This window comes from Trifolium pratense, linkage group LG4 (assembly GCF_020283565.1).
Source record: "Trifolium pratense cultivar HEN17-A07 linkage group LG4, ARS_RC_1.1, whole genome shotgun sequence".
Taxonomy (NCBI): domain Eukaryota; kingdom Viridiplantae; phylum Streptophyta; class Magnoliopsida; order Fabales; family Fabaceae; genus Trifolium; species Trifolium pratense.
This window is the reverse complement of record NC_060062.1, coordinates 45,096,139-45,379,221: the sequence shown is the minus strand read 5'-3', so window position 1 is coordinate 45,379,221 and position 283,083 is coordinate 45,096,139. Positions and strand designations below refer to the sequence as shown.

Here is a 283,083-nt window from a genome sequence, read left to right as displayed (position 1 = left end):
CGGGTCTCAAAGTAATTGTGAAAATCGATCATGAATGATTGCATAAGGAAAGTTGTAGTGTAGGTGTCTAAAAATTTATCTCTTAATAAGTGACAACTAAGATACAAATTAATTTTTTTCCTTCAATTTCTAGGTCTCTCCCTTCTAATGCCAAGACTGCCTTTCAGTCCAGGCTTGGTTAAGGTAGTGCAACCAACCTAATAACAAGAATTACGATCCCACACAAAATTACGAATAATATAGCTCCAACATTATTACAAACAGAACGAGGAACCAAAAATTTTGCATACTATAAATATGCATAGCAATTATCACACTTCGAGCAAGAGTCACACGACCAACCCTACTAAGCAAGTTGTTGTTCTAACTAGCAAGAGGACCATTTATCCAAAATGTAATTGAAATAAATAATTCCACCATACCAATGCATAGGGAAACCAAGGTATTACCAAGAATCTAATCTCATTAATGTAATGGTTGAAATACCCACAGTACTTTTTGTTATTATAATATACATTTGCTTGTCAAAAAAAAGGTATTACCAAGAATGTACGTATGATGGAACTCAACAATGGATTTAAATTTTAAAATTTTGGATCTATGAACATTAAAAGAAGGTAAAAATCTGGATTTTTGGATGTTAACCTTCAAACCTGAAGCCTTTCGATAAATAGGAGACAATCATCTGCAAAAAGAAGATAGAGAAGGGAGGACCATTTATCGATATCTTCATGTGTAACCACTGTCTTGTGTCAACCTTGTCTTGAATAAGAAGGGCTAACTTTTCCATACAAAGGATGTGTTGAGGCAAAATCCTAATTTGATGTTTTAAAGATAACAAACATCTTAATTATATTTTAAGTGAATTCTGATTTTTTGTGATCTAACAAAGTGCTCTTGAGTGATTAATATATCACTCTACTTAAAATTGTTGAAAACTGCAAGTTTATGAGAATGATCAGAGAACATTCTTCAGTCTGCACTTTTTCTCACGTGCAAGAATATATCTCAACAATAAGCACTTAATTGATATCATCTGAACAAGAGACAAATAAGCACTTTTGCAAATGACTTTATTGAAAAGAATCTCTACAGGATATAAGTCATTTAAGGCAATGATTAAAAGATAGCAAAATCAAGCTTCCTATTTGGTCATGTTTAAGGAATAAACATGAACATGTCTTGACAATTTATTTCTCAAGCTCACATGCTCTGATCAGAGATTATTTGAAGACATATTATGGACAAATGAGATCTAGACAACAAATCTGAAAATGGCACTTCTCAAAAGGACTCATCAATATATTCTACTATATTCTTCTTACAAAGAGAAAGCTAATTGTACTTTTACAAGTACACATGAATAGTAAAAGGATAAGAAGACCAGCTGTTATATTATGATCTTCATGGATACCTTTAGGCCCACACAACAAAACAAGCAAGCACACCTCCTATTTGATCTAGGCCAAGTATTAGTAAATTTCTAGAGAACGATCTGAGAACGTTCCAGTATCAAGCAAACTTTCTGCACATATTTAAACGATTCGATCCAGCTGTTGTTATTGATCCTGCAAGGCTTCTACAGTGCTTGTTCGTGAAGAACAAGTTCATACAGCTCTGAGATGCTCAAACTCACGCTCCTCATGACGTCATCATTCTGAGAACATTCTCATGAAACATCTTTTCTCTCATCAAATATTAGTTGATTAATATTTGATCTGAATTTTAAAAAGACTAACGGCTAGTCTTTGGCTCCACTTCAACTTACTTGGAGACCACAAAACTCAGAACATAGAACATCTATAAATAGCACACTTGGGTGTTTTGAAGATTCAAAAGTTTCTACTACAACTATCAATATCTACACTTGTCTTTTTCGAACAAGTCATCAAACTCTTCCACTCTCACTCACAGCTCTCTAAATCACACACTTGGATCAGTATACTATTGAGTGAACTGAGTGCATCTGTTATAAGCTTCTCGACTTGATTGAGTTTTATTTGTAAGCTTGTGATCCGCACAACTCTCTGTAAAAGAAATATTGGTTCAAGTCAATACGTAACTATTGATTGAGTGACACCTCTGTATAGTCAGAAGGAGACTGAGGTAGTTATTAAGCTTGTAGGGTTTAAGGTTACTTGATCTTGGTTTAGATCAAGGAGGTTTGTAATTTGAGATTACTAGTATCTCAAGATTATAGTGGATACTCACGGAGCGTGATAACTGGACGTAACCCATACTATTCAGGGTGAACTAGTATAATTGATGTGTGTTGATTCTCTCTTTCCTTATCTTTTATTTTGAGCAAACACTAAACACACAATTCACTTTGAATTCTTTTTACTGTTAACCAGATCCTTTTGAGATCATTCTAACATTTTCTGTTGAGTTGTAATTTTTATAAGAAAAAATTTAGTAGGTTCACAATTCAATCTCTCCTTTCTTGTGAAAAACTTTGCTACTTCAGGATGAAGAGATATGGTGACAAGGGATCCCCTTTCCTCAAACCCCTTTTTAGGAGCAAAATCATCTAACTTTTCACCATTCCACTTCAAAGCAAGAGAAGAAGAGAGGTAAGGCAACAAGAGGTGAGGCAACACATAATAACCGGGAAACCAAATTCTTCACAAGTTAGTTTAAGAAATTGCCAGTCCACCCGATCATAAGCTTTCTCAAAGTCAATCTTAAAAAGCAAGCAACTTTTTTTTTCCCTTTTTTCTTATGCATATATTAATGCACAATCTTTTGCGCAATAATAACATTATCTGCAGTACCTCTTTTCGGAATAAAATTTCTTTAAAGGGGGCCAACAAATTTATTTAAGAAAGGTTAAATGCAACTAACCAAAACCTTAGAGATGATTTTAAGAAGCACGTTGCATAGACTGATGGGGCAAAAATACTTAAGAATGCAGGGGACATCAACCTTTAGGATGGGGAGAATCAAAGTCTCTATTAACTTAGGATCAATCATGCCAGTACTAAAAGCCTCACAAGAAAGATGGCACACATCTTTACCAACAATATCACAATATGTCTTGAAGAGGATAGGTTAAAACCCTTCGGGGTCTGGCGACTTGGAAGACTTCATGAAAAAAATAACTGCTCTAACCTCCTCAAACAAGACGCCTAAAGAAGAATATCATATAGTTCTTGGCCAATTGGAAGAATTTGAACCAAATTGAGACCATGTTGATTGCAAGAGTCATTAGATTGGAAGAGTTACATGAAGAATTTGGAAGCTTTTCTCCTCGAGTTTTCTGCATTAGTACACCAAACTCCCTCAATATTAAGCTCAGAGATCTTATTCCTTCTTCTTTCGATAATCGACTGGGTATGGAAGAACTTTGTATTACGGTTGTCATACTTAATCCAGTTCTCTCTAGAATTTTGATACCACAACATTTCTTCTTAAGCAAGAATGATATTATAGTCTTATTGAAGTTGGCACTCAAAAAGAATTAAATTTGACATCTAGTAGATATCTAGTTGTTGATAAACACCTTTCAACCTAGCTTCAAATGTGTGCTTTTGTTCCTAAAAACATTGCCAAAATTTTCTTTATTAAAAATAATAAAATGATCTTGAACCTTCTTTAATTTGTGTAAAGTAGAACTAGGAGAGAATTGAAAATCCAAGAGTTAACCACAACTCGTTCAGGATGAGAGATAAAATGAATGATTTAATTTTTCTAATATGTTTAATAAAAAAAACAAATTGAAATGGGTAATTACCCATAGAATTTTCTGTGGAATTTTCCAAGGATTAAGAAAATGGCATGGTAACATACCTTTCCGTATCTAAATCCGCAGCAAATGCAAAAAAAATTCAAGGAATATTCTTCTGAACAATCCTTTATACTCTAAATCAGGAGAAAAATCCTCAAATATTCTAGTAATGTGGAGAGATATTTTCCAATTTTTGTTCCATAAAATTTCTAATAATCATTAGGCCATTATTATATATTAACATAATGATGAACTTGGGACGTCCCCAAACGTTGTTATGACATCAAACTCAATAATTGAGTTATAATGTTTGATTATTCATTCCATTTTTTATATGTGATAATACAATAGCATTTTTTACATGTGATATAATACATTAGATACGACAAACATGATTATTTGCTATTATTTTTATTTTACTGAAAAAGAGATGCAAATGTGAATCTATAAAATTAATAGAAAATGAATGATTAATATAAAAAATTACAACTAATTAATGATCTTTATCACGTGTGGACTGTGGTGTACTATTGCACACAATATAAAAGTAAAGATAGTTCACTATTAAGATTTTAAGGATTCTCTTGAAAAAAAAAATTATGAATCTGTTTGAAATATAAGTACGGAGCAAAATCATACAGACTAGAGGTTAGAATAGGCGATGTCAAGCTAGATTTGGTCAAACTTGAGCTTGGCCAGTCAAAAATTGAAGGTATGAACCTGGCATGTGATCTATCATAGGCTTAATTTTTAGGCTTGAGACTGACTTTTTGAAAGTTTGATGTGGCATGTTAGCTTGTTTAAAAGTCTATTTCACATGAAAATATTTAAATAAATAATTATATTTATTTTTAAATATACTTATGAAGTAATAAACTAATGTTTCTTTTTTATATTTAATATGATATTTTAGAGAACTTGACAATATATGTCATCATATTTCAATTTTAGTTTATAATAATACATTTATATATGTTAAAAATTAATATAGATTAATAAACTTAAACTACTGACAAAAGTTAATAGATTTATAATTTAATCAAAGTACAAATTTTAATATATAAATAATATCCGTAGTAAAAATATTATTCATATTAACTTAAATAGGCTGACCTAGTAAGCCTTAAAGACTTTTTAATGGCCTGCGTCCTGGCCTTGTTAGCTAAATAGGCTTATAAAAATGTTTTGGCATGTTCTATTTAAAGAAGTAGGATGTGCTGGCCTGAGCCTATGTAGACTAGGTCATAGACCCCTATAGGCCGGCCTAGTCTATTCTCACCCCTATACAGAACAAAACAACACAAGATAAAAATTATTGTAATGAATTTTTTGTCTTGTAAGATGTTTTTTGGACAAAAAGTTATTTTAGTATTTTAGACAACTTGTCAAGAGGATGAAAAGTTGTCCCATGGTGCAGTGGGGGACAAAAATTTCAGTTTTTGTTCAGTTTCTTAGCCTCTAGTTTGTCCGGTACTAGGAACAATTTTAAAATTAAACACAGTACAATTGAAGTTGTCATATCTAATCTCTTAGTTTTTAGCCGATCAAACACACATTTAGAGTTTAGCTTTGCAACTTTAATGTACTGAGTTCAAATTTCTACTGGATCAATTGTAAAATAGTGATTAGTGTTACTTTCATTAATAAAATTTCTCTATTCTCCAATTTGTTTTTAAAAAAATTCTTATTAAATAATGACTTATGGTGCATTTGATCAGCTAAAACACTAGAGACTGGACTAAACAAGTTATTTGTACCTTGATATATTTAGAAGGTTGTTATGGAACTGGCAAAAACAGGTAGCAAATTATTGGACAAAAACAAGAATTTTTGTCACTCACTGAAATCATATGAGTACAATTTTTTGTCCACCGTACAAATTCTTAGAATTTTAAAATATCTTTTTTTTATTTTTATTTTTTATTTTTCCACGTACAAAATATGATCTCTATCTCTCCAATACAATTTTGTCTTATCTTATACTATTTTATCTTGTTATGTACTATTCTATATAATACGTACACCTTTAATTTATTATATATGGACTCAACGTTTTTAATTCATAAAATTTTAGCGGCAAAATTCACATGAAATGACAAAAATTAGAAAATTGCAAGTTAAAATACATGCCTCTACATATTAAAAGTTTTTGCAACTTTTTAACAGTATCTACTTCATTTTTTTAAACAACCAAAATTAATACAACTATCTCCTTCATGCTAGCTCTTCTATTCATGAATTTGTCATTTTGAAAGTTTTCAATGTCCATATCAAGCATCTTAATGCTCCTATCATCAAAGAAGTGATTTGGTGTCCTCCTATGCATAATTGGGTTAAGTGTAATTGGGAATCCAAGCCTCAGTTTGTGGTGATTTGCTTAGGGGTGTTGATTACAAATTCTTGGGAGCATTTTCCTTTTACCTTGGCATCTCTAATTTTTTTTCCACCACCAGTATTCAATCCACTTGACTGTTTAATTTGGTTCGAGTATCAGTTTTGACATCAAGTAATTTCAGTCCACTTTCGATTGCAATTGCAGGGAATCGAACCTCCTCCCTACTAAGTCCAGTATCAATCACCACCGAACTAACTAACGATTGGTGAGTATTTCTAATGCTTTGAATGTTGTATTGATGCTATGTATGCTATTGAATTTGCTTTTAGTAAATGCTGGTGCAATTAATTTATGGTTAGAAAGTGATTCTATGTTAATTTACTTGGCTTTCAAGTCTTCAAATATAGTGACATGGCAAATAAGGTTAGAAAGTGATTCTATACTTATTTTAAGTCGGATGTCAAGATTAGGGTTTGAATGACCTATCATTTTGTCTAGTATAAAAAAAAAAATTTCAAAATAACTCATAGAGTAATTTTTATTTTTCATATGATATTAATTATATTTCTTAAATTTCAAAATGCATATGATTTATAATTTAAAACCAATGTAGTAATAATCCTCTATATAGAGATCCAACTTCTTAACTTGAATTACAAGAATAAGATTATTGTTTTCGTCCAATATTCAAACGTGGGAGGTTGACAATAATAGTAATCTACTATATCTTTAGTCAAAAAAAGAAAACATTGTGCACATGAGAAGCAATCAAAATGTCATCACAAAAATTCAACTCCTAATCTCTCTATTTATTATCAAAATCCATTAAATTAAGGTGTGAAGATGAACATATTCCTACCAAATCCCTCAATAATATCACACAGAATCAACCTCAATCTTCTGAAAAACTGTGCGCTGGAGCATTATCACAAAAGCATCGCATTCATCTGGGGATCTATGTTGTGCCATTTGTCTATACTATTACTGATAGCTCAACAGCTACCACTCGTGCACATGTTCATGTTATTATAATGACATAAACTTCAACGTTGCCATGCGTAGCTTCCTCACAAGTTCCTTTATACTCAAGTTGTATCCTTCACCCACCTATAAAACAATACAACAATATTTAATTAGCGGCGTAGCTTGTTGCCTATTTATCTTCCATTATCTTACTAGATATATATATTTACGGTGATACCAAACATATTATAATTAGTTTTACGATTATATTGTATTTCTAGTTAAGGTAGGTAGAAATTGTCCTTTACCTGAGCAATTATAGTAATGTTAAGAATAGAATTTCCAAAGGGTAAGACACTGCTATTGACAACAAATAATTCAAAGCTTTGAATTTCAGCCATGATTTTAACCAAAAATCCCTTGTGCTTCTTGCAGTGAATCCGAATCAGCATCTCTTTCCCTGACACTCTTGCTTCCACTTGTAAGACTGATTCATTGGCATCAACATCAGCACCTTCAATACTCTCATCACATGATGAATTATCATCACCGATGCATAGATCTTGTTTGTTTATTACAACCACCGACTCTGCTTCTGTTTTCTTGTTCTGTTCTTCCAAAACTTCCAAACGCTGTTTAAGCTCTTTCATGTATTTGATAGAGTCAGTTAATACAGAAGCTTTGTCCATCTACCAGATTTTTACACAAAATTGATTAGTAAGTAATGTGACACATAATAATAATAATAATAATAATGATAATAATAATGCATTCGAGAGTCCTTAACTTTGATATTTGTAACAATTAGGTTTTTAAGTTTTTAAGTAAAAAATAGGTCATTTAAAATTCTAACTTGTTGCACCATTACACTTTCAATTATCCTATGTTTACAAAAACGGTGACGTGACCGTTAATTCTGATGTTAATCATGATGAATTTGAGATTCAATCTAATATTAACCATGCGGCCCAGACAGTTGAGGCCCAACTTGAAGGAAAAATAACCAGAATAAGATAATGGTGCAACAAGTTAGAAACTTAAAGAACCGATTTGTTAGTTAAAAAATTTAAAGACCTATTTATTATCTAAAAAACTGCGGAAGTTAAAAACTTCTGGATGCACTTGTCATAATAATTAACAGGGTAATTAAAGATTAATTATTGTACCTTCTTTAGATTAGGAACAAGAGCTGCAAGAGCAATGAAACTTTGGCTGAGTTTCTCTCTTCTTTTTCTCTCAGCTATAATATGATCATGACCATGATTTCTAGACCTTTTGTTTTGTGATGTTTTTGTTTCCAAGTTTTCATTTTTTGATGACCCTTTTGGAATTTGAGATGAGCCATGTCTGTTTCCCAATTGGGGTGGTGACAATGACTCTGTTTCGTTCTGTTTTGAGTTCAAGGTAGGGTCAAAACCATAAATTTGGGGGGTGTTGATAGTAGGAGGTGAGTTTGGGGGGTTCTCAAAAGAAAGAATCAGAGACTGAAATGATGAGTTAGATGATGATGGAGATAGTTTTGGTGACAAAGTTTCAGTGATTTTGTCACTGTCATTAGTTGTTTTCATGTGCTTGATTGGTCTCTCAATTTCAAAATAAAAGTTAAAAAACTCAAAATTTGTTTCATCTGTGGACTCTGAAGTCAAAGGTGGTTGTTGGTTTTGTTGTTCTTGAAAAACAGTAGCTATGTCATGTGAAAGAAACTCTTCCTCACCAGCATCTAGGAAATTAAGGTTGCATTCCTCAGAAAATAAATTGTATTCATCCATTTCCTGAAAATAAATAAATAAATAAATTTGTGAATTTATATATAATCAAAATATTAAAGAATTTATATATAATCAACTATACTAGTATTTGTCTTTAACTAGTCCCACACCCGTGCGATGCACGGGTGTTATGCGGTATTTTATATTATAATGTTGAAAAATCATTCGTATAAATTGAAACAATAAGTATTATGAAAATTATAATAATAACATCAATAAAAACAAAATAATAATAATAATAATAAAGTGATGTTCCTTAAAAAAAATATAATAAAGTGATGTAAATATAAGATAGATATTAAAGATGTGTTTATACATTTCGAAAAGATTACAATGGATCCTATTGCATCTACCAAAATAAGTTGGTAATCCATAAATTGTCATGTCACTATGAAAACGGTTTATGGTCATACTCATACACTATGGTTAGATTAGTGGTTGCACAACTATCTAGGAATTATATATATCGATGCTTATACATTTAAAAAACTTATTTATACATCAGATTTGAAGTTACTTTGGTATCTTCTTCATTAACATTGATTAGCAATATCTTTAACTCATTCTTCAAAATAACTATGAAAATGACAACATATAATTGACCATGGAAAACAATCGATGTTGAAACATAAGTTTTTATTTATATTATAAATCTCATTGGAGGATTCTGAGTTGGATAAACTACTTTATTATCTCTTACAAAAAAACTACTATATTATCGAATTTGACATTTATATTAATTTGAAACTTATTGGAGCAAAAATAAACCAACTTAACTCATACTCAAATATCGAATATGATAAAAATCATACAGGACATAACAACCATTAGTAAACTTTATTTTATCTATTTTTTTTACTAACATTAGAAAGTAGTCCTGACAATCGACCAACTCCTTATATTTACAAAGATTGGACAAAAGATTATTAGCAAAAACATTAACCTTTTTGAAAAAAAAAACAATAAAATACAAAAAAAAATAAAATGAACAAAAAAATGTAAATGAATAATAACCCAAAATAATAATAATAATAATAATAATAATAATAATTACAATTAGTACCCCACATTAAATGAATGTAAGTGGATGATATGGCTAAATGAAAAGTTTTCATTGGTTTGTGGATTAGGGTTTAGATAGACAATTCCACAACTATCTAGGATTTATATATATAGATTGAGTGTATATTAAAAAGTCATAAGTTTATAAATGTAGAATATGAAAAGTATAGAGATGAAATAATAAAATAATAATAAATAATAATAATAATAATAATAATAATATAAGTAGAAATGATGTGGCATTGTAGAGTGGTTTATTTGAATTTAAATGGATGATGTGGCTAAATGAAACAATTTGATTGGTCTAAGTGGATTAGGGTTAGGAGAACTATTTAGGAATTATATATATAGATTTTCTTACCAAATCAGATAACCATTTGCTGGTTTCTGATGAGTTCATTGGTGTGTTGTTGATTTCTTCCATTCTGAAATCTGAGAAATACAATTTATAGTAACACTTTGGAGTACTAAACTGTTGCTCTTTGGAATTGGAACAAGGAATTAAGAGGGACACTTCTATGTTTCAGAATGGATGAATTGAAGTTCCCCCATTGTTGGGTCTTTTATAGGACTCCAGTAGTCTAGTTCTCTAGTGTTTTACTATTGAATTTGATTACTAATAATCTTCAAATACCTTTTTTTTTTCTTTCTACACACGTGATAACAGATTAATCAAAATAAAAAATACGGGAATAGATAGTTAATTCTATTTACGGTCAAATATTGTAGTTGATTCAATTACATAATTAATCGCAATTTTATAATTTTAAATGTGATTTAAATCAATCACAAATTTATATGGGAATCAATATTTTTTTTCATATCCTCTTCAAACCTTAATTGCATCATTTTTTTCTTTCTTATTAATCTATAGAAATAGTTTACGATTCATTTTTATCCGAAATCACCTTTATATTTAATGTTTCTTTCGTATTTTTTGTTATTTCATTGTCTTAATTCGACATTGTTTGTTTTGATTTTTCATCTTATGCGGCGTGTATTTTATTTTTCCGTTTTAGTGCGGTGTTCATTTATTTTAAGATGAAGGATTGATTGTTTCAAAAAAAAGATTTGTTTTGATATAATACGAATCCAATAAATGATTTTTCTGTGATTAATGCTACAAATTCAAAGGCATTGAAATTAGAGTCATGCTAACCGGTGCCCTCGGGGCACTGGTTAAGGAAACCAAAAACAGAAAGTTTTGAAATGAAAAGAACACTTTTTAAACTTTCGAGGAGTTGACTGCACAAACTCCAATGTCAAATTACTATTTTTGCATCCTTAACCAGTGCCCCGGGGGCACTGTTTAGCATTTTCCTTGAAATTATGAGCACTTTAACAAAATCATATTTGTTATTGGGAAATTGAGTTCAGATATGCTCCATTTATATATCCTCCATTACCTTTCCAGTACCTTTATAGATGTTTGCCATGTGGCAAAAAAGAATCTAATGGTCCAGATTATTTGTTTAATAATAATAATAAAAATAAAATAAAAGAAACAACTTTCTCTCTTCTTCCCTGCTACAGCTCTACTCTTTCTGTCACTGCAACTCCGCCGTACCGGTACTGTAACCTTCATCACACCAATCAGCACCACCACTCACTCACTCACTCACTCACTCATAACCTTCATAACGCAAAAAAAAAAACAAATACAAGCAACAAAACAGCAAACAACAAAACGAAAGCCTTCTCCAACATACACAAAAGCCCCTTAACTAATTCTTTAACCGATAGTACACTTATAGCCACATATCAATGAGCAACAACAATATACACTTAGAAGACAAGCGCAAAACTGTGAGGGAACAAAGTTACAAAAAATTATAATTTCTTCAAACATAGAAACTCAAAATTGATTACAATCTAGCCACCCATCCCTAAAATTACATCCTAAAATTGATTACAACAAACAATCTTCAATTTCAATCAAGTGAGCAAGTGTGTTGGTACTGATAATGAGATGGGACGGCGACGGTGACGGCGTTGGGACGGAGAGAGATTTGACGGCGGCAGTTGTGAGGAAGAAGATGAACGGTGGAAAAGGAAGTTTACACAGTTTATGTGTTTTTATTATTTTTTTATTTTCTTTTTCTTTTCATTACATTTTAAATTTGGACCATTGATTAGATTTTATCCACGTGTCACAATCTGGGAAAGGTACTGGAAAGGTAATGGAGGATATATAAATGGAGCATATCTGAACTCTGGGAAATTAGAAGGGAATTGCCCCAAAAAAATTAGAGTTATTAGGAAATTAAATTTAGGGAATTTGCCTAAGGAACACGGAATTTAATATATGATTATTTTTTTGTATTTGTATAATTAATCTTTCTTATATTAGTTTATATTAAGTTTCTTTATTTTTGTTTTTTGTTGTTATTAAGTTTTTTTATTTGAATACGTTTATCGACATTGTTACCTAGAACTCATTAATTATTTTGTTTACGAGATTTATTTTAATTTATAATTTTATCGTATGATAGACGACTCTCAAAGCTGCTTCAAGTAAAGCGGTTCAATATGAGAGAGCGTGTTCTGACAATTAACATGTCTTCATACCGTTTGCTTTTGAAATTTTTGGTTTCCTAACATCAGATGCTATGAATATTTTGAAATTAAAGAGTTCAAAGAGTCATACATAATAATGTGATATCTCATAATTAAGGAGGGTGTATTGGATTGAGATTTCATGGGATTTTAAAAGACTTTTTTATGACAAAAAAATCTTGAGGTATTCAATCAAGACTTTTACAAAAGTTAAATAAATCTTGTGGTATTCAATTAAGACAAACATGATTTTTTTTTCAGGGCAATAAAATCCGTTGGTATTCAATTGAGATTTGGTACTACTTTTAAAATGTCTACTGGTATTCAAAAGTCTACCGATTTTGATGGATTCTTCTATGGAATGGATTTTGAGAGACTTTTTAGTTGAAAATACACTTGATAGACTTTTTCAACAATCTCACCAAAAGCCTTGAGACTTTTTTGAAATCTCCAAGACTTTTTATTTTCATCATCACTGTATCAAATTTTTTTTTCTTTATTTTTTCATAGTTCATCATCACTGCACTCCTTCTTCTTTTCTTTGTTCACTTGTTCAAGAATCTCACCAAAAGACTTGAGACTTTTTCAAACTCTCCAAGATTTTTTATTTTCATCATCATTATATCAGTTCTTCTTCTTCTTCTTCTTCTTCTTCTTCTTCTTCTATCAAATATGTTTTTTTGCAAAAAAATATTTTAACAAATTCTACATCTTTTTTACAAACTTTTGATTCAATACAACTTTTTACGGCAATTTTTTTTTCGTTACCTTCATCTGCTTCTTTTCCCATCAATGGTGATAATGGTTTTTATTTGTGATTAGAAACATATACGTGAAAAAAATTTAAGGCTTTTTTTTTGTTTAAAAATTTGGATTCCCAAAAAAATATAATTTCTTTTATTAAAATTTATTGATTCTTTTAAAATTTGCCTAATATACAAAAGTTTCTTAATATATAAAGTATTATGAAATCTTGATTGTAAAAAGTTTTTTGAAAAAAATCTCTCAAAATCCATTCAAATCACGTGTTAAAAATCTTGATTGTAAAAAAGTCTCTGTAAAAAAGTCTTTAAAATCTCACAAAATCAATATAGTCCAACAAAATCTCATAAAATCATCAAGACTTTTTTTGCCAAAATTGTCTCATGAAATCCCAATCCAATACACCCCTATCGACATTGTTACCTAGAACTCATTAATTATTTTGTTTACGAGATTTATTTTAATTTATAATTTTATCGTATGATAGACGACTCTCAAAGCTGCTTCAAGTAAAGCGGTTCAATATGAGAGAGCGTGTTCTGACAATTAACATGTCTTCATACCGTTTGCTTTTGAAATTTTTGGTTTCCTAACATCAGATGCTATGAATATTTTGAAATTAAAGAGTTCAAAGAGTCATACATAATAATGTGATATCTCATAATTAAGTGTCTAGATGTAATATTTAAAAGGATTACTTTTGTCATTCAAAAAGAGTTAACGGCGCAGCTTGTTGTACGCTCGATGCTATGAATAATTAAAAAGAGTATAAATTAAAAGAAAAGAACATGTGGTCAATCAGGTATAATTAAAATGTTATATCATTTTTTAATGAATAAATAAGCACTACATCATTAGAAAATTGCAAATTGATATTAAATATACCCTGTTAGATCTATTATGTCATGCAAAATAAGTGTAATTTTTACCAAAAAGCTAGAAATGTAGAATAAATCATGTGATTATAATGCATCGATCTCAATAATTGAGTTAGTGAACAAGATCCCGTTAATAATGTTTGATTGTTTATTAGATTTTTTACATGTGATACAATATTATTATATATAAGAATAAGACACGATTAACAAAAATAACAAACACGACAAAAAATATTAATAATAATAATCGAATTTTTATTTATGAAAAGAGAGATGACAATGATGTGAATCAATAAAATAAACAGAAAATGAGTAGTTAAGAAGAAAAGACAATTAATGATAATCTTTTCTTAATTTATTGATAAACAATTAATATCTTCTATTTTGAAAAGGCAATACAGTGAAAGAAGCTCAACCAACGGTCCACAGATGACGAATAAAAGTTTAAATTTTCGTGTGCAATATTGTTCCTTAATTGACTCATTAAAAAATAGAGTTAAGAAAAACTAATTAATTGACTCATTAATAAAATTTGAAAAAATTCACAAAGTAGTACATTAATTGCTCGAAAAATCCATATATTATCTATGGAGTTATATTTGTAAAAAGATAACAAAAAATTAAGAATATTAACTAATAGGAGAGAGAACAGTTTTTAAGAAAAAACTAATTAATTGACTCATTAATAAGATTTGAAAAAACTCACAAAGTAGGGTATTAATTGCTCCTTATTTGTGTAATATTGCACAAGTTGGAAAAATCCATATATTATCTAGAGTTATGTTTGTAAAAAAAAAAATATATTAACCAAGGAAACTACAACAAATCTAATAAATTGATCGTACCTGGATCAGAAGTTAGATGGCCCGCAAGCACGTCAGTAAGTTGAGCAATCCACAAAGGGGGTTGTACTAGCAGTAGATCTGACGTTCAAGTTAGTCGAGGTACAAGTTAGAAAGTGAGAAAGTATAGGAGGGTTTATGTACTGCCCCAGCGCTGGGCCAAACGTCTCCATTATGGGCCGAGTTTATCTGCTCATAATGGATGACTGTCTGGATTTCTACGTGGAAGTAAGGATGAGCCGTTCGTTCTCATCATCCTGGGCCAAACCATTCGTTGATCAAGGATAATGGATATGTTTGGATGATGACGTGTCCTCGAGGGAGGAGCATGTGGTTCACGCGCGCCTTATGATCTAAACGGATCCGATCGTGCTCTTTTGGGAGGGAGGAGCATGTGGTTCACGCGCGCCTTATGATCTAAACGGATCAGATCATGCTCTTTTGGGTTGTCCTTGACGTCCTAATGGATTGGGCCGTGCTCGACGCTGGGCCTACCTTAGACTCGGTCCAGAACATAAATGATATAAAAAAAAATAAAAATTATATTATGTCCCATGAGTCCTAGCTCAACTGACAAAAATGCTGAAATTGTTAGGCCGGACGTCATGACCCGGGTTTGAATCCGGGATCTTTCAATTACATGTGAGTTTAATTTCAGTTGATTACTACTTCATCTAAGGAAAAAAAAAATAATAACTTATATTATTACTTTTCAAACCAAAATCATGGTTTGTACTTTGTATAAAGGGATTAAATCTCTAGTTTGAAATCTGCAAGTGTGCAATAGTGTGCCTGCGTGAATTGCTATTGTGTAATTGTTGTTATGCGTGAAACCAAAGGTGGCGCAACAGTAACTCCCGAGAGAAAGAGAAACAGTGAGGGCGCAGCAAGAGAGAAGAAGAATTAGTAGTGAAGAAAGTGCCTTAGGCAGACTAAAACTACATTTAAGTCTAATTATCTTGAAACAAACTTAGCTATATTAAAAAGAAAGAAATGTTATGCTATATTGCAACACTTCATACACATTGTTATCTTCTAAACACTTTATCATTGAAAGAAATTCATGTGAGTTCACACTCTACTTGGTGTTTGTGGGAACTATTTGTGCATTAATTGTTCATGTTAAGATGACATAAACTCCAATGCTGCAATGCTTAGGTTCTTCACAAGTCCCTTTATGCTCAAGTTGTACCCTTCACCAATCTGTACAATAGTAATATTAGTATTAATTATAATCAAATACAGAAAATAATGAAAAATATATTATCAGTCTTTTATTAACCTTTACCTCAGCAATGATGGTAATGTCAAGGATAGAATCTCCAAAGCCTAAAACAATGTTATTGACAACAAATAGTTGATAACTTTGAATCTCAGTGATGATTTTAACAAGAAGTCCATCATGCTTGTTGGATATGCCTTGAAATCTCGGTAACAAGAAGTCAGAAAATCATGGTTTTGGGAGATTCTGCCTGCTCACGCCCAGGCGTGGGAGCTGGCGCCCAGGCGTGCAGAACTGGGATCAATTCTGCCTTCTCACGCCCAGGCGTGGGAGCTCACGCCCAGGCGCAGCGCGTTTTGACAGCATGTGTTGTTTTGCTGTTTTTTTTGGGAAAAATCTTTTCTTGGAGGATATTCTGACTTGGATTTGTTTTATTTTAAAACAGATTTGTTACTAATTTTTGGCATATATTTTTCTATAAATAGGGATCACTTTATTCATAGAAAAATTGAGTAGAGATGTAGAGACAAGGATTAGGGTTTGCCACCACACAAGGGCTAGGGTTTTAGAGAGGAAAAAGGAGTTTTCTCTTGGTACAACTCTAGGGTGGGCAAACTATCTTTGTGGTACACCTTGGGAAACACTTATCAAATTGAGTCTCTTGGCCACGGGAAGAGATTCGGGTTTTTTGGGTAGAATTAGGATTAATTCTTGTAACTCAATTGAAACTCTTTGTAAAGTTACTTGTTTGATATAGTGGAACGGAGGGGCTGCTCTCTCCCCCAGACTAGGTCATTATTGGACCGAACTGGGTAAACAAATTATCGTGTTCTTTCTTCTCCTTTATCTTGTTTATCGGTTATTATTATTATTGCTTATTCCACTTAATTATTGGTTGCCGTTCTATTGCTCCACACATCAAGTTATTTTATTGGTGTGATTTTATTGACGAATTCACAACAATTGGCGCCCACCGTGGGGCAATCGGAACAATTTGAAGTGAGCACCATGGTTTCTAAGTGGGATATCGAGGGACTTTCCGAAAGCAATTTGAAATTGTGGAAAGTGAAGATGGAAGCAATTTTAATGTTCGGGAAGATGGGTAAAACATGGAGTGTTGTTACTCGGTGCCTCGAAGATAACGAGTTAATGGAGATGGCGAAGAAGGTCAGCCTGGAGAGGCGGTGGTAATAATACTCGACATCGGCCTGGAGAGGCGGTGGTAATAATACTTGGGTTACTTCTGAAACAACAACTTTATTATTATGTAGAGGTGCTAGTGGAAGTTGAGAACATGTGGAGTATTTGGGTCATGGACTTTTGATGCTCCTATCACATGTGTTCAAAGAATGAATACTTTGAGACTCTAGAGTTAGTTGAAGGTGGAGTTGTTCATCTTGAAAACGGAAAGCTTGAAGGTTTTAAGGTATGTTCAGTTTGTCTTACGAAGTTTAACAATCGTGAGTTTCTTTACACGATGTGAGGTATATTTCTGAACTTAGATGCAAAGATAGTTGGTCATGCATCTATAACTAGTGGTGACTCTCATAATGTGGTTGAGTTGTGGGACTTCGGGTGGACCTGTTAGTGACATGTGTTTAGTTGGACTAGTGAACAAGGTTTACTAGGTGTTGAACTGAACTGGAATTGTTGGAGACTAACAATAGCTTGAAGTATGTTTCAGAGGAGTTGAATAGGTCTTGCGTGTTACAAGGTGGAGATCATGGTGGGTATACTTTGGTGGAAACTCAGTTTGAGGTGGAGTCTTCCAATAGTGGTAGACAGTCAACATTAGCTCTTGGCTATCTAATCGTAGATATGGAGGAGAGTGGTATTGTTGAACCAAAGGGGATGACCATGGAGACCTTGTGGATTATGTTTCAATTGTGGCTGAAGAAGTGCAAGACCTTGAGAGGATCTTCAGTGAGGCAATTGAAAGCAACGGTGATCAGACTTGGTAACTTGTGAGACTGCTGGAGGTAGTTGGATACAAGGAGAGTTTGATGTTGCAGCTTGTGGAACCACCTAAAATTCCAAGGTTGGTTTGGAGCCAAGCAAAACTTCGAGAGTACGGAAGGCATTCCGGGGTCGAAGAGTGGTGAAGGCTTGTAGGGCTATCGCAAAATCCCATGGATAGTCGGAGGCAAGCGATTCTTCAGGAGGACGGAAAAGGCACAATCCGGGGGCTGAAGAGGGATGGTGGAGCTTGTTGAGCTATCTAAAATTCCGATGATAGTTGGTAGCAAGCGTTTCTTCAGGGAGGTACGGAGTTGACCACTTCGGAGTCTGAAGAGGGGACGGTGAATCTTGTGGAGCTACCTAAAATCCTATGGTAGTGGGATGCAAGATCTTCATGAGAGCGGAAGGCATTCCGAGGATGAAGAGGGAGGTACAATCCGGTGATCTTGAATAGAAGATTCAAGATGGAGAGAGCAGCACGGTGGTTGATGGGATCACCATCGATTTAAAGGCAAGGTGGAGAATTGTTGGATATGCCTTGAAATCTCGGTAACAAGAAGTCAGAAAATCATGGTTTTGGGAGATTCTGCCTGCTCACGCCCAGGCGTGGGAGCTGGCGCCCAGGCGTGCAGAACTGGGATCAATTCTGCCTTCTCACGCCCAGGCGTGGGAGCTCACGCCCAGGCGCAGCGCGTTTTGACAGCATGTGTTGTTTTGCTGTTTTTTTTGGGAAAAATCTTTTCTTGGAGGATATTCTGACTTGGATTTGTTTTATTTTAAAACAGATTTGTTACTAATTTTTTGGCATATATTTTTCTATAAATAGGGATCACTTTATTCATAGAAAAATTGAGTAGAGATGTAGAGACAAGGATTAGGGTTTGCCACCACACAAGGGCTAGGGTTTTAGAGAGGAAAAAGAGTTTTCTCTTGGTACAACTCTAGGGTGGGCAAACTATCTTTGTGGTACTCCTTGGGAAACACTTATCAAATTGAGTCTCTTGGCCACGGGAAGAGATTCGGGTTTTTTGGGTAGAATTAGGATTAATTCTTGTAACTCAATTGGAACTCTTTGTAAAGTTACTTGTTTGATATAGTGGAACGGAGGGGCTGCTCTCTCCCCCAGACTAGGTCATTATTGGACCGAACTGGGTAAACAAATTATCGTGTTCTTTCTTCTCCTTTATCTTGTTTATCGGTTATTATTATTATTGCTTATTCCACTTAATTATTGGTTGCCGTTCTATTGCTCCACACATCAAGTTCTTTTATTGGTGTGATTTTATTGACGAATTCACAACAATGCTTTTGGCAGTGGATCCGAATCAACATATCTTTCCCTTTCACTTTTGCTTCCACCTTGAAGAGTGATTGACCAGTGGCAATACCATCAGCCGCACTTTCAGTTTCAGTGTTCTCATGAGATGATGAGTAATGCTCGTTGCTGCAGACGTCAGGTTTAGTCGTAACCACCATGGACTGATCTGCATTTGTTTTCTCCCCCGGCTCTTCTAAAACTGCCAAACGCTCTTTAAGCTCTTTGAGGTATTTGATTGTATCCGCTAATATCGAAGCCTTGTCCATCTAATTAACAGATTTTACACAATTCTAGTGTTAGAACAGCAACTGCAACTCAAAAGAATAAAGATACGAAAACAGTATGAGAGAAACACATAGTGTTTGGTAACGAAATTTGGTCAAGCATAATAGCTACAATTTGTTTCTAATTAATTAAATCCAGATTAGTTACAACATTAATTATTCATCAACCATACCGCTAGGGCACTCTATTTGCAACGCAACAAAAATTTGAGTAAGCCCCCCTATTTAGCACTTGAACAAATTCATTGTTGATTTCATATATAAATTATAATATATATTTACATATATTTAACAAAAGGTTAAGTATCTTACATTTAAAATTCATTAAATGTTAAATATATATATAAAAAAAAAAATTAACATGTTTGAGTTGTGGCAATGTTGATTGCAAATGATTTTGCATGTCAAATTAATTTTAATTTGAAGATAAAATTTGTAAATTTTGACTCAAAATATAATTTTTACGCTCAAATTTAATGCTTAACTTATTTTTATATGATCGAGTATATCCAAAAATAATCAACCAATTCATATTCATCCCACTATAAAATTAAAATTAATTTTAAAAAAAAAATTCTTTCATAATTAATAGATACATATTAATTGAAATCTTTACTTCTCCTTTCATTCTTAATTATAAGTACATGTAAGAAAAAATAAATTAATCAAATAAATATATATATATATCCTTAAATATAAATTGTCTTTCAAATTAAAAGATGCATTTGGTTTTTTCAAATATAATCCTAATTAATCCGGGGAAGAAATCAACAACAAACTGTTAAGAGAGAAATTGGAACTTTCGAAGAAATCTGAACATAAGCGGCCCTTCAAGAGGCCACACACTAAAACAAAACAAACAAAAAAAAGTTTGTCTTCCATGATAAAAGGGTCATCAAAAGGGAGTTCGAGGTTGGCGATCTCATTATGACGAAATCAAAAACATTCTACCTAGGGCAAGCTAGCTCCAAATTGAGAGGGACCGTATGGAATCCAATCATCTAAAACTGAAAACGTAGTGTACCACCTCGAAACTCTCTCAGGGAAACAATCCCCCGAACATGGAACGCTGAAAAGTTCAAGTAATATTATCATTATTAAGTTATATACATTCATTAATTATCATCATATTGTTGAAGTAGCAAAGTTTTTCACAAGAAATGGGGGATTGAATTGTGAACCTATTAAAATTTACCTTTTAAAATATAACTCAACAGAAAGCGTTAGAATGATCTCAGAACGATCTGGTTAGCAGTAAAACAAATTCAAAGTGAATTGTGTGCTTAGTGTTTGCAGAAACTAAAAGATAAGGAAAGAGAGAATCAACACACAACAATTATACTGGTTCACCCCCTAATAGTATGGGTTACGTCCAGTCCCTCACGCTCCGTGAGTATCCACTATAATCTTGAGATACTAGTAATCTCAAATTACAAACCTCCTTGATCTAAACCAAGATCAATAACCTTAAGCCCTACAAGCTTAATATCTACCTCAGTCCTACAAACTAAGGTGTCACTCAATCAATAGTTACGTATTGACTTGAGCCAATCTTTTACAATGAATTGTTCGGATCACAAGCTTTCAAATGAAGAGAAAATCAAGTTGAGAAGCTATAATAGAAGAATACACTCAGTTCACTCAATGATATACTGATCCAAGTATGTGATGTTTAGAGAGCTGGAGTGAGAGTGGAAGAGTTTAATGACTTGGTCGAAAAAGACAAGTGTAGATGTTGATATTTGTAGTTGAAACTCTTGAATCTTCAAAGCACCCAAGTGTGCTATTTATAGATGTTTGTTGGAACAAAATTGATTTAAAAATGTTTGCCCCTAAATCTATTAAGGTTTTGATGATAACAAAGTATTAATATACAATTGGAAGGACTAAAAATTTATTTTAAGTGTGCAGAACTTAGCTTCAGACAAACTCTGAAGAAAGCTCATAAGACAAGTCCTCAGAAGTTCGCAAGAACTCAGAAGATAAGAATCTTCAGAAGTTACTTACATCAGAGGATGAAGACATCAGAACTTACTAAAGTCTGAAGTAAATCAAGCTCTGAGGTATATCTTGGATTGTGTGAAGATTTGAATTTGAAGGTCAACTCTCTTACCAATGAAGAAAATGACCTCTCAATCTTGATCAGAACAACTACTTACATTTTGTCTGTCCACAATGGAGAACGTGGGGTATCAGACTTCTTAGCTGAATAAGGAAAGTCTTCTCTGCACATGGTCAAAGTTACTGAAACTCTTACTCTGTTTTGGAAACGACCAAACTGCATCAAGACAAGTTGCTTGAAGACAAAATGTTATCTTCATCAACGGTCATCTTTGCAACGACTCTTCCTCAGTCCTATATATACTAGAAGAATCAAGTTGCAAGATATCAACAATTACTACACGCGCTCGAACGATTGATATTTGCGAATACAAGCTCTGAACCTCTGAACTAGTGTTTTTAACTCTTAGTCCAAATACTTTGTACTCACTGTATTTGTTTATTAAGGTTCTCTTAAGAGCAGTTGTATTCATTCAACAACTTTATTATCTCTGTTTTTGAGAAGTCTTAAGCTTGTGTGCTTAAGTGAGAAGTCTTAAGCTTGTGTGCTTGAGCATAGTTGTGAAGTCTCTTGCTTGTGTGCTTGAGCAGTTGTAATCTTGTGTGATTATAGTGAAATCCCTTGGAAGTGCAAGGGGACTGGACTACTCTCGTTTTGTGAGAGGAACCAGTATAAATTGCTTGTGTGATTTCTCTCTCTCTTATCTTGTTATATTGTGTTATTTATCCGCTGCTATTGTAGTTGAGTTAAGAACTTTGAAAAAGTTTTAACTTGGCTAAAACACAATTCAACCCCCCCCCCCCCCCCCCCTTCTTGTGTTTTCACACCTTCAATGTTGTTTGTCCTTTGTTTCGTGGTCTCCAAGCAGGTTGGAGTGTTGCCAAAGACTAGCCGTTAGTCCTTTAAAAGATCAGATCAAATATTGTTCAAATAATATTTGATGAGAGAGAAGATGCTTCTTGAGAACATTCTTAGAATGATGATGTCATGAGGAGCGTGAGGTTGAGCATCTTTGAGCTGTATGAACTTGTTCTCCAAGAACAAGCACTGTTGAAGCCTTGGAAGATCATTTACAACAGCTGGATACAGCTGGAGAGAATCTTTCGATCAAGAGCAGAAAGTCTGCTTGATTCTGGAACGTTCTTAGATCGATCTCCCAGAGTTTTTTCTGATTCTTGGCCTAGATCAAATAGAGAGATGTGCATTGCTTGTTTTGATTTCGTGGGCCTCAAGATATTCATGATGATCATATGATGATAGCTGGTCTTCTTATCCTTTTACTATTCATGTGTACTTGTAGTAGTACAAGTAGCTTTTTATTGTAGATCAAGATCATAGTGAAATATATTTTATGAAGTCCTTTGAGAAGTACCATTTCAAACTTGTTGTCTCCTTTCCATTGGTCCATAAATGTCTTCAAATAATCTCTGAATACAGCATGTGAGCTTGAGAAATAAATTGTCAAAGACATGTTCATGTTTATTCCTTAAACATGACCAAATAGGAAGCTTTCTTTTGCTATCATTTAATCCTTGCTTTAAATGACTTATATCCTGTAGAGATTTTCTTCAATAAAGTCCTTTGCAAAAGTGCTTATTTGTCTCTTGTTCAGATGATATCAATTAAGTGCTTATTGTTGATGTATAGCTTTGTACGTGAGAAAAAGTGCAGACTGGAGAATGTTCTCTGATCATTCTCATAAACTTGCAGTTTTCAATCAATTTAAGTGTAGTGATATATAATGAATGAGCTTTTGTTCCTGTCTATATTAATCACTCAAGAGCACTTGTTAGATCACAAAAAGATCAGAATTCACTTAAAATATAATTAAGATGTTTGTTATCTTTAAAACATCAAATTAGGATTTTGCCTCAACAATTGTCACCTATATAATTTAGCACATATTGTGTCAAACTCATGTCGCGACGAAAAGGCATGCCTTTACAACAAATGAATGCTTAGGTACGAGTATGAATCTACACCCAATATAACACTCTATCGAGCTCCATCGTCGCAGTACAAAAACGGTAGAACGTCCAGCTCGTGATGGGACGTTCACACCGCAGGGCAAGTATACTTAATTGTTATCCTTGCATCGTTCCCTGTTTAGAGTCCAAATCTAAACAGTCGATGAGTTTTTCAAGCAAAACATCAGATGGTTAACGATACCTATCAACAAAACATAGTTTGGCAAAAACTAACGCGGAGTGTAATTACACTTAGTAAATAGAACGTCAAAACACGCATATCCTTGCGAACATACAAATTTAGCGTAGAGCGCGCAAGATATTCAATTCGACAATACAAGAAGAATAATCATTTGTCGAGTATAGGAATACTAGGTAAACATACACACAATCTCAAGTCTAGTCAAAGTAAATATATACTTGGCAAAAATAGACAAAAAAACGAGCATTAATACAAAAAGCAATCATCAAATATACGAGAACAATTTGTAATTTAATCATAAATTAATTAGAGCAACCATTAAAGGTTGTGTATTGTCTTCGAGACCATAATGACATCAAGTACAAAAAGACAATCAATTACAAAAAGGCGAACACAACGCCACAAGCATTACAAAGGAAAAGTAAAAATTACAAGCGATATAGCCCAACATCAAACATCTTCTGCTTCATCTTGCCCGACAGGAAGAGTCAAGCGATCACCATCAACGACCATGAACACACTCATACCCTCAGTCTTCAACTCGATTTTAGGGTTCAAACACTTCACCTGGGAAAAGGCATTGTCAAAACTCTCTTGGGCTGAGTTGAGCATCTCACCCTCCAAGTTGTGGATCTTGGAGATCAACGTTGCTCGGTCCAGCCCTGCCAACTCGTCAGACCTATCAACTGTTGATACTTCCCCATCCAAGGTCCGGCTCCCATAAGACTTAAGAAAATCCTCCAATTTAGTCTTCTCTTCAACCCAAGTCTCCTGACTCCTCCGCAACTCTTTAATCTCTTCCTCCTTCTTGGTATTGTCGAGGATAATACTGGCATGCACCTTGAACTTTTCTTTATAGTTGAGAAAGTCATTCTTCAACTTTGTAAGCTTCCTTTTGAGCTTAACAACGCGCTCATGAAGTTCACATTTCTCCTTCAAATACCGACACTCCCTACCATTCAGAATGTTGACCACCTCGAGAATTCGGAGGACAGCCACTGTGTCCGCTGCTATATCATTTTTTAGGCTTACAGGTCCCATTTCATTGACAATGGAGACACTAGCAGGAGATATCTGGACTGCGATATTCCTATCAAGCAAGCCATTGTTCCCTATACAGGCGGGTAGAATAAACTTGTCGACCTCCTTATCCCCAAATTCTAGGTCCACCCGGGTCCTTTTGACTCTCTCTGGATCCTCGACCACTGATGAGGCCCTATTTTTTGGCCTCCTCGTCTCTTTAGACTGATCAACAACAATGACATCATCTTCAGCCACTGCACTCGAAGAAGACCCACCCACACCACTTGCCTTAACATGCTTTTGCTTCTTTTGAGAAATCTTAAGAAGCCTCTCCTGTAAGCTCCCCATATTACCTGCAAAAAGGAAGACAGGTTTTAAACCAACAATACAATGGAAAACAAAAACACTAAAATGCTAAATATCAAACATATAGAGATGCTCCATAGCCTCGCGCTACATCTTGTACAATAACAACTTCTTGGTATCGATATAACGGGCTTGTTTCAAAGGCATCTTGTTCTTAATCGGGCCCAAGCCAAATTCGGCATCTAGCTCAACCCACTTAAGCGTCAAACTCGGCCCAAGAGCATGTTGGCCCAAAGCGACGCCTCTCCGTCCAACGGCCACAAAAGCTAATCCTTCTGTAATGGTCAACATCGGAATGATTGGCATTTACTGTCAATCATGGCTTTTCAGTCGTTATTCCGACAACCATTTATGGCCAAGGCACCGGAATCATCCTCACATTAATGGTCATGGATTCACGCTATGAACTATATATATCCTTCTCGTGTAGAAGGCTCAGGTATTATCCATTTCTTACTCTAAAACCTTCATTTCTCGCAAATAAGCGTCAAAGTGTCAGCAAGTACTACCCCTTCACATCATTGTGAGAGGAAAACCACCAGCAACGTCTATTCTAATCATGTAAGATCAATACTTTTCACCCTTCAAAGCCCTCACCTCCTCTTCAAACTCAAGAACAAAGTTTAACAATGATGTTTAGTTGCAATAATCAAGGTGGGTAGAGGTTGTCATTTACCTGAGCAATTATTGTAATATCGAGGATAGAATTTTCAAAGGGTAAGTCACTGCTATTGACAACAAAAAAATGAAAGCTTTAAATTTCAACCATGATTTTAAAAAGAATTCCTCATGCTTCTGGCAGTTCTGAATCAGCATCTCTTTACCTGAAACTCTTGCTTCCACCTGTAAGAGAGATTCATTGGCATCAAAAGCACCTCCAATACTCTCATCATATGATGAATTATCATTATTGATGCATAGGTCTTGTTTGTTCATAACAACCACCGAGTCTGCATTTGTTGTCTTGTTTTGTTCTTCCAAACGCTGTTTAAGCTCTTTCACGTATTTGATAGAGTCAGTTAATATAGATTGTTTGTCCATCTAACAGATTGTTACACACAAAATTTATTAGAAGATGTGAAACAATTCATGACAAAAATATGATTTGATGAGAGATAAAAGGGTCATTGAAGTTGACTTATTGTACCTTTTTTAGGTTTGGAACAAGTGCTGCAAGAGCAATGAAACTCTGGCTGAGTTTCTCTCTTCGTTTTCTCTCAGCCATGATATGATCATTACCATGATATCTAGACCTTTTGTTTTGTGAGGTTTTTGCTTCCAAGTTTTCATTTTTTGATGACCCTTTTGGAATTTGAGTTGAGACATGTTTGTTTCCATAAATATGGGGGGTGTTGGTAGTAGGAGGTGAGTTTAGGGGATTGTCAAAAGACAGAATCAGAGACTGAAAAGATGAGTTAATTGGTGTGTTGTTGATTTCTTCCATATCTTTGGTTACTTGTACAGATTGGTCAACTTGCAGTGAGATGTTCATCGGATAGCAGCTCTCTTAATCAAATTAAAAAATATGACTAACTCAAATGAATAGATATTCAACTCACGGGGAAAATATTGTAGTTAATTCAATTAGATGATCAATTATAATTTTATAATTTTAAATGTGATTTAAATTAATCATAAATTGTCTCTATCAATTACTTCAGTTGGTAGCAACATCACATTTTATATATTTTATATGAAGAGTTAGAGTTTGAACCTAAATACTCCATTTATTTACCTTTAAAATGTAAAATTCTAGTCCCCACGAGCATAACTCAGTTGGTAGGGACATTGCAAGTAATATACGGACCCACTATTTCATCTTAAATAAGTAAAATTCTAACCACTAGACTACTTAGTAAAATAAAAGGTGAAATTCTAGACACTGACCTACCTGACCAAAAAAAATCACAAATTTATACAGTAATCGATATTTTTTTACCTCCTTTTCAAACCTAACTGTCACCAATTTTTTCTTTCTTGATCTATTAGAAAAATGGTTCATGGTCATTTTTTTTTAATCCAAAACCATCCTTCTAATTCATATTTTCTTTCTCTTTTAGTTAAATATGAGTGATTTCCACATATATGTAATGTTTCTTTCGTATTATTTTGTGATTTCATCATCTTATTACGGTGTTGTTTATTTTGATTTTTTCGTTTTGTACGGTGTATTTTATTTTTTTCGTCTTGGTGCGGTGTTATTTTTTTGAAGATGAAGGATTAATATATATCTCAATGTATTTATTAATTTGAATCAATAAATATCATTATTTTTGTCCGTGAGCTTAGCTCAGTTGACAGAGACATTAAATTATATATGCAGGAGGATCGAGATTCGAATCTCGACCATCCCACTTATCCACTTTAAGGATAAAATTTTCAACTAATAGGCTACTTGACAAAAAAATATATCATTTTTTTAGTGGAAAAAAAAAACTCAAGTGTTCACGTAAATGATTCATTTTTAAGTAAAACTTTTTTTTTAAGGAAAGTAAAACTTGTTAATGATTTGAATACAATTATTTAGATCACAAGATTTATTTTAATTTATATTAAAAGAAAATTGTGGTCAATCAGGTATAATTAAAAGGTTATATCATTAGTAACCAAAAAAAATGTTATATCATATTTTAATAATTAAATAATACTACTACGTACCAGTAAATCATTAGAAAATTGCAAATCGATATTAAATATAGTTTGTCAGATCTATTATGTGATTCAATTTAGTACTCTTCCGTTCCTTTTTAAGTGCCGGTTTAGAATCGTGGGTATTATTTATAGGCTTAAATATGTAAAAGGTCCCTGCACTTACGGGTCATTTGAGTTTTAGTCCCTGCATTTTAAAATCTTTGATTGTGCCACTGCACTTTCATTTTACTTTAAAAATAGTCCCTGAACCCATTTTTTGTTGAAGTGACACATTTTTTTATGATGTGTCAATTTAATTTTACTTTTAAAAAATCCTCAAATATTCTAGTAATGTGGAGAGATATTTTCCAATTTTTGTTCCATAAAATTTCTAATAATCATTAGGCCATTATTATATATTAACATAATGATGAACTTGGGACGTCCCCAAACGTTGTTATGACATCAAACTCAATAATTGAGTTATAATGTTTGATTATTCATTCCATTTTTTATATGTGATAATACAATAGCATTTTTTACATGTGATATAATACATTAGATACGACAAACATGATTATTTTCTATTATTTTTATTTTATTGAAAAAGAGATGCAAATGTGAATCTATAAAGTTAATAGAAAATGAATGATTAATATAAAAAATTACAACTAATTAATGATCTTTATCACGTGTGGACTGTGGTGTAATATTGCGCACAATATAAAAGTAAAGATAGTTCACTATTAAGATTTTAAGGATTCTCTTGAAAAACAAAAAATTATGAATTTGTTTGATATGCAAATATAAGTACGGAGCAAAATCATACAGACTAGAGGTTAGAATAGGCGATGCCAAGCTAGATTTGATCAAACTTGAGCCTGACCAGTCAAAAATCGAAGGTCTAAACTTGGCATGTGGCCTATTATAGGCTTAATTTTTAGGTCTGAGACTGACCTTTTGAAAGTTTGATGTGACCTGTTAGCTTGTTTAAAAGTCTATTTCACATGAAAATATTTAAATAAATAATTATATTTATTTTTAAATATACTTATGAAGTAATAAACTAATGTTTCTGAAATTCTGGTATCACTAGAATGATGTTGCCTAAGATGTCCCAACAACTACTTTGTGAACAGTGTTGTTTTCTATTGTTGGCACATCTTATATAACATATAAAAACTGACAGAAAATAAATAAATGACGCAAGTAATTGTTAACCCAGTTCAGCCAACTGCCTACTCTGGGGGATACCAATCCAGGAAGGAAATCCACTAATAGCTCTAGTTACTAAGACCTCCAGCAAACCCTAGGATTTACGCCTTAAACTAAGACCTCCAGCAAACCCTTGGTTTACGCCTTATAACCTCGACACTACTCATGCAACTTCTGCCTAGGAACTCCTAGACATGAGATCCCATCTCACTTCCACTCACACAACACAACCTGTGTTGATTATACAATGTTAAGAATGATGTGGCGACAACTTGTCAAGACAATACTTCACTTTTGCTTAAAAGCTTCAAGTGAATCACACACGGTAAACTCCGTACTTCAAAGCTTAGGAGTAACCTTAAAATAATAAACTTACTTCTTAACTCGTGTTATAGAATCCACAAGCAAGAATTACAATCAAACAATAAAAGACTCAACAAAGACTCAATATGTGAACTAATATTTTTCAATGAGATACTTAGTCTTGAGCTTGGTCTTCGTATATATAGTGATTAGGCACGCTCCTCTTTCTTCACAAATGCTCAGACGCTCCTTGAGAATCATAAAGGATGATCTGATACTTTTTCAATCTTCATTAAGGATATATCAAGACTTTCCAAAAGTGTTTAAAGGACTTTATATGATAGGATAAGTCATCCAGCTATTTCATTAAGTTTGTCTTATCCTTAAAACTCCTGATCAGATCAAATCTCCATTGAGCGTGCTCTTTAAGTGGATTTCCATAAATAGCAGATGCTCTCATAAATGCGCGAGATTTCCTTGAATAAATATGATGTTGTAACATGTTTTCCAACATCTTGTTAGTATATTTGTTTTAGCAAAATTAAGCCAATTCAAATATCCAACAGTTTCTTTTTTATATTTAATATGATATTTTAGAGAACTTGACAATATATGTCATCATATTTCGATTCTAGTTTATAATAATACATTTATATATGTTAAAAGTTAATGTAGATTAATAAACTTAAACTACTGACAAAAGTTAATAGATTTATAATTTAATCAAAGTACAAATTTTAATATATAAATAATATCCGTAGTAAAAATATTATTCATATTAACTTAAATAGGCCAGCCTAGTAGGCCTTAAAGACTTTTTAATGGCCTGCGTCCTGACCTTGTTAGCTAAATAGGCTTATAAAAATGTTTTGGCATGCTCTACTTAAAGAAATAGGATGTGCTGGCCTGAGCCTATGTAGACTAGGTCATAGGCCCCTATAGGCCGGCCTAGTCTATTCTCACCCCTATACAGAACAAAACAACACAAGATAAAAATTATTGTAATGAATTTTTTTGTCTTGTAAGATGTTTTTTAGACAAAAGGTTATTTTAGTATTTTAGACAACTTGTCAAGAGGATGAAAAGTTGTCCCATGGTGCAGTGGGGGACAAAAATTTCAGTTTTTGTTCAGTTTCTTAGCCTCTAGTTTGTCCAGTACCAGGAACAATTTTAAAATCAAACACAGTACAATCGAAGTTGTCATATCTAATCTCTTAGTTTTTAGCCGATCAAACACACATTTAGAGTTTAGCTTTGCAACTTTAATGTACTGAGTTCAAATTTCTACTGGATCAATTGTAAAATAGTGATTAGTGTTACTTTCATTAATAAAATTTCTCTATTCTCCAATTTGTTTTTAAAAAAATTCTTATTAAATAATGACTTATGGTGCATTTGATCAGCTAAAACACTAGAGACTGGACTAAACAAGTTATTTGTACCTTGATATATTTAGAAGGTTGTTATGGAACTGGCAAAAACAGGTAGCAAATGATTGGGCAAAAACAAGAATTTTTGTCACTCACTGAAACCATATGAGTACAATTTTTTGTCCACCGTACAAATTCTTAGAATTTTAAAATATCTTTTTTTATTTTTTATTTTTCCACGTACAAAATATGATCTCTATCTCTCCAATACAATTTTGTCTTATCTTATACTATTTTGTCTTGTTATGTACTATTCTATATAATACGTACTGTTTTACGTATCAAACGTACCTTTAATTTATTATATATGGACTCAACGTTTTTAATTCATAAAATTTTAGCGGCAAAACTCACATGAAATGACAAAAATTAGAAAATTGCAAGTTAAAATACATGCCTCTACATATTAAAAGTTTTTGCAACTTTTTAACAGTATCTACTTCATTTTTTTAAACAACCAAAATTAATACAACTATCTCCTTCATGCTAGCTCTTCTATTCATGAATTTGTCATTTTGAAAGTTTTCAATGTCCATATCAAGCATCTTAATGCTCCTATCATCAAAGAAGTGATTTGGTGTCCTCCTATGCATAAGTGGGTTAAGTGTAATTGGGAATCCAAGCCTCAGTTTGTGGTGATTTGCTTAGGGGTGTTGATTACAAATTCTTGGGAGCATTTTCCTTTTACCTTGGCATCTCTAATTTTTTTTCCACCACCAATATCCAGTCCACTTGACTGTATAATTTGGTTCGAGTATCAGTTTTGACATCAAGTAATTTCAGTCCACTTTCGATTGCAATTGCAGGGAATCGAACCTCCTCCCTACTAAGTCCAGTATCAATCACCACCGAACTAACTAACGATTGGTGAGTATTTCTAATGCTTTGAATGTTGTACTGATGAGTAGTTAAGAAGAAAAGACAATTAATTATGAAAAGGGAGATGACAATGATGTGAATCAATAAAATAAACAGAAAATGAGTAGTTAAGAAGAAAAGACAATTAATGATAATCTTTTCTTAATTTATTGATAAACAATTAATATCTTCTATTTTGAAAAGGCAATACAGTGAAAGAAGCTCAACCAACGGTCCACAGATGACGAATAAAAGTTTAAATTTTCGTGTGCAATATTGTTCCTTAATTGACTCATTAAAAAATAGAGTTAAGAAAAACTAATTAATTGACTCATTAATAAAATTTGAAAAAATTCACAAAGTAGTACATTAATTGCTCCTTATCCTGTGCAATATTGCTCAGGTTAGAAAAATCCATATATTAAGACTCATTAATGGAGAGGATCTGAACTCATTATCTATGGAGTTATATTTGTAAAAAAAAAAAATTAAGAATATTTTTTTTATAACAAAAAATTAAGAACATTAACTAATAGGAGAGAGAACAGTTTTTAAGAAAAACTAATTAATTGACTCATTAATAAGATTTGAAAAAACTCACAAAGTAGGGTATTAATTGCTCTTATTTGTGTAATATTGCCCAAGTTGGAAAAATCCATATATTATCTAGAGTTATGTTTGTAAAAAAATAAAATATATTAACCAAGCAAACTACAACAAATCTAATAAATTGATCGTACCTGGATCAGAAGTTAGATGGCCCGCAAGCACGTCAGTAAGTTGAGCAATCCACAAAGGGGGTTGTACTTGCAGTAGATCTGACGTTCAAGTTAGTCGAGGTACAAGTTAGAAAGTGAGAAAGTATAGGAGGGTTTATGTACTGCCCCAGCGCTGGGCCAAACGTCTCCATCATGGGCCGAGTTTATCTTCTCATAATGGATGACTGTCAGGATTTCTACGTGGAAGTAAGGATGAGTCGTTCGTTCTCATCATCCTGGGCCAAACCATTCGTTGATCAAGGATAATGGATATGTTTGGATGATGACGTGTCCTCGAGGGAGGAGCATGTGGTTCACGCGCGCCTTATGATCTAAACGGATGAGGTCATGCTCTTTTGGGAGGGAGGAGCATGTGGTTCACGCGTGTCTTATGATCTCAACGGATCAAATCATGCTCTTTTGGGCTGTCCTTGACGTCCTTATGGATTGGGCCGTGCTCGACGCTGGGCCTGCCTTAGACTCGGTCCAGAACATAAATGATATAATATTATTTTGACGGAATCATAAATGATATAAATAAAAAAAATAAAAAATAAAAAAACTTATGTTATGTCACATGAGTCCTAGCTCAACTGGCAAAAATGCTGAAATTGTTAAACAGGACGTCATGACCCGGGTTTGAATCTGGGATCTTTCAATTACATGTGATGTGAATTTAATTTCAGTTGATTATTACTTCATCTAAGACAAAAAAAAAATAAAAACTTATATTATTACTTTTCAAACCAAAATCATGGTTTGTACTTTGTATAAAGGGATTAAATCTCTAGTTTGAAATCTGCAAGTGTGCAATAGTGTGCCTGCGGGAATTGCTATTGTGTAATTGTTGTTGTGCGTGAAACCAAAGGTGGCGCAACAGTAACTCCCGAGAGAAAGAGAAACAGTGAGGGCGCAGCAAGAGAGAAGAAGAATTAGTAGTGAAGAAAGTGCGTTAGGCAGACTAAAACTACATTTAAGTCTAATTATCTTGAAACAAACTTAGCTATATTAAAAAGAAAGAAATGTTATGCTATATTGCAACACTTCATACACATTGTTATCTTCTAAACACTTTATCATTGAAAGAAATTCATGTGAGTTCACACTCTACTTGGTGTTTGTGGGAACTATTTGTGCATTAATTGTTCATGTTAAGATGACATAAACTCCAATGCTGCAATGCTTAGGTTCTTCACAAGTCCCTTTATGCTCAAGTTGTACCCTTCACCAATCTGTACAATAGTAATATTAGTATTAATTATAATCAAATACAGAAAATAATGAAAAATATATTATCAGTCTTTTATTAACCTTTACCTCAGCAATGATGGTAATGTCAAGGATAGAATCTCCAAAGCCTAAAACAATGTTATTGACAACAAATAGTTGATAACTTTGAATCTCAGTGATGATTTTAACAAGAAGTCCATCATGCTTTTGGCAGTGGATCCGAATCAACATATCTTTCCCTTTCACTTTTGCTTCCACCTTGAAGAGTGATTGACCAGTGGCAATACCATCAGCCGCACTTTCAGTTTCAGTGTTCTCATGAGATGATGAGTAATGCTCGTTGCTGCAGACGTCAGGTTTAGTCGTAACCACCATGGACTGATCTGCATTTGTTTTCTTCCCCGGCTCTTCTAAAACTGCCAAACGCTCTTTAAGCTCTTTGAGGTATTTGATTGTATCCGCTAATATCGAAGCCTTGTCCATCTAATTAACAGATTTTACACAATTCTAGTGTTAGAACAGCAACTGCAACTCAAAAGAATAAAGATACCAAAACACTATGAGAGAAACACATAGTGTTTGGTAACGAAATTTGGTCAAGCATAATAGCTACAATTTGTTTCTAATTAATTAAATCCAGATTAGTTACAACATTAATTATTCATCAACCATACCGCTAGGGCACTCTATTTGCAACGCAACAAAAATTTGAGTAAGCCCCCTATTTAGCACTTGAACAAATTCATTGTTGATTTCATATATAAATTATAATATATATTTACATATATTTAACAAAAGGTTAAGTATCTTACATTTAAAATTCATTAAATGTTAAATATATATATAAAAAAAAAAAATTAACATGTTTGAGTTGTGGCAATGTTGATTGCAAATGATTTTGCATGTCAAATTAATTTTAATTTGAAGATAAAATTTGTAAATTTTGACTCAAAATATAATTTTTACGCTCAAATTTAATGCTTAACTTATTTTTATATGATCGAGTATATCCAAAAATAATCAACCAATTCATATTCATCCCACTATAAAATTAAAATTAATTTTAAAAAAAAAATTCTTTCATAATTAATAGATACATATTAATTGAAATCTTTACTTCTCCTTTCATTCTTAATTATAAGTACATGTAAGAAAAAATAAATTAATCAAATAAATATATATATATATATCCTTAAATATAAATTGTCTTTCAAATTAAAAGATGCATTTGGTTTTTTCAAATATAATCCTAATTAATCCGGGGAAGAAATCAACAACAAACTGTTAAGAGAGAAATTGGACCTTTCGAAGAAATCTGAACATAAGCGGCCCTTCAAGAGGCCACACACTAAAACAAAACAAACAAAAAAAAGTTTGTCTTCCATGATAAAAGGGTCATCAAAAGGGAGTTCGAGGTTGGCGATCTCATTATGACGAAATCAAAAACATTCTACCTAGGGCAAGCTAGCTCCAAATTGAGAGGGACCGTATGGAATCCAATCATCTAAAACTGAAAACGTAGTGTACCACCTCGAAACTCTCTCAGGGAAACAATCCCCCGAACATGGAACGCTGAAAAGTTCAAGTAATATTATCATTATTAAGTTATATACATTCATTAATTATCATCATATTGTTGAAGTAGCAAAGTTTTTCACAAGAAATGGGGGATTGAATTGTGAACCTATTAAAATTTTTCTTTTAAAATATAACTCAACAGAAAGCGTTAGAATGATCTCAGAACGATCTGGTTAGCAGTAAAACAAATTCAAAGTGAATTGTGTGCTTAGTGTTTGCAGAAACTAAAAGATAAGGAAAGAGAGAATCAACACACAACAATTATACTGGTTCACCCCCTAATAGTATGGGTTACGTCCAGTCCCTCACGCTCCGTGAGTATCCACTATAATCTTGAGATACTAGTAATCTCAAATTACAAACCTCCTTGATCTAAACCAAGATCAATAACCTTAAGCCCTACAAGCTTAATATCTACCTCAGTCCTACAAACTAAGGTGTCACTCAATCAATAGTTACGTATTGACTTGAGCCAATCTTTTACAATGAATTGTTCGGATCACAAGCTTTCAAATGAAGAGAAAATCAAGTTGAGAAGCTAATAGAAGAATACACTCAGTTCACTCAATGATATACTGATCCAAGTATGTGATGTTTAGAGAGCTGGAGTGAGAGTGGAAGAGTTTAATGACTTGGTCGAAAAAGACAAGTGTAGATGTTGATATTTGTAGTTGAAACTCTTGAATCTTCAAAGCACCCAAGTGTGCTATTTATAGATGTTTGTTGGAACAAAATTGATTTAAAAATGTTTGCCCCTAAATCTATTAAGGTTTTGATGATAACAAAGTATTAATATACAATTGGAAGGACTAAAAATTTATTTTAAGTGTGCAGAACTTAGCTTCTGACAAACTCTGAAGAAAGCTCAGAAGTCCTCAGAAGTTCGCAAGAACTCAGAAGATAAGAATCTTCAGAAGTTACTTACATCAGAGGATGAAGACATCAGAACTTACTAAAGTCTGAAGTAAATCAAGCTCTGAGGTATATCTTGGATTGTGTGAAGATTTGAATTTGAAGGTCAACTCTCTTACCAATGAAGAAAATGACCTCTCAATCTTGATCAGAACAGCTACTTACATTTTGTCTGTCCACAATGGAGAACGTGGGGTATCAGACTTCTTAGCTGAATAAGGAAAGTCTTCTCTGCACATGGTCAAAGTTACTGAAACTCTTACTCTGTTTTGGAAACGACCAAACTGCATCAAGACAAGTTGCTTGAAGACAAAATGTTATCTTCATCAACGGTCATCTTTGCAACGACTCTTCCTCAGTCCTATATATACTAGAAGAATCAAGTTGCAAGATATCAACAATTACTACACGCGCTCGAACGATTGATATTTGCGAATACAAGCTCTGAACCTCTGAACTAGTATTTTTAACTCTTAGTCCAAATACTTTGTACTCACTGTATTTGTTTATTAAGGTTCTCTTAAGAGCAGTTGTATTCATTCAACAACTTTATTATCTCTGTTTTTGAGAAGTCTTAAGCTTGTGTGCTTAAGTGAGAAGTCTTAAGCTTGTGTGCTTCAGCATAGTTGTGAAGTCTCTTGCTTGTGTGTTTGAGCAGTTGTAATCTTGTGTGATTATAGTGAAATCCCTTGGAAGTGCAAGGGGACTGGACTACTCTCGTTTTGTGAGAGGAACCAGTATAAATTGCTTGTGTGATTTCTCTCTCTCTTATCTTGTTATATTGTGTTATTTATCCGCTGCTATTGTAGTTGAGTTAAGAACTTTGAAAAAGTTTTAACTTGGCTAAAACACAATTCAACCCCCCCCCCCCCCCCCCCCTTCTTGTGTTTTCACACCTTCAATGTTGTTTGTCCTTTGTTTCGTGGTCTCCAAGCAGGTTGGAGTGTTGCCAAAGACTAGCCGTTAGTCCTTTAAAAGATCAGATCAAATATTGTTCAAATAATATTTGATGAGAGAGAAGATGCTTCTTGAGAACATTCTTAGAATGATGATGTCATGAGGAGCGTGAGGTTGAGCATCTTTGAGCTGTATGAACTTGTTCTCCAAGAACAAGCACTGTTGAAGCCTTGGAAGATCATTTACAACAGCTGGATACAGCTGGAGAGAATCTTTCGATCAAGAGCAGAAAGTCTGCTTGATTCTGGAACGTTCTTAGATCGTTCTCCCAGAGTTTTTTCTGATTCTTGGCCTAGATCAAATAGAGAGATGTGCATTGCTTGTTTTGATTTCGTGGGCCTCAAGATATTCATGATGATCATATGATGATAGCTGGTCTTCTTATCCTTTTACTATTCATGTGTACTTGTAGTAGTACAAGTAGCTTTTTATTGTAGATCAAGATCATAGTGAAATATATTTTATGAAGTCCTTTGAGAAGTACCATTTCAAACTTGTTGTCTCCTTTTCATTGGTCCATAAATGTCTTCAAATAATCTCTGAATACAGCATGTGAGCTTGAGAAATAAATTGTCAAAGACATGTTCATGTTTATTCCTTAAACATGACCAAATAGGAAGCTTTCTTTTGCTATCATTTAATCCTTGCTTTAAATGACTTATATCCTGTAGAGATTTTCTTCAATAAAGTCCTTTGCAAAAGTGCTTATTTGTCTCTTGTTCAGATGATATCAATTAAGTGCTTATTGTTGATGTATAGCTTTGTACGTGAGAAAAAGTGCAGACTGGAGAATGTTCTCTGATCATTCTCATAAACTTGCAGTTTTCAATCAATTTAAGTGTAGTGATATATAATGAATGAGCTTTTGTTCCTGTCTATATTAATCACTCAAGAGCACTTGTTAGATCACAAAAAGATCAGAATTCACTTAAAATATAATTAAGATGTTTGTTATCTTTAAAACATCAAATTAGGATTTTGCCTCAACAATTGTCACCTATATAATTTAGCACATATTGTGTCAAACTCATGTCGCGACGAAAAGGCATGCCTTTACAACAAATGAATGCTTAGGTACGAGTATGAATCTACACCCAATATAACACTCTATCGAGCTCCATCGTCGCAGTACAAAAACGGTAGAACGTCCAGCTCGTGATGGGACGTTCACACCGCAGGGCAAGTATACTTAATTGTTATCCTTGCATCGTTCCCTGTTTAGAGTCCAAATCTAAACAGTCGATGATTTTTTCAAGCAAAACATCAGATGGTTAACGATACCTATCAACAAAACATAGTTTGGCAAAAACTAACGCGGAGTGTAATTACACTTAGTAAATAGAACGTCAAAACACGCATATCCTTGCGAACATACAAATTTAGCGTAGAGCGCGCAAGATATTCAATTCGACAATACAAGAAGAATAATCATTTGTCGAGTATAGGAATACTAGGTAAACATACACACAATCTCAAGTCTAGTCAAAGTAAATATATACTTGGCAAAAATAGACATAAAAAACGAGCATTAATACAAAAAGCAATCATCAAATATACGAGAACAATTTGTAATTTAATCATAAATTAATTAGAGCAACCATTAAAGGTTGCGTATTGTCTTCGAGACCATAATGACATCAAGTACAAAAAGACAATCAATTACAAAAAGGCGAACACAACGCCACAAGCATTACAAAGGAAAAGTAAAAATTACAAGCGATATAGCCCAACATCAAACATCTTCTGCTTCATCTTGCCCGACAGGAAGAGTCAAGCGATCACCATCAACGACCATGAACACACTCATACCCTCAGTCTTCAACTCGATTTTAGGGTTCAAACACTTCACCTGGGAAAAGGCATTGTCAAAACTCTCTTGGGCTGAGTTGAGCATCTCACCCTCCAAGTTGTGGATCTTGGAGATCAACGTTGCTCGGTCCAGCCCTGCCAACTCGTCAGACCTATCAACTGTTGATACTTCCCCATCCAAGGTCCGGCTCCCATAAGACTTAAGAAAATCCTCCAATTTAGTCTTCTCTTCAACCCAAGTCTCCTGACTCCTCCGCAACTCTTTAATCTCTTCCTCCTTCTTGGTATTGTCGAGGATAATACTGGCATGCACCTTGAACTTTTCTTTATAGTTGAGAAAGTCATTCTTCAACTTTGTATGCTTCCTTTTGAGCTTAACAACGCGCTCATGAAGTTCACATTTCTCCTTCAAATACCGACACTCCCTACCATTCAGAATGTTGACCACCTCGAGAATTCGGAGGACAGCCACTGTGTCCGCTGCTATATCATTTTTTAGGCTTACAGGTCCCATTTCATTGACAATGGAGACACTAGCAGGAGATATCTGGACTGCGATATTCCTATCAAGCAAGCCATTGTTCCCTATACAGGCGGGTAGAATAAACTTGTCGACCTCCTTATCCCCAAATTCTAGGTCCACCCGGGTCCTTTTGACTCTCTCTGGATCCTCGACCACTGATGAGGCCCTATTTTTTGGCCTCCTCGTCTCTTTAGACTGATCAACAACAATGACATCATCTTCAGCCACTGCACTCGAAGAAGACCCACCCACACCACTTGCCTTAACATGCTTTTGCTTCTTTTGAGAAATCTTAAGAAGCCTCTCCTGTAAGCTCCCCATATTACCTGCAAAAAGGAAGACAGGTTTTAAACCAACAATACAATGGAAAACAAAAACACTAAAATGCTAAATATCAAACATATAGAGATGCTCCATAGCCTCGCGCTACATCTTGTACAATAACAACTTCTTGGTATCGATATAACGGGCTTGTTTCAAAGGCATCTTGTTCTTAATCGGGCCCAAGCCAAATTCGGCATCTAGCTCAACCCACTTAAGCGTCAAACTCGGCCCAAGAGCATGTTGGCCCAAAGCGACGCCTCTCCGTCCAACGGCCACAAAAGCTAATCCTTCTGTAATGGTCAACATCGGAATGATTGGCATTTACTGTCAATCATGGCTTTTCAGTCGTTATTCCGACAACCATTTATGGCCAAGGCACCGGAATCATCCTCACATTAATGGTCATGGATTCACGCTATGAACTATATATATCCTTCTCGTGTAGAAGGCTCAGGTATTATCCATTTCTTACTCTAAAACCTTCATTTCTCGCAAATAAGCGTCAAAGTGTCAGCAAGTACTACCCCTTCACATCATTGTGAGAGGAAAACCACCAGCAACGTCTATTCTAATCATGTAAGATCAATACTTTTCACCCTTCAAAGCCCTCACCTCCTCTTCAAACTCAAGAACAAAGTTTAACAATGATGTTTAGTTGCAATAATCAAGGTGGGTAGAGGTTGTCATTTACCTGAGCAATTATTGTAATATCGAGGATAGAATTTTCAAAGGGTAAGTCACTGCTATTGACAACAAAAAATTGAAAGCTTTAAATTTCAACTATGATTTTAAAAAGAATTCCTCATGCTTCTGGCAGTGAATCTGAATCAGCATCTCTTTACCTGAAACTCTTGCTTCCACCTGTAAGAGAGATTCATTGGCATCAAAAGCACCTCCAATACTCTCATCATATGATGAATTATCATTATTGATGCATAGGTCTTGTTTGTTCATAACAACCACCGAGTCTGCATTTGTTGTCTTGTTTTGTTCTTCCAAACGCTGTTTAAGCTCTTTCACGTATTTGATAGAGTCAGTTAATATAGATTGTTTGTCCATCTAACAGATTGTTACACACAAAATTTATTAGAAGATGTGAAACAATTCATGACAAAAATATGATTTGATGAGAGATAAAAGGGTCATTGAAGTTGACTTATTGTACCTTTTTTAGGTTTGGAACAAGTGCTGCAAGAGCAATGAAACTCTGGCTGAGTTTCTCTCTTCGTTTTCTCTCAGCCATGATATGATCATTACCATGATATCTAGACCTTTTGTTTTGTGAGGTTTTTGCTTCCAAGTTTTCATTTTTTGATGACCCTTTTGGAATTTGAGTTGAGACATGTTTGTTTCCATAAATATGGGGGGTGTTGGTAGTAGGAGGTGAGTTTAGGGGATTGTCAAAAGACAGAATCAGAGACTGAAAAGATGAGTTAATTGGTGTGTTGTTGATTTCTTCCATATCTTTGGTTACTTGTACAGATTGGTCAACTTGCAGTGAGATGTTCATCGGATAGCAGCTCTCTTAATCAAATTAAAAAATATGACTAACTCAAATGAATAGATATTCAACTCACGGGGAAAATATTGTAGTTAATTCAATTAGATGATCAATTATAATTTTATAATTTTAAATGTGATTTAAATTAATCATAAATTGTCTCTATCAATTACTTCAGTTGGTAGCAACATCACATTTTATATATTTTATATGAAGAGTTAGAGTTTGAACCCAAATACTCCATTTATTTACCTTTAAAATGTAAAATTCTAGTCCCCACGAGCATAACTCAGTTGGTAGGGACATTGCAAGTAATATACGGACCCACTATTTCATCTTAAATAAGTAAAATTCTAACCACTAGACTACTTAGTAAAATAAAAGGTGAAATTCTAGACACTGACCTACCTGACCAAAAAAAATCACAAATTTATACAGTAATCGATATTTTTTTACCTCCTTTTCAAACCTAACTGTCACCAATTTTTTCTTTCTTGATCTATTAGAAAAATGGTTCATGGTCATTTTTTTTTAATCCAAAACCATCCTTCTAATTCATATTTTCTTTCTCTTTTAGTTAAATATGAGTGATTTCCACATATATGTAATGTTTCTTTCGTATTATTTTGTGATTTCATCATCTTATTACGGTGTTGTTTATTTTGATTTTTTCGTTTTGTACGGTGTATTTTATTTTTTTCGTCTTGGTGCGGTGTTATTTTTTTGAAGATGAAGGATTAATATATATCTCAATGTATTTATTAATTTGAATCAATAAATATCATTATTTTTGTCCGTGAGCTTAGCTCAGTTGACAGAGACATTAAATTATATATGCAGGAGGATCGAGATTCGAATCTCGACCATCCCACTTATCCACTTTAAGGATAAAATTTTCAACTAATAGGCTACTTGACAAAAAAATATATCATTTTTTTAGTGGAAAAAAAAAACTCAAGTGTTCTCGTAAATGATTCATTTTTAAGTAAAACTTTTTTTTTAAGGAAAGTAAAACTTGTTAATGATTTGAATACAATTATTTAGATCACAAGATTTATTTTAATTTATATTAAAAGAAAATTGTGGTCAATCAGGTATAATTAAAAGGTTATATCATTAGTAACCAAAAAAAATGTTATATCATATTTTAATAATTAAATAATACTACTACGTACCAGTAAATCATTAGAAAATTGCAAATCGATATTAAATATAGTTTGTCAGATCTATTATGTGATTCAATTTAGTACTCTTCCGTTCCTTTTTAAGTGCCGGTTTAGAATCGTGGGTATTATTTATAGGCTTAAATATGTAAAAGGTCCCTGCACTTACGGGTCATTTGAGTTTTAGTCCCTGCATTTTAAAATCTTTGATTGTGCCACTGCACTTTCATTTTACTTTAAAAATAGTCCCTGAACCCATTTTTTGTTGAAGTGACACATTTTTTTATGATGTGTCAATTTAATTTTACTTTTAAAAAATTACTTATTTAAGAGTATTTTGATCGATTCACTGCAAAATTAAATGAGTCATCAACTCTAAAGTTCAGTCAACAGTGACAGATCAGCAAAAATGCGTCATTTCAACAAAACAAAAATGTCTAGGGACCATTTTTAAAGTAAAATTAAAGTGCAGTGGCAAAATGAAATATTTTTAAAATGCAGGGACTAAAACTCAAATGACTCGTAAGTGCAGGGACCTTTTGCATATTTAACCCTTATTTATATAATCTACTTTTATCGTAATTTTTTATTAATATATAAAAATATATATTAGTATATAAGATGTTCAATTTGTCTTGACGAGTATTTTTAAAATATAAAATTTACATAATTTTTTATAATAAATAATTAAATATATTAGTAATCAAAGTTGTACAATGACATATGTGCAGTGATCTAAACGACACTTAAATAGGAAGAGTGACTAACAAAATTGTCACACAAAAAGTGGTCATATTTTAAACTAATTTCTAAATTTTTATTGATATCGTTGTTGGGTCATAGGGGACAGTCAGATGATCATTCATATTCAACTCATAACAAATATATAAGTGAGCTGGACACCACATTTTAACCCAAAACTTTAAGTCATTAGGTTTATATAGGTCATCTCACTTATAAAGTGTTTAACCTCCACTTTTCTAATTAATGAAATGTGAGACTTAACTCACCTCACATTTGCTACAATAATCTTTCCTCAAGTGTGAGTCATCAATTTATTATGTCCTCCCTCAAGCGGAAGCTTTTTTAGCCACTTATACTTGTACTGTTGTCGCTATGCTCAACGGGACTCATCATCTGACCACCTTTTACAAGAAGACTTTTGATACAAGGAGTTGGTCGAACCACCGGCTCTAGTACCATTGTTGAGTCACGAGGGGGCAGCCGAAGATCATCCACATTGGGCTCAAAGCAACTACACAAGTGAGTTGGAAATCACATCTTAATCCAAAACATTAAGACATTAAGTTTATGAGTCATCTCATTTATAAAGTGTTTAACCTCCATTTTTTAAGCAATATGCGACTTATCTCACTTCACACTTGTCACAACGATTGTAATATTCTTAGAAATTGCGAGTTGAATTTAACTCAACCATACAAAACCGCTGTAAGGTGAGAATTGTCTCTTAGTTATAAACTCATGTCCAGGTCAACTCACATTCGATGTGAGACTTTTTAACACACCCTCACACTCAGCACTATTGAGCTTAGTGCGTGGATATGAATGGTGGGTGGCCTAATAGTGGATGAGCCAACAGATCTTTTGAGTGGCTCTGATATCATCTTAAAAATTGAGAGTTTTGTTTAACTCAATTCTATAAAATTGATTTGTAACGTGAAGATTGTCTTTTACTTATAAATTCATATTAATGTCAACTAACATTCGATGTGAGACTTTTTAGCGTCGAGAATATTATTGTAAATGAAATGTTATTATAAACATTTTTTTTACCATAAAAAAACAAAATTTATGACACTGTTAGACGACGGAGGTTGTGCATAATAATATATATACTAGGTGTTCAACCCGTGCGTTGCACGGGTTTGAATAGAATGTTTTAAAAAAAGTTGCGTTTTATAATAAATTGTATTGAAAATGATAATTTTTTTAGATGTGTTGAATTATTCTTCGATTATAAAAGTAATTTTTAAATATTTTTAATTTTTTTTCTCCATTCAAGTGAATCTATAATATAGATAGATAGATAGATAGATAGATAGATAGATAGATAGATAGATAGATAGATAGATAGATAGATAGATAGATAGATAGATAGATAGATAGATAGATAGATAGATAGATAAAAATTGTTTTGAACACAGACAATGTGTCATTCAGGTGTATATAGAAATTAATAGAAGTGCATTCGATTAGTGTATTATATTAAAAATTTGTTTTATTAATCTTATTTTTTTTGGGTTTGATTTATATATCTTCAAATTAGTGTAATTTTTATTTTAATGTATTTTTTGTTTTTATGAAAATATAGTGGATCATTTTAATACATTCTCTATATCTATCATTCTTTGTATCTCTCTATCTTTATCTTAATTATACTTCAATCTCATTATTATTTTATATGAAAAAATGGTTGATACTTGTCTTGACCTTTAATTTATAAGAATAAGATGACATGTTAATTAATCGTAAATTATTTTGAAGTATTAATTTTTTTATACTTTAAAGAGACTTTTTATATTAGACTAAATATTCAAAGAACTTTCGAAACAACTTTGCATGCATGTGTAGTGTAAATAGTATTTTATAGGGTTATTAAATATATTTTTAATCCTCTAAATATATTTCAAATTAAAGTCAAAACACTATTAAAATGAAAGATGTAATCTTCATATCTAAGTCGCAATATTACCAAAACATTTCATTGTCATTCTGCTTGAATAAATTTATCATATCGCTGATCAAACAAAACGATGAGATTATGAGTTTGCTAAGCATGCGAAAAGATACTGCACTAAAAATGAATATCTTATTCATTTTAATTTTGATCGGTTTGATATTATTTTGGCAGCTTACGGTTCACATCATGAATTCACATCGACTTATCATAAAGAAAAAAACTTTGTCATAAAGGCATACTATAGTATAGTCTACTAATATATTTTTAAGGATCGACATTGACTTATATCCACTATCCTCTCTATGTTTCTCGCATTTTCTCTCTCAATTCTCTATAACTTTATCTTAATTATATTTCAATCTCTTTATTATTATTATATAAAAAATATAGACACTTGTCTTTGACCTTTATAAACTCAATTAGTATTTTTAGGTAAATATATAGTGTTTTTATTTGACAATACAAAAAATAGACATTTAAAGAGCTTTGAAATCAATTTTGTCAAATTTTATATTTGAGCTAGACTTCAAAAGAACATTTTTAATAAAAGAATATATTTTTTAAAAGAGAAAATAAATCATATATGTTCTAATATTCTTCAGATAAATAAGGGATTTTATTTTAAACCTCTAGCATTTATAATCCTCAATTCATAATATCTTTTTCTTTTTTCCTTATGAATTTGATAAAATAAAAATAAAAAACACAAAATGAATAAATATGGCTAATGATGTCAACTTAATATAAAGAATATGTAAGGGCAGAGTTATCATTTCAATTATACTAATAAGTAATCACCACTAACTCTTCTTTTCCCTCAATTAATTGGTAACAATCATTTGTTATTCTTAAACATTGTCTCTTTCATTTCTACTTCATTTTTTCCTATCATTATATTATAATAGATTTCGTTTACCGAAATGAAAATTCTCTTTCTAAAATTGCATTTGCATGTCCGTAAAGGTTAGCTATTATATAAAAATGTAGTTGTATTCACATTAAAAATTAAAATTTTATTTTATAATTTGCCCAATTTTTATATAATAGAGTAACTTTAATTAGTTCCTATCATGCCATAATAACCAATGAAGAGCCAAGACATAAGACAGACATGAAAGAGAGGGAAAAACTACAACACATAATTGAAAATGCATCACCGAAGAGTTGTTTAGAGAAAATGATAAAGACCCAAAATCCAAAATTTGTACCACAAACATGTAGTAGCCTTGTATTTTTTTTTTTTTTTTTTGATAAGCAATGTAGTAGCCTTGTATGAAATCATATAGTTATATACACAACAGTTAAGGATAGAAAAAAAGTACTTCAAATGTTGGTATAATAAAGTTATTTTTAAATTTAATAGGAAAATTAATTAAAATTGTAACTGTCCAACTATTGTAAATTAAAATTTTACATGAATACAATGAGTGAGTAAATAACCATAATTAAGAAATAAGAGTTAAGGAATATAGAAAAAATAGTATTGCAAAGGTTGGTGTGAGAAAGTTATTTTTTAAAAATCCATCTCTACATAAGGCTAAATATTTTATAATTTGCCCAATTTTTATATAATAGAGTAACTTTAATTAGTTCCTATCATGCCATAATAACCAATGAAGAGCCAAGACATAAGACAGACATGAAAGAGAGGGAAAAACTACAACACATAATTGAAAATGCATCACCGAAGAGTTGTTTAGAGAAAATGATAAAGACCCAAAATCCAAAATTTGTACCACAAACATGTAGTAGCCTTGTATTTTTTTTTTTTTTTTGATAAGCAATGTAGTAGCCTTGTATGAAATCATATAGTTATATACACAACAGTTAAGGATAGAAAAAAAGTACTTCAAATGTTGGTATAATAAAGTTATTTTTAAATTTAATAGGAAAATTAATTAAAATTGTAACTGTCCAACTATTGTAAATTAAAATTTTACATGAATACAATGAGTGAGTAAATAACCATAATTAAGAAATAAGAGTTAAGGAATATAGAAAAAATAGTATTGCAAAGGTTGGTGTGAGAAAGTTATTTTTTAAAAATCCATCTCTACATAAGGCTAAATATTTTTAAGATAGATTTCAACCTCATTAGTTAGACAAAAAGTGGCTTCTCTGCACGGATTAGTTTGACAAAAAGTATGTTAGTACCACATATACTAAAGCTCTCAATGACAATATTTATTGTTGACATAGATGTTTGGTCTATACCATCAAAAACAATAGAATGAGATCTTGTCATAACCGTATAAACTTCACATCATATTTAAGATGAATTTCTCAAAAAGCATCTGTTAAAAAGTCAGTACCACAAATATACTTTATAAAAATTGATTTTAAATTCGGTACCACACTTACTAAAGCTCCCAATGGCTATATTTCATGTTAACAATAGATATATAGTTTATACCTTCGTAAGAAACAATAGAATAAGATCATTACAAATGTATAAAAATATTATGTTACAAATTGAAATTCTAAGTAAATTATATCTCTTCAACATCTCAAGAACTAAAAACATAAATTACAAAAAGGAAAAAGAGAAATAGTATATTATCTCTTCTGTCACCTTTCAAAGATGTTCACTAACGAAAAATGAGATACAGAGGCGTAATCTGGTGATCTGCAAACACAAAAAAAGAGTCAAATCATTTTATTTTAAAATGTTATGCATCAAAACTAAAAGCAAAATTGCAAAAATAAAAAGAAATGGGTTTCAATGGAAGACATGAAGGTGTTCTCTAATTATATGATCTTTCAAACCTTATCAGTTACATATATGAGGCAATTAGAGGAGCTAAACAATTACATAACTTTGACTCTAAAATGTATGTATATATCTTTAAATGTTTTGTGTGACATCTTTGATTGGCAACCTTGTTTCGTCCTACAGCTCATCAGCTTATGGCAACCTTGTTTCATCCTACTTCTTCATTGATTAGATTTAGCACCACACATGAAGTGAAAATTTGTGAAAAATCATTTCGTTCAATGCAAAGAAGGAAAAAAGAGTATATACAATAACTTTAGTAGAAATGAAGAACAAAATAAATAACTTTAGAAATACCTTTTCATTGATTAACACCACAACTGAAGTAAAACATTTTTTCTTTCAGCCTGAAAATGAAAAGAAAAAAAAAAGTGAGAGAGAAATCAATATACAACAATTTTAGTCCAAATGAACGTAGTAGTTTCAATAGCACCATGGAAAGGTGGATGGTGGTGGCTATATATAGTGACAATGAATCTGAAAAATTGTGCATTAAATATTTTCATTTTGTAAGTTATATTTGGAGGAATGTTAAGAGATAAATCTAATTAGTGTAATTAAAGAGTTGGAGAGTGTTTTAAGTTTTTAAGTTCTAACAATCTTTTATTTTTATTTTTTTTAGAATTGAAGCAGTATTTTTTTTATGGGAAGGGATGCATAATAGACTAATGCATTAAAATATATTAGGATTGATTAGTGTAAGATAAAAATTCATTAAAATATTTAATTAGTGTAAAATTAATGCAATAAATTAAGAAAATGGGAAGAAGAATTTTAAAGGTCAAGAATGAAAAACGTGAAGAATTTTTCTATTTCAAAGAGTTATATAGTCTATATATTATATTATATATTTAATGAATAATGAGAAAGTTAATTGAGGGTTACATTAGAAAGTACATATAAGCATGCAATGTAATGATATATGACACATAAGTATCAACTATTGCTTAGAAAAAAGAAAAAAAATGGGAAGCTTTGTTAGGCTGCCACATCAGCAAAAAAAAGTTTGCTTTACAATTATATATTGAGTTAATTGAGGGTTACATTAGAAAGTACATATAAGCATGCAATGTAATGATATATGACACATAAGCATCAACTATTGCTTAGAAAAAAGAAAAAAAATGGGAAGCTTTGTTAGGCTGCCACATCAGCAAAAAAAAGTTTGCTTTACAATTATATATTGATATATATATATATATATATAAGTAAAAAAAAACATAATATATAGCAGGCCCATATACCAAAAAGTGGAAATGTGGAATGAGCTAGTCAAAAAAAAAAAAGTCATGTGATTTTAAGGAATCGATCTTTGTTAATTGAGAGTTAAGGGAACAAGATCCGTAAATAATGTTTCATCAACAACAAGAATAATAAACACGACAAAAAAAATAATTTGCTATGAATGCAACTTGTTGTGGCCATAAATGTCAATTTGCAGGTTACAACATAACTGATGTGTATAAATAATGACTAATATTATAAGGAATACGAATTTTACAAAATTAATAATCATCGGATTGAAAGTTTATATCATATAGATAATCTGTAATTTTTTTTAAAAGAAATTTAAAATTATTTTATATGTTATTGAAACCCATCAAAATCGTATTTAATTAAAAAAAACCACAAACCGTTAATTTTGATGGGTCTTATTAACATATCAAATGATTTTTAATTTTTTTAATTTTTTTATGAATGATCTATATGAAATTTTTAATTCAACGGTAAATTTTATTTTATAAAATTCATATTAATTATAATATTATTCACTACTTATACACCACTTAGGAGGCTCGGGCATTTTCAACAAAGCCCAATTGGCATCCTTTAATAGAGATATCTCTGACAAAAATGGGGAGAAATTCCCATTGGGGTAAGTATAACACGGAGACGAATGGGCAGACCTCTTTAATGCTAGGTGTGAATTAATTTTCAAAACAATAAAAATATGAAAATGATATCGTTTTGATGAATGAATAGAGACATATATATTGTCTGCCTGCAAAAACACTTCAAGCGTTTCGTTTTCTCTTTCTTCCCCCTCAGTTTTTTCTCACCATCGAACACCTCACTGACACATGTCTCCTCTCAATCTTACTCTCACCGACCTTCCTTTGTTTCTCCTCTCATCATGACGGTGTCACCTCTTCCAGTTCTAGCCATAAATTAGTAACTGCATCTCTGTTTTCCGTTTGTCGTCGACGCCAACGATAATTTCACAACTATTTTTAGTTATGAGGTAATTTTAGTTCATTGTCAACAAATGAATGAAAGACTATTTTTCTTGTAAATTAATTGTCACAACTATTTTTAGTAAATTTAATATAATTTAGTTCTTAGACGAAAAATATTAACCCCATTAATAATTTATATTTGAATTCGTCCTTGTTGGGACGTGGACAAGAATCATAACCCCTGTATTATAATGTTTTAATACATGGGGACCACGTTTTATTTATTTTTTTAACAAAACTAGCTAAGTCTAAATCTTTTTAAATGCAAAACATTTTTTTCCCATAATTGGAATTTTATTAAAATGTCTAAACTCCAAATAACTACAAGCCCAAAGAAAAATAATCTGTGGTCAAAGGACACCAATGAGAGGTTCCAAACACCAGTGGCGGAGCTAGGATTATAGCGGAGCTTGGGCACAATTTTAACCACAATATTTTTTTGGATAGCATGAGTTAAAACAAAAAAAAAACTAGAAAAAACCAACAAAACATGAGTCAAATAAGAGGGATAAAATATAACATACCAATAGTATACTACATAAAATTAGGAGGTAAATGCCCTTTCCGAGACTTCTTTGCGGTGAAGGATCGGATAATATCAATATCATCAAGTGACTTGAATATCTCCCTCTGTAGAGCAAGGAATCGTTCCACAACTTCCCCTTTGTCGTTCACAAACCTAAAAAACAAATCCAACAAGGTTAAATAATTACAGAGGCATGGAGAATAATAAGTAATAAAAATTGGAAAATACAACTACTAACCTAAACATCACCGCCATTTGCTCTTTGACGGATATATCACGTGACTCATCAATAAGCACGGAGAATTGTCTATCACCAAGCTCTCCCATAATCACCTTCATAACTTCAGCTGCACAAGACGTTGCAAAGTCCTTTTGAATGTCACCGCAAATCATTTTGCAATCATTTGAACCACGGTCATAAGCATCTCTCACTTTTTCATCATTAGATTTTACCCAATCTACCATCTCTCTAAAATTGCCCTTGTTTAGAGAAGTAACGGATTCATCATGGCCACGGAAAGCCATGCCTTGTGCTATGAGATATCTTGAACAATCTAAGGAACAAGTCAAACGAATCTTATACAATTCTTCAGATTCTCTAGTTGCTCTAAGAAACTTAGCCCCTATACTTTGTCTTTGATTATTATAATCATCATAGTCCTTCATACACGAGTTGTGCATACTACCATGACCACCAACATGACCTTGCAAGCCTTTAGATGCATGCTTCCAATCTTTATATCCGGATTTGGTGAAGACTTCAAAACCAAATTGCTCACTCCTCCCGGGTTTCTTAAAGAGAAAGCAATGGAAACAATAAGCTGCATCCTTGAACTCACTATATTCTATCCATGTATACTTTTCATACCATGATTTACAAAATGCCCTTGTTCTTGGTTCTCTAGCAAATTGAGTGCGAGGAAATTTTTCCAAAATTGGTTGTGTTGGACCCTTCAATATATATGCCCTCCTCACTTGGTCTTGAATATCCGGAGAATACTCATGAATTTGTTTCCTAAGACCCGGATCACGCACAATCTCATTTGAATTAAACTCATTGACCACATTAGGTGGTGGTTCTTCTACTTCGGCTTCCGATTGCACAACATTCACATTCTCAATACTTGCTCTAGGAACCAAAAACCTCATCATCTCTGAAATAAAAGTTGCAGAAATCTTAAACTTTGAAGTGAACAATCAAAATATAATAACAGAGTTACAGAACCAGAAACTGAATTTAAAAATTAATACTCTTCACAGTTTACAAAATGTGTTTATACTCTTTACAAAATGTGTTTTATGTTTTTAAGTGATTATACATCAAAACTTAATAAACAGTTTGAAGAAATCAGTTTATGATTTATCTTCAAAACAGAGCAAACAACAGAACACATCAAAACCTAATTTATTTTCAAAATCAGTTTGAAGAAATCAAAGACAATTGAGATTGAAGAAATCAAAGTAACAACAGAGCAAAACCCAACCCAACAACACAAAAATTCTAGATTGAGATTTAAGAATAATACCTAAAGTGAGAGATTGAGCGGTTGAGAGAAAGAGAGAGATTGGGCGGTCGGCGACCGAGAGAGAGATTGAGTGGCTGACTTTTGAGAGAGATTAGGCGAGGGGGATGGAGATTGATCGGCAACTGAGACTGAGAGAGATCGACGGCGGTGAGGGCGATGGCGAGCGTTCTGACTTTGAGAGAGAGAAGCAGCTTGTTCGTTTTTTTTATTTTTTTTACTTTCTATTTATCAGTTTTATGTTATTTAAAAAAAAAAAATAGGTGGGACAGAGCCTGGGCACGTGCCCAGGCATGCTGTATGCTAAAACCGCCACTGCCAAACACCATACCTCAATTAACAAAACAAGATGTTTATCACTCGAGCAAAGCATCCAGGGACAAAGCAAAGCTAAAATCAAAGCTAAACACAAATATCACTGGAGCATATATATATATATGAGGAGGGTTATATTGACTCCAAGAGTAATTTTAAAGAGTTACTTCATTATTCTCACCCTTGATTTTGTTTAGATCTAATAAACTAAATTTAATTCTCAATAATAATCATAGACCTCATCTTCCCTAATTATTCTTCACAACATTATGATTCACTCTTTGTCAAAATTAATACTTTCCTTTTCTTTTATTCTATCAATTAAGGAACAACATAGGTCCCTAGATCAAAATCGTCAGGAAGAAGAAGAGAAAAGTTCTTGACATATTCTTCTTTAGGGTTAGGTTTAACATATATAAGATTACAATTAATCTTAAGGAATGGCACTTGACATTCTTGATAATGTTTACATGTCCCTATATAAAATCATCAACAAATTCAATCTGTTAAAAAAATCAACAAATTCAACTTGTTATTTATAGAGAGATGTAATGTCACTTGACACATTCTTTTTGCTTTCATGGTTAAGAAATCATTCTTGGACAATGCACATGAGATTCGAAAAAATATCTGGATATTGCTTCTTTTTTTCTTATTTTAACAATTATTAAATGTGGTATAAAAAATATGATTAAGGAAAGAATGAATATTGAGTATAATAAAAGGAAACTTTAAAACTGTCAACAACAAAAAAATCATAAATGTGATGAGAAATAATTGGGGAAGATGAAGTTCATCATTATTAATGAGAATTAATTTTAGTTCATTAGATTTAAACAAAATCAAGGATGGGGATGTGGAGTAACTCTTTAAAGTTACTCTTGGAGTCAATATAACCCTCATCTATATATATATATATATATATATATATATATATATATATATATATATATATATATATATATATATGCATCCAAGGACAAAAACACAACACAATACCGAGATGCTTTTCTAATGATAACAATAAGGGGCGGATTCTAGGGTGGGAGACCATGATAGGTCTCTCATCAATGAGCCATGCGTTTTGTGGACCGGATTGAATGTGTACGTGATATTATGATGTACTGTCAGTATTATATTATTTTCTATTTTTGAAAAAAAGTTCCCGATTTTTTTGGAAAAAAGTTTTTCGATATTTTTTGGGGAAAAAAATTTCAATTTTTTTTTTCGGAAAAAAGTTCCCAATTTTCGGAGGAAAATTTTTGATTTTAGATAAAAATAATTCCAGAGGTTTTGTCTGAACAAAAAAGTTTCCGTTCTTTTTTCGGGAAAAAAGTTTCGGATATTTTCCGGAAAAAAAAAGTTTCCGATATTTTTCTGGAAAAGTTCTAATATTTTATTCGGAAATTTTTTTTAAATATTTTCTGTTTTTTCACTCTTTTTTGTATCAGCAATACTTTTTCAGAAGAACATTTCGAAACTATTTTACCCAAAAAATCGGGAACTTTTTTCTGGAAAACATCGGAACTTTTTCCAGAAAAAATCAAAATTTTTTTTTCGAAAAAAATCCGAAACTTTTTTCCCCAAAAAAGAACGGAAATTTTTTTTCCCTGAAAAACCATAATCAAAAGAAAAATTTAATAAAAAGAAAAACCATAATATACCAGAATCAAAAGAAATTTTTTTGCCTAGAAACCATAATCAAAAGAAAAATTTTACTCTATTTACCAAACTCTTGACCGTCGAGGAAACTCTTGTAGAAATTTCAACACCACACTATACTCTCACGCTACCAAAGAAATGAGTGTTATGCAAGCCACCAATGCTTACATAGCTAACAAAACTGTTAATTAATATATAATATATATTATCCAGGGGCGTCTCCGAGTTTTAGGAGGCTCTGTGCAAAATATAAAAGTGACCCCTTAATAAAAAAAAATTAAAAAAATTATCGATTTAAATTGTATATAATATAAAAAAAACATTCTTGTAAACATATAAATTATCAATATTAAATCTTACATTAAATTAAATGGAACAAGAAATACAAAATAATTATCTTTGAATATAACGTCAAAAAGGAACATCATAATCTAAGATTAAATTTTATGCAAAAATTAAAATGGACTAGAACTATATTTACGAGTATAGATAACTATAATATATTGATACTCATGATATTTATGAACATTAACAATATATAACTATTATTTTAGGGCCTAAAAATTAATCTATTATTATACATCTGATATTTTATAGGTATAAATAATATATAAGTAATATTATAGGACCTCAAAATTTTGAGTTGAGACCCTCAAAATTTTGAGGCCCTATGCCGTCGCACACCTCGCACATGCATGCGAGCCTCCTCTGATATTATCTATGGAGTTATATTTGTAAAAAAAAAATATTAATTAACAAAACTATAACAAATCTAATAGATGATATAATTTTTTTTACGCAATAATAAACGATATAAATAAATTAAAAAAAAAACTTATAATATTACTTTTCAGACCAAGATCATGGGTTGTGCAGTGTTATTGAAAATGATTGTTTTTAAGTGTTTGTTTAGTTTGGCGTTTGAAAACACCAAACGCGAGTTTATCATGCCAAAATCAATTTCAAATCAAATCCACATGTTTGGGTTATTGGGTTTTTTTTTTAACTTGATTTTAACCCCAGTCCAAACTCACGTTTGGCTGAACCAGGTTTATGTAGCTTTTGCCTCAAATAGAATTGATTCTATGTGGTCAGGATTTTTTTTCATCATTTTCTTCAATACAATTTACTAAAATGCCCGCACCTAATTTTTTACTAGAAAGTTGCAGCGTTCTTATATTGTTAGAAATAATATAACAATCTGCTGCGATTATTTGTGTTTTTTATTCGATCCTTTTTTTTGTTGGCTATTGACCATTTAATTACTTTGACCCGGCTGCTACTTTTTTTTTTTTTTGGATACAAAAGGGGCCAAAGCCCAAAAGAAAAGAAACTACAGAGAGATGACTCTAGGGGTAGTTATCCCCATAACATCAGCTAACAACAATGAGCTCAGACTCACAGGACATTGCTCATACACACGCATCCCCGGCTCATGATCACACCCCAAATTAGCAAGAGCATCAGCACAAGCATTTGATTCACGATAAGAGTGACAAATCTTAACTTCCCAATCCATACCAAGTAACCGTCTAATTTCTTGAATAATTCTCCATCCAACAACACTTCCATCCTTGTCGCTTTGGAGAGTGTGTACCACAACATTAGAGTCGATATGCAGCGCAATCTTTTTGAAACCTCTATCATATGCAAACGTGAGACCATCAAAGACCCCCCCACAGCTCTGCAATGTATGCATTACACCGACCCAAATGATGTGAGAAACCCCCGAGCCATTGACCACCCGAGTTTCTTAGCAGTTCCCCGCATCCAGCAGTGCTACCGCACCTACTAGCACCATCGGTATTGAGCATTATCCAATCTCCTTCCGGACCATTCCACCCAATTTGTACTACCTCCTTAGTTGTTATATGCAATGCTATCTGCGAAACATTGGCTCGCTTATAGTGATGAACCGAGTTCATGATCACCTGCCACGGTTGACTCGGCCTCACTCGCTCATCTCCATGAGCCTCTCTATTACGCCAAAGCCAAAGAAAATGACACCCGACTGCCCACACACAACTCCAAATACCTGCCTTCACTCTCCCAAGATCTTGCTGCAGGTTCATAGTTATCCAATCATGCAAATTAGCAGCATAAAAAGTATCTCCTGCTAAGCCATTCATCAAATTACACCAAATTACTTTGGCTAAAGGGCAGTCTCGAAGAACATGCATGGTATCTTCAACTATATCCACACAGTGCTTACACCAAGGTGTACAAACATTCATCTTACTCTTGCGATAATTTGTAAGTAAACGACCCGGCTGCTACTTTTGTTTTATTAAATTTTTTTATAATTACTTTTATTTTATTTTTAAAAACTAGAAATGTTTATCTTGAGTTAAACTTGTTTTTCTTCGGATCTTTGAATTAAGATTTTTTTTAAGGATCATGAATTAACCTGAATATAATTTTCCATTGATAAAATAAAGAAAATAATGTAAGAAAGAAAATTAATTCAATTTAAAATCTAGTTTGAAATAAATTAAAATTCATATCCATTTTAGTAATTACACATTCAAAAGCAATTTTAGTTCAAATTATCCAAACAACATCAAATGTTGAGAATCTCTTTTATGTTAATATATCGAAACACAAATCAATTCTGCTCAACTCACTTTTAACCAAAATCAATTTTGTCAAACTCAATTCTGCAAAAATAAATTATGTCAAACTCAATTCTGTCAAAAATTGTTTATTTAGAAAATGGAAAACCAAAATTGCGGGTCGGGATTGATAGAATTAAGAGACTAAAACAGCATTTAATGCATTTAAGTCTAATTATCTTGAAACAAACTAAGGTAAGCAACTTAGCTACATTAAAAAGAAATGTTATGCTACCGATTGTTAGTTGGTTCAGTGGTGATTGTCGTCGAACTTGGTAGGGAAGACCACAATTCGATCCCCCGCAACTGTAATCGAGAGAGGGCTAGAACCACTTGATACCCGAACCAGATTAGGCGGTCTAGTAGGCCGGATATGGTGGTGAAAACAAAAAAATAAAATAAAATGTTATGCTATATTGCAACACTTCACACACATTAATTGTTATCTTCTAAAACACATTATCATTGAAAGAAATTCATGTGAATTCACACTCTACATGGTGTTTGTGGGAACTGTATGTGCATTGTTCATGTTATGATGACATAAACTCCAATGCTGCAATGCTTAGGTGCTTCACAAGTCCCTTTATGCTCAAGTTGTACCCTTCACCTATCTGTACAATAGTAATAGTATTTATTATAAACACAAAAATAATAATGAAAAAAATATTATCAGTCTTTTATTAACCTTTACCTCAGCAATGATGGTAATGTCAAGGATAGAATCTCCAAAGGCTAAAACACTGTTATTGACAACAGATAGTTGATAACTTTGAATCTCAGTGATGATTTTAACAAGAAGTCCATCATACTTTTGGCAGTGGATCCGAATCAACATATCTTTCCCTTTCACTTTTGCTTCCACCTTGAAGAGTGATTGACCAGTGGCAATACCATCAGCAGCACTTTCAGTTTCAGTGTTCTCATGCGATGATGAGTAATGCTGGTCGCTGCAGACGTCAGGTTTGGTCGTAACCACCATGGACTGATCTTCATTTGTTTTCTTCCCCGGCTCTTCTAAAACTGCCAAACGCTCTTTAAGCTCTTTGAGGTATTTGATTGTATCCGCTAATATCGAAGCCTTGTCCATCTAATTAACAGATTTTACACAATTCTAGTGTTAGAACAGCAACTACAACTCAAAAGAATAAAGATACCAAAACACTATGAGAGAAACACATAGTGTTTGGTAACGAAATTTGGTCAAGCATAATAGCTACAATTTGTTTCTAATTAATTAAATATTACGGTCCAGATTAGTTACAACATTATTCATCAACCATACCGCGAGGGCACTCTAGTTGCAACGCAACAAAAATTTGAGTAAGCCCGCCCACTTATTAGTAATTATAAGTCATACTCAAGGAATAGTAATTAGTGAGCTATATATCATATTGAAAATGTGTTCGACATTGGCACAACACTGACAAAATGAGATTAGATTCAATTACTTTATGGAGATAATGCACGTACTTACCTTCTTTAGGCCTGGAACGAGAGCTGCAAGAGCAATGAAACTCTTGCTGAGATTCTCTCTTCGTTTTCTCTCGGCCATGATATGATCCAAACCATGAGCTCGAGGCCTCTTAGGTTGTGATGTTTTAGTTTCCAAGTTTTGATTTTCCGAAGACGCTTTTGAGATTTGAGTTGAAAACTGTATGTTCCCCAATTCGGGCAATGACAATGAAGTCACCATCTCGTTCTGTGTTTGATCAAAACTATAAAACTCTGTTGGGTTTGGATTGTCAAAAGACAAAATCTGAGGAGACTGAATAGAGGGTGTTGATGCAGAGAATTGTGGTGAAAAGTTTTCGGCATTTTTACTTTGATCAATTGTTTTCAACTCTTTAGCTAGTTTCTCAAAATCAAAGTCATCAAAAGACTCGAAACTTGTTTCATCGGTGAAAATTTTGCTCATTGTTGTGGAAATGAATTCTGTAGTTAAACATTGTTGCAGGGTTTGTCTTTGTTCCTCAAAGGCACTAGCTATGTCATGTGAGAGTAACTGTTCTTGATTAGCATCAAGCAAGTTCAAGTTACAATCCTCATCAAATAATATGTATTCATCCACCATTTCCTGCAAGTTAATTAAAGAATTTATAGTAAACTAATTTGTGCATAGTGAAAGACAGGAATGGTGGTCCATAAATATAATTCAAATGGTAAAAAATATCAGAAACAACTGATATGTTGAAGTGTGGGTTTAAAATATAGAAATTTTTTAAATTTAAGATATGGTGCAACCAAGATATTTTAATAAAAAATTAAATTTAAAATTAAATGTATAAATGCAAAATATATAAACATAACTAAAATAGATAATTTTACCCAAAAAAAACTAAAATATATGATAAAATAAATATTTACATTACTAAAATTATCAAATCAAGTTTTTTTTTTTTAAACAAAATTATCAAATCAAGTTAATGACATATTTTAAGTACTATACAAAATTATCATTAGGACTATCATCCCAAAAAAAACATTAATACTATTATTCTAAAAAGACAACATAGTCTAATATATATCCACTTAACAGTTAACACTATTGTTCAGTTTCCTCTCCTCCATTCCCTTCATCATAAAACAACGCATCATGAACATGTTTGGTATTATTTAATCACTGGATACTTCTCTGATACATATTGGGAGTATCACAAACATATTTGTCTGGTATTCTTTTTATTAAAAAATGTAAAATTAATTACCGAATACTTTTCTAATACGTATCGAGAAATATCAGAGACATATAAATGTCGGATACAATATCTAACACGATATTTAAACAATTTAAGAGTATCAGAGTTTCCTAATTTCTTAGCATTTAATGTGAGTGAATTTCATTGCTTGGTTCACTGGAAAATAGAAAGTAAAAGGACTGGGAGGATGGATTTGCTTTGAATTTCTTACCAAATCAGATAACCAGTTGCTATCAGCTGCTACGTTCATTGGTGTATTGTTGATTTCCTCCATCTTCACAAGTGTAGTGTAGCTCCTTGAAACAAGGAAGAGTGAGAGTTCACTCTTTGAGCTTTATTATCGCTATTGCTATTTGGTGCACAAATGGAGCTCCCATGTTTGCTCTTTATTATAGGGGTGGGTGGTTGTAGACTTGCATGTAGTTTCTCTTCTATAGTTTTTCAAAAAAAGCATGTGTGGAAAGTCTTGGTTTCAGATTTTGTCTTACACTACTTCTTCTCGATAATTTGAAGATATTTACTCAATAACTAATAAAAAATGTCACATACATGTGAAGTTGTTAAGAGTTAGTTGTGAATACCACATGTAAATCTACTTATGTGACTTGTTCTTATTGATTATTGGATAAATACCCTCAAATTATCAAGGAGTAACGTACTTAAATTATATTGAGAGATTCGAGTTTAGTAGAAAGGGGTTAAATTCTTTTTCTTTTTCTTTTTTTTTTGACAGTAGAAAGGGGTTAAATTCTTAAAATTATATATGCATGTTGATATATGAAATGTGTATAAAAGTTAAGACCATTCACAATGGTAGTGTTGAGTTTGAAGTCAACATGCTAAGAGGGGTGCAATGATTGTTGAAAGAGGTGTTGAAGTTGATGTGAAAGAGAGAAGTGTTGAGAAAACTCAACACAATTGAATCTGACGCCAGGGAATGTAGAATATACTCCCTCCGGTCATATATATATATAAGAAAAAATTTATTTTTAAGTTCATTGTGAAATAGATGTATATAGACTATAATATAGTCTAAATACATTCATATTACAATGAACTTAGAAAGTCGAAATTTAAGTCTAATTTGGAAGGGTATAATTTTGGTGAAATTTATTGCCACATGATCACGTGGATAATTTTGAAGGGTATAATATAAAGGATTTAGTCGTTGAAACGTTTTTGGTCAAAATTTGGTACCTTAACAGCACGTGCAAGCATATATATAGCCTAGCCGATTAGCCTGTGTGTTATATTCTCGAGGCCCATACAAGACAAGAAGAAATAGCTCTCTCTAATACTCCGGCCATAAATACAAGCAAAACTATAATTTTAAGATTTATTAGATAATCAATGTATTTAGTTTATAGGGTCATGTTAACATGTGCCCTAAGGGCACATGATAAGATACCTAAATATAGAAATTTAGCATTTAATGATACAAAATATTAAATGTTAAAAGAGTTGATTACACAATTTTCAAGAGTATATTTCCACATTTATCTCATTAAAATGTGCCTCAAGGGCACAAGTTAACATTTTCCTAGTTTATATTATAAATTAGATATATCAATTATGCAATGAATTTAAAAAATACAATTTTACTTATAATTATAGTCGAAGAGACTACGTATAGATGCATGGTGCAGAAGTTAATAGGAGTTGAAATGGTAATATCTACCATATTTGTTAGCCTCGTTTAATTCTCAAATCTCGATTTTATTTAAAGCTCCATATAATTTACAAAAAGTAGGGTTGTGTTTGAATGGATGAAATATAATGGAATGGAGCGGAGCCGAATAGAGTAGAGTGAAATTGAATGGAGCATAATGAAATAAATCTTTCATTCCATTGTTTGTATATTTTACAAAGGAAAGGAATAAAATTGAGATAAGTGGTGGTATGAGATGAAATTCATTTCATCATATTCCATCTCATTCTATCATTATTTTTCAAATTCAAAACAATGAAACATTATTCTATTCCATTTATTTTCATTTCATTCCATCAATCCAAACATAAAGCGTCACAAATATAAAATAATTAAATAATACTATGTATTTTTGAATATTTTTTTTTGACAAATTTTTGAAATAATTTTGATATATATTTTTATGTGAGTGTGACCGAATACTTTTGACCATTTAAGTATTTTTTTTCTATAATCCCCAAAAGCATTGCACCACATTTACTTTCTCTATTTTGTTGGATTTGGCCCTCTAGTATATAATTATAGGAAAAAGGTAAAATGTGCCCTAAAGGCACATGTTAGTGATTCAAAAAAGAAAACATTTAGCATAATTCATTTACCTAATTCACTTTTTAAACTAGATCACAAATTTATTACACAAAATTTAAGAAAATATTTCTACTTTTGGATTTTTAACATGTCCCCTTAGAGCACATGTTAGCAAGACTCATAATTATATTGTTCCCGAACGTGACAGCTAGAGTAGGGTTGTCCATTTCGATTAACCTGTTCGTATAAATCCGTACGTTAAATGAATTGGATTGACATGTAAGTAGAATTTTTTTTTCTTCACCCCTATAGCCCTACAAACAATTCAATATTCCAATTTTACTCTTATTTTTTCGGGAGCAGATTGTCTCCGGTCACATTTTTCTCCCATTAAATCTAAACCACCCATTTTATTTTTTGCATGTGTTCAATCATAACAAAAAAAGTAATGAAGGGTGGATTTTGAAACTGGATACTCTCCCGTGGTATTTACACCGGAGACAATCCCCTCCCTATTTTTTCACCCTTTCCCACCACACATGAGTTCAACTCCACAATGTTGTTGCTACGATTTTGGACATTTAGTCAAAGTTTTGATCTATCACTACAAGTTAAATTACTTGGAACTTAAATCATAGACTGGAATTTTAATATGGTTTCTGGTAAGGAACAAAACCAAACTAATTTGGAAATATTTTTGGTATAGGTCAGAACAAGCTCTATCTACGAATTGAATTTTTTTTACGTTTATTGACAGTTTTTTCTGTCACTACAAGTCAAATTTCTTGTACTTAAGTGAATGGTGAAGAATTTTAGAAAAGGTTTTTCGGTATGAAAACTAAACCGAATTATTTTTAAAAAGAATTTCGGTATAGGTCAGAAAAAGCCTTGTCTACGGATTTGTTTACTTTTGGTGACAATTTGTTTTGTCACTAAAAGTCAAATTCCTTGTAAACTCAAAGTGAAAGAATCAGATTACTTTGAAAAATATTTCTGTTTTGTAATTTTTCCGAAACACATTTTCCAAATTTTCCAGTACGAAAATCTTTTTTGAAGTATTCCAGTTTAAAATTTTGTATTCCAGATTGTACCAAAAAAAACCGGTAAAACTGTAAAAATTAAATAAATAAATAGTCGGTGTGAAGGTATAATTGGGGGTAAGAGGACAATTTTTCTTTTACCAGATGATAAGAAATTGTGTCATGTTCGTTTTAGTTTGGCCCGTGTTAGTCCACAAGTTAAAACGGGTTGATTTGTAAACCATAACAAAATAATTATTATAAAAAATTTATGAAAAATAAACACTCTTTTTTGTAAGAAGAAACTAAAAAAATTAGTATTATAAAAATTTGTCTTTTTTAAAAGCAAAAAGAGCTATAATTGTTAATAATTTTATTTTATAAGTTAGAAGTTGTAAGTAACAAATAATTTCTTCTTAAGAAAGTCGCAGGACGCGCGAGTAATTTATAAGACTTCCAAAGTAATTCTCTTAAATTGGTACTATTTTTTTAAGAAAGTGTCAATTTCTTCTTTTTTTTTTTTTTTTTTGAAAACTCGATATCCGACTAAAGGACCCGACTAATTCGAGAGGACAATTCCACCGTCCACTTGTGAGGACTCCATTTAAAACCAGAGTTTTTGCTCTGTATGACTAGCCCGCCAAAATTGACACTAGAAAAAATTGAATATGAGACCTTAAAAAAAGTACACTCCAAAATCTCAAACCAACGTCACTTAACTAATTGCCAAGAGAAAATAATTACTCTAGTCTGAGTTGGACTCTTCCAAATGTTGTTGAAAATCTTTGCTTCAAAAAGGGGTAAATTAAACTCCTCCAACATATCTTTTACAAGTGCCCCATAGGGAAACTTTATCGAGAAGCACCCATCCGGATCATGCTTCCAAAAGTCTCCTCCTCCACCTAGAGACCAAATTCCATCTTGCTCCATCAAAAACGTTAACATCCTTAACTCAAGCATCTTTTTGAAGCGATAACAAGAACAGCCTTGTTTAAACATGACATCCAAGGAGTTATTCTCTAACCATTGGTCTTTCGAAAACAGTGTATTTTCACCATTAATTACCAAATTTTGAAAATCACACAATCTTAAAGCACACAAATATCGTTCCACCAACATGATACTCCCTCCGTTCTAAAATAATTGTCACATTTTACAACTACACACTTGCCTATGTACAATTTTGATCATTAATATATTTAGTTGTGTATTACTAAAAATTATGAAAAATTGATATTTTGATAGTACTCATCGAGATAAATCTAACAAGATCTCATATGCTAATATTTATTTTTATATATTAGTAAAAAAATATAATCAAAGTAGCTTGCATTCAAATTGTGACAATTATTTTGAGACGGATGGAGTATATTCTTTCAATAATCAGTTTCTTCCTTTTGTTATTAACTAGGTTTTCAATTCAAATTTTGTAGTACATGTGCCTCGAGTTTATATAGACTCTCTCCATGTAAGATTCTAGACATACAACAAGAGATATATGACTTGATAAAAAAAAAAAAAAAAGAGAGAGATATGATATATTTTTCCTTTACCCCATGATTATTGTGTTCAAAGTTCAAACTTTATTTTATTATATATTTGGAAGATGTTTGGATTTCATCCGTTGATAAATCCCCACCCCCCCCCCCCACCCCCACCCCCCCACAGAAAGCCACCCTCTTTCTCAAGGGGTATAAAAGAGATGGTAAATTGGGCTCTAAGGCCCATTTCCTTAATAATCAACAATAAAAAATATAAGAATTTTTCTCTTTCCACCCCATGTTTCTTCCAACCCCCTGAAATTCCAATTTTGTCCTCATAAATAGTTTTTGGAAAATGTTTTCCAAAATTTATACTATTTTGAAATCTATTTTCCAAAATAGACTAAAATGTAGTTTTCAAATATATTTTTTTTCATTCACATTCCGGTGTTTCAGATTCCACTTTCTAAAAAGTTAACTATTTCTGAAAACGTTTTCTAAAAATTCAAATATTTCGGAACGCATAACCCGAAATTGCTTTGGAAAATGTTCTCCAAAGTGATTTTGAAAAACGTTTTCCGAAAAATATAAGGGCAAAATGGGAATTTCAAGGACGCTGAAAGAAACATCACGATTTAAAGAGAAAATAGTCTAATGATTTGTAATGGTGAGATCTACACAAGTTGAATTCAAACATGAATAGATCTAAATCCACAAATATACACCATTTAAAATGTGCCTTTCTTGCAAGAAAGGTAATAAAACTCGAGAGTCACATGACATGGCAGATAAACAAGTCACATTTGAAATAAAAATTAGGATCATGTTTTTTTTTTCTTACAGGAAAATTAAAATCATGTTAACTAGCGGTTCTGACAAAAAAAATATATTTATATTGAAAATATACTATTTTTATATATTTAAAAAAATTGACTAATGTGAAATTAAAAATATTTTAAGGATTAAAATACTAATCAAGCTAATATTTTATTATATTTAGATTTCTAGACTAGTTCTCTAAAAGATTTGTTTTTAGAAATATTGGCTATTATGATGCATGTAAAATCTAAAATTTATGTTGGCACATAATTTGATTAGTCACATAAATAAATAAATAAATTCAATTTTTCTTTTTAAATTTTGTGTGTATTTTCTAATGTTTCATTTGTACGCAGCTTTTCATTCTAACAACGTAAACCAATTTTTTGTGTTCTTTTTGTCATCACTTCTCTTCAATAGTATGAACTATGAAGTTTCAATTTTTACTTCAACGTTACAACCAATATTTAAAGTTATAATTTTTACTTTAATCAATTTTATTTTATCTTTTATTTCTCTTGAACAATTACAAATTTGTAGGTTATTTTTGTGTTTTTCAGTATGTTTTACTAAAATAAATAAAGCAATCTCTTTAAAAAAAATATATATATTAGTTGTCATGAAACTTGTCAACTTCATTCTTACCATCTCTTATCCTACAAATTTGTCATCTTCGTCAGGGAATTGAAATGTCTTTTTTGATCATACTCTTAGAGAAGGTAATGAATGTGTCAATTGACTGCAAAGACTAGTGTTTCGGAATAGTTGTCCTCCTCAACTCAGTCTTGTATTATTGGCTGATATTGTGGACGTTGCTGGTCCGCGAGCTTAGTTTATTTTATTGTTTCTATGTTGTTTTTCTCTTTTTTTCATCTTATAAAAAAAATATATATATATTTTAGTTCCCACCAAAGAAAATACTGATGACAGGTAACTAGCTAGGTCCGGGTGAGGTGTGAGCAAGCTGTTAAGCAACATGACATTTAGGTGACTCACGGCAACACTTAGCAACCGTGAAATCCGGAAGTTCCGATCCTCCTGCAATATCAGATAGTATACTCATAGCTAGGTCTGCATGTAATACCGAGGTTAAGCAACTATAGAACAGCAGAACAGTGGAAGAGAGAAAGAGCTGGTTATGTTATGGGTTTAATTAATGCTTACACGAGGGGTAAGATTGTATTCTAGTGGATATCTTCCTATTCATTCAGCTACGGGATCCTTGCACGTCCAATCATCGATCAGGTCAAAGGTAGTGGTTACTTGCTTGCTCTCTGTCGTCTCTTTAGTACTACTATAAATATCTAAATATGTATTTAAGTTACTACTCTTCCTCTCTCACAAGATAAATGACTTAGTTGACCACTTTTATTTTTGTTAATGTACAATTTTAATCATTAATATTTTAAATTATTTATTATTAAAAATTATATATTTTGAAAATACTTATCGAGACAAATCAAACATCTCATATGCTAATATTTGCATATACATATTAGTAAAGAAATACAGTCAAATGAGATCATATGAGTAATAGACAAAATCAAAAATATATCATTTATTTTGGGACGGCGGGAATATATTACTGTAATTCCCTCTTTTACAATATTAGTGTGTCTAATCTGCGAAATTTTGACATTTTTTAAGATACTTATATATATTTAACATGATATATAGACACATTTTGAAATAAAAATATAATAATGTTGGCATTAAAATGTCAAAATTTTGTTCATTAAGGACTAAAAATAAAAGAAATGTTTTATAGAGATAAAAACAAGTGATTTTATTTTACAGAGTCGAAAACCAAATCAAGATATCACTATTTAAGACATACTGTAATGTTATCTATTGGCTATTGATATTAAAAACAAATTAACCAAGACATTGGACTCATGTGGTTAATTAACTCTCACTTGGATGAATCCTTCGTAAAAATCCGAGTTCGATTATATTTGAAACATTTTGAAAAATCAACCAAAAATTCGACAACGACATCTAAAATTATTAAATTTTTTTCGGTTTTGAATAATATTTTTTTATCGGTTTGTGGTTTTATTAAAAATAAAAGTGAGTATCACATAAAAATTTAATTTAAATGATATTTTATGTTTATTATGGTTAAATTTGAGTTTTATTTATACAACACTTCTTGAAGGGTTGGTCAGCACTCGTGGGTTTGTCCTTTACTTAACAAGTGATGTGTAATGGATGTGTGCAGATGGAAGTATGTGTAAGCAATTATGACGGTCGCACCTGCACCCACTGACCTGAGATGAGAATCCTATATATCTTTGGATAAATAGGCAGTCTAAGAGTGAGAGCCCCTGAGAACAGTGACAGAACAGAACCCACACTGGGGGGTGGACATAAAAATAAAAAAACTAAACGAAATTTGTGAACTGAACCAAACTAAACCATTTGAAACTGAATCAGCGTGTGTTTGGTTCTGCGGCGGAGAGAATTGATTTTGGCAGAATTGATTCTGTAAAATTGATTCTGGCCAAAATTGATTTTAAGCTGAAGTGGTTTATGTTTGGATATATTCATGAAAAATTGAGTTGAACAAAAAATTTGAGTGTAAAAATCAATTCTAGAATCAGAAGCTACGATTTCTAGCTTCAAGTAGAATCAATTCTGGAGGCAGAATCAATTCTACTTTTGAGAAACCAAACAAGTCAGAATCAATTCTACACGTCCAGAATCAATTCTGGATGCTCCAGAATTGAAACCAAACATACACTCAAATTTTTAAAAATAAAAACCAAACTGTTTGTGAGAACACAGTTCGGTTAATCGGTTTGTTTTGTAAAAATTGTGTGAACCGTTAACTGAACCAAAACCAATAAACCAAAATCCAATTAAAAACGGTTCAGTTCAGTTTTTTACACAAAACTGGTTAACTAGTTAATTGGATCAGTTCAGTTTGGTTCTTGTCAAACAATTATGGTTTGGTTCGGTTCTAACAAACTGAAAAAATAGTTTGGTTCAATTCACATGCAGTTTTGGTTTTAAACCAAACTTTGCCCACCCCTACCCACACACCCCTCCCTCACAATTCACAAACCTCTTTGTGTTACCATCTTTGACGGGCCAGACTGAGACAAAAATTCCGCTGAGACAAAAATATTACAAATGAAACATTTATAATTGGGAGTTTTTATGGTACGTTCGAATAATTTGCATGTGCCGCTACATTACCTCAATAAATTGATAAATTAAGGATTATCTTTATGAATTAAAAAACTATTAGCCAATTATTGTATTTTAAAAATAATAATATCACAAGAAAAAACACAATTTAATTGTTTATAAGCATTACACTAATTTTTCTATTTTTTTAGGAAAAAAAATCAATATTGACTATTATGATGAATAAAAATTTAAAAACATCAAATTTTATATTTTTGACAGTTTTGATGAATTATATTTAGTTACTATAATTACTTTAATGATAAGAAAAATAATTTCATTTAAAAAATATTCATTTACTTATTAATTTCATTACCTAATGTATCGGCAGATTAAAAATTATCAAATGTTTCATAAAATTTGTTTTTATAATAAGACAAAATGAATTAATTAAAGCAAACTAACTACTCAAAATTTTTTAATAAGTAAATTAACATATCATCACCTCGTCAGTGCTCCACTAATTAAAGCATTTCTTTTTAGTGACTATTTCAATGTAAAAGGATCTTAAGAAGTTGTTATAAAAAAAAAAAGGATCTTAAGAAGAAAGTGTTGTACTATTTATTATATACGTTAAAAAGTTTAATCTCTGCCCATTTCTTTATAAAAATTAAAAAAAAAAAAATTTTGGTACATTATAAAAAAAATGTTTAATTAAGGAATAGGAAAATATTAGTATAGCAAATATTGATTTTTTTTTTATCCTTTTTAAATTTGATATTGTTTGCATTCGAAAAATATTCCTTCGAGTCTAACGAAATTTAAATAAGTGGTAAATTGTCTTTAAAAGATATTTAAATAGATCTTCAGATTTTCATGAACTATAAGAAAATTAACTTTTAGTAACGGACAAAATTTATCACTAGAAATTAATCATATGTAGTTAAATGTTGCTTTTACTTTGAGTGACGGTCAAAATTGAAATTTTCATGAAATAGTAATTTAATTATATACTATCTGTCAAAAAAAAATTAATTATATACTATTTTTAGGAGTTTTATAAAAATTATTTCTAATTAAATTGACTAAAGTCATTAGTAACCTGAAATCATTCGATTGAGAGTATGAATTTCAAAAAATTCACCATTGGATATTGAAAGTTTATATCATATAGATGATCTGTAAAAAAAATTAAAAAAATTGAAAATAATTTGATCTGTTATAGATTTTTATTAAATATCGTTAATCTTGATAGGTCTCAATAACATATCAAATGATTTTTAATTTTTCTAAATTTTATTATGGATTATCTATATGATATAAACTTTCAATTCAACGGTGAATTTTATAAAATTCGTATTCGTTATAATAATATTAATCACTTGTCCACGGTGAACCACTTGTGAAAGTGGCCCACCGTAGTATTAGCCTAGATATGAAATATAAAATTTGCATTTCATATCTATACTATATCTCTAATTTGGGGGTGGTTACAACCACTTCAGCTATTCTGATTCCGCCTCTACTTTTTTTTTTGTATAGCAGAGGATTAACGCCCAAAAGAAAATAGACTGCAAAGCAAAACGAACATTCCTACGTATGCAAGTTTCAGATATGTCGTTAAAAAGAATTCTTTGAAGCTTTCTTAGGGAAACTCGATAAAATGAACATTAAAAGAATTTAGAGAGTAACTAAAATTAGCATGTCAATCGACGCTTCTATTTCCTTCGTGCCAAGTGTGTGACAGTTGAACTTCCCAATTCAAATCCAAGATTTGTCTAATATGACACACCAAAGTGGGTATGTTTCCTATAAATTAAGTTGCTTTTCTTTGTCATCATATCAATCAAGACTTTAGAGCCACTTTAAACATGAAAATGCATGATCCCCTATGCGAGCAAGATCTAATCTCAAGTACATGCACCACATTTCCGCATGAAGAGCATCACAATTTCCTAGCTTCCGCGAGTAACCCTTTAGCCAAGTGTCATATGAATCATCAACAAACCACCACAACCAGCAAGTCCCAACCTATCATTCTGAAATCCATCACAATTGAACTTCACACACCATTTCCTAGGTTTTCTCCATCCAATATAGATAGTTTCATGTTGATTGTCACTCCACATATTATGGAGACAATTATCATTCTTTTTAGCCATCTTGAGAATAAGATAAGTAAAGTTCTGCCTTATTTTATTCTACACAAATTAATATTATGTGTGATGGAAATCATATTGGATTTTGTAACAATAAGAAGAGAATATGTGGCTTATTGATGCCCAAAAAATCTTTTTCTTCTTATTATTGTCATATTATTATGTGACTTCCTACGCCGTTGTTTATTTAATATTTATTTAATAAGTTATTTTAGTATTGGCTTATAACCTCGGAAACATTTGAGAGCATTGCTTTAGATGAATTAGTACCTCCCACTTGTCTACATCCCCACCACCAAAAAGCACAGATAAAAATCACCTTAAACCTTAAGCCCTCTGAACAAGCTAGAATAATGAAAGACAATTATTTATATATTTTATTAAAGAAAGAAATAAACAAAGAGAAAACATATATAAAAGGTGATACATGTATAAACAAAGAGAAAAAAAAAAGAGAAAACATATATAAAAGGTGATACTTAAATTTATAAGCCACTAAATTTGGTCTAGTGGTGAAGGGTTTGGGTAGCATATTATAGGTCATGGGTTCAATTCTCACTCATTGTAAACAAAACAAAAAAAAAGAGAAAACATATATTTTCGATTGCATAGTATATGTTTACTTTTATTGACTAATTTATCCATAAAACCTTTACTGAAATGTTATCTGGACACAAATTTAAGGAGTTGAAGAAGCAGACCTACCTGCTCATAATTAAATATTGTGATTTATATATTACTTTGAATCGCATTTTTCTTGTTTTCAAATCACGGTGCACAACACATGCCATTGTTATAACCCAAACCATTTATATTTTATAGTTTAAAAGGTTATGTTAAACAGTGTCCCTGTGACACTTGTTAAGCATACCAAAAAAGGAAATAAAAAATAAAATTTATATTAAAAAAATAACTTTTTATACTTTTGAGGCATTAGATGTACGCATTTCGAGATATAATTTCTGTTTAATATGCTTAACCAGCGCCCCGGGAGCGCTGTTTAGCATTTTCCTTAAATTAAATTGCAGTTTCTTATCCAATAGTCCCTTCGGCCTGATTTATAAACAAAGTCAACAAAAAAATTTGACCTTGAATAAGTAACCAAATTCAACTCTATTTAATGTTACTATTCCGAAAATACCCCTCATTAATTATTCTTCTTTTTTAAAATGATTGTATAATTTCAATGTAAATTTAATCATTGTAAATGGTATTTTAGTAAATATAACAATTTTCTTAATAAGTGTGAAACAACATATTTTGACTTATAAATAAGGCCGGAGGGAGGAATATATATCTCAGTTTTTTAGTTGTAGGAAAATTTGTTAAGTTCAAGTGTGAATAGTTATTGACTTATTTTCACGTTGACTAGGATTAATAACTTAATATTAGACGTGTGATTAATATTTTCAATGCATTAATGTCTTTTGGCGCCGCATATGTGTTGTTCATATCTCATATTTTGCAACAAATGGTATCAGAATTATTGATCAATTGGAGTAGATGTTCGAGTGAAATTTGGTGTACTGAATTCATGTATCAAAAATCTTCTTGACAATGTAGCTTATTTTATAGTTGTAAGACGATTAAGTGTATATTATTATCAGATGCGGGAGATTAACACTTGAGAGGTAGATCATTGAATTAAAGCTAAATATGAGTGGTAAATCCTACATCAACCATAAATGAAGTAATTGTTATATATATAAGAAAATAACTCATACTTTTATTTTCTCAAAGTAGATGTTCGAGTGGAATTTGGTATATTGGATTCATGTATCAAAAGTCTTCCGGATCAATTTGTGATTTTTTATATATTAGGATTCTCAAAAATTAATTGTGGAGACTTTAATATAAGAGGAATAGAAGTTAATTGTCTCAAATCGAGAGTGTCTAATATAGAAGAAGTTTATTAATTAACCTTAAAAAAAGGTTACTAACTCTAAAATTTTGAAGATACAACATTCAAAAGTAGTTGTTACACTTTTACATAATAAAAACACTTTTTTTTTTGTGTTTCCTCAATTGATAGAAACATCTCATTATATATGTAAAAATCAGAGTTTGAACTCTAGATATAACTCCGAACATTTCACTTAATCACCTTAAAGGTAAAATTCTAGCTATTTAGTAAGTTTAAAAAACATCCTTTTTATGATTGTTATTAAAGTTCAATTTATGTTTGCATGATGATAAATTTTATAATTAACGTACCTAGATTATGTATATTGAGTAATTAATTTGATGGTTGAAATGCAAAATGAAGGAATTAATTAAGGATCCATCCATGAATGGTGGGAGAGGAAGAAGACAAAAGTGGGATCCACCCGCCGCATCCCCATCTCCCACTTGACCATTAATTACTCCCTCCCTCGTTTAATTGTTGCAATTAAAATAACCATATTTTTATATGCAAAACCAAACAGAGTGATGCAATTTTTTTTATGCAATTATTAAAATAATCATATTAGTCTATTGGTACCAGCTCCTCACGTTTCAAGTTAATTTCCAGCTATATAATATTATTGTATTATAAAAATTTCTTGTATTTAAGTCCGTTTGAATTAGTTTATTTTTGAGCTTATGCAAAACAGTTTATGCAAATAAATAAGTTTTTATGCATTATTATAAGTTTGTCAAGATAATTTATAATAAAATAACTTATAAAAATACAACTTTTGTTAGTGAAAACTTATAAATTAACATAAAACCGTATTTATTTGCATAAGTTGTTTTTGCATAAGCTAATCCAAACAGACCCTTGGACTCTGTTTGGGAAGATAAATAAACTAGCTTATAGCTTATAAGTTAAAAACTCTGTTTAGTAACAGTTTAAAAAGGAGCTTATAACTTATTTTACTAGTTTATAGTTTATTTTCCAAACACTATTTCAAGTAACTTATGAGTTTCTAGCTTATAGCTTATCATTTTTCTTCTAATTTTACCACATCATCTTACTTTTAAAAAAATTAAATATTAATTAAACATGCTTACCTTCGCGTACACGACATGCTTACCTTTCATTCTTTTACCCTTCGTCTCCCTCGGCTTGAAGGAATAGAAAGAACACCACTATCTCGATCTTGAATGTTTTTTTTTAATGGCAAAGATATGTATATATAATTAATTATATGTAAATAATAAGGAAAAAAAACAGTCATTACAAAACATAAAACCTAAGCAAAGCAAAAAATATATATTTGTAAGTACTCGCAATGCACAAAAACAACTGCACAACACCCAAACACCAATAATTGGCTACCAGCATCGATAGAAAGTGGTCAAACACCACACCTGACTACCAAAACCTGCACCACAAACATCTGATCACAGAGAAAATAAGACAAGTAAGAAGAAAGGAAAGATCATGCCACCCATCAACCAAAGTAAACGAAACCCAACACCAACCCCCACCAATCTCTATCGGCTCTATGACAGGTTGCACCTCCCTCTCATAGAAGGAGCTGGAATTATCAAGGTTTTTAGCCAGATAACACCAACCCCCACCAATCTTTATCTCAACCTTGAACTATCAGAGTGTTGTAAATATATAAGACATCTTTCATGGTAGAAAATCTACAACGAGTACCGGACATCTAAGAATGATTCGAGTCGTATGAAGGAAAACTCCTGAACAATTTCACCAAGTCATACGAACAAGGTTCAAGGTCCAACTTAACAATTTCGGCATATTCTTATCAATTAAACTAGAACTTATGGACTAACATGTACAATTAAATTAGCTTTAACCTTATGGACTAACATCACTCAGAAGCTTTGAATTAGTATCAGGTCTTAAAATTAATTTTGTGAAGAGTAAGCTTTACGGTTTGAATGTTGACTCTAGAATAATGGAAGCAGGTTCAGCGTTTCTGTCTTGCCGATCAGAAGTCATACCTTTTAAATTTTTGGGAATACCGGTTGGAGCCAATCCTAGAAGACGTGAGACTTGGAAACCAGTGGTGGATGCTATGTCTAAAAGATTAAGTACATGGAGCAGTCGTCATTTATCTTATGGTGGTCGGATTACTCTCATTAATTCGGTACTGACTAGTCTCCCTCTTTATTTCTTTTCTTTTTTTAAGGCTCCCAGTTGTGTTTTAAAACAGTTAGTGAAAATTCAAAGAAATTTTTTGTGGGGAGGAGGAGTAGAGGAAAAGAAACTATGTTGGGTTAAATGGGACCAAATATATTTACCTAAGGAGAAAGGAGGATTAGGGGTAAAGAATTTGGAATTATTTAACCAGGCGTTGTTAAGTAAATGGAAATGGAGATTTTTATCCGAAGGTGAAGCTGTGTGGGCTGAACTCTTACGTTTCAGATATGGTCATATACCAACTCAGCTTTTGGGAAGGAATTCAGTGTTGAAGGGTGCAAAATCTTCGATTTGGTGGAAGGATGTCATTGGGTTGGGGAGAGGGTTGGAGGTTGACTGGTTTCAGCAAAATGTTAGATGTTGTGTCGGTAATGGGCTTAATATTGGATTTTGGAAGTTTAAATGGTTTGGGAATCATATTTTAAGTGATGTGTTTCCTACTCTTTTTGATAAAGAGGTCACACAAGATGTTATGATAGCAGATAGGCTGATTAGTAATGGCGAGTCTCGTTCCTGGCAATGGACTGAGCATTTATCAGAGGATGAAGAACAATTGTTGGCTGATCTTAAGGAGTTGCTGGTTGGTTTTTTTCTACAACCGAATACTTGTGATACATGGCGATGGATCCCTGGAAAAACAGGGTTGTTTTCTGTAAAGTCTTGTTACAATTGGTTACTCGAACACCGTCAGGTAGAGGCTTTGGATTCTAATGTGTTGGCAGCTATTAATAAGCTATGGAAGAATGAGGTTCCATCTAAGGTAATCATTTTTGGTTGGAGGTTGTTATTAGAAAGATTACCATCGCGGTTAGCGCTTCATCGTAGAGGTATTTTGATTAATACGCATGATTTGTCTTGTGTTTTTTGTTTTCTTAACAACGAGGATTGCGCCCATCTTTTCTTCCATTGTCCCTTCAGTTACAGAATTTGGCAGGCGGTTTATAGGTGGTTAGGTAAGACTATTCCATCAGACAATGAAGGTTGGAAGCATTTTGATTTGTTTGGCGATATTGTACAATCGAAGAAGTGTGGGGGTGTTAAACATTTGTTTTGGTTGGCTACTACGTGGAATATTTGGAGGCTTCGAAACAATGTGATTTTCAACGGCGCTATTCCGAATGCTTCTTCTCTTATGGATGATATTAAATTTAGTTCTTGGGTGTGGTTTAGTAGTAGGATTGGTCGAAGTTCTAGTTTTTCTTTTTCGGATTGGAGCCATGATCCCTTGGGTTGTATTCAAAGCTTTTAATATCTTGTTTTGTGTTGTAAGGGATTGAGTACCCCTTGTACTCCCTTATAATATATATTTGCTTATCAAAAAAAAAAAAAATAGCCTTAACTTAATCAACTTACATAAACCATAGTTAGCATATAATCAATCAGCCCACAAGAACAACACGACATGTCCAAAGTTTCAAACTTTGACCCCACCACCAGCATTACATAATTTACATCGTCCATATTCCATCGTCTAACCCCACCCACACATTCACAATCTTTACATCCATATATGTTTTACACGCGCGCTTGCAAAACCTAACATACACATATAAATAAAATATTAATGTCAATTCATTTCTTATATTTCATTCACCAAGATGAATCTAGTGAGATAACAAATTAATCATTTTTTTTTAAATAGTATCATTTGTTAAATATTAAATCCAATTGTACTAAAAAAATAATATTGAATCCATTTTTTTATCATTGTAACTGATTGACAATGTTATTGTAATATAAATAAATTCATTTTAAACAAGAGGAGAAAGAGAGATGATTATCTCCTTTTCATATATAGTTGATCTTTTTCTTTATAAAAAGCCTGAAATCCCTCTATTTCAAAAGGTTGTGTAATTAATTATATAGGAAGTGGATAAAATATATTTTAATGATAGGTTCATTCTTCACATAACCATTTTTACCCTTTAGTGATCTATAATAAAAATTTAGACTACAATATATGGCTAGAACACACACATATATATATATATATATATATATATATATATATATATATATATATATATATATATATATATATATATATATATATATATATATATATATTTATATAAGATAATCATTTTATTTTATTATTATATTCATTCACTCCGACAACAAAACAAACTATTAAACTTTTTGAGTTTTTTCCGTTTTTTACTTCTTGTACATTTTATAATTGAATAGTTGAGTTTATTTTGCTTTTGTTATCTTGCTTTAATATTTGTTAATATATATATATATATATATATATATATATATATATATATATATATATATATATATATATATATATATATATATATATATATATATATATATATATATATATATGCTATATACTTCTCTATGGACATTTCTTCTTCCTTATAATTAAAAATATTTTTGAAACTTTTCTGTTTTGATGTTTGCTAAATCCAAACAGCCTATTAGCTTTACCAGGTATTTGGAAATATTTGTGTTCTTTTAATTAAGGGGAGTTGACGGTGGTTCTTCAAGTGCACAGAATTGTTACAAAGTAATAAAGTGATAAGTTTATCGTTCTCCACATGGATTGTGTCAAGGTTACTAGTTTCGCTTAGGAATATCGTAGTTGCCTTCGCTTTGTTTGTTTTGAAAGGTATCTTTGCGGGTAATTTAGTAAAATGCGGGAAATAAATTACTGAATTTAAATGACTGAAAGGTAAAGGGTGTGTGTGTGACCACACAGAGTGGTTAAGTGTGGTCGGATCCATCCCTTACTCCTGTTTGGTTGTTCAATTATTTCCCTCTATTAGGATTTAGACTGTTGAAAATAGGTTTGAAGCAATATTTGTTCATATTTCTATTACAAGCGGTACAGAGCCTAGTTAAAAGTTACTCTTACTCTATTTAAGCATCATCGCTCCAAAGTTCCACTTTTTTGTTAAAACGTTGGTATCATTACCTTAGTGACTTCGTGTGCCATAAGCTGTCACGTGTGCCTAAAACTAGTAACTTACCCAGAAGCAACTCTGTAAGGTAGAAATTATTGTGCGTTCTAATCCTATACTAAGACCTCAGATACTGAATTTAATGGTCTCATGTTTGGCCTTAGCATACCGTCTTTCGTTCGGGATTACTAGCTTCGTTTCCTATGCGATATCCACTAGGTCCTTAGATTTTATTCTAATGTGATCAATATTAAAATAAATATAAACCCAGACGATAAAAGAGTTTGCAATAAGAAAGCAATTGAATTTATACCCAAATTGTACAAAATACAAAACCAAACATTCGTAAGAGAGTTCCTCGACTCCACCTAACCTAGGAAAAATAAATTACAAAAACAGAAAGAAAAGAACATTATAGGCTTTGGAGTTCCTTGGCCTCCTTGCCTTCTCCTTAGGGTTCTCCTATTCTATAGTGAATATTGAACATGTCTCAATATTTCTGAATGAATAATAGTGGAGGAAGAAGACTCTATTTATAGTTTTTCAGCTGGGTTTGAGCATTTTCTGCGCATCCATCGTGGCCACGATGGCGTGTATTTTTGCCTCATCGCGGCCACGATGGATCCTATCGTGGTGCAATGGAAGATTTCTTCAGGATTTTCTGCGTGTTTTTCAAGTCATCATCGTGTCACGATGACAAGCCATCGTGCCACGATGGAAAAGATTTTCTGCAGATTTTCTTCAATTAAACCGCATTCTCATCGCGCCACGCCGAGACTCATTGTGGGTACGATGATTGCGCTTCCTTATTACATTTTTTCCCTTTTTGCTGCTTTTTCCACTTTTCTTGCTTCTAGGTCTTGTAACTTCACTTTTCCCGATATTTGCTTGCTTTTGGGCTTCAATTACTATTAAAAAAACTACTCTAATTTACTACTAAAAACATCATATAATTGACTGTCATCAGGGGTGTATTGGATTGAGATTTCAAAAGACTATTTTGGAGAAAAAAATCTTGAAGATTTTGAAAGACTCTGTGAGATCATATTGATTTTGTGAGATTTTGAAAGACTTTTTTGAAAGACTTTTTATAATCAATATCCTTAACACAAGAATCTGTGAGATTTTATAACATAGACTTTTGAGATTTCAAAGTACTTTATGGATTTTTAAGATTTAAATGGTTCAATAAATTCGATACAAATTTCTTCTAAATATATAATGAATCAATCAATAATTCCTTAAAAAATCAAGGGATCAATATAAACAAATAAAATCAAAGAATCAATGTAAAAAAAAAAAGTGATCAAGGGAAAATGAAAAAACACACCTTCATTAATGAATCCAAATATACACTATATGAACAAAACAAAGAATTCCAATGGTGAATGAAAAAAAAAATCAATATAACCATGAATCAAATGTCAAGAAAATAGAATACAACGAATAATAAAAAAGTAGAATTCAAGAACTAATTAATGATTGAGAAATCTCAATTTTAAGAAGGGCAAAAGGGCAAAATAAGGAATGATTAGGATCTCAATTGAGAAAAGTTTTTTTCCGGTTTGTGATGTTTCTTCCACTATGTGTTTTGGTCGTAAATTGCAAGTGTCATGGTGTTGCCTACAATGAGATTGTGCATACAGGTTGAAATACAAAAATTGTGCATACAGACGATCGAAAATATATATAATAGTGAAAGAAGCCATGGATTATAACGATGTTGTTGAGAAAAAAAAAAAGATATTGACGCGTGCAATCATGTGTGTGTTTTGGAAAAAAAAAAAAAAAAAAGTCTCATGAAATCTCATGAGTTTTGGTGAGATTGTTGAATGAAGATTTTCTTTGTATTTTCAACTAAAAAGTCTCACAAAATCCTTTTCATGAAAGATTCCGTTGAAATCCATAGATTTTTGAATACCAAGAGACATTTTATAAGTCCACTAAAATCTCAATTGAATACCAACGGATTTGGTTGGCTTGAAAAAAAAATCTTAATGTCTTAATTGAATACCACAAATTTTATTTAGATTTCATAAAAGTCTTGATTGAATATTACATGATTTTTTTAATCATAAAAAAGTCTTTTAAAATCATCAAAATCCCAATTGAATACACCCTAAATTCACTTTCAAAGGACACATACATATTAAAATTATTTTGGAAACCCATTAAATAGATTAAATAAAATGACTGCAATCTATAAAGAGATCTCCCAACAGTGATCATGTTATATAAGTTTGAAGACCGAAAAGTTTAGGAAATCATTACTCGACAAAAAAATTATGTAAATTAAAAATGAAAGTTGGGATATATTTGGAGTAACCAAAAATATAACTAATTAAATATTTCCAAGATGGACACCGAGAAGTGGGAGAATTAGATTTGAGGGCTTTGAGTACAATTCACATGTCTTTGGTTAAGAATGTTCTTTGGGTATCTCTCTAATCGGTTATTATTGAAGTAGTAGTTTCATTGCTTACTCATGGATAAAAATATGAAAGTATTTGATTATTTAAGTACTCTTAATATTATTGTTTCTTAATTAGGAACTATTGGAGTTAAGATTGAGGATGAAGATAAAGTGTTGAGACTCATATGGTCACTTTCATCTTCCTATGATCATATTAAATTTGTCTTGATACATGTGAAGGATACTTTGAGCTTTGAGGATGTTGCCAGCAAAATTATTTTCGAAGAAAGAAGATTGAAAAGTGATGATAACACTTCATTAAACTCAGTGTTGGTAGCAAGAGGGTAGGCCTATTTGAAGAAATGTGCTAAGCCTGGGCATTTTAGGTATAAGTCAAATGCTAGCAATGTCTCCCTCAGTAGATGATGATATTTTCTGCGTACATCATGGTATTTCCATGTTGCTATAGAAAAGAATGAGTTATTACTAGCGAGTTAGTACACATGTATTGATTGACATTGATGTAAGGTGTGCTGTGAAATTAAGTCGGTGATTGAAGAGTTTCCTACCAATGTGGATGTTGCACCATAGTTTTCAATCTGTTTTTCGACATGTGAAATTTCTTGGAGTGATTTAACTTCAAGTGAAGTATACTCTTTATGATGGAGTATAATAGTTCTTTTGAACTATGATTGTTAGTGGCGACAATGGAAGCATATGTATTATTTTCAATCAAGGTGAAATTTGCTGGTTTTGATTGGAAATATACATGTTGAAAAAACCCCACAGTACTTAGATTTGTGAATGTTGGGTCATCACGAGGGGCAGCTAGGGGGATCATCCACATTGGGCTCAAGAACAACTTCACAAGTGAGTTGGACACCACACTCTTACCCAAAACCTTAAGGTGTTAGGTTTATGGGGACCTAGAGAATACTTGCATGGACCATAAATATTTGGTCACGGTTTGGAACTCACATAATTGAGAAAAAGGTACAAAGAAAAAATAATTAAATAATATGTATGTTTAGTTATGCTTGTGTGACCAAATGAGACCAAAACCATACAAGTATTAACTCTCAACCAATTTTTTTTCATACGCATGAACTACAAATCAACTCCTAATCACATGTTTAAGACAATTAAGACTCATACCACTTAGATTTTCCGTCCCAAAATATAAGCAAAATGTGGTGTTGGACACCACACTCTAACCTCCACTTTTCTAAGCAATGTGGGACTTAATCACTCACACTTGTCACAACAGTGAAGATTGTTTGAAAATCTGTTTCTGCAAGATTATACTATTTGTTTTCAAACTGGATATGTTTCAAAACAAAAGTTTATATTTTCTGCAAGATTCTATATGTTTTTAGACATGATATGTTTTATTTAAATATATTTGATTCGAATTTTAAAACTTTTTTTGACGGTGAAGGTAGTCTATCTGTTATACTTTGATTGAGTTTATATCTGACTATTTTCTTTCTCCTATATTTTGTGTTAGAGTGTTGCGAGGGGGTAGATTAAATATTTGATTTGGAGAGTGTGAGTTTATTGGGGTTATGGGGAGGTTGAGGGTAGTCTATCTGTTGTAACAATTTTTACATAGTGTTATTAATATGATTCAGGATCCGTTGACACCAACTAGTTTGAAACCAAATGTTATACCTCTCAATAACGTTTTAACCGATATAAATATTATAAAACCCGCCGTTGGATTGAAATTTTACATCATATAGATCATTTGTGTAAAATTTCGGACAAATCCAAAATTATTTGATATGCTATTGAGACACATAAAAATTAACGATATTTGATATGCTATTAAAAACAAAAACCGTTAATTTTGATGTATCTCAATAATATATCAAATGAATTTGGATTTATTTGAAATTTTACAGAAATGATCTATATGATGTAAAATTTCAATCCAACGATGAATTTTATAATATTTATATCGGTTAAAACATTATTGGGAGGTGTAACATTTGGTGTCAAACTAGTTGGTGTCAACGGATCCTGAATCATATGAATAACACTATTTTCTGTTTATGGTAAAATTTTATTTTCTTCGATGTCATTATTCTTTTAATTCAGGGAACCTAGAGAATACTTGCATGGACCATAAATATTTGGTCACGATTTGGAACTCACATAATTGAGAAAAAGGTACAAAGAAAAAATAATTAAATAATATGTATGTTTAGTTATGCTTGTGTGACCAAATGAGACCAAAACCATACAAGTATTAACTCTCAACCAATTTTTTTTCATACGCATGAACTACAAATCAACTCCTAATCACATGTTTAAGACAATTAAGACTCATACCACTTAGATTTTCCGTCCCAAAATATAAGCAAAATGTGGTCAACTAAAGTGAATGTATTTGGTTCAAATTTTTAACCACATACATCAAGTTTCTTTAACTCATTTTTGCTTATATTTTGGGACGGAGGGAGTATTCATTATTGATGTTTCAACTATCTTTACTAGTATTGAATTAACATAATGAGTCAATTTTAACATGAACAAGTCCTTCAAGTTGTGCATGGTACACATGTAGCGATTTATATTATAATGAATACGAATTTTATAAAATCCACCGTTGGATTGATAGTTTATATCATATAGATCATCTATAAAAATTTTGAAATTTTTTGAAAATCATTTGATATGTTATTGAGACCATCAAAATTAACGGTATTCAATAAAAACCCATAAATCGTTAATTTTGACAAGTCTCAATAACATAACAAATAATTTTCAAAAAATTTCAAATTTTTTATAGATGATCTATATGATATAAACTTTCAATCTAACGGTGGATTTTATAAAATTCATATTTATTATAATATAAATCTCTACTTATGCACCATGCACAACTTGGGTTTTTCATTTTTGAAATCCATATCCACCCACTTGCCCGACCCAACCCACTTTTTTGGGTTGGATTGGGTGGGTTTGACCGGATCGACCGGATTTGCCAAACCCATGTACACCCTTAATGTGTTATATATAAGGACGCGTTGTGGTCACGGTTGGAGAATGGAAGTGAGGAAGACATTTGATTGAGAAAGCGTATTAAAGATTTCTCCAACTAATCCATCATATTATACTATTTTTATAAAACTTTAGGTTGTCCAAACAAATGACTTGTTTTTGAGTCTTTTGTTTTGTCTCCTTTAACCTCATCTCTCTCTCTCTCCCATTCCTCTTCAATTTCATCACCTTAATAGCTTCTTCTTCCCTTTTCTTTCTCTTCACTCCATAGCAGCTCCTCTGTCTCTTTTCAATCCATCCTTAAATGATTTTCTATTATTCCACCATCTAAGATAGATAGATAGATCATCTTCTCTTTCTCCCTATTCACCTCTTTTTTATTATTACTATCTTTTTATTTTTCTATATATTATTATCACACACTCACTCACACACATCAATAAACAAAACCCTCTTGAACAAACAGTGATCTAAGTTAGACCCAAAAAAATATGATATATTTATGAACAATATTTAACTATATATTACTATTTCTCTATAGTAATAAAAATCATTTTCCTTGTTTTCTGTTTTTATTTTATTTTTTTTCTCTTATTATATAAATTTAACCTTTTTAATTTATATATCTATATATTTTCTCTCTCTATTACTTTGATGGCTGGTTTGGATTTAGGAAATGCATCAAGCTTTATGCAAAACCTTCACAGACAAAACTTACACCTTCAGCAACAACAACAACAGCAACACCATCAACACCAAAACCAACACGATTCTGACGAACAGCAAGAGTCAAATCGTGTTGGTGGAGGTGGTGCAGCTCCGTTTTCATCAAACGATGAAGATGACCGAAGTCAAGGCTTGGAGCTAGGTTCAGCAGCCGGTCCAGGTGACGTGGTGGGACGCCGTCCACGCGGCAGACCACCCGGATCGAAAAACAAGGCAAAGCCGCCGGTGATCATTACCCGTGAGAGCGCCAACACTTTGAGAGCTCATATTCTTGAAGTTGCTAGTGGCTCCGATGTGTTTGAATGTGTAACAACCTACGCTCGACGTCGTCAGCGTGGGATCTGTGTTTTAAGTGGAAGTGGAACCGTCACTAATGTAAGTCTCCGGCAACCGGCGGCGGCTGGTGGTGTTGTGACACTAAATGGAAGATTTGAGATATTGTCTTTATCTGGATCTTTTCTTCCTCCACCTGCTCCTCCCGGCGCGACTAGCTTAACGATTTATCTCGCCGGAGGACAAGGACAGGTGGTCGGAGGAAGTGTGGTTGGTGAACTTATCGCAGCGGGACCGGTGATTGTTATCGCTGCTTCTTTTACTAATGTAGCTTATGAGAGATTGCCTTTGGAGGAAGAGGAGCAAGTTCAGATTCAAGCAGGAGGTGGTGGTGGTTCTCAAGGCTCTGGTGGTGGCGGCGGCGGAAATAACAATCCATTTCCTGATCCTTCATCTGGTTTGCCATTTTTCAATCTGCCATTGAATATGCAAAATGTTCATCAGCTGCCTGTTGATGGTTGGGCGGGAAATAATTCAGCTGCACGTCAGCCTTTTTGAGGATTTTAGAATTAATCAATGGAAATGAATTAATGAGTCTGTTGTTTTTGTTGATGATGATGATGATGGTGGTGGTGGTGATGAAGTTGGAACTTGAAAGTGATTATTTATGAGGTCAGTGTTAATTTTATGGATGATGATGATGATGATTTAGAAGTGCTTCTTTGTGTCATGTTTATGTACTTGTTTTTAGTACTTAATTATAATTTAGTACTGTCTCATTGGTTTTTAAATTGGATATCTTTGGGATTAATTTTACTTTGTTCATTGTTAGTACTACTACTTATTATTATATGAAAACATGAATGACTATATTATATAATTAATATTAGTGTTTTCACTTATACTATTTTCTTAGATAAATGTTTGTGGATTTTGCTTACTAGTTTCAAGGAATTGGTTTGTCGTTAGACATGAAACAATAACTTGCGAGTCTATATGTTACCACCTTTATTTCAGTGCATTTTCATATGTTTTAAATTTGCTTTGTCTATTTGTTTTGAATTTGAATACAGCGATGATGACTGTAAGATTCATCACATTTTTACAACTATATAGAGTGATGAAAAAACAAAAAATGTAACGTGTGAAGGATTGAATAATATGATCAAGATGATGAATGATAATGAAAAGTGATTAAAAAATTCTTGCTATAAGTTTATGCCACCTTGTTAACATAATTTTCCTTGCTGGATTACAACTTGATAATATATAATATAAATGTTCATGTGTATAAAAAACGTTTTCATAAAAAATTAACTTAGGTATTCAGCTCCATAGATATGTAAAAGGTGTTCCTTTGCCGCTTTTATTTATGAGATTAGAATATATGTAGAGCAAATGGATTTACATAATTATATTTCTTGTTGGATCTTCTATATCTAGTGATCATTTATATATCATATGTGATCAAAAGTTTTCTTTGAATAATACTTTATGTTGAACTTCAAACATATGTGAACTTCAACTACTAAATGCACTCATGGTTACCTCTTAACCGTCCGATTAATATCAGACGGTTCACATCTTAAGACATATTTTAATTTTTATTTAATATAAAATTTGAGGTTGAAATATGAATCATTTGATCTTAATAGTACAATTTTAAGAGTGTCAACTGCATGACTGCATCAATTTGTTGTTTGTATACATATATTACTACCTTGAATGAAAGCAAATTGAAATGAAAAACCTAAATGCTTTTCTTTTTTCTTCTTCAATTTTTTTGGATGTAAATCTTAATTACTCCTTAATTTGTTAATGTTTTTTTACTAGTACATGGCAAGCTGTCATGAATTGATTTATGTCATTCATTCATTGATATAGTTTTCTGGCTGTGTAAAAAGTCAAAATTGGCTTCTCCAATGTTGGTCAACATCAGTAGATATACAATCATGGCCTTATTGTAAGATGAAAAGCCATAGATTCTCTGATGAGAACTGGAAGTCCAGTTTTGAGTACCGCTGGCTATTAAGTAGTACCTGCAGCTATTACTCTTTTGGAAAAATGTATGATCTGATTTCATGATTAAAGGAGGAGTCACTTACTTATTAATGCCATCTAATAAGTACTTTTTGTAAGAGAAATGTTAATGGTTAATTTGTAGGAAGAGGTAAATTTGTTTGCACCACAATTTTCTTCACAATTGTTATCATTAAGCTGCACCTTTTGGGATCCTTCAACATGGAATTTACCTTAATCTAATTTACCTTTGTTGGAAAAATACCATAATCTAAAACCACAATAACTAATGTTCTTTAATTTTTATTTTTTTCACTATTCATATATACATTTGTGACCGTTTAGGCGCAGCCACAAATGTTTTTGATTGGACGAATTAGTTTAGAAGACAGTGTAGGAGAATGGGTCTCCCCAAATTTCTTAATTGTTTCCTAGCACTTGAATATATAAAGAGAGGGCTAATCTTAAGAGTCTGTTTGGTATGATGGAAAGAAAGTAAGAGGAAAAAAAATTATGAAAATCGATGAATGAATTTGGATTGTAAAGTAGTCCAAATTTTTTTATTTGTTTGTGTAATTTTCTTTCCTCTCACTTTCTTTCCATAGAACTAAACGAACTATAAAAGACGATTCATTCTTTTTTAACCTAATATCGGGCGGTTTGATGATCACCAAAATAACCCAAGCAGGAATATTTGATGATGCCCATTGTGGTTGCGGTTATATGTGAACGTTTATCTTGCACATAAATTAATCCGGCACAAACTTGATTTTTGTGACCTTTTTTAGGCTTTAATTTGTGGCCACCAAAAAACACTTGTCTTTCTTGTAGTTAATTTCCAAGACAATTTTTTGAGGGAGTAATGAAATCTCCTAGGTGAAATGTGACGAAGATTAAGGGGATTGATTCTGACTTGATCTTAGAGGGGTATCCAAAAAAGGTTGATTAATATTAAGTATGTGTTTGGTTTTGCAGTAAATATAATTTATTTTGACATAATTGAGTTTGACAGAATTGAGGTTGATAGAATTGATTCATGTTTGAATATATTCATATAAAAGTGTGTTGAACAAAGAATTTGAGTGTAAAAATCAATTCTAGAATCAGAAGGTACGATTTCTAGCTTCAAGTAGAATCAATTCTGGAGGCAGAATCAATTCTATTTTTGAGAAACTAAACAAGCCAGAATCAATTTTACACGTCTAAAATCAATTCTGGCTGCCACATAATTGAAACCAAACATACACTAATTTCATTTCAGTAGGATAGTTGGGTTTCATAGTTTGGGAGCAGATATGAGAGTAGACTTTCTTGTGATTGTTGGGTTTCATTTTTTGTTTTATTAGTAGTGTATGAATCTTTTTATTTGTATACGTGCACGTTAGGGTTTAGTTCAATTCGTGCAACTTCCTTATTCTTCAAATTTTCTCCTTTGTTTTTAAAAATGTATTAGTATTCATTTGTTGGTAAAAAAAAATAGGGCTGGCAAATTTGATTTGCATCTTGAATTTGGATCCTCTCACACTAACTTCTTCAACATTTCTCTTCATTAGAAAACCACAATATATGATTTAATGATGTTGATCTATACCCTTCAAACCAAAATGCTAGAGTATAAGTTGTCTCCGAGATTATGTGAAAAGAAGTAACTTGACGAATTTGGATCTTCTACATGGCTCCAGCTCGATCTCAAATTTGAATCCTTTCCCACAATATTGCTCCACATTTCTCTACAACACTCATTTCTCACCATCATCCTCCTTAATTATTATCGTCTCTTAATCATGTACTCATTTTTTCTTCTTCCTCGTCTTCTCTCTACTAGTCTACTATGACAATCATCCTCATTCTTTTTATAAGAGGATGGATTCATGGAAGTATCCAAGAAGCGCCTCATTTTTTTTATAAGAGGCGCTAGATGAAATTACATGAGAGTATATCTTAATTTATAATTTCATTTTATTTATCTTCCCGTCCTTACTTTAATTTATTGTTGCCGAGGTAGTATGTAAATTGCATCCACAAATGGAAACACCTTCACTATATTTGTCTAAGTCTAACTATATATAGTAAAATATACAAACCTTATCAATGGTTAAAATCGGTTATATTAATATGCTACTAGTAATTTTTTTAAGGTTTTATATGTTGATTTAATAAATTAATCTAAGTCGTTTTTTACTGTAACTTAATCATGCATTGGTCTTCCTAGCTAGACATGACCTTATTTTCAAGTTGCTTGTGGGGTTTATGAGACAAATGACATGATTATAATATTTATGTTCATGTGAAGCAAATGATAAATTATAGTAAGTGCATAGGTTCGATTATAGGTAGCTTAGGTTTCCGGCGCGGCCAGGATTTAAATATTGCTAAGATGTAATGTCACTGACTTTTATTCTTTAAAATATTCTCCACTTAATATGCCAATTAAATTAAAGTGCCTTCAACTTTTAATGAAAAAATGCTAGCCTTGCCCTTGCCCTTGCCCATATGCACTAGCCTTGAATCAAACATGTTGTAATGGTGTTTTATTATACTCCAATTTACATTTAGTGTTATTTAATTTTCTAGGTGTAGATGGGAAAGGAGAGACAAAGAAAAAGTTATTAATCCTTTTGTTTTTTTATGCACTAACCTTTTGCATACGGAGCATTCACCTGGATTTAAAGCCGCTCGATTAATCCCTTGTGTGTATTAATTGAAAAAGAGAAGGAAAATGCTAGACAGACTCTCAGGGCACTGGTTAAGGATGCAAAAATAGTAATTTCGTATTGGAGTTTGTACAATCAACTCTTCAAAAGTTTAAAAAGTGTTCTTTTCTTTTCAAAACTTTTTTTTTTTGGTTTCCTTACTCAGTGTCCTGTGGGCACCGGTTAGCATGACTCAAAAAAATTCTAAGTCCACATAAAATAAAAATAAGATTGAAGTAAATTTATAATTAAAGAGCGACGTTATTTATTTATTTTTTTCAAATTGTTAAACTCATATATACACCTTAAATATACACTTTAAATCTTAAATATACACTTTAAATATGAAGAAATAAAAAATCCAAACTTTTAATCCATAATCCTACAAATCAGCGTCCATTACCAACTGAATTGCAATTATAGAATAATGACATACTATCTTACAGACCATTTTTTGAATGAGTTGAATTTAAAATCACTAGGTTTGGTCTAGTGGTGAAGGATTTTGGTAGTATGTTATAAGTCTTGAATTCGATCCCCAGTTCATTGTAAACAAAAAAAAAAAATTAATATGATATCAAAATCTTAGAAGCCTAACCCACTTGGGTTGGCCTAGCGATGTTGGTTTGTGACCTTGGAATGTGCTCTTCTCAAGGTCTCAAGTTTGATTATCTCTAGTGTTAATTTCGGTGGGCTAGTCCATACAGAATAAAAAATACTTTGACTTTAAACAGAACCCCCATAAATGGACGGTGGTGGAATTGATCCTCTCAAATTAATTGGTCTTGGACCGGATACCGAGTTTTAAAATAAATCTCAGAGATGCCTAATTGAAAGAACAACAAAACTTATTTGCAAGATATAAAAACTTAAATCTAATAGTGTGTGTAGTGTGTACATGTGTGAGTGTGGTGATTTGCATGATGATGAATTTGATGCCAATCCCTTCTTTAGTTCTTGGAATTGTGAAATGAGCATGTGATGATGTCTGCTTGGTTAATGTATCACTAATCAGCCTTTGGCATCTTCAACATTTTTAACCTTTAGTTAGTTTTATGCATTGGTTATTGGAAGAAAATGAGATCCTTGTGCTTGTACAAGCTTTAATAATATACCTAGAGAAGGACGAAACAAATAACAAACTGAATTCCACGCTTCAAATGAGTATTAGATTTGTTAAAAAAAATAAAGGAGGTTATATTAAACCAACCCATTAATTTATTTAGTTTCCTAATCATCTCTCTCGCCAACTAATAATCCGGCAAAGAGTTGAAAGATATATATATATATATATATATATATATATATATATATATATATATATAGGGTTTTGCTAACGTACACCCGCTTATTTTTAAGAAGGTGCGTGTTAGCAAGTTATAACTAAAAAGTAGTTAAATACACCCTGAGGTGCATGTTGCTAATGCACACCTTCTAAAAAATAAGTGGGTGTACGTTAGCAACTCCTATATGCATTTGCTATAATACACCTACTTAATTTTTAGAAGGTGTGTGTTAGCAAATGATAACTAAAAAGTAGTTAAATACACCTTAAGGTGTACGTTGCTAATGCACACCTTCATAAAAAATGGTGGGTGTGCATTAGCAAATCCCATATATATATATAAACTAAAGAGTCGTATATAATTGAATACTCTAATATATATTCCCTTTTCTATATGCAGTAGAAAGAGACAAAAGTGGGAGGACAAATAGAATTGAGAGAAAGAGAGGAAGTAACACAGAGAAAAAAGCTTGAGAAGGGCTTACAAGAGTTATGGTGGTGAGAGTTTTTTTTTCCTTAAAAAAAAAATCTTGATACCTTTAAGGTCTGTTTGGTTTGAGAGAGAAGTGGGGAAGAGAGAAAAACACGGAAACCGATGAATGAATTTGGACAAACTTTAATCTAAATTCATCCATTGATTTATGTGTTTTTTTTCTTCCTTATTTCTCTCTCTCAAACCAAACTCACCCAGTTAAATATATACCCGTGTTTCATAGGTAAAAATTATTCAAATGTCTCTACTAGTTGAGATGTTTTTCTACCAACTGAGATAATCTCAATGAATATTTAATGTGCGACATTAAATGAGCTAAAATCTTTTTCATACATTCTAAAATATTAAATTATTGGTTTTTGCCCTCATATGTATCAACAAAAAAATTAAATTATAAACTTTAGTAATCGTTGGGAGAAATTTTTTTTTTCTACCCCAACAATTTTCACTCTACCCCAACAATTAAAATTGAAATGACAAATATGCCCTCATATATAATGTAAAACTGTAAAAAAAAAAACATTCTCTACCTTATTCAAAAAAAGTGTACCGGTGTGAGAGGGAGGCGCAAGAGAGAGTAAATGAAATAACATACCGGCACACTTGTTTTGAAGTGTGCTGGTTTGAAAACGTTACCGAGAAACTTTTTTTGAAGTTTGCCGGTATGAATAACTACCTACCGGTATATTTTTAAAAACTGTACCGGTATGTTGAAATTTTGGAAAATTATAACTACCTACCGGTACACTTTTGAAAACTAGACCGGTAGGTTAAAGAATTTTACATAAGCATATCAAAGCAAAGAAAAACAGGCATAGCAGCGCATATGAGATTTGACAAAATCTAATCATGGACACTGTTCCAATGTTTCATTCCTTAAATTCATCACACTCTGACAAAACACAACACTCACACACAAACATGGTGGATGAAACCAGAAGCAATTGAATTAAGATTTTGTCTCTTCATATTCCAATCACATGATTCATTGCTCAACCATCTATCTAAACCCCCATTTTTTTTGTTCTTCAATTGCTTGATAAAATGTTTAAAAAAAAAAATGCTTTATAAGATAACCTTCAGTGACGGTGAATTCAGTTTCAATTGGTACTTACCCAGATATTCATTTTCCTTTTCATTTTCATAATTTGATTAAAGTTCAGTTCTTTTTGATCAATTAATTCGATTTCTTACCAACCCATTTGTTACATCAATCAAAAAAGTCAACTTGAACAGGAAAAAACATTGCTTTATTTTCTGTGTTTTCACCTAATTTCACTTATTCTTAGTGTGATGCTAAAAGGGGTTCAACTTTTTTGTATTGAGATGGTAATTTGGGTTTAAAACAGTTCAAAATGATAGAATTTTTTGCATCTTTTTGTGTATTTATGATTATGAATTCCTTTGGCTAAGAGTTTGTTTGATATGATGCAATTTTGAGGGTATAGAAAAATTTAGTGATAAGGTAGAAATTATGAGTCAGTTGAACAAAGATAAAAATGACAGTATGAATGATGGTAATGGCAAGTAGTAATGAATCTAGTGCAAGTGGAGTTGATGGAGAAGGGACAAATTATCTTGTTCATGAAGTTGCACAAATCACAAAACTTAGGTCAAAGTCCACACGAGAATTTGAGTCTTCTTGTTTCTGTTAGGATGAAATTACCTGCATCAACTTTGAAAATTTTGGTATGTTAAAGAATTTTACATACCGGTAAAGTTTTCAAAAGTATACCGGTATGTAGTTATAATTTTCCAAAATTTTAACATATCGATACACTCTCATTAAAGTGTACCGGTAAAATTTTAAAAAAATATTTCTACACCGGCACACTTGTGAAAAGTGTACCGGTAACATTAACATACCATCACAATAAATAACTTACCGGTACAGTTTTGAAGGGATGCACAACTTTGGAAACAGTTTACCGGCAAAGTTATAAAACGACAAAGTAAACAAATAATAAAATATACTAAAATAAGATAAGGGTAGAATGAGAATATTTTAAAATATGTTGGGGTAAAGAGATAAATGTAGGGTAGAAAAAAAAAATTTCTCGTTGGGATGGCAAAACGGGTCAAACTCATCGGGTTGACCCATTTAGCCCACCATTTTTATGAGGTGAGTTGACATTTTCAATCCGCAAAAGTAGTAGGCCCCACCTAGTCTAACCTGTATAAAATTTGGACGACGACTAGATGGGACGGGTTGACTCGTTCGGTCTAACCAAATTTTATTTAAAAAAAAAAATCTCGGTTTATTATAAATGAATCTTCTATTTGTTTTTTTCATATTAGATAAAAAAACTAAATTAATCTAGGCCTCGTTTGGATTAGCTTATTTTTAGTTTATGCAAACAGCTTATACAATTTTTATACATTATTATAAGTTTCTCAAGGTAGTTTATGATAAAATAGCTTATAAAAATATAATTTACAGTAGTATGAACTTATAAAATAGCATAAAATCTAATTTATATTGCATAAGCTATTTGCATAAACTAAAAAATAAACTAATCCAAACGGGCCCTAATCTAGTTTATATTTAACTTTTTTGCCTCCTCATTCTCAACAAGTATAGAAATAGAAATCCTCTCTTGCGAGGAAATGTAGAAGCTATGTTTTTTTTTTTGTAAGTATGTAGAAGCTATGTTATGTACTCGTATTTTGGATGCATAGTTTTGTCAGCCATGGTAACTTGTGTATTGCTTACCTTTGTTGGTGTGGATTTAAACATTAAATCAAAGTTTTGTTTGTGTTGTTGTTGGATTACTAGACGTTAGTATTTTTGTGAATATAAATGGACTCTAAGTTTTGTTTGTTTTGGATTTAAACTGAGTACTTTCTTAAGGTTTGATTATGATTTTTTTGGTTTTATAAGTCATTAATATTTGAAGTTTTAAATGATAATTTTATTTTTTTTGTCACCTTGTTGGTTTTTATTTTGATTTCCTAGAATGATTTTTAATTTTATTGTTTTATGAAATTTTTATGATATTTTTTGCGAGTTTATCAATATTTTTTACCATTTGAATCAATTCATTATTGGTCAGAAAGAGAAAGCTTAGTTGATGTAGATAAAGACATCTCAGCTAGGTTGACACCCCTTTAACTAACCAACAAACAAGCTAACTCCAAAATATATTAAAAGAGAAAAATAGTAACAAGAAAACTTGGGGGACTACACCAATACCCAAATGGGACCGTAACAAAATACAAATGTTTCATTAAAAATCTTACCCGTAAAATCCAAAAAAAAATTTTAGGTGAAAGAAAAAAGAGTGCATTGTTTCGAAAAAAAACTAACAAAATCTATATTATGGAAATTCAAATATATTTCTAGCAAAAAGCATGATAATAATAATAATAATAATAATAATAATAATAATAATATGTGTAGTATCCCATCAACGAGCCTCTTGTAGATGGAGACCCAAATTGGCAATACCACCAGCACTCTTATCATCTTTTTTGTTTGTAAATGTCAGATATGGTGAAAATTAAAGCATTTTTTCAGTGATTTCAATACAATTTAACCAACAATTTATGAGTTACCAAGGAACCATAAAATGATTAAGGAAAACATGTTTAACCATTAAAGAATATGTTTCCATCCAAAGAAGATTTCAATCTCTTGAATTAGCAATTTCAATAAGATTTTTTTCCCAAAATATACCCCTCTCCCTCTCTTATTTCCCGTAATATCCCCCTCTCAAATTTTTTTCCCGTAATGCACCTCTGACACAAGACAAACTTGATAGCACCGTTTGAAATGGCTACATGTACATGTGATAGCGCCATTTAGAATGGCTACATTGACTGGAATCTGCTTTTTACTGTGTCTCCTGTACCAGATGTCTCCTTGTCACATGCAGCCATTTGAAATGGCGCCATTGACCAAGCATGTAGCCATTCAGAATGGCGCCATCTCCTTGTTGTTTTTTCCTGTCTCCTGCGCGTGGCTTGCATGCATGGGAGGAGGAGATTTGAAATTTTTTGTGTTTGAAATTTTTTTAATTTTTTCTACTATCTCATTCTATAAATACCACATCTCACACATTCATTTTTCACTCAACTAACTTCATCTTATTCATTTTATTATCTTATTCACTCTCTTAATTTGTTAAATTCAACGTGGGCTGCTGGTGAAGGTTCCTCGTTGTCTCAAAGATACCATGAACTCGAGAACCTTCTTAACACGGACGATACAAATGCGGAAGAGGAATTATATGGACGAGGACATCCGAGGAATGCAGGTCCTCCACCTTGTGGCACCGGAGGCCATCGTAGACATGGAGGAGATTAGGAATTTTAGTGTTTTCTTTGTAATTAATTATTTATTTATATAATCGTCTTGTAATAAATTTTTTTCCATCAAATAAAAAAAAAAAACAATTTCTTTATTCATCGAATATTTGTTCATCAAATAAATAAAATCATTGCAAAAAAATTCCTAATCTACTCTTCCCATGCATTATTCTATTTGCTACCCGTAACGATATAATAATAAATCTAAATGTATATTTAAGAGATTAGGAACTGATGGTACAGAGGTATTTCAACTAATTTATTATCATAATCATATTTCTGCTAATTCAACTAAAGTTTGCAGTAATTTTATGGAAGGTCATCCCTTAGCAGTAATAATGTTGGAATGGAAAATATCATTTAATGTTTCCTAATCTCTTAAAAAAATTTCATGCATTCAAAAATTTTCTCCCTCCCATGCATTCAAAAAATTTCAAATCTCCTCCTCCCATGCATGCAAGCCACGCGCAGGAGACATGAAAAAACAACAAGGAGATGGCGCCATTCTGAATGGCTACATGCTTGGTCAATGGCGCCATTTCAAATGGCTGCATGTGACAAGGAGACATCTGGTACAGGAGACACAGTAAAAAGCAGATTCCAGTCAATGTAGCCATTCTAAATGGCGCTATCACATGTACATGTAGCCATTTCAAATGGTGCTATCAAGTTTGTCTTGTGTCAGAGGTGCATTACGGGAAAAAAATTTGAGAGGGGGGTATTACGGGAAATAAGAGAGGAAGAGGGGTATATTTTGGGAAAAAAATCATCATTTCCAGTATCTCCGCATGAAAAGCATAAGTAACACAAAAATTCTTAGCAAAACAACCAAAAATAGTAGCAGAGTTATATCTAAAAATCCCCCCCACCTAAACTTGGTCAACCAAGATTTGTCCCATTTGTATTGCATTCGATCCAAAATTTGAAATTCTTGAATAGAAGTAGAGACACTAACACAAATACGATTCACAATAGTTTAAAAACTAATCCTTTTATCATGAAACATATAGCTTGATTACGACAATACCAAATGGTATCAAACTATCAATATTGTTGATGCCCCCTTTAAGCACATCACCACATTATTTAGACCAACCAAGGATATATGTATATTACTATTTAAATTTACAATTCATCTCATCCGTAACTCCTCCCAGGTTAAGGTTTGATCTTTAAAAAAAATTGTATTGTTTTTATCCCTTGAAAATCTAAGAATGACAAGACTTAAAACTTTTTTTTCAAGCATAAAAGGAATTGTATTTATCTATCATAATTTCGATGACAATAAAAAATATTTTCAACTTTTCATATTTTAAAGGGATGAAAGCCAAATATTACTTTAACTATGAAAGAAGCTAGACATAGAGGACTAGATCGAGTTCAATTTGAAAGTAATTCGAATGTGTTGGTTGACGCTATTCACATGAAACGTAGAGGCAATTCTGAATTTCTTTCAATTGTTCACGATATTGTTATCCTTATGTCGTCTTTTCTAAACTTTGAGGTTAAGTTTGTTAGGAGGCAAGCGAATTCGGTTGCTCATACTGTTGTTAGGGTGGCCAATTCTTGGGCTAGCTTCCATAGATTTGAGATTATTCCTTTATGTATTGAACATTTAGACAACAAAGACAACATTTTCATATTTAGAAGGGCTGAAACCTATAAAAACAAGAGAGTTACTTCTCGCACCCTCCGAGAGTCACGGTCACCCTCTGAAAACCTCATTTTATCCCTCTCGCTATTTAGGATGCGAGTGTGTAAAATTGCAAAACTGGAACACCGTAGTTCGCTTTCTAGGATGTGAACCGGTTATCACTTTGTAAAAATCAAATTTTTTATCCCTTCATCTTATAAGGCAATAATACTATGAATTAAATTGTATTAATATCGAGAGATTACATGTTCGTATTAACTTTTTGTATTAATTTGAGTAATTGATACAAGGTGTATTATATTTATATAGGAGAAATTCTTAGGTGAGTACTCACCTAAGCATTAATGTTTAGACACAACCAACAAACCGACAAATCACCGATTAGTGTGATTGTATTTGTAAGGAAATAAGCAAAACTTCCTAATATGTTACAATACAATGAATAGCAAATATTTTGACATAAATGACCAGTATTTTAATTAAGGTAACAAGGTATAATTGTTGATGTGCTGTCGTGTAACTGTTGTATGCACAGCTGTAGCCTTGTGGATGCTTAATTGCTATTAATGTAAATTGATTTCGCACTCTAAATAGTGAATTGTGCTTCGGTTCGCATCCTACGTAGCGAATTGGGTTTCAGTTCGTATTCTAAGTAGCGAGTTACAATATTTTTACACAAACACAACGTCTGAGCCCTCCAGAATAAAAAAAAATATGAAAAAAGGAGTTCGCATTCTATAAAGTGAATTGATTAAAAATATTGTCACTCGCTACTTAGAGTGCAAAAAAGTGCTCGCATTTTAGAAAGCGAGAGGGTTAATTTGGTCATTTCAAGGGGTGACTCAGACATTCCAGTGGGTGCGAAAAGTTGGATTCTAAGAACAAAATGGAAGTGGCATACTTAGAAGTGAACAAAATGAAAATGTTGTTTTTCTCATTTAGAATATGATAATAGCCCAACACAGCCCAATTGCTTCCAGTCAACATCAAAAGCCTATATGTATGTCACTTCCATTTTGGAGTGAAAATTTCCTAGAAATCTGTTTTGCTGCCTGTAGAAAAACTCTCTTCTCCCCTCCCCCATCTCCAGCTCACGTTTCTTTTATCCCCTTGAAATTTCAGTTTTGTTCATACTTTTTATTAATGGGAAAAAATGGAATTTCAGAGGATAAAAACAAACGTGAGAGAGAAGGGGGGAGAGAGATTCTTTCAATTGAGATTTGCTTACCAATCCCAACGGGTTTAACAAAATCATGATATGCAAGTGTGTTTTGACCCAAGCTACATTTTAGAGCTCCAATAAAATTACAGTGCCACCTTGTTTCTTCAAACTCACCGTAATAATTCCTAAAATGCAATTAGTGTTGAGACCAGAGGAGAGGCTCTGACCTCTGAGGTGATACCATGAAACTATGTTTTGGGCTATACTTGGTCCATAAGCTCCATTGCTACAGACATATTTCAACATCCCATGTCATGCATAACACACCATGCTTTTAATTTTAGGCAAATTCTAGTAACAAATATCACGAGCATTAGATAAGAAACTAAATTTTGATTCAACATGACACTTGTTTGCAAACCCCTTAATTTTAATTATGAAAGCTGTTTGAAAAACTGGTTAAGATGTCAAAACAATTAATTAATCTTTTATTGAATGAAGAGTAAGAATGTGCAAGTTACTATGAAAGGAACACATCCCTAATGAATGCAGGAGGCACTAAATTCATAGTAAATTCAAGAATTAAATAAAAAAATAAAAGCATGATGCATGAGTAAAAGCACAGATCTGATTTTGATATGCTGCTGCTGCTGCTGCTGCTGAGTACCAGATAACAAACTCTAAAATGACAGAATTCGGGTAATGCCAGAGCAATATCCTCGGCTAGCATCATTAGAATCACTACAATTATACTAGTATATAAATAAAAGATACATGAAAAAGAAATCCTAAATGGCTGAACGATGGAGTGATTAACTTAAACCTTAATAATATATAGACTGTTCTAAAGTCAGTCCTCAATAATGCATGTTAATAATTTAGACTTGACCTGTAGACACTACTCTTCGAATAATCATCCAACAAATACCCTTCTTCTGCACTGTTAATCCAATGTCGATATCTTCACTGATGAGATTGGCCAGCCCATAGTGGATGGTGGTACATCTGCTGCATATTATTATGAACAGGCTGATTAGCATTATTGTAGATTCCAGGACCCCTACTAAAGTTACTATTGTGATCATTTTCCTCCGAGGATTCGGTTGAAGGCCCTTGAGAGGTGGGACTAGTTGGAGTCGTAGGAGCTCCAAAGTTCAGCATTTGCGAATTTGGTGCTGAAGAAGGCCCAGATTTCACCATACTCGAGCTTGACTTTTTCTGATCCATTATAAAGCTACCAACAATGACCTATTTAATAACCGGAAAATGTCAAAAAAGTAGAGTATTGATGATAGTCAATTATATGATGTTTTTAGTAGTAATTTAAAATAGTTTTTAGTAGTTTTAGTAGCAATTGAAGACCAAAAGCAAGCAAACACCTAGAGAAATGAAGTTAATTGGCCAAGAAGCAAGAAAAGTGGACAAAACATCAAAAAGGGCAAAAACGGAAGAAAATGCGCACACCATCGTACCCACGATGAGATACATCGCAGCACGATGAAGGCGGTTAAAGAAAACGAGAAAATCTAAATCAAATCTTCATCGTACCACGATATGATCCATCGTGGCCACGATGAGACGATTCTGAACGTCATCATGGCTATGATGGATACAATGGAGCGCAGAAAAAGCCCAAATTCAATTGAAAAACTATAAATAGAGCTCTCTTCCTTCACAATTATTCATTCAGAGTACCCACGATGAGATACATCGCAGCACGATGAAGGCGGTTAAAGAAAACGAGAAAATCTAAATCAAATCTTCATCGTACCACGATATGATCCATCGTGGCCACGATGAGACGATTCTGAACGTCATCATGGCTATGATGGATACAATGGAGCGCAGAAAAAGCCCAAATCCAACTGAAAAACTATAAATAGAGCTCTCTTCCTTCACAATTATTCATTCAGAAATATTGAGAGCTACTCCAATATTCAAGTAGAGTTAGGAGAACTCTAAGGAGGAGGCAAGAAGGGCCAAGGAACTCCGAGGCAATAAGGTTCCTTTTTTATATTGTCTTTATAATTTATTTTTCCTAGGTTAAGTCGAGTAGATGAACTCCCTTGTGAATGCTTGAAACATGTAATTTAGTTCGAAAAAGATTATATTCAATTGTTATTTAGTTATTCTCTACAATTGTCTTGCTTTAATTCTTTGTTCTTAATCTTGATCACGTTATAGCACAAACCCGTAAGAATTAGCTGATCCCGTGACAACAGACTAATAGGCTCGAACCTAAAGCCAATTCAACCGACCAACATGAGACTATTAAATTCAGTACCTGAGGAAGGGGGTAGGATTAAGATTTACACTTAGTTAAATTCTGCATGTTTAGGGTTAATCAAACAAGGTAGGAGAACACGTAAGGACTTGTTAAACGTTGAACTCAAGGGTAAAGATACTATAAAAACAAGAGAACTTGTTAAACATTGAACTCAAGGGTAAAAATACTATAAAAACAAGGGGGAAACCTACCAGCAGTTGACTAAACTTTATTCAAATTGCAATAGAGATGAGGAATGGTAACACTGAACTTATTTTAAGAGAAATTAATCGTCAGATGAATAACAAATAGTAAGGCAGGTATAACGCCAGTTACCAAGCAAGGGAGGGATTCGAAACACTTAACCACCCTGTGCATCTACTCGCACATCCTTTTATTTTAATTGTTATTTATTTCTCTGTCATTTATTTTCTAGCTCTTAACTTTTATTAGTCAAACCCTTTCAAAACAAACAAAGCGAATGCAAAGCAACTTTACTTTCTAAATTCCTAAGCGAAACTAGTAATTTTGGCACAATCCCCGTGGAGACGATAACTTACTACTTTATAACTTGATAACGATTCTGTGCACTTGCAGAAACGACCCATCAAGTATCAAAATTCAATCCATCATGTCCTACGTGCATAAAAATCTAAGACTCCTCAACAGTAACATACAATCACTTTTGGACCGTGTAATATAGAAGAACTTATGTACACTATGTTCTTTCAGAAAATGAATAAATTTCATGGCATCTCAATTGTTAGCAAATGATACGAAATTTTAGGAATAAAGATCCTCTCCATTTTTGTCATTACTAAAGTTTTGGAAATATAAATGCAATGATGTGACATTTAGTTGGTCCAATTATTTAATATATATTCTAAAATTCTTCAAAAATATAGTAATGGAGAGGATCCTGACTCAAATTTTAAACCACTTGAGAGCAATACCTGTACAGCCGACGCTGCAGTTAGCATTCCAGCAACTGCACCACCCAAAACTCGTCCATCAGCCCCAGCAAGGGAAACGTATAAACTGCTTGTTCTGTTCTGTTCACCATTATTTTCAGATAGCTGCATATCACCTGATAATGATATGATCTCATATTGGCCCTGCAATGCAAAATAACATCCGGGGAAGAGAATGAATCTAAAGACATTGATATTTAATTACAAACTCAAGCACAAGTTGTTTAAACATAAAGAAAAATAAAAAATGTTGAGCTTAGTTCCTTTTTAAAATGAAACCAAAAAATCCCACCAATATTAATTGGCAACTTTTTATAAATATTTATTAAACAGTAATTTGTTGTATTTGGAAAGGGTGCAGAAAGAAAGTGTAGGTTACACAATTGGTTTATGTTCAATGAAGGACAGCACTTACAATGCCTGGGGATAAAGGAAATATCGACATACAGGGAAGAGAATGAATCTAAAGACATTGATATTTAATTCCAAACTCAAGCACAAGTTGTTTAAACATAAAGAAAAATAAAAAATGTTGAGCTTAGTTCCTTTTTAAAATCAAACCAAAAAATCCCACCAATATTAATTGGCACCTTTTTACAAATATTTATTAAACAACAGTAACTGGCTGTATTTGGAAAGGGTGCAGAAAGAAGGTGTAGGTTACATATGGCGGGGATAAAGGAAATATCAACATACAGCAACATATGGCGGATTTTCATGCAAGTTGCAACTTATTAGAGAACACAACTCAGATAAAGTTAAGAAACTAAACCAACTCTCCCGAAAGCTAATCCTTGAACCGCTATTCTTAAAATAAAAAAAAAATAATAAAAAATAAATGAAAAAGCTTAAATTTCGGCAAAGATAGAGTAAACATCTGCGTTGCCGACACTTCCGGCTCAAAGGGCTCTTGGATTAGGGACCATATCAGATATAGAATCATTTATGAGCCTTCACCTAGCAATTTAATCTTTCACAATATTTGGTCTTTCGTATCTATGATTCCATAGTTGATTTCTGTGTCAAATAAACACCAAGACAATTTGAGTTTTTTCATTATTTTAGCCTCTAAACTTGCATGTCATCAACCTATGGTTACTATTCTTTGTCAAACTTTCGCAACCAGTAACAGATAACGAATTTGGATCCTCTCCTGCTGTTTGTATCCAGCCTTCTCTCCTTTTCCTAATCCAACGGTTGTTGATTCACAAAGGAAAAAAAGAATAGTGCAGAAGAGAGAGAGATAGATAGATAGAGAGAGAGAGAGAGAGAGAGAGAGAAAATAAATGGATGGATGAGATGAGGGCAAGATAAAGAACATGAGACGCTTCATTCTGTCTCCACTTATGAAAGGTCAAGCAGATACAATAGGCATTGCGATGCGAAGAATTTTGCTTGGAGAAATAGAGGGAACACGTGTCACACGTGCAAAATCTGAGAAAATACCACATGAATATTCTACCATAGTAGGTATTCAAGAATCAATACATGAAATTTGAAAGAAATTGTATTATGAGGAAAAGGGCTGAAGAGGATCCAGATCCAACAGATAACAGATATCACAATGTTTCCATGTAGAAGGCTAATTTGGTTTCCTATCAATCCAAGGGTGTTCTACCCAATACAAACATAAGATGTCACCATTGTTCAAGTAAGAAACTTTAAAAACTAAATAATGAAAAGAACAGAGTATAAAGTTTGGTCCAATCAATCACTTTTATTTTTTGAGGTCACCAAGCGATCACTCCAAGCAATCAAGGCCATACTAGCTGCCCCAAAGAAACCATGTCAAATTCCTATAGCCTATTATATTAACATCCTAAAATTTCACAGGGAAAGAGGTCCTCTGTTGTGGGATCAAAATTTAAATATTACCAGAAAATGGAAATGTAGAGGCCAAGCCATGCACTGAAAAACACAAACTTCAAATGCAACAAACGTAATCTTGTGTAACAATTCCCTCTAGGAAGTATTATTATTGGGCTGTGGATAAAGGTTGATTAAAAAGAAAAGGAAAAAGAAAGAGGCAACCACTTTTTTTATACTGATCAATGGGAAATCACTAAAACAAGCAGCACAGCAAAGAAACTAGGCTCTGAGGAATTGGATCCCCATAAGTTCGCTAGACAAATACTAGATAAGGGAGAGGGACAAGTACAGAACATTCTTAATTCCTGATCAAGCGAAGCACCAAACTTGGCCAGTCAATACCTTCATGCAAAGTTTGGACAAGAACTAGAAGCAACCATTTTATACTATAACATTGCACTCATCTAATAAAGCAAACATCAATACAAAATATTTCAAATCAATTTAAGGTTTTGATGGACAATAATATGAATAGAGTTCCATATTTTTACTGACAAACTGGACCCGTAAGAATATGCATGTCAAGCAATCATGTACTACTAGATCATTTGCAATATAGCATAGCATGAACAAAGCTTGACAAAATAGATAAAAGTAATATACAGATATTGACAACATTCTAAATGAATAGAAAAAGTACCTCATATCTTGCAACACCGCCAGATAATGTTGGCTGTCGAAGGGTTACACAGCTGATTGCACCAACTGCAGAAAGAATAACAACCGTCCGAGGCCCTATCTGTAAAAAGGACATAACTTTTTCGGTAATGTCCTGCAAACAAGAGAAGATTTTTATCAGCAAATAACCCCATTTTTTCTGTCTGCTTTATTCCATAAACCAAAAAAAGAACCAACTAATAAGTTGCTTGACCAAAAAAAATAAAACTGCAGGTGAATTCTATAAGTTACTTATTTCCTTTCTCAGTACACTATACTAGTATGCAATAATGTCAAATTGTCAATTAATAATCTAAAAAACACCGTACTCAAAACAGAAACTATAAGAAATAAATACACCTCTTAAATTCTCAAATAGATTTTAAAAGATACCTTAAATAAACTCATACTTCACAGCAAGAAATATAAGGAATTTGATGAAGACGAAGATGGATAGCTTATTAAGCGCATAGGCTAGCGCACAAAAGCATTGAACAAGCAATTGATAGCAATTTTACATGATAAAGGCAAGCTTTTAGTATAGAACATCAAAAGGAACAACATGAATTATAAAATTTGTATTACTTGTAAAATGAAGATCCGAATTTGAAGACTATCTGTATGCACTATAACTAGTTGGACAATACTGATTTGACACTCCACACGTCCGACACTAAGACACGCCTAATCCGAGCAGTGTTTGTGGTTCATAGACCAAGAGGCAAGAGCAAAAACTCAATCCCACAGTTCAAATCCTTCCGTTTCCGATTATTAACAATGACTCAAGAAAAAACTAATCGTGCAATTTGTAAAGTCCAACAACAACTAAAAAACCTTAAAAACTAAAACTTTATACCCTTCACTAAAAAATCAAAGGGAATATCACTCCATAATTTATTTTTGTTGTGTTAACCCTCTAGCTAGTTCTCGGGGGAAGGGGGCCCTGGTAACCAAAGTTCGACTGCGGGGTAAGTAAAGTCTGGCCAAGAATTGTTGCCACCAAGAATCGAACTCGGTTATCACCCCATAATTTTAAACAAGAGCGATCCCACCAACTTATGTTTAGGATTAACAATGGGATTAAAAATAGCCATCAAACAACTAACTCTAGATTTGTCATGCAATGCAAGTGTCACAGCACATGTAGAAGATGAATCAATCAAGTGAGCCAAACCCAGCTTGCAAATCTTATTCTTATTGTTATTTATTTATATATTAATTTTAGCAATATATATAGCCACTTCATCAAATGTTGGGCTCCACCAAGTAATCAAAAGTGTCATCTCAAAAACTCAGGTCACCAACAAAAATGTAGCAACAATACATGAAGAATTATTACCTCACCAGACTCCACCACAATTACGTGTGGAGTGAATCCAGTCCCACCAGCACCTTGACAAAACAAAACAAAAAAAGTCACAATCAGAATCAGCTACATTCAAATAGCGCTTAAAATTAGAATAATCCAGAACACAAAACAAACAAGTATTATACCAAGCGCATCTAACTGTTTCTTCCCAGAACCAGGAGGTCTTCCTCTATGTTTCTTAGGAGGAGCATCAGCGTTACCGGAATCACCAGCGGAGGCGGAAGTAGCAGCGGCGGGAGAAGAAACACGAGTAGGAGCCAAACCAAGAGCAATGTTACCATCAGGGGAGTATTTCCTAGGACGGCCACGTTTTTTCTTAGCAAGAGTAGACGGAGAGGAAGGAGGAGCGTCGTGAGTGACGGAGAATGGCTCCGATTGTTGAGAAGAGGAGAAAGGAAATCGAGCGGTGGCGGGTGCCATGAGGTTGGTGGCGGAGGAATTAGGGCTGATCATGGAGGTGTTTGTTGGAGCGTAAGATGTGGGTCCCACCATGATGGTTGATTGTTGTGGTGGTGGTTGTTGTTGTGGTGAGCGGGAATCCATTTTTGGTGAATGCGGGTTGGCCGTCGATTGGATCAGAAAGAAGGGTTGAGATTGATTGATTGATGAGATGGTACTTGTTGTGAATTGTTGAGTTTGTGTGTTAAGAGAGAAAGAGAAAGAGAAACCAGAAAAGAAAAGAAGAGAATGAAGAGAGAAAGAGAATGCCTGCCTAACTTAACTTTTTTACTTGAGTTGAGATGAGAAAAGAAACAACAATAACTACAACTATGGGTTGGGGAACTAAACTATAACTACAAGTAAGTACAATTATGCCAACTGGGCTTCATTTACTTAGGGTTGTTTTTTTTAACTTTTGTTTTTTTTTTAAAAAAAAAACATTTTAAAACAAACTTTTCTCAACTACTACTGCTTTTAATTTATGGATTTGTTAACGGGTGTTCTTAGATATTGATTAAAAATGGAATAAATAAATTTTAGCTAAAGATTATACATTTTAATGAGAATTTATTATTTTTTTAATGAAATTTTTAGTTAAAGATTATACATTTTAATGAGAATTTATTATTTTTTTTATCATCAATATCCTGCACTTCAACTTATTCATCAATCAATATCTTGGTATTTATATCAACTTGTTCATTCTTCCTCTCATAATTAAGTTAAAAAATATCTTGGCACTTTTTTGGTCGAAAAAAGAGAAGGAGGACCGTAGGGACGAATCCAGAAATTGATGAGATAGAGGGTCAAAAATGTAATATTAAATGTTAAATAAGTAAAGTCTGAATTCAGTAGCAAGATGATTAAGTAAAATCTGACAAAAAAAATTTTCTTCAAAAAATTGATAGTATAATTATAAGGATTATGCTAACCAGTGCCCTCGGGACACTAGTTAAGGATACCAAAAGGAGTGATTTTTGCATTAAAAAGAACATTTTTTTATACTTATAAAAAGTAGATTACACAATTTCCAATATATTCATACCTTATTTAGCTCCTTAACCAGTGCCCCAGGGGCACTAATTAGCATTTTCCTAATTTTAAAAGTAGTGTATTCCATTTTTATTTCATTAATCATTGCTACTCACCTTAAATATGACTAAGAAAGAATGAAGTATAATCCTTTTATTCAATATAACTACACATATATTATTAGTATTGTAAAGCAATGAACATAAGTACAATAAATTTCTCGTTATCTGTGAGACATGAAGATGTATGATGATCGTTGAACGAGACATCAAAATTTAAGAGGTACAATATATATCTCGTTATCTATCAAACATGAAAATATATGGTGAGTAATAGGTGAAAATATAACTGAAACATTACAAGTATATAATCGATCAAGCAAATACTACTCCGTCCCAAAATATAAGCAAAAGGAGGTCAACAAAAGTGAATGTATCTGGACTAAATTTTAAACCAAGTACATCAACTTTCATTGACCAAATTTTGCTTGTATTTTGGGACGGAGAGAGTAATTTAGAAGAATAATTAAAGAAACATTGAGTGTATAATTTTATAACCGTAAATATCCAAATCCCGAGACAATGTTTAATATATGCATAATAATTGCATATTTAATCCTTATGTTTATTTTAAATTTCAAATTGATCTTCTGGAGTGTGTTTGTTTCATGAATTTCAAATATATTCCAAGGAATGTCACACCGGGAATCTTTCGTGCATATGTTTAATTTGTTTCAAGTTTTTATAAATTATGCATAGAATTTTTTATTTTTAGGAATATAATTAACACATGAGTTTCCCATTTTTTTTATTCCCATGTTAAAGAGTGGGAATCATATATTTCAATGAAAATAAGAGGTCCCTATTATTTTTAACTCATTTCTTTTTAATTTAATATTTTAAAATTTTAAATAATTTATTTTAAAAATATTCCAAGAAACTTTATTTATTTACCAAACACATTGATATGAATAATATTCCTGGTAACAATGTTCAGGTATCAATGTTCCGAGGAATAATATTCCAAGGATTATTATTTGAATCCTGAAACACACCCATGTCTAAAAAAAATTCAATTTAGTTTCATAAGAATGTCAACATAAGTTCGTCATTTCAATTAAAATTTTAATTTAATTTTGTTTAAAAAATCCACGTGACACCTCTTAACTTGAAGAGGCATGAAAATTTGCTAGCCACGTCGATGATTTAAACATAAATTTGACTAAAAAGTTTTAAAAAGTAAGAGACCAAATTAAAACATAAAAGACTAAATATGTGATTACACCTTTAATATAATAAAGCAAGGTATTACACAAAATCTATAACAGTACACAAACCATCCTCAAGTACATAGAAGAATCCAGATTAGATAAATTCCAACCTGCAGGGGAAAAAATGAAAAGAACTATCTACATTAAAACACAAACATATATATGCTATATCTGATTATTCCGTGGAAGGTTTCCTCCTCCTAGTGGATAAGTTGGAGCAGTGGTTCCAGGCTTAGGAATTGACCCAAGAGGTTGATTTCCTACCATTTTGTGGCTGATGAACCCCAACTGGGGGTTCATTGTGACCATAATAATGTGATTGTTTGGCACTTAGCTTCTCTGCTGCATGCTCTGCTTTAGCTTCATGTAGCTCCATTTTTGCTTTAGCTTCCTTAGCTTTTGCACGCTCATGTGCTATCACTTTCTCCTCCTTTGTTCTTGCCCTTGCTTTCTCTGCCTATATTTTCATCATCATAAATAAATTATCACATACCAATTTTTTAAAATATATATAGCAAAAAGTTCAGGCACACAATTAAAAATTTGAGTTCGAACTCAAAACTCTGCAGATATTCGACTAACAATTTTGATATTTATGTGGATCTTTCTAATACTATAGGATAGAAAATATGAATGCATTTGATAAAAAAGGAGACCTTTTCCTCTATTTTGGCTTTATAGATGTCAGCTTGTTCCTTAGCAGCACTAGCCTTGTTTTTCAGTTTTTCCATTGTAGATTGCATCACTTGTAATATAAGTTGGAAGTGTTTAACCAACAGGTACATAAGATCGATGAACTATTTATATGCATTATAATCTAGAGCATGGTAGATTGGATCAAAACAAAAGATAAGGCAATAAATCCCAAATGTTTTTCCACGTGTAATGCAATGTTGGCACCACTTGTTCATCATGCAGGGTTGTTCCATCCACTGCCTGCCACGTTCATAGACAAGAAATAAAAGAACTAGAGATATATGTATATGGTCAGGTCATTAATTTTTTTTTGACACATGGATATAATTAATTGAAAAATGTTATTTTAACATAAATTTTTAGTAAAGATACGACAAATGTATGTATTTATTTCAATTTTTGATTTTTTTTCATATTTTTTGTACCTCAAGACAGTGTATAAAGAGAGATAGAATATATATGTTTCGTATGTTTGTTCATAAAAATGTATTCATATAATACAACTATAATTAATTTTACCTACAAAATATCTATATCAAGTGCACCAAAGATTTGTTCTTACAAATTTATAATTGATATACATATTGCAGTAAAAACAATTATAACTTTCTTTGTCTTTATACATCTTACATGATCAATATGAGAGAAAAAGCTAAAGAAGATCCAAATTCCAATTTTTATTCCACATGATTATATGTTACAAGAATAATAATACAATATCTCTATCAACTTAACTAAATTTATGATATACCTACTTTTTTTGTGTGGTGTACAGACAATGTTTACTTACATACATTATTATGATTATTTCTGTTAAATAAATAATTAATTTAAATCTATTTTTTGTTTAAGGGAATTTACATCACTTTTAAAATTATAAAATTATTTTATGGTTAATCATATAACCCTCATTTTGATCAGAAATTAAATTAATTATTGAATCATCAGAAAATTGGTGTCAGCTAGAGTGCTTGGAGGAGTTTTGAAGATCGTACACGTGTTAACCAGCAATTGGAAAAGAATCTAACGGTTGGTTGAGAGCGCGCGTGTTAACTCACTCTTGTTATCCCGTAAGCGTTTCAGCAAAGCACTTTGAAGAAGAAACAACAACAACAAGAACAAATTAATGGCGCTTCCTCTTCTTCGAATTCCCGGTACTTGTTGTTCAATTCCATTTACTACTACAACCAAGCCACAATTGTTTCCTTCCAAAACCCTCCGCAAGACCACGGTGGCAGCGACGACGGAGCTTCAAACGCCGCTGGAAGTGCCAGACGCAAAAGATTACCAGTATCCAAGTGGTAATGTTCCAACTCATAAAGTCAAAGTCCACGATAGAGTACGAGGAATTGTTCACGAGTTCCTCGTACCTGAGGTATGAATATTATCAATTAATTAATTTGATTACTATTGATTTTTTGTCTATTATTTTATTTAAAACGTTAATACTAGTTTTTTTTTTGGTTTAATGTTAATGTAAAAGTAGTATTTATGAAATGCAGGATCAGTATATATTACACACTGCTGAGTCGCAGAATATTAATCTTCCATTCGCATGCAGGCATGGTACTTACTCTTATCTTACTATTTGTTATTCAATTTCCATAGTTTCATTGATTAGAGAGATTTTGGATTTTAGATCATTAAATTTGATGGGGTGGTTTCATTATCATGTTTATTTGAAACATAGGCAAGTCGTCTATAAGGCCTAGAATCTAGATTATCTGACAATGCTGATATTGTTAGGCTGATTAACGCGTCACCTGGTAGTTGTGTGTGTGTGAGTTTAGGTGGTGTTTGACACTTTGTCTACAGGCCAAAAAAATAACTTCAACAAGTTATCGAACATTTTTGGTAAATAGACGAAATGGCAAACTATTAGAAACTCATACACACAAAGTAGAGGGATCGGGGTTCCGGTCACGGCGTCCAACCTAGCAATTTTGGCATTTCTGTCAGTTGAGCTTAGTTTTATCATACCCTTGGGAGAGATTATGTTAAATTTTTTCCATTTAGATGATCCAATATCTCTTCACATATATTATCCTTTATTGTTTTTTGAAGTTTTTATAAGCATAATCATAGGTATCTTACGATACATGTGAGTCGTATCTTGATTCGATACAAAACTAAATACAATCAAAATGAAACTCTAGTGGGTATCTATTATGAACATATATCTCATTTTGAGTCCTGATACATTATGATGAATTCCGTTTAATTCAAATGTAGTGTAGCTAGACAATCTCTTTCATCAGCTTTGTATAGCAAAACAAATTTCTTTTGTCATTTGATTTATGACTTGAGTTTTGAATTATTTTGATGTTAGTAGATAATATATTAGCTAATAATTTTTTTGTGTCACTTGTTTTTACTTAAAAATGTCATATTTGTATTGGTAATGTATGTATCTTATGATTCATGATTTGAAAAGTTGGTGTTCAAAGATTCACCATTTGATTCTCGATTTGATAGCCATAATTGGAAGAATTTTATGAACCTATCATATTTGATTCTGTTTTTCCATCTGTTATTATTAACTTTCCTTATCTACCAATGACCGATTCTATTTTTCCCATGTATAATTGAAGTACAGATGAAGTTGTGATTAATGTATATTAGTGTAAAATTCATTTTCCCTCCTATTAGGAACCTAGACAATCACAATTTGCCTTTACAGATCATGTAATGCATCTTTTATACTTGTTTTGCTGCTGCTCCTGTTTCTGTCTAGATTGATGTTTGTTTGGTTTGTGATGCTATTGCTAGTTTTCTGATAATATTTGTTTGGCAGGTTGTTGTACTAGTTGTGCTGTTCGTATAAAGAATGGAAAGATTAGACAACCAGAGGCACTTGGGATATCTGCCGAATTGAGAGAGCAGGCACGTACAACTATGCTTATGAATATATTTTTTATGAAATTGGTCTTTTGACTTGTTACGTAGTAATGCATGATGATCTGGTTGAACCCTTTGTATTTGATGTTTTTCCCATCAATCATATTCAACGATGCTAAAGAGAGTATCAAAAGTTTTGCCCATTTTTGTTCTACTTTCTTAAGAGTAAAAGAAACCAATATACTCTATGCATGAACTCCCACCCTTAAATCGACTTCTCTTTTTCTGTTCTTTCTCAGTCCCCACCCCCCCACTGAATCTAGCGCTGAAATCTCATGTGACATGAGAGAATCGTTTCCCATGCTTGTTACTATAAAGGAAAGGAGGGTAGTGGTACGAAACTATTACTTCGTTTCTGTTTCTGCATTATCATTATTATTGCAAATTTCAATGTCTCGTGTTTCTCAGTTGGACATGTTTATGAGATTTTTATTTCATTTCAGGGTTATGCACTTCTTTGTGTGGGTTTCCCAACCTCTGACGTCGAAGTAGAAACTCAAGATGAAGATGAGGTAACAAGCAATATTGCAATCATATCTTGCACTTTATGATAACTTTTTGAATAGATGTCAAATCAAATCAGCTCGAAGGAGATGCTTTTTACTTTTGTTCTTGTTATTATTATTTTACACGATCTTTAGGATATATACTGAAATCAATTGGTCATGTCATGTAATTGATGAAACAATCTTAAAAGAACAAAGCTTTCATAGTGCCTATTTAGTTTTCCATTCACAAGACTTAATCCGAAAGATCTTGTTTTAGGGAAACTAAGTTCTTAGCTCTTAGAACAATAAGTGTTGTTAGTAATCGTAGAGTATTAATGAGCTTTAGCTTGTACTCACTAGCACTTGACTTGATTATTCTTATAAAAATATCTTGGAAAAAAAAAATAGAAGACAAATCAGGAGGAATTTCCTGCATCACAGGTAGTATCATGCCACAATTAACACCCATCTTGGCCAGGTAATCTGCAGCAACATTTGTTGGATTGCCGCTATCATGTTGCCATACCTATGGTGCCATTATTTCTGCATGCGTGATACATGACATACCGAGGCTCCCAGAAAAACCCTGAAGATGGCCTGTTTCATCCCTAACTAGCCTACCAAATCCAGCCAGACCAGAATCCATGAAAACACTCCCACCCACAACCACTCCATTTGAGCGGCCTAAGATTTGAAGTTGCTTTCTCGCAGTTACACTGGAATAAACTGTGAAGAATACTCTCAACCCGAGTCTCACAAACTGTTAGGATCGGTACAAATACAAGTACTGCAGGAGATACAGTAATCCATAATGAGAATGTGGGACCCAAAGTCTGGCAGGTGTATTCTAGAAGGGGCAGAAATGTCATTAAGGATTAGCTGGCTATCTGTGACGTGTTGAGAGAGAGAAGAGCTTCTAACCGTTTTCCATAGTATAAGGAGTAGGATGATGGGTTGAGAAAGGCACTTTGGAATATACTAATTGTGTAATGATTACGCAGCTATGATGCTAGCCTAAAGGAGCCCTGCTCTGGTCAGATACCTAGGGATTGCTATTTTTCCCCTGTTTCTGTAAACACTCCATTTATAATTGAATAAAAGCTCTATTTCCTTTGTGCACTGTTTTATCTGTTAATTCCATTATTACAGAGATTGGTTCCTAACACAAACGAGTCAAATATCTGAAACTGTCATGCCCGTCCTTTTAACACAGCTCTGGTAGGAATATCCGTCTGTAAAACTGGCCAAATAACTAATTGGATATTAACCGGGGGCGTTTAAACGCCATATCCACCTCTAGAAAGTATCCTGAGTTTGAGGCAAACTAGGATCCAAGAGCCACACATGTACACATCCTTGGTTGAGTACGTGCCAGATAAAGAGTGCTTCCAACTTCTAAGTAGACACATTCGGGACTCCTTCCAGAAGGAACGACTCGACAACATTCATATTATCCTGGACACAGACCGGAATATTAGTATATAACATGAAAATTCCACTTATCCATGGCAGTCCAAATATCTTTGATTTAGAAGTGCAGATCATGGATATGGACATAATCCACTTGATTGCAGAGAGGGGAGTTCAGAACAAAGCAGAATACCAGAAGCTACATCGGCCATCTCCAATCTTGAATCAAAAACCATCTTTGAGAGTCTCTGTAGCTTGACAAATAGAATTCCAAATCTGGGACCCTTTCTTGCTTGTAGCCATAAAGAGATTACACTCTCTAAATCCTTCAACAAACTCACCCAAATTTTATCAGAAGGGTTAAGGAACTCCCACACCATCTTGCCTAAGAGGGCAGTATTTTGGTGCCTTGCCACTCTCACACCAAGGCCTCCATTCTTCTTATGCTTCGTCATTTGTTTCCAACTCACCATGTGTAAACCATTCCCATCTGACCCCTTCCTAATAAAACATGCAGCCACCCTATCAATATAATCACAAATAGACTGGGGGAACCACTGAATGTGCATTCCAAAGGTAGGAAAAGCAGAAATGACAGAATTCACAAGTACATTCCTTCCCAATTTATTCAGTAATCTCCCTTTTCCATGATGTAAGTTTGGATTGAACACTGTCCAAAACATCCCAGAATTCACGCTGAGTAATCCGGCCATGAAACATACGAAAACCCAAATATATCTCCAATTAGAAGTAAACTTGATGTCACTGATTGCCAAGATCTTTGGCTTTTCACTCTCAGGGACACCTTTGGAAGCAAAAATAGCAGACCTATGTAAACTGACTTTCATGACACAGCAGAACCGTTCCAGAAAGTTCCCAATCAAGTTAGCTTGAAAAACCTTAGCCTTGGCAAAAAGTAAAACATCATCTTCAAAGAAGAAGTGGGAGACCGTAGGGCCATTCTGAGATAATTAAACAGGCAACCATTTATTGCTATTCACTATTTCACTTCCTTCAGAATCATATTTCCCAATCTGTCCATATAAAGAACAAACAAATAAGGGGAGAGCGGATCACCCTGACGATTGACGAAGACCTCTCACAAGAGAAATGGCTATTAGCCTTGCTCCCATTCCAAAGAAGAGAAATTGAAGAGGAGGAGATACCATTCATGACCAAGTTCCCACATCTTCTCTTCTTGGTGTACATTGGATGGACTACCTACTGAAGCACAATCGCATTATTTCGATTCTTGAGTGCTCCTACCCGTAATGAAACTACTATGTCAGGGGCTTAAAATATGGGCCAAAATCGCCCTGTTCCTAACAACAAGAAGTTCGGAGACAAGCTTGTAAATAATATTACAAAGACTTTTAGGTATGAAATCGTTGAAGGAGGAAGGGTGGTCTCCCTTTTGGATGAGAACAATAAGAGTACTATAACAAAGTGATCCGTATTGAAGCTGATGGAATCATCCCTAACATCCTGCAGCTGTCTGACCACATTATCCTTAGTCTTATTCCAAGCATTATGCACCACATTACCCTCAGCATTGGAGACCTAAGGTCTACCCCGGAGGAGAGGATTATGATCAGATTGTTTTCTCACCAAGTGCTCCACAGTAGCCTCCTGAAAAACCATCTGCCAAGAAACATCGCAAACACATCTATCCAATCTTTTATAACATAAAAACACACCATATCAATCTAATATCTTACCATTTTCCACTAATCATACCAATGATGACATGATGTTGGCCATGACTCACATCACATCATTCTGACTTGATTTCTCCACGTTTATCTGTTTTCCTAAATTTTCCTCTTGTTTGAAACTTCCAAATGCTATTATTGAACTCTCCTTGTTGTGTATAATTTCTTGAAAGATCATTACTAATTTTGGTGAAATGATCGGAGCTATTGTGATTCATTCAAATTTAGGAATTATTGTAAAGGAAAGTTTGTTGGAATCTAAACCTTTCGTTATTTAGCTTATGCTCTGTGACTACTAGATTTGTGTCCTTAAACAAACCATGGATAAAGTTGCCCAACATCTGATCATAATATAACATTCATTACTCCTTATTGCAATGGATATCAGTGAAATCTATCACCTGATTCTTCAGCAGCTTGCTTGGAAATTTTCTCTGAGCATCTTTCCAGTCAAATCTTTTGGTTGATAATCATCTAACCGGGAAAGTGTTCATTTTTAGGAAGCGTGAAGCTTAGTAAGAAACTAAGAATAACTTGAGGGGAAAAGTTAAAATATTTGCATAATATTTCATAATATATTTGTTGTGTCATTGAATATTTTACATATAATATCTTAAACTATCTTGTGCTTTTGAGGCTAAATGAAATTACCATTAACTTTTGTTATCATATAATGTCACTTTAGTTGTGAATATAACTTACCCTTTATCCACACACAGGTATATTGGCTTCAATTTGGACGTTATTTTGCAAGAGGGCCAGTGGTAGGTTCTGTTATAGTATATGACTATATTTTTTGTGGGAACGAGGTTGTTCATGTTGTCCTTTTGATAATGTAACCTTTTTAACACGAAAACTATATACAGGAAAGAGATGACTATGCGTTGGAGTTGGCCATGGGTGATGAGTAAGCAGGATACAAAATCTGACAACCAGCTGAGCAAAGAAAGAAAGTTTTGTTTCCTTCTTTCTTAATCTCTATAGCACCGATACTTCAGGTTAAAGGCATGTCTGAGTATTCAAACATGTGTTGGTGTTCGATACTCGTACGTCATTTGATTATATTCAATCATTTTCGTTTTCTCAAATTATGATTAGTCTCTACATGTTAGTCTTAGTGTCGTGTTCATTATCTGTGTCGGTGCTTGAAAACTCTTATTTTCCCCTGTCTATATATGTGTATTATCTGCTGTCATTTTGTTATCATATGCATTATTATAATTTGCATAATATAGAAGATTTAGCGTGATTTTGGATTTACAATGTGTTCGATGGGAAAGGAATCTGTTATTCATTTGGACAGGATGCACCTTTACATTGAATTAATGCTGAACCAAACATATGCTTATGGATAAGGCATTTTAATTCACGTGACTTTGGTAGGATGAAAGGGTTGGCTGACTTTAATTAAAATGAAAGAAAGAAAGAAAGAAAGAAAGAAAGAAAGAAAGAAAGAAGGAAAGAAATAAACTCATCTTCATCTAGACAGTTATCCTCTCAACAGCCAACAATAAATCAGACACAAATTAATGATCAATTAATTAAGCGTTCCCCTTTTTTTTTTATAAGCGTTCCCCTTTTACCTTTGATTAATGTGTAATTATTTTGGATATATATAGTAACTAACATAAATAAGACTCTATCTAATTATTATATGTGTAACCAAAATAATAATAATAATAATATCTAATATGCACAAATAAAATAGTCACTGTACATAAATGTGTGTTTCACTATTGGATTAATAATAAGTTGCATCACATATTTACTTAGTGTATGACACAAAACTTATCTCACTTGTGTATCATAGAACTAGCCTAGAAATAAATGTTAACTAACTACAAAAGGTATTAACAGATGATATATATTCCATTGGATTCTCTTAAAAAATATTTCATCCATTTATAAATTATTGTCATTTCAGGAAGAAAAAATATCTAAATTAACTGTCATTTTTATTTATTTATTTTTAACATTTTATTTGCACATTAATATTGGATATAAAACTCCCAACTTAATAATATACTACACACAGTGGTGGATTTATAAATTGGGTAGGCAAGAAAAGTCTAATATTTTATAGAAAAAAAAATACTATAATGCTTTCAAAATATATAAATATAATCTCATTGTAGAAAATCGATAGTATCCTCCTCTAAAAACAAGTTTGGCCCCTCTAGTATCTCCTTGCTTCAAAATACAAAGAAAGATTGGAATAACAATATTTTCTTAGATTTGAGCTCTATGATATGAGTATCAAATATTTACTTAGTGCCAGCTGAAGAAGCAAATAATTGCATAAAGATGATGAAATAATGCAGGATCAAAAGAATATACCACATACCACTGTGGTCCTAAGTTGGATTAATAAAGAGTCACTCCACAACAAAGATGGTGAAGTGAAATGTACAACACAGCACTAGACCCCCACTGCCCCACTCCCACGAGTCTTGTTTGTGAAAGGGCTCTTAAATATGAAAAATTGACAGATTGATACTTATTGGATTATGCAAACCAAGTTTTTTTTTAACTCAACCAGAGTAATGAAGATTGAATGTGTTTTAGTCAATTGTGATATTGATTCTTTGCTGTTGTTAATTGTATGATGCCTACCCAATTGAGCAGAACATGCTTCTCACCAAGTTGGTAATTCTGCATTCTGCTTGGTTCAAAACTTTTTTGTTGCAAAAATGAATTATGTTATAAGTTGCATTTACATATTGAGCAATGCATATAATTTATAGGTTTGACTTTATTTATATATTATATTTTTTGTCCGAAGCGACAATAACCACCTAAAATCACACAGACACACACAACTGTGAGGTCCCAATTCGAACTCGGGTGAAGGTGTTCAACCTAGTAATATTGACATTGTCAGTTGAGCTAGGTTTTACAGATGACTAAACTTTATGATTAGTTTTTTTATCTTTACTTTTTCTTAATCTTAAATAGTCTTTTATGTTAGAAACATTATTGACTTAATTGTACATTGCGATTGGGTGATTTTGGGTGCCCACTATTTTTTTTTAGTGATTGAATCTTTATGTTTTCCTCCTTTATGATTTGGTAATACCCTTCCAAATTTGCGATGAGATGATGCTATTTATTGACATGACACTCAACTCTCATAATTTGACTTTTCTTTAAAATTTTAAAAGTTGAAAATATTAAAACTCTAATTAGATAGTATTTCATTCACCCTCACATGTAAGAGTTAATTTTTAGTTTTTAGATTTTGAAAAAAGTACAATTTTCGGCTACTCAATGTTGTTAAATGTGGCTTTTTTTTGGTTAAAAAATGGTCCTTACATTTTAACTTTGTTTTAAAATGGTCCTCTAATTTATTTTGATTGGTCCAACAAGACTGCCACATAAACAAACCACCCTTTACAATAAATACCGCCACATTTTTTTTTCTTTCTCAAAACACTTTTTATGATGGAAATTTTTCTGGTGTTCATAGTTTCATTAAAATCTTGTTTGAGACCTCTCAAAAGCTAAAAACATAAGACACTTGATGTTTTATGGTCACTGGTCAGTAGTGACAGCCACATGTTGTGATGATGTTACTCCCTCCGTCCTTTAATATAAGCCTCAATTGAGATTTTTCACACGTATTAAGAAAAGTTGGTAGTGTAATAAATGTGTATTTTTTGGGTATTACAATTACTAAATTGTCCTTAGTGAAAAAGTGTATTTGTAGTTGATTTTTCGGATTTCAATGTAAAGTAGAGTTATGTTTGGAAAAATAGTAATAAATGTGTCTAGGGAATTGAAAAGGAACTTATATTTAGGAACAAATTTTATCTTTGAAAGAGTGCTTATAATTAGGGACAGAGGGAGTATTTGCTTGTGTTAGTAGCACAGCATAAATTATGGAAAGGACTAAGAATTAAAGGGACAGTTACAATCAAAAATATCTTGTTAACTTGAAATGACACTAGCCTAGTACTCACAAAACAGTGATTTTCATTTGAACATGACATTTATAAAATGATTGAGTCAAAAATATTCTGTGGAGATCTCAAATGGTAAGTCTGACATAAACAAGGCTGTTGGAGAACAAGGGGCAACATCAATGGACCATGAAGAGTTGTCCAGATCACTATGAATTGATATTTGCAACCACCTATAGTGGTTATTAATGTTGAAAACAGAAATTGAGCAGTGTTGAATTTGAAAAGGACATTAGCTTTGTTGCACTGCCAAAAATAGTGTTAATGCTTTGTGATTCATTAAAAGATGTTATTGCTGTTGGCTCACTGAACCTGTCTGCATTCTGCAATTGCAACATGTTATGTACTGTCTAGCAGAGTGTGTGTGTTCTCAACAAAATTTAACCGAATGACACCGACACTTAAGATCAAATGTGTCCGGTATCTGTCATATGTCAATATCCAACACTGATAAGATACTGAGACATGTGTTTACATTCAATCAGTTTCATTTTCTTAAGTTATTAGTATAAGTGTCTGTGTCAATGTCAGCGTTGTACGTCCTTGTTTGAGTCGTGCTTAATAGATGTTTAACCACCACGACTTTATGTTTTTCTATGAAACTTCTAACCAGAAAATCAATGATAAGAAAAAGTTATGACCTAATAGTCAAACCAACAAAGGATGAGCTAAGAGCACAGTCATATTCTGCAATGTATATCCAATTCCTGATTAACATGGTTTTAGTCATGCATGTCAAAATCAACAAAGGGAAACCATGGAATAAAATAATGGCTTCCCTTACTAAAAAAAATAAAATCCTCACCTCAATTTCATTCTGAAATATCTATTGAGATTTTGTACTTGGACCCAGATGTTATCTTGTTGAATCAATCCATTTGACTTCTTTACCCTTTTGCCATACTTAGACCTTTTCTATTTCCAAAAGGCAAAAGTATGTGAAAGAAATAAATGGTGGTTGGTGCTCCACACATACACACACACTGGTAATTTTCTCAACCACTTATTATAATAACAATATACAGCTTAACAAAAGTAGAGAATAGATTTTACCTTATCCAAAGATGTGAATTTTTGATAGCACTCAGAATCAAGAATCTTATAACAAATAGTTATTAATTCATACACCAATATACTAACAAAAATATTTAATACAATCACCATCACGCAAGGGAAAAATAACTCTATACATGTGAAGAAAGTTTTCACTGATTTGCACTCTTTATTATTCCTTAAGGTGGATATGTAAATAGCAAAAACCAAGGTTTGTAGAGTCTGTAATGACCTTGCTATTATAGTATATGATATGATTAATTAGGTGCTGAACTTCTGCTGCTCAGTTGTGCTTGCTGAGGCCTGCATCATCATTCATTAACATTAGTGTAAATCATTTCTTGCCGTGATTTAATGATAAACGTCGTTGTTGTTCAATAACCGAACACGACAAATTATAAACCATAACTAACATAGACTCTTTTAACGAGTTTCTCCCCGTGCAACGACGGGTTCACAATACTAGTATTGTGAATATAAATCCATATAAGGAACAAGAAATATAGTATACTGACCCCAACTGAGGTAACAAAATTGCAAACTGCACACTTCACGGATCTTGCTCCATATTGGTACATAAGTAGCATCCTGCAGTTACCACAATTGACATGTGCAACCTGATTTGCTGTCACACAAATTTCATTCTTAAAATCACAAAGTAGGGACTCAAAATCTCAACAATTTAACTCACAAAAGAAACATGTTTTTGAAGCTGCCATCATACTCATTTTACACATATACAAAATGAGATTATTAACAAACAATTCAATTCAATACCTTCCAAAGCTAGATTGACTGTGTGACAACAAGAGCATTGAACGCTTGTCGCTCCGCGGATGTACATGAGTAAAGTATGGCATCCTCCACAAACTAACTGAGCCATTTCTGTGCCTGTGAATACATCAATGCTTGAAATTTAGCTGATGCATGTTCAGTTAACAAAAAATTGTGCTAAAGATAACAAATTGAACATTCATACAAAGCATGAATTATGCAAAGGGTAGGTATAGACTTAGTGTATGTTTGGTATCACCATGTCAGAATCATGGTGTTCCACTGTGATTTTGCAGAAGTTACATAGTGCAGCTTTTGAAAAGTCATGGTAGGTCACCGTGATTCTCACATACTCACCTTGATACCAAACATAGACTTAATAAAGCAAAGAAACTTGCATCATACCAGGAGGAGGCACTGCTGTGACAGCATTGCAAACAGCACAGCATACAGAAGTAGCTCCAACTGGATACATTAAAAGGTTTCTACAACCAGAACACACAAGTTGACTCTGTCCACCTAACAACCAAACAACATTTTAACACAAAAACTTAGTTATCAAATAAATGACCACATGTTAATGTTTTGTACATTCAACATATCTTAGTGCATGTTTGGAAACACCGTGAATTTGACGAAATCAGGGTGGCACCATAGCTTTTATAAAAAAATCCCACTGAATCATCTTGATTTCGTCAAACTCACCATAATCCAAACAAGTGCAAATCAGGAATTTCACTAAGCAAATCTTAATATTCAATCAAATATATCTTCCAAATGATGGATAAGAAATTAGAATTCAAAGAGAACATGCATCAATGAGGAAATCAAACAGATACAAAAAAAGGAGTAAGATACCATTTGTTGGAGGTGGTGTATATGGAGCTGGTGGTGGAGTTGGGTAGGGGGCAAGTGGAACTGGCATTATAAAAGAACAAACTCAAAAGTATTATCTTTCTCTGCCAAATTCTACAAACAGAAGAAAGCACTTTCACCCATTTTTTCAACTCCTGTAAAATGAAGAAATATGGTAAAAGATTAATTCAAGAGGGAGAAAAAAGTGAAGCAAAAAATTGTGATTACTGATTAGTAGAATGAGAAAGAAACCTTTGAAGCTAAAGGGTGGCAGAAAATGAAATCAAAAACCAGATAAAGTAAGAGTTAAAGGAAAAGCTTCCTCCTTGAAATGAAAAACCATGCATGAAGTTGGATGAATAGAGCCCAGAAGTGATGAAAAATTTAAGATACTGTCACCAAAGTTATTATTTATTTAATTATGTGTGATAAAGGGAAGAATTGTATATTATAGTATATAGTATATAATTATAATATATGATATACTTGTCTAATAGCAAGTAACAACTTTGTTAGAAGTTGCAAGCTACAATGAAGAGAGAGTGAGAGGATGGACAATGGAAAGAAATGGGCTAAAAAGATGCTATTTATGCCAAGGGAAAGAAGCGCAACTATTTTTTACTTTATTTTTTAAGTTGAAAAGTAGCTATTGTGTGCTACCCAACAAAGGATTTTTATTTTGTATCAACCTTCGAATTTGGAGAAGAGATCTTGATAATTCAAAGTTTGATTGTGAGATAAGTAAAATTTGACTAAAAATTATTCTCATAAAAAATTAAACTTAAATTCTTTTGAATAAAATTTAAATCTCTCATTTGTTATCCTCTATATCTTTCACCTTCATCTTTCTCTCTCTTGAGCAAGTGACAACTTTGTTAGAAGTCGTAAGCTACAATGAAGAGAGAGATAGAGAGAAAGGAGAGAGAGAGAGGGGTAGAGGAGAGTGAAGAAGATAATTCAATTTCCTCCACCAAGTGGGTCTCATATTCATGAAAAATTGATCCTAAAAAAAAAGGAAAATGTTATTCCAACACAATTTTCAAACAAAAATACAACAAATATACACTTTTTGTTTTTTTTAATATTATTTACATGTATCGATTTTCATATATGTGAATGGTAAAAAAGTGTGTCAATTTTGTGTCCCCAAATTTTGTGTTTAGATAACACTCCTTAAAAAAAAAACTGGTTAAACTCTCGCAAAAGTGCAAGGGCTTGGATTGAACTTTTTGCATGATGTGAGTTCAACTTTTGTAAGCACTATAAATTTTAAGACCTACTTTAACCTTAATAAATATCTAAAACCTAATTCACCTAAATTGAGACAACTGGAGTAATAAAAATAATTATGTTAACTACTTAAAAAATAAAGATGCAATTTCAAGGGTTAAAATGGAATATCAATGATAAAAGAAATTGGCAAGAAAATTAGAACAATTATTGGTTTCTTAGTAAAGGTTTTATCAAGTCATTCATTATGCACAAGTCGCCATTATTATTATAATAAATGCGAATTTTGTAAAATTCATAGTTAGATTAAAACTTTATATTATATAGATTATCCATTTGAAATTTTATATTATATAGATGATCCATAAATTTTTTAAATTTTTTTAAAAATCATTTGATATGTTATTGAGACCTATCAAGATTAACGATATTCAATAACAATCCATAAACCGTTATTGATGGGTCTCAATAACATATCAAATTATTTTCAATTTTTTTTAAAAAAATTTATGATGAATAATCTATACCATATAAACTTTCAATTTATTGGTGAATTTTATAAAATTCGCATCCATTATTATAATAACTAGTCACCATGCTCGTGCATTGCACGGGTCAATAATTATAAATCAATAATATTATATCTATTTTGACTAATAAACAAAGTAATTCATACACGTAGAAATCAAAAATATTTATTGTCTAATTTATTTCTACCAACTTACATAAATATGAAAGTACAAACAATCCTATAAATTACGGAAAAATTCTTTATAAACAACATTTAAAGTCATATTTGTAAGGTTGCCGTCATCAACAACGATTAAAATCTTCAAACATTTCTCGATGTGACTCTTGACACAACAACATATAACTGACCATGCGAAAATACTGATTGCGGAAGATACACCCCAACATTTTTCAGTGACTGACCCCGACTCTTGTTAATAGTCATGGCAAATGAAACAGCGATAGGAAACTGCCGACGTTGAAATTTGAAAGGGATTCTGACGTCAGATGGTGTTAAGGATAATTTGGTAATAAAATTTTTGTCGCCTATGTTGCTTCTTGATATTATCTTTCCTTCTATAATAAATTGTGCCATCTTTGTAACAATCAACTGAGTTTCATTGCATAACCCATGAGCTGGATCCATATTTCTCAATAACATAACAGGAACTCGAACTTTCAATTTTAATTTGTGATTTGGAAGGCTCGAACATGTAATTGTAGTTAAAAATTCGAGAGTGTGTATATCATCCGGTCTGTCGAAACCAGAGTTATCATTTTCTGGAGAATCGTAGCTCAAATATACTTTATCTTCACCGTCTATCAATGACAACATGTACTCATTAATCAAGCCAACAATTGAATTTTTTGGAGTCAATATGGCTCTATCCTGAAAAAAAATGTACGATCTTTCATATTATCAATTATAGATGGATATATGGCAGTAACAATCGAGGCAATAGGATCATCTAAGCTTGATTTCAGGATATCATCTGGAATACGCAGGTTAATGTCAACATTAACTATGTCTCCAATACTTCCACCACCAATTCCCAAAACCCAATATGAGACCCTCCAATATTTTCGGAAGCATCACTGCACCCTATAAAAACAACACACAATAAAAATTTTAGCAAAGAAGAATTTTGAGTTTCACCTGAAATTTTGGTTAAATTCATATAAGCAAAACCTAATTCAAAGAATTTTTACATTAATAGTTTTTTTTTTTTCCTTTTCATTCTAATTGTGACTATATATATATATATATATATATATATATATATATATATATATATATATATATATATATATATATATATATATATATGGGTTAAAGTGATAAGGATACAATGTGTTTCAAATTATTTTAATCATTAATGTCTAATTATTATTTGAAACATAATAGCCATGCTATAAATGGAAATTGAAAATTTGGTTTTGCATTGCTAAAATTTGGTTTTGCCTAGCAAACTTGACACAGGAGTAATTACATGTAGAACACGAGATTTTTTATTTTTTATTTTTAAATTAGGTTAAGCAACCTCCTATTTTTTTCAAGATTTGTATTTTTTTTCCTAGTGGCTGATAAAAAAATAAATCTACATGGGTTTGTTGATGTGATATTTCCATATAGCATTTTAAAGATTTGTGTTTTTTCAAGATTTGTGTTTGTTTCTTAGCTAAAAATTCTCATTATATTTTTTTATTCTCATATACGTATACTAAATACATGATTCCAATATAAAAAATAAATAAAATCAAGTTAATTAAAATTAATTTCATGATACTTAATTGACATATGAAATCTTTCCTATTTGGGTATGAACAAATTAATTCCGCAAGATTTATTTCCAATTGTAAACTTTCGATAAGATTAATACCTGGAGGACGTAATTTTAATCACAATTGGTTTACATACAGGAAGGGGTTACAGCACATCATCGTTTAGCGAATGAGATTTGTTGTATTCGAAAGCTGCTAGCTAATGATTGGGAGGTGATTCTTACTCATACTTTTCGTGAGGGAAATGCGTGTGCTGATGTGTTGGCTAAATTAGGTGCTAACTCTGGCTCGCCATTGGTGAATGTTCCTACTCCTCCTAGAGATCTGGTTAAGCCACTCTGGGAAGATGCTTGGGGTGTAGAGTTTATTAGGGAGTGATCCCTTGTTGGCTTTTTCTTTATTTTTTTTTCTTTCTCTTATGTAACCAAAAAAAAATACCATAGTGGTTGAAAGACTTTATTGACACATTTCTCTTTTTTTTAATAAATTAGATAGTAAAAAAACTCCCTCCAAAATTACAATGCAAATTAAGGTTAACCTAATTACATATTACAACCATTATATATATAAGAAGGATATTAGTAACTTGTGCATAAAAGACCCGAGAAAGTCTTTATAGACTTGGCCTCTAGTAAATGTGGAAAATTGGGTGCAAAAGAAACTAATGAATGGTAACATATCAAGATCAAATCTGACAAGAAAATTGGGTTCTACACTTCTCTCTTTCTTATAAATCATTTTATATGTTATTGAGACTCATCAAAATTAACGCTATTTAATAAAAACGCATAAACCATTAACTTTGATGGTCTCGAGATAACATATCATTCAATTTTTTAAAAAAAAATTATGGATGATCTATATGATATAAATTTTTAATCTAACGATAAATTTTGTAAAATTCATATTTATTATAATATTATTTATTACTTATGTATCACTCACCACTTAAAAAATTTGTGCGTGTTTGACACAGCCTATAACTCAATTCTTGTTTTTGTCTCCAAGAAAAATTATGAATATATTTAGATTTCTTTTATAAAAGAAAAAATGTTAATTAATGTTTATGGGACATTATTTAAGGAACTTTATAAAATATATATAGTAAAATAGTCTTAGAATTATGTAATCTATATTTTAAAAATATAAAAATTATTATTTTACTTTTTTTATAAGGTGAAGAGTATCTAGACATTATGGGACAAAACAGGCTTTGCCTCCATCATTTGTCTATATCTCTTTATTAAATTAAGAAAAGGAAAAAATATATACAAAAATTGGGGACATAGACCTAATTAGTTTTTTTTAATTGCAGAGCCGTTTTTGGTGAATCTAGCTCATGGAAAGTTTCCAACAAAATCGATTCTTCCAATACACGGTTTGTACACGCAGATGTTGTAAACAATCAAAGTACCCATGAACGATACCCATTAACATTAGCCATCGACGGATTGTACCTTTCCGTCCTCCTGAAGAATCGTTTGCCTCTAACCAACCTTAAAATTTTAGCTAGGTAGTTCCACAAGCTGCAAAACCGGAATCTTCCACAAGCTGCAAATTTTACCCAATTAGTTTTTTAATTTAAAATTTACTTTATTGAATTTTTTTTCTAACTAGTATTCCAGAAGTAGTGACTAATTAGTATGAATGATTCTCTAAAAAAAAAGTATACAAAATTTTTAGTATATGACAAAGATAAAGTAAGTCATCTTAATTCAATTATCAAGTTTCAAATTCAAAAATAAAAGTTGTGATTCGTTTATATTTAAAATGTGACATTTCCAAGAATGAGGTCGTCTTTGATATCCTTATATTTTCTTTCAGTGAATATATATATATTGTATTAATCCTCTGGTTTTTAGGGAAAGGGGTTTGGTATTTCAGAGTTCGGCAATAAGATAAGTAAAACTTTGCCAAAATTATTTCCTTCAGAAATCGAATTCGGATTCTACCGAACAACTCGTTCTAGAGAGAACTTAATAACCTTTTTTATTGGTAAGAAACTTATTAACCATTTGAGATGAATGTCTTAGTTAAATTGATATATTTTTTTATTTAGTCAAAAAAATTAGTAGAAAAAAGTTTTTTTAAAAAATCATTCTTTGATTAATATATATTTTTTTGGTTACATAATATTGATACGAAGTTTTCACAACTTTTATCGGGAATGAAAATCACTAATATATTCCATTAGAAAACAAATTAATTAAACGGATCAATATTATGGACCCAAAGTCACCAACCCTTGTATATAACCCCATCCTCCTCCCCCACATCCCCACCTATTTGGTACAATAAAACCAATGTAATGCATGCACGTGAGTTAGCCACACTCCCTGTTCTCTAACCCTCTATGGCTCTATCTCTAGACTACGGGTGTATAAAAATATTATAAAAATACTATAAAATATATTATAGTTTGATTTTTTTTTTACGAAGTAAATAATATGTTTGATGCAAAATATAACATATACTCCATGTATTAAAAATTTATTATCTTAAAATGACAATTATCGATTATATTTGAAACAAATGAAAAGTATAAAAAAAAAATTAAACTAATAAGTAATATTAAAAAATTAAAAGGACATCCAAACACACTAAAAAATATTCAATTTATTGTGGTTTCTAATTTATCTTGCATGAGTTTGCAGTTTTTATTTGGATCGGTGATTTGAACACCCCTACTCTAAACTCCTTCATTCCGTCTTAAAAGACCGATATGAATTTTCGCATAAAAACTATCTCAAAATTATTTATATTTTAAATTTTCAATATTTTGTTTTAGTGTTAACCCTCTAATTTTTAGGGATAAGACTCTAGTAATCTAGAATTTGACTACATGGTAAGTAAAATTTAACTAAGAATTATTCATATAAAAAATCGAACTCGAATTCTTCCGATTCATCCTAAGAAGAGCTCATTAACTATATTAATATTATTTGGATCATCTCAATTTGACATATTTTATTTTGTATTTAATAATAATGAATACATTATTATTTTTTTATAAATACAACTCAGTCAATAATAGCAAGTGACATGTTAACTTTCTCATTTCCTTATTTCTTAATAAATGTGAAATTATGAGATTTATTTATTTAGTAAATTCTATGGTACATATGTTAATTTCTAATATACCGGTACATTAGATAATTAAATTAATAAATAAATGATTATTTTTTAAAGAGTACATTAGATGGTATACAATTAGCCACGTTGTTATAGACATTGACAAAACATGCATGACATTTTTTTGGCAAACTTAACTTCAAGTGTCACATTACCCTTCAACGAACATAAAAGTAAAAAAGGTTCTCTACATTAATCATTTACTTTTGTGATGATTAGTTCAGCTTTTCCTTTTTATTTTTTACCCATGATGTGTCTGTCAGCCCTATTTCCCTTAGTAAGTTAGATCCCAGCAAATTTTTGGAATGTACTGTACCTTATCTAATATATGCTCAATAAATAAAATAGAAAGTTTAATGAAACGTCTCATTTTCAAATACATTATTAATAGATTATCATACGAAATAATACATATTTTTCAAATACTTATTTTATTTAATTTTTCTTTGATCCAAATCGATTAATTTTTAGACTATAATATTTGAAATAATGTATTTGAAAGATATACATTATTAATGTAGATCCTTTTTACTTGAAAAATATGCATTATTTCATGTGGTAATCGATTACTAATAAACAATAATCGATTACCAAAAGGCAACAATTTCATTTTTGAATTTTCAAATATGGTAATGTGTTACCATAAAGTGGTAATGGGTTACTACATAGAATTATCCAAAAAAATCTTAGTTTTAATGCATAGAAAAAATTATAAATTATAGTTCTTCAAATCTTTTTAAGAGGCATGTATATGAAAGAATTAAGATTAAGTGGAAGAAGTTTTTGAGCATTCTAAAAGGTATCATAGATTGAATTGTAAAGGATATCTTAGATCAATTCTATTACAAATTATAAATTATAGTTCTTCATCCTTTTTCTTCTTTGATAAGTTTTTTTTTTGTTTTTTGTTTTCACCCTCTGGTTCCTAGGGGGAGGGGGCCTTAGTAGTTCAGAGTTCGGGGCAAGTTCTGACATCAAGTGGTTCTAGTCTCCTCCCAAATGCAGCTGCGGGGGATCAAACCGTGGTCCTCCCTACCAAGTTCAGCGCCAATCACCACTGAACCAACTAAATTTGGTTTTCTTTGATAAGTTTTTGTCTTCATCAAAATTCAACTAATATAGATGATAGAAATCTTCTTCACAATTAAGTCTCACATTGAATAGAAAAGTAGATGTCGAGTATTTATAAGATGACCAAATAAATTTAATGTCTTAAGGTTTTAGGTTATAATGTGGTGTCAAAATCATTTACCTTATTACTCAAAACCCAATGTAGTGATCCATGAACAAATCTTCCTGACAAATTAATGTGGTTGGCTACGCAACTTATGTAGCGTCCAAATTCACTTGTGTAATTGCTGTTGGTAATCCCCAAACTTCCATGTTACCAAAAATTATAGTGATTGCTCTCTTTGATTCCATTCATTAATTGTCACAATGTTGTTCAAATCTTTGTAAGATTAGACGGGTGATTATATTTGAACAATCTTTAAATTTTCAGTATTCATTCAATACAATTTTTCTCTTAATTTTTCTCTTTTAGTCGATATCAATTACAAACATATCACAGAACTTTTATGACTCTGAATTTTATAATCAAATGTAGAAAGTAATGCATTGGCATTGTGATGTGAGCAATGAAGTTCAAGCTATAGTATACTTCTCTTTACAACTAAAATAGTATAGTCACTGTTCTTATCTTTCAAGAATATTTGTGTATAATATAAGGATTAGAAATGTTATAAAATAATGTCCAACTCGGTATTTTTTTTTTTGACAATAACAAAACTCGGTATTTGTATACTATTTAGATTTAGATTAGATACAATATTTATTGTTTTATATTACTTTTTTTTACTCTCTTATAAATTATGCATTTCTATAAGATTTTAAATATGATATCAATTTTTTAATTGTCAAACTACATACTCTAAATATCTTTTACGGTCATATCCGACTCGAAAAATTAACAAAAAAGTGGACAAGGCACGTATAAATACAATCTTTATAGCTACTATATATAATGAAAAGCGACAAGTCATGAGTATATATATAATAAAAATGGACTAAACAAAAGAAAATCAAATTTTCTAAGATTCAGAATATAGAAAATTATATTTAAATAAAAAAGTGTAATATATGCATTGAAATGAATTGTCAAGATAGGGAGAGAATGAAAAGTTATAATAAAGGTATGGGTGTAGTGCCTTTAATTTTGTGAACTATAGGCAAAATTACAAAAAAAAAAAAAAAGGTCCAAAGATAAGTGTGCAAGAAGTAAATAGGGACCACAAAGCTGTACTATTAGTTTTGTTCGATTTTTTCCGCATTCTGACTCTGATCCCAACTTGGATATTCCTCCCACTATTATTCTAGATGTGTCCTTCAATCATTCATCTCTATACTTTGCATATAGGCACTCCCTTTTCTTGCTCATTCATTCAACAAATTTCAATTCAATTGTTGAGATAATGTCTTTAATCTTGAGATTTAGACGACTCAAGGAAGGTGAAATTAAATTTGAAATGTTGTTCACATGTTTATTGCTAGTGATTTTCAAAATAATCGAATTATATGATATATTGGATGACCTGGTTTGAATCTACGATACAAAAACATAAGAAAAAATGACAGTATAGGGTGTTGGATGCCAAGTGTCGGCTCTTAGCGAAAGCTAGCTTGGGAGCTAAGCACCTTGTGTTGCGCGTGCCAACAATGTTGGGTGCTATGTGACTGTTTCGGCGTTAAGCGCCCACTAGGCAACATTTTTCTTGTGAATATGTAATTTTCTCATGGTTTTGGATTTTAATGGTGTTTTTTTCTTTCATGGGTTTGATTAGAGACAAGTTGTTACATTACATGTCTAAGACATCATAGTAAGTGAATGAAATTTTATCACATATTGTTGCGGCTCTTGATGAAGAGTTTTTTATTTTTTTTCCAAATAAAATGTTGTCTCTTGTTCAATAATCTATAAATAGTGCAACATATATACACAAAAAAGAAAGAAATAAAATACTCCATCCATCCCAAATATAAGTAAAAATGAGTCAAAAAAATTTGATGTATTTGGTTAAAGGTTTGGACCAAATACATTCACTTTTGTTTACTAACTTTTGCTTATATTTTAGGATGGAGGGAGTATGAAAAACATCTCCGAGATAAGCTTCGCGACATGGTGGTCTTCGTAATAGAAGAGACATTTGGCGATAAGCCTATGCTTGTTTGGAGAGATCATCATAAATGATTAAAGTGTGACGTTCACGGTACATAAAATATTCAACCAGAGCTGCTCCTGTATAAGGCGCGAACTATTGTAATGTAGCCGGAAAATTTGGACATCGTCATTCTCAAGCATTTTTAATTACTAAATCATCATTCACTTCTTTATATTGCATGACAATAAAAATAAGAATTTTTAACACAATTTTTCTATAGTTAAATTATTGAAAATAATAACACAAAAATTGATAGTGGAATTCAGCCAATTTTACCTACATCTCCCAAGTTTTGCAACACACCTATTGAAAAGGAGAAATTTACACAATTTATACAAACACTCTCAATCTCTCACTACCCACCATTCAATTACACCGCAAAAATTTCACTAATTAGAAATCTCTCTTGGTCTCTTGAAACTCTCTTCAAGTTGTAATTTTTCTTTCAATGTTGGAATAATTTTCCCTTCATCCATCGCTTTCTATTTGTTAGAGAAAATGGAAGTGTAAAACGTACAAAGATATGTTCAACTTTATTTCTTACTGTTTCTTGGGAGGTGGATTTTCTTCTTGGCTAAGAAAATAGTATTTTCTTCTTGATTACTTTTATTTTTGGCTCACACACTTTAATCGTGTTCGTATCTTATCTCCCATTCACTCATATTTAATCATTAACGACATTTACATAAAGAAAATGTTGGGAAGTCTGGGGAAGTTAGAAAAAAACATCAAGTCAAATGCTCCGGGACGATAAGAGAGAGACGCCACATCTCCATCCAAAACTTTAAGACATTAGGTTTATGGGCCTCTCATTTATAAAATGTGTAACCTCAACTCTTTCAATCAATGTGAGATTTAACTCACACTTGATAGATCTCAACACACATCTCTCCTCAAGTGAGTCTCTCCGAGTCCACAATCCATCATCACTCACTTATTGCTCCCCCAACCGGGTTGTGATACCATTGTTGGGTTGTTCAAGGGGAGTCTCACTAAATTAGATCAACACATTGGACATTAAACAACTTTACAAGTGACTTTGACACCACGTTTTCACCCGAAATCTCAAGGCATTAAGATTTTGAGTGGAGATGTCGTGTCTTCCTCTCTTGTGGTTTTGGAGCATTTGACTCGATGCTTCTCCCGACTACCCAACAAGTGGTATTAAAGTCATGGTTCGGCTTGGTGGGGGAGCGGGAGTGAATCCTGGTATTGGATCAACTATAGGATGTGAGAACTTACACTTGGAGGGAGATTGTTAGGTTTCTAGTGTGATTGGTTAAATCTCGCATCAATTATGAAGGAAAAAATGTTGGATTTATAAGAGAGGTGTCCCATTAACCTAATGTCTTATGGTTTTGGGTGAAAGTATGGTGTTAAAATCACTTGTACGGTTGTTCAATATCCAATGTGTCGATCCAACCCAGTGAGACTCCCTTTATCGGGCCAACAATGGCATCGAGCCATGGTTCGGCTTGGTGGAGGAGCGTGAGTGGATCCTGATATTGGATCAACTATAGGATATGAAAACTCACACTTAGGGAAGATTGTTGGATTTTAAATGTAAATGGTTATATCTCACATCGACTTTGAACGAGGAGAATATTGAATTTATAAAATATGTGACTCATTAACATAATACCTTTAAGTTTTGGGTGGAGATGTGCCATCTCCCTCTCTTATTGTCCTGAAGCATTTGACTCGATATTTGTCCCGAGTTTCTCCGAACTTCCCAACAGAAAATAAAATTACAAATCGTACATTGTTCTGAAGCAAATATTTTGAGCATCTTATTGAAACTTCACATCATAATACTGTACCAACTTATATTTATATTATTTGCCACAAAAACTAATTTCACGTTTATTTTGTGATAACCCATTTGTGATATGTATACTATCACTGTACTTATATTGTATGTAGTAAGAAGAACTTTCAAAATGAAGGTGTCCTTGTCAGCATGTCACCATGCCAAGCCAAAGTTGATAAAATGCAGTTCATTAAATGTTCAGTTTAGGAGGTCGAAATAAACCTCATCATGTAGTTTATCCTTAACAGTAGATTGATTAAATGGACAAAGTGTTTATTTGGAAGATTAGCCCCTGCTGCCTGATCCATATATCTAGTAATCTTATCCTTAAATCAAATCAGTGCATTATGTGTTACTCCTTAAACAACAAGTAGAGGACAATAAATAATAAATTTGTAGGAGCAAATGTATTGTCAGAACCATATAGATAATGCATCCCAATACCAAATGAATAGTACCATATATACTACCAATATAAATTTGGAGTTTATCGATAAGCAAAGAGACAAACTATTATTAATTGATGTAGGGAAGCTAAGCATGCGGCAGGGAAATTGGACTTAATAAAATTAATTGAAAAAATTCATTCATTCAAAATGTAAACCACTTTACCTTTCAGACTTAGTATTTTTTGGTCCAGGAAATTGAAAACCGATGATAATGACCACTAATTGTGAATGTGATGTCAAAGTTTAAGGAATTCAACTTGAAAGTGAAGCCACTTACAAACTTCAGCCATAGCATTTAGATATTGATATAGAACTAGAATTTAAGGGGTTTGTAGAGGTAGGAGGTACATGTCGAGGTTAAAGGGAGATTTTTCATCGATAGTTTCTTTTGGCACCCTATGAATTTCTCAAACACCATATGTTACTTAAGTAGTGGATGACGTTTTTTTTCTTTCAAATTTCTCATTTTTACACGTCCTCTACAAATAGGGCGCTAAAAGAAACTATCATTAATATCTGGTTCATGTTATTCTACTTGGCCCAAAATTCAGATGAGCCCATAATCCAGTAAAGTTTAGGACCTTTAGTGGGATATGTTTGTGATGAGGGTCCTCTACAGTTTAATTTAATAAAGAAAAAAATAAAAAAATAAAGAACTGCTGAAGATTTTAACCATAAAATTTTACAGAGTACATATCTCTTAATATCTTTCTGAGTTAAAATATATTAAAAGCCAATCTGATATAAAAAATTAAATCTTTTGATCATAATTGTAAGAGGTGCAGTTTCTGTTTTCAAACTGCAGATGATCAAATTTCCATTTGCAAGAGGTGCAGTTTCTATAATACTTCTGCGAAATGAGCGAGACATATGATGAGCTGATGGCCTAGAGAAGGTTCGTAGATATTATTTTAAAACATGTTATATACATGAGAAGAGGTAAATGATCTACATTCATTCAACGTCAACATCTACATCTTAATCTGTGATCACCCATTCATGTCATAGAAAAATAGTTTAAACTGATCTCAACAAGAGCAGTTAACACCTAAAGTTTTAACAGCCATCACATGTCATCAATTTTTACACTTGGCAACACAATATTGATCATGCTGCCGGGGAACCTATGAGGTTTAGATAACATGAAGAGTCATCATTCTTCATCATTCTCGTTGTCTGGGTACACCACAGAAAAATAGTGGCCAACTGTTTTGGATGTGAGACCAGGGAACCTATGAGGTTTTCCTGGCCGAGGGTCAATCTTAACAAATGGCCATCTCATGATTTCGGCAGCTTCACACTCTTCCCATCCATCTCCAATTACACAAAAGCGAACGTTGGGATGGTTGAAACGCTCCTTGATCCATCGGAAACATTGAACTTTCCCCACATCCCAAGAGCTATACACTGAAATGAGATAATACATCCTTTTTAATGGCAAGTAACATCGACTCATTTTCAAGACTGAACTATTCACTTCTTTATAATATGATTATTACTAGTTTTGAATGGTTGAAAAGATAATGGTTTTTTATATAATAAATCTATTCTGTCACATTGAATTTATAGTAATCAGAATAAAAAGAAAATACTCACCATTTTCATGTGTTATTAAGCTGTCCAGATGAAAGAGCAAGCATTTTACAAGAGATGGTATCAACGATCCGGATGTCACTAAGACATTTACATGTTGATGCTTTGAATTAGTTGAGTCAGTGCTTGTGTTAGCATAAGCAATGGAAGAAACTGCATCTTTATTTTCACCAGAACACTCCTTCAAAAAGGTCCGTGCTAAAATAAATAAAACAAGAAAGTTATAACTAAAACAGGTCATGCAACAAAAGATAATATAAATGAATTGTCAAAACATACCTGATGAAAGCCATTTGTCAGTATATTCATCAGTTTTATCATACAAATCATCCCATACTTTTATTGTCTCGTGATCTAAAATATTATGTAAACCCTGAAACAAGGAGAGAGAATATTAATTTTACCCTCAGATTAAGCTACTGATGAAGAAACTTGCAGATAAAGTAAACATGTCCGGTTACACCATAACTCTTTATAAGTTTCTCTAGATTAGATTATCACTTCATGAAATCTATCAAGCTTCAGTCATCAGAAAACAAATTGCCATTTGTCACCTAACTAAGGCTTGTTGAAGCCTTACAGCTTTCTTTTGTCAATTTTTACTTACAACTATTATTGATCTTTTAACGCCAGAATTTAAGTATTTAATTTAGCAGTGGCCAATATAGTTTTATATCCTTTACTATATTTTCAATATGGATACTCAATCAATTCTTTAGAGATCAAGCACCCATTTCCATAAGCTTGATATACCTTCATGAATTGTCAACAGTTTCCTGTTTTTAAAGAAGATAAAATGAAGGGAGGTGCAGCAGTATTTGAAATCTTCTATTGAAATATTAATAATATCTCACGATCTCAGCAAAATATACTAAAGTCATTAGATATGTGTTGCAGAAGTTTTACCTGCAAGTATTTTTGGGATATAATTCGATGCCTGTATGCAATTTTTCTTTTGTTGGCATCGTCATGTGGGGAGCCCAATTCATCTTGGTTGAAGTCATAATCAGATAGGTCCCTCCCATCATCATATTTGGACAGAACATCAAGAAATGGCTTATTGTAATTTTCAATCTGCAGCACAGAAACCCCACCCCAAACTAACTCTCCACAACTAAAAACAAACCATCGAAAATATTTGAACAAAAAAAAATCAAATTTTACTTGTTCGTAGAAGAAATGATCATCGCACAATTTCAGAATGAGATTCTCCCACATCTTCCCGAGCTCAACACCTTTCTGCACATCCTTCAGACCGTTGAAAGCCTCCGCATATGACGATTTCAGCAAGGAGTTAAGCAGTATAAGGGTCTCATCCATGTCCCACACATAGACATCCAGCCTAGGATGGATGTTGTCATTGGAAGAAACTTGTGTTTCCTCCTTAGTTATCTCAGATGCAGCAGCCATTCCAGCATGCATTTACTCAAGGAACTAACCTAACAGTGCCCTGCAGAAAAAAAAAATCACGATTCATTGCATATTATTACTTTAATTCACACATTTACCACCCCATATTGACATCATTGTCAAATGTTGTCAAACACATATTGCACAAAACAGAATTTTGTTCAATTTTTTTCTATGCGAGAGTGCTATAGCACTACTATAGTCTTTACTGCACAATATTTTGTACTAAAACAGCAGTTTGTTCAATTTTTTCTATGCGAGAGTGCTATAGCGCTACTATAGTCTTTATTGGACAACATTTTGTACTAAGCCTATGTTTGGTATCGCGGGGTATGTTAGAATCATGGTGATCCACTGTGATTTTCCAAAAGCTACACTTTGTAGCTTCTGCAAAATCACAGTGGATCACCGTGATTCTGACATACTCACCGTGATACCAAACATACACAAAATAGCTTAGCGCAGTTATTGCATCGCTATAGCTACCATTCCACAACGCCGTCATTATCCATACACAACTATACAAATTACTACTACAATAGAATACAATACAATAATTACTTCAAAGAATTCCCACTTAGAAAACTAAAACAAGAGATAATTAGGATTTAGAACAAATGAAAACTGGAATAGCATTACTCACACACATTCAATTGCTGAACAAACTTAAGCGAACCTCGGCTGAATTTAATGAATCACTAGGAAATGATCAAAATTTAAACACGATGAATAACGAAGCATTGAATGGTGTAAAAATTAAGCTTATGATGAATTCAGAAACTTTAATCAACAGAATTAGCGTGCTATATATATTGATTATAATAATCAAAACATTATGAGATTCGAATCAGCGTGTAAAGTACAAAAATGAATAGTAAAAACAGGTTTAGGAAAGAAAAAGTTGAAAATGTATAGTAACAGTTGAAGATATAGAAAATTAGTAATTAGTTACCGTTGCAGAGAAGAACGATGAAACTGCGTTGTGAATGTGATTGTGAAGAAGAAGAAAAAGAAGAAGAAGAAGAAGAAGAAGAAGAAGAGTATCACTCTATTTCTCAATCTCAGTTACAATTACTTTTTATTTTTCCTTATTTTCTTATTTACTTTTAGTGGGCCGAATCAGTAGCCAATCTATTTATGGTCCATTATTAGAGATTACTTTTCGCGACCCCTCAATCTCAAACGCACCCCTAAGATTACAAATTTACTGCTCGCTACTTAGAATACGAGTGTGTAAATATAAAAAATTGGGAAAAAAATAGTTTGTTTTCTATGATGCAAACTACGAACTAAGTTTACTTTCTATGATGCAAACTACGAACTAAGTTCGCTTTCTAGCATACAAACTTTATAAAAATTAAATTTGTTTGTACTCTCCACTCTTCTCCCATCTCCTATGAAATAATTTTGATTGAAACACGGTTTGCAAGTTAAAGTGTGAACCCTTCATTCACCCCTGAGAAAATATTTTTAATGGAACAGTGTATAAAAAATAATAATAAAAAAAAAAGATTTCAATTTATAGAATTATACGGTGTGTGTGTGTGTGATCGATACTGTCATAACCGCTCCAATGGCCAATTAAAATATGGTATTGGACGGTGACCAAATTTTTATATGGTTCAATATATAGTTAAGTGCAAACTGAGTGAATTGTGTAGTGAACTGTGTTTTAGTTTGTACTCTAATTAGCGAGTGACAATGTTTTTAATTCAAACCCAACGTCTGCGCCCCCTAAATGAAAAAAAAATTATGAAAAAAATAGTTCGCTTTCTAAAATACTAACTACAAACTGGATTCACTTTCTAGGATGCAAACTACGAATTTGCGATGTTCTTACATAAGAAACATAAAATATAATTTGTTAATTATAAATTTGTAATGTTTACTATTTTTTTTAATGATGTTTACTATGCTTGCAGTAGAATGAATGATAAAATATGTTCAACAAGAAAATTGTTGATGAACATAGCCGCCCTATATAGGCCCAAGACTTTTTCTTTGCTGACAAGATAATTCCATAGTTTAAGCCCCAACGTTTTACAACAACACCTTCTTCCCTTCTTCCTTTTTCTAGTCTATATTTAATCAACCATGAACTGAAACTATGGGTAGAATGATTTTATTATCATTAACCGTTAATAAAAATAAAATTTGAGTTATTTCAGTCAATCTATCTATGATAAAAATATGAAACAAAGATATGCAGACCATCGATGCTGACGTTTTTGGTTTGATCTAAATGAGATTGGATTAAGGATTAACAGATTTGCTTGTCATTTGTCAACATCTATGACTAGCTTCTGATTAAGACAAGGTTTTTCCCTATTAAATAAATGTTTATCCTTTAATTTCATAAGTTGTCATTAGCAATAGTAACGTACTGCTACTAGTCCACTATACACAACAAAGTTGACAAACTATAGTATCATCATTTAAGTGTCTTCCTTAAATAATGTATTAAGATTTAAGATTGTTTGTTAAGTAATTAAAAGTTGGTTCAGTGGTGATTGACGTTGAACCGCAGTTCGATCCCCGCAACTGCGGTCGGGAGGGGGCTGAAATCGCTTGATGCTAGAACTGATCCCGGATTTAACCGGTGGTGAAAGCAAAAAAAAATAAAAATACAAGTGTTGAAAATAAACAACTTTTAAATATTCAAGAAATCTTTCTTATTTTTAATAATTATAATTTGCAACTAGGTTAACCCTAATTGCAGCTTTATTATAAAAAATATTTGAAATTTGTCTAACATGAGAATCGAACCCGAATCTTTTACTTACAATACCACGTTTCAACCACTAATACATGTAACTTAATTGTGATTAAAGTTATCAATCGTTAGTTGGTTCAGTGGTGATTGACGCTGAACTTGGTAGGGAGGACCACAGTTCGATCCCCCACAACTGCAATCGGGAGGGGGCTGAAACCACTTGATACTATAGAACTGACCCTCGAACCAGATTAAACTGGAGATTAAACTGATGGTGAAAACAAAAAAAAAAATTGTGATTAAAGTTATGTGTCCAAATTATTGACGCAAAAACAACCTCCGGCTAGAACAATTATACCCGAAACCAGCAAATCACAAACCAGCTGTGGAAGTAGAATGGAAAGCATCATTTACCTTAAAAAAACAGCGGTGGAAGTAAATCAATATACAATTATTGTTCCGTGCAAACGCACGGGCATGGTGACTAGTTGAATATACAACTTCTAATTCAATATTTATATCTTTAACAAGTGAGCACTCGTTACTATGTATCATTGGCACTTTTGATCCTGGTGTCGCACCCCAACACATGTAATTATGATTAACTCTTTCGCTTTCTCAAATCAATACTATTGTACTAATGTATTAGTGACATGTTTATGTTAGTGTTAGTGTTTCATAGTCCGTAAGCATTTGTCTGCGTTTAGTAATTTTATTTGAAAATAAGTGGGTGAGTAGCTCGACTGGTTTGAAGTAAGAGTTAAATGCGTTAAAGTGTAAAAGAACTCGAGAACAAGTTTCGATGATTGAAAAAAATATTTACATTAATAACTAATTACTGAATTTCACCGTTTAAAAAAATAAAAATTATTTGGAAATGACAACAGCAACAGAAAGTCAAAGTAATAAACAAACAATCATATTATATACACATGATTAACAGCAAATCAAATGTTACAAACAAGCACTCATTTACAAGGCAAATCCAAAACTTGTATAGGAAAAACAGTCTACAAGGAACAACAAGGTGTTCCAAACAATATGGAATGGATGAAGTATATAATTTGAGCATGAGGAAACATGAATTAACAACATGGTTTTGCTAAAACCTCATTCCTGCTGAGGACCACATATGGAACAAAACCAAAAACAAAATCCCTTCTTTTTCTTCTTCTTTAATGACAAGAGTTTTGCATCCCTATTGGAGACATAATCAGCCATATACTGCACAACTTCCTGATAACAAACAATGAACAAAATAACTTGAATAAATAAAGCCATTGAAAGAATAGAAACGAAACAAAAGTTATACGAGCTTAATTTTTATATCGTCAACAAATCATATATGTGATTTTAGAAGTACTTATGATTAAAGTCAAATATTTTTAATGATCTGAAGATTATGATTGATGGACAGTATAAAAAATATTTACACCGACATTATTCACAAATTTAATCCAATTTATACTACGTCAAAATGTTTATATTTACCTGAGCACCCAACTTGACAACTTCTTTTGGCGGCACCTCAAGAGGAGTCACATCTGCCCGAAAAACTCGCAACTTAGACAAAAACCTAAAAGACTCAGGCAAAGTTTTTATCTGATCATCACTTATATCTAACTCCTCAAGCATTTCAAGGTTTCCGATTGATGTTGGCAATGCTCTTAAGTCAGCAAAATTCTTTCCCAAGTTTAGTTTCTTCAAACTAACCGCGAAACACAGATTCTCAGGTACGAATTCAAGTTCGTTAAAACTAACATCAAGTTCCTCCAAATTACTTAAATTACCAATTGTTGTAGGCAACTTCTTGATTCTATTATAGTGCAAAGTGAGAATCTCTAAACATTCAAGTTTCCCAATTGCCTCAGGAAGTGCCTTAAGTTCATTGAAATCTAGCTTCAAAACACTAAGTGAAGTGCAATTCCCAATTGTGAAAGGTAGTTCCTCAAGCCTATTTGTCTCAACATTTAATCTCTTTAAACTGATTAAATTCCCAATTTTATCAGGTAATTGTATGAAATCATTTGTACTCAAGTCAAGTTCAACGAGATTCGTCAAGTCTCCGAAACTAGCAGGAAGTGATTTTAATTTATTGGCATGTAAGTCAAGATCAATAAGGTTTATCAATTCACCAAATGAGTTTGGAAGATTTATGAGTTGGTTTGAATGAAGATCAAGCTTTGTTAAAGCCTTAAGACCTACAATTGTTGTTGGAAGAGCCATGATTCTATTTTCAGATAGGTCTATTTGAGTAACATCAGATAATTTCCCTATTGATAGTGGCAACCATTCCATTTGATCCACCAATTTTCCTCTAAGCTCAAGGGTTGTGTCTTTATTATTAGCACAATTTTCAATTACAGTAGCCACTTTTATAAGACTCAATTTCTCAATGCTTCCATCTCCTACAAAATTAAAGTCAAATCAAAGAAATTATCATTTGTTTTTCTCTTGTTTGGATAAACAACTTAATTTAAGCTAAGCGCTTATGGAAACACTTATCATATACTAAGTGCTTATGTATAGACTAATTCTATAACAAAAAATAATAAAGTCAAACTGTTTTCATATAAGCTATACGTTGTTTTTATAAGCTATCTTGGAGAGCTTAACGGAATAAGTTGAAAACAACTTATAGACATGTCATATAAGTTGTTCACATAAGCTCTCCCAAGCAGTCTTAGAAATGCTTATGTCAGCAGGAGATAAGTTCAAATAAGTCAATCCAAACATATACTAGGGCCTGTTTGGTTTGTCTTATTTTTAAGTTTATGAAAAATAACTTATGCAAATAAATAAGTTTTTATATTAGTTCATAAATTCTCTCTAACGAAAATTGTATATTCGTAAGCTGTTTTTTCATAAACTAGTTTGACAAACTTATAAATAATACATAAAAACTTATTTATTTGCATGAGTTCAAAAATAAGTCAGAGTCATTGCATGTGATAGTATTAATAAGTTTGGTTGGTAAAGAGTTATAAACAGGAGATACACAATTGAAATTCATGATATTAATAATTAATAATCCAAGTAAAATTATTGAAACTAACCTGTAAACAAAAACGGCTTGTGCACTAAGGAACCTTTTTCATCTTCAAAATCATCACTCTTTTGCAATTCTTCCTCTTCCTCAACATCTTCTAATAAAGTAGGAAGTTTCTTTTTCTTTGTATTTGGATCCTCATCAGGAGAAATCAATTCAGAAGCTCTTTGAATAAGATCACCAAAAGTTTGAAACATCTTATCAAGTTGAAGAAGGTGAATAGCTTCTTTTCTTTGTTGATGACTTTGAAACAAGACCATGGTATTCTTGAGTTGTTGAAGAACATAGAAAAGATCATCAGGAACATCATGTGGTGGTTTTTGTGTTGATATTTCTTGGAGTTTTGTTTCTTCCAAGTTGTTAAGAGTGTCAAGGGTTGTTGTAGCAGCTTCTATTTCTTCTATGGAAGGTCTAGGTGGAAGTGATGAATAGATTTGAGTGATTTCTTGTATTGTGTTTAGAGTGGCTTGTGAAGGTGGTTTTGGATAAGGTGTGGTGGCCATAGTTGTTGCTATGGTGGAAGAAGGAGGAGAAGTTTGAAGTGGCTATATACAAATAGTTGCAGAAAAATGAAAGTCAAAGTGGAAATGATGAAGGACAGAAAATGTTGTGAATGTGTTGTGAAAAACAGAGAAATGGTTGCTATATGCACCTAATTAATTAATATTTTGGTTTGGTCCTTGTATGTGTGCTTTGTCAAAGACAATGGAGACAACTAAGAAGCCCTTGATAATTGGTTTAATTACAATTTAATCTTCTTATTTATATTTATTTTATTTTATTAAATTAGATTTTTATTTTAAGAAAATTCAATTTTGGTCTTTTTATTAGATTTTATATTTAATTTTTTTTTATATAAAGGCTAGTGTAGTGCAAAGGCATGAGTCATAGAAACTTGACATCCCAACTATGTTGGCACCCCAAGCACCACCAATCATTTGCAGCACCACACATAAAAATTTATTGAAACAAAGCAATTGAACATTGGGGGGACTAGGCCAAAACCCAAGAAAAACAATCAATTTAATCTATAAGAAGGCAAAGCTGTCCTATTGCGAAAAAAGTCATCACCAATAAAAGTAGGAACATTATCCCACCAGTGATCTTCCCGAGACGTTAAACTAAAATTTGCAAGCTTATCAGCACAACAATTTCCTTCCCTAAAAATATGTGAAATTCTAAAGTTCATAAGGGAGCAGAAATAGATACAATTATACCAATGATTTCTAAGCTTCCAAGGAATTATATGGTGATTATTGAAGGCATCCACCACTAGTTTAGAGTCGCATTCTAGCCAAAAATTATGCCAATGATTTTGATGAGCAATTTCAATAGCATGCATAACTGCAATTACTTCAGCAAAGAGAGAAGATTGAATACCCAGATACAAGCTAAAGCAACCTTTGATTCCTCCACTTGAGTCACGAAAAATACCACCAGCTGAGGCATGCCCCGGAGAACCTCTCGCTGCACCATCAATGTTTGCTTTCATCCAACCAATCGAAGGAAAAGACCAAATAACCTCTTGTGTCTTTGGAGCAGGACTGGCATGACTCACAATATTAAACTCTTTTAAAGCTTGAAATTCAATAATACAGTTGGAAATAATACCCTTAAACATGTTTCCAGCCATTTGAACTGAAACAGAAATAGAAGAGCAAGATTGATGGAAAGGAACAAGGACGTTATGAAAACGGACCTGATTACGAGCAAACCATATAGCATTTAGAGAGGAAAAAAAATGGAGGCTAAAGCAATGTCTCTAATTTGAGTACTGGAAGAAGCATAAACAGTTTGAAGCAGACAAATAAAAGTGGTCAGATTGATATGTCTATGAAGCTTAGAGGACAACCAAGACCAAAGTCTAGCAGCAAAAGAACAATGAAGAAACAAATGAGGCGAAGTTTCGACTGCCAGACCACATAAAAAATGATAATTTAGTTTAAGTGATAAAAGTTTTGGTTCCTTAAACAGGTGGTCGAGATTTAAACTTTGTATCTATACCATGATATTTAAATGAAAAAGAATTTCAAGAAATTAGTAAGAAAAAAAGCTGACAATTAATAATATTTATTTTTTAAAAATAAATTAACATCTTTTTATATTAAACCTTCGATTCTTAGAGAAGTCACATGTCCGTTTGAATTAGCTTATTTTTAAGCTTATGCAAACAACTTATACATTTTTTATGTATTATTATAAGTTTGTCAAGGTAATTTATGATAAAATAGCTTATAAAAATATAATTCTCACTAGTGTGAACTTATAAAATAACATAAAATCTAATTTATATTGCATAAGTTGTTTGTATAAGCTAAAAAATAAGAATTCAAACAGGTCCATAGTAATCCAAAGTTCGACTGCAAGGTAAATAAAATCAAATGAATATTTTTCTTTGTTTGTAAAAAAAACTTTCTTGTTAAATCAAATGAATTAAATTTCTGTTTGTAAAAAAAAAAAATACTATCAATTTTTTTTCTCTTGGCGATAAAGACTCCACCAAAGTTGAAAATATTTTTAATGTAATGTTATTTTTTTAAAATCATTTTTAATATAAAGTTATGAATTTTGGTCAAAATAAAAAATATAAAGTTATGACTAAAATTAATTGTTTTTTTTTAGAAAATTAATAAAATTCCCTTTTATGCCTAAAGATATTTTTTTTTTTAAAAAGAAAGAACTATATCAAAATATTAAAAAAATAAATAAAAAGAAAAAGAAAAAAAAATCCTTCGAAATTATAGGAAAAATGTTAGAGACGCCTAGACTCACCGAATGAGCTTGTTCTTCTTCTTCTTCTCATTCTCAGTACTCAAAATTTTCATCGCTTTGCGTTGATTAAGCTTTATTCTCTCAACTTTCGATTTCGATCATTTTTTTCGATTTTCGAATATCTTCTTCAAAATCATCATCATCGAAATTCAATGGGTTGTACGGTGAGAGAAAAACACATCAGAGCTAATCGCCGACCACGATCGACGGCGGCGAAACCTGATTCCGATTCTTCCGATAACAAAGATGCAATTTCCAAATCCATTGCTGAGTCTGGTCTCAAACCCTTCAAATACGATATTTCTTCTTCTAACGGTCTTATTCCTCTTCCTAATCCAAACCCTAATTCGGACGAATCTGGTTGGGGTTATTGTACTGAGGAACAATTGGAAGAGATTCTTTTGAAAAATTTGGAATTTGTTTATAATGAAGCTGTTTCAAAGATTGTTGCTTTAGGTTATGAGGAAGATGCTGCTTTGAAAGCTATTTTGAGGAATGGTCATTGTTATGGTGGAATGGATGTTTTGACGAATATTTTGCATAACTCTTTAGCGTATTTGAATAGTAATGGTAGTGTTGTTTCTATTGGTGCTGGTTTTGGTGGTGGTGGTGGTGGTGATGGTAATAATGGGAATTCTGATGAGGCTGAGCTTGTTTTCTCTGATTTGAGGCAGTTAGAGGAATACTCTTTGGCTGGTATGGTTTGTTTGTTGCAACAGGTTAGACCTAATTTGAGTAAAGGTGATGCAATGTGGTGTTTGCTTATGAGTGATCTTCATGTGGGGAAAGCTAGTACTATGGAGATTCCTGTGCCCGGGAGTGGGGGTGCTACTCGTACGCCTGCTATGGTTGAGTCTGGTCAGTCAGGTCGCAGTTCCGTTGGTGTTAGGGCTCCTCCCTTGTGTAGGTTTCATGGAGGGTGGGGATTTGGAAATGGGGATTATCCTGTGAATGGGATATTTTCGTGTGGTCCGGATTTGCAAAGAGAGATTGAATTCCCGAAAAGGTTTGATCTTTCGCCTACAATGAAGGTCTTGTTGAAGAGAAATGTTACAATGTTTGCTGCTGGTTTTAGGGCAAACACCAAACAGCTGCAGACACAAGGGAAGGTGAAGGCTAACCTTCCTGGTGGCCGCAGTCCTGTGTCTGGTTTGGATTCCCCGGTTGTTTCTTCAGGGGCTGAAGCCACGGTTGATCAGTGTGGACATTCTCGGTTTCCTGATAACCAAGATGCTGTGAACTCGGTGCTGAGTAAATTTCGTGACTTGAATCTTGATGAGAATTTGGAGTTTGTGGCTGAGGATCAGAAAGATGAGGTGATAGTAAGTATATTTCATCAGATAAAGGATTTGGAGAAACAGGCCAAGGAGCGAAAAGAATGGGCTCATCAGAAAGCAATGCAAGCGGCAAAGAAGCTAAGCAGTGATTTGACTGAGCTGAAAACGTTGCGGATGGATAGAGAGGAAACTCAGAAATTAAAGAAAGGGAAACAAGCACTTGAGGACACAACCATGAAGAGACTCTCAGAAATGGAGAATGCTTTGAGAAAGGCTAGCGGTCAAGTGGACCGTGCAAATGGAGCTGTGAGAAGATTAGAGACTGAGAATGCGGAAATCAGAGCAGAGATGGAGGCTTCCAAATTAAGTGCATCAGAGTCAGTGACAGCTTGCTTAGAAGTTGCGAAAAGGGAGAAAAAATGGTTAAAGAAACTTCTAGCTTGGGAAAAACAGAAAGCTAAGCTGCAAAAAGAGATTTCCAATGAGAAAGAGAAGATATTGGAGGCACAAGAAGTGTTGGCTCAGAATACACAACGTCAAAAAGAAGCTGAGGTTCTCTCTTCATCCCTTGTTATTTTATTTATACATTATAAATCGACAATGTCACACACAAACCACCAAAGTCGAAAAGAAAATATGGTTTTGCCTCTGTTTGCATAGGGTGAGTTTATTGACTGGAATTGCAATTTTTCATGTCAGAATAAAAGTAACATGTTTCAATCATAATGCGTGTCATTTATCTTGCACATTGAACTCCATGTGGTTGAACTTTACCTGTAGTTTAGGGCTTGGAACAAGTTGGATGCTTGTGTCCTGGACCAAGCCAATGCCTAAACACAGATTAGTTCCCCACAGTCTTACCCAAAGGAAGTTACATTACATGTTTCAAAATCAGACATCAACATGTCCTAGACTAGCGTGACACAGTTTACTAATGTTGCATTGAAATTGATTGTTTCCTCATAAAGGATTATGAGTAATTTAATGCACATCTTTTAATATCTTATATAGTTCAGTGTAGTAGTTTATGATTATTGGTTGAAAAAGATTATGCTTATGTATTATTTTTCTTCTTTTTCCTGCATGAGGAATGCTATGGACAACCTCTCTCTCACACACTCTCTCAATCATTGGTCCATGTCATTATTTTTTTAAATAGCTTTACAGGCTAACTAGCTAAGCAAGTAGATTGACCATTTGTTTGTTTTATTTTATTTGAACTTTAAAAAGAAAAAAAGGCATACATGTCATTCGCAATAACTCTTGTCTCTTGTGATTCCACTTCTGAGAATTAGAAAAAACTAGTTTTACTCAAGCATAACTACCTGATCTCAATGATGGCTTCTTTACCTATTTGGAGAGGATACTACTACATTAAAAATTGGTTCTTTGTATCTTAAAAAAACGATTTCTGTTTTTTTTTTAAAAGAAAAATGGGTTCTTTGTTTTCTGAAAAAAAAATTGGTTCTTTGCTTTCCTCTATTCCTCCCTCCTCCCATCTCTCTCTGTCCATCATTGTCTGATCTGCTATAAAACAACCCCACACTCCAACCAGAAGAAATGTTTAGGAATATGACTTCTTTGTCTGAGTGTTCTCCAACCTCAACACTGTAACGACTTTTCAACTATTCATATTCTCTCATTGCCTTATCTGCAGTGCAAATGATGTCACCACTTCTTTGTTTCCCACGAGTTTGCCATGGTTGATGACAAATGCATCCTTGCTTCAAGCCTGTTGACAGCAATTTGAAGACCAATATTGTTTTTATTTTATAAATATTAAACCAACACTGCAGGTTGCCCATCACACATTTTGTTAGTAATAGAGACATGGACCAATGGTTGAGCAAGTGTCATAAATAGTGTCAGAGCGGTTTTATTTAGCATTCCTTTGTCATAAAGATTTGTTAGTTTTTCAATTGGTTGTCTTTAGTTTTTGTTTTCCTGCTATATATTGCATGTTGTATTTTTCCAATCTCCTTTTGAGTACCTCATATACTCTTTGGAGCTTTCAATATATATATTTTTCTGTTTCTAAAAAAAAAAATGTACTATCAGCTTGGTGACAAAAAATGAGCCATTATTTCATCCAGCACATAATTGAAGTTTGTGTCAAGACATGGGTACATGGCACAATACATCAAATTCTATGGAACATTTAAAATTCTAGGTATTAAATGCTTGATGTTTCTTAATAAAGTTTCATAATGAAGGTATTAAATGCATATTATTTAGACGCGATATAAGTTGGTCTAGCTGAGTGGTTAAACCGGGGAACATTATATTTTAGGTCATATGTTCGATTTTCTTTGAGCATAAATTTGGTATTTTTAAAAAATTTCCATTCAAGCTCTAGACCGGTCCAGTTCATACGGGTTACACAGGTTCACTGGTCAGACCGATGAACCAGCCGGTCACAACGTGTTTCAACAGTTTGCTTGCATATACAGTCTGCTTGCTTGCCTGAGCCGGACACAGTACCGGTTCCCGATCTGATCGGTCCGGTCCAGGTTTTAGAACATCAATTAATACTCAAAATGAGGACCTCTTCCATGCAATTAAAATCTTATGGCCTATTCTTTTCCGTGTCTAACTGGTAGAGGTTATAATTCTTCTCTTATTTTATGTTATAATAATTTATTTAAATAGAGGCAATCTAGCGTTAAATCTGCTATGAAAACTGTGATGCTATCCTATTTTCTCTATTAGGGAAATAGAGGCCGCTATTCCAGCTTCGGCCATCAATGTAGCAATAGCTGAAAAAAGAGAATTTAGGGACTTTATGGATAATAAAACTGAATAGTCTGCATGTGTGCTACACATGACCTATTTTAAAAAAAGAAAAACTCGAGTTATTCAGTAGTGCTACAATGCTACTATCTTCACTGTAATACTTAAACCTTTCTATACTTAAGCTGTACTCTGCCTCCCTTTATTCTAAACTTGTAATATTTCCGTACTAAATCAATTTTTAGATTATGTGGTCCCAATTATCAGGTATGTCACGCTGTCTATTCATATGGGTATTTATTTTAGTAGCCATGTGAAAAAAAGCGTTTGCTTGCTTAAATTCTTGATGATCCTGACTTATATTCTAGAGGTGTTTTCTTATCAATAAAGGTGTACTGACATTAGACAAATGCTAATCAATGCCCTAATGGCACTGATTAAGAAATCAAAATAAAGAAGTTTTTCATAGAATAACAAAACCAATGCCCCTGAGAACTGGTTAGCAAGACTATTTATATTACTACACCTGAAGTTACTTTCTGTACAGTGTATATAATTCCTTTGATTTTGTTAGCAATGATTTGTCAGTTCAACCAATATGAGTCCTTGCTGAAAACTGCAGTTTCTGTGAAAAAAAACCCTTCAATCATGTGTTATTTCTAAACCATTTATTTCACACAATAACTAATTACAGGTTAAATGGAAGGAGGAGTTGAAGGCTCAAGAAGATGCCTTGGCACTAGTTGAGGAGGAGCGCCGTGCCAAGGAAGCAGCTGAATCAAACAATAAGAGGGGGTTTGAGGCTTTGCGTCTGAAGATAGACATAGATTTCCAGCGCCACAAGGATGACCTAAGTAGACTTGAGCATGATCTTTCGCGCCTTAAAGCGTCTGTTCAATCTGCTGTGCTGCACCATCAATCAAATACTACACCTATAAGTGACTTTGAGGGTACAAAGCCCCAAAGAGAGACAATCGCTAAGCTGCTTCTGGAATTGGATAACCTGGAGGATTTATCAGAAAATGAAGTTAGTAACAACAGAGAATGCATTATATGCATGAAAGATGAAGTCTCCATTGTTTTCTTGCCATGTGCTCACCAAGTCATGTGTGCTAAATGCAGTGATGAGTATGGGAAAAAGGGCAAGGTTGCTTGTCCTCGCTGCCGAGTTCAAATACAACAGAGAATCCGTGTATTTGGGGCTTGTTCTTAGCTTATTTTAAAGATATTTCAATATGACTTGAGTAGGGTAGATATACCCTACGAGTTTTGCATAAATTTGCACTTAAGGATTGGGACAATTTGTCTCTCTGTTCTCCACATCTTATTGGAGTTCTTGTTCATAGGCAAGAATTGTTACTATTAATACTTACATCAAAAATAAAAACCAGGACCTTGCATTAGCTTGTCTCGTGGAATGTATGACAACTTGGTTGCTTGCAGTTGCTTTATTTGAAAATAGGAAATGGGCAACAGTGTCATTTTATTTTGAAAGGTGACCTGTGCCGTTTCCATGGCAATTTTGATCCATTTTACTTTTAATCAAAGTATATGGCCTTTTATAAGTTTGTGAATATCTTGTTTGCGGGAAGATTTTGTGGATTTATATTAGGTTCTGATTGATGAAAATTAACCTAGGGATAAAATAAAATAAAAAGCAGGTGAAAACTTTTTTTCTTTTCTCAACATATCTGATAAGGAAAATGCAGCAAGTTCTGGTAAGTGATTTTTACTTTAAATCTATTGTTCAAATTACTTTTATATGAATCTATTTAAACATAGATCACTTTATCTTTAACTCGATTTAGTTAGAATCAATTTTTCTCGCTGCAAAACTCGTACACTTAAATTGCTTTGCGAAAAAGTGATGGCTACCCCTTTTTCCCAAGTGAAAAAGGGATTCCTGCCAATTATGTAAGAGAATATAGGGCATAGAGGCTGGTTTCCCGTGAACAAAGGGCACTGTAATGCGATAATCAAACTTTTGAGGGTATTGTTTGTTTGCTTGCACACTGTCCACTGCCTTTCAGAATGTCACTCTGTTCAGTAATAACATATCAGATCATCATAATGTAAAACTTTTTTCTTCTGGCATTAATATTTATATAAATTTTCAAAATGAATACACATATTATACAGCCAGCTTTATGTTTTCTTTTTAGTGAGTGTGTATTTCGATTTAACTTATTTTAACATAATTACGCGTGTCACCGTGACTTAAGCAACAGCTACACTATAGTTTTATTAAAATCTGTCTTTGTGATTTTGTCAAACTCAATGTGATTTTAAACATGCACGAAGACTTGGTCTATGTTTGGTCTATGCTTGAATTGATAGTGAGATTGATGATTACATAGTCTCTATATGCGTTGAATTGTGATAGAAGAACTATGAACACAACTTAGAATTATTTTTTTTTTTTGAAGAAGAAGATAACTCAGAAATAATTGTTCCTAAGATAAGGAAAAAAATAAAACTCAAGAGTACAAGTTGTAGTGAAGCCTAATAAAGAATAATGAATCTGATACAAATATAAAATGATGAAAAAGCAGTAGCTTAAAATGATGAAAAAGCAGTAGCCAAAACCAGAAAAATGAAAATAACAAGTAGGTGAAATCTTATTAATACTTGAGAAAGCTACTCTCATAGACTCATTAAAGAATTGAAAACTTTATAATGCAATGCATGTGAACATAAAATGACATCTCTAGTTTCTTTCTCCCTAATCAACAACCATATAAAGTTCATGTCTCTTGTAGAAGGTTAAAAAGTTCTTAGCATCATAATCTAGAATCCTCATTGTCTCACAAAAATATCTCCAATTTTTTTATTAAAAATATTTCCTATGTAAAATAGCAAACACCATTTGAGAAGCTTCTTAACTTTCTTTGCTGCTTCCACTATTATCAGTCAGTCTAATAAGAAGTAGCCCTTAATTAAGAAATGGTTCCTAAAGTTCATGATGGCCTTGAAATGGCTTTGTCTAGGAGTGAGAGTTGGAAGAAACGTATGCATGTTCTAGGTGAGAGACTTAAAAGGATTCCTTGTTTGGTTTGGAAGACTACTTGGAAAGTGGGATGTGATGATCCAAGAAGGGTGATCCATGCATTCAAAGTAGGTTTATCTCTTACTCTTGTATCATTGCTTTATCTTTTGGAGCCACTCTTTAAAGGGATTGGCCAGAATGCTATTTGGGCTGTCATGACCGTCGTTGTGGTTTTCGAGTTCACCGCAGGTATATATCGTTCCAATACAAAATCAAATGGTCTTTGTTTTGTACTTTGTCATCCTTGATATTGCAAAAATATACAAATAAATATATTTGGTGCAGCCGCAGTAGATGTTGGGGCTGCAATAGTTGATGGAGACCGCAATTTATAATCATGATAGAAATTATCAGTAGATATGGATGCCTTAAATTTGTAAATTATTTTGATGGCAGGGGCAACTTTATGCAAAGGACTAAATAGAGGCTTGGGGACACTATTAGCAGGATTGTTGGCATTTCTTCTTGATTATGTTGCGAATGCATCTGGTCAGATCCTGCAGGCTGTTTTCATCGCAGCTGCGGTTTTTATAATAGGTTAAAAAACACATAATCATATGTTTATACGGTGTCAGACAACATATTGTCAAAATATCATTTCTCGTATATTTTAAAAAGTACTTAATCTCATGTTTGTGGTGTCGTGTGAATTTGATGTGTCTGGCAGGATCTGCAGCTACTTATATGAGATTCATTCCATATATAAAGAAGAATTATGATTATGGTGTGGTTATTTTTCTCTTAACCTTCAACTTGTTAACTGTTTCGAGTTACCGGGTTGATCATGTCTTGAAGATGGCACATGACCGCTTCTACACCATAGCTATCGGCTGCGCCGTTTGTCTCTTGATGAGTCTTTTGGTATTTCCAAATTGGTCAGGGGAAGATCTCCATCATTCCACAGCTTTCAAACTCGAAGGCCTAGCTAAATCTATAGAAGGTATGCAGATTCACAACGCATAGTCATATACATAGTACCGAAGATTTTACTCGGTATATTAACATTTTATTGTATGATGTGAAATCTTGTAGCTTGTGTCAATGAATATTTTTATGGAGAAATTGAAGTCTCTGATGATATAAAGTCGTCTGAAGATCCAATATATAAAGGTTATAAGGCAGTTTTGGATTCAAAATCCACAGATGAAACATTGGTAAGCTATGCATCCATCTGATTTTGGTTCATTATAAAACATAGTGAAGCTAAGATTAAAAATCTGATTTTCATGAGAAACTCTTGTATACTAAGCTAAACAATACTATATGATTCATAGTACAAATTCCCTCAGGGACAATCGTAATGTAGTCACTAGTCTCACACTAATTAATAATAATACTAAATGATTCATATATCTTTTTTGTTTCGAATTGTGCAGGCATTACATGCAAGTTGGGAGCCAAGGCATTCTCGGTACTGTCACAAATTTCCATCGCAACAGTATGTAAAAGTTGGAATTGTTCTTCGTCAATTCGGGTATACAGTGGTAGCCCTACATGGTTGTTTGAGAACAGAAATTCAGGTAACATAACATTTGAGTTCTTAACATAAAATTTGACCATATTTTTGAATCTACACTTGTTCGCAACTTAGCATCTCCTTCATTTGACAAAGGACAGTGATATCTTTATATTCATTAGTTTTTGAAATTCATTGATACCAAAATCCAATTTTTTTTTCTTTCAACAAGTCCAAAATCCAAATTTTAAAATGTTATAAAAAAAAAAAATATATGTTATTAGGATATCTATCATCAAGCGACTCTGAGATGAGTTTAAACTTCACTCTCTAAATATCTCATCGCATAAAATGGGAGCAACCTTCACTTAGGAAACACCAAAGCAAACAAGGACGCCACACACGATACTGACACATTGGCACTGATAGTAATTTGAAAAAATGGAACGATTGAATGTAACTACATGTGCCAGTGTCATGTCATGTTGGTATCTCCGTTCTCCCTAATTGATCAAATTTTGTTCTAGTTTCTTTTTCTAGTTTTTTATTTGATATTTTTATTTTCAGACACCGCAATCTGTCCGAGTCCTGTTCAAGGACCCTTGCATAAGACTAGCAGCAGAGGTATCAAAAGTACTAATAGAACTTGCCAACAGCATAAGAAGTCGACGCCATTGCTCACCAGAAATACTCTCCGATCATCTTCATGAAGCATTACAAGACCTCAACACTGCCATAAAATCGCAGCCACGACTCTTCTTAGGCTCCAATGACATCCAAGCTAACAACATGCTCGCTACCATAGTCGCACCTCATGGAAAAAGCTCACTGTCAAGCGTTAAAACCGATTCTTCGGCTTTGTTAGATTGGAAAACCAAAAGGCTATCTTCTGAACAGACAAAAGAAGCAGAACAAGGACCAGAAGTACGTAAGGTATTGAGAAGCCAGACGAGTAGAATTGCGATTACTAGTCTTGAGTTTTCCGAAGCATTGCCTTTTGCTGCTTTTGCTTCTTTGCTTGTGGAGACGGTGGCGAAACTGGACTTAATAATTGATGAAGTTGAAGAACTTGGGAGGTTGGCTTGTTTCAAAGAGTATAAACCTGGTGATGAGTTTTGTGTTAGTTCTGAGACACCAAGAGTTGATGTGTTGGAGAATCACTTACCTTCTCATGGAGGAGAATGATTCTGTATGTGTAGGACTAGCAAGGAAATACATTATTTTCATGATATATAATATGGATTATTTTCTATTTTGTAAATGATTGCGATGATGTATGTTAGATTATGATGAAATACATTAGCTTGTCGCGTGGAATGTATGAAAACTTGGTTGCTTGCAGTTTCTTTGCTTGCACGTTCTGGTAAGTGAATCACTTTATGTTTAACTCAATTCTAATCATTTGTTTTCGCTGCAAAACTAAACACACTATGATGGCTACCCCTTTTTTTCAAGCGGAAAAGAAAGTCCTGCCAATTATCTAACAGAATATAGGGCATAGAGGCCGGTTTCTCGTGAACCAAAGGACACCTTAATGCGATAATCAAACTTTTGAGGGTATTGCTTGCTACACTGTCCACTGTCCACTGCCCTCTCAGAATGTCATTCTGTGATAACATATCAGATCATCTCAATGTCAAACTCTTTTTTTCTTTTGGCAATAATATAAATTCATTTAACACTTAATAAAATATATTTCGTGAGCTTAACTCTGTTGGCAGAGACATTACATTTTATATATATATGCAAGGGGTGGGGTTCTGTTAATTGTAATGACATGTGAAGCTTCCAGATCAAGTTTTAATTTTCATAATTATTAGGAAATAAAGAGTCTAATAGCTGTTCAACTACATAGGCATCTGTTATGTTTTGAATAGCAGTTTTTATGTTCTTTGGTCTTCTTATTGCTCTTTAAATATGTATGATGAGCAATTCAAAAAAATATAACCTTCCACAAAAATAAAACTCTGTGTTCTCTCTTGTTCTATACATCTACATTCCTTTTAATAACCAACAAATTGGCAATCAGAGCAGATTTCTTACGGGACCTGTTTGTCATGGATGCTGAAGCAAGTTTTTCACAGGCTGCGCTTCCTATATTTGATGGAGAAAACTATGAGTTTTGGGCGGTAAGAATGGAGACCTATTTAGAAGCTTTAGATCTCTGGGAAGTTGTAGAGGAGGATTTTGAAATTCTTCCACTACCAGACAATCCTACAATGGCCCAGTTGAAAAATCACAGACAGAAAAAAATCAGAAAGGCAAAGGCAAAATCTTGTTTATTTGCTGGAGTTTCAAAAACAATTTTCACAAGAATCATGAGTCTTAAAACTGCAAGAGAAATCTGGAACTATCTGAAGGAGGAGTATGCAGGAGATGATCGGATACGGAACATGCAGGTTCTGAATTTGATTCGAGAATTCGAATTGCAAAGGATGAAGGAATCTGAGACAATCAAAGAGTACTCAGACAAACTACTTGCCATTGCTAACAAGGTGAGATTATTAGGCACTGAATTTGCAGACTCAAGAATTGTACAAAAAATTCTTGTGACAGTGCCGGAAAAATATGAATCCACAATAACAACTTTGGAGAACACAAAGGATCTATCCAACATAACTTTGGCAGAAGTTTTGCATGCTTTGAAGGCACAAGAGCAGAGAAGGCTTATGAGGCAAGAGGGATCTATGGAGAATGCATTTCAAGCCAAGTTGCAGATCAACAATAATGGGAAAAGTTTCAGCAACAAACCTGAAGTTCTTACTCACAATAAAAACAACAATCAAAATAGCAACATATATCCACCATGTCCTCACTGCAAAAAAACTAATCATCTACCAAAAAAATGTTGGTGGAGGCCAGATGCAAGGTGTCACAGGTGCGGTCAGTTAGGGCACATGGAAAGGATATGCAAATCGCAACAACAGCAAGAAGAAGTCAAGGTTGCTGAGGATCTATCACAGGAGGAGCAATTGTTTGCAGTATCATGTTATGCTACACATAGTTCTACAGAAAGTTGGCTTATTGATAGTGGTTGTACAAACCACATGACCTATGATCGTGAACTTTTTAGAGAGCTTGATGAAGCTGTTTTCTCTAAAGTCAAGATTGGAAATGGAGCATATATTGAAGTAAAAGGCAGAGGAACAGTGGCAATTGAAGGTCACACAGGTTTGAAACTAATTTCTGATGTTTTGTATGTCCCTGAAATCAATCAGAACCTTTTGAGTGTTCCTCAGTTACTAGAAAAAGGTTATAAGGTGTTGTTTGAAGACAAAAATTGCATGATTAAAGATTCAGAAGGTAGAGAGGTGTTCAATGTTCAAATGAAAGGCAAAAGCTTTGCCTTAGATTTTATGAACAAGCAGCAAGCTGCAGTGCACAAAGAGGTCAACAGTACAACACTTTGGCACAAGAGGTTGGGGCATTTCCATCACAATGCTCTAATGTATTTGAAAAAGAACAACCTTGCAAAGAATTCCATTGAATTAGAAGAAGAACTTTCAGCATGTGATGTCTGCCAATATGGAAAGCAAACAAGACTCCCTTTTCCAAAAGAATTGGCTTGGAGGGCTACAGAAAGGCTGCAATTAATACACACAGATGTCGGAGGACCCATGAGAACACCATCACTGAATGGGAGTAAGTATTATATTGTATTCATTGATGATAACACAAGAATGTGTTGGATTTATTTTATGAAGTTTAAATCTGAAGTTGCTCACATCTTTTGGAAGTTCAAAGCTTGGATAGAAACCCAAAGCAAGTGCAAACTGCAGGTTATCAGATCTGACAATGGAACTGAATATACCTGTGAACAATTTAACAAGTTTTGTGAAGATGCAGGCATAGAACACCAGTTGACAGCACCGTATTCACCTCAACAAAATGGCACTGCAGAAAGGAAGAATAGGACAATTATGGAGATGGCTAGGTGCTTGCTTCATGAAAAAGAACTGCCAAAGAAATTCTGGGCGGAAGCTGCAAATACTGCAGTTTTTTTGCTGAACAGGCTGCCAACAAAAGCTTTGCAAAAAAAGACACCATTTGAAGCATGGTATGGTTACAAACCTGAGTTGCTTAATTTGAAGATATTTGGTTGTTTGTGTTTCTCTTACATTCCTAAGGTTAAGAGAGACAAACTAGACAAGAAAGCAGAACCTGGAATCTTTGTAGGCTATAGCTTAATCTCAAAGGCCTACAGGATCTATATACCGCACAATGACAAAGTAATTGTCAGCAGGGATGTGAAATTCTTGGAGTTGGATAGCTGGAATTGGAAAAACGACAAGAATATTGAATTTCAGGAGGAGAATGAGGCCATAGATGATGAACCTGTCAGAGGAACAAGATCACTTTCTGATATCTATCAAAGGTGTAATGTTGCAATCATGGAACCTGCTGGATATGCAGAAGCAGCAAATGATAAAAAATGGATAGATGCAATGGAGGAGGAGCTCAAGATGATTGAAAAAAACCAGACTTGGAAATTGGTGGACAGACCTGATCATAAGAAAGCTATTGGAGTTAAGTGGGTTTATAGGACCAAACTTAATCCTGATGGTTCTGTAAACAAATATAAGGCAAGGCTTGTTGTTAAGGGATATGCTCAAATCTTTGGAGTAGATTTTTCTGAAACTTTCGCTCCAGTGGCAAGGTTAGATACCATAAGATTATTGTTCGCACTTGCAGCACAAAATGGTTGGGTTATACATCAAATGGACGTCAAGTCAGCTTTTTTGAATGGATACTTGGAGGAAGAAATCTTTGTTGAACAACCAGAGGGATTTATTGTTCAAGGACAAGAGGAGAAGGTGTATAAATTGAATAAGGCTCTGTACGGGCTAAAACAAGCACCAAGATCATGGTATAGCAGAATTGATGCACACTTGGTGAACTTAGGCTTTGAAAAAAGTCCAAGTGAATTTACTCTTTATGTTAAAAAGGTTGATAATGGAATACTTGTGGTGTCCCTTTATGTTGATGATTTGTTTGTCACAGGAAGTCATAGGGAGTTGATTGACAAGTTCAAAGAAAGAATGAAAGATGCTTTCGAGATGACAGACCTCGGAAATATGTCATTCTTTCTAGGTATGCAGGTGCAACAAAGGCAAAATGAAATATTTGTCTGTCAGCAACAATATGCAAAAGAAGTCCTCAAAAAGTTCAATATGGAAGATTGCAAACCAGTTGCAACTCCAATGAATCAAAAGGAGAAGTTTTCCAAAGAAGACGGAGCTGAAAGGGTTGACGAAAATTTGTACAGAAGTTTAATAGGATGCTTGATGTATTTAACAGCAACCAGGCCAGATATTATGTATGCTGTGAGCTTACTATCAAGATACATGCACTGTGCAAGTGAAATTCATTTTCAAGCAGCCAAAAGAATTCTTAGATATGTTAAAGGCACGGTTGATTATGGAATAAGATTCAATCAAGTTCAAAATTTCAGGCTTCTTGGTTACTCTGATAGTGATTGGGCAGGTTGTGTTGATGATATGAGAAGTACCTCAGGTTATTGCTTCACACTGGGTTCTGGTGTGTTTTCATGGTGTTCTAAAAAGCAAGAAGTTATAGCTCAATCAACAGCAGAGGCAGAGTATATAGCTGCTGTTGCTGCTGTGAACCAAACATTGTGGATTAGAAAACTCATGACAGACTTGTACATGGAACATATAGAAAGTACCCAGATATTTGTGGACAATCAAGCTGCAATTTCAATTGCTAATGATCCGGTGTTCCATGGCAGAACAAAACACTTCAAGATCAAATTTTTCTTTCTAAGAGAAGTTCAGAAAGATGGAGATGTTCAGCTTGTTTATTGTAGAACTGAACATCAAAATGCTGACATCCTAACAAAGGCCCTACCAACAGGCAGATTTGAGTTTTTGAGGAAAAGACTTGGGATATGCAGCTTCAATGTCAAGGAGGAGTGTTAATTGTAATGACATGTGAAGCTTCCAGATCAAGTTTTAATTTTCATAATTATTAGGAAATAAAGAGTCAAATAGCTGTTCAACTACATAGGCATCTGTTATGTTTTGAATAGCAGTTTTTATGTTCTTTGGTCTTCTTATTGCTCTTTAAATATGTATGATGAGCAATTCAAAAAAATATAACCTCCCACAAAAATAAAACTCTGTGTTCTCTCTTGTTCTATACATCTACATTCCTTTTAATAACCAACAGGTTCGAACCCCGGTTACAGATAGCTTTATGTTGTCTTTTAGTGAGTGTACATTTAGATTGAATTGAGTTTAACACAATCATGTCGTGTCACTGCAACTTCGACAACAATTACACTATAGAGTTTTATCAAAATTTGCCAGCGTGATTTTTATAAACTCAGTGTGATTTTAAACATGCATGAAGACTTGGTGAATGTTTGAAATGATAGTGAGATCGATGATTACATATAGTTTCTATCAATGTAGTCAGGTTCGAGATCCGGTGCGTAGGGTCATACGACTTTACGAGCTACAGCAGGCCAAAAGAGCTTCAGCTTTGTTCTGGTTTGTTTTTGCACATTTGATGGTCAGGGTCGAGTTTCTGAAGCAGGGTTGTAATCAAAATGCATAATTCATCTTCGAAAATTGTTCTTATGGCCCCCCACATTGCTTCTAGTCCCCCAAAAATCCACAAATACCCTTGATTTAGGTCCCAATTTGGTTTGTATCCTAAGATCTGAAATTGCATTTGGCTTCGGAAGCTACAATCCAAATTTCAGCAATTTCAGATTCTACGATCCGAAATGGTGCTAGAAGGAGTACTGCTATTTGGTGGTGGATATACACAACATGGAGGGTTTGTTTTCTAGAGCTAGTGAATAGTGATTCATAAGGAGCCAAAGACAATAGAGAGCTAATATTGTAGGGCTATGGGTTTGACTTGATGAATACTCTCTCCGGTCCTTAATATATAACAGAAATTTTATATTTTAGATTCATTTAGAATGTAACGTATTTAATTCATATTATTGACTAGATACATTAGATTTTTTTTTGGTTTACGATGAGCTGGGATCGAATCCCAAACCCCTCACCACTAGACCAAACCTAATGGTGGCTTAGATACATTAGATTTTCGATAAATCTAAAAAGTAAAGTTTAGTTTATCTTATATTAAGGACCATTGGATTATAAATTTATAATGCAAATGTAACTATAGCATGATGAATACTGTCATAATCTCAATGAAAGAGTTGAACACTTAATAATGCAATGCATGTGAAAATAAAATGATATCGCTAGTTTCTTTCTCCCTATTCAACAACCATATAAAGTTCATGTCTCTTGTAGAATGTTTGATGAATAACCGTAACTCACAAATTATAGGAAGAGAAAACTATTTTTTATTGAATGAAAATCTGCTTTTTTAATACAAAGTTGTAACTGAAATAAATAACAAATACTGAGTAAAAAAAACTCCTAAACTTCAGCCACTATTTTTATTAGCTAGCTGTAAAATAAAACAAACACTCCTAAGCACTTAGTCAACAAGTGCAGCTAGCAGTAAAATATCAAACACCATTTAAGAAGCTTCATAATTTATTATTTCTTTGTTGTTTCCACTATTATCAGTCTAATAAGACTTAACCCTTTATTAAAAAATGGTTCCTAAAGTTCATGATGGTCTTGAAATGGCTTTATCTAGGAATGAGAATTGGAAGAAACGTATGCATGTTCTAAGTGAGAGACTTAAAAGGATTCCTTGTTTGGTTTGGAAGACTACATGGAAAGTGGGATGTGATGATCCAAGAAGAGTGATCCATGCATTCAAAGTAGGTTTATCTCTTACTCTTGTATCATTGCTTTATCTTTTGGAGCCACTCTTTAAAGGGATTGGCCAGAATGCTATTTGCGCTGTCATGACCGTCGTCGTGGTTTTTGAGTTCACTGCAGGTATGTATCACTTCCTATCCAAAATCAAATGGTATTGTTTTGTACTTTGCCATCCTTAATATTTGAAATCTTTGATGTTGCCGTTGCACAGGGGCGGTTATAAGACCCGGCAAGCCTGAGCAGTTGCCCGGGCTTGGCCAAAATGTTTGGTATTTTTAGCAGTTAGTTCAGGGCAAAATTGAGATTTTTAGGGGTTAGTTTAGGGGTTAATTCATATATTATGTCACATGTGAAATTTTGCCCAGGCTCTATAACAATCCTGGCGGCATCATTGCCGTCGCAATAGTTGATGGAGACCGCAATTTATAATCATGATAGAAGTTATCAGTAGATGTGGATGACTTTAATTTGTAAATTATTTTGCTGGCAGGGGCAACTTTATGCAAAGGACTAAATAGAGGATTGGGGACACTATTAGCAGGATTGTTGGCATTTCTTCTTGATTATGTTGCAAATGCTGCTGGTCAGATCCTTCAAGCTGTTTTCATTGCAGTTGCAGTTTTTATAATAGGTATACATACAAGTAATGTTCTTTGAATATCAGTTCTTGTACTTTAAGAAGTACATAATCTCATATTTGTGGTGTCCTGTGAATTTGTTGTGTTTGGCAGGATCTGCAGCCACTTATATGAGGTTCATTCCTTCTATAAAGAAGAATTATGATTATGGTGTTGTTATTTTTCTCGTAACCTTCAACTTGTTAACTTTTTCGAGTTACCGCATTGATCATGTCTTGAAGATGGCACATGACCGCATATACACCATAGCCATCGGCTGTGCCGTGTGTCTCTTGATGAGTCATTTGGTATTTCCAAATTGGTCAGGGGAAGATCTCCATAATGCCACAGCTTTCAAACTTGAAGGCCTAGCCAAATCTATAGAAGGTATGCAAATTCGCAGCACATAGTCACATACATATAGTATCAAAGATTTTACTTTGTATTTAACATTTTATTGTATGGTGTGAAATCTTGTAGCTTGTGTCAATGAATATTTTTATGGAGAAATTGAAGCCTCTCGTGATATAAAGTCGTCTGAAGATCCAATATACAAAGGTTATAAGGCTGTTTTGGATTCAAAATCTACCGATGAAACATTGGTAAGCGATGCATCCATCTGATCATATATCAATTGCTAATTAGCATAGTGCACCTAACTTTGTACACCAAGTGTGTGAAAAAATCTCTTATTCTTCAAATGATTGTGTTTTAAATTGTGCAGGCATTACATGGAAGTTGGGAGCCAAGGCATTCTAGGTACTGTCACAAATTTCCATCGAAACAGTATTTAAAAGTTGGAATTGTTCTTCGTCAATTCGGGTATACAATGGTAGCCCTAAGTGGTTGTTTGAGAACAGAAATTCAGGTAACATAACATTTGAGATCTTAACATATGACCATCTTTTTGAATTTACACTTGTTCACAACTTAGCATCTCCTCATTTCACAAAGGACAAAGATACCTTTATATTCTTTGTTGGAGATACCACTTTAACTACCGGTTAAAATAGTGGTTATATTATGTAACTACATGTGTCAGCGTCATGTTGTTATCTCCATTCTCCCTAATTGACCAACTCTTGTTCTAGTTTGTTTTTCTTTTTCTAGTTGTTTATTTGATGTTTTTATTTTCAGGCACCGCAATCTGTTCGAGTTCTGTTCAAGGACCCTTGCATAAGACTAGCAGCAGAGGTTTCAAAGGTACTAATAGAACTTGCCAACAGCATAAGAAGTCGACGCCATTGCTCACCAGAAATACTCTCTGATCATCTTCATGAAGCACTGAAAGACCTCAACACTGCCATAAAATCTCAACCAAGACTCTTCTTAGGCTCCAATGACATCCAAGCCAACAACATACTCGCCTCCATAGCTGCCTCTCAGGGAAAAAGCTCACTGTCAAGCGTTAAAATCGATTCTTCAGCTTTGTTAGATTGGAAAACCAAAAGGGTATCTTCTGAACAGACAAAGGAAGCAGAACAAGGAGCAGAACGTAAGGTGTTGAAAAAAAGCCAGACGAGTAGAATTGCGATTACTAGTCTTGAGTTTTCTGAAGCATTGCCTTTTGCTGCTTTTGCTTCTTTGCTTGTGGAGACGGTGGCGAAACTGGACTTGATAATTGATGAAGTTGAAGAACTTGGGAGGTTGGCTTGTTTCAAAGAGTATAAACCTGGTGACGAGTTTTGTGTTAGTTGCGAGACACCAAGAGTTAGTGTGTTGGAGAATCACTTACCTTCTCATGGAGAAGACTGATTCTGTGTGTGTAGGACTAGCAAGGAAATACATTATTTTCATGATATATAATATTGATTATTTTTTATTTTGTAAATGATTGTGGATAATGTATATGTTAGATTATGGTTTATCATCATACTATGTACTATAGTATTTTAAGATGAGGTTCATTATCTTTGTAGTTTAAATCAATATATTTCCGTGCGCAAAAACATAACCCTCTTGAGATAACTGAGATTCATTTAAAGTTTTGTCATCTTTTAATAATATTTTTTCATATGTACTGACCAGAGATCGAACATCTGACAATATAGTTAAGAGACTAAAGCATCTATATCACTCGTACGTGTCAAATTATGTTGGTGTATAAGTGTGACTTAAAAGTTCCAAATTAGATGAAAAAGTGGGTCCTCTTACTTATGGAAAGGAAAATATGCAAGATATTTTATGAGGAAATTGGATAAGATGGTGAATTGTATTTTAGTGGTGGAAATGCATTAGATGGATGAATAATAGTATTTGTTTAGTTTTGGTCAGCTGGGGATGGCATCTTGTATCTCAAATTCTCTATCATTCCAAAGATGGAAGACAAGCCCATATTGCTTATTTGGTTGGAACATAGGAAGAAAGAGAGTTGATGATAAACCTCAGATTAATTACCATGATATTGATCTCACTTTCTCAACTTCTTTGGTTAACAAAACATTTTTGAAAGGTAATGTTTCTCTTTTCAAGTTTTTAACCTCAGATTAAATACCATGATATTGTTATTATTTCATGTTATCATCTTAGACTTAACATGTCTATCCATGGGCGGAGCCAAGGCCCAACAAGCCTGGGCAGTTGCCCGGGCTCTGGCCAAATTTTTGGTATTTTTAGGGTTAATTTAGGGCAAAACTTAGATTTTTAGGGGTTAGTTTAAAGCAAAACTGAGATTTTTTGTTGGACTATTTATATATTATGTCACATGTGAAATTTTGCTCAGGCTCTATAATTTTTCTGTCTCCGCCACTTGCATCTAAGATTTTGACATAATTTTGGTCAGGTAAGGAACTAAAATGCTGCTACAGAGCAACAATTGATGGATTTAGTGCAACAAATTTTCACCAATGTTGTGACTTTAAAGGACCATGTGTAATAATAGGCTACACAAACAACTCTTTCAAGTTTGGTGCATTTAACCCTGAAGGATATAGAAGCACAGATGATTACTATGAAACATTTGATGCTTTTCTATTTTATTGGATAGAAAATAAAACTGATCCTATTATTTTGCCTAAGGTTGGTGGAAGTGGTGCAGCTTTGTTTGATTATGCTCGCGGCGGGCCGCAATTTGGAGCTGATGGGCTTCTTATTGGGCCCCCATTAGCTCCAGTTATGGGTGGTTTTGCTGGGCCTGATACTAATTCTGGTGTTGGTGATTTAAGACAAGCTAAGTCTAGATTGGGATTGTCTTATGCTAAAAGGGAAGATGGTAAGGAGTCTATTTTTGGTGATGAGTCTAGGGCAACTATTGAAGAAGTTGAAGTGTTTTGTAGCCCCAAAATTGCAAGCTTATACTAGAACTTCTTAGAGGGTAAGGAATACTATACTACTTATGAATTTGAATGATCTCTCTTTTTACGCAATCACGTAGTCAAATTAGTCATCAATCTGGACCTTTGGATTAAGATCAAATGATTCACGTTTTGATTTTGTATTTTTTCAGAGTTGAAACATGAGCAATCAAATCTTAATCTGATAGTCCACATCGTAAGGTAGCATCAAATGTGCGGTGTTTTACGTATGTCTGTAAAGAGACTATGTCTCCTCCACTACATCAATAACCACTTGGGCATTTCCACTCGTCTTTCAATAGATAGGCCAAGAAATATTATGTGATGTGTACATTTGTACTATAAGTAGTTTTATCCTTCGAGTAAGGCATGCATGTGTGTGTGATCGATGATGGTTGAGAACAATCCTTAACATTTCGTATTTGGATTTGTTGCAGCCACGAATTTACGCAGTCAGGACATCAGTGTTCATTGGATCAAGACCATATTGTTGTATATATCGCAATATATAGTACTCATTATATATCATGCAATAAAAGGTAGTACTACTACTCATTATTTATAACTCTAAGACATACATTAAAAGGTGTTGTCCAAGATATCTCTAACAAGTAACAATGCCATACCAAGTAAAATTCCACAGTTAACTAGTAGCCACAAAGATTTTTCATCAAATCTCTCAACTTGTTTGCCTTCAAATTAGGCCTTGGTCCTAATTTGGAATGGTAAAAAGAGTTACAATGATATTCCTTTTGTTTTCAGATTTTAGAAAGGCTCTGAATATGAGACATAATTAATCTGATCATAAACCTCATAAGGAACATCCCAATTTCCATAATAGTCCATGAAATTTCCCTGACTTGAGTAAGATGACATGCATCCAATTTGACTTGTATTATCAGAAAATTCAATTTCACCATTCAAATTGGAGTAGGATAAACTAGGTGAAATTGTTATTTGTTCCAATGATTGCCTTGGTGAATCACACCTTGGAAAATATTCAGACACTGCATCATGTATATGAGTATACTCCTGCAGTAAATGTAGCAAAAATTTTAGTAACATTTCGAAATTATATAGCTATTCAATCTCAACTTTCATAATTGGTTCCAATAATAATAATTAACAAAATAAAATAAATAAAAAATACCTTTGAAGAATCAAGAATCATATCAGGAGAGATCCAGAAGTTTGAAGGATTGGTTTCTATGGATACATTGCTAAACTCAGCAATTGGAGCCATATTTTGTGATCCACTGTCATTATTCAGGTAACTTGCTTGAGAAGTAACATCATTGGAACTTGTTTCAGCCCTCTTGCTCTTCTCATTCTTTTTAATAACTCGGCACAAAGCAAAACCACCCTAAAGAAACCACACACACATGCGAGTGCGCACACACATCAAATTAAGGTCAGAACAAATGTAACTCTGAAACCTCATTACATAAAACTTAACGATTGTATTATTTGTACCTTAAAGTCTTGGCTAAGGTCATCGGCTAGGCGATACTCATGCATGATCCAATTAGTTCTATCCCCTAAAGGGGCCCTTCCAAGATAGAAAACAAGTGTTTTGCAGTAACCTGTGATGGTGGGTGAACTACCCTGGCACACAATCTCTCTCTCTTTTCCGGTGGCTTTCCAGTACCCAGCTTTAGTAGCTCTATTTGTTCTTGATCCATTTGGATACTTTCGATCTCGCGGACAATAGAAAAACCATTCTAAATCTCGTTTTGGTAGAAATGATTTCTCTGCATTTCACACCTGAATTAGTCTTCTCACATTTCCTTATTAGATACAATGCAATAAAAAATAAAGTCATTGCTTTTTCCAAAGCTTGACTAGAATCCCATTGAAGGAAATGGATTAGGTGCAGTTGACTTTTCTGTGCAGTCGTTTTATAGTTGTTCGATCACGATCGGATGGTTTAAACAAATGCAGCCGACAAATATAGTTTTTAAATCATGACCGTTCAATCCTGATCGGATGGCTATAAATGGTACGACTGCATGGAACCCGGGTCCCCCATTGAACCGGCTTTTACAACATATTGTAAAAGCTATGCTGTACAGAATGATTAAAAGCTAAAGAAAAAGTGAAGATAGAAAATCGAACTCTCAAGCTCTTTATCACTTTACACCTTAACTTTTCGACCCCAATGACCGAACCATCTTTATATCCCCTATATTACGGCTTTGGCTAACATGCACAAGTGCATCATATGGTGGATGGTGCACAAGTGAGCGATTTCATTATAACGGATACGAATTTTTATTAAATAATGTTAATCTTTATAAGTCTCAATAACATATCAAATGATTTTTAAATTTTTAATTTTTTTTATGGATGATCTATATAATATAAACTTTCAATTGAACGGTAGATTTTATAAAATTCGTATTCGTTATAAATTTTTTAATACTTAGTCATCAAACTTGGTACATCAGAGTTTATAACACTCACACGCACTGCAATCTTTATATATGTTATGATGCAAATGATCAAAATGCAAAATCGAAGATTACCGGGTAACTCCCATGGATCAAATTTGTAAAAATCAATCATTGGGATAACATCAAGCTCAATTTCAAGTCCTTCCACTTTTCTTTTCAGATAGTATCCAATCAGTTCTTCGTCGGTTGGACGGAAACGAAAACCTGGTGGCAGTGATGCCTCTGCCATATTATGTTGCAAAGATTCTTCCTAGAAGAAAGACTCACTGAAAATTGTGAAATAAGTAACCAAAGCTATAGGCAAGAGAACAAAACAAAATGAGAATTATTGCTAAGTTGCAAGACTATATCTATTAAAGAAATGGAAGATCCAAAAGTAGAAGCTTTTGTCTACAATAGATTTTTGTTCAAAAGTTAAGTGACACTTCCACAAAGTGCATCCATTGAATGCAAGGATCATGGTCTTGAATAAATTATATGTGTCTTATGCAGATATTACACCCCCCAAAACTACCAACTTTTGAACTCAAGTTTGTTTAAAAGAACAAATGAGAACAACTCAAAATTTGATCACAAGATTCCAAAAAGAGGGTAGCTAATCAAAGTTCATAATTTCAATGTTTTAAAATCAAACCAGACATTGAACCGACGAGATCACTGGATCATGGTTCAACCGATTTAAACCAAATTCAATCTAATATAAAAACTACAATCGAACCATCAAAATAACATAATTATAGTAAATGTCGGTTCAGGGTTTAATTGGTTAATTGGTTAAGCTGTCTAGTACAGTTTTTAAAATATGTAAAATTTAGAATAAAACAAACCACTAAAAAGGTTTAGAACAATAGTGTGATGAAGACAAGAAGAGAGACTATAGAGTAAAAGCATAAGTGATTGATAGTGTGCTATTTATAGCATTTGGAACTTGGAAGTGAACCATAAGTATAAACATAACCAACAGTCCAAAATTGAGCACACCGAAAGTTTGAAAATTACATGTCTTTGAGTGCATCCAAATTTGCAAAGAAAAATGGTCCACCACTTCAACAAGTTCACACCTACGAAATATAAATTAACCAATAAAAAAACAAAGTAGAGGAGTGTGCCTCTAATTTCATAAAAGTGCATTTTATAACGTCCCTAAATATAAAACATTTTAAAAACATGTCTCTTATTAATTAATCAATTTGTTTCGAAATATAATTAAAAATTTAACATATAGAGACATTTATAGACAAGGAAAATTTAATAATAAAAACATGTATTTTAAACAAATTTATTATTTAAACAATTTTCTAGCTAGAGTGGCTGCACCATTGTAGTGGCTATAGAGGATTCAAGTCCTCAAGGCTCAAGCCATGTTGGAAGTGCAAAATTATTATGAACTAGAGTCTTAAAGGAACAAACTTTTTTTTTACGATGAGCTATAGGGATCGAACCCAAGACCTATAGCGTACTACTCAAATCTCTCACCACTAGACCAAATCTAGTGCCTTAGAGTCTTAAAGGAACCCTTTATTTAGTCGAGTTTCTTTCTCATTTTTTGGACTTATTATATTTTCTATCTCTCTCCACCCAACTTAGATAGACATGATTAATTTGATGATGGTGATATACGAATACTTACATAATTGGTATGCCCCAAATGATAAAATAAAGAGAAAGTAACCACATTATCTTTTCGGGGTCTTTTCTTTCATAATAACTTTACACTAACAGTGTATATAAATTAAATAACTTTACACTGATGGAAATATATGCATGTGTAAAATAATTTTACACTGACAATATATAAATTAAATTCTAATTTGAGTGATTGATTAACAATATAAAATTATTTTACGCTATCACTACACATTCATTTTTCTCTTATATATAAAGGGATATGTTTTGCTTTTCATGGAGCTACCTCTACCGTCGAGTTTCTTCCATTCCACATCATCTTGAATTGGACAAAAACACTTTCTCTATTTTCAATTGAAGTGAAAATTATTGTGTCCATCAAGCGGGACCAAACCATTCCAAAAGGTAATCCTTGAAAATTACTTAATCAGTTCTTGATCATTTAGAAGCGTGTTTCTCCCTTTACAGTTAGGCATGGCAATAGAATTTGTATTACACTCCTTTTGTGTAGAAATTAGAAAAGGTGTATATACAATTAAAGAATTCTCATATCGGTTGCGAGATGGTCTGAACAAGTGTTTAAAAGTAAGATAATAAGGATGAGTTAGGCTCATACTTAATTCTAAGATTGTATCAGAGTCTCTCCACGATCCGCTGGACCGCCTGCTATCAATTAATGATCAGGCCATCACTATTTATATCCGCGCCCCAAGCCCAATATCGTTGGGTGCGAGTGGGAAGTAAAAGTGAGTTGGTAGCTGCATGAATTCTGATTTGTAGTGGTTCAAGTTCAAATCAGGGATTCCACATTAAAATACGTGAGTCTAGCCTCTAAACTACTTAACCAAACAATAAAAAGATAAATGCATTCCATTTTATTACACCTTTAAAAATAAAACATATCACACAAAATTTACATGATAATTTAAGCTAGTGAGACTTCTTATTTTGTAAATACTTAACCTATTTGAACTTTAATTAATAAGAAAGTGTGTTGAAAAGCACATGTTAAACAGTGTTTTTCCAAGCACTCAACCCTATTAATTAATAGCGATCAAAAGCACATTTCTAAGTTATTATAATACTCGTTTGTAGGCCTGGTCCCCAAATGAAATGTACAACTAGTAGTGCCACAAAATATCATTTTATTCTGCCTTAAGCTCTTGATTATTCTTGGACACAAGCATATTAATTGCTCTTCTTTTTGTAAGGGTTTGGAAAAGCTCAAAGATATGTCGTTGGCCCCAATCCACCAGCTCAGGAAAAAGCACCTTACAAGGAAATAACACTTTGACCCATGAAGGGTTTGTCACATACATATCTCCCCTGCATGCACTTTTCACTATGTCCTTGGCACATTCAAATGCTGACCCTAATGGAAGTCTTCCCATAGTAGCCTGCATTGTAAATTTAGAATTAGTGTACACATGGTTCAAAATTTAAGAAAAATATTTCTCAACAAAAGTTAACATGGTTCAAAATTTGTATCAGATCGACACATCAATTTTTGTTGACTAAACTTTTTTGTATGTATAGAACCCGAGATATTTTATTACAATTATGCATGAAACGGATTGACCAACCTCATCTTCAATGACCCTCGATGCCAGGTTTGTATTGATAAAACCGGGTGTGGCTATTGTTATGCCAATAGACCAACCAAGTTCAATTCTTAGAGTCTCAAAGAAGCTTATTATTGCTGCCTTACTTGCCTGATATACCATTCAACAAATGAACAAATCACAATTTAAGACTATCATCAAGGTGTGTGTTAGTTTAGCAATATACTATCCATATATTAATTCATCCGCTTTTAAATATAAGCAAAAAAATTATTTTCAGAATATTTTAATTTTACATTATAGATACTGAGTCTTGGAATTGGGAACCATCCACAAGCTGAAGCAACCACTATGATCCTGCCTTTACTGTTTTTGAGATGTGGGATTGCATATAAAGTGCCATAAGCTGCTCCCCAGAAATTTGTTTCCTGTCAGGCCCAAAAGAGATTAATTTATATGCACCAATAATGTAAATTTTTTTTTACACATAGATCAAATTATACTACGATGTCACTTTTATAAGTTAGTTTCTAAAATATCTCAACAAAAATCTACATTGTATGATCCGATAAGATCCATGTGTAAAAAACTTATACCATCTATATGTATACAAATTAAATCGTGTTCTGGTATAAAGCATAACATATATTGCTTACAGAGCAAGCATAAAATTATTTTCCTAATTGATTGAGATTGTACAATTTTTTCGCACTGGTACTACATACTAATTAAATATTTTAAAAAATCGCCAAACTAATTTTTTCAAACACTTTGAGACAGAATTAATAGCTTACCATAATTTTTTTTTTGAACGGCAGAATATATTATAATATAACAACCGGTCCCTATACAAGATGAACAGAGATCGGGAAAAACGGAATTCCAAAACTACTATAGCTTACCATAATTGAAGTGTATTTAGTAAAATTAGGAAAATCCTCTACCAATGTTGGAACCCCAATAACTCCAGCATTGTTTACCAGATGATCCACTGCATGAAACACACAATAATTCCCTCTTTTTTCTGTAGATACTTATAGTAGAAAGAGCACAATAAATACTATTAAATTAATTAAAATTTTCACCAACAGTCACATACATTGTCCAAAGTGGTTCATTGTTTCATCAACAAACCATTTACTGTCTTCAAGCTTGGTGACATCTGCACCAATGATAATAACATCAGGAGAACCAAGAGATCTTGCCATATCAGCCACTGCTCCAAGATTCTCCTTTCTAATGTCAACAAGGGACAACCTTGCTCCTCGTTTTGCATACTCATAAGCTAGTTGCTTTTTAAAAAAAAATAAAAAAATAGTTTTATTAGCCAACCAATAGCAATATTAAAAATGCCTAATATTAGTCCCGTGAGCTTAGCTCAGTTGACAGGAATATTGCATTATATATGCAGGGGGCCGAGGGTCAAACCCTGATCATTCCACTATCCGCCTTAAGGGGGGAATTTCTAGCAACTAGGCTACATGACAAAAAAAAAAAGCCTAACATCAATATAATGCAATTAATTAGAATATGGTTGAATACATAAAAAGAACATATAACCATTTTAAAACCATAGACTTTTATATCATTGAGTATAGTATATTTATTATCTCCAATTTTAAACGTGAGAAAAAGTTGAATACATAAAAGTTGATATATCAAGTCTAATTTGGATCAGATACTACAATTTAATTAGTACAATTTATATTTTTCTTATATTTAAGATAGGAGGGAGTAATATATAATCATCTAACTTATGAATATCAAATAATTCACTAAATAGAGTACTCCGTACTAAGTTGAAGTAAAAAAAAGAGGACTAAGTTAAACCTCTCCAATTCCTGTAGCTGCTCCAGTGATTAGTACTACTTTCATTGTCATGTTTTCTGTGTACACTAACTTTTTTACATAAATAAGCAATTTGAAGAAAAGAAAAGGTAGCATGATGATGATGATGATGGAGAGAATAATCATTGACAATGGGGTATGTTGCAAACTACACTCATTGTTTTGGGAGTTCTAAATTCTTAGACTAGATCAAATAATACAAGTTGCCTCTTCAAATGCTTTATACTACTAGTACGTAGTATATCCAGGTTTCCTTAAATAGTATACTTATATGCATTTGTTAAATGATTATTTGTGGAATAGTCAAACTAATAAGAGTGACCATAACATGTGTATTTAAGACATATGTTAAGAATTCTACAAATAATAATTATTTTTTTAAATAATCAATTTTTTAAAATAATAAAATGCGCAATTTTTAATACAATTTTTATTTTTTTATCTTTGATGCATTAACATGTGTTTTTTAAGGGTACTTGTTAATTTTTCCCGATAAATTATCACCGCTAATTTTTTTATAAGAGACGAATCACTTTAAATTTATTGAATAACTGATTTATTAAATCATTATACAAATGTTTGTGGTCACGAATCTGTACATAAACTCCGTGTTAAATTGTATATATCGATGATAATTGATGGGTTGGTTGGTTGTTTGTTGGTTGGAGTATTAATGAATTTTAGTTTTGCTTTTGTTAAAAAAAAAAAATTGGGACTCGTATGTGCAATGCTATACTACTCCGTCCCATAATATAAGCAAAAAAAAAAATTCACACTTATTAAGAAAAGTAAAATATGATAATTTCAAGGTTGACTTTTTGTGTGTTTGTTGAAATAAGTTTCATGGGAAGATGTAAAAACAGTTTTTATTGGTTATTGATTATAGGGAAAAGAAGAGAGAGAGTAAATTAAGTAAAAGTTTATCTTGAATAAAAGTTAGTTTTTTTTTCTTATAATTTGGGACATGAAAAAGTGATTTTTTTTGCTTATAATATGGGACGGAGAGAGTATTGTACAAAGACTTGTCAATAACAAAACAAGACTGCGAAGACAGTCGGCCCTAGTTTTTTTTTTATCATATTATTTGTAGGTATTTTGCTATTGTATGCTATTAACTTGAATAATGTAAGTTTGTTCGCAAATTTATTTTTTTCGTTTTTAGTAATATTGAATTTGTATATCTATTCTATCAATTATTGGAATGAATGAATATAATCTTATTTTTAATAAATAAATAAAAATTGATGGGTTGGTTGGTTTGGTTGGAGTATTAATCATAAGCGATAGTACCGTTGAATATCGATTGCATGTGGCAAACGTGAAAACATTCTACAGTATTTAGGTAGGATAAATGGATAATTAAGAGGATTGTGGATGGGGAGTGTTTGGTTACATTTCATTGTTGCGCAAGGGATAGATATAGACATAATATTGTTTACTGCAATATATTTATAATAAAAATTAGCTATTATCTACTCTTTAAAAATGAACTAAAATAATATTATTGTTAATTGTTTCAGAAACATATTTTTTATAAAGGTTACGGGACGGTCATTGAATCATTGATCATTCATTTTGTTATATAGTTGACTCTTCACAAACTTCATAGCTGAAAAAACACGATTACGCTTGTAGTTGTTACCGGCAAGACTAAAGTCAACTTCAAAAACATGCATTTTGATTGTTGGAAGATTTAGGGAAGAATTTGAAGAAAGAAAATGCAATTTGATGGCTATAGGGGAGAGAGGAAGAAACACTAGTGCAGAAAGGGGATTCCACTACTGGCCAAACGGACTTTCCACTACTGGCCGTGGCCGTAGTGAATGCTGGCGTCGTTGTAAGTCCAGACTTTCCACGTCGGGTCTTTTAATACCCGTCGTGGTATATATATTTCTTCTTTAATTATTATTTAAAATTATAGACTTTCCACGTCGGTTTTTTCAATTACCCGTAGTGGTATGTATGGGATTCCACGTCGGTTATAATGAATACCAGTAGTGGTATGTATGGTTTCAAATTTTTTTAATATAAATCATGGGGATTCCACTACGGGTATTTACACATATCCGTAGTGGTATGTATGGTTTTCCAGTTTTTTTTTTTAAAGAATTGGGGATTCCACTACGGGTATTTACGAATATCCGTAGTGGTATGTATGGTTTCCAGTTTTTTTCTATCATTCTTCCTAACTTGCCTTCTATCACAATTGTTCATGACATAAGTCTGTTATCTCCTTGTTAGCAATTAAAAGGAACATGACATAACCATGTTAAATTTGCCTAAGTTATATTGTACATTATGGCATAACGGACTTTGTAGATGCAATATATCAGTTATAGATCCATGTCCTTGAGAAATATGAACCGAAAACAACTGTAATGGATCATGGATTTTGAAATAATTTGAACACTATTTGAGGCTTCTTTAAAAACCAAATATATATTATTGCAGACTTATCAAGGAACTCGCCACTATGTCTTGTTTTCCACCCTTTCATTGGTATCGGTAAACAAAACCATTTACAAATATGATTTAAAACAGTGAACTTATGATTTCAACACAAAACAAATACTCTATGTAAGCTCAATCAAAGAAATAATGATAGTAAGCATCATGAGCCAGATATTCGACTACAAAAGACTATCAATCACACTCCAACGAATAATGTAGTATTACCCGGTTATTTTCGTCAGTGGCATGGAAGGTACTGTTGGAAGTATTTCACGGCCGCCAAGTAACAGCAGTATAGATTGAACCTGACAATGACACCTAGGATTATTTTCTATAATCAAACCACATGTAGGGAATAGTCCATAATTTAACGATCAATTATAATACGATAAAATTTTCCACTTTAAATGCATTGAAAATTGAGAAAAGACAAGTCTATAAATGTGCTTATGAAGTAGGAAGAAAAGTTAGTCAACATTACTGGTTTGATCCAATTCATGAACAACAATGAGAAAGTACAAAAACCAGAAAAGAAAAACCAAACATGCATAAAAGAGATATTCATCAAAACACTTTTTTAGTAAAAACAAAAGCATATTTGCAATGTTGAACAAAATATTTCTTCGGATTAGGGGCTTTCTCCCAAACCATGTGACTACTTATCTGAAAACAAAAAAGCAGCAAAACCAGTACTCAAATCTGATACGTCCAAATCAAAATCAGATACAGAAAAAGAGAGGCATTCATCTTTATTTTATTCATAAGATGGCACAAACATAAGGCATGCAGGAAAAATGTTAAAATTAAATTACCTTGCTTTAGGTGTCTGCATTATTTCTCTTCATCAAATTCCTCTCTGGATTTCATCTCTGCTGCTGACACCGGTTGACTGCATCCTGAGAGAACCATCCCATCAGGTTCTTTCTCTTTATCAAATTCCTCTCTGGATTTAAGATGTCATACAAAAGAAAACAACTCAGGTACAAAGAGAAAACAAACATAAGGGAAACAAAACACGGGAATAAGAATGAATTGAAAGCACTTATATAACTTAAAAGCTAATCCAAACATACACTTTCATTGCACTAAAATCAATTCAACACCTATAGAATCAATTTTAAATCATCCAAAAGTGTAACCAAACATACACTTATATAACTTAAAAGCTAATATAAACAACACCATAAATTCAAACTGCTATTCACATAAATTCAATCTTTTGGACAGCTTTAGAAAGTACTTGGGAAACAATTGGCTAAATACATGACTATAAGCATGAATCATAATCAAGAGTTCAAGACATTGTTGCAGTATCGATAAATCGTATCAGATTATGATTCTTGAATCATTCCATACAATTGGTACAGGATTCAGGATTGATTAAGTCAAGAGTATTAATGCTACCCAAACATGAAGCATTTCATCATATGCTCATTATAATGCTTCACATAAACCATACTTATAATGCTTCATATGAACCATATAAACCAATCAACAAATCAATGCTTCATACAATTACCTAATTACCAATTTATAGGCTTCACAATGAAATTTTTAGATTTCAGAATAAAAATTATGAAGCTTAAAGAAACCATTTTTCAAGTTACCAGTTAGGAATAGAACCATAGAGGATTATTGAACCTGTGAGCAAATTGTTACTAAAATCTCCAGATTGAAGCATAGGACAATAATTGGCTTGTCTCACCATTTCCCTAACTCTTTGACCAATAAAGACTTGATATAAAATTATATGCATCGATAGATTGAACAACTAAAATGATTATGAGACAAATCTATTGTTAATTGCAAGCTTGATAGATTTCCCATGTCACTAGGAATTGAACCATTAAAGTGAGTGACAAACCAATACTACATCCATCATTCAAAACAAGTAAATAAGCTTTAATTTAGAATGCAAACCTTTGTGTAAAGTTAGAGATTTGATCTATGTCAAACAACACGATTCTTTCCTCCAAAATATAATTCTTCATATTAGCTCCGTCTCAACTTTTGCGGTCGTGGGAAAGTTTTAAATACCTAATTCATACTCAATCAAAACATACAACAAACCAATAAATAAATTTCAAAACCCAATTCTTCATACTCAATCAAAACATATAACAAATGAATAAATAAATTTCATATACCTAATTACGAATTTATTAATCTACCATATGATGACAAAATTGGAATAATATATAACAAATTCAACATTAACGAAGTGAGAAACTGGACCTAAAGGTGATTTTGAAGGTTAATTGAAGAATTTGAGTTGAATTTGAAGCTTACCTTGAACAAACGAGGTTGAATCTGAATCTTAGATTGAAAGAACGAGTTGTGAAGAAGATTGAATCTGAATGAAGAAGGAACCAAGAATCTGGAACTCGTGAGTTTGAATCTGAGTGTGATTGAACGAACAGTTGTGAAGAAGTTTGAATCTGGAACGAGATGCGTGAAAACGAGTTTGAATCTGGAACGAGCTGGGTGAAAACGAGTTTGAATCCGGATTTAGGGATTTCAAAGAGTTTTATGCCATGATTTTGGATTTCGAAGTCACACGATTTGGGATTTGTGGGACGAAGACGAAGAAGACGAAGTCACTGCGTTTCGAAGTCACTGCGTTTGGGAATGAAACGAGAAGCATGCGTATGAATGAATTGAATGAAAAGAACACAGCATAATTCTAAGTTAAGAGATTTAACTACCGTGGAAAACCACATCAGTAGTGAAATCCAATTAAAACAAATTTCAACGTAACTACAACATTGCCACCGTGTCTACTTTTCACTACTGATTTAAGAAAAACAGTAGTGAAATCCCTTGTCTATGAACTTTTCACTACTGGTATTCAAATATCAGTAGTGGAATCCTTTGGTCAAATGTGTTTCACTACTGGTATTCACATACCAGTAGTGGAATCCCTTATCCAAAAGTCATTTTTAGCTATTATCTACTCTTTAAAAATGAACTAAAATAATATTATTGTTAATTGTTTCATAAACATATTTTTTATAAAGGTTACGGGACGGTCATTGAATCATTGATCATTCATTTTGTTATATAGTTGACTCTTCACAAACTTCATAGCTGAAAAAACACGATTACGCTTGTAGTTGTTACCGGCAAGACTAAAGTCAACTTCAAAAACATGCATTTTGATTGTTGGAAGATTTAGGGAAGAATTTGAAGAAAGAAAATGCAATTTGATGGCTATAGGGGAGAGAGGAAGAAACGTGATTGAGAATGAGAGGAGAAAAAAAATATAGTTTTTTTTTGTCTTTAATTAGTTTTTAGCATATACTCGTTTTGTGACAAAATATAAGTAAAATTTATTTTTTTTGGATTTATTGCACGATTATTGTATTTGATCTATATTATAGACCGGATAGATTAACTATGCAATAAACCTAAAAGGTGAATTTTGCTTTTTTTTGTCACTAAAGAAGTATGTAAAACAATAATTTGAAAATTTTAGTGTGACTAACCACACTATATCAAAACATGTATCTGCCCATGTATTGTGCACACTCAGAGTATAACGTGTGTATTGTGAATTCATCGTAAAATCACACCAATAAAAGAACTTGATGTGTGGAGTAATAGAACGACAACCAAAAAATTAGCAAATAAGCAATAATAATCACAAACGATAAACAAGATAAAGGAGAAGAAAGAACACGATAATTTGTTTACCCCAGTTCGGTCATTGTTGGTGTGATTTTAAGATGAATTTACAACAATTGGCGCCCACCGTCGGGCAATTGGAACAATTTGAAGTGAGCACCGTGGGTTCTAAGTGGGATATCAAGGGACTTTTCGAAAGTGAAGATGGAAGCAATTTTAATGTTCGAGATGATGGATAAAACATGGAGTGTTGTTATCTGGTGTCTCAGAGATAAAGAGTGAAAGGAACAATAAGGATTTGCCAACAACAAAGGCTAGGGTTTTAGAAAGAGAACAAAAGTGTTTTCTTTTGGTATAATTCTAGGGCAAAGGGTTATTGTTTGTTCTTCACCTTGGGTAGACTAGGTCAAATTGATTCTCTTGGCCACAGGAAGAGATTCGGGTTTTTGGTAGAATTAGGATTAATTCTTGTAACCCAATTAAGAATTTCTTGTAAGTGACTCTTTGATTATAGTGGAACGGACGGCCTGCTCTCTCCCTCAGACTAGGTTATTTGACCGAACTAGGTAAACAAAGTTTTGTGTCTCTTTGCTTTTATTTGTTTACTTGCTTTTGGATTATTTATCATCATATCTATCTACTTCATATATTGGTTGCTTGATTCAATTTCTCCATACATCAAGTTTTGTATTGGTGTGATTTTATTAACGAATTCACAACAGTGTGTCTCCGTTCACAAGTTGTTCTCCAAGGCTATGTTTGGATTGATGGAATAAGGTGGAATGGAATGGAATGAAGTGGTATATAATGAAGTTCCATTGTTTGGATATTTAAAATTTTAATGGAATGGAGTGGAACACAATGGAATACATTCCATTCTATTCCATCCCTTTTCTTCATTTTTCTTTCCCTCCAATTTGGGGTGTGTACCGGGCCATGGACCAGGGTGTGATTTGTTAAGGCCCAATACAAAAAAGCCCAATCAATTATAGTCCATAAGGTTCACACCAAAATATCTTATGTTTCTCACCATGATGATGACACGTAAAGATTACCACCACCTCCATGATCTACCATAGCTTGAAGAAGAAGGAAAAGAAGCTTGGAGAAGAAGGAGAAGAAACCGCCCACTACCCATGAATTCCTCCACAAGCAAGGCGGTTATCAAGCAACAAGAGAGAGATGTTTTGCCTATAAATAGGATCTTCTTCAAGAGAATAGGAGACTTTCTCTCATTCTGAGAAACCACCGTACTTTCATTCTTGTAAAAAGACAATTCTTTCATTCTTGTAAAGTTAATCAATTTTTTCTCTGATCATACTTGTATCCATTATCAATCTTGAATAATACACACCCCCTATGTTCTTCACCAGAACATTTTGGCGCCCACCGTGGGGCCCGGTAAAACAATTCCCAGGCCTCAAGTCTCATCTTGTTCATCGACTCAACAACAACTTCGTATCAGAGGTTATTTCAGAAAACACAACTACACTCGATGCGGTGCGGAGGGCTCATCGGTTATTAAGTGTCCCAATGTCCCAATATCGAATTACAATAATGTTTCAATGGTAAACCATTGAACGATTTCCTTGTTATCATCAAAACCGTTGAACGACGAGTCGCCGCGCTTTCCGGCAATCAGCGAGTTTGATTCAAATGAGTACGACATATACAAAATCCTGTCTCCCGTGAGTTTTCTTTGGCGAAGGTTTCTGATGCGGCGACGACATGAAGAGGAACGGAGGTTCGGATTTTCTCACGACAACTTTGGAAACCAAAATACACGACAGAGAAGAAAAAACCAAAGAAAACGGTGTTAGCGACGCAGAGAGAAACAGTCTTGACCATTGCGACCCTATGGAGCGGTTATGGAGTAGTCAGTTGACACTGTTTCTCTCTGACGCGACCCTATGGAGCGGTTATGAAGTAGTCAACTGACGCAGAGAGAAACAGTCAGTTGACAAGAGGTGATGCGAACCAATTCCGCCCAGGTGCTTTCAATCCTTTATTTTTGTTTGCAATGTCTTAAAACTATACTATTCTGACAAATGTTTGGATTTATTTGGCTTCAATTTACTATCACCGATTAAGAGTTCTGTCTTCATCTTTGAGTAGTTTGAAGTAATAAAAAGAGTTGATTCCACGTGAAATTAATAAGCAGAAAGAAATTAATATCACCGATTTATTTGGTTTGAATGCTCCATAAGATCCTTTAATTCATATTTGATTTACTAGCCCAATTGTTTCTATGCGGAATAATTTGGCTTAATGTTCTACCTTGCATCACGGCGAGGCGGTTAGTGCCAATTTGTTAATAGCTTTACTTTGCTTATGGTATTAAATTAATCGTTGTAGTGTATGATTGCGGTTATATGTATTCAATTTCCCATCAATATTATCAATCCTGTTGCATGAGTAACATAGTATTACTGAATTCTGATGCTTATTGCCATGATGTTCTTATTTTTGCCAAGTTGTTCTCATTGTGGTTACTGAATATTAATCATTCTCATGAAAGTAACAATATGATTAAAAAGTTTAGTTATTAATGTCATAGTTGTTAAAAAATTGCTTTATATATTATATAGAATCTTATATTAGTTCTATGGAGGCCAATGAAAAGACAGTGTTAGAGATACCTGTTGTGCTGATGTTATAGCTTCCATCTTAATAAAGGCTAGTTCTATGCCTGTTATAGTGATACTGATTTGGATGTTTTAAAACAAAAATAAATAGAGGAGAGTTAATATATTTGGCTTGCTATAATGTTTGTTTCTAGTTCAACTTAGTTCATTCATCCATTGCCTCTGTTTTAATTTGATTCTTCATGACTAATTTTGCTTAATCAATGGCATGGATCTACATTCGCTGTCATGCCCAATTGTCGTTGGTGTTCCACCTTCGCCCATCATTATTTCAAACATGGATGCCATCACTGTCAAAATCATGAGTCCAAGCATATTCATCACCTGCTGTCCAACAGCGCCGGGGATCGTGGCTGCTGCAGCCTTGTCCGGCACCGCCGTCAAACTTTGTTGCGGTAGTGGTCGAGTCAGACATTGAAGCACTGACAGAGAAGGTCACAATACAATAAGATGTGAAAGCCAATCCCGCCGTCAATTTGAGTGTACTCAGTAACGACAGAGCTTTGATTAAAGCCCCGGCACACACAGTTTGGAAGGTCTTGTGTCTATTAGTCAGCAGGCAATATTCCGAATTGGTTTACGAGGGAAGTGAAGCGGAGGAAGAGGTTAAGGAAGCTAAAATTACGAAATGCTTGCTTGACAACTCAGAATAGTGAAGCAGAAGTAGGATGCTCATCAAAATGCTTATTAGGTCCTCTTGCTAAGAGAGGTGGTCATAAAACTCAAGCAACTAAACATTGGTACCACTCGGCGAGATAAAAACCGCCGATTAACATTCCAATTGAAGCATGTTCCGCGATGACCACCGTGATGGAACTCAGTCTCGCCGCGCCAAAACATAATTGTTTTTCTTGCTAGGCGACTACCGATCCAGGTGACATCGTTCCAAATCTCTTGGGGAAAATTTCACATGTCTGGATTATGTTTATGTCTCCACTAATCATGATAGATTATTTTAAGCACCTCGCCCTTCAGGCCTCGGGGCTGTGGATTGGGTAAGACCCAAAAACACTTGAAAGTTTTATTTATTATATTTTGAGGAATGTAACTAACAAAGTTATCAAGTTGATCATAGCGCAGGACTACAAGTGGATGTGATAAAGAGTGATCAAATATACAACCAAGAATAAATGAAGCCAGCCGGCTCTAGACCAATAAAGGCTAACCGGTGATGGAATAAAGGTCAACCTGATTAAGTTACGGGCTCTGAACCAAATAAAAAAAAAATGGTTATCTCGAAGTTGAGCACTGAATCTTAATAAAGATCAACTCAGATGTGAGCGCTGAACCATAAAAAAGAAAAATGGTTATCTCGAAGTTGAGCTCTGAATCTTAATAAAGATCAACTCATATGTGAGCGCTGAACCATAAAAAAGAAAAATGGTTATGAACCATAAAAAAGAAAAATGGTTATCTCGAAGTTGAGCTCTGAATCTTAATAAAAGATCAACTCAGATGTGAGCGCTGAACCATAAAAAAAAAAAAAAAAAGAGAAATGGTTATCTCGAAGTTAAGCTCTGAATCTTGATAAAGATCAACTCAGATGTGAGCTCTGAACCATAAATTGTTAAAGGCGAGGAAGACAAAGCCAAATCTTTTGCAACGCCAGCAGAAAAATCCTACATGCAGCAAAATAAGGCGACTCATCGTAACACCATATCATTGGCAAATCGCCAAAAGGCAACAGGTATAAAGTTATTCATAAATGATACATAATTATATTTAAAGAGCTAAAGACATTGCAGGTGCAAAGTTAAAAATTTCAAAGGCGAGATTATTTTCAACACCAAACACAAAGTACAGTGGAAGGGCGACTCCGAGCAGCGCCAATTCTTTCTAAATCGCCAAAGAAACAACAGTTACAAAATAAGGTGTGTAAGCCTGACAGTACGAAAATCAACTACAACAAAGAAGTGGCAAGACGGATTACGCCAGACTACTTACAATCTCCAAATATAGAATGCCAAAAGAAAATAAGAAACTTATGTTGAGTAGAAGAAGCAGAAGTATAGACTAACAAAGTTACTAGCCACAAAGTTTCAATTCGTTTCCAAGAAGGAAAGGCGATCCGCGAAAGACGAAGAGGCGAGATTGGTGACAACGCTGGCTCAAAAATGCAAATACCATGGAAAAGAAGGAAGGGCGACTTGCCAACTTGCTCAAAGTCGCCAAGAAACAATGACAACAATATTCAAAGCCACAAATGGCGTTCATCAAGATATTCAAAAGTCATAGAAGGGCGAACAAATTATCTAAGAAATATCAACAAACAAAAGGAAGGACAAGGCGACAAACAAACAAAGAATATGAGTCAGCAACAAATAGGCGACATAGAACAACATCGAGGCATAATAATTGCCAAGTGATTTCAATCAAAAGCACTTCGCCTTCCTGAAGCCTCGTGCTTGGGGGGCTGTGTACCGGGCCATGGACCAGGGTGTGATTTGTTAAGGTCCAATACAAAAAAGCCCAATCAATTATAGTCCATAAGGTTCACACCAAAATATCTTATGTTTCTCACCATGATGATGACACGTAAAGATTACCACCACCTCCATGATCTACCATAGCTTGGAGAAGAAGGAAAATAAGCTTGGAGAAGAAGGAGAAGAAACCGCGCCACTACCCATGAATTCCTCCACAAGCAAGGCGGTTATCAAGCAACAAGAGAGAGATGTTTTGCCTATAAATAGGATCTTCTTCAAGAGAATAGGGGACTCTCTCTCATTCTGAGAAACCACCATACTTTTATTCTTGTAAAGAGACAATTCTTTCATTCTTGTAAAGTTAATCAATTTTTTCTCTGATCATACTTGTATCCATTAACAATCTTGAATAATACACACCCCCTATGTTCTTCACCAGAACAGGGTGTATAGGATGGAATGCAACCTATTAAATTTTTAATGACCAAAATATCCTTTTTGTATTACAGCATTTCATTGCATCGTTCAAAATAAACTTAGTAGTGTTTCACCATATATGCCAGAACCATGATGACAATACCAACTAATATCGTGACTTAACCACTACCTATCATGCACTTAAGGATGCTAGTTCTTTGTAAAAAAAATAACTTTTGTGATGGAGTGATGGAAGTAGGTATCATACAATTTCCCTTACGATAACAACAATGTATATTATAGCTTCCAGCATGAGTGCTCTTTCCTACTTCATCAATCACAATATTGAGAATAAAGAACAGATAATATGCAGAAGGTCTTTTTATTTATTTTTTTTTATTTTTTTTATGAAAGTGAATTTGAGTTATTGCTTATAGTTTATTGTTTTAAAATAAGGGTAAAATTGGAATAAAAATGTTATAATTTATTTCATTCCGTTTACTTCCCAAACGATGGAGTGGTAATTTTGTTTCATTCCATCATTGAATATCCAAACAATGGAACGTAATTTGTGTTCTATTCTGTTCCGCTCCACTCCATTCCATTATGTTCCATTCCGCTCTATACCGTTATGTATCATCAATCCAAACGGAGTCCAAGACTTCAGCCTTACCTACTCCCATAGAGCAATTGCAACTTGCAAGCCCCGTCCATCTATTTTTTTTTTCCCCAGGATAAAGAAAGAAATTAAAACTCAAATTAAGATCAATGCGTGAAAGAGCAAACGATTCTTTTTTATTTTTTTGGTACAAAGAGCAAAATATTCTACTAAAAGAATAAATCAAAAGTTAAGATACAAAATATCTCTAAAAACATTAAAAGAGGCATAGTCTAAATGTTCACTAATAAGTTGTTAGTTTAAAGTAAACGCAAGACTTCTCATTCATTTAATATACTTAACTCTAGAATTCTAGCGTTAGACAAACCTACTTCCTTGAACCCTCAGGATGATAAGCAATTTGGCTCGCCTTTTGAAATTTTGGTGGCGCATAATGAATCTATAATTTAGGCCCTTGTAAATTAGCAATATTGAAATTTTAAAGTGAGAAAATAGTTTGCTTGAGTTGAAGATAATACTTTTTCGTACGTTAAAAAATAATCTAATAATTGATAAAAAAAAAAACTAAATAAAATAATCATCTAATAAAATCCATCAGACTTTATACAAAAAATATTGAATTGTTACTAAAATTGTGCTTGCAAGATGTCAACAAAAATTATTACAAAATATTTTTTTTTTAAAACTTGGTATTCGGCCTTAGGACCGACTAATGCAATGGAACCAATTCCACCACCCACTTAGGGGCCTATTTAAAGACAGAGTTTTTTGCTCTGTATGGACTTAGCCCACCGAAATTGGCACAAGGGGGAATCGAACCTGAGACCTTGAGAGGAGCATACTCCAAAAACTCAGGCCAACACCACTAGATATTACAAAATAAATTAATTGCAAATCTTCAAATAAAAAATCAATAGTTGCGATTGTTTTTATTATAGGTATATTTTAGTAGATTTTAATAGTTTAAAGACTAAATAGATAGATAATAGAATAGTTTAGAGACGTCATGTAGACTATTGAATAGTTTGGGGCCAAAAACAATCAAAACTAGAAAAAAAAAAATTACCCCAACAATCTTCATTCTACCGCAACATATTTTTTAAAATACCCAATATACCCTTATAAAAAAATAATATATTTTAATTTTTTTTGTCGTATTATACTGTTCCGGTAGAATTTTCATCCTCCCAAAAAATTGTTCCGGTAAGTATTTATCTTTACCGGTAAGTTAACTTTACCAAAAAAAGTGTTCCGGTATGCAATATTGTCTTTCGTTTATCGTTATACATACCGATACATTTTTTTAAAGTGTTCCGGTAGTTAAAGTGTTCCGGTATGTAATAAGTGTACCGATATGTTATTATAATTTTTTTAATTTTAATTTGTTCTTTTATTTTTAAACAGATATGGCTTATCTCGGCGATACAAGTCAAATATTGGTAGATAATACAGATGTTTTTACAACTGATCAAAAATTTGCTACTCCATATGATGTTGTCACATGGGCTCGAGATGTTGGAGATGCCAATAAAGTCGGTATAATCATTACTCGGTCGGATAAAAAGAACGGAATAAGAGGAAGAAATGACAAGTTGATTTTGGGTTGTGACAAAGGTGGAAAGTATGACTCTTCAGAAAGTTCCACGACAACTGCATCGAAAAAGTGTAACTGTCCATTTAAAATTAGAGTTGCACCTTCAACAGATGGTTCAAGATGGAAAGTTCAGGTTATTCATGGAGTTCACAACCACGAGCTACCTGACCAATATCATGGTCATCCTCGCAAGGCACGTTTAACCGCTGATGAAAACAAACGTGTTCAAGATTTGACAAAGTGTAAAGTAGCACCAAGGCACATTGTTTTAGATTTGAAAGATCAAAATCCAGAGTCTGTTGTTGATTGTCTTTATTTCGAACTCATGTGGACTATTGAATAGTTTAGGGCCAAAAAGACCGATTGCATCTTGAACCATGTTTTTTAGACCCAACCCATCCAAAATTGTTGACCCATTAGCCCGACCCATTCCGATGCAAACAAGAAAAAACAATCATAATTATTGACTACATCAAAATAATATTAAAAAAATAAATAAACAGGAAGAAATATGAAATGAGCTGCATTGGTCATTAGTTCACATGAGTCAAGCCGAACTTGATAATGTGTAGTCCAATAATAATTTGGCCCATTTATTTTGTGTGACCCGGCACCAGATCCGGCACCGGGCCAGACCATTTGACACCTATCGCACCCGTTGAATAAAAAAAATTTGCATTCTAGGATGCTGACTTGGCATTCTAAGTGCAGTTGTTGTTATTTTGTTGGGGTGGCGTTAGACGGAGGGAGGAATCAGCAATCAGCAATCAGCAATGGCAGATATTGTGGAGGAAGATGAATCGGAGAAGGTCGAGATCATCCTCAAAACCATCGGTCCAGCTCCAACCTCTCGTCTTCGAGTTCCATCTTTCATCAAGGTTTCTACTTTTTCCCAATTCAACACATTTCATTTCCCAATTTTTAGTTAGGGTTTCTAGTTCATACTTTTATTGAAATCGTATATATTGAAAGCGTCACCCAATTTTGACTTTGGTTGTAGTTCATACTGCTCATAGGCTTTATTTAATTCATAAATTATACTTTTTCTTTCATTCAAAACTCACTGTGTTATTGGGATTTGGGAAGAGAATTGAAATGAGGTTTCTTTTGGCAACAATTCTTATGGATTTCGGAGGAGAATTGAAATGAAGTTATGAACAATTGATAACTCTCAATCTAAGAGCGATTTAAGATACAAATTAGGAGATGATCCGGAATGAATAATTTTGACGGCAGTTGCAGAATCCGTTTCAAACTTTCAATAGTAACGCTCTTTAGGTCAAGCTCTTGACTTGAACCCACAAATTTTCTGTGTTGGTAACTAGGTTATAGGCTTTGTTTAAAGTCCTCATACATTTGAACCCAAGATCTCTAGCTTCTTTAGGAAGGAAAATCTTGTTCCAAGCCACGAGATGGAATTTCCTACAATCAATAGTAGATCCCCAAATGAAATATCTGCAAAAAATGTATGCTTCTTCGCGCACAGAGGCAGGAACGGAAGCAGTTTGCATGACATAGGCAAGAATATTAGAGAGGGAAGACTGAGCAAGGGTAATTTTTTCTGCAAAAAATGTATGCTTCTTCGTGCGCAGAGGCAGGAACGGAAGCAGTTTGCATGACATACGAAGGAATATTAGAGAGGGAAGACTGAGTCAAGGGTAATTCTTTCCTCATTTTGCCTAGCAGATAATTATAGGCGTGTTTGGAAGTACAGTGATGAAGAAGTGGAGCGCCAAGCCCAAGATATTGCCCAAGGTCCTGAGTTTGATCGATCCCCAGGGTGTTACTTAGAGCATCTTTAACATCATCTCTCATGTTTCTAGAGAAGAAAACTTTGGATTTCAATAAGTTAATTTTCTGATCTCATTTTTGACAAATCATCCAAAACAACTTTAATAAGAGCAGCTTGCTCATCTGTTGCCTCAGAAACAAGAATCAAATCATCTGCAAAACATATATGATAAATAGATGGCCCTGCACCATGGCCAAATTTTAGAGGTTTCCAACTTCCATAAGCAACAAGGTCTTGAATTTTGTGTCCCAATCTTTTCAAGGATAAGACAAAAAGATAAGGAGAAATTGGGTCTCCTTGGTTTGAACCTCAAGAAGATTGGAAAGACTTAGTAGTTGAACCATTCCAATTAATACTAAAAGAAGCAGAAGAGATACAAATATCAGTTAATTGGATTAAATTATTAGGTAGGCCAAGTTGAAACAGAGTGTCTAAAAGGAAACTCCACTCCAACCAATCATTAGTTTTTTCAAGATCAAACTTAAGAATCATATAACCCTTTTTACAATGCAAATTATTGAGAGAATGAATAGTTTCTTGCATGACAAGAATATTATCACAGGTTAACCTTCCAAGAACAAGGCTGCTTTGGCTAAGAGCAATAATATAAGGAAGAACAGATTCCAGTCTCTGAGTAATCACTTCAGTAACAACTTTATAACTAACATTATATAAAGCAATGTGCCTAAATTGAGCGATATTGCTGGGAACATCACATTTAGGAACACAATATTGTAAAGTGTGATCAACTTCCCCAATAGGCTCAAGCTGCAGAAAACATTGCTCGACAAATTTATGTATTGAAACTCTGACCAAATTCTGTTGACATTTAAACAAAAGTGGATGAAATCCATCCGGACCAGGAGGCTTATAATTATGCATACTGAATAACACAGATTTGTCTAAAGCAACATCATTTTTCAAAAAAGTCGTATCCTCCTCTTTAATGGCTGGAGAGTTATGCTGAGTAACTAACCTTGTATTAGTAGGCAAAGAAGAGAAATAAAACTCCTGATAAAAATTCAAGACGCTTAAGACCAGTTTTTTCAAAAACCCAATCATTATTAGAATTAATAAGAGCAGTCATTCTATTCCCCCTTCTTCTCTTAATAGTGGATTGATGAAAAAAATCTAATATTACGATCTCTAAGATCTCCGAGAGTAATTCATTTACCTTTTTCTTGTTGATACCAATAAGTTTCTTCATATTTGACAATAGATTTTTGTACTCGTCCAGCAAACTATCCATTAATTTTAAAAAGTCTCTCTTTGTTTATTCTAAATCACATATAGGTGCGGGATTTGAGAAGATTAATTGCAAGTAATGGTCATTTACCCATTGACAACTTGAGTCTTATTCTACGCGGAACTGCATTATGTGACATAAAAAATGGAGACGATGTGCACATACAACTCAATAATGGAGGTATAGTTCCGATCTTAATTTTGTTATTTGATGAATTCACCCTGTTGTCTATGATGTGACTTTCTATAATGAACGTTTGTTCATTATGTCTATAACATGATCACACCATAATATATATCGTTTTCCACTTTGATATCAATGCAATGAGTTTTCCTTTTTTTGAAAAACACTTGTTTCTTGTACAGCATCTGTGTAACCATTGGTTTGAATCATTCTATATGTAACTTCATTCCTTGGATTATAAAATGAAATAACATACTTGGTGGTGATTACATTGATCCCATTTGGGATCTTTGTATTTTACCTTTATTAATGATGTGAGTATGTGACAGTTCATTTTTCTTATAAGATGGGTTTATTGCCTTCATTTTAGATTGCTTGATTGTTGCTGTCAAACCAAAGCCACCAGTGAAGGATGGGCATGACAACGATGATGACGATGAAGATTTGGTAAAATCAATTAAATAACATGTAATGAAGTGATCAAAATGTTAATCTGGCACTTGATGTCATCTTTCGATTTCTGCAGAAGTTTCAGCTTCCTCACTCATCAAGTCGGTGGAAAAAGAGGCTATACTCTTTTCTACATGATAAGTTGAAGCTTCCAGGTATAAGTTGCATAAATGATATTCAGTTAGACGCTTCTATATTATTGTTTGAATGTCTGAAAAATGTGTGATATATCATCAAGTTAAATAAATTTAGCTCATTATATTAGATATTTCTTTGAAAGATGTATTGGCATTATCTGTTTGCATGAGGAGTTGAGGACAAAATTGATGTAAAATTTTGAACTAGAATTTTTTGGTAAAGGTATTCAAGATTCAACAAATCATTTTGGATGTGTGGGTCTTTTAGTAGAAGTAATAATAATATTACCCTTTCAGATGAACAATTATCTAAATATGCTCATCCTCCATTGACAGATATCCTTTTGATGGTAATTTTCACTCTGAGTCTGAAGGCATGGGTTCTCATAGTTATGTGGTTTATCCTGGCCCCTGTTGCCCATAGATGGGATCTCGGACCTTTGTATGTATGTCTCCTTTCATCCTTTCTTTGTCTTTCTTTTGTTTGGTTTTTTTAGGGGCAGGGGTAATCTACCGCCCCGCCTTGTTGGCTAGGACTTGCAGTACTGGACCATGAGAGCCAAGGCATTTTATTACTACTTAATTATTGTTACCTCTGTTAGTCTATTTAAGTCAATCCAGCTAACAATATGCTTAGCCTTTTGAACTTGTCTAGAATCTTATATTCTTCCCCTTTTTGAAGGCATGAAAGAAAATAGTCCAGGCTTCTTAAAATCAATAAATGAGAGTCTATTGTGTGAAATTTCTATGGCTAAGTTCACTCCTTTCTTATAAATCTTATGGTTAGACATTCTTCTGATATGCTAAGATTAGTTATATACATCATGGTCGCCCGCAAACTCGAATAAGATGTCATAATGAGGAATTATATTATACTTCATTATTAATTATTGTACTTGTATACCTGAAAATGTCTCGTCTCTTATTGTTTGTCACAACTTTCATGTAGATACTTGCAACTGGCTTTTGTCTCATTCTCTTCAATCTGGGAAAGCGCAAAGCTGGTGACTCCAGGTACCACCCGAGATTAATTGTTGTGTATTATTTAGTGCTAAAGTGTAGTGCAAGGTGAAAATTAAATCTGAATGTTGTGTTAGGCGCCTTCATTGGTATCAAGAAGAAGCAAAACAATATTAAGTAAAAAGGGTTGGGAGGGGAAAAAAAGGGTTAAAAAAATTGGTCCTATATAAGTCACATTATAAATCAGCTGGATGCTAAACCCAATTTTTGAAAAATAAACCTGAGCCCATCCAAAATCCGTAGACCCCAAGTCCTACAAACTTCTTATATCGTTCCGGTTCCGGCTATGGTTCTACCCTTCCTCACTTCCTGTTTGCCTTCCTTGAGCTTTGATTAATAGGTTGACTTTGATGTACGGCTGATACCATTGTGGGTGGTGGCACTGGCGGGGGCTTAACCACTGCAATGCCTCCTCTTTCTTCTGTGATGTGCCTCTGCTTTTGGTTGGTGTGGTGCTTGACTGCTTGCTAGTTTGTGCTTTGTTTGTTATCCAATGGTTTTCAGTCTCTCATTGGTGACATGCTAATGTCCAGATACTTCAGGCTTTTTCAGTGGCGCAACCAGGATTATTATAGACTCTAGGCAAAGTTTTAACCGCAAATTCACACGTGACATAATATATAGATAGTCATAAATCGAAATAAAAGAGGCTTGTCATTTTGCTAACAAAAGTACAATTTGAAATCAGAGAGATGAAACATAACATACCAATAGTGTGCTAAATAAAATCAGGAAGCAAATGCCCTTTCCGAGACTTCTTTGGGGTGAATGTTCGAATAATATCAACATCATCAAGTGACTTGAATATCTCCCACTCGGTGTAATATATCATCAAGTCATTGAACCACACATCGTTGATCTTGTTGCGCAATTTAGATTTGATAATCTTCATTGCTGAAAAAGTTCTTTCAACGGATGTTGTTGACACCGGCAATATCAAAGCTAACTCAATAAGTTTGTAGACCATGATTTACAAAATGCTCTTGTAGCACTTCCAAATTCAGTACGAAGAAATCTTGGCAAATTTGGTTGCATTAGACCCTTCAATATATATGTCCTACTCACTTGGTCTTGACTCTTGAATATCCGGATCATACGCATGAATTTGTTTCCTATGACCTGGATCACGCACAATCTCATTTGGATTAAACTCATTGGCCAAGGCCACATTAGACGGTGGTTCTTCTACTTTGACTTATGGTTGCACAACATTCACATTCTCAATACTTTCTATCAACCAAAAACCTCCTCATCTCTGAAATTTAATGAGCATGTATTAACTTTGGATCATTACATTTCAGAGATGAGGAGGTTTTTGTTCGATAGAACAAGTATTGAGAATGTGAATGTTGTGCAATCAGAAGCCGAAGTAGAAGATGCACCGCCTAATGTGGCATGTGAGTTTATAATCCAAATGAGACTGTGCATGATCCAGATCATATAAAATAAATTCATGTGTATGCTCGGGATATTCAAGACCAATTGAAGAGGGCATATATATTGAAGCATCCAATGCAACCAAATCTGTCAAGATTTCATCATACTAAATTTTGAAGTGCTACAAGAGCATTTTGTAAATCATAGTATAAGAAGAATACATGGATAGAATACAGTGAGTTCAAGGATGCAGCTCATTGTTTCTATTGCTTTCTCTTTAAGCAACCTGGGAGGGGCGAACACTTTTATGATGATGACCGTGGACTTCAAGTGAAAAGGCATGCTTCCTTTTTTACTTGTGAAGATGGTTCAAACTGAGAAATATTTGGTATTTCCATTGGTCTACAAACTTATTGAGTTGGCTTTGATATTGCCGATGTCGACAGCATCCGTTGAAAGAGCTTTTTCAGTAATGAAAATTATCAAGTCTAAATTGCGCAATAAGATCAACGATGTGTAGTTCAATGATTTGATGATACGTTATACCAAGCGGGAGATATTCAAGTCATTTGATGATGTTGATATTTTTCGAACATTCACCACAAAGAAGTCTCGAAAAGGGCATTTGCTTCCTGATTTTATTTAGCACACTATTGGTATGTTATGTTTCATCTCTCTGATTTCAAATTGTACTTTTGTTAGCAAAATGACAAGCCTCTTTTATTTCGATTTATGACTATCTATATATTATGTCACGTGTGAATTTGCGGTTAAAACTTTGCCTAGAGTCTATAATAATCCTGGTTGCGCCACTGAAAAAGCCTGAAGTATCTGGACATTAGCATGTCACCAATGAGAGACTGAAAACCATTGGATAACAAACAAAGCACAAACTAGCAAGCAGTCAAGCACCACACCAACCAAAAGCAGAGGCACATCACAGAAGAAAGAGGAGGCATTGCAGTGGTTAAGCCCCCGCCAGTGCCACCACCCACAATGGTATCAGCCGTAGATCAAAGTCAACCTATTAATCAAAGCTCAAGGAAGGCAAACAGGAAGTGAGGAAAGGGCATTTGCTTCCTGATTTTATTTAACACACTATTGGTATGTTATGTTTCATCTCTCTGATTTTAAATTGTACTTTCTTTGACAAAATGACGAGCCTCTTTTATGACTATTTATATATTATGTCACACGTGAATTTGCGGTTAAATTTTTTGCCCAGGCTATATAACAATCCTGGCTCCGCCACTGCAAGTGCCCAAGCATGCTGGGCTGTGAATCCGCCCCTGGGCTTTTTCATTTGGCATTTTAGTTTAATATGGGATAAAAAGTTTCTATTATTTTATGAGTTGTGACTTTAACTTGTTAGAGCTTGATTAAATGTTAGTTTCAACCTTAAGGTGGTGGTTTTTTTTTTATGTTGAGTGTGAATATTTTATGTTTTTAGTATCTTACGTTATGTTCTACATGTTACCCACTTCTTCCCTATCTTGACTACCTTGCATTTTGATCCTACCCATGCATGTATTTTTACCCATGATTGATGGCAGCGGATATCAAATTTACTTCATGGACATTGTTTGTAGTTCTTAAATATTTTCTATTCATGCAGTGCATACTCTATCTTCAATGAAGACTTCAGAGAGCTTCCAGGAACGCTGAATGCAGATCGGTTTGATAGAGATATAAGAGCAGGACAGTTTTGAGCCTTGTCCTCATCTCATCACCATTCAAACATTGATTTCTTGTCACATGATCTATATCTGCCTAATCACAAGGAGCTATTCACTATCCAAAGGAAGAGTTCACAAGTACAGTTCAGTAACTTTTCAGCAATGTTGTATTTTAGCCAAGCCCAGAAATCAATGAAATGACATGTTTTCTGTTTAGTTTTGACCTTCCTTCCACTAAACATATGCCTGTTCTGTATGTATATTATAGTACCAATGTATTGATTGATATATGTTTTGGATAAATATGTTCCCCTGTGAATAACTCCATTTCTGGTCCCTAGGTTTCTGTTTGATTTTCAGTTTCAGAGTTCTTGTGAACTCTTGGTGCTGTGGGATGCTTTGGAACATATATGCAGAGGCCTGTCAGGATTCCAAAGCTGAGAGTGGTATTTAAACATGGGATTAAATTGTGTGGTACAGTACAGTACCAATAGTACTACAATCAGGAAAAAGCACTTAAGTTGCTAAAAATCATTTTGACCAACTATATCTAGATGCATCATAGGAGAACATTTCACACAAAAGACCATCATATACTTATTGTATCCCAACTTTTTTGGGTAAACTAAAGTATTTCTAGTTACAATTATAGAGAGTAATCTCTCCAAATAACTGAGATTCATTTAAAGGTTAATTTCTCTCAACATACGTTTTTTCATATACAGAGGTCAAATTGCTAAATGACCGAAATATTTACTATTTGTGTCGCATTATATTGACATTGTATTCCAATTTAAAACTTGATGTTTTCAGCAGTTTTATCTTTCTTTAATGACTTTCAAAACCATATACTATGATATATAACACGATTCATGTGTGGTTTGACTGCTTTCTAACATCCTTTTTTCTCTGTTTCTGTCTCTCATTTAGTCATTAATTAGTCACTATCTCTTCTCTACTCTTGCGACAATCTTGGCATTGTTTCAAACAACATACTTTTAGAGTTTGATATTTTTAAGTCAAATAGACCTTGTTCCATTCAACCAATAGAATTATGTATGGAAGGACAAATGAGGTAAACAAACGATGAGACAATTTTCGTTTGGTTTTTTAATTTTGAATTAGTTAATATACCATAAAATATGACTGACTATTATTTGGAAAAAAAAAACCTTAAGTCCCATGTAGAATAAAAATAGTTTGAAATTGAGTTTATAAAATGTGACACCTACAGAGGTAATGAGTTAAGTAAAACATAATTATTTAAAGGGGTTTGCTAACTTAGACCCACCTAAAAACATGAAGGTCTAAGTTAGCAAGGTACATATTTTTACTTTGGACAAAAAAACCTTGACATTTAGTTATTTACACTAGAAAATTGAGGGTTAGTTAGGTAAATTTTATTAAATGTTGGTGCACTCATTTGCTAATTTACATCCACTTAATTATAAATATATGCAATCTAAATAAACAACATAGGAAATCAAAAAATAACAACTGAAGAAAACATGTTACTCAACTTTGAAAAGGTGCACCTTGCTAACTTAGACCTTCATGTTAAAACATCAAATCAGTTTTACTAAACTACCCTTGGCTTGAAACTATATTAAAATAGTAAAAAAGAGTGTTTTGGTCTAAAGTGAAAAGGTGCACCTTGCTAACTTAGACCTTCATGTTTTTAGGTGACCTTCATGTGTTTAGGTAGGTCTAAGTTAGCAAACCCCTTATTTAAACTACGAGTAAATTTGAACTATATTCTTTACAAGATCAAACTTTTATTATTAAATTAATCTTCTGATTCTCAAGAAAACAGAACCTAATAGTAATTCGGTGTTGGATTTAAAGTTAACTAAAAATTAGTGAAGAATTGTTTCCATTGGAATTTGAACTCAAATCCCCACAAATGATTATCCTTAATTAAAATTCATTAATCATTTGAATTATTGGGTTGAATCAAGACATCTCATCGTGGTAAAATGTCTCTTTTCATTTAACTTTGTTTGGAGATAGATAAAGATAAAGAAACCTCATAAAATCCCACAAAAATGTGATATGAAAATATTTAAATTTGGTATAATTGGAAACCCAGTCCTGCACGGCACGTAACTTGACATGGGGTAGTGAAGTCAACCATGTGAAAGTGATGTTTTAAAGAACACACCATGGATAGAGGGACCAAACCAAAGCACTCGCCTACTCACTTCCCCAAACATAAATAGTAGTACTACGGATTACTACTACTATGCAGCATTTTGTTTTGAAGATTTACTTTGTTATCTTTCCGGTTACTCACGCGTCATACGACTTTGTTTTCTCATTTCGCTACTTAAGTAGCGGACGTTATAAAAATAAGAATTTCTAAAAAATATCGTCCGCTACTTAAATAACGGACGTTATAAAGATAGAATGTTTTGGAGGTGTCCGCTACTTAAGTAGTAGACGAAGGATACTTTGGTAAATTCATTAGACGCGTCACGCGCGCCAGAACGAGTATGATGGCTAAAGGAGATCTCTTTATTTTGTTATCTTTGAAAGACCTTTGCTTCCTACACTCCAACAGTGACTACTTTATTAGTCTTTAAATTTAAATAAACGGATTTGTTTGTTTGGCTACCTCTCTTCTCTTCTCTCTTTATGGTTGAAAAATCGTTCAACTCCGTAATTGCCGCATTACATGCAGAGACTAACAAATTGTTTTTTTTTTTTTTTTACAAAAAGACTAACAAATTGTTAATTACATAAATATAACTACAAGGTCCTTTCTTGACTAATAATACCTTGATTTATGTATTGAAAAATAATTTATTTTTTGATAGATTGTGAGCGTAAAATGGTTTACGCTCCCTCCATCTCTACTGACTTTTTTTATTCAAGTAGTTTGGTGACTATAAATTACATCTTTATGAGTAAGTGAGATGATCTAAATTCGAACTTCAGCCCCTACATATATTATGCAATGTCTACCAATTGAATTAAACTCGCGGGACTACATATATTAAGAAAAGTGATTGGTTAATTTAATGTGTCTATTTTATATTTATTTTTTGTTGACGGTGCCTATTTTATATGTTGATCTTTAAAAAACACCCTTTGTATATTAACAAGTGTAACTTTAACTTTTCATATTTCAAATTAAATTAGTATATTTTTTATTTTATTTGTTTGACAAAAATAAATTAATACTATTAATAAAGAGTATAGTTGAATAAAAATAAATGACCTAACGTTAGGGGTGAGCATGAACCCGAGACCCGACTCGAAACCGATATAACCGACAACACATTGAAGCATTCGGTCGGGTGCGGATCGGGTCTCGGGTCAACAAATTGCAAAAAAAACGGGCATGAACGGTTGCATACGGACGGGTGCGGGTCTCTAAAATTCTATCTCTCCATAACCGAAACCGACCGAACAACCATTAGATGCAAATTAATTTTTTTCCTTCTCTCAATTTCAATCTAATATACTCTTCTTTTTGTTATTTATATCCATCTTTGATATAAGATAAAAATATTATATTTTACAAAGCTTATAATTAATAATATGGTGATAAAGAAGGTGGGAAATATATTCTAATATATATATATTCTAGATCTATTTTAATTTCTACGTCTCTTCTACTTAATATTTTATTGTCTTTAGATCTACATATTGAAAGAAAGTAACTGCATCTTACCCTCTTTGTTTTTTAATTTACTTCGTCTATCTTTTGTTGCATTGTGTACGAGGTATTAAACTATTCGAAAATTAGGAATTTTTGGATAATGAATGAGTTTTAGATGTAAACAAAGTTTCGATCTAACCCGTAATAACCGACCCGTTCAACCCGCCACCAGTATGACCCGAACCCGAACAAACCGAAGATATAGACGGTCGAAATTGGGTCCAAATTAAATGATTACGGTTTTTATCGATTTAGTGATTTTCGGCCCGAACCCGACCGAAACCGACCGATGCTCAAGCCTACCTAACGTGCTTATATTTAGAGGCAAAAAAAATCTTCAAAGAGTGCTTATTATTTGGGAGGGAGGAGGGAGGGGGAGGGCCAGGGGGTATTTCTTAATCTGTATATATATACTATGCAATAACTTTAAATAACACTTTCAAAAGCTTATTAAAAAAAAAACACTTATTTTATAAAATACTCCTTTCACTCCTAATTATATTATCCTCTTTGTTCTTTAGTGTAAGATCTCTTTCAAAATTTCACATCTATCAATGATTTCTTTACAAAATTGTCCCTATGAAAAAAGTAAGAAAAAGTTATCTCTTTTAAAATATCAATAATTGTTGGGGTAAATATGTAAAAGTAACAAAAATTTTGATAAATTTATTACTACAACTATTTTTCTTAGTTACTCATGAATTTTCTTGATAAATTTACTTTTTACTATTGATCAAAAAATTCCTCCATTAGATCAAATAAAATAGCATGAGATTTTTTTTTACAGAACAGGATGAGTTATTTGATAATAAAAATGTTGGGTTAACACGAGGGAGCAGTCAGGGGATCATCCACAAAGTGAGTTGGATACCACACTTTAACTCAAAACCTTAAGGTGTTAGGTTTATGGATCATCTCACTTATAAATCATTCAACAACCACTTTTCTAAACAATGTGAGACTTAATCACTCACACTTGTCACAACAAAAAATACATTTATATGTGATGCAAAGACTTTTCCACTTGTACATGTTAGAAAAAAAAATGTAAAGGATGCTGCAAATTTTTCTCAATATATGAAAAAATTGCAACAACAAAAGAAGAAAAAAAAATTATAATAAGATCAATAGTATTGTACAGTATAAAGTTATATACGTTACCAAACAAAAACTAAAAACAAGATAAAGTCAATTTTGGATTAAACATAAAGTTTTGATTTGAGAGTGCGACTTTGGAGTGATCCAGACAAAGGGTCTCTATCTTGGATACTCCTTCAATCTCAGCCGTCCAACTTTGCAACTATGCAATGGTGTGACACGATTTATAGAGGAAATTTTTATTTTATTTTAGCATGCATGATGGAATCACTAAATAGGATGTGACTTCAATTAGTTATATTAACACCACCAACCACCAACAATTATGTGCAATACGTAAGAAATTTATTTAAAAAAAAAATAAGGAATACAGAGAAAAAAAATGGGGTATAAAGAATCCAAATCCATGCAAAAGTCTATGATAATCTAAAACTATGAAAGCCAATCCTAACATGGACAAGGACATGCCCTATTAAAAATAGGAATATTGTAGCAAAAAAAGAAGAATCAACAAAGAAATTTCTCTTATAGAAATGTTATGATAAGCTAACCAATCAACATAATTATATTTCCATTGAATATAAGAAATCAAAAAGTGCTTGTCTTTTAGATGGCACAATACAAATTTCTCCATCTATTTTTAAGGAATCAGGGAACAGACTATATTTTTTTTTCCAATAGATTGAACAACTAATTAATTACAAGGTATCACATACTCAAGTCAAAGTTTACAACCCCTCTTATAGGATATTTCAATTGCATGTAAGGAAAGTTGAATAAGATTTGGTATCATTCCGGGAGTTTAACTCAATTGATAGGACATTGTATTATATATGTAGGAGGTTGAAGTTCGAAATCTAGTCATCCTATTTATCTATCTTAAAAATGAATTTTTAAGTCACTAGACTACTTGAGAAAGAAAAAAATATCATGGAAATAAATTAATATTTTAATAAATATGAAACAATATTGAGTAGAAATAAAAGAGCAGCTTATTATATCATTCATTAATTCAGCGGTGATTGACGTTGGATTTGATAGGGAGACTCCCCACTAAATTAGGCGGTCTAGTAGACCGGATACTATAAGAAAGCGTGCAGACATTTGTTGGCATTGATGCAAGATGCGCGGTTATCTCGATGACTGATGAACTTCCGGAGCAAGCTAACATAAAAGTTGCACCATAAATTTTCAGCAGGGTTTCGGGATGTTGAAATTCTTGAGATGATTTAGTTTCAAGTGAAGGAATTTTTTTTGATAGTTTAGTTTCAAGTGTAGTGCTCTTTATAATGGAATATGATAATTTAATTTGTCGGTATAGACAATTAAAATTAGGATTGTTGTTGAAGACAAAAATTGTCGGTATAGACAATAAAGATTGAAGATCATTACAATCAAGGTGTAGATTGTTGGGTTGAGCAATATAAGTCATACATTTTTTAATGAAGAAAAAAAAATCAAAATAATTATATTAGAGAAGTGTCACATTATTTAGAGAAACGAATGGTGGAGGAGCTCACTGACCAATGGGTGTTGCATAGCAAGACTTCGTCAATGACAATTGCAATCGTATTTTACTTTTAAACGAAGTCACATTTTTTTCCTTCTTTTGACACTGTTGACGACTCACATGAAGATTGAAAATTGTATTAATTTAATATAATAACACGCAAGAAAAAAGAAAAACACACTAACCAGTTTTGAAGGATGAACAAGGTCCAAAACAAAGGTCACATAAAGTACTTTGACAAGAAAATAGTCATTTTTTCTTTATTTAAAGAAACAACACGTCAAATAGCGACATATAATTTATTCGTCTATATATTGAGAAGGAAGAATAGTCAAAATTATTTATTTTTCTTGACTCAAGAATAGTCAAAATAATATTAAGTCTACCTTTCACATATTTAAAATTTCAATTGGTGACCTCAAACTCAAAGCTATCTCTTGAACATTTCTTTTCTTTCAAAATTTGCATTATAAATATGAGATTGCTCAAAAATTCATAATATATCCCTCTGATCCTAACTATAAAAGAAAATTTGCTTTTTAGATTCATTGAAAATCTAATGCATTTGGCATATATTATGAACCAAATACATTAGATTCTCAATAAATCTAAAATGTAATTTTTCTCTTATATTTAATACTAACACTAAAGGCTACATCTTAAACGCATAGGTTGAATTCGATGTGAAATCTCAGCAGTGAAAGTTAGAGAGAGGTAAGAGGATTAGGAGTTTAGAGAAAGGATAAAGATGATGTTGTTGCTATATTTGAGTCGGTGATTCAAATACATGAAAAATGGAGATATTAGCAAAAGGTCAAATGTATTTGATTCAATTTGAATTAAATACATTTGAAATTTGTTTATATTTTATAATGGAGTTTTTTTTCAAAATTTAAATGTATTTTCTTACATGTCTTTCGTGTTTTAAAACAGTAAACTGATTTTGTAAACTAACTCTCAAAATTAGGATGAACCAATTCAAAATTTAAATATTAAAAATATATCAAAATTCACTTTTCAATGTCCAAATACGTGTCAATTTTTTTTAGCAACAATTAATATTCAGTGGGTAAAAACTCGACTTCTTAAAAAGTACGCGAGTGAGAATAAAACACATTGAAAATCCATGTTAATTTGTGAGGTCTTTTAGAAATACTTAAAGTCAGTCGTCTGGTATGTTACACTTTCTTTACTTACATTAAAATTTTTTTAGCAGAATATCTATGTAAAAATTAATCTATCAAGATAACTAAAATCCCAAAAAATATGTTTTCATACACATAATTCAAAGATTAACAGACTAATAATCAAATAATTCAAACATCTACCCATTGAGCAACTTTATCTTTTGTACATGAAGAACCACATCTGGTATTGAAAACTTGTTGTATGCATGATTAAATGACTGGCTTATGATTAAGGGATTAGAGCAAGGAAACACCGACACTTTTCAGATTAGGCGTATCTGTGTTGGACACGTGTCGTTGTCCGTATCTGACATCGACACCGACACTTATGATTATACTAAATTATGTCATTTTTTAAAATTTTTATCGGTGTCGACGTGTCAGTGTCCATATTGTGTCCGATATCCGTGTCTGCGTCCGTGCATCATAGGCGACATTAAAAAGCGTATAAAAAAGTCAAAAGAAACGCGTAGGTCAGGTGTATAGCAGATGAGGTGGAATCCTACATGTCAATATAAACACACACCCACCGCATTTCCAGACGTAACCGTCAACTCAATATCATCATCACACAGACACACACACTAACCCAACCAAACCAACAAAACAAAACAAACCAAAACAAAACACAATTTCAAAATCAAACCACAACACATACATAGTGACAAACACACCAATAACATTTTCAACTCTCTCTCTCTCTTCTATTCTCTTCCCTTTCTCTCACATCACATCTCAACAAGTCAAAAAACAAGAAAAAAAAGTAATAAAGCAAATACACAAAACAAAACAAAACAACACTCTCTCCTTTTCTTTTCTTTTTTCTCCCATCTCCTCACTTTCCTCATTTTGTTTTTCTCTTTTTTCTTTTTTTACTTACTCTTCTTTTTATTTTTAAATTTATTTTTCTTACCCTTTAACTCTGCTCTTCTTCCCTCCTTCCCCTTAGTCCCTTTCTAAGTTTAGGATTGGACTTAGGCGGTTGGTTGGGTTCAACTGAACCGGAAATTCGTCAAATGTGATGGGAAATGGAGTTTCGTCCCTCTGTTCTTGCTTTGAACCGGTTAACAACAACCGGACCAAAAAGAACCAACAAGTTATTTTCACTCAAGAAGAACCATTGGATGAAACCCTAGGTCACTCTTTCTGTTACGTTAGATCTTCGGCTCGGTTTATTTCTCCAACTCACTCCGATCGGTTTCTCTCTCCTTCAACTTCACTTCGCTTTTCACCAACTCACGAATCGGTACCCAAAACCCGACCCGATTTTCCTGAAACAACTTTCAAAGCTATTTCTGGTGCTTCTGTTAGTGCTAATAGTTCTGTTCCTAAAACGGTTATTCAGTTAGAGGAAGAATCTTCATCTGCACCACCTGTATTTGATTCTGCCGTCAAGGGTAGTATTGTCAATGGCTTTGAAAGTACGTCGTCGTTTTCTGCTCTTCCGCTTCAGCCTGTTCCGAGAGGTGGTGAGCTTTTTGAGGGGAGCGGTTATTTTCTCTCCGGTCCGAATGAGAGCGGTGCGCATTCTGGACCGATTAACGCAGGTTCTGGCGTTGATTCAGGTTTCTCCGGTGGGAGAGACGTTCCTTTTTCGGCGCCGTTAGGGGGGGTGTATGGAAGGAAGAAAGGTGTGTCTGGGTTTAGGAAGGCGTTTCAAAGGAAGGTGTCGGATAAGAAACGGCCGTGGGTGGTGCCGGTGTTGAATTTTGTTGGGAGGAAGGAGGTTCCGGTGACTGAGGGGAGGGAGAAGCTGGTGGAGGTGAAGAGTGAGAGCAATGTGCAGTGGGCGTTAGGGAAGGCTGGGGAGGATCGGGTTCATGTGGTGGTTTCAGAGGAGCAGGGGTGGTTGTTCGTTGGGATTTACGATGGTTTTAATGGTCCCGATGCACCGGAGTTTTTGATGGGTAATATGTACCGTGCTGTTTATAATGAGCTTCAGGGTTTGTTCTGGGAAGTTGAAGAAACAATGGAGAGTAATCCTGTTGAGGTCAAAGACAAAACGGAGGGAGAAAATTCCGGTGCTGGTTTGGTGAATGTGGTTCGCGAGACTGAAACTGGAACGGTTAGTAAAAGGCGTAGGTTGTGGGAGTTCCTGGCGGAAGACCCTGAAGATGGACTTGATCTTTCTGGGTCCGATAGGTTTGCATTTTCTGTTGACGATGCACTCAGTGTTAGCAATTCCAATGCAGGTTCTGCCAGTAGTAGACGGTGGCTTTTGCTGTCTAAACTGAAGAATGGGTTGTCCAAGCATAGGGAGGGTAATGGTAGGAAGTTGTTGCCGTGGAATTTGGGGAATGAGGAAGAGAAAGAAGAAAAGTCTGAGGTGGAAAACAAACCTTCTGCTTCTGGTACTGGCAGTGGTGGTGGGAAGAGACGGAAATTGGGTCCGGTTGATCATGATTTGGTTTTGAATGCAATGTCTCGGGCGCTTCAAGTAACAGAGCTTGCATATTTGGATATGACGGATAAGCGTCTGGATACAAATCCTGAACTTGCTTTGATGGGTTCTTGTCTGTTGGTTGTTTTGATGAGGGATGACGATGTGTATGTTATGAATGTTGGGGATAGCCGTGCAATTGTTGCGCATTATGAGCCCAAGGAGGGTCAGGATACTTCCAACATGGAACCTGCAAGCAAGGAACAACATGTTGGTGTTGGTTCCAGCAGTGGGAGCATAGTTGAGGAGTTATTAGCTTTAGATGGTACTCAAACTGAAGGTGCAGTGAAGGTAGGGAATCAGGGTCCTGCTCAAGAAATGAGGTTGGCGGCATTGCAGCTATCTACTGACCACAGCACCAGCATTGAAGAAGTAAGCTTAATTTAGAGAATTAGTAGGCCTTTTAGTGAGCCGTTCAAAAAAAAAAGAAAGTATGCCTTTTAGTGAACTGAAATGTTTTCTTACTTCACTATTGCAGTCTGGTTTAACTTGTAGAGTTTGTTTGTGTGTCCATGTCAATGTATGATTGTCCATTATTGAATTTGTGTATGCATGCCATTGTATACTTTTCCTTAAGTGCATTGTATTACTTAGAGGGATGCCATAGGTTCTTTGATTTAATTAAATCTAGCATTCTGCTTTATACACAGATCAAGTTTACGATTTAATAACTTGCAGTATTGAGATGGAGTAGTTTGTAGTGAGAGACATTCAAGAGGTTGAGTAATTTGCTTCACCGATTTCATTCTGAAAGAAATGAAACTCAGAAGTTAAACTTTTAGTCAAAGTTGTGGTTATTAGTCTTGTTTCCTGAACTGCTTATTTCAGATATCTAAAAAATGGAGCTTAATTTTTTGCAGGAAATTATTAGAATTAAAAATGAGCATCCTGATGATCCCCATTGTATAGTCAATGATAGAGTTAAAGGTCGTCTTAAGGTCACCAGAGCATTTGGGGCAGGATTTTTGAAACAGGTATATTTGAAAGTACACTATTTGTTGATGCTATGCTTTTTCTTTTAATAAATTTATAAATGTTAAACAGTGTACTTCTGAACCGTTCTCTCCTTCCTTCAGATAGAAAACAATGTAGTGATTTCTATAGTTCATGCATTATGGGATAATAGTTCTGAGTTCATGTTGATTTTCTGTTTGATGGGTATAAAGGTTTATTGTTCATCTTGCTTAGTGCCACCGCAACATTTTGTTTTAAATAAAAATGTGCACCTGATTGTAGCGGCACTGCCGCTATTGCGACGGAGCGACACAGAGAAGGTGGTGACCTCAGTAAAGCTCCCTGCATCGCAGTATAGTGCTGCAGCTGGATCGGTGGGAGATGCCATGCAAAACAGATTTCGTATGGTGTAGCGTATCTGGGCAAACCAGAGGAGGGGAATGAAAAATCAAAATAGAAAGGACTCTGTCATGTTTTCTGACCAAACTGGGCCAAACCAGGGGAGAGGAATGAATGATCAAAATAGGAGCCCACACCCACTTCCTCTCTCTAGTCCAGCGATTTTTTAAGCTGCACAAGTAGCTACTAGTTGTCTGCGGTGCATGTCGTGTTTCAGACCAAATTTACATAACACTTCTGTTAAGTCTACCAGGTTAAAGGAAAAGAATACATCTGGACCCCTAAAGCCCAATCTACAGAAAAATTCAAAAGGCCTTTAGGAAAATGTATAGTAATAATAATAAACAATAATACAATAACAATAAATGTGCTAAGCAGTGAGCACATAGATACGATGATGTTATTTAACAATTTATGTTCATAGTCCTGTAAATCTTATTGTTCTTGATTATTTTGTTTTTTCTGTAATTTAGTTTTGCATGGAAGATATTCTTGTTAAAAATATCAGTTATCAGTTATTGTAACAAATAAAAATATCTATCACAATGTAAAACTCTTTTGCGTTCTCAGACATAAATGAAAGAGGGAAATTGAAAAACCTGTCACTTGAATTCATAATCACGTGAAGTTATTCTTTAGTTTTTGCAACAAAACAATGTTTGATGAACTAAATAAATGTAAGCTACACAGCGCCTGCTCACGTAGAATTCCTGCATTAAACTTTTGATTATAAAATGAGAAGATGAGTGTTAATGTTATTTTTGGGGAGAACAGGCTTTGTTGGTGCTCATACACTATTTGTCATTAAACTCTATTGTGCTGATGCTCTTCTACACTTAAATTAGAATTCTGGTTTTCTGTCATGTCTCTTGTTTAGGGCTGCATAAATTTCTTACATATATTTAACACAACTCTGTTCTGATTTATGACATGATAGATTATATTTATTGTTTCTGTAGCCCAAGTTGAATGCTGCAGTACTGGAAATGTTTCGTAATGAATATATTGGAACCGCCCCATACGTATCTTGCTTCCCTTCTGTACGTCACCATAGATTATGCCCAAGGGATCAGTTCCTGATCCTCTCATCTGATGGTTTGTATCAATATCTAAACAATGAAGAAGTTGTTTCTCAAGTTGAGAGCTTCATGGAAAAGTTCCCAGAAGGAGATCCCGCCCAACATTTAATAGAAGAACTGCTTGTCCGTGCAGCCAAGAAAGCTGGTAAATGGATCTACTCACCTTTTGTATCTTTTTTTTATTTGCAACTGGATTTTTTTCCTGACTTCTTTTTCTACTAACAGCCTTTCAGCACAATCATATAGTTTACTCTTTCATCAAATTCCTATCACTTCATTGGATTTCTAGATTATTTCTTCCATCTGGGTTTTATAAAGTCAATTTTAGAATGGTCTATTTTAGTGTCAAAACCCAGCCTCGCCGTTTTCATTTTTGTGCGTGTTGTCTTTGATCCTAGAGTTTGGCTCAGCTGACAGTTTTAAATTAAGGATGACTTTTGTGTCTTCCTACATGAGTTTGTTTGGTTCTTGTAATTGGAGAAAACATATTTTAGAATGTTTTTTTCAGTTTTCATTCGGCCTGAATTTGACTGAGGGGACCGATTTAAATCCGGGATGATTGTTTGCTTGGTTCTTGTAATTGGAGAAAATACTGCCTTAGGACGAGGATAGTGCATATTGATTTCATTTCATATATACATAAATGTTATACCCCGTCAACTACTGTCTTTATACGGTCCAATTAGAGAATTCAGAGTGCTGATAGAGGACTCAATTGTTGCAGGATTAGATTTTCATGAATTGCTGGATATCCCGCAAGGAGATCGGAGGAAATATCATGATGATGTTACTGTCATGGTGATATCGCTTGAAGGAAGAATATGGAAATCGTCAGGCAAATATCTGTGAGGCCTTCAACATTCATAACATTTTTTCCACCAGTGATTGCCCTGAAAATGATGCCATAGTTTCGCAGCTGATCCATTTTTCATGGATCTGACTATTTTCCTGGTCTTCAACAAAAAAATTATCACCAAGGAATCTCAAATTTTAATGGCAAGAGGCAAACAGTTACATCTCTATCAAGAATTGAAGACCTGAATGCAATTTGGTATGATCTAAGAATGGTGACATTGCAGACAGGCTTTTGGAAATTTTCTTTAGGAGTGGAAAAAAGAAAAAGAAAGTACCGTCTTTTAAACTGTTTCTTTTACCATTCGCATTTCGGCTTCCACCCCCTCCCTCTTTTTTGCAGTTATAGAGATGAAAAATGATAGAAATTTTGCACAGCGAAGGTCCTTTCTATTTATTTTTATTTTTTCTTTCTTTCTTTCTTTATCTGGCTGAGCCAAGTAAAATGTTGGTGTATATTGGTGGGGATACAAGTGTACTGATTTAACTGGAGCAGTTCTTAGTCAGGAATGACAATCTCTGTAGCCAAGGTGGATTTTCACCATAGCAAATTAACATGATTCTAAATTAGAGATGGAAATCAAACTATAAATTGCACAATGAACTAGACTTTACACTAAAAAATAACAGAACCTCATTTTTTATATTTATTGTTAGCTTTCATGTGTTTTAGTGTTTTAGTGTATGTATGGTATCACGGTGAGTATTTCAAAATCATTGTAATTTCTTGTGATGTTGCCGACCGTGATACCAAACATATGCAATTAGAGTAAGTATTTGTCTTGCCTTTCCTAAAGGTGTTTTTGCCGGTGTCCTTGTTTAATTTTAGCATTTCTGTTGGTAGTAGGTAAGTGCTAGGTACCCATCTTGGCATGGGAATTGTGGTCTTTTCTGTCGATAACAATTTTCCCTTTGTTGACCAAATCCATAACTTTTTCTACACTAATATATATGTTGAGTCACGAGTGTATCACTTTTTATTTAAATACAACATTTGCTTTAAATAAGACTGGTGAGTGGATTTGTGGATACTCAAAGTTCTTAGGAGTGTGTAGTGTCCATGTTGCAGAGCTTTGGAGTGTGTTGGTAGGGTTGATGTTTGCCCGGACTCGTGGTTTTAATAAAACTTCTTAAGTGGTGGTTAAAACGCTCTAGATGTCAAAAGGTGGAACTTCGGATGGGTGGACTTTAGTTCAAATCATTAGAAGGCTATTATCTTTGGATTGGGAGGTCAAAATTTGTCATACATATTGGGAAGCAAATTTTTGTGTGGACGCTTTATGAGCAATGTTCTAGTCAAGTTAGTTTTTGTTTTTGACATGTTATTGGAGTTCATACTCCTCGTTTAGTTAAACTAATTTTTCCTTTTTCCGGACTCCGACCCTCTTGTTTTCCAAAAAAAAATAAATTCATAATATACAATGTATATACAATAATAATCCAAATTAAACCCCTTCTAAAGAGTAAATTGAGTGAAAGACTATTTTTAATTGAAATTCATAAAACATAATTTGAGTTTGCTGCATACCTCTAGAACCGAAATTACACAACAGATTGTTACAATGACATCATTAAACACCTAAATATTTTCATGTTGACATCTTTCAAGCATCCAAATATCTACCAAAACTTAAATAATGCAATCTACCAAAAATGAAAAGGAGTACTAGATTTTAGGGTGTGTTACATTTCTAGTGATACCAAAAATCACTTATATATGTATTAGCTACAACAAAAAAAGTGAATGTCATCGAACTTTGCCACCATCTTATGTTGCAACAAATTCCGACGGTGAGTTTGATTCCACCCAGGAGACTAAATCTTCTTTCGTGGCAATAAAACAACCGACTTTATCCTCGCTCTGCCTAAATGGAGCAGCCAATTTTCTCAAATGAGAGGCAAAAGAAATATTGAGTCCATGTGCAAACTTATGAGCACCGGTACCAGTTTGTGCTAGGAGTAAGTCCGGTAATGCCTCATCTCGCTTAACAATTTTGGCAAGTGTAGCCATCCACTCTTCAAGTGCAGTTAGAGCTGCCCCAACCGACAATGTTCGAACGTCTAAACACCATTCATATTGTGTTTTGTTGTGCAAAGTTGGGTAGAATCCATATAAAGTCCCTAAGTAGAGCAACTCGTGGGCTCTTTTTAGGAGATCTTTGTTTCTACATATGTCAATCAAGCAATTGCAGAAGGGTCTTCTCACCTCAACCACAGCATTGCTCATTATACTCTTAAACTCTTCCTTGACAGTCTCAAAACTAGTTTCCTCATCAGCAATTAGTTGAATAAAGGCAACCAATTTCGGGTTAGCTCGCTGCAAACAACCAAGGACTTTTTCTTGATCCTTGCTACCTTGAGAAAGTGACACAATAGATAACAAACAACCGCATAATCTATCATCTGGCTTAACTCCTCTGTCAACATAAATGTTGAAAACTTTGACCAAATCATTAATTTCCATGGCCTTTCCCAAGCACTGAATCAAACAAGTACACCCCATCACATTGAGTTCAATACCTAACTTACACATCTCTTCAAACAATTTAATTGCCTTAACCACATCTCCTTCACTCCCATATATGTTTAGCATAGCCGTGTAACTCCAACTATCTGGCTTGCAATACTCAGACTGTTTCATATCTTTAAACAGAGTTTCAGCTTCTTCGAGTAATCCAACATCTGCACACATACTCAACAATGTATTATACAACATAAAATCCATAGGCCAACCGTTTTCCTTCATTCGTTTCCACAATTCCAAAGCATCTTTAGACCACCTAGCCTTTCCATATATCTTAATTACCGCAGTTAGAGTCTTCTCATTCGGAGCTATCCCCGAATCAACCATTTCTTCAAACAAGCTCCTCGCAAACCCCGGCTTCCCCGCCTTACCCATTGCTTCCAACAAAGTATTATACACAACTAAATTAGGCTGCACTCCAAGAGACTTCATCTCCTGCAAAACATATCTAATCCCATCATAATCACCAGCCTCCCCAAACATCTTCCCCAACACCGAAAATGTAATCGGATCAGGCTTCCACCCAGTTGCCCTCCCTCTCTCAAACAAACTAACAACTTCTTCAACCTTACCTAACCTAGCATAAACATCTAAAATAACCGAAAAAGTTACCTCATCAGGCATCAACCCCATCTTGTACATCTTCTCAAACCAATGCACAGCTTTATCAAAAAGATTACACTTCTTAGCACAACTTATAATAGTTGAGTAAGTAATGTTATCCATTTCAATCCCATTATCAATCATCTGGAGTGCAAGCTCTTCTATAATCCCAAACTGTCTCCCAAATCTCAAAGACTTCATTGTAACATTATAAAATATAGTTTCCATAGGAATCAAATCCTTACTCTTGATCCAATTCAAGAACTTATAAGTCTTCTGCCATGGTCTCAAACTATTAAGCACCAATAGAACATTTACTCTACTAAGTGAAGTTGTTGGAATTTCTTCCAAACAAGCCATAAATTCTTCTTCATTAGACAAATCACAGTTGTTCAATCTCTGAGCAAACTGTTGAAACTCTCTTAACTGTGGATTATATGAAACAGAAGAACGTTTTTGTTTCTGCTGAGACAACATAGGACGTTTAGCTTTAGTGGGATTGACCCATGTTGGATTTGGTTTTGATAAGATTTCGGGTTGGTCTTCTGGGACAGTGGATAAGGTTGTGTTTGCAAGAGAAGCAAGTTGGTCGGATAAAGATGAGTTTTTTTTGTTGTCGGAAATTGGTGTGAGAGGTGTATCTGGAGTAGATTTTGATGAATTTACGAGAAATTTTCTATGAGATTTTGAAGGAGTGATGAATCTTCTTTGTGTTGTTTTGGTGTCAAGAAATGTGATGTGAATTACAGAAGAAAGAGATGTAGCCATTAGAGGAGAGTAGAATGTGAAGTTGAGATATTTGTTTTGTGACCTTATCTCATTTTTTGAAAATGAGAGTGGTGGAAATGGAATTTAGAAGAGGATGTTTTTAGGGATTTGGTTTTTGTGAAGCCATTTTTTTAGGATTAGAAAGAAGGATTTGTGTTGGGATAAAATCAGAATTGTTCTTTTTTTTTTTTTAAACATTTTTTTTGGTAAATATAAGGTTTAAATTTTTTGACGGAATAAGGTTTAAATTATTGAGTAAAAAAAAGGTCTAAATTGTATTGGTTTTTTATTTTATTATTTATAATAATAGAAATTTAAGGGTGAGTGTATGATGCCCTAGTCCAAGGCAAAAAATCTTAGAGCTCAAAGAGCACTTACAAATGTAGTTACATTAACCTCCCTTCAAATAAATCAGCGAGGCTCAAACTCGGGACCTCTCTTATTTAGTGTATTCACTTTTTTTTTTTAATAAAATATATTTAATTAATTAATGAATTTAGTTTATTTAGAAATCTAGGAAAATTTGTTTAATATTTTTATTAAAAAATAAATAAATAATTGAAAAAAAATTGAAATGAAAAAATGCTTTTATTTTGTCAAAAATGAAAAAATGATTAGCAAGAGGATTTGAGGGAAATAAATCCTCTAATTTCACTATTATCATTTTTTGAGAGCCTTCAATATATACACTTCCGAACTATGTTGCCTAGTTACGGGTACGGTACCGGTACCCAGTAACCCAGTACGAGTACTGGTACGAAATACAGCATTTTTGAAAAAAATTAAGGTATGGGTACGTCTATATAATTTTTTTTTAATATAACTATATAAATAAAATTGCATTCTTAAACCAAATAATTAAACATAAAAAAAAAATCATAATTTAAAAGTGATTCAAATTGTTCAAATGACAACAAAACATCAAAACTAAAAAACAATTTGCTCAAAAAAAACGGCCTTTAGGTTAAGTTTACTGAGAAAAAGACTAGCAACTTCAAGAATACCGGCTCCATTAAATAGATTTCGTTCATCTCCACCAATATCCTACATTTTTGTTGCTCATTTATTATAAACCGAAAAAAAACTCATTGTTTTGTGTTTGGTGTACCCCAAGTGTACCCATGGTGTACCCTACGTGAGAAAAAAAATAAAAATATTGATACGGTTTCGGTGCGTAGCATGGTGTACCAGGTACGTAGCCGGTATCGGTGCTCTCCTTCAAATGGAATATCCATACTTCATGGCTTCCGAACATATAAATTAGAAAAAAGTGTTGAAAAGTTAAGCATATCTGATTTTTAGTTTTTTTTTTTTTTTTTTTACGGAATATCTGATTTTCAGTTAAAAATTCATAATTTGTCAAAAATGAAGTTGCGAATCTGTAAATATCTATTTGAGGTGTAAAATTGAAAAAAAAAAAAAAATCCTTTTAATGTTTAAGTGGGTTTAAATGCAAATGAAATTGGTTTAAGTTTGCCTTTGAAGGGAGAGTTGTTCATCAAAACTTAAATTTGCAAACTTCCAATGCAAACAAAAAAAAAAATTGCAAACTTCAACCCAAGCATGTACAATTTTAGTGATGAGTCCTTGTTCCATATATCAAAGTAGCATTATCTTCATAGTATATGATGATTAGATAAACTGTGTAAAATTGTTCAACCGTTTTAATGTCTGTGATCTTATCCCTTTAACATAAAGTCCTACCTCCGCCTCTGATTACCTCTCCACATCCTCATGGAATATCTCCTTAATCCTTATATTCATTTATGTTGCAAATAGAAAGAATCTAGTTTTAAAATACCACATTCCTCTTAATCTCGTTTTGCTATTTGATCTAATATGGACTTTGTAGTTTGTTCGCTAATTAACCAGCAGACAAAGATATTTTTGGAATTTAACAGGGCGCGCGGGAAAACTTAGCGGATAACAAAAGAAAATCTCTAATTCAAGACAAACATGGGGTTCATTGGCTGATTATATTATGTTCATATTGAATTAGACCATTTTATTGTGTATTACCATTCTACTTTGAATGCTTACTAGGAAGCTACCATTCAAAACTACCAGCTAGTTTGCATAAATTGTTTGTCAAATTGGTCAAATTAAAGGTAACACAAAATGGACAAAAAATCGATGCAATGCAATTACAAATGTATGCAAATATTCTGCTGAACTTTATACCTGGGGATGTCAGGAAAAATATGCTATATTCTGAATCTAAAAATGATAATAAGAGGTTCAAACTCACTCAGTAGCCAAGGAATTCTAACCTGGTTTATTCGAGAACTAGCGCAGAAAGGAGCCAAAATAAGAGAATATTGTAACTTAAAAGAACGAAAAATTGTAGTATGTAATTCTTATCGAAGAAATGAAGAGCATGGAAAAATATAAACATACCATAGTAGGGACAGGACATGAAATAAAAGAGCTTGTTTGCTTGAACGAGTTGATAATAAATTCAATAATACTAGTAAAAAGTGTGGCTAAGACTTCAATGTTATTTAACATATGAAAACATGGTACAAGTTGAACATTTATTTTCAGAATCTCACATGAACTAACATAGTAGTATTGTGACAACGTAGTTATCACAGTCATTCTAACATACGACCAAAACATGTGGCCTATGAAAGTATATACATTTACTTTCAATATAGCAAATAAAGTACACAACTAATTTAGTCACAACAGACATAGACAAAGTTCGTTACAGATGAATTACCAACAATTATAGCGGTAGCCTAGACTCCCATTGCAATCGATCCCATCTTGATATCAGGTGATTCAGCTTCAGCATATGAAATTGAAATCAGTTCAGACCTAAACTGTTCATCCTGATCACAGTTAGGCAACACAATCCCATCTGATTTCTTGCTATCAGAGACAGAATTAGAATCCTGAATCTTATCTGGTGAAGTGTTAGAAATAGCAATAAGCGACTCGCGTGCTGCCACCTCAGTAGTCTCCTTCTTGCTCGGTGACTTGCTATCCATATAATTTTATGATTATACTTGTTCCTACAATTCATAACCCAAAATTCCCTCAGATCATTCAAATGGATAAGATATGTTGTGAATAAGCAGTAGAGATAGATAGCTAGCTGATATTTTAATATTAGCAAATTGAATGGCATAGGTCACTTTCATCTATATCCTTACTTTAACATAGTTTCAGAAGAGCCAAAAGCCACTAACTGTGGGGCAAAAAAATGAGAGCAACTTATTTTGTAATCCAGTATTGTAAAAAATAAAATAGCTGTTATGATTTCACTGGAATGAACAGCCCCTCATATCTGCCATATAAAATATTTACTTTCCTAATCTAATTGATCTAGAAAATGTCACAGTAGTAAGAAATCATGGCATTCCACTAGCCACAACAGTTTCTTGTTCCCTACATTAAAGCCAGCCTATTTCTATAATTCTATCAAACATGGTTCAATACAAAACCTTGCCCATTCCTTCTAATTCATACCAATATAAATTCATATCATATGACTATTCCAAACCAATTGAACTGTCTCTTATCCAACTACACAGACATTCTGCCTCTACCATTTCTACAATATGATCATTTTTATCAAATCTAATCTTAAATCATTAAATCAAGTCTCCTTGTTTACTCAATCCCATTAGTTCTTTATTTAAAGGTACCCCATATCGTCGAATGTTTTGCATCAAATAGGCTCCAAAGTCCAGCCAAATAAGTTTTTATTTACTTTCTACCCAAAGAGGAGAGACAGAAGGAAAAACAAAAGCCAATTACAACCATATCCAATAACAGATACTTCCCATTCAAAATGCAATGACAGATTTCGACATAAATTGTACTACTACAATTATTTAGGATTTTCGCAGATTGCTTCAGTAGCCTTTGTTTTTGGTGAAGGCACTAATAACACTAGTAATAAGCGCCAACAGTTGATCATGTGCTCCATTTAATTAAACAAAAAAATTGGTTATTGGTTGTCCTTGCAAAATACTAGATTAGAGTGATGCACTCTTATTTATATTCACATTTTGAAATCATTAGTTTATACATAACTAAATTAAATGTCCTTAACCCCCAAATCTTATCTGGGATTAAACAAAGCATCAATAGTTTCTATTGAGGGGGTTCAACTAGGGCCCCTTTCCCCTAGGAACCAGAGGGTTATAAACCAAAAAAAAAAAAAGCATCAATAGTTTCTATTTTTGGGGCTTTGATTTCTTTCTGGAGTTGTGGGCTGTATCAGTGGCGGAGTCAGAGTATATTGAGGGGGTTCAACTGAACCCCCTGAACTAGAAAAAAAATGTACATATATCTCTGTATTTTTCATTTTGAACCCCCTAAAATTATTTTTTTGCACCATTATTCCAAAAGACCAAAACCAAGATCACTTCACCTATCTTTTGAACCACTTGAACCAAAGTCCCGGCTACGCCACTGCCTGTATGTATAATATAATACTGGAGGTGTATGAAAAGCAACTGATTCTGTTTGGATGTGAAGTAGTATTGAATTTGGTATGGAGCACAAAATTCATAATCGAACAAAACTTGTAAAACTCACACAAAACCATTTGTTTCAGTTCTAGTTCAGCAAAGACAGCTAAAGATGTTACCTAAAACATATGAATAATAAATGATTTCCCTTCCCTAATGCTGGTAAATCGCAAAACTAAATTAAAATCAAAAGTTAAATAAATAAGGGTTTGTTTGGCAAGTACAATAAGTTAGCTTGGAGCTTATAAACTCCTATGACTAAAAAGTAACCATCATTTACTTGTGAACTTATAGCTTAATTTTACTAGCTTATAAATTATTTTGATAAGCTAATTCAAGTAACTTGTAGCTTAAATCTTATAGCTTATCATTTTTCATTGAACTTCACCCTCGTTTTTCTTTTTTGGTTTACCATGTTATTATTGTTTCCACCGTCGTTTAACATAGATCTCCGTCAGAGATCAAACCCTGACCACTTATTTAAGGGACTCAAAATCCATATCACTTAGACCAATTCATTAATTGAAAATAAAATAAAATAAAATTAATTAAACATATTTTTTTATGTCAAAAATTCAACCATCTCACGCTATAAGCTATAAGCTATAAACTCATATACAGCTATCCATATATTTTATAGCAAGCAGAGTTCAAATCTCTAAATAATCATATTATACAGTAAAAAGATAGAAACCAAATTCAAAGCAAAAAAAGAAATAATTCTCTCATCTCATCCTCTTCTTCTGATTAATTTTGCAGACATAAAACTGATTACCGCAAGAAATACACATGATTAATCGCAAAGGTAGCATACACGGAATCAAATCCAATCATGAACAACATATGATAAAGAAATAAAATCCATAACAAATTCAGATTCCGAAAAATATAAACACGAATTTATCGGGGCGTAACGAAAAGAAAGGGTTGAGAAATAATGATTGGTACCTTGTTGAAGTTTACGGTATGAACAAGTCTTCGAAGTTTCAACGAAACCAAAAAAAGTAAATTAGGTTGTTGCAAGCAACTTGATGCTTTGAAATATGGATGAAGGAATGAATCGCGCGGATTTATTTATGATATGATATGATGACTAAATTAGGCTTTTTTTTTTTTTGGTTACATAAATTAGGCTTATTAACAAACGTGTGTGAGTCGATATTTCCAATAATATAAATATATGCTTTTTATAGCCATACTTTTCTTTTTAGTGAACTACCTACATACTCTCAAATATTTTATTTTCAGGTATCAATATTGAATAAATACGATATTACTTGTTTAAGTTAACAAAAGAAGATATTATTTGTTTTCTTATTAAAAAAAAATTGTTGTTTCAACCAATCGTTAGTTCGTTCAGTGATGATTGACGCTGAACTTGGTAGGGAGGACCGCGGTTCGATCCCCACAACTGCGATCGGGAGGGGGCTGGAACTACTTGATGTCAGAAATGACCCTCGAACCAGATTCAACTGGTGGTGAAAAACCAAAAAATAAAAAATAAAAAATAGTTGTTTCATAAATTCTGGTTTAATTATTAAAAATTATTGGCTAAAAAAACTACTCCCACCAATTTCAAATTATAAGTTACTTTATTAAAATTGTTAAAATAAAAAAGTCACTTTATTAAAAAAAGAATATCTCAAATTATAAACTCACTTTATAATAGCAAAGAATTTCTATTATACCGTTAATTATTTATTATTATTTTTTTCAATTTTTAATTTATCTTTCCTAGACCAATAATGAAGGATAAATTTTATTTTTTTTACAATGAGCCGAGGATCGAACTCATGACCTATAACATATTACTCAAACCTCTCACCACTAGACTAAACCTAGTGGCTTCTTAATTTCTCTTTTTTGTTTATAATGAAGGATAATTTTGTAAAACAATATTCATAATTTTACTTTATACAAAATTAATTATATTTTTTTAATTTGTATAAAATACCGGTTAAAAACGACTTATAAATCGAGAAAAAAGTAATACTAATTACTACATTCATATCCTTAAATAAATTGAGAAACGAGATTCAAAAAACAAAAAACATTCATATTCTTAAATATAGGACCCCGTTTACTACAAAAATTAAGAAAGTTGATAGTAGTAATATATCTATAGTAAGATATAGAAAGAAAAAAAAAAGGTAACATGACTAAGGGTACTAAAGAAATAACAAATAGGGTACTAAAAAATAATAAATATATGGTTGGAAATTGAAAGAGAGTCTTATAGAAAGGACAATTTTTTTCAAAATAGCCATATATTTAGGGGAGAGGTAATTTTTACATACAATTAGTTTTTGTTTTGTGATTTCATCGTCTTAGTGCGACGTTGTTTAGTTTTCCCGTTTTCGAACGATGATTGTTCTTCAAATTTAGATTAAGTGCATATTCACGTGAGTATGTCAGACACTTCAATTTCGCCATATTTGTAGCTTTATAATATTTGTAGGCATTTTTTTATTGTATGTTATTAACGTGAGTGTTGTTGTGAGTCTATTCATAATTTCATCCTTTTCAATTTTTAGGGATTTAGAATTTGTTTTGTTCAATGTATTCTATTACTTTAAATGAATTAATGTTGTTTTTTAGTACCAAAAAAACAATTATTTTTTGTTTGTTTTATCAAATAATTCTTAGTGGCTAGATTTCAACGTCTCTGAAACTACCGTTGTATTTACGAGATACTGCTAAAATTGTTTTATGTTGTTTACATATTAATTTGATCTCGGTAAAAAAAAATTAAATTTAGTTTCTTTAGCTGAAGTTTATTATAATAAACTTCAGTTAAAGATGTTTCGTATATGTACTTTAGTTGATAAGTTACCAGAGACATTTAGAAGAACTTTAGTTAATCTCCTTATTTTTTTAAGCACTTTTTTTCACATTCGGGACTCAACCACAATAAATATGAACACTAGAGAAGAAAAAGGATTGAACGCACACCAATGGTAGGTGGAAGAGACTCGAAAAGAGTTTGAATACAGAGAAAAGGTTAGATGATAGAAGTGATTGAGCGCAGACCGAAGGTGGGCGAAGAGACGCAAAGAGAAGATTAGAGGTTGAAGACAATGGAGGAGACATAGAGATAATAGGTGATTGAACAAGGGCCGAAAAGCACGATGATTGATGATGGCAAAATAAAAAGTTCAGGGTTTAAATTCTAACGAGGTGAACAAAACTAACACAAACAATTCATTATTTACTTTGACCATTTCAAAAAAAAATCAATTTGCCAATTCTATCGGGTTGGTTTCTAGTTTCTAACCCAACATGTAAAACAAAGGCTAAACAAGATAGAATTAAGAAATGGTTTAATTTATTTATTATATCCTTTTGGTGCATCAAATCTATCTATTATTTATATGTTTAAGAGTTTTTTCTCAAGGAAACAAATCTACGTGTCACTTTCTTATGAACTTTAATTTTTATTAATCCAATGTGTCATCCTCTCATTCATCATAATCTATGTGGCAACAATTGAGAACATCTTTTCTATATGGCAATTTAGAGAGCATCTCCAATAGAATTTATGTGCGGTACTCATATAAGGAATATTTTTTCTTTAGTGTTTTTCTGAATCAAAATTTAATGCTAATTTACAAATAATCATTCAAAATGAAACAATCGAATACGTTTTAATTTTTTTTAACAACATTACCAATTCTCTTTACAATCATTATGAATTCTTATTATTTATTTTTTTTTACCAATCCATTTTATTTTTTTAGAAAAAAAACTCATTTCATATTATTAAGCACACTTGAAAGACACAAAATAAAATAAAAAAAATAACAACCGTCAATATAAACTTCAAATATATATTTTTTAGAGAAATAATGTTAACATATTATTATTATTATTAATACATGCATACAGGTTGCTTTCACCGTAAAATAAAAAAACATTAAAAAAAAATCAATTCCACAAATCAATCAAATGATTTCAACTAAATCAAATCAAGTAGTAATTCAAAATCATTAATACACGATCTCTCAATTAATGTGAATTCAAAATTTCAAATCATTTGTTACTCTAAATTAATACATGATATTTTGAATTAATTGTCAATTGCATAATCTATATCTATATATTATATGTTTGAGAGTTTCTCTCTCATGCTCAATTTCTTAGGTGGCGTCCTCTCATTTCTTTTACCGGTCAAAATCTCACGTGACAATCTCTCAATTCATTTTGCTGATGTGTCATTCTTCTATGTTTTTTCCTTTAGTCATTAGTGCTCAATTATAAATATAGAAATTGCTCAATCAGGTTTTATGAACAAATGTCTATATATTAATATTTTGATACAATTGAAATTTTACATATGGAAACTTTTGATTATTGACCAACTCATTTTTGAAATATATATTGATTAAATTAAATCAATGCTGAAATGTATGGAAATTTCAAAAATTAAGGACAAAAAATCTACTATAGTTTCTATATATTCGGGTCAACATGTAAGAGTGAGGGTCATTGAGTGTCTCAGCGCCCCTTCTCTATTTTCTCTTCTCACCTTCACTATTTTTTATTTTTTTTGACAGAATCACTACTTTTTTTTCTATCTATTGCTATTGTTGGTTTTTTTTTTAAATAAAAAATCTATTGCTATTGTTGGTTATTTCTTATTTATTTGTTCAATATAATTTTTGTTGCTCTCAAGTGGAATGAAATCTAAATTTTATTTGTTTTTCTTTGCAGGTATTTTGTTTACTTGTGTTAGGCTACAATAACAGGATTCAACATAAAAAAGAGAAATCATTTTCTTCTCTAAAGTCAATAATATTTTGTAAACTTCTTTTTAAGAAGCCAAAATATTATTCATCTATCTTTGTAACTTTTATTTACTATTTGATATTTGTTACGGTGATACACAAAAATGTAAGAAATTATTATTATATGTAAATTTACGGGGCATTTGTTTTTTTTAAAACGACAAATAATAGATGCTCTCAAATTCCAACAATGAGAGGAAATTGTTATGGATCCATAACATTATATTGTTGACAAATATATTGATTCATCTATTTTGAAGGTGAAACTTATCATATTTTTATTTTTTTGCATGTCGGAGTTAATTTTCGAAGATTTTCTATCCATATACCAATATTGGGACCACTTTTTCTTAAAATTTGTACAGAACCTTTATTTATACTCATGTATGGGATTTATTTTTTTGTAATTTTTACGGAGTTAGATTTCTACGGATGTTTTAATACGAGATTTATTAATACGGGGCGAATGACCTCTTTTTTTTTTGCTATGGGAACCTATATTTCTACACGTATTAATGCTAGATACCTATTATTTTTATAATTTTTACTGGTACTTATATTTACACTCATATTAATAATAGTGCATTTTTTTTTATAGTTACATTTGTTTTTAGTGTAAACTCTGATACACTTACTTATTTACTTTAAAAAGTTGAAATTTTAGTTACTATATATTACTTAACAAAAAATACATTAACTAAAAATAAGAATAAAAAAACTAAAATTAAATTTAGAAAAACTAATATCTCAACTAATTAACTTTAACCTTAATCATATATGATAATAATCTAATTTTTTTATATGATGATCGACGAGATTCTTGCAGACACTGATGAAGATGACTACGAGGGATAAATAACATGTGGATTGGGAACAGAGGAGTGGATAAAATATTCAAGTTTAATTCTATAATCAGAAAATTGTACTAATTTTGAGTTATAATTCTTTATTTGCAGGTCCATATACGGAAGAACAACATTGTTTGTTATTCAAATTAGGAATAAGTATTATCAATTGATGTTAGAGTTTTAAGTATTTATTTATATTTTTTATATTTTATTGTCATTTTTTTTAGTCATATGTTTACTTATTAAAAATGAATTGTTGTTCGTATTATTTTTTATTTGATTTAAATCATGCTTATAAATGTTTTTTTTACTATTATTTATAAATAAATGTTGTACTCTATTTTTTTACTCATTATTTTTTTATTTGTCTAATTTTTCATGTGATATTTAACAAATATACTGATAAAATAATAGAAACTCATCGAATGACTATACTATAGAATGAATTGGAAAAATGTGGAATTGAGAAATTGATATGCTTAAAAAAAATTATTCTTAAACTTCATACTTATCACGTAGAGAAAAATGTGTCATTGTCTGAAATATAAAACGAATGAAGTAATTGACTTCATAGATTATTTTTCTATTTCCTTTTATTATTTTATTAATTATGGTTTACCTTAACGTGGTTTTTCTAATAAAAAAAATACATAGTGATATGTACCAAACAAAATATTAAAATACAGGGGTATTGATAAAAAAAAAAAAACCTACATGGAGGTATTAAGCAAAAAATAACTTACACGGGGTGAGACATACATTTGTAGATTTTATTATATAAAAATATGATATCAATTGAAAGCAGGGATAGTAACAATGATTTTATATATAAAAAAAAAAAGAATTAAAAGCAATAATATCATGTATTCTTTATTTTTATTCTCCATACATCACTGTAAATTAACAAATAAAAATAAAAACAAATAGATACATTTTTTAAAATTTGCACATTAACAAATGAGATATGCTTAAAAAAATTATATAAATTTTTTTTGTGTCAAGCAAATGACAAACAATTCTACTGTTCATTACTTTTAAATAAATAATATTAAAATTAAAATCGCCCTATTTTGCTTATCAAATGTGAAATTTTTTCACACGGGGACATGAGATAAAATACTCCTGAAGAAAACAAATGTCTAAAGGAGAGAGATGACAATTAAGAACAAATATATTAACCGTTAGATTAGTTTTTGAATAATGACCTTTTTTTTTATGAAAATAAAAGAACAAATATATGAACATGTGAGTTGGGAATGCGGAGTGGAGTATCACTCTCCATTTTGCCATTTCTCCTTAAAATCTCTAAAATTTGGATATTTTATCATATTTAAATAAACTATTACATTAAATATAAAATTAATTTTACAAATAATTAAAAAAATCACAATATTAAAATTTTAATAATCCACATTTTTCATGTGTGAAAAAAAATGATCTATATTTTTCATAGAACATTAACTCGGGCGATAGCACGGGTAAGTTATACTAGTAGAAGTTTTAAATAGGATACTGCGCCTGGTATATAATATTATGTCCTCATATCATGTCCATCAAACCAACTTTTATATACTGATTAAAAAAAAGAAAAATCCAAAGATAAATCAATTGTTGTCCATTTGTATTTGAAGTTTTTTGGTTTTCCAGAGAGATGTTATTTTCATATTAGGTTCATATTAGGCGTTATAATTAGATCAGCAAAATTTTTCCTTCCTAAATTTTATCGTCAATTTGTCACATATATCACATGAAAACAGTGATGAGCACTAACATGTCATTTATCTTAAATTAATTAACAAGTTACGTATTGAAGACAATTAGAATCATAATAACATGTATAAAATGTGTTTATAAGAGATAAATAGTCATAAGTCGGTTTTATAAAAGTTAGTGAAAGTCGATCCAAAATTAAAAATGGTATGAAAATTTATCAAATATTGTGACAATATATTTTTTTTATGTATGTGGTGTGAATTAGGCTTAATTAAATCCTTATAAAAGTGAACCGTAATGTTACGATTGTTCCTTTATAAATTTTTAGAGTCCTTCTTAATCCACTGCACGTCCTAAAATTGACATTTAAAACGTGGCTTAAATTAAGATGTGTGATACTGGTGTATTAAGAAGGACTCTAAAAATTTAGGACGTGTGTGAGAGATATCCACAATTTGACAACGGTGGTGTGAGTTCAGCTAAATTCAACTCTTTTAAAACCAATCTCACCCTCATATAGACATAAATTATCTTATATAATGTGGGAAGCTAAGTCTTAACACACTTCATACGGTTTCGAATTGGAGCAGTCGAAATGACAATATAGTTATGCAATCATGTGTTATTGATTGTCTGATTAAGATCGGACATTTCTGATTTAAATACATTCTTTTTTATATTATTAAATAGAAATTAAATTTACTTTTTTAGAGTGTCCGATCTTAATCGAACGGTTATAAGCTTCTGACTACACGACTACACCAAATATACAACTACATGTAATCCATTTCCCACCTCATATGGCAAGAATGAACATCTAGGATGTTACACCGTATAGTCCAATTAGAAATCACAAAATATTTGTATTAGTGATTATCCACGGATAAAACCGCCACATACACAGGAAGTTTGATGGATATCTGCAAATAATATAAATAGATGTTTCAATTACCGGTTAGTTAATGGATACATATTTTATGATATTCATGCCAACAGATATTCTTACTCGTTTATAAATTAATAAAACTTCCTAAATATCCCTTATTAAATACAAAGAGGCTTGAGTAAAATAAAACCCTTCATTATAAAGGTTGATGGAAAACTATATATTTTTATTAATTTGATTGTCCTTGAAATTACTATTATTGTTTGATGAATATGAAACTATTAGTATGTGGTGAAAGGAGGAAGAAAATGTGTGTGATGTATTTTAATTTATTTTGATTTGATTTGAAATTTTGTCGTTAAATGGAGAGCGAAATGTACTCATGAGTTTAATTCAGTTGACAGGGACATCATATTATATGTGCGGGAGACAGGGTTTGAACACTGAACACTGCACTTATTCACATTTAAGGTAGATTTTCTAACCACTAGACTACTTAATCAAAAAATAAAATAAGAGTAAAATACATTTTTTCGTGTCTTTAAAAGAGGACAAATAAATTTTAGGTATTTGTAAACAAAAAAAAATGTTATTTGTCGATATATGCAAATATCCATAAATATCTCAAAATTGTAGATTACTGGTGTGAATATGGAACAAACATGAATATCATTATTTATTTGACGGGACAAACACAATCATCATAATATCTATGCCCATAGATACTCATTGGCATCCATAAGTTCGATAGCGATATATCATATGGTCTAATACATCTTGAAGAGATTCTGTATATATCTCTCATGATAGTTAAAGTTTGTTGGTGTTAGTTAATTAGTTACAAATTAGTTATAGTTTGTCTTTGAATTGAGTATTAAGTCTAACCCATTGAGCTTGTGGCGCGGATGTAAATGGTGGATGACCTGATCATAAATTGATAGCAGGTGGCCCAACGGATCGTGGAGAGATTCTGATATCATCTTAGAATTGAGTATTGTGTCAAACTCATCCTTACATAACCGGCTTGAAAGGTGAGAATTGTCCTCACTTTATACACACTTATTTAAGTCATCTCGCAACTGATGTGATACTTCTTAATTAATAGTTTGTAATCAAATAGTTGGTGTAATTAGACTCTAAATAATAATACTTTTTTATATAGTAATCATCTAGTGTTTCAAGGGAATGAAGCTTCGGTAATCTATAGTTTAACCGCAATTAATGTAAGTAAAGTCTGATTAAGAATTGTTCCTATCAAAAATCAAACTCGATTTCTTCCGAACAATTCATTCTAAGGGAGCTCGTTAACCACTTAAACCAAATGTATGGATTATAAATAATACTACTACTTTTTACACATTTCATTCATCTTTTATCAATTAATATGATTTATTATGAGCTTTTGCCCGACGAGTATACTCATGTTCTCTTTCTCTCTTATGAATATGACCTGTAACAATATTATAATCATATATTCTTAATAGTATCATCTTAGAATTGAGTTAGACTCCATTTATAAACACATTTTAAGATCATATTTCATTTAATAGGAGACTATACGATCTAAAGTATTATATATATAGACTATAGAGAGATAGTCATCTTATCCGATTTTGTAAGTGTTTCAGCTAGTTCCAATCTAAATTTTAAGAAAATTGAAAACAAAACATGCCCCAAGATAATTCAAAGAAAACATCTTAGCAGAACTAGCCAAAATTGAAAGTACGTGGATGTGTTAGACATTGAAAAATTGACAAAATAAGGTTCAAAATTAGACAACTTGAAGATGAAGTTGCATGTGAAGCATCTGTACATGTAAGAGTTATAAATAGCATCTTTGACTTCTCAACAATTTATAATAATGTAACGTCATAAACGGAAAGTATTTATTGAAAACTTCAGCACCTGTGAGTTTGTCAAGTAAATATCAAATTTTTGTTTTCATGTCACCCTTTTCTTATGGACCTCAAAGCTCAAGCACACACATAGTATTGGCTAAGCATGATGATGTGAACCTACGTTTTCAAAGGGTCCACATAGTCAATCTAATAAATGTACTGTTTGTTCTTTATTTGTACATTTTTTTTTTTACGGTTTTACTACTCTTGTCTCTACTTTAGGAGGACGATAAAAACAAAATGATGAATCTGCAACCAACTCCCAGCATCAAAGTTAATAGGTAAAATGTCTACAGACAATATGATAAAAGCAAAGCGACCAAAATTGCCATGCTTCTAAATCTGCAACGTTAAAGTCCAAAGCATTGATTGAATTTGCAATTAATTGAAGTTGGTATTTCGATATGAACTAAACAAACACCACAACAAGAGAGAAAATCAAACATCGTACCAAGACAACGAACAACACAATGCCGCACTTAGACAATGAAATTACAACAAAATATAAAACTAAAAATCTCAATCTACATGGGAAAATAACTTATTTAAATTAAAAAGGAGAAAAACAAAAAAAGATGCAGAGGGATGATTTTACGCCAAAAATGACCTAAAACCACCCCCTCACCGGTAAAGGAAGAAGAAGAAAACTCAAAGAAAAGATAGGAAACTAGGACCGAATTGATTTTGGGTTGCTTAAAATCTATGTTATATATCTGTTAGTATTATTTTTGGGGACCGGATCCTCTCCTGTAACATGAGAGGTCCAGGTGAGAATAGGCTAGGCCGAGCTAGGCTTTGCCAAGCCTGACCTGTCAAAAAATCGAAAGTCCGAGCCTCACCTGTGGATCATAGGCTTAATTTTAAGGCTGAGTCTGGCCTTTTGAATAAAGATTTTTCTAATATTAAAAGAGGAGAGATAGTGTATTTAAGGGTCAAGATCAACACATGAGAAAAATTTCACCGGAGGGAATCATTTCCCTTATTTTTCTAATGTAATTGATGGAGAGGGAAAAACAGTACTATTTACCAAATAGTTGAGCACCAAACCCAAAAGACATGATGGCGTAAATGAACTTATTTTCATATGGAGAAAATTCATTCTGGAGAGGACTAATTTGTGAGGCAAAATTTATACTGTAATATTCCTTGAGAACATTTTACACCATGATAATTCTTTTTCTTCAACCCTAAACTAGCACCCATACATATCCCTATTCTAGCAAGTACAGCTTAACGCAAAAATAGCATATATTTTCCGATGCCAATGTGCTAGTTTGGTGAGCAATGAACTGCAAATAACAATTTTAGCCGCGCCAGCTGTTAGACCTCTTTGCTTCAAAGGCTGCTCCATCGTTAAGCATGTCCTGTGCATCAGTTTCCATTCCCAGCTTTGAGAGAGCAAGAGCTTGTAGGTAGAATGCAGTTGGCCAATCAGGTATGCATACCTGCGCCTGCATTGCGTCTCTTAATGCAAGTTCTGCCTGATCGTTCATCAAGTAGGAGAAGGCTCTCCTTGCAAAGACGGTTGCAGATGGAACAGACATCATAACCACCAACTGTTTCAATCAATGAAATGAAATGAGACACATTCAGACTATGCTCAACTGAAATGAATAGTAAATTATAATAATAAACACTCGTTGGAGACTAAGCATAGTCAACATAAGATTTTGATTACAAAATGTTCTTCCAGTGTACTAATTTCGGAACTTTAATTTATAGGGTTATAAGAAATACAATGTTTTTCGGTAAAAAAAACATTGTTGCAAAACCAAGCCATAATATTGTTGCAAGAGTACATACAACAAAAGTGTCTCAGTCTCAAACACATTGACTTATAAAACATAATGAAAAGTTAAACAATGTTTCTACCTTCGAATAATACTCAATTGCATTTTTGAAATCCTTGTCTCTAAATGCAATATCGCCAAACTTTTTTGTGTTCAAGATGTCCTGCACTTGTTGTGTCCACTCTTGAAATGAAAGCTGCAATTACATACTTAGTTATTAGGCAAGAGCAATCACAAAAACAGCGAACAATCAGAGCTTAACAAGTGATAGTCTTGTGATAAATTATTAAACCAAAATATGTAGGCAAAATATAGTGATATTGACAAACCTCATTTTCTGCACCTTCTTCATCTTTATAACCCGTTTTTAACAATATATCATGAATAGCAGTAAGATCCATCCTTGCACAAGCCTTTCCTAGAGGAGAAAGCATGGTTGGTAGTGGTAGCACTGCCGCGGTTTTAGTAAGGCCCATTAACACATGAGATGCTACCTGTCAAATAAGGCCAAAAAAATAATGAATCAAAATTTTGAAGGTAAACCTGAAAACCGAAGTTTAACACAATTGGAGAGAGATTGAGAGAGATTGAGAGAGAGAGAGAGAGAGAGAGAGAGAGCAAATGTAAAACAAAGATCGAAATTGAAAGCTATGACTAAAGCTAAAAACCTCTTTCTGCTTTTGAAGAGGTGTAACTGCAGTGAGAAGAAACTTAATATCAGGTCGTTCTCTGGCCTCAAACTGAAGACATTTTGATGCAAGCTCAACCAACTTTGTAGCGTCATCATTTGCATATTGCCCTTCTAGGGATGAGTCCATCAACAACAATGCATTTTTCCCTCTAATTAGGTCCAAAGCCTGAAGAACAAAGGAAACTTGTTCACAACTTTCATACTCTTGGGATATAGCATATTTAACTTCATGCAATATGACTATGCATACGAACAACTTCAAAGGATTTTGGAAGAATGGAAACATACATGGCTTGGGGGAATATGCTTGCCGCTTAAAAGATCCAGAAGGACAGTGCCGTAACTGTAGATCACACTCTCTGCGACTATCCTGCCTGCAGATATTGTTAGGTATCACATCACCATTAATAATACTGAGTACGATTTCTGGTAAGGAAGTTTTGGAACTTGGCAAAATACATGGAATCTCAGGTAATACTGAATAGGATTGCAAAGGATTTACTGTTTAACAAAATAATATTTATATAGCATTTTAAATTCCGCTCTATTACTCAGTAATATACGTACATAATTAGCCCATGTCATAAAATGTATATAAGCCATATCCATCTTGTTGCGAATTCTATAAGCACAAAGTAATAACTATCTTGAAGCAATGTTTGTTATCTAGGAAAACATATGTTAGCATGTATTATACCTGTTCGCAAGAATTCGGGTGGAGTATAGGCCAAATTAGTGCTGTAGCTTTTCCCATCTCGACTATTTTTCATAAGCCCGAAACTTGATAACCGGGGATCACCATCCTGACATTTGTGAATAAATTATTGTAACAATTAGGGATCCGAGAAGAAGACCATTCAAAAATCAAGTTCAAACAATAAGTACACAATCACTTAAAACATACTAGATATGCCAAATACAAATTAATTAGGACAAACACCAAAAGAATGGTGACAAAATACAAATAAATTAGTTTGTAATCATACCTCATCAAAAAGAATCCTATAAGCATTCAGATCGTGATATATTTTTCGGTTTTCCATGCTACAATGATCTAGTGCCTGGGCGACATGATATGCAACTCTAACACGCATTTCCCATGGTAACGGTTGCTTGTCCCCTACGAATGACATTGATTACAGAATTCATCAGTTAAACATTTACACAAACTGAATCTCAAACTACCATTGACAAAGAAAATAAATGCTGCTTGCCTACTTGTTATACTTCTTATACTGCAACTAACATAATAAAGGACGACAATAACGAGAGAGACAAGTGCTGGTCCAAATACTAGAAGCAAATAGCTTTAATTATAACTGCAAAAGTAGTTGAATAAGAGTATACTCCTATAGAACAGTACATACAATGAAAGAGATGTTTGGACAAAGTATCATTTGGCATGTATTCAGCTACCAAAAGCCTTTCATCTCCTTCGGCACAACAACCAATTAGATTCACCATTCTTTTGTGCCTCACTTTCCCAACTCCAGCTGCCTCTGCCTGACCAATCATAACCATTAAGCACAATCTATTTGGAATATGAAAATTAAAATGCATGAAGAAAAATCTTGTTTTTTTTCCTTCTATTAAACAATTTAAACAATACAAATGACTTATAGAAGTGAATCCTTAATCAATTTACATATTAACCAAATTGATTAAGGATTTATTGTCTCACCAGAAACTGTTGAGCATCAGGCCAGGACTGTTTGGAGAAGCGTTTAACAGCGACTAATCGATTATTCTCAAGTTTTCCTTTGTAAACCACATTAGGAGCTTTCTCACCACTCTCAGAAACAATGTAATCAGTTCTGAACTCATGTGTAGCTCTTCTAAGTTCATTCAAACCATACTCTTTAAATGCTGGAACCTGAATTTCTTGATCACCATCACCTCCATCATCACCTTAAAAATCACAAAAACCCAAATTAAAAAACCAATCTTTTTCAAACCAAACATCCTCATTTGTCTTCAAAACTCATCAATGATAGTTTTTTTAGTAGCAACAACTAAACCCAACAATAAAAACAAAACAAAAAATCATGATAAGTTAAAAGTTAAAACAGAAAAAAGTGTGAAAAGCCAAGAAAGGAAAAAACAGTAAGTTGATGAAAAGTGAGAGAAAAAGGGAAAGTAAAGTAAAAAGTGAAAAGGTAAGTTACCTGGATCGGGTTTCTTTGAGTCTGGTAAAGCAGTAGGAGGGTCTTCAGGGGAGTGAAGATGAGCGGTTTTGGAGTGAAAGCAACCCATATAGAAAGAGTTGTTTTTTATGAATGATTGTGAAATGATTAAAGGGTTTTATGTGTTACTAGTAAAACTACTACATAGAAAAAGAAAAAGGGTTGGTTGAAGAATCATGATTCATGAATGGTTCTCCATATTGCAAGTGACTCAGTCACTGCTGATATTTTTGCTTGTTGCAGCGGCGGAAACACGGAAGAGAGAGAGAGATGGAAAATGAAAAGAGCCAAAAACACAAGAGAGAGCAGAGTGAGAGAAGAAGCAATGGAAAAAGAGCAGAGAGAGAGAGAGAGAGAAGGAAGAAAGAAAGACAGAGAAAGTCACATGACAATGTCTATGATGGAGCACGTGCTGACTCAGGTGGGGCTGTGATGTTAGAGCCATTTTCCAATGCCAAATTTTTACTATTTAATTTATTATTTATTTTTAAGAAGAAGAATTGGAAAAAACCATTTTCTCAAACTGAACTGAAACAGTGAACATTACGTAGACAGATTACTCATTTTAGGTTGGTGTTCCATGTTTAAAGGGCCTTGTTGTGGTTCTGCTTTTACTTTCATTTCGGGTTTTAAGTGCAAAACAACAAGGTTGTGAGTTGTGTGAAGTGATGATATATGATGTAATAATGCAAGGGAATCTAATTTCTTTCTTTTCTTTTCTCATGTACAACTACTAATCTCAATTCCAAGTACATAACCGCATTAATAATTTAGATATGGCTCTATTTAGTAAAAAAATAAATATAAATCATTAAGTTAGTTTTATAGTTGATGAACTTATGGCTGATAGTTTATAAACTAGTAATTTCTCCGTCCCACAATGAGTGAGTCAGTTGACTGCGTCACGCATATCAATGCATAACTTTGACGATTAATATTTTTAATTGTATAATAGTAAAAATTATAAATGTATGATATTTTGAAAATACTCACCGAGATGAATCCAACAACATCTTATATGTTAATATTTGTTTTTATCTATTAGTAGAAAAATAGGGTCAAAACAAGATATGTGAATAGTACATACAATCAAAATGGCTCACTCATTTTGGGACGGAGGGAGTAAGCTATAAACTCACAAGTTATTAAGCTAGTAGAATACTAAGCTATAAACTCTTTTTGAAAAACGTTTACCAAACATGTATTTTTTAATCATACGAGCTTATAAGCTCAAAATTTGGTCTTACCAAATAGAGCTATATTTAAGAATCGATATTTTATGCTAATTTATTTTAGGAGAAGGATAAAACGGATTTCGATTCTCTAAATTTATTTTTCCTAAATTTAACTACATTCAAGTAAAAATGAACTAAGAGAGATAAAATATTGCATATCTAGGTGCATTTATGTATGTTGTAAAGACCAAAATACCCTAGAATTTTACATAAATATAGGAAATTTAGGAAACTATGACTTTAGAAAATCTAAATCCAGTTAAAACATGTCCTAAAAGTACATGTTAAGAAGTAAATATTAAAATTATTATTTTGGAATTTGTGTATTTTAATTTTTTAAGTATTAAATTTCTTATAGTAGTATTATTGAATGAAAATTTTCTATATTAGAATATATTAACACGTGTCTTTAGAATTTCATATTGATGTGACCTTTTATTTTCTAATTATTTTTTTTTAGAGCATGACCCTTTATTTTAAGTTTTTAACTAAGTGGAATCAAAATTGTAAACTCTACATAACTTTTTAGGGGATTTGGATTTCATGTTGTACAAAAAGCATGCAGTTTTACGCTGTACTGCATCTTTTCCGTCCGATAACGATCCAACAGATCAGATCTGTAGTGGTTGCTTTTTACTGTATTTAATCTAAGTTGTTGGATCGTGATCGATGGCCAGGATGCAATACAACGTGAAACTGCGTGTTTTTTGTACAGGTTGATCTTCTTCTCTTTTTCTTCAAAAAAATTGAGAGTTTGAGACTGTGGCTTTCTTTTCCCGATCTAGGGATTTTGGCTTATATTCAAGTTTTTCTAAGTTGATATTTGGGTTTAGAAGAGGTTAAGGAAGGGTTTTGAGTAAATAGGCTTTGATTTTTCTATTTTTTTTTATTTTGGCCGGCGGAGCCGCCGCCGGAATTGCTCCGGCGCGGTGGACTACCGCCGGCAGGCATGAGAGAAGACGAGAGAGACTGAAGGTCGAGAGAGAGAAAATCTGTGAAAAAATGAATTTTTTCCCCCCTTCGCCTTATATAGGCGTTGGCTGGGTTTGAAGAAAACGGGCCTTAACGGCCCGTTACTGTTCCTGTCCGCCCTTTTCTTTTCTGTTTCATTTCCACACCCTCCTTTTCTGTGTTCTGAACCCCCTTTATTTTAGCTTAAATTTAAGTTATTTTAGCTTAAGTTAAGAATGACTTTTCAATTTCAGTGGCTTATTTATATGTAATTATAAATAATAATATGTAATTATAAATTGTGGTTAGTAATCCCATGTTAACATTGTCTATTAGCATAAAAGTAATTATTAGTAAAATTGCAGCACAATTTTTTTGATATGTATGCAGAAAAACAAAAAACCCAAATAAATACCAAACTAAACTTGATATAAAAACAGAAACTTACCTCTGTGAAACACAAACAATTTCCTTGAAAGAATTGAGGCTCACCTATAAAATAACAGGGAACAAACATAATCACAATTTAATCTCAAACAAAGTAACATAATAGATGGTCCATGGCCTCATACTTTGTTCACACACACACAGATATATATATATATATATATATATATATATATATATATATATATATATATATATATATATATATATATATATATATATATATATATATATATATATATATATATATATATTCATGCTTCACTAAAAGATTTATTGTGGGCGGGATCTAATCAAATGAGTTTTACATTTTCAGGCTCAAGTAATGGATGCAAAACAAAGACCCGATGATAAAAGAAATCAAGATTAACAATGACATTGTGTAAAAGATTAACAATACAGCCAACCACCTAATTAAATAATGTTCAGCTTCTTCTATTTACTGATACCACTAAAAACAAATACTCCTCCGAAAAAAGAAAAAAAAATTCCCCCAAATTTGGAGATGACGTGGCGACGTGAAACAAACCTACAATAGCCAAAATGGAATTGAATTTTGTCAAGTACTTAGACATTTGCCCATCATTATGTAGTGTTGTCTTAAAACGAAACGTAATTGGTTCATACTAAGTAAAGACAAAAGACCAAAAAGTAAATAAAAAGTAGAATGTGTTGTTTTCCGGCCATATTCGCAATTTTTTGTTGATATTGATTAGACTCACAACCTTGATAGAGGTCTTTCTGAGTTGTGTTTCATAGTTTTATAAATGGTAGAGGTCTTTTAGCTGCATAATTAAAATCACAACGATGAATAATGATTAGACTCACAACCTTGAAAGAGTGTACAGGTCTTTAAGCTACATCATTAAAATACTAAAATATTGCAGTTGAATTTGTTATGAGATAGCTAGTATGGCCAATGAAACTTGAATCAACTCATTCTTATTATTTTTTTGCTTTCGCATCGGTTTCCGACCCACCAAAAGTGGACGACTAATCCAACTCGTGCGTAGAGGCATGCGCACTGGCCAAACATTGTTCCCCCTGGGAATCAAACCCAGTATTCCCCGGGTACGTCCTTGGAAGGACCTCCTTGCCACTGGAGCCCAAGCTCATTCTTAAATGCAATCAATATTTGGACACCTTCTTGGAAGGACCTCCTTGCCACTGGAGCCCAAGCTCATTCTTAAATGCAATCAATATTTGGACACCTTATTGAGGTCTTCCGATGAAACTTTATAATTACTTTGCCATGTGTGCTTAAAACTTCTTTTTTTGGACATTTGTGTGCTGAAAACTTGAATCAGCTTCTATGTAGTGCAGCCAAAGATGTTTTAACTTCAAACAAAAGAATGCACAAGGTAGTTGAAAACTTGAATCAGCTTCTATATAGTGCAGCCAAATATGTTTTAACTTCAACAAAAGAATGCACAAGGTAGTTGAAAAGGCGATCGATCTCCAATGCTTTTGACAAATTTGAAGGGAATACCAAAAATTGCAACATCATATTCATATATATGGAAATTATAAATTTAGATTTACTTATGGATATAATGAATTAAAACTTTTCCCAACTATTTAGTTTCAATATTCTCTCACTCGTACAAAATATGGTAACGTTGAATTTCAACTAAGAAGAAAATTAAAGTGGAGAACACATGCAGATTATTGGTGAGAATAGTAGATCAAATAAAGGGCAAATAAAAAAACAAATTAGAAACGCGTATTATAGAATGAGGTACATAATATCCAAGGATAGAGAAAATTACTACTCATAAATTCTCAATACAACATAAACTATGAGCAGCATAAAATGTAGGTGTTTGTAGCTCGGGTGTAAATCTGTTGACTTGCATGGGAAGACACCATCCTGATTAAACCTCTAGCCATCACCCTTGCAAGTGATCCTTTAATCTGCAAATTGTATCCAATTGTACAAATCGTGAGACTCTTGCTCTACATACAATGTATTTAAATTCACAATAATTCACACCCACTTGAGAGGAGATTGGGTAGTAAAACTTAGAACTAGCCCATCGTATGGAGCTATCTATTTAGGCTATGTATTTCCAATTACCTTTCAAATCTGTCCTTGGAGCAACACCTAGATAGTGTTATTAAAACCTTTCAGCATGCCTTGAAAAAAAAAAATATTTTTGCATGTCATTAAAACCTTTTACTAAAAACAATTATTTTATCATTTTCATTTTTTCTAAACAATGCAAACAATTGTTCCAACAATAGCCTTCAAATAGTTTATGTTGAATTGAATCCAAACAATAAACTCAAAATAATCCCAACCTTTCTTTTTGTACGCACCAAAAGATCCCCAACCTTTCTACTAAAAAGTACAAGGTCTTTTCAAACGGTAATGTTGAGTTAAAAAAAATAAATCAAAGGGTGACTCCGACTTTTTTTTAAACAGCACCCTTAAACAATTGTAGATGATTTGCCAAGCAACTAATAAAATTCAGTTACAAAAACTAACACTTCCACTCCAAACCAGAGACACTACCGCCATGAAACCTTTGAAATGCAATAATAATTTACCCAAGAGAAAAGTATCTAAGCTGACCTCGTCACTACAAAACCAAATTCAACCGAAGAAAAAGTATCTAAGCTGACCTCGTCACTGCCATCCATGCACCTCAGATTCAGATTTTTCATATGCACCTCAGCCTAAACAACACACACAAACAAATCATGAGAACCTAGTTACCCAATTGTTATGTCAAATAAAACAGTTAAAGTTTCATTCACCTGTTTCTTGGTATAGGCACTCAAGATCTCCTCATATTCAAGCTTTCTTTTTTCAGCTTTTGCAGCATATTGTGTTTTCTCCTAAAAAATTCAGCCATGAAACGTTCAATCACAAAAAATACTATTGTTGCAAACACAAGTTATAACCACGAAAAGTAACTGCACATACAGCTTCAGACAACTGCTTCCATGAGACCATAGGTTTGCTCACCTACAAAGCGCACACACCTATCTTAGTAAATCGTCCCTTATATCATGTGATTTAAGGACCACGGCAAAAAGTCAAACATTATTATATACTTACAATAGACCGAGATTTGGTGTCGTCAGGGTTTTCTTTCCTATACTTCTCCCTTTAAAAAATCACAAAAAAGTCAGGATAACAAAAGTATAAAAGAGTATGTCAACATCACATGGTCAAAACTATTTTCACCGAGTAGGCATTAGGTCTAACATGATTCACATGCATCATTTATGTTCACATAATGATAATGATTGGATGGTCAATAGTATAAAAACACATTAATTACTATGAAAATTTTGCCGAGAAAAATATTCATTGGAAAAATACAAAAACGAATTGAAAATCACATGGATCAGAAAGTAGAAACTATAATTACGCGAAAATTAAGTAACCGGCCGCAACCTTTTGTATGCTAGGGTCAATTGGTTTCTTTCCCTTGGCTGTTTTCCTTCGGCCCTCAGTAGCTGGACCCTCAGCCTAAACAACACACACAAACAAATCATGAGAACCTAGTTACCCAATTGTTATGTCAAATAAAACAGTTAAAGTTTCATTCACCTGTTTCTTGGTATAGGCACTCAAGATCTCCTCATATTCAAGCTTTCTTTTTTCAGCTTCTGCAGCATATTGTGCTTTCTCCTAAAAAATTCAGCCATGAAACGTTCAATCACAAAAAATACTATTGTTGCAAACCCAAGTTATAACCACGAAAAGTAACTCCACATAAAGCTTCAGACAACTGCTTCCATGAGACCATAGGTGTCACCTACAAAGCGCACACACCTATCTTAGTAAATCGTCCCTTATATCATGTGATTTAAGGACCACGGCAAAAAGCCAAAAACATTATTATATACTTACAATAGATAGAGATTTGGTGTCGTCAGGGTTTTCTTTCATATACTTTTCCCTTTAAAAAATCACACAAAAGTCAGAATAACAAAAGTATAAAAGAGTATGTCAACATCACGTGGTCAAAACTATTTTCACCGAGTAGGCATTAGGTCAAACATGATTCACATGCATCATTTATGTTCACATAATGATAATGATTGGATGGTCAATAGTATAAAAACACATTAATTACTATGAAAATTTTGCCGAGAAAAATATTCATTGGAAAAATACAAAAACGAATTGAAAATCACATGGATCAGAAAGTATAAATTATAATTACATGAAAAGTAAGTAACCGGCCGCAGCCTTTTGTGCCTTTTGTATGCTAGGGTCAATTGGTTTCTTTCCCTTGGCTGTTTTCCTTCGGCCCTCAGTAGCTGGACCCTCAGCCTAAACAACACACACAAACAAATCATGAGAACCTAGTTACCCAATTGTTATGTCAAATAAAACAGTTAAAGTTTCATTCACCTGTTTCTTGGTATAGGCACTCAAGATCTCCTCATATTCAAGCTTTCTTTTTTCAGCTTCTGCAGCATATTGTGCTTTCTCCTAAAAAATTAAGCCATGAAACGTTCAATCACAAAAAATACTATTGTTGCAAACACAAGTTATAACCACGAAAAGTAACTGCACATACAGCTTCAGACAACTGCTTCCATGAGACCATAGGTTTCACCTACAAAGCGCACACACCTATCTTAGTAAATCGTCCCTTATATCATGCGATTTAAGGACCACGGCAAAAAGCCAAAAACATTATTATATACTTACAATAGACAGAGATTTGGTGTCGTCAGGGTTTTCTTTCATATACTTCTCCCTTTAAAAAATCACACAAAAGTCAGAATAACAAAAGTATAAAAGAGTATGTCAACATCACGTGGTCAAAACTATTTTCACCGAGTAGGCATTAGGTCTAACATGATTCACATGCATCATTTATGTTCACATAATGATAATGATTGGATGGTCATTAGTATAAAAACACATTAATTACTATGAAAATTTTGCCGAGAAAAATATTCATTGGAAAAATACAAAAGCGAATTGAAAATCACATGGATCAGAAAGTAGAAACTATAATTACATGAAAATAAAGTAACCGGCCGCAGCCTTTTGTATGCTAGGGTCAATTGGTTTCTTTCCGTTGGCTGTTTTCCTTCGGCCCTCAGTAGCGGGAGCGACCTTCTTATTCACAGCGAGCCTACCAACAAAATCAATAGCATCAATAACCAGAACACACAAATCGTGTATCAAACCCTAATTTTCAATTATGCTACGTTTTTTCAATTTTGAGATCTCAGATCTAGAAAATTCCAAAACCTAATTTCGTCATTTTTTTCTCCGTAACGAACGATTCAAATTGAGATATATAAATAAACGAGTTCTGGAACTTGCTTAGTATCGGCGTTCTTCGATTCACCCTTGGACTTTCCTCCTTTCATGATTAAAACTGCAGTTACACGATCGTGTTAGATTTTACAGCGAGAACTGGTAGAAAATCAAAGCGTAAAATTAAACGGTGGAATGGGGTTGAAACTAGGGTTTGGGAGAGAGAGCGCGTGATAAAACGTAGTCACAAATGAAAAAGAGAACTGCTAATATCAAACGCTCAGACAAATTCCAACAAACACACGCCAATATATTGATATAAACAACAACACACAGACCACAGAAAGATGATTGTAGCACTAAGCCTCCACCATGAAAAAGTGAGAGAGTTAGTTTCATAAATCAATCATCATTTCTTGATGAGATTTAAGGTCGTGTGAATCTGTTTGGGAAGAAGCAGAAAAAAAGATTAATTACCTTTGCAGATTCAGAACCGATTGAAGAGGTGGCGATTTGTTTTTGTTTTTGACCGAGAGAGATGAGATATAAAAGGTTGGCATAATTAGTTAAATCATCCCTTAAAAACATTTTAGGTTTTACAATGGTCCCTTAAAGAAAAAAAGTCCGGATTGGTCCCTTAAAGACATCTCTGTTAGCCAAATAGGTCCTTTCTGTTAAATTTTAACCCCAAATATATAAGGTGGACTAACACTATAAATGGTCCACCATAGACCTCATTAAATCTTTTAATTATAACTGTTTGATCTTTTCCTTAAAATCTACACCTTTGGATCTTACATATGTATGATATCTAATAATGAACCGCCAACACTTAATTTTTTTTCTTCTTCATCTTCTTCCCCGTTCTCCTTCTTCATCTCTATCACCATCTTCAATCTTCATGATGCTCATAAGAAACCCAATTTTTTTTTTCAAAACCCATGAAATAAAAAAAACATCTTTCATCACTTCCCTCTTTCTTCTTACACGCCCCCTCTTTCACTTTATTCTTCCAACAACACGTTCCTCTTTAAATCCACCACCACCATTTTTCTCATTTTTTGGGTTTAAAATTGAAGATCTAAAACCCAAATTTAACCTAGATCTAAAATCCACCCTCTACAAATCTTTTGGAAAGAAAGAGTGTAAAGGTTTGAGAGATCCAAAATCAGTTTGGTGTTGTTGAAATTCAATACTTTTAGTTGCAAATCATCTCATATTCTCAATCCCTTGCTGTTTTGTGTAGTGGTAGAAGAAGGGGTAGGGACGAATTGTTCCCTTTGTTGTTTTGTGTTTTTTTTTAATTTTTTTTAAAAGTGAGACATGTGTCGTAATATGAGTGGTTAGATTAATCTGACGGATCAAAACAGTTGAAAGGTATGATGCAGTTCTTGAAAAAAGTAGAGGATCTCTTCCATTTGCCACATGTGCATAAGTTAACAGTTTTTGCTAAAAAACTAACGGAAGGGACCAAACAGGAACTTATTTTATCTTTAAGGGACCAAACAGAAACTTATTTTCTTTAAGGGACCATTGTGAAATCTAAAATATCTTTAAGGGACCATTTAACTAATTAAGCCTAAAAGGTTTTTGGAATTTTAGGGTGGCAAAGTGGGCCGGCCTGTTTCGTTTAGGCTCGGCCCGTTTAAGTCCGCCTAAAAATGGGATGAGACGAGCTTAGCCATTTTATTTGGCCGAGTCTAAAATCACATCCCGTCCCGTTTATTGGTGGACAAGCGAGTTAGCGGGCCGGTCCGTCAAACAAAAAGTTTTTTTAAATTTTTATTTATTTTGATACTGTTAAAAAAATAATTTTAATATCATTTTAAAAAATAGAAACAAACAAATTTGTGAGAAAAAAATTATCTTATTTAAAGTTTGTAAATTCATTTCTAGCTAACATATGCATAAAAAAAAACCCAATTAAAATAAGAAAAATAAATATTACAATGAATCGAGATTCAGGACTATATATAAAATAAAAACTAAACCGAATGCAAATAAGAAAATAATTATGCCTAAATATCAAGTTCCAACATATTACAAGACAAATGAATAAGGAGTACAAAATAAATAAATTAATTTCTTATTATCTTATATAGTATGAATCATGCCTTGAATAATTCATCTGTAATATTGTTACAGTATATTGTATAAAAAGTTGTGCTTAAGATGATCTTACAACACTACACTAGCTTAATTATAAAAAAAGTAACTTATACTAGAAATCCGGGGAAGAAGCACGAATATGAAGAGCCAAGAAGGAGCAAGCACGAGCAATGTAATAAGAGAGTAAAGTGGCAACAAATAATCCTAAATTTGACACCGATTGTATGAATCAATAGAAAAAAGAAAACTTAAATTTACTTTAAATATGTGTTGTATTTTATTGGATTGGGTCATCTTACTCTATTCGTTATTAAAAAAAAGACAAATTTTATATTTTTATGCAACTCACGGGCCGTCCCGCCCTGCCATCGTCCCGCCCCACTTTTTAAGCGAGTTTGACGGGGCGAGCCAACTAGTTGGGTCGAGCTCAAAACTTAGGCTCGGCCCACAAAAAATGGCGAGATAAACGGGCCGGCCAGCTGGTTGGACCCGTTTTGCCACCCCTTTTTAATAACCAAAATCTTCACGTGCACTCTAATGTGTAACAATAAAAAATACTCCTTTCGTTCCTTTTTATTTGTCGTTTGAGAAAAATAAGAAAAAAATTAAGAAGGTATGTTTTTGCACCGTATCTTCCTATTATACCATAATTTTAATCCACCAATAAATTCTTTTTTTTCTTTTGCACACACTTTCTCTTTTCAATAAATTTACTCCGTAATATATTATGATATTATCTACAAAAAAAAAACAACAAATTTAATATGTTATGTATCAAAAAAAAATAAAAAAAATATATTTAGTTTTCCAAATATATAGAATTAATTAGTTTTATTGAAAGAGAGCTATAATAGACAAAATATAACCTTAAATTATCAAAACGACAAATAATTTGAAACAATTTTTTTTCTAAAACGACAAATCAAAAGGAACAGAGGGAGAATAATATAAGAGTTTGAATTATAATTTGCATAAATATTCATACAATAGAAATTATGGTATATTACAAAATATTTTCTCATATGTTACATTTGAAGTTTTATTCTGTATATTCACTGTCTTCATCAATAATCAATATTTTTAATCATCATCATCTCGTTTGTCAATGTTATTTCAATCCTTATCGTTTTAAAAAAGTTAAAAATATATGAATAGAATTTAAGTAAAATGTAAAATGTCAATCAAATACCCCCTGTTGTTAACGGATGAAAGGAATATTTGATTGACATTTTAAAATTTCAGTAGAGTATTGCCTATTTCCAAATTTAAGGGGATATTTGACGAATTTTGAAATTTCAGGGGGTATTTGGTATTTCAATCATAGAATTTGTTTTTTTAAACGGTTTAGAATATATGAAGATTACGGGACCACATAAAAAAGAGAATGAATTTTTTTTTGGAAGGAAAAACACATTATATTAAAAATTAACAAGGCTTACAAAAACCTTTATCCTTTAGGATATAAGGCTCAATACAAGAAGAAACAGTTTGGACCTAGCTTTTGTTAGGTTCCTGTTCAGCCCATCTAGCAAGATGGTGAGCATCCCAATTACACTCTCTCCTAACTCAACTAATGTCTGAATTAGGATTTTCAGCCAAAATTAACATATATGATATTTAAGTAATTTAAAAAATATAGGTGTGCCTTGAAAACGCTTAAAATCACTAAAATAAATCTTTAAACTTGCAAGACAAGTTAATTTACTAATCTTGTCCAATATTAGCATTATATCTTGTGCATCTCTGAAATTCTGAATTTAGTTTGTATATCATATGCAATTCTTCCAGACCGGATATGGCATTTGGCTTAGCACCATTATCACTTCATGTAATTGCTTATACCGCATATGTACCTCCGGTCGTTGTTTTTAGTTAAAAGCTTAAAAAAATTTAAAGTCAATTTCTTGGTCTTCATTGTAACAATTGTTGTAGTTAAAATGTGATATATTGTCTCAATTGTAAGTTTTTCTAGTATTTTATGATCTTATAAATTTATTTATTTTTCATGGTAATGTTAATTGATTGAAGGTACCCAAATACACCTGGTGTTTGGACAAGAGAACAAGTTGGAGCATGGAAACCAATTGTTGATGCTCTTCACTTTTTACACCTGGTTTTTGGATATATTGATTATCCCTTTCTTGATAGAAAAACATTTATTTACCTTTGTCAAACAAGCAAGATCCTTTAAAGAAGTTACTATCACCTATAATAAAACAGAGAACAAAGTTAGTAACAAAACTTAAGTCTCATACAAAGTAACATAATAAATTGCACAAAGAAATAGTCCATGGCTTTGCTTTGTTCATGTATTCATGCTTCTCTAACATATTGATTTTGGATGGGATCTAATCAATTGGGTTTATCATTTCCAGGTTCAAGAATTAAGGATATTCCAATAAACTAACTCACTGTCCTTTATCGGTGGTGTAGGCTCCATTTGCTCCTTCCTTCGTTGGCAGGTAAACATCTTTCACTCCAATCCTGAAAGAATTTTCTTGGCACACATTCAAGCTTATTCTTTTTTCTTTTTCAATTAAGGTCATAAATATCAAAACAGAAACTATAAATTTACTTACATATTAGAGAATACGAATGTTGACATATTCATGTTCATGTAATATGTTTTTGTAGAAAACAACAAACTAAAATAAATATCAAATTAAACTTGATTGAAAAACATTTCTCTGCCTTGGTGAAACACAAATATGATCCTTGAAAGAAATGAGGTTGACCTGTATGTCATACCCCAATTTTTGACCTAAGATCCCATGTCATTCATATTTTTGTCCGGGATAGTCTTTGTCTTTTCAAACGAAATTTCGACAGAGAGGTATTTTAAAATACCTAATTTTTTGTTCAAGTACCCTTTTGTTTAATTTTATTATTTATTCTTATTTTTTATTATTATCAATATTATTAACATTATTATTATTATTTATAAATATTATTATTATTATTTTTTTATTTTTTATTTTTTTTATTTTATTTCTAAAAAAAAAAGCGCCCTTTCTTTTTCTCTTCTTCTTTCTGTCTTTTTTTTTCTTTTCTTCTTTTTTTTTATTTTATTTTATTCATCTTTTTTTATTAAAAAAAATCAAAAAAATCAAATTGTCCAAGAACAGCAAAGGTCAGGCGCAAATTCTCCAACCCAGAAAGGATCTTTCCCTTCCCTTCTTTCTTTTTTTTTCCTGCAACACCAGTGACAAGAACAAAACGTCAAAACCACTGCAACACCTGCACAACAAAAACTGAAAACACTGTCTTTTTTTCCCATTCGGAACTGATACTTTCAACAAGAAAAAAATGAAGTCAATCCTTCCCTTTCCCATCAACACAAACCCTAGACATTTGGGTATAAAACAACAGAAACCAAACGAAATCAGAGAGGAAGAAGTCACAGCCGCACCTGCAACAAATAACAACAAAACCCTAATTTTTTCATTATCACAAAAAAAAACAAACGCATCAAGTTAGCATCTCCACCAACCCCACAACCTCAAACACAGCAACAAACCCTTTTTTTTTTCAACCGTTCTAAAAAAAACAACCATCAAACCAACCTCACCATTTTCCAATCACAGAAACCAAACGAAAACAAAAAGAACAGAGGATAGAAAGAAAGAGAAGGAGGTTAGAGCAAAAAAGAAGAAGAGAAGAAAAACTTCGAAAACTGCCTCCGATCTACGTTTGGGTGAGGATTTTGAACTTTTCATACTCATTATCGCGTTCTAGGGGTAGAATAAGGGGGGGTTTAGTGTAACCTTTTTCTTTTTCATTATCGATATTTGATAAAATAAAATAAAAATGTCAATAAAAGAAAAAGCAACGAGGAGGCCAATCCCATTCCAAATATAAGAAAAGAGGCGTCGGAACCCTAGGGCGGCGCGGAAGAACATCATGTCATCATCTCCGTCGTCAACCGAACCATCATCTCCGCCATTGTCGTCGTTGCCAATCGAAAATATTGCATCGCGGTACTACCTCCTTACCGGGAAACTTTACCCTGGTGTTCCAGTACTACGTCCTCCTCCTCCTCCACCTACCTCCTCTTTTAACGTGCCCCAAAGACCCTCTAAGCCTCAACCTTGTAAGATAATCCCACATCCACTCATTCCAGGCGTTTATGTTGCTGGCGATCATCATGATCGTGAAGATGATGTTGAATCCCTCTCCCTTTATACTAGAAATCTCGTACCTGGTGTTCAATCTCATGACGAAGACGTGCTTTTCTCTGTTCAGGTATAATAATCAATTAATAATTAATGCAATTACTTTTAAATTTTAAATATTAACAACAATAATGCAATTGTGTTTATTCAGGATGAGGATGGGAGTACGATGGAATACAGAGAATGGGATCCGTTCAAATTAAGATTTGCTGCGGCTATACTATCTGGTGCACAAGACATATCGATCGTAAGTTTTCCAAATTATTATTATGCATCTTTTAAAGACCTCCATTTCTTGTCGAAATTGTTCCATTCATACTCCACTCAAATATATACAAAAACAAGATAATAAAAGAAAAAACAAAGCATTAAGAAACCACAAAGCATTAAGAATAGATTAGCCTACTTGGTTGGGTGACTGCCGTGAAGTGGAGATTATGAATCATCTACTTTTGTATTTTTTGGCAGCGTTTAGAGTGTTATTTTAAAGTTGATAGGAATTTCTCACGCTTTAACTAAAGATTCTCTTCAAAATTCTATCAAATTTTACAATTTAATTTGAAAATCTAAGGGCATGCAAGAAAGACTTTGTAATAACCGACTGATTTATGATTTGCAGAAACCTGGTTCACGTGTCCTTGTGCTGAACTCACGAGATGATGCACTCTCCGGAATGACTATTTCACATATATCAGATATTGTTGGCCCTGTCAGTGTTCTTTATTTTTATATTACATGTTTCCATTCATTTTTGTACATTTATTATTATTTATTCTATGTTTTCTATACCACAGCAAGGCATGGTCTACGTAGTAGAGGAAGCGAGTCGCTCTCTTCTAACAATGGCAAGTAAAAGGTTTAACATAGTACCAATTGTTTATGGTGAGATTCCACGCAAATACCGAATGCTCATCAATGTTGTCGATGTGTTGTTTGCTGCACTTGATTCTCCCAAAGAGATTCCTTTCTCCCTCTCTTCTAATCTTGTGTTTTCAATCTTGATAATTCTTATTGATTATTAGTTAAACTATAAGTTAAATTATCGTAAATGAATATTTATGTAATTTTTAATTTAAAGTTAGAGTTAATTATGTATATATTATCTATCAGTTTTATGTGTTACAAGTGTAATAAACAAGTTAAATTATCTTCTGACTTTTTACTTTGATTGAAATTAAAGAAGAAAAACTCATAGAAACATTGGTGCAGAATTACAATTTTATTGAAAGAAGGATTTAAGAGACATGTCTCTTAACTTTATTGAAATCATTTTGTATTCATTTGTCAGGTCCGAGAGGCATTTTTGAATGCTGCCTATTTTCTCAAAACCGGGGGAAAGTATTTAGTTTATGTCCAGGTATTATATCTTGATGTATTTTTTGTAATATTTTATTCATGTGAACCATGTTACTAATCGACTAACCGGTGTATATGACAGGGAAATTGCAATGAACCGTCACACTGTTACTTTGAGTAAGCCTACTGACCAATCACATATGAAATGACAGCAGCAAGCTGCAGCATGACTGGCTAATTGGCTACTCCATAGAAGTGAGTTTTCAGTTACATAATGAAAAGTCTTCAGATTATTATCAAGGCATTTGGTAATTAATCAGGATTTACTAAATTAGCATATACTAAACTTCTCTCTAACAACAATCTAAAAGATCTTAGAACTTTCTAGATTACACTAATACAAAATTGTTTAAAAAAAACAACACTAATACACAAAAATTTCAGAGTCGGTGCAGAAACAGAACTAATCACAAAAATAAATCTCATAAAATTGTTCGTAGTATTGTGAAATGTAGATCAATAGAGTGATCTAGTGAATCCTCAAATGCTCACAGTGGAGCGAGCATCTTGATTGGAAAAATCTAGGTGAGCTTACTGACCACAAACACACATAAAGGAGCAACCATGCAGTTGCAGTGTGAATGGCTAATTAGTCACCATAAACTATCTAAAACAATAAAAAACTTCAATTATCAATTTACCATGTGTGTTAGTTAAAATCCCGATTTGAATCATAAAATCCCAAGATTTTGCAATTATTTATTGCCCTCAGCGATTAAGAGTATGCACATAATCCAATTTTGGCGGAATCGGGTGGATACACCCCTATTATGCTTATGAATGAATTTAAATTTACATAAGCATTTCAAATATGATTTACACAAGTATTTCTAGTGATTCAATTTTAAGGTTTTCTATGCCTTACTAATGCTAATCTATATGCATATATTATGATTCCAAGATTTACGATTTTACTTTCTTCTCGATTTTGCGAAAAACCTCAATTTTAACTACCTTGACCATATAATATAAATTGCACTAAATTAACCATAAAAAATGTAACCGCTCTAACAGCGATGTACTTACCAGATTACATTACATGAAAATACAAAAAACACAGAATTGCATGCAGAAACAGAACTAATCATAATAATGAATTTCATAAAACTGATCCTAATGTAGTGAAATGCAGTTCAATAGAGTGGAAAAAGGCTCGTCGACTACTCATTATATTTTTATCGGTGTTTTTTCTCACTAATTAACTGCTCTAACAGATCATAAATCTTTCTAGATTACACGAAAATACAAAACAAACAAAAAATACAGAATAACGTGCAGAAACAGAACTAATCACAAAAATAATCTCATAAAACTGTTCCTAATGTAATGAAATGTAGTTCAACTCGCAATGGAACATCTTCTTTGGTGCTTGCAATAAAGATGTCTCTAGATCGATGCCGAGGTCTAGCCCACTTAGCTCACTCCACTATTCTCTCCAAAAAAAAATTCGAAAACTGTAAAACCATTATCACTTATTAGCACACGCCAATCGAAAACCATAAACAATCCCACATAAAGATAATAGAATTCGTCATCGTTCAACCAAATCTGACTGCTTACCACCAACCTTACAGCAGTTGCACAATCCATGGACCTGAGTAAGGCAAAATTCTCAGGACTCTGCCAATCTTGGTCTGCTAGTACTCTCATATGAAGCATGTGTGCTTCCCTTAAAAACCCGCCTTCGCCACCGTATATAAAAGAGTTTTCGTTTACAAGAAAGTCATGGAGGGGGAAAATAGCCACGCAACAAGTCCCTACCTCATCATAACCGTCCATCCCCAAGGATATGCCGCGAATCCAGTCTTGATGAAGTCCGACCAATACCATCTGGCATCTATACAAGAACGCATCCCCTTCAAGAACACCCGGAGTATGTCCAACGTTCACCGATCGTGCCATCATTGGCAGCACGATCTCGGGAATTGTAGCGAGAACAGCACCGTAGGCTTCAGCATAGGTAAAATTGACGGCAAAACGAAAGAAGTCATAGAGATTTAACACTCCCAAAACCAAAAGTCGATCCACCACCGCCTCCATTTCCGACCAAATAGAGATTTCGACAAGATTTGGTCGGAAATGGAGGCGGTGGTGGATCGACTTTTGGTTTTGGGAGTGTTAAATCTCTATGACTTCTTTCGTTTTGCCGTCAATTTTACCTATGCTGAAGCCTACGGTGCTGTTCTCGCTACAATTCCCGAGATCGTGGTGCCAATGATGGCACGATCGGTGAACGTTGGACATACTCCGGGTGTTCTTGAAGGGGATGCGTTCTTGTATAGATGCCAGATGGTATTGGTCGGACTTCATCAAGACTGGATTCACGGCATATCCTTGGGGATGGACGGTTATGATGAGGTAGGGACTTGTTGCGTGGCTATTTTCCCCCTCCATGACTTTCTTGTAAACGAAAACTTTTTTATATACGGTGGCGAAGGCGGGTTTTTAAGGGAAGCACACATGCTTCATATGAGAGTACTAGCAGACCAAGATTGGCAGAGTCCTGGGAATTTTGCCTTACTCAGGTCATGGATTGTGCAACAACTGCTGTAAGGTTGGTGGTAAGCAGTCAGTTTTGGTTGAACGATGACGAATTCTATTATCTTTATGTGGGATTGTTTATGGTTTTCGATTGGCGTGTGCTAATAAGTGATAATGGTTTTACAGTTTTCGAAATTTTTTTGGAGAGAATAGTGGAGTGAGCTAAGTGGGCTAGACCTCGGCATCGATCTAGAGACATCTTTATTGCAAGCACCAAAGAAGATGTTCCATTGCGAGTTGAACTACATTTCATTACATTAGGAACAGTTTTATGAGATTATTTTTGTGATTAGTTCTGTTTCTGCACGTTATTCTGTATTTTTTGTTTGTTTTGTATTTTCGTGTAATCTAAAAAGATTTATGATCTGTCAGAGCAGTTAATTAGTGAGAAAAAACACCGATAAAAATATAATGAGTAGTCGACGAGCCTTTTTCCACTCTATTGAACTGCATTTCACTACATTAGGATCAGTTTTATGAAATTCATTATTATGATTAGTTCTGTTTCTGCATGCAATTCTGTGTTTTTTGTATTTTCATGTAATGTAATCTGGTAAGTCCTATGATCTGTTACATCGCTGTTAGAGCGGTTACATTTTTTATGGTTAATTTAATGCAATTTATATTATATGGTCAAGGTAGTTAAAATTGAGGTTTTTCGCAAAATCGAGAAGGAAGTAAAATCGTAAATCTTGGAATCATAATATATGCATATAGATTAGCATTAGTAAGGCATAAAAAACCTTAAAATTGAATCACTAGAAATACTTGTGTAAATCATATTTGAAATGCTTATGTAAATTTAAATTCATTCATAAGCATAATAGGGGTGTATCCACCCGATTCCGCCAAAATTGGATTATGTGCATACTCTTAATCGCTGAGGGCAATAAATAATTGCAAAATCTTGGGATTTTATGATTCAAATCGGGATTTTAACCAACACACATGGTAAATTGATAATTGAAGTTTTTTATTGTTTTAGATAGTTTATGGTGACTAATTAGCCATTCACACTGCAACTGCATGGTTGCTCCTTTATGTGTGTTTGTGGTCAGTAAGCTCACCTAGATTTTTCCAATCAAGCTGCTCGCTCCACTGTGAGCATTTGAGGATTCACTAGATCACTCTATTGATCTACATTTCACAATACTACGAACAATTTTATGAGATTTATTTTTGTGATTAGTTCTGTTTCTGCACCGACTCTGAAATTTTTGTGTATTAGTGTTGTTTTTTTTTAAACAGTTTTGTATTAGTGTAATCTAGAAAGTTCTAAGATCTTTTAGATTGTTGTTAGAGAGAAGTTTAGTATATGCTAATTTGGTAAATCCTGATTAATTACCAAATGCCTTGATAATAATCTGAAGACTTTTCATTATGTAACTGAAAACTCACTTCTAATGCAGTAGCCAATTAGCAGTCATGCTGCAGCTTGCTGCTGTCATTTCATATGTGATTGGTCAGTAGGCTTACTCAAAGTAACAGTGTGACGGTTCATTGCAATTTCCCTGTCATATACACCGGTTAGTCGATTAGTAACATGGTTCACATGAATAAAATATTACAAAAAATACATCAAGATATAATACCTGGACATAAACTAAATACTTTCCCCCGGTTTTGAGAAAATAGGCAGCATTCAAAAATGCCTCTCGGACCTGACAAATGAATACAAAATGATTTCAATAAAGTTCTCTTAAATCCTTCTTTCAATAAAATTGTAATTCTGCACCAATGTTTCTATGAGTTTTTCTTCTTTAATTTCAATCAAAGTAAAAAGTCAGAAGATAATTTAACTTGTTTATTACACTTGTAACACATAAAACTGATAGATAATATATACATAATTAACTCTAACTTTAAATTAAAAATTACATAAATATTCATTTACAATAATTTAACTTATAGTTTAACTAATAATCAATAAGAATTATCAAGATTGAAAACACAAGATTAGAAGAGAGGGAGAAAGGAATCTCTTTGGGAGAATCAAGTGCAGCAAACAACACATCGACAACATTGATGAGCATGCGGTATTTGCGTGGAATCTCACCATAAACAATTGGTACTATGTTAAACCTTTTACTTGCCATTGTTAGAAGAGAGCGACTCGCTTCCTCTACTACGTAGACCATGCCTTGCTGTGGTATAGAAAACATAGAATAAATAATAATAAATGTACAAAAATGAATGGAAACATGTAATATAAAAATAAACACTGACAGGGCCAACAATATCTGATATATGTGAAATAGTCATTCCGGAGAGTGCATCATCTCGTGAGTTCAGCACGAGTACACGTGAACCAAGTTTCTGCAAAACATAAATCAGTCGGTTATTACAAAGTCTTTCTTGCATGCCCTTAGATTTTCAAATTAAATTGTAAAATTTGATAGAATTTTGAAGAGAATCTTTAGTTAAAGCGTGAGAAATTCCTATCAACTTTAAAATAACACTCTAAACGCTGCCAAAAAATACAAAAGTAGATGATTTATAATCTCCACTTCACGGCAGTCACCCAACCAAGTAGGCTAATCTATTCTTAATGCTTTGTGGTTTCTTAATGCTTTGTTTTTTCTTTTATTATCTTGTTTTTGTATATATTTGAGTGGAGTATGAATGGAACAATTTCGACAAGAAATTTTGTGTTAACAAGAAATGGAGTTCTTTAAAAGATGCATAATAATAATTTGGAAAACTTACGATCGATATGTCTTGTGCACCAGATAGTATAGCCGCAGCAAATCTTGATTTGAACGGATCCCATTTTCTGTATTCCATCGTACTCCCATCCTCATCCTGAATAAACACAATTGCATTATTGTTGTTAATATTTAAAATTTAAAAGTAATTGCATTAATTATTAATTGATTATTATACCTGAACAGAGAAAAGCACGTCTTCGTCATGATAATAATCTGAAGACTTTTCATTATGTAACTGAAAACTCACTTCTAATGCAGTAGCCAATTAGCCAGTCATGCTGCTGTCATTTCATATGTGATTGGTCAGTAGGCTTACTCAAAGTAACAGTGTCTTGTGCTTTATATGTGAAGCTGTCTAAATGATGTTTCACTCTAAGAGCTTAATAGACTGCATTATTAAAACAATGCATGGACATGCAATGCAGCCCACTGCCAAATTTTCAGGCAGTACGACACTCGGAACAGAACAGGGTAGGTGGCAAGCTGAACTATCCCAGGCTGCAATCGAGTTAATTTGGGTGAGCACCTCTACTCTTTGCTGACGCTGAAGTTTGTGTTTTAGTGCATGTTGTTGGTTTGAGTGAACTTGTTATGGACTAATGCTGTGTGCCTGTTTGGTGTCTGAATTGAGTTAATTGGTATTAATGTTTTTTGTTGCCATGCACGTATATTATTATTCTCTACAGTTATATGCAAGCTAGACTAATATCATATAATGAGTTTTTTTTTTTTTTTTTTTTTGTATTTTTTTTTTCCTTGGCAATTTTGTTTGTGTTATGATTTAGAAGATTAGTCGATATACATTCTCAATATGTATTGAATTCTCCACAGTTATATGCAAGCTAGAACCTTTTTATTTGAGCTTAAAAAAAGTTAAGCTTTGCTTAGAAACTAATTATATTTAACTTTCTAGAAAAACAAACTTTTAAGTATTAAATTGTTTACACGGTAAATAAATCTTTGATAAAGAAGACACAGTAAAAACAGTGGGGTAATTTGTGATTAAAGCACCGAAAACCGGTATCAATTATACTGTTCAATAATCAGTGATCTTGCTTAAATTAAACCTGAGTTACATACATATGCTCGATAAAGGCTATTGATACTTATGTTGTAATTTCTTTGTAGATTGTGGCTAATTTAGGGCGTGCAAGTACATTAGTTGCTAGTTATGCAGCTACACCTACATTAAGGCGCATAGAAAGGGCTGCTATAGCTGCTGCCACTCCTATTACTAACCTTCAAGGTATCCAGTCTTTTTTTGCATACATTTTCAGTTCTTCCACCAAACCCCAACCTTAACTGTGGTATCCCTTCTGATGGCTTTTTATTTGCTGTTTGTCTTATGCAGGGAACTCTTGCTCTTAATTCATGAACACTTACAGGCATCTGGATTGGGACAAACTGCTTCTTTATTGCTTAAAGAGGCTCAGTTAACTCCTTTGCCATCTTTACTTGCTCCATCTTCTCTTGCACAACAACCCACAACACAGGAAGCTTCTTCAACACAAATTCAGTGGCCTCTTGGTCGTACTCCTAGAGGGTTTCTCATTAGCAAATTAAAATCTAATTCAAAGAACGAGGATGCTTGCTGGAAAAGTTATCCCGTCTCTGCAAAGAAAAAGTCACTAACTTTTTCATCATCTTTTGGTTCCCATACAAGACACCAAGTTGTTGACTCTCGGCATTCATCATCCAAAAAATGGCTACGTACTGGGAAAGAGTCTTCAGAAACAAGTATAATAGAGGATCCATCTGAATCTTCAGTGAAACTTAACGCTGAAACTCAGTTCAAGACTCCAATTACCTTGCCCTCCAAACGAAAGTTATCGGATTTAAAGGATATATCAATGTTTTCATCATCTGCAAAGCGACTAAATGTTGGGGATCAGGGACTTCGCTCTCGTACAGTTCGTAAAAGCAGCCTTCATACTGATGCTATTGGGCTTTTCACACCAAGTAATCTAAGGAGTCAACAAGAACTGACTATGTGGATGAGAATCAGTACCGCATCTCAAATCTAGGTCAGATGACACCATCCTCCCAAGTAGTGAATGACCTTCAGCCCAACAACCTTGAGCGCGTGACACTAGATTCTCTAGTTGTTCAGTATCTGAAACATCAACATCGCCAATGCCCAGCCCCCATTACCACCCTTCCTCCAACATCTCTTCTGCACCCACATATTTGTCCTGAACCTAAGCGAAGCCTGGATGCCCCCTCTAATGTGACTGCCCGGCTTGGTACCCGTGAATTTAAGTTTACGTATGGTGGACTACATGGTAATCGCAGGGATCGTCAATTTGTTTTTAGTCGGTTTAGGCCGTGGCACACTTATCGGGACGACACCGGTGTGTTATTAACGTGCATTACATTACATTGGTTGGAGGCTCTTCTCATATTACTGTAGGTAGCCACACCGGAGAACTCAATTTTTTTGATTCCAACAACAATAATGTTGTGGAGAGCTTCACAGGTCACGAGGTTCCTCTGGCCCTAGTTCAGTCTTTTGTTTCTGGTGAGACCCAATTGTTGCTTTCTTCATGCTCTAAAGATGTTAAGCTCTGGGATGCAACATCAATATTAGGTGGTCCCACACCTTCATTTGAAGGGTGCAAGGCTGCCAGGTTTAGTAATTCCGGAAAATCATTCGCTGCCTTGTCATCAGAATCTGCAGGACGGGAAATTGTGTTATATGATATCCAAGAAGGCAAGTTAGAAAGAACATTGTCAGATACGCTCGCTACTTCTACAGGACGGGGTCATGCTTATTCTTTAATCCACTTTAGCCCTGATGATGAAAGGCTACTTTATAATGGTGTCTTATGGGACCCACGAAGGTCTGAGCCTGTTTATCGCTTTGATGAGTTCACTGATTACGGAGGTGGAGGCTTTCATCCTGCTGGAAATGAGGTATTTGAAATCCTGCATCTGTCTGAACATTATAATTAATTTATAGGTAGATTTTAATTTGAATTGACTTCCAGTATAGATTTATAGATATACTATTCATTACTCGGCGAGTATATTGAAGTGAGACGATGTTCCGAGGTTCAAATATTGACCTCATTATGAAGAGTATTTCTTGTGCATCCATAAAGTGGTTAACTTGGAAAGATAGCATTGCAGCAGTATGATGGCAATGCAATTGTTGATCGACTTCTACAGTTTCTGGAGATGGAAAAGGACTATGTTACATCTGAAGCTCTGGTAAACATGACAAATACCTGCTAGATACCCTGGAATATTTTCCTAAGAGTAATATTGCACTGCTTCATGTTGATATATGAACACACATAAAAATCATGACATTTTGATTTGACCTGGTAATGGTAGAATAGACTAACAAGTTCAAAAGTTTATTTTATGCAGCTGCTTGTGAAAGATCTTCTAAGAAAATATCCTCAATGGAGTCAGGTTTGTATCGCCACAGTTGGGAATATCAGTAGCAACAATGTCCAAGAACCTAAGGCTAAGGCAGCTCTCATATGGATGTTGGGGGGATACTCTCAGGACATGCATGATGCTCCATATGTCTTAGGAAGTCTGGTTGAAAATTGGGATGAGGAGCATTCTGCTGAGGTAATTATTCATAACTTTTTACGGTTTGCACTTTGCAGTCTTGTAATGTCTTCATTTGAGACTTAGATTTCCGTATTTGATGCCGTCATGATCCAGCTATCCCAAAATTTTAAGGTGTTAAGTGAACACATATGAATGGTTTTTATATTATCTCTAACTGGATATTTGGTCTTGAAGGGTCAATAATGTTTTCAGTTGAAATTTAACTTATATACTCTTATTAAAATTGACCTGCAAAGCATGGACATTTTTCAAAATTCAATCAATAATTTAGTTTACAGGGTAAGGTGAATATATTTAGACTCATGGCTGTTTAGAACATCACTACTATAGTATTGAGTTAATGAAAATGTGTACCAGCAAAGTTCTTGTGAAACAACAATTCTAATATTCACTACAAATAAACACAGATAGTACAAATATTATGTATCATTTTAAATTCATAATATATTCATGGAGAATAGAGGTGGGATTGACTAGCCTCAGCATCCCCCTAGTCAGACCGTGCATACCTCACATCTGCCATGGAATCTTGTCCTATAATTCTGTGGTTGTATTGAATAGAAAATATGCATACATAATTGATACCTCCTTGCTGTTGCATGCTAATCACCAATTTATTTGTTACTTGATAAATAAAAGAAGATATTTCAAATCTTTATCTATATTTAATTGAAATTTGAGTAATTTCCGTGTCTTGATGCGCAGATTCGCTTACATGTTCTTACTGCAGTAATGAAGTGTTTCTTTAAGAGACCCCCTGAGACTCAGAAAGCATTAGGAGCTGCACGGGCCGCTGGTCTTGCTGACTTTCACCAGGTTTGAGTTGTTACTACTATTTGAATTGTCAAAACAATGCAAACATTCAATTATATATTTTTAGTTGAAGTAAAAATGCCTCTAGGTGACAGAGGTGGTGATAAGAGCGAAGCTCGATTTTGCGGTGTAGAAACTGAGTTCAGCGATGATATGCCTCATGTTATTACTTTCAATCTCGCCACTGGAATATTCGATTTCGTTGTTAATCCTCATGTTATTATATATATATATATATATATATATATATATATATATATATATATATATATATATATATATATATATATATATATATAAAGTAATGAAAATTAAATTTTAAAAGAAGTTAACCTTTATCAATTGAATGGTATTTAGTGTTATCAAATTCTGCCATAGCAGCATGTCATGGCAGATTTTGTGCCAGCCGCCATAGGCCGCACCACCTATTATCTCCACCCCATTTCTGCCATAGGCTTTAAAGCGACATTTTATAACATTGCTTTGTTTTTCCTAATTTCTTTAATATACTGTAGGCTTGCCTGCTTCCTGTCCCTAAAGGAACCTCTTGTGCTAATTATGCACGGTGTGTGAATCAAATCTTACAGGATCTGAGTAATATGCAGGTGCTATTCTGAGATCAAACTTTGTGATTGGTTATATGTCTTCTGTTCATAAGTGTTGTTATTTCGTTCTTATGTTTATTCTTTTATTTTGTAAACAGCTATGGCTTAGGATTTCCTTAGTTGTGCCTGATGATGACTCTATGGATGCAAACTCTGCCACTCTGGTGAGTAAATATGCTAGAAACATGCCGTGAATGTCATGTCTTCAACATTTTGTATCTTGGCCGGGTTCATGTAATATACCATTGTGCTGTTCTTTCTTTCATTTTTTTTCATTAATAAAATGATTCATTTTTTATTTTTCATTAATAACAACAAATATGCCCTTTGTTTTCATTGTAATTCTTGTTTTCCAATAATTTGTATGGGAGACAAGAAAATTTGGTGCTATTTTTTGTCTGTTTGTAATTATCAGTGAAAACAAATGATTTCTCAAACCAGACAAGCTCTTAGTTGTCAAATTCTCGAGTTAACTTGTGGTGTATTGTGTTTGTGTGTGCATCAAATGCAAATTTTGATTGATTTTCTATGGTACTTGGGGGTTTAAGATGCTATGTTTCACAATGAGTTAGGTTTGAAGTTATTATTGTTATTTAGGTATTATTTTTATCTGAATCGTTAAACTTTGCAATGTAAATGATGTCCCCGGTATTAGATTGATTTTGGGCAAAGTATTGATTCGTGCAACTGTTTTTTTACTTTGATTTTTTGGATACTGCAAAACCTCTCTTCTTTTTGTAATAATATTTATATTTATTTAAGTATCCTCTTCACTTCTTTACTTCGTATATCCCCATGTGTGTGCATGTTTGTGTTTTGCATATTGTATTTTTTATAGTATTGTGTCCTTGGCCAAAACCTTCTGTTTATAGTGACATGTTTTGCACCTTAGATTCGCAAAGACATCCCTTGCGTCTATATCTGGATTATATTGGACGTCTGTATCAAAAAATGGATCCTCTTCCTGAGCAAGAACGTTTTGAGGTATTTATCTTGGCATATGCTTGTAATATATGCATGACATGATTGCTATTATCTTCTCTTGACTTCCAGTTTTTTATGCCAGCTTGGATACAGGGATTATTTACAGTCACCTTTGCAAGTAAGCGTTCTTTCATGCTGCTTTCTATTCATTTATTGGCTTCTATTCCTCTGCACATTCAGATATGTAATCTTGAAATATTCAAAAAATTTGTGCAGCCTTTGATGGATAATTTGGAGGCTCGTACTTATGAGACTTTTGAGAAAGATGCTATGAAATACATTCAGGTATTGCAATGCACAAAATTATATTCTCAACTTCACCCATTCGATTTATGTTTATGTTTTCTCACTTACCTTGATGTCCAGTAGTCATAATTTGTACTTCTACTACAAACATGGCGAATTTTTTGATTTAGTGACCACCTCCCTCCCATGTTATTCAACTGTTGTCCAATGTCTGATGTCTGTTATCTATTTTAGTTTGTTTAGGTAATTTAAATGATATTTTGTATTGTCTGCTGTTGAATGTGATCAAACGTCAAAATATTTTCAAGTCTCTTTTGTTACTCATATCTTGGTTTTGACTTGGGTTCTAAGTTGTGTACTGGCAGTCTAATCATTAGCTTTCCTATTTACAGACCAAAGAGCAGTAAGTAAAGCAATGCTGGACATGATTCCTGATGAAGAGGCATCTACTAAAACCATTGTAAGATTTTTTCTCATGTTTGATTTTTAAATGCATTTTTCGTATTGGGAGAAATTGCACTCACACCCTTATTAGTTTGTAAAAATGCTTTGCCTCCCCTCAGTTATGCATAAATGACACCTACTAGAATGGAGATGTGTGTAAATAGGGGAGGTCAATGTATTTTTTTTTTTTGAAAAGGCAAATATTATTAGCTACTCAAGAACAAGCGGTTACAAGAGGAGCAAAACACAAAAACTATACAGGGGTAAACATCACCGAAGGATAACACGTGGGGCTCCAACCACAACAACTAAACAAAAGAGAACCGTAGCCATAACAGCTCCAGCAAACATAAAAATCCACACAGCTGCCTAAGATAACAGTGGAAAAAGGCAAAGGAAAAAAAAACCAAACAATTAGCGACGTAAGCATTCCCCTGGATCCCAGTTCCATTCATAAAACAAACAAGGCAGCATCTTTGTTCTAGCAAGGCTCCACTTCCAACTCAACACTTTGATGTCATCAACCAACACCCTTGAATCAACCACCCCATTCGCAAAAATAGAATTATTCCGCGCCTTCCAAATAGTCCAAATAGTTGCATGCCAAATCATTAAAAAGCCTTGACGAACCTTATTATTATTAACAGCACCTCTAACCATTTCAAAAAGCGTGGACAGGTTTGGAGGAATAACAATTACAACTCCGATCCACTGGAAAATCGCGTACCAAACCGAGATCGCATTCGAGCAATGGACAAAAAGGTGGGTCGAGGATTCGGTCATACCCACGCACCCAACAGAATCCCTTGGCGCATCCGGAGCGAGAATACCACGATAATCAAGATTACACCTCGTTGGGATTCTATCATAAAGCAATTGCCAAGAGAACGCAATGACTTTGGATGGCGCCGGACTCTCCCAAATTTGATTAAACACCGCCGTCTTCTCTAGGACCAACACATCCGAATCCCGGAGTTCTTTAACAAGGTAGTTATAAGATGAATTTACCGAGAAAGTCCCTTCCGGATTCGGTAACCATCTCCACAAGTCTTCCTCCAACGATAAACTAACCGGATCCAAGAGCTCAAGCAACCGATCCACAAGGGGTAATTCCCGTTGGAACAAATTCCTTCGCCAAGGAAAGACCCATTTGCACCCGATTTCATTACTTCTATAAAACTCCTCCACCATACCATCCTTTTGAGTGGAGATAGAGAATAGCCGAGGGAAAGCAATTGACAAGGGAACATCACCAATCCAAGTTGACAACCAAAAATGAGTGGATCTACCATTACCCATTTTTCGCTCCAAAGAGGCCGCAAACCAATTTTTGGAAGCCACCACCGTATCTAAAGCACATATGTCCTTCCAACAATTTGAAGCCGAAGACGGGATTCTATAATTACACCAATCCGCAAATTGAACAATATGACTACCATATTTAGCCACAAGAACCTCCTTCCACAAAGGCAACCCGGGTTGAAGAAGCCGCCACCTCCACTTTGACAATAGACTAAGATTTACGAGTCTAACATCTCGCACACCTAGCCCATCTTGACTTTTCTCCTTACAAACCACTGACCACTTCACCCAACTAATCTTCCTACCTCCTCTCACACCTCCCCAAAGGAACTCCCTTTGGATTCTAACCATTTTCCTCCAAACACCCACCGGCATCTTCATAAAGGAAAGAAAGAATATCGGAATGGCATTTAGAACCGCGTTAATCAAAATGATTCTACCTCCAAGACTTATGTGTTTATTCCTCCAAGAGAAAAGACGATTACGAAGATGATCCAATAAAGGATCCCACGTAGAAAGGCGTCTTGGATTCGCTCCAATTGGTAGACCAAGATACTTGAAAGGAAATGAGCCAAGTTTACAATTAAGAAAAGAGCATGCCATCGCCATAAAAGTTTGAGGGACATTAACCCCCATAAGACCACTCTTCCAAAAATTGACTTTGAGCCCGAAAGCCATTTCAAAACCACGGAGAATCGCCTTAAGGGTCCAAAGATTACCCACCGAAGCCTCCCCGATACAAAGTGTATCATCCGCATATTGAAGATGCGAGATAACCACCGGTGTTCTACCAAAAGAGAAGCCTTTAACAAGTAAAAAAAGAAAGGGAGCCAAAGGGTCCCCTTGCTTGAGCCCCCGTTTAATATTTATCTCCATAGTGGGGGAACCATTTACTAGAACCGAAAGATTTCCGGCGAAAACACAAGCCCGGATCCACTCTATCCACTTTGCACCAAAACCAAATCTCTTTAACATATACTCTAGGAAACCCCATTCCACCGAATCATAAGCTTTCTCAAAATCAACTTTGAAAATGAGACACTCTCCTAGATTTTTTCGCCAATTCCCACAAGAACACTATCGACCAAATTTCGGCCTTTAATAAAAGCTGATTGATTTGAGGCAATTAAAGAATCAATCACCTTTGAAAGTCTTTTCTCTAACACCTTAGCAATAATTTTATACAAACACCCAAGAAGAGAAATAGGTCTAAAATCGGAGATAGAGGATGGAGAGTTCACCTTAGGGATCAAAGTGACAAAGCACGATAGAAGACTTTTCGGAAGACAAGCATTCCCATGAAATTGATCAAACATAATCCGGATATCACCCTTCAACAACTCCCAAAACTTCTTGACAAAAGCAAAATTGAACCCATCGGGCCCCGGGCTCTTGTTGCCGTCACTAAGCCTAACCACCAACTCAATTTCCTCCAACGTGAAAGGAGAAGTAAGATCCAAATTATCCGCCTCCGAAAGCATGGGGAACGCAACACCGTCGAGTCTTGGTCTAGGTTTCGGTAAAGAAGAAACATGGCTTTCAAAAAAAGAGGAGATCGCCGCCTTAATAAGCTCCGGAGATTCAAGCCACACATTATCAACCCGAAGAGCCGTGATAGAGTTAAGGTTAGATCTAGCTTTTACACACCCATGAAAGAATTTTGTGTTTACATCCCCTTCCTTAAGCCATTTAGAACGAGACCTTTGAAAAGAAAGTGCTTCTTTACTTCTAAGCAATTTCCATAGGTCCTCGAACTTTTGCTTCCTACTAGTTACTTCTTGGTTAGACAAACCCACTTCTTCCCCTCTCACATCCAAGTCTCTAATATCCACCACCAAGCCTTGAATTCGCGCCTCCATGTCTCCATATTCAACATTGTTCCATTCTTTAAGAACGGTTTTTAGCCCCTTCAACTTCTCCTTCAAAACAAAACTCATCCACACGTTGACCCGACCAATAAGATTCAACAACATAAGGTAGCTTCTTATTTTCTAGCCAAAAGTTCTTGAACCTAAAAGGTTTTGGCCCCCAACCATGACACACATACTTCAAGACAAGGGGACAATGATCCGAGACATCTCTTGGAAGCGCCCAAAGAGAACCATTTCCCCACTTGGTAGCCCATTCATCGGAGATAAGAATTCGATCGAGTCTACTCATCGCCCTCCCATTTGGTTTATACCAAGTGAAACTCCTTCCAAGAAGTGGAAGATCAACCAATTCAAGTTCTTGAAGAAAACATCGGAATTAAAAAATTTCTGTCGAAAGCGCCACTCCGTCATCACTATTGACCCCGCTTCTCTCGTCCCCCCTACAAACCGCATTAAAATCACCAACAACACACCATCTCCCATCACCTATACCTCGTTTGCAACTAAGAAGGTTACTCCATAAGCGCCGCTTAGCACTAATGTCACACTTGGAGTACACATTTACCACAAAACAAATCGTCTTCAACACGCCACTTTCTAGACAAACACCAACAAACCCTTCCCCCTTAAAGGAAAAGATAAGGGAATTAAGGGACTTACTCCACAATGACAAGATACCACCGCTTCTACCTGATTGGGAGGTCAATGTATTGAAATACAAGATTGGGTGTCTGTGTTGTTTAAGGACACCTCAAGGGAGTTGAGTGTAATTTCCCTTTATTTTTATTTGCTATTTATGTTTGATAAACAGCACTTTAGAGCCTGTGCAAAATAGTACAGAGGTGGAGTTTAATTGTTTGTCCTCATTGCTAGGTACTGATGGTTGTTGGAGCAGGGCGTGGACCTCTTGTGCGGGCATCATTACGGGTGTGATATTTTACCTTACTGTTTACAATAAATGACTTGCAGATTGGATATATATTATTCTTTTGACTGATTATTTTCTCATTCATTTGTAGGCTTCGGAAGAAACTGGACGCAAGCTAAAAGTTTATGCTGTTGAAAAGAATCTAAATGCAGTTGTTACCCTTCATGTTAGTTCTGGATCTTTTACTTTGTAGTGCTTTCATGAAATTATGTTCCAATGTTATGTTATTTGTTTATTACTAAAGTAGAAAAACTCATTTATTGCCGAGACATCATCAAATATTGTTTTCAGTAAAGTATGTTTTAAATGTTTGAGTATATGGCTGTGCTCTTTGTCATGCTCTCTTGGTTTGCTAAATTTTGTTTTGAATTTTTAGCACCTGTATGCAAACATGGTAGGTAATACAAGTATGTAGTGCCTTCAATGTTTGGTCACTGACACTTTTTATCTCTTGTTCATGAGAGTGTTTTAAATTCCTTGATTTTTTGTTTTCTCTGATCGTCTCTTATATTGTTTTACTAGTGCCAGAATTTCAATCATCAAATTATTCAAACTTATCTAACATTTTCAAATGTCAAATCAAATTAAAAAACTTTGGATCTTGAACACTCCTTTAATTTACATGCACTGTTGTTGATTATTCACTCTGTTCAATTTTCAATTTTTACTTTGCATGTGTATAGATATTAATTGTCATAAAGAGAACATAGAAGCTAACAATGTTTTACTAAATAGAATGTATTTCATTTCTAGAAATACCCAAAACAATGTTTCAAGTTTTTTATTTTCAACATTTTTCATATGTCCTCTGTTAGGAGTCCTACATCCAGTACATCAAAGTGCTCAATGTGGTACTTAAGCCATGAGACTCTCCTCATTTGTTTAAGTCCTAACAATTTCTAATGTTTAAGCTATATTTATTGTTGGATTTTGACTTTCCATGGAACAGTGAAAACGGGTCCTAGTTTTGCTGATGCTGTTGTGGGAAGGATTGCTCAGGGGACCAAAGTTCTTGCAGAAGGTGGCTATGAGAAGATCTTTAGACAATCTTTTGAGACTGTGCCGGAAGAACAACTTAAAACATATGCATGCTACCTCTCCACCTCTGCTGGACCTGTCATGGGAGTCTTGTATTTGTCAACTGCAAATCTCACATTTAGTAGTGATAACCCACTTTCTTACCAAACTGGTGACCAGACTCAGTGGACCTATTATAAGGTAAACTTTAGTTGACACAATGGAAGAAGTCCTTTGCTTCTTATTGGTTTCTTCTGCATTATTAATATTTGTGATCTGTCTTGCCGTCCTGATTCCGCTAACTGATTTGATTCCATGATCTGCATAATCTTCATGTTCTATGATCTGAATAATTTCAAGTACATATTTCTAAAGTAAATTTGGGATACAAATACTATTAATCATTGAAATTTGAAAATTCAAATATCATACTCTAGTCCCTTGGAACCTCAAATATCAATCATGTCAGTCCTTCTTAGTGGCTACTATCACCAACATTTTAAGGATTTTTGAATTAGGATGAGACTTTTGGAATTTTTGGGGTGAGGTGTTTGGTCAATTCCGAAGTTCAGTTTTGTTGCCTTTCCTGAAATTAATGATTACTTTTAAGTGTAGTCTTTCATACATACCTATAAAACCCAGTCCAAAATTAGGCAAAGCCTCTGTGTGTACCTAACTGTATTACTAATATGTGTACAATACTCGTAGATACTAGATGTATCTAAGGAGTATCCTCCAATATTCTTCTAGAGGAATCATTGACCGTTGCATTTTTGGACAATACTCCAATAATTTTGGCATACATCATAAGCTACTTGCCTTTGAGCTTTTTTTTTTTTTGTTAAAAGAGCATTCTTGTACTGCCTTTTCAACCAAAAAATAGAGCTTTTGAGTTCTGAGTACACCAAACTTTACTGCTAGTGAAATATGCTCATTCTGACCCATGGTATTTTATCTAGGAATGGTGGATTTTCTCTGAGTAAATGTGTCAGCATTGCTGTAATACCATTACTTAATGGAAAACTATAAATGAAAGATAATAACAATTTTATCAAATTAACCTTATCAAATATTGGTGTACTTACCATTATAAATGCAAAGTGAAATATATTGACATAGGAGTGATGCACAATGTATTAATTAGATGGTACAATTGGAGAGAAAAAGGTATTAGAACCAGATGCACAATATATTTATTTTAGATAATTTTCGTCATAATTACAATATTGCCACCGCGTTCAGTTTTGTTTCTGGTGATATTAGAACCAGATGTAACAAGTTATGTCTATATATTTTTCCCTTCAGTGGATATTAGTACCAGATGTAAAAGCTACTCCATATAGCGTTTTACATCTGACATATGCTCGTCAGATGTAAACTACTTGTGTAATATGTCATATTTGTACTAGTGTGGAAGAAGGAAGCATAAGAAATTTAATTACATGACTTGAACTGACGTGAAAAACCTCTAGAACTAAGGCTTATACGACTTAAAAATAACGAAGTTTGACTACTGAGAATGACATATGTAAGGGAAGTTTCTAAATTTTAAAAGAAAAAACTCAATATTATTTAGTTCACTTCAAAACTGAAGCACTGACATATATGTTAATGTCGAAGTGGACTGGTCCATAGACTTGTTGCCATATTGATTTGTCTTTCATTTCTGGGACGACGAGGGGTCTCGGGTCTAGCATAGGCAAAATTGTAAATTTATAATTGCACTGTTACATTTTTTTGTTTCACAAAGTTACCATTTCCAATCATAGTTTTTCTATTGTTCGGAAATATTTACACTCATGCTTTTGATCTTATGGATTAGGTGGTAATTCCATTGCATCAGCTGAGAGCAGTGAACCCATCCACAAGCAAAGCCAACCCCGTCTGGGATGGGTAGCTCAACGGGTTAAGCTAGTTGAGCTAAGGATTAAAGGAGTTGAAGGTCTAGGGTTCAAGTCCTAACAAGGAGAAAAAAACCAAACAATTTGTCATTCAAAAAAAAAAAAAAAAACCCTCCGAAAAATTTATACAGATTATCTCTGTTGACAACCATGAATTTTGGTTTATGGACTTTGTGTACTACGACAACGCTGTTAAACATATCCATGAAGCATTGCAGTCTCGTTGATACACATTGGACTGAAAAATATCATATTATTAAATTATTCTCAATTCACAAAATCATGAAACGTTTTATCTTTTTACCGTAGTTTGTGGAGCTGTTATAGTACTGTGATCAAAACTTGATAGTTGTGTTTTACATGTAAGACATCATATTATTACATTCTAAATGTTGAAGTTGATTGATTTGTTGTAAGTTCAACCTATTTAAACATGAGAGTTATATGGAAGATCTCACCAAACAAAACTCACTTCGTATTTTCTAAGTAAATAAGATTCAAAGAGTTTTAGTTGTGAGATCTTTTACATAACTCGCACTATTGAATTAAAATTATAATATAAAAGAATCCAAGATCCAATTCTTCTATGTTAGAGAAATAAACGGGCAGGTTGACTGGAATCGGTTTGCTTGTCACTTTGCTCTGTCATATTTATTGTTAATTTTTATTTATACGTTTCGGCCGATTTTAGTGTGTAGCCGGAAAAGATCAAACCTAACTAGTAACTGGCACTGCCAAAACATAGGAGAGGCAAATCTACCAAATCCTCCTCTTGGCAAATTTGCTCTGCTTAGTTGGTGAAAGAAAGAGTTAAGGGAATAAATGAAAGATAGGTGGATGGTTTTTTTCTCCTTTTTTTCTTAAAGGTCAAAAATAATGGAGTCATAGGAAACATAGATGGTTTCTCTCCCACCTCCCAAATGTCTTTTTCACCCCCTTATTCACCCCATTTTCTAACGGGGTGAAAAAGACATGTGGGAGGTGGAGAGAGAAACCATTGAAAACATATGGCTAGAAATTAGTGCAATTCTACTATCTATTATTATTTTCTTGTCCCACTACATTTTTTTCTTGACAAAGACTTGTCTCACTACATAAAAATTTGTTGGATATGCCTCTTTTGAGTATCATGTTCCTGCGCACAGTTGTTGATATATTAATCTATATATATGTAGCTACTGGCTGTAGTTAGTATGATAGTATGAGAATAATTTATACCGACTCACAAGTAGGGTTGAACATTGATCGATTTCGGGTCAAAAATCGTCAAATCACTAAAAATTGTTACTATTTAATTTTAGATCAATTTTGACCGTTTTATATTTCCGGTTTGCTCGGATGATCGATAGAACGGGTCACTAGTTTATTGCTACCTCCAAAACTCCATTGGTAGGTTACTATCACCAATAATAAAACAGAGAACAAAGTTAGTAACAAAACCCTGATTGTTGCTGAAAGGAAGAATCAACTCATGATTGCTCAAATGAATATGGATGATATAACTTTTGGCAGAATGTCGAATAGGATGGTTCAACATTTTGTTAAACAAATGCAGTCAGAGTTTGAAATGAATTTAGTAAGAGAACTAACATACCTTCAAGATGAGAAGGTTGTTGGTTTGGGTCAAATGATATGTGCAAGGTACCAAGAAGAACCAAAGATGAGTCATCTGACTCAATTCAAGAAAGTCTTGAAATATGTAAATGGTACTTGCAATTGTGGCATACTGTACTCACATGTTGAAAGCTCAACATTGAAAGAGTATTGTGATGCAGTTTGTGAAGGAAGTGCAGATGGCAGAAAAAGCACTTCAGAAGGCTGTTTCTTCCTTGATAATAATCTAATGTCTTGGTTCAAGAAGAAACAGAATGGTGTATCTCTATCCACAACTGAATCCGAATACATAGCTACTGATAGTAGCTGTTCACAGCTGGTCTGGATGAAGGAAATGCTGAAGAAACACAATGTTGAACAAGAAGTTGTAACATTGTTCTGTGACAACTTAAGTGCTATCCAAGATTCTAGTCAACACATGAGGACAAAGCACATTGTTATATGTCATCACTTCATCAGAGACTCAGTGGAGGAGAATATGTCAGCATTGGAGCATATGAACATCAAAGAACAACTTGCTATCTTCATCAAAGCTCTAGATGCTGTTCAGTTTGAGAACCTCAGGGGCAAATTGGGAATTTGCCTCCACGAGGAAGCCTAGCACTAGGTGCTAGTGGACGTGCAACTGATCTTCAATGGTATAGTACCAACTTTACTTGCACGTGCCAAATGTTCCAGCATTCTATAGGATGTTGGTGTTCCTTATGGTACTTCTGCGCACTTGTGTGCAATTTGAATCTGCATTCTACTCTATTCTGGTTACTCTCTCTTATCTTCTGAAGGTGTTTTGGCTGTAATTTTATGGCTAAAAAGGGGGAGAAAATTATGGTGGAGGTGGTGAGTATGCAGATGGTTTGATGGTGATTGTGGTAAGTGGTGTACCATAAAATGTTCCATGGTAGTAGTAGTGGAAGCTGGTGGCTGGTGGTGATTGTGGTTCACAACCATAAAATGATCCACACTGTATGCAGGGCAGTTAATGTTCTGCCTGATGGTCAGACATCATGATATGTGCTGGTATGCTATTCAGGGGTAGTAATCTCACTGGTACTTGTTGAGGGGGAGAAATATCATGGGTTCTGGTAGATGTAGTATGTGCTGAGAGTTTTCTCAGTGATGCATGTCCTACACCATGTTGAAACATCCGATGGTGATCTTGCTCTACATATTGTGAATTTATTTTTCCTAAGTAATTGTCTGGATGTTCTGTATGCTGTGCTTATGAGTGCTGGGGATTTATTTTTCCTAGTACTTGTCTGAGGTTTAAGATAGCACTGCATTTTAAATTGGAGGATTAAAATTATGATCTAAAGCTGCGCACGCCTCTGATGTTTTTGTATGATACTTCACTCTGTTCTGATCTGCTATTTGCTGTCTAAGATGTCTCTTGGAAGTAGCTTTGAAGACTGTTTGATTTACTTAGGTAAAGTGTGATGTATCTGTTTGTAATTTGGACTCAAGTGGTCTGAATTTGTTTTAGCCAAAAATTTTGCCAAAGGGGGAGATTGTTGGATATTTGGTTGTTGCCTCATTTTGCTAAAACAAATATCAAAAGAAAGATGTTGAGCACAATGTTTCAACATTAGGGTGCGACATCAGAAACCCTAATTTAAGCGCCACCTCAGCGCGCCTTTTCTTAAGAGCGAAGACATTGAAGTAACTTGCGTACCAAGACGCGCCGTTTACCAGAACCTCAAGGAGATTCGTTCCAGAAATATGTTTGAACATATTGGGAAACTTTCCTAGGGTTTTGTTGCTTGCACAACAAGCCTTCAAGGCGGCTGCAAGATTTTATGAAGACCTAGCTTCTTTTTCAAGACAAGGACTTCAGTATAAATATGAGGACATAATTCCTGGAATACTCACTAAGCCATAAGTTGAGTCTAAGAGTATTTGAGGCTTTAGTCTTTAGTTGTAACTTGTGAGCCTTTCTTGGATCTTTCGATTCAAGCTTAGGACATAGGGTTTGTTTGCATCTATTCAGATCTTTCGATAGGAATAGAGTAGTGTGCACTCTGAAGCCTGTTTGGCCAAGGTTATAGACGTGTAATGCTCAAAGCCTTTAGGTACGAGCAGTGTGTAGCGAAGGTTGCCTTCAACGTTTAGACATCTGCCCCAACCTTGCTAAGGTTGGAAACCCTTGTTGGGACTACAAGGAAGAGGAAGTGAGAAGGAACGTCTCAGATCTAGGCTAAGACCCTAGGTTGTAGTCGATAGAGGGAGTTGCTAGGTGTAGAAAGTGGCAGGCTTAGAGGGTCTGTACACCAGTCTAGGGCTTTGCTTATTAACTACATTCCTGGATTGGCATCCCCAGAGTAGGTGAGTTAGCACCGAACTGGGTCAACAAACATCTTGTGTCTTTTACCTTATGCTATTTTTATTTTACTGTCATTTACGTTATGTACTCTCACAACGTTGCAACATTCAACACCACATCATATCAACGAGTGTTGAAACATTTAACAGAACATTCCGTCTAACAGTGCCAGAATTTCATTATGTACCAAAAAAAAATTTTAAAAAAAAATATTTAGTTTTCCAAATATATAGAATTAATTAGTTTTATTGAAAGGGAGCTATAATAGACAAAATATAACCTTAAATTATCAAAACGACAAATAATTTGAAACAATTTTTTTTCTAAAATGACAAATAAAAAGGAACAGAGGGAGAATAATATAAGAGTTTGAATTATAATTTGCATAAATATTCATACAATAGAAATTATGGTATTTTACAAAATATTTTCTCATATGTTACATTTGAAGTTTTATTCTGTATATTCACCGTCTTCATCAATAATCAATATTTTTAATCATCATCATCTCGTTTGTCAATGTTATTTCAATCCTTATCGTTTTAAAAAATTTAAAAATATATGAACATAATTTAAGTAAAATGTAAATTGTCAATCAAATACCCCCTGTTGTTAACGGATGAAAGGAATATTTGATTGACATTTTAAGATTTCAGGGGAGTATTGCCTATTTCCAAATTTAAGGGGATATTTGACGAATTTTGAAATTTCAGGGGGTATTTGGTATTTCGATCATAGAATTTGTTTTTTTAAACGGTTGAGAATATATGAAGATTAAGGGACCACATAAAAAAGAGAATGAATTTTTTTTTTGGAAGGAAAAACACATTATATTAAAAATTAACAAGGCTTACAAAAACCTTTATCCTTTAGGATATAAGGCTCAATACAAAAAGGAACAGATTGGGCCCAGCTTTTGTTAGGTTCCTGTTCAGCCCATCTAGCAAGATGGTGAGCAGCCCAATTACACTCTCTCCTAACTCAACTAATGTCTGAATTAGGATTTTCAGCCAAAATTAACATATATGATATTTAAGTAATTTAAAAAATATAGGTGTGCCTTGAAAACGCTCAAAATCACTAAAATAAATCTTTAAATTTGTCAGACAAGTTAATTTACTAATCTTGTCCAATATTAGCATTATATCTTGTGCATCTCTGAAATTCTGAATTTAGTTGGTATATCATATGCAATTCTTCCAGACCGGATATGACATTTGCTTATACCGCATATGTACCTCCGGTAGTTGTTTTTAGTTAAAAGCATAAAAAAAATTAAAGTCAATTTCTTGGTCTTCATTGTAACAATTGTTGAAGTTAAAATGTGATATATTGTCTCAATTGTAAGTTTTTCTAGTATTTTATGATCTTATAAATTTATTTATTTTTCATGGTAATGTTAATTGATTGAAGGTACCCAAATACACCTGGTATTTGGACAAGAGAACAAATTGGAGCATGGAAACCAATTGTTGATGCTCTTCACTTTTTACACCTGATTTTTGGATATACTGATTATCCCTTTCTTGATAGAAAAACATTTATTTACCTTTGTCAAATACAAGCAAGATCCTTGAAAGAAGTTACTATCACCAATAATAAAACAGAGAACAAAGTTAGTAACAAAACTTAAGTCTCATACAAAGTAATATAATAAATTGCACAAAGAAATAGTTCATGGCTTTGCTTTGTTCATGTATTCATGCTTCTCTAACATATTGATTTTGGATGGGATCTAATCAATTGGGTTTATCATTTCCAGGTTCAAGAATTAAGGATATTCCAATAAACTAACTCACCGTCCTTTATCGGTGGTGTAGGCTCCATTTCCTCCTTCCTTCGTTGGCAGGTAAATATCTTTCACTCCAATCTTGAAAGAATTTTCTTGGCACACATTCGAGCTTATTCTTTTTTCTTTTTCAATTAAGGTCATAAATATCAAAACAGAAACTATAAATTTACTTACATATTAGAGAATACGAATGTTGACATATTCATGTTCATGTAATATGTTTTTGTAGAAAACAACAAACTAAAATAAATACCAAATTAAATTTGATTGAAAAACATTTTTCTGCCTTGGTGAAACACAAATATGATCCTTGAAAGAAATGAGGTTGACCTATACAAACAACAAAGAACAAAAATAATCACAAAATTTAAGTCTCAAACAAAGTAATATAATAAAAAGTAATTTTTTCAATATCAAATACATAAATTTCAAAGAGAAAAGTAATGTTCAACTTTTCACTTGTGACTTACATTATCAAAAGCACAAACCCTACCACATTTCTTTATTCCAATAAGTAGTGTATGCTCTGCTCCTTCTTCTTTGGCCTTAGCTGCTATCACATTGGTATTGAAGGTAATATATGGGGCGTTAAGATTAATAATAACTAATTAGAAACTTCTATAAACTTTGTATGCTTATATGTATGTCAATGAAGCTATTTAGATTTTCTCTATAATAATATGTAATTATAAATTGTGGTTAGTAATCCCATGTTAACATTGTCTATTAGCATAAAAGTAAGGGTACCCTAAAAGTAATTATTAGTAAAATTGCAGCACAATTTTTTTGATATGTATGCAGAAAAACAACAAACCCAAATAAATACCAAACTAAACTTGATATAAAAACAGAAACTTACCTCTGTGAAACACAAACAATTTCTTTGAAAGAATTGAGGCTCACCTATAAAATAACAGGGAACAAACATAATCACAATTTAATCTCAAACAAAGTAACATAATAGATGGTCCATGGCCTCATACTTTGTTCACACACACACACACACACACATATATATATATATATATATATATATATTCATGCTTCACTAAAAGATTTATTGTGGGCGGGATCTAATCAAATGAGTTTTACATTTTCAGGCTCAAGTAATGGATGCAAAACAAAGATCCGATGATAAAAGAAATCAAGATTAACAATGACATTGCGTAAAAGATTAACAATACAGCCAACCACCTAATTAAATAATGTTCAGCTTCTTCTATTTACTGATACCACTAAAAACAAATACTCCTCCGGAAAAAGAAAAAAAAAATTCCCCCAAATTTGGAGATGACGTGGCAACGTGAAACAAACCTACAATAGCCAAAATGGAATTGAATTTTGTCAAGTACTTAGATATTTGCCCATCATTATGTAGTGTTGTCTTAAAACGAAACGTAATTGGTTCATACTAAGCAAAGACAAAAGACCAAAAGTAAATAAAAAGTAGAATGTGTTGTTTTCCGGCCATATTCGCAATTTCTTGTTGATATTGATTAGACTCACAACCTTGATAGAGGTCTTTCTGGGTTGTGTTTCATAGTTTTATAAATGGTAGAGGTCTTTTAGCTGCATAATTAAAATCACAACGATGAATAATGATTAGACTCACAACCTTGAAAGAGTGTACAGGTCTTTAAGCTACATCATTAAAATACTAAAATATTGCAGTTGAATTTGTTATGAGATAGCTAGTTTGGCCAATGAAACTTGAATCAACTCATTCTTTTTTTTTTTTTTTGCTTTCGCACCGGTTTCCGACCCACCAAATCCAGCTCGTGCGTAGAGGCATGCGCACTGGCCAAACATTGTTCCCCCTAGGAATCAAACCCAGTATTCCCCGGGTACGTCCTTGGAAGGAGCTCCTTGCCACTGGAGCCCAAGCTCATTCTTAAATGCAATCAATATTTGGACACCTTATTGAGGTCTTCCGATGAAACTTTATAATTACTTTGCCATGTGTGCTTAAAACTTTTTTTGGACATTTGTGTGCTGAAAACTTGAATCAGCTTCTATGTAGTGCAGCCAAAGATGTTTTAACTTCAAACAAAAGAATGCACAAGGTAGTTGAAAACTTGAATCAGCTTCTATGTAGTGCAGCCAAATATGTTTTAACTTCAACAAAAGAATGCACAAGGTAGTTGAAAAGGCGATCGATCTCCAACGCTTTTGACAAATTTGAAGGGAATACCAAAAATTGCAACATCATATTCATATATATGGAAATTATAAATTTAGATTTACTTATGGATATAATGAATTAAAACTTTTCCCAACTATTTAGTTTCAATATTCTCTCACTCGTACAAAATATGGTAACGTTGAATTTCAACTAAGAAGAAAATTAAAGTGGAGAACACATGCAGATTATTGGTGAGAATAGTAGATCAAATAAAGGGCAAATAAAAAAAACAAATTAGAAACGCGTATTATAGAATGAGGTACATAATATCCAAGGATAGAGAAAATTACTACTCATAAATTCTCAATACAACATAAACTATGAGCAGCATAAAATTTAGGTGTTTGTAGCTCGGGTGTAAATCTGTTGACTTGCATGGGAAGACACCATCCTGATTAAACCTCTAGCCATCACCCTTGCAAGTGATCCTTTAATCTGCAAATTGTATCCAATTGTACAAATCGTGAGACTCTTGCTCTACATACAATGTATTTAAATTCACAATAATTCACACCCACTTGAGAGGAGATTGGGTAGTAAAACTTAGAACTAGCCCATCGTATGGAGCTATCTATTTAGGCTATGTATTTCCAATTACCTTTCAAATCTGTCCTTGGAGCAACACCCAGATAATGTCATTAAAACCTTTCAGCATGCCTTGAAAAAAAAATATTTTTGCATGTCATTAAAACCTTTTACTAAAAACAATTATTTTATCATTTTCATTTTTTCTAAACAATGCAAACAATTGTTCCAACAATAGCCTTCAAATAGTTTATGTTGAATTGAATCCAAACAATAAACTCAAAACAATCCCAACCTTTCTTTTTGTACGCACCAAAAGATCCCCAACCTTTCTACTAAAAAGTACAAGGTCTGTTCAAACGGTAATGTTGAGTTAAAAAAAATAAATCAAAGGGTAACTCCGACTTTTTTTTAAACAGCACCCTTAAACAATTGTAGATGATTTGCCAAGCAACTAATAAAATTCAGTTACAAAAACTAACACTTCCACTCCAAACCAGAGACACTACCGCCATGAAACCTTTGAAATGCAATAATAATTTACCCAAGAGAAAAGTATCTAAGCTGACCTCGTCACTACAAAACCAAATTCAACCGAAGAAAAAGTATCTAAGCTGACCTCGTCACTGCCATCCATGCACCTCAGATTCAGATTTTTCATATGCTTCTCCTTCAGCAGCAGCTGGACCCTCAGCCTAAACAACACACACAAACAAATCATGAGAACCTAGTTACCCAATTGTTATGTCAAATAAAACAGTTAAAGTTTCATTCACCTGTTTCTTGGTATAGGCACTCAAGATCTCCTCATATTCAAGCTTTCTTTTTTCAGCTTTTGCAGCATATTGTGCTTTCTCCTAAAAAATTCAGCCATGAAATGTTCAATCACAAAAAATACTATTGTTGCAAACACAAGTTATAACCACGAAAAGTAACTGCACATACAGCTTCAGACAACTGCTTCCATGAGACCATAGGTTTGCTCACCTACAAAGCGCACACACCTATCTTAGTAAATCATCCCTTATATCATGTGATTTAAGGACCACGGCAAAAAGTCAAACATTATTATATACTTACAATAGACCGAGATTTGGTGTCGTCAGGGTTTTCTTTCCTATACTTCTCCCTTTAAAAAATCACAAAAAAGTCAGAATAACAAAAGTATAAAAGAGTATGTCAACATCACATGGTCAAAACTATTTTCACCGAGTAGGCATTAGGTCTAACATGATTCACATGCATCATTTATGTTCACATAATGATAATGATTGGATGGTCAATAGTATAAAAACACATTAATTACTATGAAAATTTTGCCGAGAAAAATATTCATTGGAAAAATACAAAAACGAATTGAAAATCACATGGATCAGAAAGTAGAAACTATAATTACGCGAAAATTAAGTAACCGGCCGCAGCCTTTAGTATGCTAGGGTCAATTGGTTTCTTTCCCTTGGCTGTTTTCCATCGGCCCTCAGTAGCTGGACCCTCAGCCTAAACAACACACACAAACAAATCGTGAGAACCTAGTTACCCAATTGTTATGTCAAATAAAACAGTTAAAGTTTCATTCACCTGTTTCTTGGTATAGGCACTCAAGATCTCCTCATATTCAAGCTTTCTTTTTTCAGCTTCTGCAGCATATTGTGCTTTCTCCTAAAAAATTCAGCCATGAAACATTCAATCACAAAAAATACTATTGTTGCAACACAAGTTATAACCACGAAAAGTAACTGCACATACAGCTTCAGACAACTGATTCCATGAGACCATAGGTTTCACCTACAAAGCGCACACACCTATCTTAGTAAATCGTCCCTTATATCATGCGATTTAAGGACCACGGCAAAAAGCCAAAAACATTATTATATACTTACAATAGACAGAGATTTGGTGTCGTCAGGGTTTTCTTTCATATACTTCTCCCTTTAAAAAATCACACAAAAGTCAGAATATAATACTGTCAGAGAATGAGATTGGTAGAGACTTTGGGGTTTATATTATAATGTCTGCTACAAGTGTTACAATGAGGCTAAACCTCTATCTATAGAACAAACTGAATAATAATAACTGCCTACACATTAAATCTACTGCAGTAACTATGAAACTTGGTGCCTATCTCACAATCAAACTCACTTACGGGCCTTTCTTTTTGGGTTTTTTCCTGGTCGGAAAACTAGGCAGAGGGGCAGCTTTCTTCTTTGGTAACTTGCCTTTATTCGGTGAATCAAGCTTTTTGCCGTAAATTCGCGCAAGACATGCTTGAGATTTTTCCAAATCCCCTGGCTTCATTTTTTCAAAGACCTTCTCAATATTCCTCCGTACACCACGCATAATATCCACATGAAAAGGGCTTGCTGAGCAAGCAAAACCGGCATTCACTATTTCATATGCAATAAATGGATTAGGAAGTGCCAGTGTGTAACAATGGTTACCATTACCATCCTTCATCGTTTTTGGAAGATGGCGCACCAAGAAATCTATCAATCCATCGGGCACTATGTCTACAAACAACATAAAGATTGCTACTTAAATACAACAATTCATAAAAAGAAAAATAGACAGTGTGATTACAAGGCTGGCTAGCATATGAGTTCCAATAATCTATTGGGATATTACAAAGGTAACTTTAACAGTTTTTGAAATATTTATATCATTAATTAGCGGTAGGTAGGATAAGAAAAATTAGTTCAATTACTTGGGATGTTGAAGATACTATTGATGTTATTAAAAGTCATCACGGCTGTAATCTAGAAAATTTGTAATTAATATGTCTTGGCCTAAAAAGGGGATACTTGTGTATTTAAAAAGTATACATTATATCATTATTTACTACATATTATTTTATATACTTTCTTTCATCTATAAATGAGATGATCAGAAACGTACCATGGCTGTCGGCAGTGAGATACCGCAAAGCTTCATCAGGCGATGCAAAAGTATGTGAAGCCACAAACTCAAAGAACTTATTGAAATCTTCGATATAGTGCTCGGTGTCCATGTAGTTTCTCTCAACTTTATATACATCAACAGCTCGGAAGAGAATGTATCCCCAGGAGGATTCTAGTAACATATACACTGGCAGGTCCTTCAAAAAAGAAGCGAATCAAATCATTAAAGTCTAGGAAAAATACAAAAATAATGATGGAGACGAAAAATTAAGTGAATGAAGTACATAAAATTCAGTTAACCTTTTGCTTTTCATAAAGAGAAATACGCCTTCCAGGATCCCTACAATCATAAATTCAAGAAATCAAATTAGACAAATTTCAGTTAACTCGCTTTTCATTAAGAACCAAAAGTTGGATTAGCGAAAAAAAACGGAAAAAGGGGTACCTATCTGAATCTTTTGATGTCCAAAACTTGTTGCTCACCAGACAACTTTGATCAATCTCAGCAACCTGAAGTTGGATAAATAACCATATAAGACTACTTTTATTTCAATGATGATTAAACAAAGGTGAAATTGGACAAAGGGTTTCGAGAACCACTCATTTCTTCACAATCAAATCAATTCAAGTTCTTTCCCTACCAAACAACAAAACGTTCTCATTGCTCAAGCATTGAACTACACATAATTAGTTGACTAGAACAACATAAAAATGATCTCTGTCAAACAGTTGTATAAACACTTTCCACAAAAACATCGATGTGGTAGCAGAAACTTATATTCACAAGACAATTCAACTTACAAAAAAACCAGGGTTAGGGCCATTCAATTTTGACGATTTAGGGGAACAATGGTATGTATATCATATATGTACCTAAAAAACGATGGTAGTTGGTTGTGCATATTTCTTATAAGATACCCCTTCTTCCCCCGTTACTTAGATTAACAACACGTCGCGACTTAAAATAGAAGTATGACCACTGATATGAAAATTTAAAACTTCAACCACTTTTTTAAAGTTTGGCCATAGAAATGCAATAGACTAAAATATATTCTTAGACTAATTGTTGGCACTAAACCAGCCTTGGCAAATTGAGATCAAACACTCACCTCTAGCGAGCGAAAAACGCTGCTGACATAAGCATGGTCGTCTCTATGAAATCGTTCCAAAGTGACTAGTTCCTTTCTTTGGAACTGAACCCGTTCCCCTTTGAGCAGGGAACTAAACACACCGTCACCTCCATGGTGTGACGGTTCATTGCAATTTCCCTGTCATATACACCGGTTAGTCGATTAGTAACATGGTTCACATGAATAAAATATTACAAAAAATACATCAAGATATAATACCTGGACATAAACTAAATACTTTCCCCCGGTTTTGAGAAAATAGGCAGCATTCAAAAATGCCTTTCGGACCTGACAAATGAATACAAAATGATTTCAATAAAGTTAAGAGACATGTCTCTTAAATCCTTCTTTCAATAAAATTGTAATTCTGCACCAATGTTTCTGTGAGTTTTTCTTCTTTAATTTCAATCAAAGTAAAAAGTCAGAAGATAATTTAACTTGTTTATTACACTTGTAACACATAAAACTGATAGATAATATATACATAATTAACTCTAACTTTAAATTAAAAATTACATAAATATTCATTTACGATAATTTAACTTATAGTTTAACTAATAATCAATAAGAATTATCAAGATTGAAAACACAAGATTAGAAGAGAGGGAGAAAGGAACCTCTTTGGGAGAATCAAGTGCAGCAAACAGCACATCGACAACATTGATGAGCATGCGGTATTTGTGTGGAATGTCACCATAAACAATTGGTACTATGTTAAACCTTTTACTTGCCATTGTTAGAAGAGAGCGACTCGCTTCCTCTACTACGTAGACCATGCCTTGCTGTGGTATAGAAAACATAGAATAAATAATAATAAATGTACAAAAATGAATGGAAACATGTAATATAAAAATAAAGAACACTGACAGGGCCAACAATATCTGATATATGTGAAATAGTCATTCCGGAGAGTGCATCATCACGTGAGTTCAGCACGAGTACACGTGAACCAGGTTTCTGCAAAACATAAATGAGTCGGTTATTACAAAGTCTTTCTTGCATGCCCTTAGATTTTCAAATTAAATTGTAAAATTTGATAGAATTTTGAAGAGAATCTTTAGTTAAAGCGTGAGAAATTCCTATCAACTTTAAAATAACACTCTAAACGCTGCCAAAAAATACAAAAGTAGATGATTCATAATCTCCACTTCACGGCAGTCACCCAACCAAGTAGGCTAATCTATTTTTAATGCTTTGTTTTTTCTTTTATTATCTTGTTTTTGTATATATTTGAGTGGAGTATGAATGGAACAATTTCGACAAGAAATTTTGTGTTAACAAGAAATGGAGGTCTTTAAAAGATGCATAATAATAATAATTTGGAAAACTTACGATCGATAGGTCTTGTGCACCAGATAGTATAGCCGCAGCAAATCTTGATTTGAACGGATCCCATTCTCTGTATTCCATCGTACTCCCATCCTCATCCTGAATAAACACAATTGCATTATTGTTGTTAATATTTAAAATTTAAAAGTAATTGCATTAATTATTAATTGATTTATTATACCTGAACAGAGAAAAGCACGTCTTCGTCATGAGATTGAACACCAGGTACGAGATTTCTAGTATAAAGGAAGAGGGATTCAACATCATCTTCACGATCATGATGATCGCCAGCAACATAAACGCCTGGAATGAGTGGATGTGGGATTATCTTACAAGGTTGAGGCTTAGAGGGTCTTTGGGGCACGTTAAAAGAGGAGGTAGGTGGAGGAGGAGGAGGACGTAGTAATGGAACACCAGGGTAAAGTTTCCCGGTAAGGAGGTAGTACCGCGATGCAATATTTTCGATTGGCAACGACGACAATGGCGGAGATGATGGTTCGGTTGACGACGGAGATGATGACATGATGTTCTTCCGCGCCGCCCTAGGGTTCCGACGCCTCTTTTCTTATATTTGGAATTTGGAATGGGATTGGCCTCCTCGTTGCTTTTTCTTTTATTGAATGAGGAAGAACAATTGATATATAGTGGACGCACAATAACAATTCAAGACGGCATTTGAAAGAAGTCATTAGAAAATATCGTCCTACTTTTTTTGCAATTTTTGAAATTCATGTTCCTTTTGCTAGATTGTCCTCTTTTTGGATAAACAACGGTTACACTCCGATTCATGTTATTGAAGCCAATGACCACTCGAGAGATATATGGCTCTTAAAATATTCTATTGTTTTTTTTTTTTTTTTTTTTTTGATAAGCAATATTTAAAATATTCTATTGTTACTATTACTACTACTATCATTGACTCCAACCAATACTCCATCACTTTCACGTTAACCAATGGTGATACTTTTTCTACATGTACTTGTGTGTACGCCAACCCCAACCTAGCCTTACGTACTAACTTTTGGAACTACCTTATTGACCTTAGTCTCACTATTGTTGGCCCTTGGATGCTCATAGGTGACTTCAATGAGACCTTCATTCCTAGTGAACAACGAGGGGGTATCTTTCAACATAACAGAGCTGTCCTTTTCGCTAATTTTATGGACCAGTGTAATCTTCTTGATCTCAAAACCTCTGGAGGTCGATTCACTTGGCACCGTAATCACAATGGCCTTCGCATTCTCTTTAAAAAGCTTGATAGAGGCCTAGCAAATGTGGAATGGCGCTTGGCTTTTCCCGAAGCTTTTGTTGAAGTTCTTTTCAGACTCCACTCTGACCATAATCCCCTACTCATTCGTTTTGGCGGTCTCCCTATTACCAGAGGACCCAGACCCTTCCGTTTTGAAGCTGCCTGGATTGATCATGCTGATTACTCTACTTTGGTTGAGAGAGCTTGGGCGTCTTCCAATCACAACACTGACATTGCATTAAACAATGTCAGGCAGGAATCTATCACTTTCAATCAATAAGTTTTTAGAAATATCTTCAAGCGCAAAAGGCATATTGAGAGCAGACTGAAAGGGGTTCAAAACTATCTAGAAAGAGTTGACTCCTTGCACCATATCCTTATTGAACGTGACCTTCAACAGGAGTACAACCATATCCTTTTTCAAGAAGAGATGCATTGGTATCAAAAGTCTAGAGAACAATGGGTAAAATTCGGTGACAAGAATAGCGCCTTTTTCCACACTCAAACCATCATTAGAAGGAAGAGAAACCGTGTTCATAGACTTCAGCTTCCAAATCACATCCTTTGAAGCACCATAATTATAAGACTTGATCACCATTTCGATTGACATTGTACGTTCATTGTCCATTCCAAGTACTTATTGAAGAAAACTCAATTCAATACTAACTGGTGGTATGCATGGTTAGGGTATTGTAGAAATCATTTGAACGCAAGTACTTTTAACTAATTTGTCTTCTTCTTCTTGGTCTTCCATTCTTGTACCCAAGTACTTTTTCAATCTAGTGTTTCTTCTAATTGTTGGCGCAGCAGAAGCAAGAGTTTGGCTGGTTCAGAGGATGCAAGGTTCAGAGGTTGTGTTGCCTCTGACTCTGTTGCGCTTCAGAGGATGGTTGCAGGCAAGCTCAGCAGGCACGCAGGCTTGACTGTGGGCAAACTAGCAGTTTTGCAGAAACTGCTATATACAAGATGAACAAGTTTCTTGATGAATTGATTAACAACTAAACATAAAAGACTTAGGGAAAATAGAGATTTTATTCATCCTTAATGGGCCAAAAATTGAATTACAACTGATACACTAAGGTGTATTTATACTTGTTACTTAAGCTACAAGTAACTACCTTGGCCTAACTAATTCCTAACAACTTTTGGTAGTTAGACTAACCAACTAACTACCTAGGATCAAACAAAACAAACTTCAAGATGAATTAACTGCTTTCTTAACACTCCTCCTTAATTCATGCTTGAATTGCAAACAACCAGTCCTAAGCTCCTCCTCAAAAACTCAAACCTGTCAAGCTTCACAGCCTTTGTAAAACCATCTGCAAGCTGTACTTCAGTTGGACAATACTGCACTTCAATCATTCCATTTGTCACTTGTTCCCTAATGAAATGAAATCTGGTAGCAATGTGCTTGCTCCTGCCATGTGAAATTGGATTTTTAGCAAGACTTATAGCAGACTTGTTATCAATCCTTAGGATTAGAGGCTTTACTGGTTCACACTTGATTTCTATCATCACTGAATTCAACCAAATTGCTTGACATGCTGCAAAGGTGCCTGCTATATACTCAGCTTCACAAGATGAGAGAGCAGTCACAGCTTGTTTCTTTGTACACCAAGAGATTGCAGCATTGTTGAACTTGAAAACATACCCTGATGTGCTCCTCCTATCAGTTATGTCTCCACACCAATCACTATCAGAATACCCTATCAAAGTACTCCCTGCACTGTTTGTACCAATAGGGAATAGCAAGCCAATTTCCAAAGTACCTTTGAGATATCTGAGGATTCTCTTAGCAGCTATCATGTGTGACTTCCTTGGATCATGCATAAATCTGCTGATAACACTCACAGCATAGCATATATCAGGCCTACTGTTGCACACATACCTCAATGAGCCAACTATTTGTCTGAACACAGTTGGATCAACCTTCTCTTCATCTGAGCACTCATCAATTTTTGTATTTGTTTCTGATGGATTTGATAATGGATTGCAGCTTTCCATTTCAAATTTTTCAAGCAATTCACCAATATACTTCTGTTGGTGCATTACTATACCATCTCCTCTTCTCATAAATTCCATTCCTAGAAAGAATGAAAGTTCACCAAGATCAGACATTTCAAATTCACTTTTGAGCTTGTCTTTCACTTTTGCAATTTCTGCAATTCTACTTCCAGTTATGAGCAAGTCATCAACATACAAGCAGATTATGACTATATCTTCATCTTTAGGGCAATGTACATATACACCAAACTCAGCAGCACACTTTTTAAACCCTATCTGAATCAGAAAGTCATCAATCCTTTTGTTCCATGCTCTAGGAGCCTGTTTCAAGCCATATAGTGCCTTATACAGCTTATACACCATTGATTATTTTCCTTTTATTTCAAAACCTGGAGGCTGTGACACATACACTTCCTCATCAAGTGGACCATTCAGAAATGCTGATTTCACATCCAGATGGTACAGGCTCCATTTGTTCTTACAGGCCAATGCTACAACCAACCTCACAGTCTCTATTCTAGCAACTGGTGCAAACACTTCATTGTAGTCAATTCCATGTTTCTGTAAGAATCCTCTAGCAACTAACCTTGCTTTATGCTTTGAAATTGTGCCATCAGGGTTCAATTTCACTTTGAACACCCATTTCACATCAATTTTCTTTTTCTTGTCTGGCAAGTCAACTAGCTTCCAAGTCTGATTTTTCTCAATTGACTTCAGCTCTTCTTCCATTGCCCTCTTCCACACATTATTTTTCAAAGCATCTCTGTAGTTCAATGGTTCAGAATCAGCTAGTAATGCAAAGTGAATGAGATCACCCTCATCATTCACTGCATTGTCTTGAGTAACTTCACAATCATTCAATCTAGCTGGTACACGTTTGGTTCTTTGAGTCCTTGCAATCATATGAATTCTATCATCATCATCACTTGATAAATTCATATTACCATCACTATCAGTACCTTGATTCTGAATAGTTTCAACAGCAGGTTCACCTTCATCATCTCCATCAGATTCATCACTTGAACTTGGATAGATGAAAGTTGACTGCACTTCACTATTGTACACTGGTTCCTTCTCCCATTTC

General features: G+C 33.3%; 28 protein-coding genes, 2 long non-coding RNA genes and 2 pseudogenes across 40 annotated transcripts; 11 read left to right on the top strand and 21 right to left on the bottom strand.

Moving 5' to 3' along the window:
* Positions 1 to 6,710: 6,710 nt before the first annotated feature.
* Positions 6,711 to 10,446, bottom strand: LOC123923297 (transcription factor bHLH18-like). The gene is made up of 4 exons (XM_045975983.1): positions 10,218 to 10,446; positions 8,192 to 8,797; positions 7,334 to 7,714; positions 6,711 to 7,169 (listed from the first exon to the last, which is right to left on the bottom strand). Exons 1-4 carry the CDS (start codon positions 10,278 to 10,280, stop codon positions 7,089 to 7,091), a joined length of 1,131 nt encoding a protein of 376 aa, XP_045831939.1. The 5' UTR covers positions 10,281 to 10,446; the 3' UTR covers positions 6,711 to 7,088.
* Positions 10,447 to 16,016: 5,570 nt separating this feature from the next.
* LOC123922755 (transcription factor NAI1-like) lies at positions 16,017 to 19,659 on the bottom strand. The gene is made up of 3 exons (XM_045975447.1): positions 19,374 to 19,659; positions 16,183 to 16,313; positions 16,017 to 16,097 (listed from the first exon to the last, which is right to left on the bottom strand). The coding sequence occupies exons 1-3, from the start codon at positions 19,657 to 19,659 to the stop codon at positions 16,017 to 16,019; spliced, it is 498 nt and encodes a 165-aa protein (XP_045831403.1).
* Positions 19,660 to 24,180: 4,521 nt separating this feature from the next.
* LOC123923295 lies at positions 24,181 to 26,856 on the bottom strand. Its single transcript, XM_045975981.1, has 3 exons — positions 26,445 to 26,856; positions 26,122 to 26,338; positions 24,181 to 25,284 (listed from the first exon to the last, which is right to left on the bottom strand). Exons 1-3 carry the CDS (start codon positions 26,787 to 26,789, stop codon positions 24,359 to 24,361), a joined length of 1,488 nt encoding a protein of 495 aa, XP_045831937.1. The 5' UTR covers positions 26,790 to 26,856; the 3' UTR covers positions 24,181 to 24,358.
* A 6,624-nt stretch (positions 26,857 to 33,480) lies between these two features.
* Positions 33,481 to 34,205, bottom strand: LOC123919464 (transcription factor NAI1-like). The gene is made up of 2 exons (XM_045971386.1): positions 33,810 to 34,205; positions 33,481 to 33,724 (listed from the first exon to the last, which is right to left on the bottom strand). Exons 1-2 carry the CDS (start codon positions 34,203 to 34,205, stop codon positions 33,644 to 33,646), a joined length of 477 nt encoding a protein of 158 aa, XP_045827342.1. The 3' UTR covers positions 33,481 to 33,643.
* A 4,514-nt stretch (positions 34,206 to 38,719) lies between these two features.
* LOC123919463 lies at positions 38,720 to 41,358 on the bottom strand. Its single transcript, XM_045971385.1, has 3 exons — positions 40,991 to 41,358; positions 40,668 to 40,884; positions 38,720 to 39,827 (listed from the first exon to the last, which is right to left on the bottom strand). The coding sequence occupies exons 1-3, from the start codon at positions 41,333 to 41,335 to the stop codon at positions 38,902 to 38,904; spliced, it is 1,488 nt and encodes a 495-aa protein (XP_045827341.1). The 5' UTR covers positions 41,336 to 41,358; the 3' UTR covers positions 38,720 to 38,901.
* Positions 41,359 to 50,734: 9,376 nt separating this feature from the next.
* On the bottom strand, positions 50,735 to 52,329 carry LOC123922754 (zinc finger MYM-type protein 1-like). The gene is made up of 2 exons (XM_045975446.1): positions 50,965 to 52,329; positions 50,735 to 50,879 (listed from the first exon to the last, which is right to left on the bottom strand). Exons 1-2 carry the CDS (start codon positions 51,876 to 51,878, stop codon positions 50,735 to 50,737), a joined length of 1,059 nt encoding a protein of 352 aa, XP_045831402.1. The 5' UTR covers positions 51,879 to 52,329.
* Positions 52,330 to 57,290: 4,961 nt separating this feature from the next.
* On the bottom strand, positions 57,291 to 59,861 carry LOC123924177 (transcription factor NAI1-like). The gene is made up of 4 exons (XM_045976967.1): positions 59,749 to 59,861; positions 58,316 to 58,915; positions 57,533 to 57,928; positions 57,291 to 57,452 (listed from the first exon to the last, which is right to left on the bottom strand). The coding sequence occupies exons 1-4, from the start codon at positions 59,809 to 59,811 to the stop codon at positions 57,372 to 57,374; spliced, it is 1,140 nt and encodes a 379-aa protein (XP_045832923.1). The 5' UTR covers positions 59,812 to 59,861; the 3' UTR covers positions 57,291 to 57,371.
* A 23,063-nt stretch (positions 59,862 to 82,924) lies between these two features.
* On the top strand, positions 82,925 to 84,643 carry LOC123881960 (AT-hook motif nuclear-localized protein 23-like). The gene has a single exon (XM_045930734.1). The coding sequence runs from the start codon at positions 83,465 to 83,467 to the stop codon at positions 84,365 to 84,367; it is 903 nt and encodes a 300-aa protein (XP_045786690.1). The 5' UTR covers positions 82,925 to 83,464; the 3' UTR covers positions 84,368 to 84,643.
* A 13,390-nt stretch (positions 84,644 to 98,033) lies between these two features.
* On the bottom strand, positions 98,034 to 105,376 carry LOC123924324 (AT-hook motif nuclear-localized protein 8-like). The gene is made up of 5 exons (XM_045977171.1): positions 104,681 to 105,376; positions 104,526 to 104,578; positions 103,170 to 103,301; positions 100,643 to 100,804; positions 98,034 to 98,671 (listed from the first exon to the last, which is right to left on the bottom strand). The coding sequence occupies exons 1-5, from the start codon at positions 105,096 to 105,098 to the stop codon at positions 98,387 to 98,389; spliced, it is 1,050 nt and encodes a 349-aa protein (XP_045833127.1). The 5' UTR covers positions 105,099 to 105,376; the 3' UTR covers positions 98,034 to 98,386.
* Positions 105,377 to 107,336: 1,960 nt separating this feature from the next.
* On the bottom strand, positions 107,337 to 108,126 carry LOC123924396 (late embryogenesis abundant protein 6). Its single transcript, XM_045977272.1, is given in 3 exon segments — positions 107,337 to 107,566; positions 107,568 to 107,755; positions 107,955 to 108,126. Coding segments are annotated over 3 exon segments (420 nt in total). The 5' UTR covers positions 108,084 to 108,126; the 3' UTR covers positions 107,337 to 107,463.
* A 799-nt stretch (positions 108,127 to 108,925) lies between these two features.
* On the top strand, positions 108,926 to 115,762 carry LOC123924675 (ferredoxin C 2, chloroplastic). The gene is made up of 6 exons (XM_045977634.1): positions 108,926 to 109,369; positions 109,497 to 109,560; positions 110,789 to 110,877; positions 111,336 to 111,404; positions 115,222 to 115,266; positions 115,369 to 115,762. Exons 1-6 carry the CDS (start codon positions 109,121 to 109,123, stop codon positions 115,411 to 115,413), a joined length of 561 nt encoding a protein of 186 aa, XP_045833590.1. The 5' UTR covers positions 108,926 to 109,120; the 3' UTR covers positions 115,414 to 115,762.
* Positions 115,763 to 119,515: 3,753 nt separating this feature from the next.
* On the bottom strand, positions 119,516 to 121,713 carry LOC123924737 (protein LOL1). Its single transcript, XM_045977703.1, has 6 exons — positions 121,396 to 121,713; positions 121,147 to 121,298; positions 120,694 to 120,807; positions 120,292 to 120,405; positions 120,030 to 120,139; positions 119,516 to 119,817 (listed from the first exon to the last, which is right to left on the bottom strand). Exons 2-6 carry the CDS (start codon positions 121,211 to 121,213, stop codon positions 119,776 to 119,778), a joined length of 447 nt encoding a protein of 148 aa, XP_045833659.1. The 5' UTR covers positions 121,214 to 121,298; positions 121,396 to 121,713; the 3' UTR covers positions 119,516 to 119,775.
* Positions 121,714 to 123,122: 1,409 nt separating this feature from the next.
* On the bottom strand, positions 123,123 to 124,061 carry LOC123922753 (annotated as a pseudogene).
* Positions 124,062 to 134,200: 10,139 nt separating this feature from the next.
* Positions 134,201 to 137,346, bottom strand: LOC123881555 (eyes absent homolog). 3 transcript variants are annotated; one of them, XM_045930268.1, is made up of 7 exons: positions 137,230 to 137,346; positions 136,923 to 136,975; positions 136,032 to 136,317; positions 135,774 to 135,941; positions 135,147 to 135,240; positions 134,871 to 135,065; positions 134,201 to 134,681 (listed from the first exon to the last, which is right to left on the bottom strand). In XM_045930268.1, exons 3-7 carry the CDS (start codon positions 136,287 to 136,289, stop codon positions 134,428 to 134,430), a joined length of 969 nt encoding a protein of 322 aa, XP_045786224.1. In that variant the 5' UTR covers positions 136,290 to 136,317; positions 136,923 to 136,975; positions 137,230 to 137,346; the 3' UTR covers positions 134,201 to 134,427. The 3 variants fall into 3 exon arrangements, with proteins under 3 accessions (XP_045786224.1, XP_045786223.1, XP_045786221.1); XM_045930267.1 differs by lacking the exon at positions 136,923 to 136,975; XM_045930265.1 differs by lacking the exon at positions 136,923 to 136,975 and having other exon boundaries at positions 135,774 to 136,317; positions 137,230 to 137,324.
* Positions 137,347 to 139,882: 2,536 nt separating this feature from the next.
* On the bottom strand, positions 139,883 to 142,752 carry LOC123923586 (plant intracellular Ras-group-related LRR protein 5-like). Its single transcript, XM_045976280.1, has 3 exons — positions 142,047 to 142,752; positions 140,482 to 141,398; positions 139,883 to 140,226 (listed from the first exon to the last, which is right to left on the bottom strand). Exons 1-3 carry the CDS (start codon positions 142,540 to 142,542, stop codon positions 140,101 to 140,103), a joined length of 1,539 nt encoding a protein of 512 aa, XP_045832236.1. The 5' UTR covers positions 142,543 to 142,752; the 3' UTR covers positions 139,883 to 140,100.
* Positions 142,753 to 144,742: 1,990 nt separating this feature from the next.
* On the top strand, positions 144,743 to 154,699 carry LOC123920944 (aluminum-activated malate transporter 12-like). 3 transcript variants are annotated; one of them, XM_045973304.1, is made up of 7 exons: positions 146,074 to 146,270; positions 151,845 to 152,053; positions 152,261 to 152,401; positions 152,532 to 152,804; positions 152,897 to 153,018; positions 153,241 to 153,384; positions 153,888 to 154,699. In XM_045973304.1, the coding sequence occupies exons 1-7, from the start codon at positions 146,209 to 146,211 to the stop codon at positions 154,503 to 154,505; spliced, it is 1,569 nt and encodes a 522-aa protein (XP_045829260.1). In that variant the 5' UTR covers positions 146,074 to 146,208; the 3' UTR covers positions 154,506 to 154,699. The 3 variants fall into 3 exon arrangements, with proteins under 3 accessions (XP_045829258.1, XP_045829260.1, XP_045829259.1); XM_045973303.1 differs by lacking the exon at positions 146,074 to 146,270 and having other exon boundaries at positions 151,588 to 152,053; XM_045973302.1 differs by lacking the exons at positions 151,845 to 152,053; positions 152,261 to 152,401; positions 152,532 to 152,804; ... (1 more) ...; positions 153,241 to 153,384; positions 153,888 to 154,699 and adding an exon at positions 149,513 to 150,353 and having other exon boundaries at positions 144,743 to 146,640.
* Positions 154,700 to 160,905: 6,206 nt separating this feature from the next.
* LOC123923401 (aluminum-activated malate transporter 12-like) lies at positions 160,906 to 163,492 on the top strand. The gene is made up of 6 exons (XM_045976092.1): positions 160,906 to 161,221; positions 161,592 to 161,732; positions 161,833 to 162,105; positions 162,199 to 162,320; positions 162,443 to 162,586; positions 162,856 to 163,492. The coding sequence occupies exons 1-6, from the start codon at positions 160,930 to 160,932 to the stop codon at positions 163,471 to 163,473; spliced, it is 1,590 nt and encodes a 529-aa protein (XP_045832048.1). The 5' UTR covers positions 160,906 to 160,929; the 3' UTR covers positions 163,474 to 163,492.
* A 360-nt stretch (positions 163,493 to 163,852) lies between these two features.
* Positions 163,853 to 165,576, top strand: LOC123923170. 3 transcript variants are annotated; one of them, XR_006814306.1, is made up of 4 exons: positions 163,928 to 164,170; positions 164,501 to 165,031; positions 165,164 to 165,212; positions 165,449 to 165,576. XR_006814306.1 is itself a non-coding variant. In XM_045975840.1 (3 exons), the coding sequence occupies exons 1-2, from the start codon at positions 163,999 to 164,001 to the stop codon at positions 165,016 to 165,018; spliced, it is 690 nt and encodes a 229-aa protein (XP_045831796.1). In that variant the 5' UTR covers positions 163,853 to 163,998; the 3' UTR covers positions 165,019 to 165,031; positions 165,164 to 165,576. The 3 variants fall into 3 exon arrangements, 2 of the variants coding, with proteins under 2 accessions (XP_045831796.1, XP_045831797.1); XM_045975840.1 differs by having other exon boundaries at positions 163,853 to 164,170; positions 165,164 to 165,576; XM_045975841.1 differs by lacking the exon at positions 165,164 to 165,212 and having other exon boundaries at positions 163,861 to 164,170.
* LOC123923169 (NAC domain-containing protein 71-like) lies at positions 165,537 to 168,443 on the bottom strand. The gene is made up of 4 exons (XM_045975839.1): positions 167,537 to 168,443; positions 166,485 to 166,762; positions 166,162 to 166,374; positions 165,537 to 166,043 (listed from the first exon to the last, which is right to left on the bottom strand). The coding sequence occupies exons 1-4, from the start codon at positions 167,691 to 167,693 to the stop codon at positions 165,777 to 165,779; spliced, it is 915 nt and encodes a 304-aa protein (XP_045831795.1). The 5' UTR covers positions 167,694 to 168,443; the 3' UTR covers positions 165,537 to 165,776.
* Positions 168,444 to 170,159: 1,716 nt separating this feature from the next.
* On the bottom strand, positions 170,160 to 172,783 carry LOC123923098 (11-beta-hydroxysteroid dehydrogenase 1A-like). Its single transcript, XM_045975744.1, has 6 exons — positions 172,483 to 172,783; positions 171,752 to 171,944; positions 171,555 to 171,643; positions 170,949 to 171,080; positions 170,674 to 170,802; positions 170,160 to 170,487 (listed from the first exon to the last, which is right to left on the bottom strand). The coding sequence occupies exons 1-6, from the start codon at positions 172,624 to 172,626 to the stop codon at positions 170,236 to 170,238; spliced, it is 939 nt and encodes a 312-aa protein (XP_045831700.1). The 5' UTR covers positions 172,627 to 172,783; the 3' UTR covers positions 170,160 to 170,235.
* A 1,734-nt stretch (positions 172,784 to 174,517) lies between these two features.
* Positions 174,518 to 177,591, bottom strand: LOC123923420. The gene is made up of 4 exons (XR_006814397.1): positions 177,241 to 177,591; positions 176,872 to 176,988; positions 175,764 to 175,894; positions 174,518 to 175,256 (listed from the first exon to the last, which is right to left on the bottom strand). It is a non-coding gene; the product is annotated as an uncharacterized LOC123923420 (long non-coding RNA).
* Positions 177,592 to 186,088: 8,497 nt separating this feature from the next.
* On the top strand, positions 186,089 to 186,619 carry LOC123922752. Its single transcript, XM_045975445.1, has one exon. The coding sequence runs from the start codon at positions 186,089 to 186,091 to the stop codon at positions 186,617 to 186,619; it is 531 nt and encodes a 176-aa protein (XP_045831401.1).
* A 342-nt stretch (positions 186,620 to 186,961) lies between these two features.
* Positions 186,962 to 194,493, top strand: LOC123924048. 2 transcript variants are annotated; one of them, XM_045976812.1, is made up of 7 exons: positions 186,962 to 187,154; positions 189,362 to 189,494; positions 189,868 to 189,944; positions 190,024 to 190,102; positions 190,421 to 190,526; positions 191,034 to 191,098; positions 194,097 to 194,493. In XM_045976812.1, the coding sequence occupies exons 1-7, from the start codon at positions 187,050 to 187,052 to the stop codon at positions 194,144 to 194,146; spliced, it is 615 nt and encodes a 204-aa protein (XP_045832768.1). In that variant the 5' UTR covers positions 186,962 to 187,049; the 3' UTR covers positions 194,147 to 194,493. The 2 variants fall into 2 exon arrangements, with proteins under 2 accessions (XP_045832768.1, XP_045832767.1); XM_045976811.1 differs by having other exon boundaries at positions 186,963 to 187,154; positions 190,421 to 190,530.
* Positions 194,494 to 202,159: 7,666 nt separating this feature from the next.
* LOC123920066 (protein phosphatase 2C 29) lies at positions 202,160 to 207,925 on the top strand. Its single transcript, XM_045972195.1, has 4 exons — positions 202,160 to 204,428; positions 204,917 to 205,030; positions 206,369 to 206,633; positions 207,213 to 207,925. Exons 1-4 carry the CDS (start codon positions 202,638 to 202,640, stop codon positions 207,335 to 207,337), a joined length of 2,295 nt encoding a protein of 764 aa, XP_045828151.1. The 5' UTR covers positions 202,160 to 202,637; the 3' UTR covers positions 207,338 to 207,925.
* An 883-nt stretch (positions 207,926 to 208,808) lies between these two features.
* Positions 208,809 to 211,393, bottom strand: LOC123920067 (pentatricopeptide repeat-containing protein At5g46580, chloroplastic). Its single transcript, XM_045972197.1, has one exon. The coding sequence runs from the start codon at positions 211,233 to 211,235 to the stop codon at positions 209,109 to 209,111; it is 2,127 nt and encodes a 708-aa protein (XP_045828153.1). The 5' UTR covers positions 211,236 to 211,393; the 3' UTR covers positions 208,809 to 209,108.
* A 2,320-nt stretch (positions 211,394 to 213,713) lies between these two features.
* LOC123924598 lies at positions 213,714 to 216,929 on the bottom strand. Its single transcript, XR_006814769.1, has 2 exons — positions 216,668 to 216,929; positions 213,714 to 214,252 (listed from the first exon to the last, which is right to left on the bottom strand). It is a non-coding gene; the product is annotated as an uncharacterized LOC123924598 (long non-coding RNA).
* Positions 216,930 to 226,905: 9,976 nt separating this feature from the next.
* Positions 226,906 to 231,157, bottom strand: LOC123923221 (serine/threonine-protein kinase BSK2). The gene is made up of 10 exons (XM_045975906.1): positions 230,495 to 231,157; positions 230,011 to 230,237; positions 229,697 to 229,832; positions 229,316 to 229,449; positions 229,027 to 229,132; positions 228,618 to 228,703; positions 228,307 to 228,495; positions 227,968 to 228,132; positions 227,721 to 227,834; positions 226,906 to 227,404 (listed from the first exon to the last, which is right to left on the bottom strand). Exons 1-10 carry the CDS (start codon positions 230,580 to 230,582, stop codon positions 227,153 to 227,155), a joined length of 1,497 nt encoding a protein of 498 aa, XP_045831862.1. The 5' UTR covers positions 230,583 to 231,157; the 3' UTR covers positions 226,906 to 227,152.
* A 4,703-nt stretch (positions 231,158 to 235,860) lies between these two features.
* On the bottom strand, positions 235,861 to 279,584 carry LOC123922751. The gene is made up of 21 exons (XM_045975444.1): positions 278,928 to 279,584; positions 278,750 to 278,845; positions 278,285 to 278,374; positions 278,035 to 278,199; positions 277,637 to 277,705; positions 277,397 to 277,555; positions 276,733 to 276,797; positions 276,588 to 276,627; positions 276,286 to 276,484; positions 275,537 to 275,900; positions 275,274 to 275,322; positions 275,140 to 275,178; positions 274,972 to 275,052; positions 274,790 to 274,890; positions 274,474 to 274,522; positions 237,687 to 237,725; positions 237,518 to 237,598; positions 236,526 to 236,626; positions 236,210 to 236,258; positions 236,075 to 236,116; positions 235,861 to 235,986 (listed from the first exon to the last, which is right to left on the bottom strand). Exons 1-21 carry the CDS (start codon positions 279,267 to 279,269, stop codon positions 235,861 to 235,863), a joined length of 2,346 nt encoding a protein of 781 aa, XP_045831400.1. The 5' UTR covers positions 279,270 to 279,584.
* On the top strand, positions 243,485 to 271,918 carry LOC123882313 (rRNA 2'-O-methyltransferase fibrillarin 1-like). Of its 3 annotated transcripts, none has more exons than XM_045931156.1 (8): positions 243,485 to 244,732; positions 244,814 to 244,909; positions 245,282 to 245,371; positions 245,457 to 245,621; positions 245,951 to 246,019; positions 246,101 to 246,213; positions 270,657 to 270,743; positions 271,787 to 271,918. In XM_045931156.1, the coding sequence occupies exons 1-6, from the start codon at positions 244,391 to 244,393 to the stop codon at positions 246,137 to 246,139; spliced, it is 801 nt and encodes a 266-aa protein (XP_045787112.1). In that variant the 5' UTR covers positions 243,485 to 244,390; the 3' UTR covers positions 246,140 to 246,213; positions 270,657 to 270,743; positions 271,787 to 271,918. The 3 variants fall into 3 exon arrangements, with proteins under 3 accessions (XP_045787112.1, XP_045787113.1, XP_045787111.1); XM_045931157.1 differs by lacking the exons at positions 270,657 to 270,743; positions 271,787 to 271,918 and adding exons at positions 252,396 to 252,513; positions 252,619 to 253,740 and having other exon boundaries at positions 245,457 to 245,544; XM_045931155.1 differs by lacking the exons at positions 270,657 to 270,743; positions 271,787 to 271,918 and adding exons at positions 252,396 to 252,513; positions 252,619 to 253,740.
* On the bottom strand, positions 248,595 to 251,365 carry LOC123882315 (rRNA 2'-O-methyltransferase fibrillarin 1-like). Its single transcript, XM_045931160.1, has 5 exons — positions 251,266 to 251,365; positions 250,786 to 250,875; positions 250,539 to 250,703; positions 250,152 to 250,220; positions 248,595 to 250,070 (listed from the first exon to the last, which is right to left on the bottom strand). Exons 1-5 carry the CDS (start codon positions 251,341 to 251,343, stop codon positions 250,032 to 250,034), a joined length of 441 nt encoding a protein of 146 aa, XP_045787116.1. The 5' UTR covers positions 251,344 to 251,365; the 3' UTR covers positions 248,595 to 250,031.
* On the top strand, positions 254,039 to 265,089 carry LOC123882314 (beta-adaptin-like protein A). 2 transcript variants are annotated; one of them, XM_045931158.1, is made up of 14 exons: positions 254,039 to 254,180; positions 254,260 to 254,477; positions 254,640 to 254,849; positions 255,558 to 255,668; positions 256,181 to 256,270; positions 256,369 to 256,434; positions 257,163 to 257,254; positions 257,337 to 257,372; positions 257,471 to 257,539; positions 257,893 to 257,960; positions 261,991 to 262,044; positions 262,137 to 262,211; positions 262,995 to 263,263; positions 264,885 to 265,089. In XM_045931158.1, exons 2-9 carry the CDS (start codon positions 254,445 to 254,447, stop codon positions 257,475 to 257,477), a joined length of 645 nt encoding a protein of 214 aa, XP_045787114.1. In that variant the 5' UTR covers positions 254,039 to 254,180; positions 254,260 to 254,444; the 3' UTR covers positions 257,478 to 257,539; positions 257,893 to 257,960; positions 261,991 to 262,044; positions 262,137 to 262,211; positions 262,995 to 263,263; positions 264,885 to 265,089. The 2 variants fall into 2 exon arrangements, with proteins under 2 accessions (XP_045787114.1, XP_045787115.1); XM_045931159.1 differs by having other exon boundaries at positions 254,041 to 254,180; positions 254,255 to 254,477.
* LOC123922750 lies at positions 279,330 to 280,563 on the top strand (annotated as a pseudogene).
* Positions 280,564 to 283,083: the final 2,520 nt, after the last annotated feature.

Coding starts and splice junctions, on each gene's coding strand:
- LOC123923297 (XM_045975983.1), bottom strand. CDS start 10,280: ATGGAAGAAATCAACAACACACCAATGAACTCATCAGAAACCAGCAAA. Junction 8,798..10,217: donor GCAAATGGTTATCTGATTTG/GTAAGAAAATCT, acceptor ATTTATTTTCAG/GAAATGGATGAATACAATTT. Junction 7,715..8,191: donor TTGTTCCTAATCTAAAGAAG/GTACAATAATTA, acceptor AAAATCTGGTAG/ATGGACAAAGCTTCTGTATT.
- LOC123922755 (XM_045975447.1), bottom strand. CDS start 19,659: ATGGACAAGGCTTCGATATTAGCGGATACAATCAAATACCTCAAAGAG. Junction 16,314..19,373: donor CCACTGCCAAAAGCATTGTT/GTGAATTCGTCA, acceptor CGAGATTTCAAG/GCATATCCAACAAGCATGAT. Junction 16,098..16,182: donor ACATTACCATCATTGCTGAG/GTAAAGGTTAAT, acceptor ACTATTGTACAG/ATTGGTGAAGGGTACAACTT.
- LOC123923295 (XM_045975981.1), bottom strand. CDS start 26,789: ATGAACATCTCACTGCAAGTTGACCAATCTGTACAAGTAACCAAAGAT. Junction 26,339..26,444: donor TTGTTCCAAACCTAAAAAAG/GTACAATAAGTC, acceptor ACAATCTGTTAG/ATGGACAAACAATCTATATT. Junction 25,285..26,121: donor GGTGGAAGCAAGAGTTTCAG/GTAAAGAGATGC, acceptor TCCTTTTTGCAG/GTAATATGGGGAGCTTACAG.
- LOC123919464 (XM_045971386.1), bottom strand. CDS start 34,205: ATGGACAAGGCTTCGATATTAGCGGATACAATCAAATACCTCAAAGAG. Junction 33,725..33,809: donor ACATTACCATCATTGCTGAG/GTAAAGGTTAAT, acceptor ACTATTGTACAG/ATTGGTGAAGGGTACAACTT.
- LOC123919463 (XM_045971385.1), bottom strand. CDS start 41,335: ATGAACATCTCACTGCAAGTTGACCAATCTGTACAAGTAACCAAAGAT. Junction 40,885..40,990: donor TTGTTCCAAACCTAAAAAAG/GTACAATAAGTC, acceptor ACAATCTGTTAG/ATGGACAAACAATCTATATT. Junction 39,828..40,667: donor GGTGGAAGCAAGAGTTTCAG/GTAAAGAGATGC, acceptor TCCTTTTTGCAG/GTAATATGGGGAGCTTACAG.
- LOC123922754 (XM_045975446.1), bottom strand. CDS start 51,878: ATGATGAGGTTTTTGGTTCCTAGAGCAAGTATTGAGAATGTGAATGTT. Junction 50,880..50,964: donor CAAATGGCGGTGATGTTTAG/GTTAGTAGTTGT, acceptor TTTGTTTTTTAG/GTTTGTGAACGACAAAGGGG.
- LOC123924177 (XM_045976967.1), bottom strand. CDS start 59,811: ATGGAGGAAATCAACAATACACCAATGAACGTAGCAGCTGATAGCAAC. Junction 57,929..58,315: donor TCGTTCCAGGCCTAAAGAAG/GTAAGTACGTGC, acceptor TCTGTTAATTAG/ATGGACAAGGCTTCGATATT. Junction 57,453..57,532: donor ACATTACCATCATTGCTGAG/GTAAAGGTTAAT, acceptor ACTATTGTACAG/ATAGGTGAAGGGTACAACTT.
- LOC123881960 (XM_045930734.1), top strand. CDS start 83,465: ATGGCTGGTTTGGATTTAGGAAATGCATCAAGCTTTATGCAAAACCTT.
- LOC123924324 (XM_045977171.1), bottom strand. CDS start 105,098: ATGGATTCCCGCTCACCACAACAACAACCACCACCACAACAATCAACC. Junction 104,579..104,680: donor GAAACAGTTAGATGCGCTTG/GTATAATACTTG, acceptor TGTTTTGTCAAG/GTGCTGGTGGGACTGGATTC. Junction 100,805..103,169: donor GCGGTGTTGCAAGATATGAG/GTACTTTTTCTA, acceptor TTTGCATTGCAG/GGCCAATATGAGATCATATC.
- LOC123924675 (XM_045977634.1), top strand. CDS start 109,121: ATGGCGCTTCCTCTTCTTCGAATTCCCGGTACTTGTTGTTCAATTCCA. Junction 109,561..110,788: donor TCCATTCGCATGCAGGCATG/GTACTTACTCTT, acceptor TTTGTTTGGCAG/GTTGTTGTACTAGTTGTGCT. Junction 110,878..111,335: donor CTGCCGAATTGAGAGAGCAG/GCACGTACAACT, acceptor ATTTCATTTCAG/GGTTATGCACTTCTTTGTGT.
- LOC123924737 (XM_045977703.1), bottom strand. CDS start 121,213: ATGCCAGTTCCACTTGCCCCCTACCCAACTCCACCACCAGCTCCATAT. Junction 120,406..120,693: donor CACAGCAGTGCCTCCTCCTG/GTATGATGCAAG, acceptor ATGTATTCACAG/GCACAGAAATGGCTCAGTTA. Junction 120,140..120,291: donor AGTCAATCTAGCTTTGGAAG/GTATTGAATTGA, acceptor TTTGTGTGACAG/CAAATCAGGTTGCACATGTC.
- LOC123881555 (XM_045930265.1), bottom strand. CDS start 136,289: ATGCATGCTGGAATGGCTGCTGCATCTGAGATAACTAAGGAGGAAACA. Junction 135,241..135,773: donor TATCCCAAAAATACTTGCAG/GTAAAACTTCTG, acceptor TCCTTGTTTCAG/GGTTTACATAATATTTTAGA. Junction 134,682..134,870: donor CTTAATAACACATGAAAATG/GTGAGTATTTTC, acceptor ATCTCATTTCAG/TGTATAGCTCTTGGGATGTG.
- LOC123923586 (XM_045976280.1), bottom strand. CDS start 142,542: ATGGCCACCACACCTTATCCAAAACCACCTTCACAAGCCACTCTAAAC. Junction 141,399..142,046: donor CAAGCCGTTTTTGTTTACAG/GTTAGTTTCAAT, acceptor TTAATTTTGTAG/GAGATGGAAGCATTGAGAAA. Junction 140,227..140,481: donor TTGTCAAGTTGGGTGCTCAG/GTAAATATAAAC, acceptor GTTTGTTATCAG/GAAGTTGTGCAGTATATGGC.
- LOC123920944 (XM_045973302.1), top strand. CDS start 144,964: ATGGGTTGTACGGTGAGAGAAAAACACATCAGAGCTAATCGCCGACCA. Junction 146,641..149,512: donor AACGTCAAAAAGAAGCTGAG/GTTCTCTCTTCA, acceptor AACTAATTACAG/GTTAAATGGAAGGAGGAGTT.
- LOC123923401 (XM_045976092.1), top strand. CDS start 160,930: ATGGTTCCTAAAGTTCATGATGGTCTTGAAATGGCTTTATCTAGGAAT. Junction 162,106..162,198: donor CCTAGCCAAATCTATAGAAG/GTATGCAAATTC, acceptor GAAATCTTGTAG/CTTGTGTCAATGAATATTTT. Junction 162,321..162,442: donor AATCTACCGATGAAACATTG/GTAAGCGATGCA, acceptor TAAATTGTGCAG/GCATTACATGGAAGTTGGGA.
- LOC123923170 (XM_045975840.1), top strand. CDS start 163,999: ATGGCATCTTGTATCTCAAATTCTCTATCATTCCAAAGATGGAAGACA. Junction 164,171..164,500: donor TAACAAAACATTTTTGAAAG/GTAATGTTTCTC, acceptor AATTTTGGTCAG/GTAAGGAACTAAAATGCTGC.
- LOC123923169 (XM_045975839.1), bottom strand. CDS start 167,693: ATGGCAGAGGCATCACTGCCACCAGGTTTTCGTTTCCGTCCAACCGAC. Junction 166,375..166,484: donor ACCTTAGCCAAGACTTTAAG/GTACAAATAATA, acceptor TGGTTTCTTTAG/GGTGGTTTTGCTTTGTGCCG. Junction 166,044..166,161: donor TGATTCTTGATTCTTCAAAG/GTATTTTTTATT, acceptor CATTTACTGCAG/GAGTATACTCATATACATGA.
- LOC123923098 (XM_045975744.1), bottom strand. CDS start 172,626: ATGATTATTCTCTCCATCATCATCATCATCATGCTACCTTTTCTTTTC. Junction 171,945..172,482: donor CAGCTACAGGAATTGGAGAG/GTTTAACTTAGT, acceptor TTTTTTAAAAAG/CAACTAGCTTATGAGTATGC. Junction 170,488..170,673: donor CGAGGGTCATTGAAGATGAG/GTTGGTCAATCC, acceptor TTTACAATGCAG/GCTACTATGGGAAGACTTCC.
- LOC123922752 (XM_045975445.1), top strand. CDS start 186,089: ATGGCTTATCTCGGCGATACAAGTCAAATATTGGTAGATAATACAGAT.
- LOC123924048 (XM_045976811.1), top strand. CDS start 187,050: ATGGCAGATATTGTGGAGGAAGATGAATCGGAGAAGGTCGAGATCATC. Junction 189,495..189,867: donor CATACAACTCAATAATGGAG/GTATAGTTCCGA, acceptor CCTTCATTTTAG/ATTGCTTGATTGTTGCTGTC. Junction 189,945..190,023: donor ATGATGACGATGAAGATTTG/GTAAAATCAATT, acceptor CGATTTCTGCAG/AAGTTTCAGCTTCCTCACTC.
- LOC123920066 (XM_045972195.1), top strand. CDS start 202,638: ATGGGAAATGGAGTTTCGTCCCTCTGTTCTTGCTTTGAACCGGTTAAC. Junction 204,429..204,916: donor ACAGCACCAGCATTGAAGAA/GTAAGCTTAATT, acceptor AATTTTTTGCAG/GAAATTATTAGAATTAAAAA. Junction 206,634..207,212: donor CCGTGCAGCCAAGAAAGCTG/GTAAATGGATCT, acceptor CAATTGTTGCAG/GATTAGATTTTCATGAATTG.
- LOC123920067 (XM_045972197.1), bottom strand. CDS start 211,235: ATGGCTACATCTCTTTCTTCTGTAATTCACATCACATTTCTTGACACC.
- LOC123923221 (XM_045975906.1), bottom strand. CDS start 230,582: ATGGGTTGCTTTCACTCCAAAACCGCTCATCTTCACTCCCCTGAAGAC. Junction 229,133..229,315: donor ATAGGATTCTTTTTGATGAG/GTATGATTACAA, acceptor CACAAATGTCAG/GATGGTGATCCCCGGTTATC. Junction 227,405..227,720: donor CAATTGAGTATTATTCGAAG/GTAGAAACATTG, acceptor TGATTGAAACAG/TTGGTGGTTATGATGTCTGT.
- LOC123882313 (XM_045931156.1), top strand. CDS start 244,391: ATGTCATCATCTCCGTCGTCAACCGAACCATCATCTCCGCCATTGTCG. Junction 244,733..244,813: donor ACGTGCTTTTCTCTGTTCAG/GTATAATAATCA, acceptor GTGTTTATTCAG/GATGAGGATGGGAGTACGAT. Junction 245,372..245,456: donor TATCAGATATTGTTGGCCCT/GTCAGTGTTCTT, acceptor TCTATACCACAG/CAAGGCATGGTCTACGTAGT.
- LOC123882315 (XM_045931160.1), bottom strand. CDS start 251,343: ATGGAATACAGAAAATGGGATCCGTTCAAATCAAGATTTGCTGCGGCT. Junction 250,876..251,265: donor GTGCACAAGACATATCGATC/GTAAGTTTTCCA, acceptor TATGTTTTGCAG/AAACTTGGTTCACGTGTACT. Junction 250,221..250,538: donor CACTTGATTCTCCCAAAGAG/ATTCCTTTCTCC, acceptor TTCATTTGTCAG/GTCCGAGAGGCATTTTTGAA.
- LOC123882314 (XM_045931158.1), top strand. CDS start 254,445: ATGGAAAAGGACTATGTTACATCTGAAGCTCTG. Junction 256,271..256,368: donor AGGATCTGAGTAATATGCAG/GTGCTATTCTGA, acceptor TTTTGTAAACAG/CTATGGCTTAGGATTTCCTT. Junction 257,255..257,336: donor CTGAGCAAGAACGTTTTGAG/GTATTTATCTTG, acceptor TTTTTATGCCAG/CTTGGATACAGGGATTATTT.
- LOC123922751 (XM_045975444.1), bottom strand. CDS start 279,269: ATGTCATCATCTCCGTCGTCAACCGAACCATCATCTCCGCCATTGTCG. Junction 278,375..278,749: donor GTGCACAAGACCTATCGATC/GTAAGTTTTCCA, acceptor TATGTTTTGCAG/AAACCTGGTTCACGTGTACT. Junction 236,259..236,525: donor GCCGGTTACTTAATTTTCGC/GTAATTATAGTT, acceptor GATTTTTTAAAG/GGAGAAGTATAGGAAAGAAA.